This window comes from Phyllopteryx taeniolatus, chromosome 13, assembly GCF_024500385.1.
Source record: "Phyllopteryx taeniolatus isolate TA_2022b chromosome 13, UOR_Ptae_1.2, whole genome shotgun sequence".
Lineage (NCBI taxonomy): Eukaryota > Metazoa > Chordata > Actinopteri > Syngnathiformes > Syngnathidae > Phyllopteryx > Phyllopteryx taeniolatus.
Window position 1 is genome coordinate 21,576,634 of NC_084514.1, and position 288,358 is coordinate 21,864,991.

At 41.8% G+C, this 288,358-nt stretch overlaps 7 protein-coding genes and 2 long non-coding RNA genes across 16 annotated transcripts; 7 read left to right on the forward strand and 2 right to left on the reverse strand.

Annotated features, from left to right (window-relative positions):
* Positions 1-661: 661 nt before the first annotated feature.
* On the reverse strand, positions 662-7,281 carry LOC133487968 (uncharacterized). Its single transcript, XR_009791514.1, has 3 exons — positions 7,151-7,281; positions 3,810-3,926; positions 662-795 (listed from the first exon to the last, which is right to left on the reverse strand). It is a non-coding gene; the product is annotated as an uncharacterized LOC133487968 (long non-coding RNA).
* Positions 6,820-123,993, forward strand: sntg2 (syntrophin, gamma 2). Of its 3 annotated transcripts, XM_061795315.1 has the most exons (17): positions 6,831-7,314; positions 33,359-33,496; positions 33,612-33,668; positions 33,785-33,842; positions 36,746-36,789; positions 42,939-42,980; positions 43,643-43,730; positions 46,504-46,583; positions 59,673-59,794; positions 80,273-80,402; positions 88,259-88,297; positions 96,051-96,167; positions 99,432-99,503; positions 105,419-105,628; positions 121,364-121,456; positions 123,274-123,384; positions 123,535-123,993. In XM_061795315.1, the coding sequence occupies exons 1-17, from the start codon at positions 7,246-7,248 to the stop codon at positions 123,661-123,663; spliced, it is 1,599 nt and encodes a 532-aa protein (XP_061651299.1). In that variant the 5' UTR covers positions 6,831-7,245; the 3' UTR covers positions 123,664-123,993. The 3 variants fall into 3 exon arrangements, with proteins under 3 accessions (XP_061651300.1, XP_061651299.1, XP_061651301.1); XM_061795316.1 differs by lacking the exon at positions 123,535-123,993 and having other exon boundaries at positions 6,820-7,314; positions 121,345-121,456; XM_061795317.1 differs by lacking the exons at positions 33,359-33,496; positions 33,612-33,668; positions 33,785-33,842; positions 36,746-36,789 and having other exon boundaries at positions 6,833-7,314.
* Positions 89,786-92,338, forward strand: LOC133487966 (uncharacterized). Its single transcript, XM_061795318.1, has 5 exons — positions 89,786-89,956; positions 90,057-91,268; positions 91,426-91,617; positions 91,704-91,855; positions 91,947-92,338. The coding sequence occupies exons 3-5, from the start codon at positions 91,455-91,457 to the stop codon at positions 92,292-92,294; spliced, it is 663 nt and encodes a 220-aa protein (XP_061651302.1). The 5' UTR covers positions 89,786-89,956; positions 90,057-91,268; positions 91,426-91,454; the 3' UTR covers positions 92,295-92,338.
* LOC133487967 (uncharacterized) lies at positions 92,342-92,709 on the forward strand. The gene is made up of 2 exons (XR_009791513.1): positions 92,342-92,481; positions 92,561-92,709. It is a non-coding gene; the product is annotated as an uncharacterized LOC133487967 (long non-coding RNA).
* Positions 123,994-158,007: 34,014 nt separating the features above from the next.
* On the forward strand, positions 158,008-194,759 carry tpo (thyroid peroxidase). Of its 3 annotated transcripts, XM_061795105.1 has the most exons (13): positions 158,008-158,160; positions 176,092-176,173; positions 176,302-176,462; positions 176,617-176,746; positions 179,786-179,915; positions 180,915-181,103; positions 185,257-185,742; positions 187,180-187,216; positions 187,307-187,438; positions 188,146-188,316; positions 192,285-192,522; positions 193,057-193,265; positions 194,177-194,759. In XM_061795105.1, exons 1-13 carry the CDS (start codon positions 158,073-158,075, stop codon positions 194,356-194,358), a joined length of 2,235 nt encoding a protein of 744 aa, XP_061651089.1. In that variant the 5' UTR covers positions 158,008-158,072; the 3' UTR covers positions 194,359-194,759. The 3 variants fall into 3 exon arrangements, with proteins under 3 accessions (XP_061651089.1, XP_061651087.1, XP_061651088.1); XM_061795103.1 differs by having other exon boundaries at positions 158,009-158,160; positions 187,180-187,438; XM_061795104.1 differs by lacking the exon at positions 158,008-158,160 and adding an exon at positions 174,381-174,445 and having other exon boundaries at positions 187,180-187,438.
* zgc:136872 (uncharacterized protein LOC678524 homolog) lies at positions 194,738-218,392 on the reverse strand. 4 transcript variants are annotated; one of them, XM_061795106.1, is made up of 22 exons: positions 218,042-218,384; positions 216,815-217,069; positions 216,200-216,269; positions 215,951-216,069; positions 211,417-211,550; positions 211,152-211,326; positions 207,177-207,251; positions 206,908-206,993; positions 206,180-206,254; positions 205,953-206,113; positions 205,624-205,784; positions 204,331-204,342; positions 204,037-204,245; positions 203,909-203,954; positions 203,754-203,807; positions 203,313-203,370; positions 203,171-203,232; positions 199,236-199,304; positions 199,023-199,101; positions 197,603-197,719; positions 196,124-196,176; positions 194,738-196,054 (listed from the first exon to the last, which is right to left on the reverse strand). In XM_061795106.1, exons 2-22 carry the CDS (start codon positions 217,049-217,051, stop codon positions 196,028-196,030), a joined length of 2,079 nt encoding a protein of 692 aa, XP_061651090.1. In that variant the 5' UTR covers positions 217,052-217,069; positions 218,042-218,384; the 3' UTR covers positions 194,738-196,027. The 4 variants fall into 4 exon arrangements, with proteins under 4 accessions (XP_061651090.1, XP_061651091.1, XP_061651093.1 ...); XM_061795107.1 differs by lacking the exon at positions 207,177-207,251 and having other exon boundaries at positions 218,042-218,387; XM_061795109.1 differs by lacking the exons at positions 215,951-216,069; positions 218,042-218,384 and having other exon boundaries at positions 216,815-216,951.
* Positions 218,393-235,944: 17,552 nt separating this feature from the next.
* Positions 235,945-239,621, forward strand: LOC133488154 (complement component C1q receptor). Its single transcript, XM_061795702.1, has 2 exons — positions 235,945-237,741; positions 239,487-239,621. The coding sequence occupies exon 1, from the start codon at positions 236,050-236,052 to the stop codon at positions 237,715-237,717; it is 1,668 nt and encodes a 555-aa protein (XP_061651686.1). The 5' UTR covers positions 235,945-236,049; the 3' UTR covers positions 237,718-237,741; positions 239,487-239,621.
* On the forward strand, positions 239,493-244,116 carry LOC133488155 (thrombomodulin). The gene is made up of 2 exons (XM_061795703.1): positions 239,493-240,420; positions 242,263-244,116. Exons 1-2 carry the CDS (start codon positions 239,554-239,556, stop codon positions 242,284-242,286), a joined length of 891 nt encoding a protein of 296 aa, XP_061651687.1. The 5' UTR covers positions 239,493-239,553; the 3' UTR covers positions 242,287-244,116.
* Positions 244,117-251,943: 7,827 nt separating this feature from the next.
* Positions 251,944-262,005, forward strand: gnmt (glycine N-methyltransferase). The gene is made up of 6 exons (XM_061794928.1): positions 251,944-252,278; positions 255,926-256,053; positions 257,553-257,669; positions 257,858-258,000; positions 259,052-259,170; positions 260,581-262,005. Exons 1-6 carry the CDS (start codon positions 252,046-252,048, stop codon positions 260,750-260,752), a joined length of 912 nt encoding a protein of 303 aa, XP_061650912.1. The 5' UTR covers positions 251,944-252,045; the 3' UTR covers positions 260,753-262,005.
* Positions 262,006-288,358: the final 26,353 nt, after the last annotated feature.

The following is a 288,358-nucleotide window of genomic DNA, read 5'->3' on the forward strand; positions in this document are numbered from 1 at the left end:
AAACGTGCAAAAACATGCAGGAACGTTCAAAAACGTTTTAGCTCTAGAAAGTTCTTTGGAAACACCAATGTCTCTTGTGTGAAGCCACGGATCAATCACAGCCTGCTTGAATGGATGTACGCGTGGTCTCTTGACGCATCATGGGAGCGATGACTCAACGTGATTCGTAACTGCGCTTCCCATGTATTTGAACAGGAAATATGAAAATTCAGCTATTTTAATGATGAAATCATTGAAATTATTGGATTGAAAAAGAAAATCAAATGGAACAATTTAATGTAATTATAAGGTTTTATTTACTATTCACATGCCATGGAAAGGAAAGACCACCTACCCTGACCACATGTCATTGAGCAAGACACTGATACCCTGAACTGCTCCCCGGGCGCTTCAGCTGACCCCTGCTCCAGTTTGTTCCACTAACAAGTGTGTGTTTTCACTGTGATGGGTAAAATGCAGAGAAAAAATTTCATGTGCATGCATGCGTGTTCATGACTATAAAGGTGATTCTTCTCCTAGATGAAACAATATCGTCCTTGAATCGAATTGGCAACTACAAATCGTAATACGAATCGAATCGCTGACAAAATGAGTTGTTAAACCACTAACATATATATGGCGGCACGGTGGACGACTGTTTACCACATCTGCCTCACAGTTCTGTCGACCGGTGTTCAAATCTTGGTCCGGCCTGTGTGGAGCTTGCATGTTCTCCTCATGCCTGCGTGGGTTTGCTACGGGTACTCCGGTTTCCTCCCACATCCCAAAAACATGCGTGGTAGGTTGATTGAAGACCTGTAGGTGTGCATATGAGTACACACACATATATGTTAGGGTTGGTGGGACTTTAACACATTAATAGCCAGTAATTATTCAACAGACCCTTATATAACGGATATCGGATACAACGGACCCCCGGACCCCCGGGACTGATGTATTTCCGGGTCACAGATATACAATATGACTAGATCCAACCATAAGACTTGCCTCCCGTGCCTATGTGGTGGCCATGTTGAATGTGGCACATTTCCAGGCCATGGTGATGATGACTCTGTCTATTGTCTATTATATGTATAGAGTGTTGCACAGAGAGAGTGGAATGGTGATGGTGTTAATACTGAGGAATATGGAAGATGCAATATTTGGTACAGTAACAGTTTTTTTTTTGTCGAGGCTTTCGTATATGTCAACGGATTTGGAACTAGGAAGCACACTAATTCCTCGCGGCTCATGAAAATGACCCGCCTCGACCTGCCTCTTACTACAACAACGTCACCATGACCAAGCACAGCAGCTTGGTAAGTTTGGATCAAATTTAAAACATTTCAAACATTTTCAATCTTTTTTATTTTTATTGACATTAACTTTGTACTGTACTAGGTGTTTTAGGATACAAAAAGGAACAAACAAATAATTTTGTACAGTAAAGTAATATGGGCGCATATGGCCACAAAAAAAGCGCTTCAGTGTAATGGACGACCCCCGGCCCCTATTAGTCCAATTATAGTGAGGTTCTACTGTACAAAAAAATAAATTATTGAATTCATTTTGTGTTCCAAAGAACGCGGAATCTTTATCAGAGCACAATTTCCTGGTACACCAATTACACCGATGCACACTTCAGAGCTTGGCGACCAAAATGGAGGAACTGGATGAAACAGCATTGCTAGGAGTGATCCATCCATCCATCCATTTTCTGAGCCGCTTCTCCTCACTAGGGTCGCGGGGGTGCTGGAGCCTATCCCAGCTGTCATCGGGCAGGAGGCGGGGTACACCCTGAACTGGTTGCCAGCCAATCGCAGGGCACATAGGAACAAACAACCATTCGCACTCACAGTCATGCCTACGGGCAATTTTAGAGTCTCCAATTCATGCATGTTTTTGGGATGTGGGAGGGAACCGGAGTGCCCGGAGAAAACCCACGCAGGCACGGGGAGAACATGCAAACTCCACACAGGCGGGGACGGGGATTGAACCCCGCACCTCAGAACTGTGAGGCTGACGCTCTAACCAGTCGGCCACCGTGCCGCCCGCATTGCTAGGAGTGATGGGAGGCAAATCAATTGCATCCATCCATCCATTTTCTTCCGCTTATCCAAGGCCGGGTTGCAGGGGCAGTCGTTTTAGCAAGAAAGCCCAGATTTCCTTCTCCAGCCACTTCATCCAGCTCTTCCTGGGGGATCCTGAGGCGTTCCCTGCTCAGCCGGGAGACATAGTCTCACCAGCATGTCCTGGGTCGCCCTCGGGGTTTCCTCCCGGTGGGACCCGGAACACCTCAGCAGGGAGGCATCCTAATCAGATGCCTGAGCCACCTCATCTGGCTCCTCTCAATGCAGAGGAGCAGCGGGTCTTCTCTGAGCCCCTCCCGGGTGAGCTTCTCACCCTATCTTTAAGAGGAAGGCCAGACACCCAACGGAGGGAACTAATTTCAGCCACTTCTCCTGTTCCTTTCTTCCCTCACTCGTGAACAACACCCTGACATACTTGAAGTCCTTCAGTTGGGGCAGGATCTCATCCCCGACCTGGAGAGGGCACTCCACACTTTTCCGACTGAGGACCATGGTCTCAGATTTGGAGGTGCTGATTATAATCCCAACCGCTTCACACTAAGATGTGAGCCGCTTTAGTGAGAGTTGGCGATCATGGCTTGATGAACCCAACAGAACCACATCATCCGCAAAAAGCAGAAATGAAATACTGAGGCCAACAAACTAGACCCCCTCTACGCCTTGGCTGCACCTAGAAATTCTATTGATAACAGTTATGAACAAAATCGGTGACAAAGGGCAGCCTTGGCGTAGTTCAACCCTCAGCGGAAACAATTACAACTTACTCCCAGCAATGCGGACCAAACTCTGACACTGGACGTACAGCCCATGTCAGTGGCTTCGGGACCCCATACTCTCGAAGCACCCCTCACAGGACACTCCAAGGGACACAGTCGAACGCGTTCTCCAAGTCCACAAAACACATGTAAACTGGTTGGTGAACTCCTGTGCACCCTCGAGGACCCTGATGAGGGCGTAAAGCTGGTCCACTGTTCCACGGCCAGGATGAAAACCACACTGATTCTCTGGACCGTCCTCTCCAGTACCCCTACCAGGGAGGCTGAGGAGTGTCATCCCCCTGTAGTTGGAACACACCCTCCGGTCCCCCTTCTTAAAAGGGGGGACCACCACCCCAGTCTGCCAACCCAGAGGCACTGTCCCCGATGTCCATGCAATGTCCATATCAACCATGACAGCACCACAACATCCAGAGCCTTTAGAAACTCCGGGCAAATCCCATCCACCCCCGTGGCCTTGCCACTGAGGAGCTTTTTAACCACCTCGGGGATCTCAACCTCAGAGATAGGGGAGCCCAATAACATTATTGCTGGTGTGTGAAGTGGAGAAAAATATTTTTTTTCACCTTTCTTGCCAACAGGTGTTGGAGTGCATCTGCTGCTGGTTGCACCAACTGCTATTTATAGAAATATGTACAATTAACATAAAATATTTATGTTGTTGCTACACGACGATGAGGAAAGGTAAAAAAAAATAAAAATCTATATTACACACATCACATTGTCAGAAAATTATATTTTTGTGCACTACTGTCTATCAATAAAAGAACAATAATAATAATAAAAAATCTATCCAATACATCTAGCTAACGATGATCCATGTTTTTGTTTTTGGATGCATGAAACATATAGAATCGTAGGACAAACTGTTGTGCTTTTTTGTGCACGTTGCATGATGAAGAATGGTAAAAGGCAGTCATCGTTGAGGCCATGGACGTTAGCTTTGAAGTTAACAAGTTCTTACCTCTTCCATGACTTTCTGGGGGCTTCGGGGAAGATGCCCTGCTGCTCTCAGATAAGGATGCATCGCCATCAGGCTCATTGGAATCTGAGTCCGAATGTCCGTTGACAGTCCATGTTTCTGGGGAAGTGTACAGTGATATGGTTGCGATCTCACCACGGTCAATCGAACACTCGACGAGACCAGCGTTAAACGCCGTTATATTGTCGTAGCGTCATCCCTTTCTTTTTTGGAAAAACATTGTCATCCTTTTTGGCGTTAGCAAAATTCTGTTTTAGATTAAGCTGTCTGTATCCATGTTTTTTGCGCTCTAACTTGTCGATCCAGATGGGCTGTCATGGAAAGGTTGCCTGCATGGTATATACCAACGACAAATTTAAGAAGTGGCTGACACTGACAAAACATACCAGTGCTTGGAAAAGGTCACCCTATGTCCCCGCCTCTTCTGGAAAAAAGTATTCACTACAGCCTTTTTGTAAAGTCTACCACCATCTGTCCCTCCATGTTCCTTTCCTGGATGTCGTACTTACCCATTACTTCTTCATCACACCTGTTTCCTTCACCATGTCCATTAAAATCTGCACCAATCACGACTTTTTCTCTGTCTGGGATGCTCAGAACAATTTCGTCCAGCTCCTTTCAGAATTTCTCTTTCACCTCTATGTCACATCCTACCTGTGGGACATTATACATAACAACCTCAATTTCAAGTTTCAGTCTCATCACTCGATCTGATACTCTTTTCACCTCCAAGTCATTCTTAGCTCACTCTTCTTTTAAAATAACCCCTACTCCATTTCTCTTTCTCGGTGCCGGGGCAGACGTTGTTAACCCGGGCCACGACCGATCCGGTATGGAATTTTTTAGATGATCGCTCATATTTGTTTGGCAAAGTTTTAACATTGATACCCTTTTGGACGCAACCCTCTGAATTTTTCCGGGCTTGGGATCGACCTACAGTTTGCATTGGCTTGTGCACCTTTTAGGGCTGCATTTGTTACAGTTATCTCAGCTATAAAATTTGGTATATATATATATATATGTAGCAGACATGCCACGCAAAAGATGGCACCCGGCACCCCAGCCTCGCCGCCGCTCCCCGCCGAGGTAGACGATAGAGGCTGGCGAGATGCAACATCACACGCAGACGCTAAACGAATCAGCCACGATAAAGCATGAAAAACAAGACACAGACATTTGCTTTGGCATGCCGACGCTAAGTGAATCATGGCTGCCTGGCGCCTCAAAGCGGAGACCCAAGGATGGCGAGTTTGTCCCCGGACGCTAAGTTAATTAACTCCAGTCGAAGGATTGCACCAACAAAGGCGCCTCCACCCTGTTGAGTACCGCAACTTGGGAGTTGGAACAGGCAACAGCGACACCCACGGGCGACGGAACGACTCTACACACATGGGTTCATAAGACAGTCTGTGACTCGACTGGGAGTTAATATTTTAAGAAGTTTACATAAACGTCACTAGTGATTGTATTGCTGCAAACTTTAATGTCTAACGTAAAATATGTTGTTAACTGAACCAGATGAACTCTTTCACCCCACACCACAAATGTCACATGGAAAATAGTAATGTTCCCCACACCACACAACATTTGAAACATTCATTGCAGGTATGAAAGAGGGTGAGCATGAAACAATGCAGGGTGAGGAAATGGTCTCATTATCTTAAATCCAATAATTCATATTTTATTCCATTGGTTTTAAACCACAAAATAATCCATCCATCCATTTTCTGAGGCACTTCTCCTCACTAGGGTCGCGGGTGTGCTGGAGGCTATCCCAGCTATCATCGGGGAGGAGCCGGGGTAAACCCTGAACTGGTTGCCAGCCAATCGCAGAGCACATATAAACAAACAACCAAATCGCACTCACATTCACACCTACGGGAAATTTAGATTCTTCAATCAACCTTTTTTGTGATGTGGGAGGAAACTGGAGTGCCTGGAGAAAACCCATGCAGGCACAGTAAAATCCCCCTTTTTGTCGAGCTCCGGCCATAAAAGCGGCCGGAGCAGAGAAGTTTTTGAGTTTTTTGGTGAAGAAGTTTTTCCTTTGGTCTCACCCCTACCAACTCGCCGACGACCGGGCCAGGCAGGACGCCCACCTCACCCGAGGTGGCAAGGACACATCGGATGATCCCCGGCTGCAGAGCCTCCTGCAAGCGCTCCAAGCTACCCTGCTTGGGGGCCCGAACTCAGTCCGAGGGAACGGAGGCGGACGCAATGAACGTCTTGCAAACAGAGACACCCGAGAGACGTCCTGACTGGGAACTCGTTGGCCTTCTGCTTTTCCTCCTTTTTTTCCCTCCTCCCTTCCGTCGATTCCACCTATTCCCGGTGTGGACCGGGCCGACCGAACACTCGGGAGCCTGACTCGCCTGCCTCAAACGTGTTCCAGACATTGGAAATGTCCAAAGTCCAACATTGCGGTATACTAAAAATCCAGATTAGTGCATATTTGGGTTTAAATTAACATTGACGTGGTGCCCCTCATATATTTCAAATATCTTGATTTATAACGCTGTAAATTAAAATTACGATAACCCAGAAGTGACGCAGGCGCCGCTTCCAACTCATCGTTTCCTTCTAAATTAAGCACAATTCTTACTTCATACATAATCGCTACATCAATTATTGGGTAATTCATAATTATAAACAAGTCATTACAATTTCCCCCTTGCATTACCTTTACACTTTAAGTTGTTTTAAAACCATTACTTTTGCACTTTGAGTAAAAAGCTTGAGTTGACACTTCAAGCGCATTCTGCTTAATACCTATGCTTCTACTTGCGTAATGAACGTAAATACTTCTGTCACCTCTGAACACATTTTAATTGAAAAATTATCTTCCTATATTTAAGTGCGGTGTTAATGTTTAAACTACAACCACTTAATATGAAATATGCTTTTTAGGAATGAGAAAACGTCATGTTGGACATGATGTTGGAGAACTACGATTTCTTTTTTTTTTTAAATGGTACAGTCGCCTTCTGGGTGTAAAACGTTTGAGGACACTAGTGGTATTCCTATCGTCTCAAATGTAGGCTACTATAATCGTTGAGCACATTTCTTCCCCTACAAACTTTATGGGCAACAGTTAACCTTTGCTACGGATTAAAAAAAAAAAAAAAAAAGAATAAGGAAACATTTCAATGAGATGACGGTACTTAGTGTGTTTCGAGAGACGTTCTCCGTGTCGTGTCAGCGAAGGGGTTAATGTGACGCAGCGTGCGGAGAATACGGAGAGACATCCGTGCCGCTGTTCGCCACCGGCAGTCGGTCAGCGGCAGCAAGTCGGTGGCGTACTTGAAACCGAGCGAGGGACTCACGGGCGGCTTTGGTGGAGCTCGGATGTGGTTTCCGCTTGGGACTATGTCGCCTTGATCAAGTCCGCTGAAGTGAGCAGAAGAAGCGGCTCTGGGAGATGAATGTGCCCGGGGAGCAGCACCCTCAACGTCTCGAGCAACCCGCCAGCCTTTTGCTGCCCACGGCGGTCAGTAAACCTGTATTTTATTTTATTTTTTATTTTTTTGTCGTTTGTGAACTCCATTTTACCTTCCTCCCGAGACATATTGTCTCAGCGGGAAAAAAAATGAAAAAATAATACTGCCAAAAATACATTTAAAAAAACGCAATTAGTTTACAAAATGTAGAAGCTAAGCTTGGTTCTGCTTTGAATCTTCAGAAAAATGTCAAACTTAAAATAATATCAGCATGTCCGACTTCTGTTTGAAGTGGAAAACCGCGAGCAGATTGACAAGTTGTTTCCCTGTTGTTCATCTTTTATATTTTCCCATTTGTCTCCTTTCTGTTAGAGAACCTTTCTTTGCCTTTTAAAAGCGGAAATATGAGCCACAAGGGAGGAAAGTCTGCGGCTTAATTCTTGCTCTTTAAGCTCACTTGTCATATCTGCGAGCTTTCATGTCCCAGCCAATGATGATTTGATGCATACTATTCTATTAATTCCAGAAGGCATTTGTGGTCATCAAATCCACAGTTTCATAGATAGAACTAGAAACATAGATTTCTATTTATTCCACAGTCAAAGTTCCATCAAATGTAATCACAAATACTGTACAGTTTGTGATAAAAACGAAGACATGCACATAGTGGAACCTTCGAACACCCCAAAGAGCAAACTATTTGGAAACGAACCAAAAGTTCAGGAAAAATAAGGTTTCAGTAAATCCATCTATCCATTTTCTATACAGATTATCCTCCTTAGCATTGCGGGTGTGCTGGAGCCTATATCCAGCTGACTTGGGCCGAGACGCCATGTACACCGTGGATTGGACACCAACAATCGCAGGACACGTATAAACAAACATAGACGAACAGACATTTGCGCTGACATTCACACCCAAAAGACAATTTATTCTTCATTTAACCTAACATGCATGATTTTGGAATGTAAGAGGAAACCACAGTATCCGAAGAAAAAGACAACACAGGGGGAACATGCAAACTCCACACAGGAAGGCTAGAGCTCAGATTCAAACCCATGACCTCTGAACTGTGAAGCTGATGTTCTAACCAGTCGCCCATCGTGCGGATTTTAGTGAATCATGGGACACAAATATTGGTGCTGTACAGTGAACATCTCACATCTCCATTCGCAACAATTTGAAATCGGGTTAAAAAGTTATCAAACATAAAAAAATTAAGAAATCAACGTAAGTGTCGGCATGGTGCGAAAATGTTTAGCACATAGACAGACACCTGTGCCTGTGTGCGATTTCTTTTTTAAAAATGTATTTATTTATTTTTTACTCTGGTTTTGTCCCACATCCAAAAAACATGCATGGTAGGTTAATTGAAGACTCTAAATTACACGTAGGTGTGAATGTGAATGTTTGTTTGTTTGTTTATATGTGCCCTTGATTGGCTGGCGACCAGTTCAGGGTGTACCCCACCTCTCGCCCGAAGATAGCTGGGATAGGCTGTAGCACGCCTGCGACCCTAGTGAAGAGAAGCGGTACGCATAATGGATTGCTAAACATAAAAACACAAGTATTCTCTACCTTTGTCGCTAAGGTAAACATTTGGCTGAGGTGGATCCTATTTACATTGATCATCTTTAAAATGTTTCTCCAGCTTAATTGGGGTCCACCTTTGGTAAATTCAGAGGATTGGACTAACTCTGCAGTAACCTACTCATCAGGCCTGTATGGTAGTGTAGATAAACAGTAGCCACTCCTTAGTAAAAGGCAGATGGCAACCCACCTGTATTTTGCCCAGAGGCACCTCAAGGAGTTTCAGTCCATGAAAGACAAAGTTCTCTGTTTAGATGAGACAAAGATTAAACTTTTTGGCGTGAATGTCAGACGTCAAGTTTGGGGGAAACCAAGCATGGCTCAGCATCTGGCCAATACCATCCTACAATGAATACGTACAATGAAGCATGATGGTGGGAGTATCATGCTGTGGGGATGTTTTTGAGCGACAGGAGCTGGGAGACAAGCCAGGATTGAAAGATGAATGCAGCAATGTACAGAGAATTCCTGGAAGAAAACCTGCTCTAGTGCGCTTTTGACCTCAGATTGGATCGACGGTTTTTCGTTCAGCAGGATAACCCTTGGCACACAACCAAGATATCAATTGAGTCACTTGAGGACAATTCTGTGAATGTCAGATCAAAAAATGGCTGTTTACTGATGCTCCCATCCAACTGGATGGAGCTTGAGAGGTGAAGTTTCATTAAATATGCCACCACTGTTCAAGCCTCACACACACAAAACATAACATAGAATGATGGTTCAAAAGGTTTTTCAAGTCAAGTCTGACTTCTGATAGATGTTGGTCTAGAAAAAAAGTGATTAGAAAATACTTTTCACTGTCAGTTTGCAAAAAGGGGCCAAGACATGAGAAATCCATCAAGAGTGCTGAATGCATATTTCAATGAGGCTTTTGAAAAATAAAATGTTGCTAAAAAAAAAAATGATTTGAAAAAAAAATGCAGGAAATCAATTTTACTGCACTTTTTTGCACCCCAATGTAATGGTTGAGCTGATTAGAAACAAAGTGCTGAAGGCACTTTTTTTTCATCCTAAGTTGCATGATGTAAATTTGTACTTGTCGCCTTCCGTGACCTTAATAAACCAATTCTAAACATGGAGAGAGGCTAAACCACCATGGCACACTACCTTGCTCAGGTGTTACCTCTATACTCTGCAATGCTGTGACTGCCTTGTTAAGTTCACAAAGTGCCTAAGGTTATATGAGATCAATGCCAAGGATGCAGCTGAGAGAGACCCACTCTTAAAACACGTCAGCTAGGAAATTAAATTGGGCCATATTCTCCCATTCGCTTCTCAGACCTTTTTGATGCACTTGGACTTGTGCACATCATTTACGTGTATTCTCCCTTTTCTGACTTCTGACAGGCCAACTGTGTGTAAGCTGTGAATGAATGCCGAAACACCAAAGAAGAATGATGCATTGACAGTGCAGGCTGCCTGCAAGCCTTAGATATTGTTTTCCTCACTTTTTCCTAAGACTTGAGAATGTCATTGAAATTCGTGTAAAAGATAAAGCACACTTTAAATTTGAAAAGGCCTCATGTAGCGGATGAATTGTAGTTGGCCAGTCAGAATGCATACTGTTCCGGCGACACTTACACTTTGAAGGAGAGTGTGCTCAGCGTTAAAACAAATAAAAACAAGTGATTAAATATAAAACTCACCATTATGCCATTATGATGAATGTAGTTGTTGTAATTAGTGGGAGGCTGGATACCTGTGCTTGCACGGTGAGCGACTGGTTAGCACATCTGCTTCACAGTTCTGAGGACCTGGGTTATGTGTGGAGTTTACATGTTCTCCCCGTGCCTGTGTGCAAAAACATGCACGGTAGGTTAATTGAAGACTCTAAATTGTCCGTAGATATGAATGTGAGTGTGCATAGTTGTTTGTTTATATGTGCCCTGCGATTGGCTGGCAACCAGTTCAGGGTGTAACCTGCCTCCTGCCCGGAGTTAGCTGGGATAGGCTCCAGCATACCCGCGACCCTAGTGAGGATAAGCAGTGTAGAAAATGGATGGATGGAAAAAAACTTTGTGGCTGTGGCAATTTAAATAAATTTGATAGCTTTCTGGAAGTCTTTTTTAAACAATATTATTAGTGGGCTATATTGTAACTACATCTAGTCTTCAAGTGCAATATGATGTTTCACTTTCCTGGGGCACTTGACTTACTACAGTGTCTGAAGCACGTACAGTAAGAGGAAATGTGCTTTAATGGCTGGGAGAGTACGCGCAAGGGCAGATCTGCCAGGGAGTGTGCGTATCTTAAATAAAGGTACGTAAATGACAGACTTAAGTCGATGGGAGAATCTGGACAGCCAGAAAAGTGTGCAGTGCTTCTCGCTTATGCACATGAATGCATATAGCTATTAAACATAAGAAGGCTGCATTCCTTATTCACTTCAAAATTAAAAAAGGAAGAGGAGTTTAATACCCTCCAAAAATTTGTATCTAGTCAAGCCTCAAGTTTCTGGCCTCTCTCTGACCTCTCTAAAACATTGCGGGCCAGCTACTGTCCTATCAGTGGACAGAGGTGGGAGTTACAGGTGTGTAATAGTAAAACTGAAAGCTATCAACAATGGTGGTCAGTCTCAAGGCAAATAGAGAGACAAAAAACATTCACTCTTACATTCACGCCATCACTAAGTGGCAACTGAACCCATGCTACCTGCACCAAAGTCAGGCGAATGTATGCGCCAAACATACCTTTTGGAATTATGGCCAAAAAGTCTAACTTTTGTTTCATTAGAGTCCTTGGATCACCAACCTGAGAAACTGAAACTGAGAACTGCTTGTTGGGTGCTGATTATTGCGAAAGGCTACCAGTTTGATACACACTTGCGAAACATTTTTTTCACAAATTGGCTTTAATACATTATTATATATTATTGTTCATAATTAATATTAATTTGTGAAGACATTAATCATGTTAATGATTTCTCACAATAATTTGAAGACAGTTAAAAATCAATATGCAACACTTTTTTTCTATATATCTCTGCCAGTGTTTACATTTTCAAATGATCACTTCTACAACATTCCAATAAAATCACAATGTCCCATTCCTGGTGAGCTATTTGACTCATGGGGTCCTTGGGGGCTACCTTGTGCCCATGGGAATCACGTTGGTGACCCTGGCATTAGACCATAACAAATTTTCCCAAACACGTGGGAAAATGTCGATGCACATTTGTGGAACCACACAATGACACGGGACGAGTGTGACTTAGGACCCAAATACAACACACTGGGAAAGTTCGAAAGGACTTTAATATTCAATTTGAGATCAACTGTGACAGATTAAATACAGGCCAGCATACAGTTCAGTTTAGGGCACTCAACTGCACGGTTCACAGTCGAGAGGTACAGGCTTTGAAGATCGGCCAAAGTGATGCAAGACTTAGTAATCCACAGATAGGCGCTCAGGAAATGCTCATATTTCACTGTTCTCAGAAGCCACGATTCACAGAGAGCAGAATGAGGAACTCACAGTCCTAGCAGAATTCCCAACAGCCACGGGGACAGGAAAAAGCATACATCAAAAGGCAGAAGTTTCATGGGGTCATGTTATAGAATCCTGCTTGTATCTTCGTCAAACATTGTTACCCCGATTGCATCATCAACAAGGCCTTAAACAGGGAGGTGTGACTGACTCTGGTTAGTAACACCTGATTGGATGACAAATTGGCTGACAGACTGACTGTTCCATCACAGTGTGGCGCCCAATCTAATTCACCAATCATACGGCACAAGGCTGCACACAAACCCTTTGTGGGCCAATCAAAGTGACTCATTTTGGGGGAAAAATGATTTTTATTTTTGTATTAAATCAGAAGTGACTCACGAGTTACTCTTGTAGTTTTTTCCACTGAGTACTTTTTTACTCGGAGAGCCCGGACACCCTGCGGAGGAAACGCATTTTGGCCGATTGTATCCGGGATCTTGTTCTTTCGGTGACGACGCACAGCTCGTGACCATAAGTGAGGGTAGGAACGTAGATCCACCAGTAAATTGAGAGCTTCGCTTTTTGGCTTAGCTTCTTCTTTACCACAACGGACCGATACAAAGTCCGCATCACTGCAGAGGCTGCACCGATCCACCTGTCGATTTCCCGTTCCATTCTTCCCTCACTCGTGAACAGGACCCCAAGATAATTGAACTCCTCCACTTGGGGCAGGATCTCATCATCGACCTGGAGAGGGCATGCCACCCTTCTCCGACTGAGGACCATGGTCTCAGATTCGGAGGTGCTGATTCTCATCCCAGCCGCTTCACACTCGGCTTCGAACCGCTCCAGTGAGAGTTGGAGATCACGGCTTGATGAAGCCAACAGAACCACATTGTCTTCAAAAAGCAGAGATGCAATTCTGAGGCTGACAAAAGGGCAGCCTTGGACTCGGACTCGTTTCCGGTGAGTCCAACCCTCACCGGAAACGAGTCCGACGTACTGCCGGCAATGCGGACCAAACTCTGACATGAAAACAGCTCATGTCATTCTCAGTAAAAGTGAACAAATGTTTCATTCCTGGATCACTCACTGCATTATTACGATAAACTGAAAAAAAGCCATCAGTGGCAGGACATTACAGAGTCATGTTTTTTTTGGTCAAAGACATAATGCTAATTCAGACTGTTTAAAAGGATGGCCAACACTCAAAAAGGCTTAATGTCGGACCCTGCTTTGTTATTTGCTAGAAAAAGTCTTGTGCAGAGAGAAAAAAAAGGTTGCCTTTGATGTGGATGGCTGTGTCGAACAATTTTTTTGACCCTCATAAAACTACTCAGGAATCATAAAGAGAACTGATAAGGAATTTGATTGACATTTGGCATTGATCTTGATAAAATCTTATCAATTCTCAATCAATATTTATTAGCCTATTTGTGCTTAGAATATTTACTGATTTATTTTGATGTCTTGTAATTTAATTCTCAAGCGATTAGAATGTCTGCCTGACTGGTTAGAATGTCTGCCTAACAGTTCTGATGACCCGGGTTCCAATCCGGCCTCGCTTGTGTAGAGTTTGCATGTGCTCCCCGTGCCTGCGTGGGCTTTCTCCAGGTACTCCGGTTTCCTCCTACATCCCAAAAACATGCATGGTAGGTTAATAGAAGACTAAAATTGCCAGTAGGTGAGAATCTGAGTACAAATGGTTGTTTGTTTATATGTGCCGTGCGATTGGCTGACAACCAGTTCAGGCTGTACCCTGCCTTTCGCCCAAAGATAGCCGGGATAGGCTCCAGCGCGCCCGCAACCCGAGTGAGGCTAAGCGGTATGGAAGATGAATAAAAATTTTAGTTCATCATCTTTTGTTCTCAATTTTAAGACTTGTTTATATAACATGTTTTTCTTTCGACATCTCTTTGCTATCCCATTAGTCATCCATAGCTTTTTCAAACCTTGATGCTTCCTGATGAATTTTTGATGGGCAATGTATTTTCGTATAGTGAGATTATGGCCTACAGAAATGGTTGGTATGTAAGATTGGAGTCTTCATAGTGTAAATCCATCCATCCATTTTCTGAGCCGCTTATCAGAATCAGAATCAGAATCATCTTTATTTGCCAAGTATGTCCAAAACACACAAGGAATTTGTCTCCGGTAGTTGGAGCCGCTCTCGTACAACAGACAGTCAATTTACAGAACACTTTGGAGACAGAGACATTGACAAAAAACAAAAAAGATGCAGAGTCCTCTAGCACTTAGAGCAGTTCGAATGACTAATATTGCAATAGACCGGTGCAATGACCATTGTGCAAGGGGCGCTGATAATTTGGGACAATGTTGGTTGTGCAAATGTTACAGATACTCCTCAATCAGTGTGCAAATGGAGCAGATGCTACTCTGGCATGAGTGGCCAGTATATGCAAATAGTGCAGCATGGCGAGACAACTACAGTGAGTGCACGAGTAATACATAATTGGCCCCACAGAAATGTGACAACGAACTCAAGTCAAAAAAATTGCCAGCTTGTTGTAATGGAATTATAGGTTAGGTGTTTAAGAAGTTGATCGCAAGAGGGAAGAAGCTGTTGGAATGTCTACTAGTTCTAGTTTGCATTGATCGGTAGCGCCTACCTGAGGGAAGGAGCTGGAAGAGCTGGTGACCGGGGTGCGGAGGGTCCGAGAGGATTTTGCACGCCCTTGTCTTAGTTCTGGCAGCGTGCAAGTCCTCAATGGTGGGACAATCCTTTCAGCAGTTTTGATTGTCCGTTGCAGTCGGAGTTTGTCCTTTTTTGTAGCAGCACCAAACCAGACTGTGATGGAAGAACACAGGACTGATTCGACTACCGCTGTGTAGAACTGTCTCAGCAGCTCCGGTGGCAGGCCGTGCTTTCTCAGAAGCCGCAGGAAGTACATCCTCTGCTGGGCCTTTTTGAGGACGGAGTTGATGTTAGTCGCCCACTTCAGGTCCTGAGAGATTGTAATTCCCAGGAACTCGAAGGTCTCGACGGTTGACACAAGGCGGCTGGACAACGTGAGGGGCAGCTGTGGCGAAGGATGCCTCCTGAAGTCCACGATCATCTCTACAGTCTTGAGCGTGTTCAGCTCCAGGTTGTGTCGGCCGCACCACAGCTCCAGCCGCTCCACTTCCTGTCGATATGCAGACTCGTCACCGTCCTTGATGAGGCCGATGACAGTGGTGTCATCTGCAAACTTCAGGAGTTTGACAGTCGGGTTCGCTGAGGTGCAGTCGTTCGTGTAGAGAGAGAAGAGCATCGGAGAGAGGACACAACCTTGGGGCGCCCCAGTGCTGATGCTGCGTGTGGATGAGGTGGCCTCCCCCAGCCTGACCTGCTGTGTCCTGCCCGTCAGAAAGCTGTAAATCCACTGGCAGATGGCAGGTGAGACGCTGAGCTGGAGAAGCTTGGATGAAAGGAGTTCAGGGATGATGGTGTTGAACGCTGAGCTGAAGTCCACGAACAGGATCCTCGCGTAGGTCCCTGCACTGTCGAGGTGTTCTAGGATGAAGTGCAGTCCCATGTTGACTGCATCATCCGCAGACCTGTTCGCTTGGTAGGCAGGTCCAGCAGGGGACCTGTTACACTCTTGAGGTGGTCCAGCACGAGACGTTCAAAGGTCTTCATGACCACAGATGTCAAAGCGACAGGCCTGTATTCATTCAGACCCGAGATTGCAGGTTTCTTGGGGACTGGAATGATGGTGGAGCGTTTGAAACAGGATGGAACTTCGCACAGTTCCAGAGATCTATTGAAGATCTGAGTGAAGATTGGAGCGAGCTGGTCCGCGCAGACTTTGAGGCAGGATGGGGACACATGGTCTGGGCCTGCCGCTTTGTTAATCTTTTGTTGTTTGAAGATGCGTCTCACATCCTGTTCATGAATGGTTAACACAGAAGTCAGAGGTGTGATTGTGGTCGCGGGTGCGGCCGGGTGGGTGTGTGGTGTGAAAGTGTCCTTTTCAAATCTGCAGTGGAAAGTATTCAAGTCGTTGGCTAGTGTGCTATTGTTCTCAGCTTGGGGGGATCGTCGCTTGTAATTAGTCAGCGATTGGAATGCATGCCAGACTGATTTAGAGTCGTTTGCGCTAAACTGTTTTTCCAACTTTGCTGCATAGTTTCTTTTTGCAATGTTAATTTCTTTAGTCAACTGGTTTCTAGCTCGATTATACAGGGCCCTGTCCCCGCTCTGATATGCGTCCTCCTTAGCTTGGCGAAGCTGCTTAAGTTTAGCAGTGAACCACGGCTTGTTGTTGTTGAATGTGCGAAAAGATTTTGTTGGTACACAAACCTCTTCACAGAAACTGATATAGGATGTGACAGTGTCCGTATATTCATCCAGGCTGCCAGCTGAATTTTCAAAGACACTCCAGTCTGTGCAGTCTAAACAGCTTTGAAGTTCCATCTTGGCTTCATTTGTCCACTTTTTCACTGTTTTCACTGTAGGCTTCGCGCATTTACGTTCTTGCCTGTACGTTGGTATTAAGTGAATTAAGCAGTGATCAGACGAGCCCAGGGCTGCACGAGGAATAGCACAGTATGCGTTTTTTTACCGTAGTGTAGCAGTAGTCTAAAGTATTATTTTCCCTGGTAGGACAGTCGATATGCTGCTTGTATTTAGGGAGTTCGTGGTTGAGTTTAGCTTTGTTAAAGTCCCCGAGAATAATGAGGGGTGAGTCCGGGTGTTTTTTTCGGCGAGCGTTAGCAGTGCGGCGTTCGTGTTAGCTTGAGGCGGGATGTAGGCTGCAGTCAGGATGAATGATGTGAACTCACGTGGCGAGTAGAATGGTTTACAGTATAAAAATAGCGACTCCAAATGCGGGCTGCAGTGTGTGCTGAGCACCGTGACGTCCGTACACCATTTTTCGTTGATATAGAGGCATATCCCGCCGCCCTTTGTTTTCCCCGATGATTCAATGTCGCGGTCCGCTCGATGAATGTGGAAACCGGGAAGCATAATGGCGCCATCGGGTACAGCGTCGCAAAGCCAGGTCTCCGTGAAGCACAAGGCCGCGGAATGTCCGAAGTCTTTACTGGTCTTTAACAGAAGATGAAGCTTGTCCATTTTATTGGGTAGGGAGCGTACATTCGCGAGGTGGATCGACGGGAACGGCAATCTGTGTCCTCTCTTGCGGAGTTTCCCTCTGTGGCGCCGCTTCCGTCTCCATGCGCCGAAAACCGCGGACGCCGCTCCGGTGAGTGACTCGGGGAAAAAACTGAGCGGATTTGCGAAAGTTGGTGACAGAAAGTCCGGAGTAGCCTCCTTGATGGTTAGCAGGTCTCCCCTTGTGTAAGTGAGTCGTGTAAGGTCTCCAAAGACGGACGAAAAACACAAAAACAAAAACAATACTAGAGAGCGCGTTACCGAGGCGACCACACTGGTAGGCCCCATCCTCACAAGGGTCGCAGGAGTGCTGGAGTCTATCCCAGCTATCATCGGGCAGGAGGCGGGGTACACCCTGAACTGGTTGCCAGCCAATCGCAGGGCACATATAAACAAACAACCATTCGCACTCACATTCACACCTACGGGCAATTTAAAGTCTTCAATTAACCTACCATGCATGTTTTTGGGATGTGGGAGGAAACCTGAGTGCCCGGAGAAAACCCACGCAGGCACGGGGAGAACATGTGAACTCCACACAGGCGGGGTCGGGGATTGAACACCGGACCTTTTAGAACTGTGAGGCAGACGCTAACCAGTCGTCCACCGTGCCGCCCATTTGTGTAAATCTCAAACCAATTTTCTTTTTCTCGATCTCTCTTTAAGGCAGCAGTGGAATGTTGTGTTTTAGGTCTTATTTCTGTTAAGTTGGTAATTTGATTTACTTTTTATCAGAATAATTTTGTAAAATTGGAAAAACAGTATTTTATGGTCAATTTTATGTGGAAGTATGTTATCTATATGTGTGGCTGGATCTATAGTTATTTTACTAGGTTTTCATAATTACAGGGAAAAGACACTATCTACTATCCATTGTATTAATAAAGTCTGGTTTTTTTTGGGTCCATGGGTTTAACAAATCAACATTGAAATTCCCATACATTATCCACATTTTTTTATCATTTGAATTTCAAGCATGTCAACTTGTCAAATGTCTTCTGAGACACAGAACATTGGCATCCTAATCAGGGACTCAGTACATCATGACCAATTTTAAACGGCTCGTGGTACAAGACACCAAGGACACCCCAAACTCAGATCATTACAAATGGGATTAACTATGTACCAATGCAATACCTATTATCAGGCGATCACACCCCGGCTTATCCCTTTCAAAATAAATAAGAAGTGACATGCATGTCGTATAGAATTACAAAACTCTGTGGTCACGAGCCTGAGGTTGTCTCTTGGCAGAGACTGCAGAAGGATTATTATATCCCAGTGGTGTGTGAACAGCAATGTTTTTGTAAAATGAACAAAAATAATCTGGTTTATTTTCCTGGACCAAAATGAGTAATTGGGAAGGTTGCGTTCTCACTTAATACTCAAATACTTAATATCCAGCGGAAAATGTAACATTAAGGTTCAGGCTCTCTATGAAAACAGTGTCATTTAATGATCCTGGTCCAGGAATTTAATGTACTCTACATGATGTCTGAATCCTACAAAAATATGTGTCGTATTCATGGGTAAAATATTCTATGTCATTGTATAATATATACTGTAGATTTAATGCCGTTTTAGTTTAATTAAATGAATAGGTATAAGCATGGAAACTATTGGCAGGAACCTTGAGAGATGAGAATTAGACCAAAGTGAATACTCCAGTTTTAATCTTATAATCAATCCCCATAGGAAGTACAAAAATATATTCATACTAACTACAAAACCAGGGACTAATTAAAACCGTATTTAGATGCTGTTTTAATTATTTAAATGCCAAGAGATTGTGGCATAACTCTTGCAATGTCACTGTGTACAGATTTTCTTGAAATGATTGTTTAGCAAATAAAGATAAAATAGCTCCTCTGCATTATTAATACCCATGTTGTTTCATTAGCTTTTTTTTTTTTTTTTTAGACCCTAGGCAGGAATCTTATGAATTTCATTTCCCATTAAGAGAGAAGAAATCCCACCGTGTCCCTTTTGTAGCTGATAAGACATTAGTGCGGACACACAGTTTGTTACCTAAGACAGCAAACATGCACTGAAAGCAGTGGTTTTGCATCTCACTCTGATTATGTGCATACAATAGAATACAATAAAACACAATAGAACAGCCTTTATTGTCATTGCACTGTGTAGAATGATATTGCCTCAGGGGGTTAAAATAATGTTTACAAAAGACAGCTCAAAATTTGCCCTTAAAGTGCCAGCATGTGGATGACCTGCAACCAGACTCTTGCATTGCTCTGAAAGCATTTATTTAGTTTCTGCTGTACCATTGGGCATGACCAAGACACCTCATAAATTTCTTTTTGCTCCAATAACACATGGTTAGTTGTTTCAGACAGCAGTTAGTAGACCTGAAAATATATCACAAATTTGCAATTTATGTGACGATAAAAAATAAAGGACATACGCAATACAAAATAGGCTGCATTTTACACTTGAAAATGTGGAAGTCCACGTACAGTTTCTGTGCCTATACGGCATCTTATTTGACTATACAATAATTGCCTCCCAGAGTTGCTATTTCGATGTATACTCAGAGCAGTAAAATGTTACGGAATGTCCGTATTTTGTAACGGAAATCACTGAACGTTGATGCGTTACGGCCGTAACACTGATTGTTCTGCACATTGGGGGGAACATAAAATATCCAGCATTACCAGCTGGATTGAACCACATTGAACAGCTGCTTGTTGCATGCTATTTTATTACGAATTTTTATACTGTATGTTGGCAGCTCTGTATACTGACATGTACCTTCATAGATCTTCTCTTGTATGCACCATTGGTTCTCACTAGGGTTGAGGTCAGGGAATGATTGTGGCCACACTGACTTTTTCTCCCTTTATATCCATAGCAGCCAAACCTTCAGTTGGATTTCTTTTCAGTCTCCCAGCCTTGCTGGGCTGTGGCCATCCACAAACAAGACCTCCATCCATTTGGACCCTCCAATATAGCACTATATAGTAGCAATACCAGTAGTATAGAGATAATAATAATAATAATAATAAAAAAAATACTCTTCATCAGTCTTCTATCATATGACTCTTGTTCTTAAAAAAAAGAATACTTCAAGGCATGTCCTGTTCTTATTATTTCCGCAGCAAACAATGACTCCTTTTTTTGACTCATCACAAAGATATTTGATACATTTCCACAAGGATGAGTGCTGACGATATGTCATTTCAATATATTTATGTGCATAAAAGTACCATGTCACCCACAAGATCACCATCCACAGTTGCATGTAGATTATACCAACAGAAACGTATCATGGAAGAAAATATGGAGTCGTCTTCATATCCTACAGTATATCTTCCATTTCCATATAGTTTATAAGCATAGAATTGTGCACCCCAAAATTAGTTCGGCCATCCATTTTTGACTGTTTTTGTTCAGTCTAGCCAATCACAGTGCACAAGCTTTCACATTCATTCAGTTAAAGCGCTGTCTGAACGTGGTCTTTGTGAAAGATGTTAATGTTATGTTTTAAAAGGGATATATTGACGCTGACGCAGAGATATCCATTTAGCATTCCGTTCATTATTATTGCTTTAGTTTGCAGTGATGTTAAACTGAAAATCATTCAAAGCATCATACTGCGAAGTGACTGTGTTTTATGTTGGTGATAAGCAAAAATCTTGCCAAAAGCTCTCAGTATGCTGCAGTGCATTTAGTACCTTTATGACAGTGTCACTCAAAACTGACCCATTATTATCTTTTTATAACAATTTTGATACAGCCCCTGTAATGAATCTAATTTTATCAGTCGGATTGTGTTTATTAATCTTGCAGGCAAGTTCATCATGTATTCGGCGTGATGGCGTGAAGAAATTATGATCGATGTGGACATAAGCTCTATGAGCGCGCAAGCTCTCTCTGGAGGCTATGCTTGTATATTTGTGTTTGTTTGACAGTAGTGTAGCTTTTCAAGGTCATCAGGGCCTGGAAAGTATTGTTGCCAGAACCAATGGGAACTCAAGTGGGCAATGATTTGAAGGAAAAGAGAGAGAGATGCTTGGTTTGTTGACATATGCAGAAAAAAGGTACACTGTGTAAATGCATTTTATTAATTTTTTATTTTTTTCTATTCCCTGGATGAGGCGGCACGGTGACCGACTGGTTAGAGCGTCAGCCTCACAGTTCTGAGGACCCGGGTTCAATCACCGGCCCCGCCTGTGTGGAGTTTGCATGTTCTCCCCGTGCCTGCGTGGGTTTTCTCCGGGTACTCCGGTTTCCTCCCACATCCCAAAAACATGCATGAATTGGAGACTCTAAATTGCCCGCAGGCATGACTGTGAGTGCGAATGGTTGTTTGTTCCTATGTGCCCTGCGATTGGCTGGCAACCAGTTCAGGGTGTACCCCGCCTCCTGCCCGATGACAGCTGGGATAGGCTCCAGCACGCCCGCGACCCTAGTGAGGAGAAGCGGCTCAGAAAATGGATGGATGGATATTCCCTGGATGATATTCTTGTCAGTTATAAACCTTATCCGCTGTGTCCACAGATGGGGTTCCTTAACCAATATAAACTGTGAGGCCAATACTAATTGATGTGTCTTCAAAAGAAACACAATTTTGTCCAGTCAGCATGATGTCGACACAGTTGCCACAGTTACCCTGAAAAAGTAATTTAGCGTAATTTCTCGTGTATAATGCGGACCCCCCCCCCACCCACAAAAAATTGTCAAAAGTCAATAGTGCGCATTATACATAGCTATAGGGGCAAATGGAAAAAAACGTTCACATTTTATAAATGTATGCCTCCATCTAGTGGTTATAAAAAAGCTGTACACTTAAATGTGTTTCGCCTGGTCCTTCATGTTTTCTTTAAAGAATTGTACCCATCTTACAAATTCTGCCTGGGTAATCAAATGTATGAGCACAACTGTGTTTTCTAATTTACGAAATAAAAGTAGGGCTAAATCACTTCTTTAAAGACTCTTAACTGATAAACAGACAGACACAGACTGTAACAACCCTGCCGATTGTGTGCGGGTCCATAAACTGAGTGTGTCTGCGCATAGTGTACAACGAACCGTAGTATTGTCCTCCTTAGAGAAACATGAATTAGTGACTGTATTTTCATCTTGAGTATGCCAATCCCTTGTCCCCGTTTGCGCCGCTGGCTTCTTGGGTACACGTGAGTTGACTATGTGCTGAAAATGCGCGATAAGCCACGTGACGTCATTGCCCCAGATGGCTCCGTTGATAAATATGTATGTATTTTTATATATAGTTGCATATATTTACATTGTAGTGAGTCGTGTGCATTTTAGTTCGGGAAAGTGAAGAATATAGTGGATTTCCTTTGTTTTATTAGTCATTATGTTGGAGTCACGTAGATGTTGTCCTATGCATGATCCAAGGCCCCACATTATAAATTAATAAACTCCCACCACACTCACCATTTTTTTCCATGTTCGTTTTTTCTCTCAGGAAAGGAGTTTACTCCAATGACTCACACAGGTTGCAATTTTTATTCGTTTATGTTTCTCAAAAATTCCGCAAATCATGTTGACAGAATTCTGGGCGTTTTCTCTTCTCCCTAGAGCCGAGCCTCGTGTCTGGTTTGCAGGCGGAGAGAAAATGGGGCATCTTTCCCTAGTCACCCCACAATTTGTATATTACAACACAAGTAATGGAAGGGGGCGGTGTTCCTCCTCGCAGCTGGCTTTTCTCATGGTCATCTTGACCTTCTGCCTTCCGGCCTTTCTCTGATGGATGACTTGTTTCCCTGTAGCTGTCTGCTAGAACATTCCGCAACCTTCCTCTTTTGCAAGATCCTGTAAACAAGTTGCCAAGCACACTCCCTGCAAGTATATTGGACGAGCTAAAATATTTTCAAGGTTACTGTGGGGCCACTAGTGTAAACAATCTCATACAGAATACTAAATCTATAAATACAATAAGAATTGATAACATGAGAATTCTATTGTATGGTGTATACGACAATTCATAAGATATGTCTTCTATTCTATGTCTAGTATAACAATTACTACAGGTAATTACGTTTGGTTTATATGATCACTTTCAATTACTTTTGATGTAACAGCAAATGTAGCTTGTAAGCCGGGCTTCCATGCGACGTGCACCCGTGCTAAATTGTCTCATGCTACCGATGCTATTGATCTCCTGCTGGTAACACTGACTCGTGTGCATGGAATGCAACAACTTGCCGGAAGACAGAAAATCATTGGCTGACTGTCAGATTTTTAGGTACTGGCCTTTAGGCAACAAAGCCGCCCCGTGGCTGCAGGGATGTTAGCCAGCAGGAACAGAGCCAAGAAGACAAGAGCCGGGAGTCAAAGGGTTAAATACCCAGGGGGTGTGTCTAAGGGACAGGGGAAGTAGAGAAGACCATGCCCATAAAGGAAATGGTTTTAAAAATCACATATTAATCTAAAATACTCCCAAATTTCTACTCTTACTCATAGAGCAAGCATATAGAATGATTGTCTAAACTTTAGTCTTGGCAAATCAACTAATTGTTAAATACAACATCATTTCGTACTGTTTGGCTTCAAATCAAGACGAACAGTTCTCAAAGTCTCACAGCTGGAGCTGTAAGACGGACACAATAATGATGTAGACATCAAGGCGTAAAAATATTTCTGAAGGTTTGTTTGATCGCTACAAACAAGGCATTTCTTGAATATGCTTTTAATGTCCATGGCCACCATCTCTAACCACCAGTGGGGGGTGGAATGGTGAGGGTGGTGGGTGGTTGGTTGACCATGTTCCATTGTTCAGCAGTCATCAATCACTTCCTTCATATTGGAACATATGTTCAAGTGTGGTTGTCAAGTAAAATGTTCCTGACGTGTTATTAAAGGTACCTAGAAGACGCCGAAATGGGTGTTTGTCTTTTTTGTTTGGCAAGTCATTCGGTGACTGTTAAGGTTTATTTGACGTGATGGGTTTTCGCCGGGCGGCACAGTGGACGACTGGTTTGAGCGTCTGCCTCACAGTTCTGAGGACCGGGGTTCAATCCCGGCCCCGCCTCTGTGGAGTTTGCATGTTCTCCCCGTGCATGCGTGGGTTTTCTCCGGACACTCCGGTTTCCTCCCACATCCCAAAAACATGTGTGGTAGGTTAATTGACAACTCTAAATTGCCCGTAGGTGTGAATGTGAGTGCGAATGCTTGTTTGTTTGTATGTGCCCTGCGATTGGCTGGCAACCAGTTCAGGGTGTACCCCGCCTCCTGCCCGATGATAGCTGGGATGGGCTCCAGCACGCCCTAGTGAGGAGAAGCGGCTCAGAAAATGGATCGATGGATGGATGGGTTTTCGCCGGTGCCATTTGGGTTTGTCGCTCTCGGGTGGACAGGACCTGGCGTCCGTTTTTACCGGCAAACACATGAAGACGTGCTTGTGCCCAACGGCAGCGGCGAACAAAACTGTTAACTATCTTCAAATAAATGACCAGTCACCTCTGTGCAACACTTGGATTAAGATTATATTGTACAAAGGAGGATTTCACGATGTGTAGAAGTCTGACATGCTCCCCCTCCCGGTCCGAGCCTCAGCCTACACCGCGTGGAAGTTCAGTCAAGTCAATTGGGTGAGTGAAACGGTGGGTTGCACACTTGCAGTGATGGTGTTTAGTGTTTATTTTAGTCTTAAAACCACCGTAAGAGCTGATGACAGACATAAAAATAAAATATAAATGACTTTACCATACTGGAAAGAAAGTGGAAACAGTCACATTACAAGCTTAACATTGAGCTAAAATTTCACCAAAGGTCAAACTAGCAACTTTATATCACAATGAATTGGGGTAAAATTCCCTAAAACATTGTCTCATTACATTACAAACACTAACCTTGTGTCTCATCGGTGGGTAGGTAAAGAAATCAACGTTTTACAGAGCATTTGTTTCCATTCATAACTCTTTTTCTTGCATACCGTTTTACTTTCGTTTTTACCGGTGTCGTGTGAAGTTATTTCTCGTGCCAAAATGCTGAGTTCCGGTGTGTACCCTTCAAAATAAAAGGCTATGTGGTTAAAACAGGAAGTCAAGTTAAAACATAAACCATTCGACGTGATAAAACAGTCCCAAATAACTATTTTAACGATGCTATATTTAACTTTCAGCAGCAACAATAATAAATAAATAAGTCAATTGCCTTACTTCCACACACATTACCTTTTCAGTTTATCAGTTTATTTTTGAAAGGGGACAATGCAATTTCATAAAACACATGAAGTACACATGGTTAAAAAAGCCAGAATTAGCCAGAAGGCTAGTTTTCATCTGTAGTCCCCTGGCCATGATGTAAAAAAGCAGTAAAATACATCTACAAGACAATATAATACAGGATACATAATCAAACTATACTATTAAGAGAGAATAAAACCATAATTTTTTTGATCATAACAAAAAGGCAACATAACATACTTGTCTTTTAGTGTTGGCAGCTATAGGTGTTAACTAGCCACATTTTCAGTTTTTTTGTGAAGGCCTTGTATGTTGTAAGCAGTTTAACCTCCTCAGATACTGAGTTCCACTCACCAGCGCTCCTCACTGACCAGGCTGACTTACTGAAAGTGCTCCTGCGCAGAGGAATGAGACAGTCACCTCTGACAGAGCCTCGAGTGACACGCTCAGAGCTGTTTCTTTGGCTGATGAACTCAGCCAGAGGAGCTGGGGCCAAATCATGCAGTACTTTATAAATCAAATTTAAATCTGCAAATATGTGAAGACTGTCCCAGTTTAAAAGACTGTATTTTTTTTAAATTGCACAGTGATGATAGTGCCTTGGTTTTTTATCCATCGCTTTAATTACTTGTTTGTACAAAACTTCCAATGGTTTTTTTGCATTCTGACCAGCCTGGGACCAACTGGTTATGCAATAGTTAAAGTGACTAAGAATCATTGAATGCAGGTAAACTTTGCAGCTTCAGTTGACATTTCATTCCGAATTGCACGAAAATTTGCGAGGTTTAATTTGACATTTTTACACAATTTGTCAATAAATGCAGCCCTATGGGGGGCACAAGTCAGTGCAAACTGTAGGCCGGTCCCAAGCCCGGATAAATGCAGAGGGTTGCGTCAGGAAGGGCATCCGGCTTAAAACCTTGCCAAACAAATATGAGCGTTCATCCAAAGAATTCCATACCGGATCGGTCGTGGCCCGGGTTAACAACGTCCGCCACCGGCGGCGTCAACCTGCAGGGCGCTGTTGGAAATTCAGCTACTGTGGGTCGAAGTCGAAGTCAAAGAAGAAGAAGAAGAAGAGGTGGAAAGCGGGTTCTTCGGCAGAAAGAGAAGAGGAAAACACAGAGCCTAGAACTGAATGTGGGGACTTTGAATGTTGGGACTATGACAGGAAAATCTCGGGAGTTGGTTGACATGATGATTAGGAGAAAGGTTGATATATTGTGTGTCCAGGAGACCAGGTGGAAAGGCAGTAAGGCTAGAAGTTTAGGGGGAGGGTTTAAATTATTTTACCATGGTGTAGATGGGAAGAGAAATGGAGTCGGGGTTATTTTAAAAGAAGAGTTGGCCAAGAATGTCTTGGAGGTGAAAAGAGTATCAGATCGAGTGATGAGGCTGAAATTTGAAATTGAGGGTGTTATGTGTAATGTGATTAGTGGCTATGCCCCACAGGTAGGATGTGACCTAGAGGTGAAAGAGAAATTCTGGAAGGAGCTAGATGATGTAGTTCTGAGCATCCCAGACAGAGAGAGAGTCGTAATTGGTGCAGATTGTAATGGACATGTTGGTGAAGGTAATAAGGGTGATGAAGAAGTGATGGGTAAGTACGGTATCCAGGAAAGGAACTTGGAAGGACAGATGGTGGTAGACTTTGCAACAAGGATGCAAATGGCTGTAGTGAACACTTTTTTCCAGAAGAGGCACGAACATAGGGTGACCTACAAGAGCGGAGGTAGAAGCACACAGGTGGATTACATCTTGTGCAGACGATGTAATCTGAAGGAGGTTACCAACTGTAAGGTAGTGGTAGGGGAGAGTGTGGCTAGACAGCATAGGATGGTGGTGTGTAAGATGACTCTGGTGGTGGGGAGGAAAATTAGGAAGACAAAGGCAGAGAAGAGAACCATGTGGTGGAAGCTGAGACAGGACGAGTGTTGTGCAGCTTTTCGGGAAGAGGTGATACAGGCTCTCGGTGGACGGGAAGAGCTTCCAGAAGACTGGACCACTGCAGCCAAGGTGATCAGAGAAGCAGGCAGGAGAGTACTTGGTGTATCTTCTGGCAGGAAAGGAGAGAAGGAGACTTGGTGGTGGAACCTCACAGTACAGGAAATCATACAAGGAAAGAGGTTAGCTAAGAAGAAGTGGGACAGTGAGAGGACCGAGGAGAGGCGAAAGGAATACATTGAGATGCGACACAGGGCAAAGGTAGAGGTGGCAAAGGCCAAACAAGAGGCATATGATGACATGTATGGCAGGTTTGACACAAAAGAAGGAGAAAAGGATCTATACAGGCTGGCCAGACAGAGGGATAGAGATGGGAAGGATGTGCAGCAGGTTAGGGTGATTAAGGATAGAGATGGAAATATGTTGACTGCTGCCAGCAGTGTGCTATCGAGATGGAAAGAATACTTCGTGGAGTTGATGAATGAGGAAAATGAGAGAGACGGGAGAGTAGAAGAGGCAAGTGTGGTGGACCAGGAAGTGGCAATGATTAGTAAGGGGGAAGTTAGAAAGGCATTAAAAAGGATGAAAAATGGAAAGGCAGTTGGTCCTGATGACATTCCTGTGTAGGTATGGAAGCATCTAGGAGAGGTGGCTGTGGAGTTTTTGACCAGCTTGTTCAATAGAATTCTAGTGCGTGAGAAGATGCCTGAGGAATGGAGGAAAAGTGTACTGGTGCCCATTTTTAAGAACAAAGGTGATGTGCAGAGCTGTGGCAACTATAGAGGAATAAAGTTGATGAGCCACACAATGAAGTTATGGGAAAGAGTAGTGGAGGCTAGACTCAGGACAGAAGTGAGTATTTGCGAGCAACAGTATGGTTTCATGCCTAGAAAGAGTACCACAGATGCATTATTTGCCTTGAGGATGTTGATGGAAAAGTACAGAGAAGGTCAGAAGGAGCTACATTGTGTCTTTGTAGATCTAGAGAAAGCCTATGACAGAGTACCCAGAGAGGAACTGTGGTACTGCATGCGGAAGTCTGGAGTGGCAGAGAAGTATGTTAGAATAATACAGGACATGTACGAGGGCAGCAGAACAGCGGTTAGGTGTGCTGTCGGTGTGACAGAAGAATTTAAGGTGGACGTGGGACTGCATCAGGGATCAGCCCTGAGCCCCTTCCTTTTTGCAGTGGTGATGGATAGGCTGACAGATGAGGTTAGACTGGAATCCCCGTGGACCATGATGTTTGCAGATGACATTGTGATCTGCAGTGAAAGCAGGGAGCAGCTGGAGGAACAGTTAGAAAGATGGAGGCATGCACTGGAAAGAAGAGGAATGAAGATTAGCCGAAGTAAAACAGAATATATGTGCATGAATGAGAGGGGTGGTGGGGGAAGAATGAGGCTACAGGGAGAAGAGATGGCAAGGGTAGAGGACTTTAAATACTTGGGGTCAACCGTCCAGAGCAATGGTGAGTGTGGTCAGGAAGTGAAGAAACGGGTCCAAGCAGGTTGGAACGGGTGGAGGAAGGTGTCAGGTGTGTTATGTGACAGAAGAGTCTCTGCTAGGATGAAGGGCAAAGTTTATAAAACAGTGGTGAGGCCAGCCATGATGTATGGATTAGAGACAGTGGCACTGAAGAGAAAACAGGAAGCAGAGCTGGAGGTGGCGGAAATGAAGATGTTGAGGTTCGCTCTCGGAGTGACCAGGTTGGATAAAATTAGAAATGAGCTCATCAGAGGGACAGCCAAGGTTCGATGTTTTGGAGACAAAGTTAGAGAGAGCAGACTTCAATGGTTTGGACACGTCCAGAGGAGAGAGAGTGAGTATATTGGTAGAAGGATGATGAGGATGGAGCTGCCAGGCAAGAGAGCTAGAGGAAGACCAAAGAGAAGGTTGATGGATGTCGTGAGGGAAGACATGATGGCAGTTGGTGTTCGAGAGGAGGATGCAGGAGATAGGCTCTCATGGAAAAGGATGACGCGCTGTGGCGACCCCTAACGGGACAAGCCGAAAGGAAAAGAAGAAGACACAATTTGTCAATATGGGCTTTAAAGGAAAGCTGTGAATCTATTATTAACCCAAGATATTTGTATTGGCTGACAATTTGCATTTTTTCTCCATTAACAAGTATGTCGGGGTCAGTTGATACTCTATTTGTTTTAGTGAAATACATGCCTACAGTTTTAGAAACGTTTAGCTGTACACAGCACTCCTGCAACCAAGTTGTGACACAGGACATTGTATTAGTGAGTTTAGCAGCAACAGTATCTTTGGAGCGACCATGAACAAAGAAAACTGTGTCGTCTGCATACATTACGCACTCTGCTTCAGAGCAAACAGTGGGCAAATCGTTGATATAAAGACTAAATAAAAGGGGGCCTAATATTGATCCCTGAGGGACTCCAGAGGTTAGCCTAAGAGACTCTGATCTGCAGTTGTTAACTGATACAGATTGTGTTCGGTCATGCAGATATGATTCAATCCAGCTCACAGTTTTGCGAGAGAAGTTAAATTTTGAGAGCTTGGTAAGAAGAACAGTGATTTACTGTATCGAAAGCTTTCCTGAGGTCCAAGAAAGCTTTCGATACAGTAAATCACTCTGTTTAGCTCATAGATTTGATATTGATACTGGTTATAAATAAACCCGAGTTGAATGGTAATTTTTGTTATTCTGCAGGCTGCTAAGAAAATGGATGTTCATAATTTGGACACCCTTTATTTAAACCATGCAAACTTTTTTGACCCAGCCGCCTAAAATAATCGAGAGTCGTTTGGAACCGGAATTGAAATGAGGAACCGGAATCACTCAAATTCAAACCATGCCTAGGTTTCACAATGGTGAAAAATCAAACAATACCTACCATGCACTACCATGCACCGAACTACCATGCACCTTATTCTGGACCACTGCACTGGAATTATCCATCCGTTCTTTGAACCGCTTATCCTCTCTAGGGTCGTGGGTAGGCTGGTGCCTATCCCAGCAGCACCCTGAACTGGTCGTCAGCCAATCACAGGACTCATATAAACAAACAACCATTTACCATTCACACTCACACCCATCACAACTTATTTAAATAAAATACTGTATAGTGTGTGGAAAGGTTTAAAAGGAGCTATAGTGTCCATCATGACAAAATTACAGTATAGACCAAAAGTTGTCGTTTTTTTTCAAACTGTCACAAACACATTGCTCAAACTGGTACACTTTGCCTTGATTAAAACTTTCCAGAAGAGACCTCTGTCTGGGTGCGGCTGTTGCACCTGACGCTGCCTTCTCCATTGCCTGGCTTTTGGCGTCGTGAACCTCTGGATGTGGAGTCTTGAGGTGTTTAAACAAGTTGCTGGTACAGTGTTCCCTCGTTTTTCGCGGTTAATGGGGACCAGAACCCCCCGCGAAAGGTGAAAAACCGCGAAGTAGGATTTGCCCCCATACCCTCCCCCTAGGAATTTTCGTGGATGTGTATGTGGGTACGAGAATGTTTAAAATAGTATTTAACAGTATTTATACTTTACATATTTGAGACAAAAATTACAACAGTCCACGTATTTACTTAAATCTTTAATTATAAAACCTTATACAGTAATTAACATTCATCAACATTGCCTTCTGAGAGAGGCAAAGAGGCTTGCGTTGGTGGCGGAGGAGAGGCTCTCACTTGACTCGTAGAGGCTTTAGGTTCACTCGGATGGTGTAAAACCCCAGGTTTTACATTGGAGAAAAACATGGTGATGGGTAGTTGTTGTCTTTGTTTTTTCTTTTGCTTAAAAATTCGCATGTACAAGGACATAACCCCGTCTCTTATTACGCGGAGTTACCACACGTTTCGATTCCTTATTGAAGCAGTTTTGCGGATGTTTTCTTCCTCTTCCTTGATGTACCGCACTGTAGATTCATTCACGCCATAATGGCGTGCCACAGATGCATAACTTCTGCCCTCTTTGATCAAATCTAAAAGTTTCACTTTTTCGCTGATGGTCATCATCTTCTTCTTCCTCTTGGACGCCCCGGAGGAAGCTTTCGCAGGGGCGGCAGCGGCATTGTAAGGGCTAACGAGCTAGACCGCTACACGCATTGTTACAGTATGTGAACCCACACATGACACAAAACCAAGTGAAGCGGTGACTTATTGGACGACGCAGATGCTGGTTCGTGGGCTAGTGAGCTAGAGGGCTATTGGGCCAAATGTTAGCCTGTGGACTGGCGTTGTCCAATATATCCAAGTACAGTAGCTCGCCCAACACGAGCAGTAGAGTTCTGTTTAAAAATAGCAACAGTCTGCACGTAAATGTGTCACGTAGTATTAGCAAAGAAAATGCTGCATAAACAGTACACCGCTAATATGTCCAATGACAAATAAATACTGACTTTAATGCACGCACAACATTATAGAATAAACTTCATAGCTGCTTGCAGTTTGTCTCACTACAGAAAAAGGAGTGAGGCAGGGGTGCCAAAGAGGTGATCTGACTGGCCTTTGGTTGACAGCAGTGAGCTCCTTGTAGTTAGGGCATTACAGTACGTCAGCAAAACTGATTTTATTTTGTAGTAACCAGTAACGCAGATCGTGTGGTTTTTTTTTAAAGAAGATTTTCTTCTTACGAAGTATTTGTACTCTACCTAATCCATCTGAGGTGAACCTGAACAGGATAAACTGTAAATGTAATTATCGATGGGTAATTTAAAAAAAATCCCCCTTGAATTTTAAGTTTATAAAGAATGTTGTTGGAGGCTGGTCAGACAAGAGAGGTGAGAAATCACAGAGTTACATTGCCTGACTTGTGACTTTAATTTCTGCACAATTTGAACAAAGCCCATTTGCAGTCACTTGAGAGACAAAACATTTTGGAAATTTAATTACCGGTAATTGGAACTGGGGGAGGGGTTCTAGAATTTGAGGTTTAGGGGTGCTGAGCTCGCAGCCAGGCAAGACAAATTTCACTGTTTTGTTCATCTATCCGTTCTGAGGACCAGGGTTCAATCCCCGGCCCCGCCTGTGTGGAGTTTGCATGTTTTCCCCGTGCCTGTGTGGGTTTTCTCCGGGCACTCCGGTTTTCTTCCACATCCCAAAAACATGCATGGTAGGTTAATTGACAACTCTAAATTGCTAAGGTGTGAATGTGAGTGCAAATGGTTGTTTGTTCATATGTGCCCTAATTGGCTGGCAACCAGTTCAGGGTGTACCCCACCTCCTGCCCGATGATAGCTGGGATAGGCTTCAGCACGCCCGCGACCCTAGTGAGGAGAAGCGGCTCAGAAAATGGATGGGTGGATGTTCATGTTTGTGAATACTTTGACTAATAATATGTGAACTCTTGTTTTTGCTCCTCTCTCTCTCTCTGTCCTAAAAGGAGCAACAACGTTAATGGACTTCCAGTCAGCAGGGGGAATTCTAGGATCAGAGGTTCAGGGGTGCTGGGATTCATTTTAGGAGTTTTCAGGACGGGTTGAAAATGGGCTAGAAATTTCTATGATTGGAACATCTCAGTGCTCTAGTTGTGTGGGTTTCAATTCAGTTGTTAGTCAAAGGGAGACTAAACAGTGAAAGATCACAGAGAATAATAATGTGTTTAATTTGGAAATGAGGTGCACTCTTTTATATTCACTGGTATATTCACTTACTATTGTGGTATTATGGTCAAGATGCCAATGACTGCTATCATTTATGCCTTCTATTGTGACTGTCTTGTGCATTTTTCACACTTTCTTCATGTCAAGCAAAGCAACTCACCCAAAGCTGAACATGCTACCATTGAATCATTGAGAGGAGAGGCTCACACGTTCATTGTGCGCTTAATTGCTCTGCAAAATGTCAATGCGCTTCTCATTTCCAACAGTTGAAATCTGGAATCGCTTTGCTATACAATGAGGGGACCAATAATTCCTATGACGTCTGCCTGAAACTAACCAAAGAGGTATTAACCATACAGAAGCTGGACGTGGTTTGCACAAGAGGAAGTGAATCCCAAGTAAATGTAAGTGCCCCTAGGGGCTTCAGACTTGTATTGCGATTCATGCTGCATAACTCCAGACCACTTCTGTCACATTCACAATATCCTTTTGCCAATAAGAAACTCACACTTTCTAAAGTACAGAAATGTAGTACTCCGAAGACAAGAAACTGGCGGTCTGGGCTTGAGCATCAAAGTAAGCAGATCCACTTTTAATTTCAAAAACATTGCAGTAGAAATGAAAAGTGCTTTGTCAAGCAAAGGTGACTGTCAGAGGTCGACGGTTTCATCTGTCTCTCTCTCGCTTTTCAGGGGGGTGCCGAGAATAATGTGCCAGTGGTTATTTCCAAGATTTTTAAAGATCAAGTTGGTAAGAATGTAGTTTATCCCACTCAAAAGTGCACATCTAAAAGTCTTTGATCAAGGTGAATAGAAATGTTCACATATGGAGAAAATATTCCTGCCTTTTGATGATCTTGCAAACAAAATTTATTTTCAAATAATTTGCAAAGATGAGTCTTGGCATAGAGGGTACATGAAATTAAAATAAATGTTTACATTTCTTAATAAACTTGAGAAATATGTTTGTATGTATACATACAACAAAGACATGCTTAGTTCATCTTGTTCAGTGGAATAAAGACAGGAGTAAAGTGATAGCATTTGACCCAAATGAATGTGTAAAACACTACTTACCGTAATTTCTCGTGTATAATGCGCACCCATGTATAATACGCACCCCCAAAGTTGACCTCAAAATTGTGGAAACCCCTTCTACCTATGTATAATGCATTTTTACAATGCATGATTTTGCTTCCACCCTTATGATCAAAACATTAAGCATAATCTGTATTTTGTTAGTTTTTTTCCAAAAATTATTCTGAAGTGAAATACTTTATTTGAACACATAACCCTTTCTTTTTATTTACTTGCTCCTATTTTGAAAGTTCACAGCCCTACTTTTATTGAGTAAATGAGAAAACACACAGTTGTCCTCATGTTTGATTAGCCAGGCAGAATTTGTAAGATGTGTACAGTTCTTTAAAGAAAACATGACGGGCCAGGCGAAACACATTTAATTTCATTTTAATGGGATTCAAATTAAACATTCAAGCATTTCAGAAAAGCATTATTATTAAACAAAACATAACCATAAATAAATGAATGATGGTTGTTGTTCAGTCATCATTCATATTTAAAAAAAAAACTATATTTCACAAATTATTCCAGGGTATTTAATCTTATGAGCACAACTGTACACATGCAATCATACGTATACGTGTCATATTGGAATGAAAGTGTAGGCTACACCTTTTTCATAACCACTAGGTGGCTGTGGCATATTAGAATGAAACTGTACAGCTTTTTCATAACCTCTAGATCAGGGGTGTCAAACTCATTTTTGTCACGGGCCACATTGCAGTTATGACTTCCCTGCGAGGGTCGCTACAACTGTGAACCCATATAAATGAAAGATTACTTCATATACTGTAATTACAGTATACACAACACATTGATGAATAACCAGTTTTGAAATCATCCATCCATCCATTTTCTGAGCCGCTTCTCCTCACTAGGGTCGCGGGCATGCTGGAGCCTATCCCAGCTGTCATCGGGCAGGAGGCGGGGTACACCCTGAACTGGTTGCCAGCCAATCGCAGGGCACATAGAAACAAACAACCATTCGCACTCACAGTCATGCCAACGGGCAATTTAGATTCTCCAATTAATGCATGTTTTTGGGATGTGGGAGGAAACCGGAGTGCCCGGAGAAAACCCACGCAGGCACGGGGAGAACATGCAAACTCCCCACAGGCGGGGACGGGTATTGAACCCCGCACCTCAGAACTGTGAGGCTGACGCTCTAACCGGTCGGCCACCGTGCCGCCGTTTTGAAATCAGAAGCCTATAAATACATATTTTTAAACTATTACATTTCTTTTCAAAGGGGGATTGGTTAAAAAAAATGCTTGCAAATATCTCAATGGTATTACACCAGAACACAATTAGCGATTTTGATTTGCTTTCGCGGGCCACATAAAATGATGTGGCAGGCCGGATCTCGCCCCCGGGCCACCAGTTTGACACCAGCGCTATAAGTGGTGGCATACATTTATAAAATGGGAAAGTTTTTTCCCCCCATTTTCCCCTATACCTATGTATAATGCACACTATTGACTTTTGACCATTTTTTGAGGGGCAAAAAATGCACATTATACACGAGAAATTGCGGTAACTAATTTAACATCACTACCATATAGTGAGCTTTGTATGCCTTCTATTTTCCTCATATTCCCAATATGTCACAGAAAGGCATATATTACTGTATGTCCCAAGGCGTTTGGATTTCATGAGATTGTGCTTTTGGTAAACTGCACCTTAAATGATGACCATTAATAAATCATTTGTGTTACAGAAGATTTACAGCAATGTCTTCTAAATAAATTTTGAATAATTGTCCAAATTAGAATGTTACATTCCTTAATACATTGCCTGTATAGTTAATAAATGTGTATGATGATGACTGTTTGATCCTGTAACGAATTGATTGTTTCTATGCAAATTATTAATTCTATATACCAACAAATCAGAAGTCAACCAATGTGTAATGTGTTTGGAATTGCTTGTGTTTGCAATTGACCTTAGAGGTGCCATTATGCAAACAGGAACCTACACGCCAAATAATACTTTATTTTTTTATTATGTATTTATTTATTTATTTTGCATTTCTTAAAATGTGTAGGTGAGAGAGAATTTAAACTGTGGGTAAATATTCAATCCACCAGTCATATGAGACATACAATGATGCTGATCCAAGGCCATGGTATGTCCACCAGAGTTTTTGCCTGTAAAATAAATATTAATTTCATCAACGTAAGCAGATGCAGAATTTTGGTGCAGTGATGTTTTACTGTGAGCAGCTGAAGGCACATCAATAGTCATGCAATTTATTCAGCATCTTCATATTTCAGCTGTCTTCAGGATGAATAATTTTACCCAGGTTAAAGTGTTCACAAATCTCACTGCATTTTCAGTCTTATAAATCATTGTAAAACAGGAGTTGCATTGTCACCCCACCCCTTTTAAAAAGACTTCCTGATTATTTTCAGATTCCATGCTTGATGTTCTTTGTCTAACCAATTAGATGCTACCCAAGATGAGTCAGACGGAGACAGTGATTGTTATTTCCACCACATTAGGGCGTATGAAATGAACAATTATTTTCAGATTTTTTTTTATTGACCTCTATTGCTTGTCCGTTGATGACCACAGCTGATCAGACAGGGACGCTGTTCGTTGGTGATGCTGTGTTGCAGGTGAGTACTCCACTGCCAAGGATTTCACATACTGTTTGCAATACTCTTCTATTTTGTAATGTGGCATTTAATTTTTGAAATATATGTTCATATTTTTGATGGTTGAAATCACTTGCTTGAATCAACTGAGCCTAAAGGTAGTCTAAAGCAGTGTTCCCGGTTAGGAGTATCGCAGGGCACATACAAACAAACAACCATTCGCACTCACATTCACACCTACAGGCAATTTAGAGTCGTCAATTAACCTACCGTGCATGTTTTTGGGATGTGGGAGGAAACCGAAGTGCCCGGAGAAAACCCACGCAGGCACGGGGAGAACATGCAAACTCCACACAGGCGGGGCCGGGGGATTGATTGATTGATTGAAGTCTTCAGAACTGTGAGGCAGATGCTCTAACCAGTTGGCCACCGTGCCTACATCCATATACACAGACATACATATACATACATACATATATATACACACACACTTTGCTCGCTTCTGCTTCCTCCTCCTGCGTTCGTGGTGCGTCCACTGTGGGTGCGATGCAGGAGTGGGGGTCGGAGTTATTGTAGGCCGCCAGACCAGAATGCAGTTCCGTAGCGCCTCAATGAGAGTTGACTTTTAACTCTGTACGAGTAGTTCTGCCTGTGTCGAGCAGCAACCTATGACTGTATCTGTATCAGAGCGGACTTGGTGCGTGAGAGTTAACTGTTGTGATAAACCCGTATTTTAAGTAGGACTAAGATATAGCGCTGTTTCGTTAGCGAACGAGGGTGGTTGGGGACGACTGCTCTAAAGAATAAAGTCTTAACCAGGTAGTCAATCCAGAAAGGCAAATAAAGCATGCAAGAGGTAGGCAAAAAGCAGAGTAAAAAAAACCAGTTTAACCACGAGAGAACATAAGATCAACAATAACGATCTGGGATGTTGGAGGGGTTTTGGAAGCATGGAAAAATTCACTTTATTAGGCAAGTTTCAGGAGACTGACGTGGAACATGGAAGTTGCGATGACTCATAAATTGATACGAGTTTTATTAGCTAGGAGACAGGGAAAGGGCCCAAAAAACATGGAAAGTCTCTGGTAGACAACCAGACCCAATGTCCCACCTGGTATGACTGAGCTGTACACCACTTGCCTCTTTCACCACTGGTCCATTTGATTTGAGGGTTGTGTTTAACGAGCCAAGGGTGGCTCAGAATAAGGAGATCCGGGGAATTTAACTAAAAAGAAAATAATCTCTCTATGACCCTATGAACCTGAGCGATAAGCTTTACTTACCCTTAAGACCCATTCTCCCCATCGCCTGTCATTTTGCCTGTAGCTCCTTTTCATGGTTACGAACAGCTGTGCTGTTTGCACCAGATTTTCAAATGCACAATTTAAAAGGGCAAAATCAACCATCGCAGTTTGTCTCAGGTTTGATAAATCACATTGCATATGTCAAATTCAACTATTTGCATATACTCCTTCCAGAACATGCATAATAAATTTGCATGGAAATTTTGCACATTTGGTAGACACAATCCTGGATGCGCCTGGTTAGTAGATCAGCTTCCACGTTTGTTTGCGTGCAATTACGTTTGGGCCCATTTTTGCATGTGCAAGCATTTAGTAAATCAGGCCCAAAGTGTGCACAATGAGTGCTTTAAGATGTGCAATGTGTTGAATATCTGGACCACTCTGTAGTTGCCCACGCCTCAGATCTGCCCGGCAGGTGTGAGATTATGTATGCAATCTTACATTGCTCAGTTGGAAAAGTAGCTGCTTGCAGTTCAAAATGAAGGCAGCACGTAACTAAAAAGGAGCAACAGTTTGAGGAATCACCTGAAAAGTTCTGTGGACCATAAAGTTGTAGGACGGAACATGAAGGACGAATCAGCAGAGGCATGAATGACCAGCGAAGTAGAAGCATTTGGAGCAGCTTCTGCAGAAGCATGTGGCTCCAATGGGTTCCACAGTTATTTGCATAGGCTGATCACTGAGAAGATCTATTTGGCAGCTGATGACGACCTGGAATCTATCCTGGCAATTGGTGAGACCAGCATGCCATGACTCATGCTATTAAGCTGCTCATTAAGTTGTGAGAGTCGATAAATGTGAGCGCATTTAGAGAGAAGAGTCTCTGCTAGGATGAAGGGCAAAGTTTATAAAACAGTGGTGAGGCCAGCCATGATGTACGGATTAGAGACAGTGGCACTGAAGAGACAACAGGAAGCAGACCTGGAGGTGGCAGAAATGAAGATGTTGAGGTTCGCTCTCAGAGTGACCAGGTTGGATAAAATTAGAAATGAGCTCATCAGAGGGACAGCCAAGGTTCGATGTTTTGGAGACAAAGTTAGAGAGAGCAGACTTGGATGGTTTGGACACATCCAGAGGAGAAATAGTGAGTATATTGGTAGAAGGATGATGAGGATGGAGCTGCCAGGCAAGAGAGCTAGAGGAAGACCAAAGAGAAGGTTGATGGATGTCGTGAGGGAAAGATGATGGCAGTTGGTGTTCGAGAGGAGGATGCAGGAGATAGACTTACATGGAAAAGGATGACGCGCTGTGGCGACCCCTAACGGGCCAAGCCGAAAGGAAACAAAGAAGAAGAAGAGGGTCAGTGACAGTTCTATTAGTAGTTATTTGATGTCAGATTCAGACTTAAATTATGCTTCCCTTTGTCACCAGGGTATGATATGTTCTGTCCAGTAGTGGAGTGCACTTTAACCTTCCCGTTGTGTCCAACTGTGGTTCATGTGGAATAGATGTTTGTTTTTAAGGACTCTTTATGATGAAGATGCATTTTTCGGTTGTGTTATTGTAATAGCTCCTCTCAGATATCTTTTTGGGCTATTTTGTAAACTCCTTTTTGAAAGGCGAGTTGGGCCATTATTTTAGGATGTTAATATATTGTATGACCGTAATCCTATTATCCACTATGCTTGTTCAATTTAAATATTGTAATTCATTAATAAACACGCCAAATTTAATCTGAAACTACATAGGCTGGCAGCACAGTGAACGACTGGTTAGCACATTGCCTCACAGTTCTGAGGACTGGGGTTCAAATCCTGACCCCTACCTGTGAGGAGTTTGCATGTTCTCCCTGTGCCTGTGTGGGTTTTCATCCCACATCCCAAAAACATGCATGGTAGGTTGATTGAAGTCTCTAAATTGCCTTTAGGTGTGAATGTGTGCACGAATGGTTCTTTGTTACGATGTGCCCTGCAATTGGCTGGCGACCAGTTCATGGTGTACCCCACCTCTCGCCTGAAGATAGCTGGGATTAGGCTCCAGCATGCCTGCGACCCAAGTGAGGATAAAGCGGCATAGCTAATGGATGGAAGGACTACAAAGGCTGTGAGATTGGTTGCTGTTTCCCGTTTTCAAATTTTCCCCATTGATGTACATTTTTATGGATAGAATTATATACATTTATATTACCAGTCAACGGTTCGTTATTGATTCTCATCTTAATTAAAACATAAGCATTCGTATGAAAACTATTTTGTAGAAGAAATCAACAGTGAAGGGCAGCTTTGCCCCAATACATAAAGGATTATGTTCATTTTTTAATTTGGAATCCCATTGGCTCAAACCTTTGTCTTGACAATCCTCCTTGTACTGTAGTCTCGAGGCCACCAAATTTGAAACATAAAACCAAGGCTTTGTTGATGGAATGCTTGGTTAATATACTCTCTACTTGCGCCTAAATTTCATGGGAAGAACTGTGGATTCCCAACATCGTCACAAATCCTTCACCACTTACACAGCCAGCATACAGCAACTCCTGGTCTAGAGGTACATTTTTGAAGAAATGCAACAACAGGGAGCTCTGACAGCTCCTTTGCAGTGGGAATGTGCTGTAGAGAACGACAGTACATTAGATTGAAGGACATGGCTGGTTTTTAAAATCACCACTGTTATCCAGTGAACAATTGAAACAGTTAAATGATGGAGGATATAAAGCACATGGACACTTCAATAAAATTAGAAAATGTACTGTCATTCAGTTGTTGTACACACTGTCATAATATTGCCATTCTGAGAAGAGTTGTGATGAGCTGATGGGCACATCAGTGTTTTTTATTTAAATTTCAGTCAAGTTTAATTTGTAATGCAATATATTCAAGCACATACAGTCTAAAAACAATCAACACACCGAGTTAAAAATAACACAGAATACTGTAGTAACATTTTATATTTAATATGAAAATACAAATGGGCAAAACCAGCCCACCTAGCTTCTGAAGTGCTCATAAGTAAACAAGAGCAAAGTGAATATCTGCAATTGTTGCTGGATAGAAGCTCCAGCACCTACCAACAAATAAAAGGTAGAAGTTCCAGCGACAATAAAATGGTTAGAAACACTAGCCTGACCATGTGGTCACTACTATTAATTTAGTAAAAATATTAAACAAGTTTGTTTTAAGGGACCAACAATATTGACTGTTGACTGGCACATCATACCCAATCAACACGATAACTGATTATTCAAACGAGATTAAAAGCATCGAATTCTTTATCTGAAAATTGAGGTTCATTCAGGTGTTTCTTTGGATCCATTCCAGCAGCAGGCATGCCTGGCACACCTGAGGCAAACATGAAGAGCTCTTCCAAGGATACCCAACTGTCATTTTCTAAAATGAAACTTTATGAAAACAAAAGGTGTAACCATAAACCACAACAGCTGTACTTATCAGAAAGTATGTATATATAGTACCTTCGCAATCAAGTAAGTAGTCTTTCCAGTAGCTCATTCTATGTCGTCCTGGACTAAACTCAGGTTGGAAAATTTCTTCAACCTCCAAAGCAGTTAACCTCTTCTTCATGTGGCAGAGGATGGGTCGACTGTAGGATACTGCTGTGGCGCGGTCAATAACTTCAAACAACTGCCAAGCTCTATTTCCCATTCTCTGAATCTGTGGTGGTTTCCTGAGCTGTGAAATACAAGATCAGACTCCGGGTGAATATTTTAGACCGACATCAGAGCGCTCATATAGATTGGTAATTAATTTCAGGATGATTTACAAAAGGTAATGAACTCTTCAACTGCACAAATGTACAATGATGCGTTGGTACGCTTTCCCCACTGCCTCTTTGTATCTTACAAAGAGAATGTATGTTTGTTCCTGGTACATTTACTATCTTTCGATCATCGGGGTACAACAGAAAGTGGGAACCGGTCGAAAGATTTTTGTTGAAGGCCTGCAATTTTTGCAGTGCAACATTCTGTAATTCTGACTGAAAGAGGGAGTACCATTCCTCTCACTGGTTTCAGGACTCCATCTTTCAGTCGCACAAAGCCTATCGAAATCTACAGAGAAACATAGAAGGCTACTGTTAAGAAGTCAATTGACTACAATTTACATTACATATCACAAAAACCTTGCAAAATGGACTACCTACAAGTTCAATTACATAAATAAGCAAAGAGGTTACCTTTACGTTATTTTATTTCAGCTGTGCCTTTTTTTCACCTCACCTTTTCTGAAATTCCAGAATGAGTGCACTACCTCCTGCATCAAACTGAGCCAAATAAAATCTCAGAGCTAATTAAGAATAATCAAGAATCCACAGATGTCTACATTTGAACAGCTCAATGTGTAGCATTACCCTCACTTGTGCTTTTTTGGTCAACATTGCTAAGGAATTTGATGTTTGCTACAAGAACTGCAGAATTCGGTTTCAGAGTGTAACCCAGAACCACAAAATGGACAATACATCTTAACCTGTAAGGTGGGGAGAGAAATCTTACTGAGTTTCAGTGTACAATTGACTGTTAACTTGGTAACATTAGCTTCAACAGGGCCAGTCAACAGAATAATACAAACAAATACTTTGAAAAGTACAATCTTGAGTCAAACTGTCATTTAATTTTTCCCAATTTCATTCATAAAAGCTTAGTCAACTTCTCTCCTCAGTCACTAGGTGGCTGGCAAAATGTTGCAGTGTTGTGGATGAATGTCGTTATGTTATGGCATTTGCATTTCTGTTCTCTGCTTGTGCCGTTGTGTTTTGGCATTAACGCGTTGTCTTGTGGCGTTTGCAATTATTATGATCTATGAACAAGCCTGGGTCGGATTCTTAAAAAAATCCATGCATTGATTTATATACTATGAAATTGGGAGTTGCGATATCACTTCACTGAAGTATCTTTCTACTCTCTTTTGGTTTCTTTAGGTTAATGGCATAAATGTGGAGCATTGTACTCATGAGCAAGTTGTGAGTATATTTTTTGTAAAATGACAGGTGGACCTGTTGCACTCATGTGTTGTGTTTACCACAATGTTCCAAGGTTCCAAAACCTGAGCCCCACCTCATTAATCCGAGACATTCCTTCGAGGACAACCACGTCTAAATTCTGACAAATCTAAAATTATCATTGTTCCAAAATCCCTCACCTGATCAGCTCAGACTGTCTCTCCCTTGATTGACCACTCCATTGTGACCACTTCCTCACACATATTCAACATTGGTGTCATTGTTTACCAGACACTCACTTTTGACAAACACACTTTACAGACATTTTTATTTTTTTTACCACCTTAAAATTACTGCATTTGTCCGTCCCTTTCCTTTTCCATTGCTGAAACCAAATCTTTCTTCCAAATCATCTTTTAACATGTCTTAACTGTAAATGCATCAATTTTACCATAAGTGAAATTTTTAAAAGCCATAAAAAATTTATTTAAGATTACACATTATAAATCTTGCTCAACCTTTTTTTCGTACGGCTATGTTCTGTACATACATCTGTAAAAAATGTGCATTAAAACTCTACAAGATTAGCTTTTATTGCACCGATTTTAAATTGCTCATTCACTGCTGACCTTTCATTTTGATTATCTTTCTCCATCTTTGTCTTTCTCTAACATTCCTGTCAGGTTCACCTCCTGCGCACCGCCGGAGATGAAGTCATCCTTACTGTGCGATATCTACGAGAAGTTCCATCTTTTCTTAAACTGCCTCTTGGTAAGAGTCCTGAATTTTATATATTTTTAAAGGTTACAATAACAAACATTTTGATTGTGGTTCAACACACTGTATGTGCTATAAGAAAAGCCCAAAGATTGAGGATAAGGGGGAGATGCTATCGTCTGAACCTCCTTAGATTAGCTTAAAGTGACACATTATGGTAAAGGCAGGTAGTACGAAACTTGCAATTATAAAAGTTTGTATAATATGTACAAAACCATATTCCAAGAAAGTTGGGAGGTGTAAAATGTAAATAAAACCAGAATACAATGATTTGCAAATTGTTTTAAACCAATATTCAGTTGAATACACTACTAAGACAAGATTTTTAATGTTCAAACTGATAGACATTATTGGTTTTTTTATTTATTTTTGTTTTTGCAAATATTCTTTCATTTTGAATTTTATGCCTGCAACACATTCCAAAAAAGCGGCACCAAAAGACTGGGGAAGTTGAGGAATGCTAAAAAAACAAACATGTTTGGAACATTCGACAGGTGAACATGTTAATTGGAAATGTGAGTGTCATGAGTGGGTATAAAAGGAGCTTCCCCAAAAAGCCCAGTTGTTCTAAAGGAACGATGGGGCGAGGTTCACCACCTTGTGAACAACTGCTTAAGCAAATAGTCCAACAGTTTATTCTCAATGTAAAATTACAATGAATTCAGGGGTTTCATCATCTACCTACCATTATTTCGTCAGAGAATCTGGAGAAATGTCTGCACGTAAGCGGCAAGACCAAAAATCAACATTGAACACCCGTCAACTTCGATCCCTAAAGCGGCACCCCATCATTGTACAAAGGATATTACCACGTGGGCTCAGGAACACTTCAGAAAATGATTGTCACTTAACACAGTCGCTACATCAACAAATGCAAGTTAAAACTCTACCAAGCAAACCGAAAGTCATATATCAGCAGCACCCAGCAACACCGCCAGATTCGCTGAGCCCGAGCTCATCTGAGATGGGCTGACGCAAAGTGAAAATACGTGCTGTGGTCTGACGAGTCCACATTTTATATTGTTTTTGGAAAACATGGGCATCGTGTGATCCAGGCCAAAGAGGAAAAGGCCCATCCAGATTGTTATCAGTGCAAAGTTCAAAAGCCAGCATCTGTGATACTATGGGGGTGTGTTAGTGCACAAGACATCGGTAACTTGTAGATATGTGAAGGCACCATTAATGCTGAAGGTACATACAGGTTTTGGAGCAACCTACGTTTCCATCCAAGCAACGTCTTTTTCAAGGAGGTCCCTGCTTATTTCAGCAAGACAATGCCTAGCTACAGTCTGCACATGGTACAACAGTGTGGCTTTGTAATAAAAAAGTGCGAGTACTCGACCTTCGTGGCGCATTATGAAGCACAAAATACGACAACGGAGACCCCAGACTGTTGAACAACTGAAGCTGTACATCATGCAAGAATCATCAAACAAAGAATTCCACCTACAAAGTTTTAACAATTAGCGTCCTCAGTTCCCAAATGCTTTTTGAAATTTTTTGGAACGTGTTTCACACATCAAATTCAAAATGAGTAAATACTGACAGCGGCACGGTGATGACTGGTTTGAGTGTCTGCCTCACAGTTCTGAGGACCGGGGTTCAATCCCCAGCCCCGCCTGTGTGGAGTTTGCATGTTCTCCCTGTGGTTGTTTGTTTAAATGTGCCCTGCGATTGGCTGGAAACCAGTTCAGGGTGTCACCCACCTCCTTCCTGAAGATAGCGGGATAGGCTCCAGCGCTCCCGGACCCTTGTGATGATAAGCGGCTCAGGTAATGGATGGATGGATGGATAAATACTGACCAAAACAAAAAAATCTGAAATAGTTTATCAGTTGGAACATTAAATATCTTTGTATTGTATTGAATTGAATATAGCTTGAAAAAGCAAATAATTGTATTCTGTTTTAATTTACGTTTTACATAACATTCCAACTTCATTGGAACTGGGGTTATTAATATTTTTCTGGAGGAAGTTAAGTATTATTTCCAATTCTTACCCACTTATGTATTTAAATATGAGTGGTCATACTACACCCTTCACAATAAAATGCAGAAGAGTTCAAGACCACATCAACCTGAAAACTTCAAGGGGGGAAAAAAAATCAATTGAAATTGGAAGTTGGACTTTTGGGAAATATGAGATAATATCATCTGGCCATAGCCCAGTCCTAATATAAAGAGAGTTTCTATTAACTCTGTGGTTGTTTGTGTTTGTTGGGTTACATTAGATTAAGCATTTTGATGTGTTGAGTGTGTGGATTAAAACTAAAACAATACTAATTGTTTCAAATCGAAGAAAAATATGAATAAATTTTTATGAGACATCGGTGTGTTCCTGAAAATCTCGGCTCTCTAGGCAATTGCCTGTGTTTTCCTAATGGTAAGTCCACCCTTGGTGGTAAGTAGCAGTTGTAAATGCAAAATACATGGCTGTCTGGTCTGCTAACAGTCAATGAGTTATTGGTGCAACATGAAACATTGTCTTTTTAACACTAATTGAAAAATCAACAAAATAATACGGCCTTATACTTCTTCCATGTCTTGTGTGATACTTACCTTCAATAATAAACAAGCCAAACAAAGCCTTCAAAGCCTTCGAAACACTGGGTAAACCTCTGTTTGACTGGTTGACATCAGAATCCATTATGAATGTATAACACTGAATTTGGGGTCACAGTGACTGTTAACTTGGGATAGAATGAAATTATGTTGAACTGAACGTTTCCCTTCAGGAACATTGCGATGAACCTGTCTCCTTTCAACAGGTTTTTCTGGGCCATCTGTTGATCACAGTGGTGAATCCTCCTCCCTCTTCGACTGCGGCTCACATTTAAATGGTGGCACAGTAAGACATATCTCTGACATATTCTATATACAATATATATTATGTTTTATATTTTTAGTATTAAAATGTTTACACGCTTCAAGTACCGTAATTTCTCGTGTATAATGCACATTTCCCCCCTCCAAAAAATGTCAAAAGTCAATGGTGCGGATTATACATAGGTCCCATTTTATAAATGTATGCCGCAATCTAGAGGTTATGAAAAAGCTGTACACTTTAATTCCAATAGGCCACCACCACCTAGAGGTTATGAGAAAGGTATACACTTTCATTCTAATATACCACCGCCACCTAGAGGTTCTTAAAAAGGTGGAGCCTACACTTTTTTTTATGATAATGCTTTTCTGAAATGCTTGATAGTTTAATTTGAATTCCATTAAAATATAATTAAATGTGTTTTGCCTGGCCCTTCATGTTTTCTTTAAAGAACTGTACCCATCTTACAAATTCTGCCTGGGTAATCATACATATGAGCACAACTGTGTGTTTTCTCATTTATTAAATAAAAGTAAGGTTGTGAATTTCAAAATGAGAGGAAGTAAAGAAGAAGAAAGAAAGTATTACGTGATCAAATAAAGTGCTTAACTTCAGAATAATTATTTGAAAAAACTAACAAAATACATAAAATACTGAATGTTTTGATCATATGGGTAGAAGCAAAATCATGCATTGTAAAAAAGCATTATACATAGGTAGAAGGGTTTTCCAGAATTTTGAGGTTAACTTTGGGGGTGGACATTATACATGGGTGCACATTATACACGAGAAATTACGGTAGTTTACAGTACAAGACTTATACTATGTTGTCACACTTGACTACTTTAAAGACCCTTTTAGAAAATTTATTTTGCTTCCTCCTGGGTTCCTCTTCCATCAAAGCTAGTTTGTATTTTAATGGCTTTAAAGAATGTTTTGAAATTGATATTGATCTTTTGTGCAGCAAAACAGAAATAACTGTAATAATAACTAATGTACTTCACACATATGTAAAAACTGATGAATGTTAGCCCCTAAACAAGAGCGAACAATAGAATGATGCAAGATGTTAATGCCCAATGTATGGCAATTGTCAACTGAATCTTTGTAGAAACAGGAACATTTCCTGATCAGTGATTAGGGAAAACAAGTAACAGGTAGTAGTGTTCAGCACATATGCCTCACAGTTCTGAGGTTCGGGGTTAGAATCTCAGGTCTGGCCTTCCTGTGTGGAGTTTTCTCTGTGCTTCTGTGGGTTTTCTCTGGAGTAGTAATCTAGCCTGGGTAACCTCACTCAATTTCAATCACTCTGCAAGACATTGGTGTATCAACAGCATTGCACCCATTAAGGAAGAAGCAGTTCTGCATTCTAACCATTTTGTTTGCATGTATATTTTATTGATATACAAATTAAAGCAATACTGAAAATGCCAGAAAACCATCAGAATCCCCATATCATAAAATGTAGCTCTTGAAAGTGCTTCTTTTTCTATAGTACAGTGCATACTGCATCTGCATCTGAATAAAAAAATCCCAATTTTTTTCACGTGTTTACACATTTATCTTTTTTTATTATGATTTATTAATATTTAATTACCCATGCCATTGGCTCTAACACAGCCCCATACCATCACAGATGCTGGCTTTTGAACTTTGCGTCCATAACAGTCCGGATGGTTCTTTTCCTCTTTGGCCCGGAGGACACGACGTCCACAATTTCCAAAAACAATTTGAAATGTGGACTCGTCGGACCACAGAACACTTTTCCACTTTGCATCAGTCCATCTTAGATGAGTTCGGGCCCAAAGAAGCCGGTGGCGTTTCTGGGTGTTGTTGATAAATGGCTTTTGCTTTGCATAGTAGAGTTCCAAGTTGCACTTACGTATGTCACGCCAAACTGTATTTACTGACATTTCTGAATTGTTCATGAGCCCATGTGGCGATATCCTTTACACATTGATGTCGGTTTTTGATGCAGTGCCACCTGAGGGATCGAAGGTCATGGGCATTCAATGTTGGTGTTAGGCCTTGCCGCTTACATGTAGTGATTTCTCCAGATTCTCTGAACCTTTTGATGATATTATGGACCGTAGATGATAAAATTCCTAAATTCCTTGCAATTGTACATTGAGGAACATTAAAAGGTTCCACTATTTTCTCACGCACTTGTTCACAAAGAAGTGAACCTCGCCCCATATTTGCTTGTGAATGACTGAGCAATTCAGGGAAGCTCCTTTTATAGCCAATCAGGGCACCCACCTGTTCCCAATTAGCCTGTTCACCTGTGGGATGTTCCAAACAGGTGTTTGATGAGCATTCCTTAACTTTCTCATTCTTTTTTGCCACCTGTCCCAGCTATTTTGGAACGTGTTGCAGCCATAAAATTCGAAGTTAATGATTATTTGCTAAAAACAATAAAGTTGATCAGTTTGAACGTTAAATATCTTGTCTTTGTAGTGTATTCAATTAAATATAGGTTGAACATGATTTGCAAATCATTGTATTCTGTTTTTATTTATGTTTAACACAACGTCCCGACTTCATTGGAATTGGGGTTTTATAACATCAGACAATGAAGAATCTCAATCCTAATTCATTATAGACAACTGTTGACACTAAGTAGCACAATAATTGACCCAGAAGTCCGATACATATTTGTTCATTCAACAATATTTAACAAATTATACACATTAGTGAATGTATACGCCTCAAGTATTGATGATCCAACTTTTATTCACACACTTTTTTCATATCTGACCAATTTGTCAACTAATTCAAGAGTTATTATCGGTCGCAACTTTAATATAGTATTTAATCCAACCATAGACCGCTCAAACTCAAAAAATCACTGTCTTCCCAAATATTAGATGAATATATGCATGATTTTGGACTCGCCGATATATGTGGAAAAAAAAATCATACAAAAAGGGAATATACTTTATCTTCTTTAGTTCACCGCTCCTTCTCTAGAATTGACTACTTTCTCACAAATAACTCAATTGTTCAAAACAGCACTTCCAAAATACATCCAATAAAAATTAGCGATCATGCTCCAATTTCTCTCTGCCTCAAACTTGAATCAAACATGATGCCTTCTCCAACCTGCCGCTTTAATACATCCTCTGAAAGATACAGAGTTTGATATATTTGTAACGAAGGAATGGGAAGATTTTCTAGATATGAATGATTCCACAACTATATCCCCATCCTTACACTGGGAAACAGGAAAGCTGTAATCAGAGGCAAAATCGTTTCATACTCTTCCTACAAGAAAAAACAAGAAGAAAAATTAGAAAATGAATTGGAGATGAAAATCAAAGAACTCACAGAGGAATACACAATTAATCCGACAGACCTACTTAGGATCCAACTTGATAATGCTAAACAACAACTTGATTGCATATTGTCAAAAAGAATGGAGTTCCTACAACAATAGCTTAGAAACACTAATTTCGAGCAAAATAATAAATCAGGAAAATTTCATCCATCCATCCATCCATTTTTTGAGCCGCTTCTCCTCACTAGGGTCGCGGGCGTGCTGGAGCCTATCCCAGCTGTCATCGGGCAGGAGGCGGGGTACACCCTGAACTGGTTGCCAGCCAATCGCAAGGCACAGAGAAACAAACAACCATTCACACTCACAGTCATGCCTACGGGCAATTTAGAGTCTCCAATTAATGCATGTTTTTGGGATGTGGGAGGAAACCGGAGTGTCCGGAGAAAACCCACGCAGGCACGGGGAGAACATGCAAACTCCACACAGGCGGGGGCGGGGATTGAACCCGGGTCCTCAGAACTGTGAGGCTGACGCTCTAACCAGTCGGCCACCGTGCCGCAGGAAAATTAAAAAAAAAAAAAAAAAAAAAAAATGTCACAAATAAAAAACACTACATCTGTCCAAGAATCAAATTGGCAAATTTACTCAATCACCACAGGATATTAATATATTTTACAACTACTACAGTAGCTTATATTCATCCCATAATAAGACCAATAAAAACGACATTGAAACTTTTTTCAATAACATAAACTTCCATTAACTTCAAAAAGTAAAAAATTGCCCCATTAACCCTCGCAGAGTTACATAAGGCCTTAAACGATATGCCAACAGGAAGAGTTTCAGGCAATGAAGGCTAATTACCGACCACTGTCACTAATACGGACATCAAAATCATATCTAAGGCTTTAGCCAACAGTCTTGAAAAAAATCTCCTGTCGTTAATACATTCTGACCAAACAGGTTTCATTAAAGAACGGAGCTCCGCCAACGTCAGGCGAGTGATAAACCTAATAAGTATGTCTCAGCATAATAACCTAAAAACTATTGTCTTGTCACTAGATGCAGAAAAAGCTTTTGACAAAGTTAACTGGTCTTTTCTTTTCTATGTACTTTGCAAATTTGGCTTCAGTGACACACATATTCACTGGATTGCAACGTTATACAACTCACCCAAAGCAACCGTCACCACAAATGGGGTCACATCACAAAGTTTCACTTTACAAAGAGGAACGAGAAAAGTATGCCACTGGCATAGCAATATGGCAGAACACTAATATTAAAAGTATCAGTACTCCTATGTCAGAACACAAAATTAATCTTTACACAGATGATATCCTTTATTTACAAGAACCCAAGGCATCACTTCAAACAGTTTGTAACCTCATTCAGACATTTTCACAATTATCAGAATATGCTATTAATTGGTCAAAATCAATAATACTCCCTATAATGACTAACTCATGGAATCCTGTGGACAAAAATCCAAACTTTCCTATTCCGACTGGGAATATCAAATACCAATTCAGGATGTGCCCCGCCTCCTGCCCGATGATAGCTGGGATAGGCTCCAGCACTCCCGCGATCCTTGTGAGGATAAGCGGGAGAAAAATGGATGGGAGATATTGCAAGCATTGTTTGTTTCCAACCCCCCTTTTAAAATAAAATTTAAAATAAACAGTTTTTACTGGCTTCTGATTTCAAAAGTAATTATCCATTAATTTGTGTATATGTAATAATATGAGGCAATCATAGGGGTTTGCAGCCATAACGGCCCTCCGAGTGGAACCGTAACTGCGATGTGGCCCGTGACAAAAATTTGTTTGACACCCCTGATCTAGGCAGTCTCACTATTGTTCTGCTGTTGTTCGCACCCCTATTCCCATTGTCCACTCTGTCCCTGTCTGTCCCCTAAAACCCTTTTCTGTCCGGCTGCATTTTCAATAAACATCAGAATAATTAAAACAATTAAAAATAAGCAGAGGGAGTATTTCAAACTCCACCGTTGCACAGCAAAACTCTACCAGCACAAAGGCATACAGTTCCAGTTCAATCCTCACCAACATATTTTTGATGATTATTTGCTAAAAACAATAAAGTTTATCAGTTTGAACATTAAATATCTTGTCTTTGTAGTGTATTCAATGAAATATAGGTCGAACATGATTTGCAAATCATTGTATTCGGTTTTTATGATTGGCTGGCAACCAGTTCTGGGTGTACCCCGCCTCCTGCCCGATGACAGCTGGGATAGGCTCCAGCACGCCCGCGACCCTAGTGAGGAGAAGCGGCTCAGAAAATGGATGGATGGATGGATGTATTCGGTTTTTATTTTATGTTTAACACAACGTTGTACAACGCAAAGGGGAGCTGTGCCTCAGTTGGTAGAGGGGGTTGTCCAGTGACCATCTCGCTGGCTGCCATTGCTGCTCACAGTGCACCGTCGCCAGCCGCAGGAGTCGCGGGGCAGCTGGGCTGGAAAGGGAGTCAAATTACGAAAAAAAACACTGCACCGATCCGCCTGTCGATCTCCCGTTCCAGTCTTCCCTCACTCGTGAACAAGACCCCAAGATACTTGAACTCCTCCACTCAGGGTAGGATCTCATCCCCGATCTGGAGAGGGCACGCCACCCTTTTCTGACTGAGGACCATGGTCTCAGATTTGGAGGTGCTGATTCTCATCCCTTCACAATCGGCTGCGAACCGCTCCAGTGAGAGTTGGAGATCACGGCTTGATGAAGCCAACAGAATTATTGGATTTCAGATAATGAGACCATTGTTCCCTCTTTGCATTGTCCCACGCACATGCTCTTTAATACCTTTAACAAATGTTTCAAATGTGATGTGATTGTTGAGAACACAAATATTTGCAATGTGGCATTTGTGTGGTGTGGAGTGAAACATTTCACCTGGTTCAGTTGACAACAGATTCGACATCAGACATTCAAGTTTGGAGAAATACAGTCACTAGTGGCGTTCATGTAAAGTTCTTAAAATATTAAATCCCAGTCGAGTCCGGTAAAGACTGTGGTTAATGAACCTGCGTCTGCAGTGAGTGGCGTTCCGTCGCCTGTGGGTGTCGCGATCAACCCGTCCATTGTCCCGGCTAGACTGTATAACTGTCACACCGGCGCAGCAGGGAGGAGACGCCTTTGTTGGTGAGGGTCTGTGGGCTGGCTGGTGGTGGAAGCTAATTAATTTAGCGTTTTTGGTGCAAACTAAGTATCTTTTTTCTCCGCTTTGATGCTCCGGGGGCTGGTAATTCACTTTGCGTCGGCGTGCAAAAGCAAATGTCTGTGTCTTGCTTTTGATGATCCAGACTTGTGATTCACTTCGCATCTATATGCGAAGTTGAATCTTGCCATTTCTTGGTCGTCTATCTCGGCTGGGTGGGGTGCTGGGTGTCATCTTATCATGGCGTGTCCGCGACAGCGGAAAACTAGATTTGACAGGGAATGCCCACATTTTAGGGATGCTCCACTCAGACTTCGTATCTGGCGCAATAAAAAGTCTCTGGCTGAATCACAGACTTAAGTAGATGGGAGAATCTGCGCTGCAGGAGAAATGTGCAGCTGCGCTCGTTTTCTGATTCAAGCACATGGAACCATTTGGCCCATACTGTACATCCAATTGGCATGCACTCGGGACAAGATAAATCAGACAAAACATGGCGTTTATGGGGTTGCTGGCGCGATAGACTAATTTCTGTAACCGCCCCCAGCCTGCACACAGAGCAACAAGTCAGTGCCACATTTCAGAAGCTCACACTGTTATCTAATGCTAATCTGTGAATCGAACATGTAATGCACCCTTTGTTTAGCATGTACGAAACCATCACTGGTTCACCCCAAACACAAAATCCCAAAGCACTGCTCTCCTTACCTTTTGGCAGCGGTGGAACCAAGTCATTGCTTTGCAAGTCACAAATCAGTCTTAAGTCTTTGCCCTCGAGTCCCAAGCCAAGTCCCAAATTGAAACAGGCAAGTCCCAAGTCAAGTCCCAAGTCGCAACAGGCAAGTCCCGAATTTCTTTTCCTCAAAATTCCGGTTTCCACATTCATCGAGCGGACCGAGACATGGAATCATCGGGGAAAACAAAGGGCGGCGGGATATGCCTCTATATCAACGAAAAATGGTGTACGGACGTCACGGTGATCAGCACACACTGCAGCCCGCATTTGGAGTCGCTATTCTTAAATTGTAAACCATTCTACTCGCCACGTGAGTTCGCATCATTCATTCTCGCTGGCGTCTATATTTCGCCTCAAGCTAACACGAACGCCGCATTGCTAACGCTCGCCGATCAAGTCAACGAAATTGAAAAAAAACACCCCGACTCACCCCTCCTTATTCTCGGGGACTTTAACAAAGCTAAACTCAACCACGAACTCCCTAAATACAAGCAGCACATCGACTGTCCTACCAGGGAAAATAATACTTTAGACCACTGCTACACCACGGTAAAAAACGCATACCGTGCTATACCTCGTGCAGCCTTGGGCTCGTCTGATCACTGCTTAATTCACTTAATACCGACGTACAGGCAAGAACTTAAATGTGCGAAGCCTACAGTGAAAACAGTCAAAAAGTGGACAAATGAAGCCACGATGGAACTTCAAAGCTGCTTAGACTGCACAGACTGGAGTGTCTTTGAAAATTCAGCTGGCAGCCTGGATGAATATACGGACACTGTCACATCCTACATCAGTTTCTGTGAAGAGGTCTGTGTACCAACAAAATCATTTCGCACATTCAACAACAATAAGCCGTGGTTCACTGCTAAACTTAAGCAGCTTCGCCAAGCTAAGGAGGACGCATATCAGAGCGGGGACAGGGCCCTGTATAATCGAGCTAGAAACCAGCTGACCAAAGAAATTAACATTGCAAAGAGGATCTATACAGCAAAGTTGGAAAAACAGTTTAGCGCAAACGACTCTAAATCAGTCTGGCATGCATTCCAGTCGCTGACTAATTACAAGCGACGATCCCCCCAAGCTGAGAACAATAGCACACTAGCCAACGACTTGAATACCTTCTACTGCAGATTTGAAAAGGACAGTTTCACACCACACACCAACCCGGCCGCACCCGCGACCACAATCACACCTCTGACCTCTGCGTTAACCATCCATGAACAGGATGTGAGACGCATCTTCAAACAACAAAAGATTAACAAAGCGGCAGGCCCGGACCACGTGTCCCCATCCTGCCTCAAAGTCTGCGCGGACCAGCTCGCGCCAGTCTTCACTCAGATCTTCAACAGATCACTGGAAATGTGCGAAGTTCCATCCTGTTTCAAACGCTCCACCATCATCCCAGTCCCCAAGAAACCTGCAATCTCGGGTCTGAATGACTACAGGCCTGTCGCTTTGACATCTGTGTTCATGAAGTCCTTTGAACGTCTTGTGCTGGACCACCTCAAGAGTGTCACAGGTCCCCTGCTGGACCCCCTGCAGTTTGCCTACCAAGCGAACAGATCTGCGGATGATGCAGTCAACATGGGACTGCACTTCATCCTAGAACACCTCGACAGTGCAGGGACCTACGCGAGGATCCTGTTCGTGGACTTCAGCTCAGCGTTCAACACCATCATCCCTGAACTCCTTTCATCCAAGCTTCTCCAGCTCAGCGTCTCACCTGCCATCTGCCAGTGGATTTAAAGCTTTCTGACGGGCAGGACACAGCAGGTCAGGCTGGGGGAGGCCACCTCATCCACACGCAGCATCAGCACTGGGGCGCCCCAAGGTTGTGTCCGCTGCTCTTCTCTCTCTACACGAACGACTGCACCTCAGCGAACCCGACTGTCAAACTCCTGAAGTTTGCAGATGACACCACTGTCATCGGCCTCATCAAGGACGGTGACGAGTCTGCATATCGACAGGAAGCGGAGCGGCTGGAGCTGTGGTGCGGCCGACACAACCTGGAGCTGAACACGCTCAAGACTGTGGAGATGATCGTGGACTTCAGGAGGCATCCTTCGCCACAGCTGCCCCTCACGTTGTCCAGCTGCCTTGTGTCAACCGTCGAGACCTTCAAGTTCCTGGGAATTACAATCTCCCAGGACCTGAAGTGGGCGACCAACATCAACTCCGTCCTCAAAAAGGCCCAGCAGAGGATGTACTTCCTGCGGCTTCTGAGAAAGCACGGCCTGCCACCGGAGCTGCTGAGACAGTTCTACACAGCGGTCATCGAATCAGTCCTGTGTTCTTCCATCACAGTCTGGTTTGGTGCTGCTACAAAAAAGGACAAACTCCGACTGCAACGGACAATCAAAACTGCTGAAAGGATTGTCGGTACCCCCCTACCCACCCTTGAGGACTTGCACGCTGCCAGAACTAAGACAAGGGCGTGCAAAATCCTCTCGGACCCTCCCCACCCCGGTCACCGGCTCTTCCAGCTCCTTCCCTCAGGTAGGCGCTACCGATCATTGCAAACTAGAACTAGTAGACATTCCAACAGCTTCTTCCCTCTTGCAATCAACTTCTTAAACAGCTAACTTACAATTCCATTACAACAAGCTGGCAATTTTTTTTTGACTTGAGTTCGTTGTCACATTTCTGTGGGGCCAATTATGTATTATGTATTACTCGTGCACTCACTGTAGTTGTCTCGCCGTGCTGCACTATTTGCATATAGTGGCCACTCATGCCAGAGTAGCATCTGCTCCATTTGCACACTGATTGAGGAGTATCTGTAACATTTGCACAACCATTGTCCCAGATTATCGCACTACTCGTCACTTTAAACCGCATACACTCCTTGATGTCTCAGTGCCCTTTGCACAATGGTCATTGCACCGGACTATTGCGATATTAGCCATTCGAACTGCTCTAAGTGCTAGAGGACTCTGCATCTTTTTGCACAATTGTTGTTTGTTGTTGTTTTTTGTCAATGTCTTTATGTCTCCAAAGTGTTCTGTAAATTGACTGTCTGTTGTACTAGAGCGGCTCCAACTACCGGAGACAAATTCCTTGTGTGTTTTGGACATACTTGGCAAATAAAGATGATTCTGATTCTGATTCTGATTCTGATGTGATTTTTTGGGGGAAATTTCTGCAAATTTATTAAATTATTATTCTTAAATTTATAATTTACAAATAAAAAAATCACGTGCATAAGTATTCACAGCCCTTGCCACAAAGCTCAGAATTGAGCTAAGGTGCATCATGTTCCCACTGATCATCCTTGAGAGGTTCCTACAGCTTAATTGGAGTCCACCTGTGGTAAATTCAGTTGATTGGACATTATTTGGAAAGGCACACACTTGTCTATATAAGGTCCCACAGGTGACAGTGCATGTCAGAGCACAAACCAAGCAAAAAGTTCAAGGAATTGTCTGTAGACCTCCGAGACAGGATTGTCTCAAGGCAGAAATCCAGGAAGGGTACAGAAAATTATCTGGTGTTTTGAAGGTTCCAATGAGCAGTGGCCTCCATCATTCGTAAATGGAAGAAAAAACACCAGTAATCTTCCTAGAGCTGGCTGCCCGTCGAAGCTGAGCAATCGGGGGCGAAGATCCTTAATCAGGGAGGTGGCCAAGAACCTGATGGTCACTCTGTCAGAGCTCCAGCGGTCCTCTGTGGAGAGAGGAGAACCTTCCAGAAAGACAACCATTTCTGCAGCACTCCACCAATCAGACCTGTATGGTAGAGTGGCCTGATGGAAGCCAGTCCTAAGTAAAAGGCACATGGCAGCCCGTCTGGAGTTTGCCAAAAGGCACCTGAAGGACTCTCAGACTATGAGAAAGAAAATTATGTGGTCTGATGAGACAAAGATTTAACTCTTTGGCGTGAATGCCAGACAGTATGTTAGGAGGAAACAAGGCACCGCTCATAACCTGACTAATACCATCCCTATAGTGAAGCATGGTGGTTGCAGCATCATGCCGTGGGCATGTTTTTCAGCGGTAGGAACTGGGAGACTAGTCAGGATTAAGTGAAAGATGAATGCAGCAATGTACAGAGACATTCTGGAGGAAAACCTGCTCCGGAGTGCTCAGGACCTCAGACTGGGGGCGAAGGTTCACCTTCCAACAGGACAACAACCCTAAGCATACAGCCAAGACAACGAAGGGGTGGCTTCAGGACAACTCTGTGAACGTTTTTGAGTGGCCCAGCAAAGACTGGTGTGACACTCGTATATTTAACTCGAGTGCTGTCCATTTCTTCTGATCATCCTTGAAATGGTTCTACACCTTCATTGGAGTCAAGCTGTGTTTGATTATACTGATTGGACTTAATTAGGAAAGCCACACACCTGTCTATATAAGACATTACAGCTCACAGTGCATGTCAGGAAAGGAACTGCCTGAAGGGCTCAGAGACAGAATGGTGGCAAGGCACAGATCTGGCCAAGGTTACAAAAAGATTTCTGCTGCACTTAAGGTTCCTAAGAGTACAGTGGCCTCCATAATCCTTAAATGAAAGACGTTTGGGATGACCAGAACCCTTCTTCGAGCTGGCTGTCCGCCCAAACTGAGTTGGTGAGAAATAAGATACTCTGGTCTGATGAGACCAAGAAAAATTTTGCCTTAATTCTAAGCGGTATATGTGGAGAAAACCAGGCACTGCTCATCACCTGTCCAATATAGTCCCAACAGTGAAGCGTGGTGGTGGCAGCATCATGCTGTGGGGGTGTTTTTCAGCTGCAGGGACAAGATGACTGGTTGCAATCGAAGGAAAGATCAATGCGGCCAAGTACAGGGATATCCTGGATGAAAACCTTCTCCAGAGTGCTCAGGAAGGTTCACCTTCCAACAAGACAACGACCCTAAGCACACAGCTAAAATAACGAAGGAATGGCTTCAGAACAACTCTGTGACTGTTCTTGAATGACCCAGCCAGAGCCCTGACTTAAACCCAATTGAGCATCTATGGAGAGACCTGAAAATGGCTGTCCACCAACGTTCACCATCCAACCTGACAGAACTGGAGAGCATCTGCAAGGAGCAATGGCAGAGGATCCTCAAATCCAGGTGTGAAAAGCTTGCATAATTCCCAAAATGACTCATGGCTGTATTAGCTCAAAAGGGTGCTTCTACTAAATATTGAGCAAAGGGTCTGAATACTTATGGCTGTGTGATATTTCAGTTTTTCTTTTTTAATAAATCTGCAAAAATATTCAACAATTTCGTTTTTTTGTGTCAATATGGGGTGCTGTGTGTACATTAAAGAGGGAAAAAAGAACTTTGATGATTTTAGCAAATGGCTGCTATATAACAAAGTGAAAAATTTAAATTTAAAATTTAAAGGGGTCTGAATACTTTCCGTACCCACTATATAATATAATATAATATACACCGATACACAATTATAATATACACATACAACATACTCCCAACCAATATCCAATGTAGATATATATTTATATACTGTTACTTAAGAGTAAGGAACTAAAATGTAAACATAAATGGGGATAAAGTATATGTCATGTCTTTTCTTACATTGCGAAGCATTAAAGCTTACCTTCAACATAGTGTTAAGAACAAAAAAAAAAAAGAGGTATAGACTGGGTATCTTGCCTGTATCCAACATGGCGGCTGCAGGTGTGTTAAGAGGTGCTCACGGTCACTGAAAAAAAGTTTTGTAAAAATGTCACTGTATGTATTGTAGGATCGGGACGAGAAATTTGATGGCATTGCGCTCAAATTACTGGTAAATCATTAACACAAATTCAATATTGCGACTTACTGTGTTTTTTGTACCATTATGTTGTAAAGTCATGGTTTAAAAGTACAAGTTTTATAAAGTGCTGTTGCCATGCCAAATCCTTAACAATTGGGGGTGGGGGGGGGGGCATTAAAGAAGCTCATTGTTCATGTATATCTTGCTTTTGCAGGCTTCATCACCTCCTTCACCCTCAGCTAATGAACCAAAATATGAGAAGCGCTGGCTGGACGCCATCTCCCTGCCCTTGTTGATGGCCAGAGTCTCCAGATACAAATGCACGGATAAAATGAGGTAAGGGTAATCCAGCGTGATATAATTCACCTTTGACGGGCACAGTTCAGCGAGTGCCGCTGTTGGCTTAAGCAAGCACTTTTCTTAATGCCAATATCTATGCAGAGACATAAACGGCTTAAAAAGGTCACCACAGTTGAGGCTCTGACTCAGAAGGTTTGACCGAGAACAGGCATTTGATTTTAGTGCACTCCCATTTATGTACTGCATATTGCTTTAATTTTATTTGTAACTTTATCATGAATCTATCCCAATGTACTGTCGTACAAATGCCGACTCGAAAAGACAGAAATGGTGAGCGATATTTTTCAAATCCCTTTCAACCTACATTAAATAAACGTAACATATTTTATGCCTGTCGTTTTATATTTGTTTTCTTGTTTTGTTTTCTCTAAAATTGCGCCTCTCCATAACAGTGTTATTTTACAATATCAATCAATAGTGGTTGTGATCAGTATTATACCATCCATCCATTTTCTTCCTCTTATCCGGAGTCGGGTCGCAGGGGCAGCAGCTTAATTACCACCCACTTCGTCATGCTCTTCCGGGGGAATCCCAAGGCGCTCCCAGCCGGGAGATAAAGTCTCTCCAGTGTGTCCTGAGTCATCCCCAGGGCCATTTCCTGGTTGGACGTGCCCGGATCCTCACCGTTGAGGCATCCAGGGCATCCATAAGCCCTAACCCTAACCCACATCCTAATCAGATGACCGAGCCACCTCATCTGGCTCCTCTCAATGCGGAGGAGCAGCGGCTCCAGTCTGAGCTCCTTCCGGATGACTGAGCTTCCCACCCTATCTCTAAGGGAGAGCCCGGACACCCTGTGGAGGACGCTCATTTTGGCCGCTTGTATCCGCGATCTTCTTCTTTCGTTCACGACCCACAGCGCGTGACCATAGGTGAGGGGTAGGAGTGTGGATTTACCGGTAAATCGAGAGCTTAGCCTTTCAGTTCAGCTCCTTCTTCACCACGACAGACCGATATAGCGTCCGCATCACTGCAGATGCTGCACCGATCCGCCTGTAAATCTCCTGCTCGCTTCCTCCCTCACTCGTGAAAAAGACCCCAAGACTCCTCTACTTGGAGCAGTAACTTATTCCCGACCCAGAGAGGCCGCTCCACGCTTTTCCGACTGAGGACCATGGTCTCAGATTTAGAGGTGCTGATTCTCATCCCAACTGCTTCACACTTCGCTGCGAATTGTTCCAGTGAAAGTTGAAGATAAACCATCAAAACCACATCATATGCAAAAAGCTGAGATGTAATACTCAGCCTTGGCTGCACCTAGAAATTCTGCTCATAAAAGTTATGAACAGAATCGGTGAAAAAGGACAGCCTTGACAGAGTCCAACCCTAACTGGAAACGAATCCGACTAACTGCCGGCAATGCGGATCAAACTCTGACACTGGTCGTACATGGACCAAACAGCCCATATCAGGATCTCTGGCTCTTTTTCACTCGTGAACAAGACCGAGAGGTACTTGAACTCCTCCACTTGGTGCAGGATCTCCTCCCCAACCCGGAGAGGGCACTCCTCCCTTTTCCCACTGAGGACCATCGTCTGAAATTTCCAAGTGCTGAATTTCCAAGAGCTGATTTTCAAAGACCCCTAATGATGACGACAAACAATGGACTTTGTTTTCCCTTGCCCGGACGCGGGCCACCGGGGCCCCCCACTGGAGCCAGGCCTGGTGGTGGGGCTCGAAGGCGAGCGGCTGGTGGCCGGGCCTGCACCCATGGGGCCCGGCCGGGCACAGCCCGAAAGGGTAACGTGGGTCCCCCTTCCCATGGGCTCACCACCTGTGGGAGGGGCCATAGGGGTCGGGTGCAGTGTGAGCTGGGCGGTGGCCGAAGGCGGGGACCTTGGCGATCCGATCCCCGGCTACAGAAGCTGGCTCTAGGGACGTGGAATGTCACCTCTCTGGCAGGGAAGGAGCCCGAGCTGGTGTGTGAGGTCGAGAAGTTCCGACTCGATATAGTCGGACTCGCCTCCACACACACCTTGGGCTCTGGTACCAGTCCTCTCGAGAGGGGTTGGACTATCTTCCACTCTGGAGTTGCCCATGGTGAGAGGCGCCGAGCAGGTGTGGGTATACTTATTGCCCCCCGGCTCGGCGCCTGTACGTTGGGGTTCACCCCGGTGGACGAGAGGGTAGCCTCCCTCCGCCTTCGGGTTTCAGTTCAGAGTACCCACCCTTTTTGGAGTCCTTGGAGGGGGTGCTGGAGAGCGCTCCCGCTGGGGACTCCATTGTTCTGTTGGGGGACTTCAATGCTCACGTGGGCAATGACAGTGAGACCTGGAAGGGCGCGATTGGGAGGAACGGCCCCCCCGATCAGAACCCGAGCGGTGTTCTGTTATTGGACTTCTGTGCTCGTCACGGATTGTCCATAACGAACACCATGTTCAAGCATAAGGGTGTCCACACGTGCACTTGGCACCAGGACACCCTAGGTCGCAGTTCGATGATCGACTTTGTGGTCGTGTCATCGGACTTGCGGCCGCATGTCTTGGACACTCGGGTGAAGAGAGGGGCGGAGCTGTCAACTGATCACCACCTGGTGGTGAGTTGGCTCCGATGGTGGGGGAAGATGCCGGTCCGACGTGGCAGGCCCAAACGTATTGTGAGGGTCTGCTGGGAACGTCTGGCAGAATCCCCTGTCAGAAGGAGTTTCAACTTCCACCTCCGACAGAACTTTGCTCATGTTCCGGGGGAGGCGGGGGACATCGAGTCCGAGTAGACCATGTTCCGCGCCTCCATTGCTGAGGCGGCCGACCGGAGCTGTGGCCGTAAGGTGGTCGGTGCCTGTCGTGGCGGCAATCCCCGAACCCGTTGGTGGACACCAACGGTGAGGGACGCCGTCAAGCTGAAGAAGGAGTCCTATCGGGCCTTTTTGGCCTGTGGGACTCCTGAGGCAGCTGATGGGTACCGGCTGGCCAAGCGGAATGCAGCTCTGGTGGTCGCTGAAGCAAAAACCCGGGCATGGGAGGAGTTCGGTGAGGCCATGGAGAAAGACTTCCGGACGGCTTCGAGGAAATTCTGGTCCACCATCCGACGTCTCAGGAGAGGAAAGCAGTGCACCATCAACACTGTGTATAGTGGGGATGGGGCGCTGCTGACCTCGACTCGGGACGTTGTGAGTCGGTGGGGAGAATACTTCGAAGACCTCCTCAATTCCACCGACACGCCTTCCCATGGGGAAGCAGAGTGTGGGTTCTCTGAGGCGGGCTCTCCTATCTCTGGGTTTGAGGTCACCGAGGTAGTTCAAAAGTTCCTCGGTGGCAGGGTCCCGGGGGTGGATGAGATTCGCCCGGAGTTCCTAAAGGCTCTGGATGTTGTGGGGCTGTCCTGGTTGACACGCCTCTGCAACATCGCGTGGACATCGGGGACAGTGCCTCTGGATTGGCAGACTGGGGTGGTGGTCCCCCTTTTTAAGAAGTTGGGACCGGAGGATGTGTTCCAACTACAGCGGGATCACACTGCTCAGCCTCCCTGGTAAGGTCTATTCAGGGGTGCTGGAGAGGAGGGTCCGTCGGGAAGTCGAATCTCAGATTCAGGAGGAGCAGTGTGGTTTTCGTCCTGGCCGTGGAACAGTGGACCAGCTCTACACCCTCGGCAGGGTCCTCGAGGGTGCATGGGAGTTCGCCCAACCAGTCTACATGTGTTTTGTGGACTTGGAGAAGGCGTTCGACCGTGTCCCTCGGGGAGTCCTGTGGAGAGTGGTTCGGGAGTATGGGGTACCGAACCCCCTGATACGGGCTGTTCGGTCCCTGTACGACCGGAGTCAGAGTTTGGTCCGCATATCCGGCAGTAAGTCGGACTCGTTCCTGGTGAGGGTTGGACTCCGCCAAGGCTGCCCTTTTTTTCCGATTCTGTTCATAACTTTTATGGACAGAATTTCTAGGCGCAGCCGAGGCGTAGAGGGGGTCCGGTTTGGTGGCCTCAGTATTGCATCTCTGCTTTTTGCAGATGATGTGGTTCTGTTGGCTTCATCAAGCCGTGACCTCCAACTCTCATTGGAGCAGTTCGCAGCCGAGTGTGAAGCGGCTGGGATGAGAATCAGCACCTCCAAATCTGAGACCATGGTCCTCAGTCGGAAAAGGGTGGCATGCCATCTCCAGGTCGGGGATGAGATCCTGCCCCAAGTGGAGGAATTCAAGTATCTTGGGGTCTTGTTCATGAGTGAGGGAAGAATGGAACGGGAGATCGACAGGCGGATCGGTGCAGCGTCTGCAGTGATGCGGACTTTGTATCGGTCCGTTGTAGTAAAGAAAGAGCTGAGCCGAAAGGCGAAGCTCTCAATTTACCGGTCGATCTTCGTTCCTACCCTCACCTATGGTCATGAGCTGTGGGTCGTGACCGAAAGAACAAGATCCCGGATTCAAGCGGCCGAAATGAGTTTCCTCCGCAGGGTGTCTGGGCTCTCCCTTAGAGATAGGGTGAGAAGCTCGGTCATCCGGGAGGATCTCAGAGTAGAGCCGCTGCTCCTCCGCATTGAGAGGAGCCAGATGAGGTGGCTGGGGCATCTGGTTCGGATGCCTCCTGGACGCCTCCCTGGTGAGGTGTTCCGGGCATGTCCCACCGGGAGGAGACCCCGGGGACGACCCAGGACACGCTGGAGAGACTACATCCTTCGGCTGGCCTGGGAACGCCTCGGGATCCCCCCGGAAGAGCTGGATGAAGTGGCTGGGGAGAGGGAAGTCTGGGCGTCCCTGCTGAAGCTACTGCCCCCGCGACCCGACCCGGATAAGCGGTAGAGAATGGATGGATGGATGGATGATTTTCATCCCAGCTGCTCCACTCTCGGCTGTGGACCATTCCGGCGAGAGATTAAGATCACGGTTTGATGAAGCCATCAGAACCACATCATCTGCAAAAGCAGAGGCGCAATGCTGAGGCCATCAAACCAGAGCCCCTCAACACCTTGGCTGCGCCTAGAAATGTTGTCCATAAAGGTAATGAACAGAATCAGTGACAAAGGGCAGCCTTGGCATAGTCTAACCCTCATTGGAAACTACTGAAACTACAAGGACACACACTCGCCTCCAAGTCCACAGTCTGTTGATGACGTCATCCTGTCTGCCTGAATTTGAAAAAGGCAAATTGTCACTCTGCCAGGCACATCTTCAAGGACACACCCTCGCTATACCAGAAAGGCCAGCTTAGCACAGACCAGTCTGCTAAATTGGCAGCCTTGGCGTAGTACAACCGTCACTGGAAACGACTTGCTGCCGCCTATTCGCACCAAACCGGTTGTACAGGGACCGAACAGCCCTTATCAAGGGTTCCGGTACTCCATACTCCCGGAACACTCCCCATAAGAACCCCCGAGGGACAAGGTCCAACACCTTCTCCAAGTCCACAAAGCACATGTACACTGGTTGGGCGAACTCCATTGCACCCTGGAGGATGCTTCTGAGGTTGTAAAAACCACACTGTTCCTCCGCAATCTGAAGTTTGACTTCCCGATGAACCCTCCTCTCCAGAACCCCTGAATAGACCAAAGAAGGGATGCTGAAGATGGGTTAAGGCCCCCTCCTTGAACGCTCACCTTATTGTGGTGGAGGGGTTTGTTTTGTCACCCTGGGTAAACAGGTCCTAGGTGAGGTACAAGACAAAGCACGGCTCAAAGATCCCCTATGATGAGTACAAACAATGGAACATGTTTCCCCTTGCCCGGACATGGGTCACCGGGGCCCGGGCCTGCACCCATGAGGCCCGGCCGGGCACAGCCTGAAGAGGCAACGTGGGTCCCCCTTCCCATGGGCTCACCACCTGTGGAAGGGGCCAAGGGGTTCGGGTGCGTAGAGAGCTGGGTGGCAGCCGAAAGCGGGGACCTTGGTGATCCGATCCCCGGCTACAGAAGCTAGCTCTGGTATTATACCATTTAAAATTAATATTCTTGAGATAAGAAATAGCATTTAACTATAATCACCTGTGAAAGACTTAATAACTATCACTTTTAAATGTATCATATTCTGTAATTTCAGAGTTCTTGATTTACAAGGTACAAGGTACTTTTATTGTCAATTCTACAACATGTGTAGCACATGCAGAGGATTGAAATTATGGTACTCAAGGGCCCATGGTGTTACAAAAGACGGTATAAATAATAAACAGTATCAAGAAGCGAGATCAAACTATGGTATATACAGGATAAAAAGTATAAATTAAATGTGCAAATATCAAAGATTAGGAGACATTTAAAATGTCTACTTGATGCATTTTAAAGATGTATTTGATTTTAAATTGTAAATTAATTTGTATTGAAGTGTTAGATTGAAAACTTAAATGTAAACAATTTCTATGACATTTAAGCAGTAAAACATTTTGAATTTCTGCAATGGTAATTTCTTGTGAAGAACGTCGTTTGGTCTTTGAAGAAGCAAAGCAAATTAAAATAAATAAAACGGAGCACACTAGGCTCATCACTGAGTGATAGTGCTTTGATTCACAGGCAGCAATTTATATAGTAAAAACAAAGTCATATCGTATGTGTGGCATGTCAAAGCTATGTATGGCATCACATATGTTTTTTGCAGTTAAAACTATATGTGGCCTTGAGGTTGAAACCCAAAACAGTTTTAAAAATATTTTTATTCTTGGACAAGGTGGAGATGTGACAGTAGTCATTGTCCGATACGACATAGGCCTACTTACACGAGCAATAATTGACCGGACACTAGGATTGATACAACAAACAAAGAGGGAATGATGACCTACAGTTGAAGGGTGCACGGTATATGTGTTATATGTGGTAGCTGGTATAAATTTGGCCGATGGTATAGATTTGGACTCGACCGACCAATCGTGATGATGTCTGTTGATGACGTCATCGTATCTACCTGAATTTGAAAAAGGCAAATTGTCACACCGGTGGGCATATCTTTTAAGGACACACCCACGCTACACCAGAAAGGCCAGCTTAGTCCGCTAAATTGGCAAACACACGCAGCAAGCCTTATGCTTGCACGAAAATCAAAATCCACCGACATTTGTGCCCCACTGCAGATGCACCGTTTATGAAAATAGAGGCCAATATCTCAACTATTCAGTCTTACATTCTTCTCAGTCTTTGCACATTTTCAGAAATTATCTTCAAACATATATAAATAATTTCTGGACATTCTGTCATAGTTTGACAAGGACCTACCGCAAGTGGTATCCAGCTGTCAGGATGCTAACGACAAAACAGAACTCAAATTTAGAAATATTAAAACCTTGGGACTCATAGCCAGTCAGAGCCTCTTACCACTTAGAGTACGTATAGCATTTAAAGGTGTGTCATTTTGCTGATCAGCTACAGAAGGGTTAACAGAAACATTAAACATGTCAAACACAGTATACTGTATTACTACATCACAGATTTTAAATCCAAACTGACAATCCTCAAATAAACAATTATTTTCTATAAACTCATAAATTTGTTTTGCAACTGCTTTCTTAAAAAGACCTCCGATTGTAAAACCCCAATTCCAATGAAGTTGGGGCGTTGTGTTAAACATAAATAAAAACAGAATACAATGATTTGCAAATCATGTTCGATCTATATTTCATTGAATACACTACAAAGACAAGATACTTAATGTTCAAACTGATAAACATTATTGTTTTCAGCAAATAATCATTAACTTAGAATTTTATGGCTGCAACATGTCCCAAAAAAGCTGGGACAGGGTCATGTTTACCACTGTGTTACATCACCTTTTCATTTAACAACATTCAATAAACGTTTGGGAACTGAGGACACTAATTGTTGAAGCTTTGTAGGTGGAATTCCTTCCCATTCTTGCTTGATGTACAGTTTCAGCTGTTCAACAGTCCAGGGTCTCCGTTGTCTTATTTTAAGCTTCATAATGCGCCACACATTTTCAATTGGAGACAGGTCTGGACTGCAGGCAGGCCAGTCTAGTACCTGCACTCTTTTACTACGAAGCCACGCTGTTGTAACGCATGCAGAATGTGGTTTGGCATTGTCTTGCTGAAATAAGCAGGGGCGTCCATGAAAAAGACATTGCTTGGATGGCAGCATATGTTTCTCCAAAACCTGTATGTACCTATCAGCATTAATGGTGCCTTCACAGATGTGTAAGTTACCCATGCCATTGGCACTAACACAGCCCCATACCATCACAGATGCTGGCTTTTGAACTTTGCATCCATAACAGTCCTGATGGTTCTTTTCGTCTTTGGCCCAGAGGACACGACGTCCACAATTTCCAAAAACAATTTGAAATGTGGAATCGTTGGACAACAGAACACTTTTCCATTTGCATCAGTCCATCTTAGATGAGTTCGGGCCCAAAGAAGCCAGTGGCGTTTCTGGGTGTTGTTGATAAATGGCTTTTGCTTTGCATAGTATAGTTTCAAGTTGCACTTACGTATGTCGCGCCGAACTGTATTTACTGACATTTCTGAATTGTTCCTGAGCCCATGTGGCGATATCCTTTACACATTGATATCGGTTTTTGATGCAGTGCCGCCTGAGGGATCGATGGTCACGGGCAATCAATGTTGGTTTTCGGCTTTGCCGCTTACATTGCTGTGATTTCTCCAGATTCTCTGAACCTTTTGATGATATTACGGACCATAGATGATGAAATCCCTAAATTCCTTGCAATTGTACATTGAGGAACATTGTCCTTAAACTGTTCAACTATTTTCTCACGCACTTGTTCACAAAGAGGTGAACCTCGCCCCATCTTTGCTTGTGAATGACTGAGCAATTCAGGGAAGCTCCTTTTATACCCAATCATGGCACCCACCTGTTCCCAATTAGCCTGTTCACCTATGGGATGTTCCAAACAGTTGTTTGATGAGCATTCCTCAACTTTCTCAGTCTTTTTTGCCACCTGTCCCACCTTTTTTGGAACGTGTTGCAGCCATAAAATTCGAAGTTAATGATTATTTGCTAAAAACAATAAAGTTGATCAGTTTGAACGTTAAATATCTTGTCTTTGTAGTGTATTCAATTAAATATAGGTTGAACATGATTTGCAAATCATTGTATTCTGTTTTTATTTATGTTTAACACAACGTCCCAACTTCATTGGAATTGGGGTTGTAATTAAATTTGGTTTATGTGATCACTTTCAATTACTTTTGATATAACAACAAATGTAGCTTGCCGGGCTTCCGTGCGACGTGCACCCGTGCTAAATTGTCTCATGCTACCGATGGTATCGATCTCCTGCTGGTAACACTAACTCTCGTGTGCATGGAATGCAACAACTTGCCAGAAGACAAAGTCATTGGCTGACTGTCGGATTTTACACTACTTATCTTTATCACATTTATTAAACCATAAAAAGATTAAAGTTAAGGAAGAAGCGGGTTTCTGAAGAGAGGACTTGGTGGAGAATAAAAGCAAGAGTCTTAGTCTCGCTGACACCATTAACTTGAACATGCGCTGGGTACACAAGCTTTGCGTTTTTATCCACAGGCACATAGATTTTGAATATACTACGTATTGATCAAAAACAATATCTGATACTTCATATACTTTTTATATGGCTTTAGTCTAAAATCCAGGAATGTATTTTCAACGTGAGGGAAAGCTTCTGTGCATTTAGCTGAAAGCTGTCACTAGGTGTGTGGCAGCCTTTAGCTCAACAGAGGGCAGCAATTTTTTTTTAACTTTATTGCAATGGATGACAGTTTACAATACAAGTATGCAATACAAGTTTAAACTTTGAACTAATATAAGAGAGAGCACCAATGGACAGTGGCAAACAGCAACCATTATATGTCACCAATCTCAGATTTCTTTGAAGACAAAAACGGCAGCCACAAACAAAATTTTTTTTTATAATTTACGAATAATGTATAAATATGTAACACTTTATTACAAAAGTAGAGGTCAGTGGTTGTATTTTAAGAAGTATTGGTCATTACAATCAGGGTTCACTTTAAGAATCTAGGAGAGGAAATTAAGATTATGTATCAGTCCGTAAAGTACGTTTTTATGAAATGGTTTTTTATGCAGCCACATTAAGTGAGTGTCTTACATACAATCCTGTTCTGTAGAGCAGTGCCTTAAAGACTAAAGTTACCAAAATAATTTCTTGGAAATTTGACACACCACAGACAAGAGTATTGTTAACAAGCCAGACAAATCTGAATAATAATAAAAAAATGAAATTAAATAATAATTCCCTCCTTTTACTTTTTAACTATTTTTGGTAGCTTTTTTTCCTGCAAACTTAGGACAATGCACCTAAAGTACTGCTCTGGGAGAGATCTGTCACAAGAATTATCACATTGAAAATAAACTGCGTGGCAATATTGCGCAGTTGGAAGATGCAATTCTGGGAGTTAATCGAGCAGCTTCCCCATACTGTATGTATACCTGTATATATTCCGCACAGGACACTCGAGGGCCCAAACTGGCCCCTCCTTCTTGGCTTCTCTGCTACCCTCTGGCCTGCCATTTCCCAGTCTCCCTGTTTTTAATGCACTACATACCTACACGTATGGAGGGGTTGGGTGGGTTGGGTGGTTCGGGTTGGGCGGCAGGCTACGGATCAGAAGTGACCCGTCGCGATGCCGTTCTCATCCCCACCAGCCTTTCCAATTTTAATGCAATCCATCACAGTGAGGGCCACACATGGTGCAGGGATAATGTTCACCAGTCGGGGACCTGGGGACCATAGAAATAGAATGGGAAGTGGGTCATCACAAGGCACATGTCTCCTGGGACCTGGCCCCCTCTGATTGGCCGGCTAGGGGAATATGGTGGCTCCCCCAGAGCAAGAGGCCCCTCACCCATCAAGGCACGACACAGGGCCCAGCCACCACACGGATAGCAGCATGCAACTGGCAAACCAGTGACCCATAGCAGCAGGAAAAGAGGGCAGGTGTGGGTTCCCATGAAGACGAAGATGGCAACATTTTTAACATTTTGGTTGTGTTTAGAAGTGGTAAATTACAGTGCAGCTTTCTACCAGTGTTCCAAATGACTAGTTTGTGTGTATATATATATATATATATATATATATATATATATATATATATATATATATATATATATATACACATTTTCTGAACCGCTTATCCTCAATAGAGTCGCGGGCGTGCTGGAGCCTATCCCATCTATCTTCGGGTAAGAGGCGGGGTACACCCTGAACTGGTCGCCAGCCAATCGCAGGGCACATATAAACAAACAACCATTCGCACTCACATTAACACCTACGGGCATTTTAGAGTCTTCAATTAACCACGTAGGCACAGGGAGAGCATGCAAACTCCACACAGGCGAGGCCAGGATTCGAACGCCGGTCCTCAGAACTGTGACGCAGATATGCTAACCTGTCCCCCAACGGCCGGCCCCAGACGGCACCCGGAGCCCCTGGATGCGCAACGTGGAAGTCCCGAATGAACGAGTCATCCACGATAAACGCAGACGGCACCCATGAACGTTCCTCAGGCCCGTAGCCCTCCCAGTCCACCAGATATTGAAACCCCCTCCCCCTCCAACGAGACGACAACAGCCGCCTCACATTGAAGACAGGGCCCCAATCCACGAACCGGGGGGGAGGAGGGTGCAAAGAAGGCGGGACCAGAGGGGACTCCCGGGCGGGCTTGAGCAGGCTGACGTGAAAAGCAGGGTGGACCCGCATCGACCTAGGGAGCCTAAGCTTCACGGTGACAGGGTTGATGATCTTAGTGATGGGGAAGGGCCCAACGAACCTGGGAGCGAGCTTCCTAGACTCCACCCGGAGTGGAATATGTTTGGTAGAGAGCCAAACTCTGTAGTACCCACTTTGTAGTACGGGGCCGGTGTCCTCCGACGGTCAGCAGCGGTTTTGTAGGACCGTCCCTGGCGCAGCAGCATCTGACGGGCTCGCTCCCAGGTCCTCCTGCAGCATCTCACCAAGGTCAATGCCGCTGGAACTGTGGACTCTGGGGCTATGGCAGGAAATAGAGATGGTTGGGAACCATGCACAATGTGAAAAGGCGATAGACCAGTGGATGCAGAGGGGAGAGAATTGTGAGAGAACTCTACCCAAACCAGCTCCTGAGTCCAGGATTGTGGCTCCTGTGAAGCGAGACATCGGAGCCCAGTCTCCAGGTCCTGGTTCAGCCTCTCAGTATGTCTGTTGGTTTCAGGATGAAATCCAGATGACAGACTGACGGTAGCACCTATTAAACTGCAAAACTCCTTCCAAAATCATGAAATGAATTGGGGGCCCCTATCAGATACCACATTCTTGGGAAAACCATGAAACTTGAATACCTGGTGTATCATCAACTCGGCAGTTTCTTTAGCTGAGGGGAGTTTTGGCAATGCAATGAAGTGTGCCATCTTGAACCTGTCAACAACTGTGAGAATGGTGGTATTTCCTTTCGAGGCCGGTAATCCCGTCACAAAGTCTACGGAGATGTCTGACCAAGGACGTTGTGGTATTGCCAGGGGTCGCAACTCCCCAGAAGGACATTTACGAGAGGACTTGTTAGCAACACATACCTGGCAAGCATTGACATAATTGGTAACATCCCTTCTAACATTGGGCCACCAAAAGCGCTGTTCGACCACAGATTGAGTCTTGGCAATGCCTGGGTGACATACAGTCCGGTTAGTGTGAGCCCAGTGGATGACTCTTCCCCTTAAGGTCGGAACCACATAAAGCCGGTTTTCAGGGCAATTTTCAGGGCTAAGAGTGTTCTTCAGAGCCTCCTTTACCGCAGTCTCAATGTCTCAAAACAAAAGCAGAAATGAAACATGACTTGGGCAAAATGGTTTTAGGGTCGGACAAAGAATTCTCTGCGCAGAAAATGCGCGATAAAGCATCTGGCCGGTCGTTAGGATAACGTGAAATTGAATCTAGTGAAAAACAGAGCCCATCGAGCCTGCCTCGAATTTAATCTCTTAGCAGACTTAAGATATTCCAGGTTCTTGTCCATACTAAAAACAGAGTATGTGCCCCCTCTAGCCAGTGCCTCCACTCACCAAAGCCACCTTGACTGCCAGTAGTTCACGGTCACCAATGTCATAATTTCTCTCAGCTGGGGTCAGTTTTTTGGAGAAATAAGCACAAGGATGTAATTTACCATCCTTGAGACATTCCTGGGAAAGCATTGCTCTTATACCGGCATCAGACGCATCAACTTCTACCACAAACTGCTGTTTGAGATCTGGCAAAGTGAGGATGGGAGTGGAGGTAAAGCTCGATTTAAGTTTCTGAAAAGCTGCCTGACTTTCCATACGAAAGGTCTGTGTGACGAGGTAAGATCATGCAAAGGCGAGGCTATAGAACTGAAATTTCTAATGAACTTTCTGTAGAAATTAGGGAACCCTAAGAACCTTTGTATGTCTTTTCGTGACGTGGGAGTGGGCCAATTAGTCACGGCATCAACTTTGCAAGGGTCCATTTTGATTTCACCTGGAGCCAGCACGAACCCCAGAAAAGAAACGGACGCCTTGTGGAACTCACATTTCTCAGCCTTGACATATAGTTCATCCTGCAGTAACTGCTCCAACACAAAGCGGACATGAATGATGTGAGTCTCCTCATCCGGGGAGAATATCAAAATATTGTCCAAATATACAAAAACATACACATTCAACATGTCACGCAGGACATCATTGACAAAGTTCTGGAAGACAGCTGGAGCGTTAGTTAGTACAAAAGGCATCACCAAATACTCGTAATGTCCCGTTGGTGTGTTGTATGGTGTTTTCCATTCATCCCCCTCCCTTATCCTGACTAAATGATATGCATTTCTTAAATCTAGTTTGGTGAAAACTTTGGCTCCCTCCAGGAACTCAAAGGCGGTGGAGGTGAGAGGAAGAGGGTACCTGTTTTTCACAGTTATGTCATTGAGACCCCGGTAATCGATACAGAGTCGCAGAGTCTTGTCCTTCTTGTCCACAAAGAAAAATCCGGCTCCCACAGGGGATGAAGATGCACGAATAATCCCGGCTGCCAGTGATTCATACTCCTTCATAGCCTTGTGTTCCGGCCCTGAAAGAGAGAATAACCTCCCTCGTGGAGGTGTGGTTCCAGGCAGCAAGTCAACTGCACAGTCATAAGGTCTGTGGGGCGGAAGGGATTTGGCCTTGGACTTGGAAAAAACGTCTTTAATGTCCTGGTAACAGATGGGCACTTGAGATAAGTCAAGATCCCCAGATGGGGTCTGTGGATTGTCATTTGAAACATAGCCCTTAACATCACATGGAGGCTTGAAACAGTTCTGGGCGCAATTGCTGCCCCATGACATAACCTGCCCAGAGGACCAGTCAATGTGGGGGGTTCTGTAATTTCAACCATGGGTTCCCTAAAATAAGGTCATGATTCATGGCGTCAAAAACATGAAAACTAATGCGTTCCGAGTGAGAATCAGGAAATGTCAATGTGAGTGTTTGGGTGCGGTGAGTGATCTTGCCCATAAAACTGCCGTCTGCAGCATAAGTGTTGCGGTGGCGTTTTATTTGAAAGGTTCTAAGGTGCATACGTCTAACGAGGAGGGAGTTGAGTAAATTTGGGTTAGAACCAGAGTGAATTAATACAGGTGTATGAATTTCTTGATCAGGAGAGCCTAGGGTCACTTTAATGAAATACAGACTCACCTCTCCCGTGCCCTTGCACCGGCAACCTTGATGTGACAGTTCCTCACGGAATGACCCAACTGCCCGCAGTAGAAGCACCGCCCTTCCCTCAGCCATTGACGTTCCTCAGGGGGGAGACGGAACCTGCCCAGTTGCATGGGTTCATCCGTGGTGACGATCTTTATGGCGAGAGCGATGAGGGTGTGCAAGTTGGTCGGCAGATCAAGTGGGACCAAATAATCCTTGACGGCGGGGGATTGTCCTTGAAAAAAATGCATCAAGCAGTGCCCTATTATTCCACTGACTCTCAGCTGCTAGAATGCGAAACTCAATCGCGTAATCTGACACCCTGCGCTTGCCTTGTTGGAAGGTGACAAGGGAGCGAGCTGCCTCACGATCTGGTGTGGAAAACTGAAAAAATGGCTCCATAGTCTTTACGAAAAAAGCCCACGAATGACGGAATGGCGGAATTGCGCCTCCATTCAGCAGTAGCCCACGCCTCCGCACGACCAGTCAGTTAGGAAATGACGAAAGCGATTTTTGCCCGCTCTGTGGAGAAGGCAGCTGCCTACAGCTCAAAGTGGAGTTCGCACTGAGTGTTGAACGGCTTAATATTCCCAGAATCTCCAGAGAACCTCTCCGGTCGAGACAGCTGTGGGCAGACAGCAGCGGAGGTGGCTGCATGGTGACTGCTTCACCTGGAAACGGTGGTACAGTGGCGACATCGGTTGCTGTGCCAGCTGGTTCCTTCTTCTGAAGCATATTCATTAGCACTTCAAACTGTAAGGCCACCTGTCTCATCATAGTGTCCTGATGCTCCGACAGTCCCTTTAGATGAAGGTGGAGGGCAGCAAGCTGGATAATCAGAACAGGGTCTAGTCTTAATGTGAGTCTGGGACGTGGAAACAAGGAATGCTGGAACGCGACGACAAGGTACAACGAACTGTCAATTAGAAAGAATGAGAAGTTTAAATGCAAGGGGTAATTAGGGTGAACGAGGCGCAGGTGGTGAAGATGCTCTCAGGAGGAGGTGTGTATGAGACAAGGGGAAGACAACAACCGGAACACACACCCATGACACAATGAGGACGACGAGCATGCAGATGAGCTTCCCTGAGATGGTTTCTGACAGTTTGTGCAGAAATTCTTTGGTTATTAAAACCGATTGTTTCAGCAGCTGTCCGTGTGGCTGGTTACAAGTAGTCTGCGGTTGTGAATCCGGTTGGATGTACTGCCATATAGTCTGAAATGCCTTTGGAGACAGCTTAAGTTAGACAAATTAACATTCAATTAATGCGCATCAGCTCTGGTGGAGATACCTGCAGTCAGCATGCCAATTGCACGCTCCCTCAGAACTTGTGACATCTGTGGCATTGTGCTGTGTGTTAAAACTGCACATTTCAGAGTGGCCTTTTATTGTGGCCAGCCTATGGCACACCTGTGCAATAATCATGCTGTCTTAATCAGCATCTTGATATGCCACGCCTGTGAGGTGGGATGGATTATCTTGACAAAGGAGAAATGCTCACTAACACAGATTTAGACAGATTTGTGAACAATATTTGAAGGAAATGCCCTTCTGTGTATACAGAAAAAGGTTTTAGAACTTTGAGTCCAGGGGCCTCATATACAAAGACTTGCGTGGATTTCCTACTGAAACATTCAGTATGCTCAAATCTAGAAAACGTTGTACGCATCAAAATGTCCAGATTTATGAATGTGTGCGTATGCATAAATCCAAGTACATTTCCTTTGTACATCCGAATCAACGTGGAAATGAGCGCACATGTTGGAGTTGCCGACCCTTCCCTGTCCACGCCCACATTTAACTATGGAAATCATATTTAAATGAACCCTGTACCTGAGATCCCAATCTCTGCACGATCAGGAAAAAAAAGAAAATGAGCAAAGCAGTGAAATATTTTTTTTTTCTGAATGTGAAGTTGAGACGCTGCTCAATGAAGTCGGGGTGCGCAAGAAAATCCTCTTTGGCATGCTGTCCACGCGAAAGAGGAGCGAATGGGAAAGCATGTGTGCGACTGTCAATGCTGTAGGGTCACACAGCGCACACATGCTGAACGAAAAAAGAAGTAGTCAGACATTAAGGTGGATGTGAAGTGGAGGACATTTGCCCACCGCCAAAGTGTGGCCAAAACAGGCGGAGGAACCGGCGCGGAGGGCCTCCCCCCGTTTGAGGAGAGAGTCGCTGCAATCATGGGTGACACTGTTCTCTCATGGGTGGTGAGAGCACATGTGGCTGAATCTGATCACCCCACAAGGTAAATACCATGTGTTTTTGTGACTAACTTGGTGACTTAAGGTGAGGCTGGGGGAGGCCAAATCATCCACACGCAGCATCAGGACTGGGGCGCCCCAAGGTTGTGTCCTCTCTCCACTGCTCTTCTCTCTCTACACGAACGACTGCACCTCAACGCACCCGGCTGTCAAACTCCTGAAGTTTGCAGATAACACCACTGTCATCGGCCTCATCAAGGACGGTGACGAGTCTGCATATCGACAGGAAGTGGAGCGGCTGGAGCTGTGGTGCGGCCAACACAACCTGAAGCTGAACACGCTCAAGACTGTAGAGATGATCGTGGACTTCAGGAGGCATCCTTCGCCACAGCTGCTCCTCACGCTGTCCAGCTGCCTTTTGTCAACTGCCGAGACCTTCAAATTCCTGGGAATTACAGTCTCTCAGGACCTGAAGTGGGCGATCAACATCAACTCCGTCCTCAAAAAGGCCCAGCAGAGGATGTACTTCCTGCGGCTTCTGAGAAAGCACGGCCTGCCACGGGAGCTGCTGAGGCAGTTCTACACAGCGGTCATCGAATCAGTCCTGTGTTCTTCCATCACAGTCTGGTTTGGTGCTGCTACAAAAAAGGACAAACTCTGACTGCAACGGACAATCAAAACTGCTGAGAGGATTGTCGGTACCCCCCTACACACCTTTGAGGACTTGCACGCTGCCAGAACTAAGACAAGTGCGTGCAAAATCCTCTCGTAGCCTCCACATCCCGGTCACCAGCTCTTCCAGCTCCTTCCCTTAGGTAGGCGCTACCGATCAATGCAAACTAGAACTAGCAGACATTCCAACAGCTTCTTCCCTCTTGCAATCAACTTCTTAAACACCTAACCTACAATTCCATTGCAACATGCTGGCAATTTTTTATCTTTTTGTCTTGAGTTTGTTGTCACATTCCTGTCAGGCTAATTATATATTACTCGTGCACTCACTGTAGTAGTCTCACCACGCTATTTGCATATCTGTTGTTGACCAATACTGGCCACTCATGCCAGAGTAGCATCTGCTCCATTTGCACACTGACTGAGGAGTATCTGCAACATTTGCACAATCAACATTGTCCCAGACTATCGTACTACTCACTTGAAGTCTCGGCGCCCTTTGCACATTGGTCATTGCACCTGACTATTGCAATATTAGTCATTCGAACTGCTCTAAATGCTAGAGGACTCTGCATCTTTTTGCACAATTGTTCCAAAAAATATAAAATGTACCGGCATTACCAGATAACTAGCAACCCTTTATTGCGCAGTGACTGTTTTTCTCAATGTCTTTATGTCTCAAAAGTGTTCTCTGTCAATTGACTGTCTGTTGTCGTACTAGAGCGGCTCCAATTACCGGAGACAAATTCCTTGTGTGTTTTTTGGACATACTTGGCAAATAAAGATGATTCTGATTCTGATTCTGATTTTCATAACTCACAACAAATGTGTTCATACAGTAATCTACACTCAGCCCGATGAGATAAAGGTTAATATGTACATGTATGTATGGTGTTTGTAATAAATCTTTTGAATAAAAATAGAAGCATGTCAGCACATTAAAGAGGATATCAAAAACTTTGACTCCTGTTTGATTACTCAATTTATTATATGAATACACAGGAGAGGACACACAGTGGCAGCCACGCGCTACATGTTCAGGGGATTAGTCAACAGTCCCCAGTGTCTCTGGTCTCACAGACGCGGAGGATTCCTCCACCTTCCCTGGCATCACTGGTGTCACAGACGGGGAGGATTTGTCCACCATTCCTGGCGTCTCCTCCGGCATCCCCAGCGACGCCGACGCAATTACGCTACAACAACCGGCTGCTGCTGCTCGCCCGACTAGCCGTGTCCTCACCCATGCACACTCATAAAGAGTCCTTTGAATTTAGTTAATTTGAAAATGTGTTAAAATTACATAATTTACCCCTCTTCTCCTAAGAAAATGTCATTTTAAAACATTTTAATCATGTGCAACCGATGTACATGTTCAAATTCAGTAAATTCAAAGGACTCTTTTTTTTCAGTGCATGTGCTGGAGTCACAAGAAGAGATTGTGAGGGCAACAGGCGGCATAAATGATTGCCTTGATCAATTAATAGGTGTCCTCAGAAATAACAGTGATTCATTAAATACACTAGTTAAGTCCTTGCCTCTTTTACATTGTTGAAATCAAATGTTGCCAGGTATTGTTCATCAATGCTAATTGTTCATGTGTCTCTGATGTGCAGATTTATTATAACAGTTTACCAAAATCATCAAGTGTCACCAAAGCACCAACAGCTACAGAAACATGGGTATGTCAGCAATGAAGTTGGTGTGAGGCACCACACATTTCCAATTTATTGAAAACCATTAGGTTTGGGGTGTGGGTTACTGGTACTCTCATGGTTGACGTGGACTTACTGTAATTGCTTGTCAGTTTGCCGTGAAATTGGAAACGTTCTGCCCTTTGTCCTGTCAGTTAGGATAGGCTCTAGCCCAGTGGTGGCCACACTTTTTTGCCTTGTGAGATACCGAACTTTTCAAATGACTAACCCACGCACCTTGCGTGATCTCTTCTTCAGTAGCGCAGCTCCGCCCCATACGTCCAGTTGTGCACACACTCACACAGAAGCCAAACAGAGACATTGAGCTCCCTGTCACATTGATGTCAGACACTACCCGCAACAATGATGTGCCCTGTTTCCTGCTCCGAAATGTATTATTATTATTATTATTATTATTTTAACCAACACGCAATCTACCCACGCTAGATGTATTGGGCACCCCTGCTCTAGCCCGTAAACAAGATGTCCATAAAATTATGACTAAGTTTTATCGAATGTATGGGTGGGCGTATATGCATAAACAAATATAAGGGAACATATCATTATTTTGAGATGCAAGAGAAAGATAGCTACACTGTAAAATTATTTGCTTTAAATTTACAGTAAATTACTGGCTACTAGTTGCATTAGTTTCACAGTAATTTTACTGTAAATATCCATCCATCCATCCATCCATTTTCTACACCGCTTATCCTCACTAGGGTCGCGGGCGGGCTGGAGCCTATCCCAGATAACTGCGAGCAGGAGACAACCTGAACTGGTTGCCAGCCAATCGCAGGGCACATATAAACAAACAACTATTCCACTCACATTCATACTTACGGACAATTTAGAGTCTTCAATTAACCTACCGTGCATGTTTTTGGGAGGTGGGAGGAAACTGGAGTACCTGGAGAAAACGCACACGGGCATGGGGAGAACATGCAAACGTCACACAGGTGAGGCCGGATTTGAACCCGGCGCTCAGAAATGTGAGGCGGATGTGCTAACCAGATCGTCCACTGTTCCAAAATAACTCAGTAAAGTGGTGATTTCACAATAAAATTCTCACTACAGTATTTTACTGTGAAATAATATAAAATATTGTGAAAGCCTGGTAACATTTTTCCAGAATAGCTATTTGGAACTTTTCCAGTGTAGCTATTAAGAACTAAGAGTCAACCAGTATATTCTAATTAGAAATCCATTCTCCACTGATCCTTCAGCTCAGATAACATGACAAAAGTAATCACCTGTCTCTGCGTCACTCTAAGCTATAATGCTTTCAGTCTTCTCCATCGTTCCTCTCTTGTTCTGATCTCTGTGCTTCTTCAGGTCAAGCTGTTTTGAAGTCTTTGCCTTGAATGGAGCCAGCCCCAATATTCTTCAATTTTGCAGTGCAGCAGAAACCACAGACTGGCTCCAAGCAATATCGACAAGCATCAGTGACTTGACCCTGGAGAATGTATGTATTTTTATGCATTAAAGGAACCTTATCTCTTTTTTTCGCGACAGAAAATAAAAGACAACAGACAAACCCAATTTTTAGAATTACTAAAAGAGATGATGATCTTCAGCAATACTTGTAACTTCCTCTGTGCAGATGAAGGCACGGTGGACGACTGGTTAGAGCGTCTGCCTCATAGTTCTGAGGACTGGGGTTCAATCCCCGGCCCCGCCTGTGTGGCGTTTGCATGTTCTCCCTGCACCTGCGTGGGTTTTCTCCGGGCACTCCGGTTTCCTCCCACATCCCAAAAACATGCATGGTAGTTTAATTGAAGTCTCTAAATTGCCCGTAGGTGTGAATGTGAGTGCGAATAGTTGTTTGTTTATGTGTGCCCTGCGATTGCCTGGCAACCAGTTCAGGGTGTACCCCGCTTCCTACCCGAAGATAGCTGGGATAGGCTCCAGCACGCCCGCGACCCTTGTGAGGAGAAGCGGCTTGGAAGATGGATGGATGGATGTCCAAATGAAATTAAAATTTCATCCAAAAATGATTTAAAGTAATAGAGAATCACAAACTTGAAATGGACTCAGAAATGTATTGCACAATCCTAATGTGCGTCTGTATATATTGTATTTTACATTACATTTACTGCACCTCAAATCTATCAAACTGAGTCACCTTACTTACCTTCTGTTAGTCTTTATTTACATATCATACCACTTTTTACTCAAATAGAGGTTGGGGTCGTTTATCTACTTCAGAAGAGGAGCAGGTGTCAATTATGGGAGAGGCCTTTATTTGTTCGATGCATTTTTTTAAAAATACAATATTGTATAAAAATATTATATTGATTTTCTCATTTCCTCCTACAAATAATGATGCTATCTGACAAGTTTCGGGAGAATGGCGTTCAACTGGAGTTTACTCAACGTAAAATCTTATATACTGCACAGGGATCCTGTTTAAAGCATTTGCTAATACGCCACACTTTAATTAATCTGAGAGATTTTTTTTAAAGTGCTTCTGTGCTTATATTTTGGTTAGCAGAGTTCAAATGAGATCAGCCATTAACACTTAAATGTGGATGTGTGAGCGATAGCATCTATGAAAGGTAAGTAAGAAGTAATTATTGTTACACTACTAATGTCTGTTTTTCCTGGGTAGAAAAGATAGGCGTTTGTCATAAGTAGATGTTTAACGGCGACTAATTAGGATTTGGTATCTACGTAATTGTGGGATGGCCACCATTTGACAAAATATGTCAAGTATTCAAAAGATGCTTATTTTTACCTTGTACTGTAGACAGTAGACCACAGACATACTGGAGACTGTACAATAGCAGTGTTGGTTTCCACAAAGGCTCCGATGTTTTAAATGCTCCAAAAACGCTGCTGTTGTGAAAACACCCTTGTCATGCATCTTACATTGTTTTCAGTTTTTTGTCAGTGGGGATAGTTTGACTATGTCATCTGTTAGTCCTTTTTTGTTGTCATATAATAAATGCCAAAATCCTCTTTCGGTCTCAAATAAACAGCCGATCACTTTATATAAAGAGTCCTTTCATAAAAACATGGTTTGCTGTCATTTATTGTGTGGGTATTTTTCACACTACAGGCTGTTGAAACCCAGTTGGAATAGTGCTGTTGAAACCCAGTTGGAATTGATGACACTGACAAACACAAACAATTGATGACACTGACAAACACTCATTGAGATACAATGGCAACACAGCCCATGTGCTGACATAATTGAGACGCTTGTATCTAATTAATGGTTGCTAAGTAGTCATTCAACGTGAACCCCTGATTTCCTCTTTTTGACTTTGATTATCACACAGATTAGATGCATTGATGCAAGAATGCAGACATACGTGCTCACATGCTGATTGTGCAGCTGTCTTTTTATTAAACAGCCAATTAATTTCTGCCTTCATTACCTAATTGTGGTGAGGGAATGGGACTGCTAAACGGCCAATCAAGATGTAATTGTGCTTGTGGAGGCTTTGTTTTAATGACCTTCTATCTTGAAACACCCAGTAGTCTCCCCTCAGTCCCTCATGTGTTACTTCTGTGGATGACATCTGGCATGATGGAGGTGCCTGTTGTTCTCTAATGTTCTTTTAGAAAAGACTCGAGTGACAGCAGTTGTGATGGTTGTGTGCAGAGTATAAAAGTTTGCAGTATAATACAGCTTCAGTTTGAAACTGTACACGCTGGGAGCAACATATCTACACTTTTTGCTTAATATGATTAGGTGTAAGTATTGCAGTATTGTTTGATTAGGAAAATTATTGTTATCCTTACAGAATTTTTTGTGCCTTTTATACACAAAGGAATACATAATGGTTTGAGATTAAACCACAGTGGAACCTCGATTTAACATACTACTAGGGGTTGCAGCCGATTGTCCGTTATCTTGAAGCACTTTTGTGTGGCCATATGCACCCATATTACTGTAGAGTAAAAAAATATTGTTTTATATACTTTTTTGTGGCCAAAGACACCTAGTACAGTACAATGTTATTGTAAAAAAATATAAAAAAGGTTGAAAATGTTTGAAAAGTTTTACATTTTATCCAGACTTACCACGCTAGTGTGCTTTAGACATTGTTGATGGGCAAGTCAAGGCGAGTCGCTTTCATGAGCTGCGAGGCATTAGTGTGCTTCCAATTTCCGAATTCGTTGCCATAGACGAACGGCTTGACAAAAAAAAAATGTTACTGTACCAAAAATAGCATGTTCCAGACTCCAGAGACTTGTGTGTCATATTCCATCCATCCATCCATCCATCCATCCATTTTCTACCGCTTATCCGAGGTCGGGTCGCGGGGGCAGTAGCTTTAGCAGGGACGCCCAGACTTCCCTCTCCCTACCCACTTCATCCATCTCTTCCGGGGGGATCCCGAGGCGTTCCCAGGCAAGCCGAAGGATGTACTCTCTCCAGCGTGTCCTGGGTCGTCCCCAGGATCTCCTCCCGGTGGGACGTGCCCGGAACACCTCGTCCGGGAGGCATCCGAATCAGATGCCCCAGCCACCTCATCTGGCTCCTCTCGATGTGAAGGAGCAGCGGCTCTACTCTGGGATCCTCCCGGATGACCGAGCTTCTCACCCTATCTCTAAGGGAGAGCCCGGACACCCTGCGGAGGAAACTCATTTCGGCCGCTTGTATCCCGGATCTTGTTCTTTCGGTCACGACCCACAGCTCGTGACCATAGGTGAGGGTAGGAACGCAGATCGACCGGTAAATCGAGAGCTTCGCCTTTCGGCTTAGCTCCTTCTTTACCACAACGAATCGATATAAAGTCCGCATCACTGGAGACGCTGCACAGATCCGCCTGTCGATCTCCCGTTCCATTCTTCCGTCACTCGTGAACAAGACCCCAAGATACTTGAACTCCTCCACTTGTGGCAGGATCTCATCCCCGACCTGGAGAGGGCACGCCACCCTTTTCCGACTGAGGACCATGGTCTCAGATTTGGAGGTGCTGATTCTCATCCCAGCCGCTTCACACTCGGCTGCGAACTCCTCCAGTGAGAGTTGGAGGTCACGGCTTGATGAAGCCAACAGAACCACATCATCTGCAAAAAGCAGAGATGCAATACTGAGGCCACCAAACCGGACCCCCTCTACGCCTGAGAGGGTAAAGCTGGTCCACTGTTCCACGGCCAGGACGAAAGCCACACTGCTCCTCCTGACTCTGAGATTCAACTTCCCGACGGACCCACCTCTCCAGCACCCCTGAATAGACCTTACCAGGGAGGCTGAGGAGTGTGATCCCCCTGTAGTTGGAACACATCCTCTTAGAAAAGGGGACCACCACCCCAGTCTTCCAATCCAGAGGCACTGTCCTCGATGTCCAGGCGATGTTGCAGAGACGTGTCAACCAGGACAGCCCTACAACATCCAGAGCCTTGAGGAACTCCGGGCGAATCTCATCCACCCCCGGGGCCTTGCCACCGAGGAGCTTTTTAACCACCTCAGTAACCTCAACCCCAGAGATAGGAGAGCCCGCCTCAGAGAACACAGACTCTGCTCCCTCATGGGAAGGTGTGTCGGTGGAATTGAGGAGGTCTTCGAAGTATTCTCCCTACCGGCTCACAACGTCCCGAGTCGAGGTCAGCAGCGCCCCATCCCCACTATACACAGTGTTGATGGTGCACTGCTTTCCCCTCCTGAGACGCCGGATGGTGGACCAGAATTTCCTCGAAGCCGTACGGAAGTCTTTCTCCATGGCCTCACCAAACTCCTCCCATGCCCGAGTTTTTGCTTCAGCGACCACCAAAGCTGCATTCCGCTTGGCCAGCCGGTACCCATCAGCTGCCTCAGGAGTCCCATGGGTGCAGGCCCGGCCACCAGGCGCTCTCCTTCGAACCCCACCTCCAGGCCTGGCTCCAGAGGGGGGCCCCGGTGACCCGCGTCCGGGCAAGGGAAACCTGAGTCCATAATTTGTCTTCTTCATAAGGGGTCTTTGTCATATTCCTCTTAAAGTTAACACCAAAGCCATGTGCAGCCTCTATACGGAGAGCTCTATGCGACAATAGATAGAAATACTGCCATCAGAGCTGCCACGTTAATGCATGGCCTGGAAATCTAGCCACATTCAACATGGCCACTAAATGTCAATATATTGCCTTTGATGGAATGTTGCCACATTCAACATGACCGTCACATAGGCACAGGATGGACGTCTGTTGGTTGGATCGTGTCATATTGTATATCTGTGACCTGGAAATGTGTCCCAGTTTCTGCCTATATTGCGCCACAGTGCCAGTAAACAACAGCGGCCAATTCTGGAACTAACAGACTGTGTCAACGCCGGTTTAAGTGACAACCGGAAACTATTTTTCGAAACATGTACTGTTCAGACAGTCCGTTACTTCCAATATCAGTTAAATTGGGGTCCGTTAAATCAAGGTTCGACTGTACATTGGTTTCAATTAATACTGCTTTCAAGCATTGAGGTTCTGTGAGAATTCAGCATAAGTCAAAGTAACTATGAAATACTTGGATACTGACAATAAATGATAATAATTGGGGATGCATCGTTGAAATTTTTTTCAGACTGATTATGAATACTGTGACATTTTAGTACACTCTGATACCAAGTGCCGATGCTTGACAATGCCATTACCTCTTGCCATTTTGATACGATCAAATATTGTTAGAAAATACAATATTTAATGAACATGGAGGCGGCACGGTGGACGACTGGTTAGAGCGTCAGCCTCACAGTTCTGAGGACCCGGGTTCAATCCCCGGCCCCGCCTGTGTGGAGTTTGCATGTTCTCCCCGTGCCTGCGTGGGTTTTCTCCCACATCCCAAAAAACATGCATTCATTGGAGACTCTAAATTGCCCGTAGGCGTGACTGTGAGTGCGAATGGTTGTTTGTTTCTATGTGCCCTGCGATTGGCTGGCAACCAGTTCAGGGTGTACCCCGCCTCCTGCCCGATGACAGCTGGGATAGGCTCCAGCACGCCCGCGACCCGAGTGAGGAGAAGCGGCTCAGAAAATGGATGGATGGATGGATGAACATGGAATACATTTTACTCAAATATAACACGTTTATACACAAAAAAATCATCCTATTCTACATGCCCGGGAGTTCTACATAGGTATTGTATATGTGCTGCTTCTGCTGTGCACGCCTTGGCCTCCATGGTACAGCTATGCGGCTGACAAATACGTAGAGCTGATGAAAAGGCACAAAGAAAAATGTTGCAGCAAAGATGCAGTAATTGTAGAAAGAATATATGACAGGGAGTATTCTTATATCATCTTCCTATATGTCTTGTTGCAACTTTTGCTAAAATATTTATTTATTTTTTATACTGCGACATTGATGCTATTCTTTAGCTTGTCTATAACGTTTTGTCTTATGTGTAAGCATTAAGATAGCAGATTAAGATCGCAGACGTTTGCAAGACGAAGCTTCCCAAATCCCATATTGTCGTAAACTGATATGTGTCCCATGTCCAATGTACAAAATGTAACCTGTATAGCAAACTCTCCACCAAGTCTTTTAAACCATAAAGCCCACTGTCCTTTTCTCTTTCCAACAAAAACAAGCCATAGTCTATCTCTCCAAAATCAAGGTTATCCCAGGTACTTTTTCCTCTGTTCAACAAAATATAATCTATAATCCCATCTGTCCCAGTTACTTTTCCTCTGTTTGACAAAATACAGTCCATAATCCACCCACGAGTCCTCTGTTGATTATCTACCACGTTACTGCATAGTTTATAATTTCCACACACAGCCTGTGGTGTCAGTTTCCCCCTCTAAACAAGACAATGTTTGAGCATGTCTTGATTATCGTCATCAAAATTTTTATTTAATCTGTTCATGGTCTTTTTGATCCCTTACCAGTAACAGTTTTACTGGTTCTGGAGAGGATCCGTGAAATTGAACTGTACACCTTACAGTTTCTCGTTCACGTTGCTCTGATCTTGCAGTTTCTTCTCAGGATAAAAGCTTCTCGGGCATTAACATTGTTCACATACACCTTCAGATCCCTTTAATTTTTTCCCTTGTCGCAGAAGATCCGTTTTGTGTTCACGATTTACAAATGGCAAATGATTGCGGGCTTAGTCTTGTTGCTTCATGGCAATGTGTGACATGCTGCAATGTTTCTTTCATCCAGATGTATGTCTTTTTCCTCAAAAAAATGCAGAACTCGTCTTTATAAGGTTTGCAGATCTTTGGTCGCCGCGTCCTCGATAACATTTCTGAAATATGTAATAGCTTTAGCATATGAGTGGGGTTTAATACATAGAGCAGTCATTATGACATCTTCCATTCTGCTGTATTGTTCTAAATGGTCAATCCGCTTCTCCAGTTCCAGGGCGCCGCCATCTTGTTATCGTAATATGAGACGATTTTACATTTATATAGGTTCACCGTCATAACGGGCCTCCGAGGGAAACCATAACTCTGATGTGGCCTGTGACAAAAATTAGTTTGACACCCCTGGATAGTGTAGGACATGCTAGTAAAGTGGTATTGGGTGTTGTAGTGTTGGATAATTTTTACGAGTAAGAGTACGAGTACAGACATACAGTATCTGCACCGTTACTGGTATTGGTATTGGTGCATCCCTTATAAGAATAGGGGAATTTTTAGATATTTATTTATAAACACTCTCCCAGAAAGTACAGGCTTTATTTTTACAGTTATGTTATCATTAAAAACACTCATGAGGTTACTTGAGAGTCAAACTAAATGTTGGCACAGAGTAGAAGTATAAAATCAGTCTCAGCCTAAAAGAAGCTCATGCAAAAAAAGTGAACTAGTATACTTTCTGGTTTTAGTCTAGGTAGGTCATCAGATTCTCCAAATTAAACTATTTGGAAAAAATGTGATAATTTGGCACCATCATCCCATTTATCATGAATAAAATGTATTTGTTACAAAAGGGGCATCTAGCATCTATTTACTTTGGTAATAGCAACACGCAAACTGTCATCTTTCAAAAAGCGCCTTTTTTAGTACTGTATGAAGGAATCTTCTATATTCATGATTGCCGTTTCTTAAAACCTTTAAGAGGCTACACATTGTGAATCAGACATGATGTAAACATAAGCAGAAATACCTGAAGAAGTGCCAGGAGGAGCACATTATATAAAATAACCCTGGGCAGACAGTCTCGATTATTGTTTTTTTTGCATGTTCCCCATCTGTAAATACTGTATGTTTTTGCTGGTTATCTTTAATGAGAGTTCCATGCATTCATTTTAAACAGAATGTTTTGATGTTGAGTATTGAGTATTGAGTTGAGTATTGTTTTTGTAATTCTCATCATACCTTCATATAAGAATGTTTAATGCACATTTCTGAAGTCTGTTTATTACAAATTATCATTCTGTTTTTGTCACAGATTAAGCTGGCTAACAAATACAGCTCTTCAGATGATCAGGTATGCAACATATGCCTACCTCAAATATTTGAAATCACAGGCACAAGCTTGCTCTCTGTTTGAGAATACTAATAATTATGTACTAGTATTACAGCTGTACATTCAGATTATCTCCCTTTTACATTTTTCTTTTGTATGATGCGCTAACTACGACAATGACACTGTAAATCCTCAAATACTGGCCCAATTAGTCGCCTGTGCTTCAATGTCGCCTTTTACACCCCTCCCCCCCCCCAAAATATGATACTTTCAGGTAGCTATAATTATCTTTACTGTTTACACCAAGTGGTACAGTGGAAAGTTTTGTTTGATACATCCGGATTTGGGATGTGTTTCATCAGCAGGTGTGTCGATGGGATGCTCATAGCTCCATGAGCTCTGTAAAAAAAAAGTGCTACATCATAGCAGTAAAACAGCATGTAATAACAAACACAAATATCTTTGAATCCCTAAACAGCCCTTTTGTTTTTCACCCATTCTATTACATACCCAAGAAGAACACAAAGGTGAAATTTGAAAGCACGCTTTATTCTTTAGACAAACCAGTTGTAAACAAACTATTCACTTACAAATCAATAAAACACAACAAAAAAATACTCACAGGGTTCCTTCGCAACTATGGACAAAGGGAAAACTATGGAATTTGATTTCATAAATTTCCAGCTGTGGAAAAGTATGGAAAATGGAAACTATTGTATGGAAAAATTATTATGTTTCCAACACTGTTACAACAGCTCTATTTTGTAAAAGAAAAAAAAATGGAGGTGGATTCTGATTGGCTCAGAAAATTCCATTGGTGTACATTATCAGCTGCTTGAGACGTTCGAAGGGTGGACATTATCAGCTGTCCACCCTTCGAACGTCTCAAGTAGTTCCTGTCAAAAAATCATGACATTGTTCCAAATTAATGTTCAGTATCCTAAGATGTTAGATTACACGGGCAAACAAAGCAACCTGAACAAATAAACTTGAAGTATTCTGTGGACAGAAATGAGTGAATTTAAAACAATAATGAGTGATTGAATCATTTACTTTATTTGGTAATGACAACACCTTTGATGACTGCGATGCTCCTGAGGAATTGAGGGAAAAATGAATAGACAGAAGCGGCACAGATGTCATATACTGCCGTCCAGTTCCATTATTAGAGCCGGGAGGGCGCTGTGTGTCCTCTCTCTCCCCCCTCCCCTCTCTTTTTTTCAGCACCTGTCTTGAATCAGCCTCATCACCACCGGTTTATATAAGCCTGCCTGTTTCTGGAAATCCTCGTCCAAGTATTGCAGCCTCTCCTAGCGATAGCTGTACTTATACTATATATATATATATATATATATATATATGTATATATATATGTATATATATATATATATATATATATATATATATGTATATATGTATATATGTATGACTCTCTGGCTTCTTTTTTGTTGAAAAGAAAGACACCACTCGTCGCCCATGTATCGACAACTGGGGTCTCAATGAGATCACCGTCAAAAATAAATCTCCGCTTCCCCTCATCGACCCCTCGTTTGAACCCCTCTGCGACGCCCGGATATTCACCAAGTTGGATCTACGGAACGCCTACCACCTCATCCGTATCCGAGAGGGGGTGAATGGAAAACCGCTTTTAACACCCCTCTCGGACACTTCGAATGCCAGGTCATGCCGTTTGGATTGACTAATGCCCCCGCTGTCTTCCAGACCTTCATTAATGACGTCCTGCGTGATATGCTGAACCGTTTTGTTTTTGTGTATTTAGATGACATACTCATTTTCTCCTGCTCCCTTGAAGAACATCACCGTCATGTACGCCAAGTCCTCCAACGCCTCCTCGAAAACCGCCTGTATGTTAAATCTGAAAAATGTGAATTCCACCTCTCCTCCGTACACTTCCCTGGCTATGTTATCTCTAAAGGACAACTACAACCCGACCCTACCAACATCCAAGCCGTTGTGAACTGGCCCACTCCCACCACCCGCAAAGTACTGCAACGTTTCCTTGGATTCGCCAATTTCTACCGTCGATTCATCCGTAATTACAGCAAGGTCGCAATTCCCCTCACTAGCCTCACATCCACCAGCTCCCCCTTTCAGTGGACCCCGGCAGTATCCCAAGCATTTAGTCAACTCAAGACCTTGTTCACCAGTGCGCCCATTTTTCGCCACCCTGACCCCTCCCTCCAATTCGTGGTCGAGGTTGACGTCTCAGACACGGGGGCAGGGGCTGCCTCTCGCAGCGGGACCCCACGACCCAGAAACTTCACCCCTGTGCCTTTTTTTCCCGTCGTCTGTCTCCTGCCGAGAGGAACTACGACGTCGGCAACCGAGAGCTACTGGCCATTGTATGGGCCTTGGAAGAGTGGAGGCACTGGCTGAAGGGGACTGAACTACCGTTCATCATTTGGACAGACCACACGAATCTCTCCTCCGCCAAAGGCCTTAACCCTCGACAAGCTTGCTGGGCTCTCTTCTTGAGCAGGTTTAATTTCAGTCTCTCCTCCTGTCCTGGCTCCAAAAACAGCAAACCAGATGCCCTGTCACGACTTTACTCACCCCCCTCCAGGCCTGATGAACCGGAACCCATCCTTCCTTCCTCGTGCTTCGTTGGAGCAGCCACTTGGCAGATCGAACAGGTGGTTCAGGAGGCCCAAATGACTCACCCGGATCCCAAGACCGGGCCTCCAAACCGCCTGTTTGTACCCGATTCCGCACGCTCTGACGTTCTTCAGTGGGCTCACAACTCCAAACTCACCTGTCATCCTGGCATCACCCGCACCATACAGTTCATCCAGCAGCATTTCTGGTGGCCCAGCCTTATTCAAGACACCCGGGAGTTCGTCCAAGCCTGCTCCGTCTGTGCCCAAGGGAAGTCTTCACACCTGCCCCCAGCTGGGCTGCTGTGTCCATTGCCTATCCCTAGCTTGGTCCCAGATCGCTCTGGACTTTGTTACCGGTCTACCTCCTTCTGAAGGTAACTATCATTCTCACTATTGTTGATCGCTTTTCCAAATCCGTCCATTACGTACCCCTACCATCCGCCTTCGATACTGCTAACCTCCTTGTCCAGTATGTCTTTATGTTGGCAACTTATTCCATTTGTGTATTCCCATCGATATTGTCTCTGACAGAGGTCCTCAGTTCTCATCCCTGGTATGGAATGAATTCTGTAAAGCGGTGGGCGCAGCAGCCAGCTTGTCGTCAGGATATCATCCGCAGACCAACGGGCAGACGGACCGGGCAAACCAGTCCCTTGAATCTGCCGTCCGTTGTGTTGCCGCAGGCAACCCCTCCTCCTGGAGCTCATTCCTCCCATGGATTGAGTACGCCCACAACTCACTCACCAGTTCCTCTACCGGTATGTCCCCATTCATGGCTTGCTATGGTTACCAACCCGCATTATTCAAAGAACAGAAGCAGGCAGTGGCAGTCCCCGCCGTCAAGGATCATCTCCGGAGAATCCAGGCAGTGTGGAAAGATGTCAGAGCGGCGTTGACCCGATCCGCCGCACGCAATAAACAGCTCGTGTACCGTCATCGCTCCCCGACGCCCGAATACAAGGTGGGCCAATCTGTCTGGCTTTCTTCTCACGACCTCCCGCTTCAGACAGAGTTCCGGAAACTCACTCCGCGTTTCCTTCCCCATTACCAAGATCATCAATCCCACTTCCGTCCAATTGAAGCTTCCACAGTCTGTGAAAATTAATCCCACATTGCACGTCTCTTTGCTGAAGCCTGTCTCCACCTGCGCCCTAAACCCGCTGGCCAAACCCCCTCCACCCCACAGGGTTATTGATGACCATCCGGCCTTCACGATGTTGCGCATCCTTGACGTGAGGCCTAGGGGGAGGGGGTTCCAGTACCTTGTCGACTGGGAAGGGTACGGGCCGGAGGAGCGTTCTTGGATTTCCCGGAAGCTCATTCTCGATCCTACTATTTTGGACGACTTCTACGCGGCTCACCCGGGAAAGCCTGGCAGGACGCCGGGAGGCGTCCGTTGAAGGGGAGGTACTGTCATATACTGCCCTGCAGTTCCATTATTGGAGCCGGGAGGGCGCTTTATGTCCTCTCTCCCCCAAGCCCTCTCTGTTTTCAGCAACTGTCTTCAATCAGCCTCATCACCACCGGTGTATATAAGCCTGCCTGTTCCCGGAAATCCTCGCCTAAGTATTGCAGCCTCTCCTTGCGGTACCACGGCCCACTTATGTCAAGTAAGCTATACTGTTCCTCGCTTCCCTTGTTAACTCTTGTGTCTCCTCGTTCCCAGTGCTCCCCTGTGTTCCTGACCCACGTCATTCCTGCCACCAAGCCAGCCGCCTGTTGTGTTCACTGCCTGCCACCTGTCCACGCCGCTGCCTGCCAACACATCCAGGACCACCTCCATAACCTTTCCTCAATAAACTGTTCATCATTTTACATCAGCCTCCGCCTGCTCTTGGGTCCAGCTACTCCCCACACGTGACAACACTGAGACATTTCCTGGCACAAAAACTGACAAACACGAACTGAATAGTTCACCACTGTTGTTTTGAATAATTTTTCAGCCGCAGTACAGTCAGCAAAGACGGACCGAGAGTACAGCTTTGCCAACCTGAGAGCTTATGAGTTAATTAAAGAAAAACCTGACAACCTGACTCTGACAACGTAATCGATCCAACCATCCATTTTCTGTACCGCTTATCCTCACTAGGGTCATGGGCATGCTGGAGCCTATCCCAGCTATTTTCGGGCGGGAGGCGGGGTACAACAGTACACCTGTACACATGTACGCCGGTCGAACATGCAAACTCCACACAGGCAATTTGAACCACGCTCCTCAGAACTGTGAGGCAGATGTGCTAACCAGTCATTCACCGTGCCGCCTGACAAAGTAATAATAAATAAAAATGTAATAAAAATTAACCAATGAAAATCTGATTGCTTTTGAATTGTGGTTCAACAGAAATATTGAATAAAACAAACTCATGAAACACGCCTGGACAAAAACGATACCCTTAACTATATATTTTGTTGCACAGGCGTGTGTGGCAATCACTGCAATCAAATGACTTTTGTAACTTTCAAGAAGACCTTTGCACCTCTCAGTAGGTGTTTTGTTCCACTCTTCATGAGCAAATTGTCTCCAGCTGTCTCAGGTTTTAAGGGTGCTTTCTCCAGACATCATGTTTCAGTTCCTTCCACAGAGGTTTAATAGGATTTAAATCAGGGTTCATAGAAGGCCCCTTCAGAATAGTCCAGTGTCTTGTTTGCTCTTAGCCATTCTTTGGCATCCGTAGCTGTGTTTTGGGTCATTATCCTGTTGCGAGACCCATGACCTGCGACTAAGACCAAGCTTTCCGACACTGGACAACACATTTCTCTCTAGAATACCTTGATAGTCCTGAGATTTCATTGTACCCGACATAGTTTCAAGACACACTGTCCCAGAGCCTCCTCCATGTTTCACAGTAAGGACAGTGTTTCTTTTCTTCATTTTTGCTTCTGTGAATATAGAGCACATGTGCCTTGCACAAAGGTTCCAGTTTTGTCTTGTCTGTCCATAGGACATTCTCCCAGAAATTCCAGTCTCAAGTTTCATTTTCAACAGTGGTGCCCTCCTAGGTCATCTTCCATGAAGTCCACTTTGGCTCAAACAACGACGCTGCCATCTGATACCCATGTCCCTTGACCTTGGAGTGCACCTTTGATTTCTTTGGAGGTTGTTCATGGCTCTTTTGTTACCATTTGTATTGTCTGTCTGCAGTTATGTCCTGGGAGTTTGGCCTACTGACTCACAATATCCACGGTTTGGTTCGTATCTCATTTTTGTGGTAACGGTTTTCGGTTCGGTGTACGTTGACTCTTAAGAAAATGTATTATGTCGAGGAACCAGAGATCTTACGTTGGGGAGATAAAGACCTGGAAGTACCACCGTAAGCTTATTGCTTCTCCCGGGTCTGTATTTGTTCTCACCAACTTAAGATCTGTGGTGATGCAATATGATTGTCTGCTACATCGCTGGAGGATATGATACAGATTACGTGTCTGCGCCGCCATCTTGGCTAACATGATACTGTGTAGTGGCATAACACTGTCGCCTCATTGGTAAATGAGAACCGCAAAAAAAAAGTCGCGGCTGTTATGAACGAAGGGAACAAATTCGAACCGAACCGAAACAGTAGAACCAAACTTTGACGGTTTTCAAAAACAGTTCCATCCCTAGTAATAATACAAACTGATTTTAATTGATGGTGGCACGGTGGACTACTGGTTAGCACATCTGCCTCACAGTTCTGAGGACGGGTTCAAATCCCGGCCCTACTTTTGTTCAGTTTGCATGTTCTCCCCGTCCCTGCGTGGGTTTTCTCCTGGCATTCCGGTTTCCTCCCACATCCCAAAAACATGCATGTTAGGTTAATTGAATACTTTAAATTGCCTGTAGGTGTGAATGTGAGTGCGAATGATTGTTTGTATATATGTGCCCTGCGATTGGCTGGCGACCAGTTCAGGGTGTACCCCGGCTCTCGCCCGAAGATAGCTGGGATAGGCTCCAGCACGCCCGTGACCCTAGTGAGGATAAGCGGTACAGAAAATGGATGGATGGATGGATTTTATCGTCATAACTATGGTTGTTATTTAAAATTTTCAAACTATAAAATCTGTTTGCTGGAATACTACATAGCATTTACATTCACTGAGAAAGTTATGGGATTGGAATGACTCTTCATAGTCAAGACCTCAGACGTTACTAGGGAAAAGAAATTGTTTGAGTAAAACTTTCAATTTTGACTACAAAACTTTCAGGACCTAAACTTTCATTAATTATTTTCGTTGGCAAGTGACCCTGGTCTAAGCGGGTTAATGCCCTTCTTTTGTACAATAAGGGATTAACTGAGAAATCTGGAAATTTGGGTCTGGAAAAAGTATGAAATTCTGAAGTCTAAAATGTGTAGTAACCATGTACTCAGGTTGAGCAATTGTAACGTTTATTTGACATACTATAGGATCTGCGTCTCTAACAGTGATGCACTATTGCTAGGAACCAAGATAAATGAACACCCGAATAGAAAATCCTGAGGCACTTACACATTCTATTTCAACCCTAACATAGGCACATGCACAGACATTTTTGGGGGGAGGTACTCAATCCAAAAAAGGCACCCATCGCCAAAATGATTCACACTATCCCCAGTCAACAAAACAGCTATTAACAACAGAGGTGAAGGGAAGGTAGAGTAGATATAAAACATCTATTCATCCCTGGTCAAGTTTTTGTAGTATTAAAAAATGAGACCAAGATAACATTTTAAAACGTTTAAAACGTTTTCCCACTATTGGTTAACCTATAACCTATACAAGACAAAAATAAATAACTGCAATAACATGGTCAAGTTTTTGTAGTATACAAAAATGAGACCAAGATAACATTTTAAAACGTTTAAAACGTTTTTCCACTATTAGTTAACCTATAACCTGTACAAGACAAAAATAAATAACTGCAATAACATGGTTGCACAAGTGCACACACACGCTTGTAAATGGGGATGTGTGTTCAGAATTTATCAGTTATATTCAAATTCATGTTAATGGGGGTCACCACTTGGGGTCTATGTGTGCAGGTGCCTAAACATAGTAGAAGTAACAATTATCCATGAAAAAATCAGTAGCTGTGTGCTTTACAATATCACAATCAATTGTGTAAATGAAGGCCTCTCAATTAAATGTCTTATACTCTGAAGTTGAGTAAACGAGTGGATTGTTATTCTCTTCATTTACAGATTGTTCACATGGGCTGGGCTTGTAAAAGATCAGAAGACGGGGCTGCTTCTCGAAAAACAACTTTCCAGTTCCTGGCCCTGAGAGGACAATATTTTCACATCTTCAGACGTCCACCGGTAATCAATGTTTAATAATGTTACGTTTTGATAAAAACTTAATTATCAGTAAATTCCATTTAGTTGAACTGCATGGTTGTGTGTTCATACTGTACCCAAAGTCCTTCATGAGATCTGAAATGTTTAGCCGCATTTCCAACTAGCAATTCATATTTTGTAAGTTATGCATTTTTTTAATTTTTGGGGGGCATCTTCATTTTCAAAATTTGTAAAGGGTCACAAAAAAATCCAACATGTCCCATCACACTTTTCATCACCCACTCCCTGGGCTAGTAGTTACAATAATATGGTAAAGTAGCTACTTTATTTGTTTGTGTTTGTTGAAGTTTCAAATAGTGGCAGCATCTGTATTACAAGGGAAAACAAAAGTACCCTACATTCAGTATGGCTCAAAAACAAAACAGATTAATGTTAACTGTAGTGAACCAAAGTGCTGTGTATCACTTGGTGGAAATGTGGCTTTTAAAACCAACAAAATGGAAAGAAAGACAAGTGTGATTTTGTACGGCTGCTTAGTGATATGTGATTGGCCCCGCTGTGGTGCTTGACTGGTGGCGTAGCTCCACAGTAAACATGATGACCCACAATGCGTGTATGGCCAGAATAGTTAAATGCTGTCGAAACAGGTTTGATCCATGTACTGTACTGTTACTGTACTGTACTCGACACTCGAGTGCCATAGTAGTATTCTTATTGTTGATTTCTTGTTAAATTTATCATTATTCTCATACCCTGACAGCTCTTCCTCAGTTCTGTCTGCGGTCACATTAGATCTTCAGTTTCTTTAGAGAAATTATTTTGTTGTGTCTTTGTTGTGTGTACCTGTTACTGACTTTTTCACATTTAAGTTCAAGGCAGGAACGTTGGGACACTTTCATGTCTAACTTTGGTTTGTTGGTTTGGAGGAGGTTGGTGATACTTTGTGAGTTGGTGTTTGTTCTGACAATCAGTTCCAACGACCTTTATTTTTCCGTAATTCAAACTTGAACCTAGTCTATAATCTTTGTTGTTCCCGTGTTGTTTTTTGTGCGTAATAACATTCGGACTTGCAGGTCACATTTTGTCAATAAAAGGAACAATGTTTCATCATTACAATTCATCATTATTTATATTTTGCCATAAAAATTCTATCTGTATAATAAAAGGTGAAAAAAAATATTTACTGTTTTATAACACTTTCCATTCCACAGTAAATGTTTGGGATGAGGAAGTATAAAAAAAGATAATAAAAAAAAGAAATAATTGTAAAATAATAATAAAAATGAAATAATGTGACACTGAACAGCGGTAGAGATACTGGATAAAAATAATTCTCAACTGACAGCCAGTAATTGTAAAGATAGAATGGAACCTCTTACTCACTTCAGTATTAATGGTCTGCTCGAAATGTTTCCATTTCCATTACACTACATTTACGTGCAAATGTAAGTGAAAATGTTTCCAATTGAATTCATTAAGTATATCAAACAGCGGCGGCATGGTGGAATACTGGTTAGCACATCTGCCTCACAATTCTGAGGACCCGGGTTCAAATCCGGCCTCGCCTGTGTGGAGTTTGCATGTTCTCTCCCTGCCTGCGTGGGTTTTCTCTGGGTACTCCGGTTTCCTCCCACATCCCAAAATCATGCATGGTAGGTTACTTGCAGACTCTAAGTTGCCCGTAGGTGTGAATGTGAGTGCGAATGATTGTTTGTTAATATGTGGCCTGCGATTGGCTGGCAACCAGTTCAGGGTGTACCGCGCCTCCTGCCCGATGATAGCTGGGATAGGCTCCAGCACGCCCGCGACCCTAGTGAGGAAAAGCGGCTCAGAAAATGGATGGATGGATGGAATATCCTACAGCACTCAATGCAAGGAAGCAAATCAGATCTTGTTTTTGAGAGTATACAGTATTACAATATGACTGTACAGGACTTCTAAATGTTAAGTGTTTTTAAGAGATTGCATTGCATGAAAGAGGTTGACTTTTTTTTTACCTGGAGTAATATCACAGTAGCCAGAGCTAGGTCACTCCAGGTCAATTATTAAAAGAAACACAGTGTTTGAATTATTATATTTTAATGTGATTAATCACTTTAAAGTAAAAATATATTTTACCGTAATTTCTCGTGTATAATGCGCACCCATATATAATGCGGACCCCCGAAGTTGACCTTAAAATTCTGGAAAACCCTTCTACCTATGTATAATGCATTTTTACAATGCATGGTTTTGCTTCTCCCCATATGATCAAAACATGAAGTATTATCTGGATTTTTGTTAGTTTTTTCAAGGAATTATTCTGAAGTTAAACACCTCATTGAACACACAATACTTACTTTTTATTTACTTGCTCTTATTTTGAAATTCACAGCGCTACTTTTATTTCGTAATTGAGAAAACACACAGTTGGGCTCATATGTTTGATTACCCAGGCAGGATTTGTAAGATGTGAATTCTTCTTTTAAGAAAACACGAAGGACCAGGCGAAACACATTTAATTTTATTTTAATGGTATTCAATTTAAACTCTCAAGCATTTCAGAATAGCATTATCATTAAACAAAACATAACCATATAGACATTTATTATGTTTGTTGTTCAGTCATCAGTCTTATTAAAATATATAATAAACAATATTTCACAAATTCTCCCTGGGTATGTAAAATTATGAGTACAATTGTACATATATATGTGTACCCGTCATGTTGGAATGAAAGTGTAGTCTACACTTTTTTCATAACCCCGAGGTGGCATACTAGAATGAAAGTGTCCAACTTTTTCATAACCTCTAGGGGGCGCTGGCATAGTGGAATGAAAGTGTACAGCTTTTTCATAACCTCTAGATGACGGCATACATTGATAAAATCTGAAAGTCTTTTTCATTTGCCCCTATACCTATATATAATGCGCACTTGACACTTGACAATTTTTTGGGGTAAAAAATGGGCACTATACAGGAGAAATTACGGTACTTTATATATAATCTTGTTACAGTATTCACTCTCATATTGTATGTGCTGTTTTTCGTATTGTATACTACATTCAAATACTAGAGTTATGAACAATATTTACAGCAATGGTCTACCTGTACAAACCATATCCAATTTGTTCATGAAGAAGCAAGTTATCAAGCTATTTACTATTCTACCAATTAACAATAATTGAAATTGATTATTATTTTTTTACATTTTTATGTAACATTTATCAACAATTTATGAATAAAAGTTGCTAAAAAATGACAAACGCTTCTGTAACGTCCTAATGTTGCACATTTTTTTCTCAGCTCAGTGCCGCTGAATGGGGTCAAGCAGAAACAACATATAACCTCTATGAGGTGCTTTTCAAGGTTCACAAGGTACGTATGGCATTTTAATAGGTTGTTTTAATATATATATATATCAGGGGTGGGACTCAATTAACAAATAGTCTAATTAATTAGAGGCTTTGTAATTCATCTCGATTAATCGTATGTCAAAATGCTGCTTCTCCTCACTAGGGTCGCGGGCATGCTGGAGCCTATCCCAGCTATCATCGGGCAGGGGCGGGGTACACCCTGAACTGGTTGCCAGCCAATCGTAGGGCACATACGAACAAACGACCATTTGCACTCACATTCACACCAATGGGCAATATAGTGTCGTCAATTAACCTACCGGAGTGCCCGGAGAAAACCCACGCAGGCACGGGGAGAACATGCAAACTCCACACAGGCGGGGCCGGGGATTGAACCCCGGTCCTCAGAACTGTGAGGCAGACGCTCTAACCAGTCGACCACCGTGGCGCCCACTTCAAACATATTACATCTATTTAGAAACAAAACACGACAATGATGTTGGTTGCACTGAATGGTTTCTGCGTGGCAGTTGAAAAGCAAAGCAAATCAAATTTATTCATATACTCCGCTTCATACACAACGTAACTCAATGTGCGTTACATGATTGAAAGCATTTAAAAACAAAGGGGGAAAAAACAGCTCATTACTAACCGCATACAGTGCAAGAAAGATCATTTTAAAGTGGAAATGCTCCAAAAAGCACAAGAAAAAAAGACATTTTAACCTGGACTTAAAAACATTCACACTGGGCTGACGTCACTTATGTTGGCAACTTATTCCATTTGTGTGCAGCATAACAGCTAAATGCTACTTCACCATCTTTGCCTTGGACTCTGGGCTCCACTATTTGATCTGAGTCTGTCGATCTCAGGACCCTACTGGGTTTATATGGCATTAGCATTTCTTTCCTGTATTCAGGACCTAAACCATTTTGTGATTTATAGACCAATTGCAGAACTTTAAAATTTGTTATAAAGCCAGTGTAGAAACTTTAGAGTTGGAATAACATGTTCTGACCTCTTTGTTCTGGTCAGATCCCATGCTGCCGCAATCTGAATTAGCTGCAGCTGTTTAATGCGCTTTTGGGGGAGTCCAGTCAGAAGACCATTACAGTCGTAGGGTTGGGCATTCAGAATCAAGAACCGATTGAAACTGGGACTAACATTCCGGTTCTCCCAGAATCCTTCAAATTTAAACTTTTTTTTTTCCCAGTTCCCACCGGCCCCAAAGAAGAAGTGGCAAAAATCAATAAAGAAGAATGCGCACAGACATGCTTGTGCCTAACGACTGTGGCGGCGAACAAAAGTGTGTCTTAACTTTGTTAAAATTAATGACCAGTCGCCTCAGTGTAACACTTGGAATAAGATAATATCGTGCAAAGGAGTGGCCAGTTCAGCCTATCGCCCAAAGGTAGCTGGGTTAGGTTCCAGCACGCTCGCGACCCTAATGAGGATAAGCGGTACAGAAAATGGATGGACGCGCAAAGGAAGCTTTCACGATGTGTAGAAGTCCGATGTGCTCCCTCCCGCTCCGAGCCTCAGCCTACACTGCGCAGAGCTTCAGTGAAGTAAATTCTCAGTCAATTGGGTGAGTGAAACAATAAAATACATCTCTGCCAACATGGAAACAGCTAACAGGGTAAATGGTTTGTTGCACTTTTGCACCGATGGGTTTTAGGGTTTATCTTAGTCTTCAAACCAATGTAAGAGCAGATGACAGGAAAAAAAAAGCTTAACATTGAGCTAAAACTTCACCGTAACAAGTTTACATCACAATGAATTGGGACAAAATTCACATAAACGTCTCACAGTATCACAAACACTAACCTTGTGCATCATTGGTGGGTAAGGAAAGGAATCAATGTTTTATAGCATTTGGTTTGATCCATTTAAAAAAATTAATTAATTTAAAAAAATCACCAGTGCCATGTGAAGTTACTTTTCCAGCCAAAAGGTTGAGTTGCGGGGCGTATCCTTCAAAATAAAAGGTTAAAACTTGCACATATAAACCATTTGACGTGAAAAAAACAGTCCTAAATAACGATTTTAACAACGCTATATTTAACTTTTAGCTGAAACATTAATTAATAAATATTAAGTCACTGGGGTTATTTCCACACACATAGCCTTTTAGTTCATACGTTTGATATCGATACTGGTGATAAAGAACGCCGAGTCAAATGTTCATTTCAGTCTATGCTGCGGGCTGCTAAGACAATGGATTTTCATAATTTGGACACCCTTTATTTTAAAGATGAAAACTTTTTTGACCCACCCCCCTAAAAGAATCGGAATCGAGAATTGTTTGGAACCGGAATCGAAATAAGGAACCTGAAATGGGACCGGAATCGCTCAAATTCAAACAACACCCAACCCTATACAATAGTCAAGTCTACATGAGAAAAAAAAGCATGCGTAAGCTTCTCCTGGTCTGCTTGGCACATGCAAGCCTTCGCTCTAGATATGTGATGTTCTTCAGCTGGTAGAAGGCTGTTTTATGTTTTATTGATTTGATATGACTGTTGAAAGTCAGTTCAGAATCTATCAGCATACCAAAGAGAGTAACTCCAGGTATTTAGTAGCAGCAATCCTCTTTCCTACCCAAAACAAAGATCTCAGTTTTGTTGTGGTCTAATTAAAGAAAGTTTTGGCTCATCGAGTTATCTGTTTTAGACAGTGACACAACACTTCATTTGAACTGTAGTCATCTGGAGACACTGCTAGATATATTTGTATGTCATCTGCACAGCTATGATAGTCAACATTAAGGTAAGAATTGAAACTGACCTTTGAAGGACCCCATACGTCATTGCCATTCGATGAGTTTGAACACTTCCAGTGGTTACGAAATAGCTCCTTTCCTCCAGGTAGGACCTGAACCATTTAAGGATGGTTCCATTTAGTCCTACCCATGTTTCCAACCTCTTCAGCAGTATGTTATGATCTACCGTATCAAAAACCGCATTGAATTCCAACAAGACCAGAATTGACACCTTTCCCGAGTCAGTATTCAACCTTATCATTTAACATAAGAGCTGATTCAGCACTGTGATGAGTTGGAAACCTGATTGAAAGTTGTCAAAAAGTCCATTTAAGTTCAGGAAATTTCTGAGTTGATTAAAAATAACTTTCTCGAGAATCTTGGCTATGAAGGGGAGATTTGAGATGGGTCTATAGTTTGCTGACATGGAAGCATCCAGCATTCTATTATTTAGAAGAGGCTTAAGAGCTTCTGGATTCTTGCCTGAACTGAAGTAAGCAATTGATTATTTGCTGCAAATCAGCTAGCACAGACAAAACAACAGTTTTAAAAAGTCATATGGTATTGAGTCAAGAAATCTTGTTGATGGTTTCAACTGCTGAACCGTTTTCTCAATTTTTTTGGTCAGCTCTATCATTTTATCATTTTGCTGATTTGTGCTGATCCTACCCTCACCTATGGTCACGAGCTGTGGGTCGTGACCGAAAGAACGAGATCCCAGATACAAGCTGCCGAAATTAGTTTCCTCCGCAGGGTATCCGGGCTCTCCCTTAGAGATAGGGTGAGAAGCTCGGTCATCTGGGAGGGGCTCAGAGTAGAGCCGCTGCTCCTCCACATTGAGAGGAGGAGGTGGCTGGGGCATCTGATTTGGATGCCTCCCGGACGCTTCCCTGGTGATGTGTTCCGGGCACGTCCCACTGGAAGGAGACCCGGGGACGACCCTGGACACGCTGGAGAGACTATGTCTCTCGGCTGACCTTGCTAAAGCTACTGCCCCTGCGACCTGACCACGGATAAGCGGTAGAAAATGGATGGATGGAAGGATGTACTGATTTTTAACCTGATGGATTGTATTTTTTCACTAAAATAACAAGCAAATTCATTGCATTTAACTGCTATGAGGAGTTCTGGAGGGGGGTTTGTGAGCTTGTCAACCACAGCAAACAGAGTGCGTGTATTGTTGAAGTTCTTACTGATGATTTCAGAAAGGTGCTGCTGTCTAGCCCTGACTAACTCTTGGTTAAAATTACAAAGACTTTGTCTGTAGAGGTCATAGTCAATTTGGAGTTTAGTTTTTCTTCACTCACGTCCTGGTTTCCTACAGTTTCATATAGAGGTCTTTACCATCATAGCGCTCCTCCACGGTGTTCTAGGTCACCTCAAAATTGCCTTAGTTTTAATAGGAGTGAAAAGCTGAATCATGTCAGAGGATTGAAGTGCTTGGGTAGTATGAAAACTTGCACAATTTGCACAAAACCATGCTCATCAAGGTTTCCGTCAGGTATTTAAAAAAAAAAACAAATTCATGATATTTTCCTCCCATCAGGCCTAGCAATGCTGTTTCATCCAATTCCTCCAAAAGCATGCGTGGTAGGTTGACTGAAGACTCTAAATTGCCCATAGGTGTGAATGTGAGTGTGAATGGCTGTTTGTTTATATGTGCCCTGTGATTGGCTGGCGACCAGTCCGGGGCGTACACCGCCTCTCGCCCGAAGATAGCTGGGATAGCCTCCAGCACGCCCATGACCCAAGTGAAGATAAACAGAACGGAAGATGAATGAATGAATGAATGTTTGTCGTGAATTAATCGTAATTAATACGTTAAAGTCCCACCCCTGATATATTTAAACTTACTAAAGTCAAACACCACCAGATTAAGTAACACCTTTTTCTTTCATTGTCGTGGAAAGGACTGTACTGTAGGTAGGGGCATTTGACTAAGTTGCTTTGATTGGCTATGTTTTGTTCAATTTCTTTAGGGTGCACTAGTTGCCCAGACTTAAAAATACTATTACAGTGGAACTTCGATATAACAGACCCTAATGTAACGAATATCGGATAAAACGGACCGTTGGGACCGAACAATGTGTCCAAAAATGGTTTGCATTTGTCACTTAATTTGGTGTTGACAAAGTCTGTTAGTTCCAGAATAGGCCACTGTTGTTTATTGGTGCTGTGGCGAAATGGAGGCAGAGAATGGGACTGACGTGTTTCCGGGTCACAGATATACGGTACATATGACTAGATCAAACTCCATAAAACGTGCCTTCCGTGCCTACGTGGCTGCCATGTTGAATGTGGCGTATTGATGTGTCAGCCATGCTGATGATGGTCGTATGTATTGTCTATTGTGCATAGAGCGCTGCGCAGAGAGAGAAAGAGAGAGAGAGACATTGTGCTGGTGTTAATGCTCCGTAATACAAAACACAAGTCTCTGGTTTCTGGAACATGCTATTTTTGGTAGAGTAAATTTTTTTTTGTGAAGCCATTCGTCACGCCTGCTAATTCCTCGCGGCTCATGGAAGATACTTGCCTATGATGAGTATTGTATGTCAACAATGTCACCATGACCAAGCACCGCGGTGTGGTAAGTTTGGATAAAATTAAAAACTTTTCTCACATTTTCAAGCTTTTTTCTTTTTATTTACAATAACATTGTACTGTACTGGGCATTTTAGGCCAAGAAAAAAACCTACAAAACAATAATTTTGTTCTGTACAGTAATATGGGTGTTTATGCAAAAACGAAAACTTCAATGTAACAGACAGTCGGCGAAAACAGATGACCCCCGCCCCTATTAGTCAGTTATATCGATGTTCCACTGTACTACTAAATATTTGTACATTAACCTTAGATGTCATCAAATATGTTTTTATTTTTTTTATTTTCAAAAATACAGCCACATTCCATTTTGCCTCAGTTTCTTTAAGACCAAAATATCAGTTAATCTTTTAGATGCTGACTTAACTAAATTCTCTTAAAATACACAAAGGCTTCTGTTGATCTGGAGTTCTGTATGATGTTAGCTAGTCAGATAGATAGTTTTCTACAAAATCAAATAAAATTTGGTCAACCAGTATACTGTTCAACTGAGAGGCTCCCATTATGTTTTTAGCAGTGTTTAAAATCATACATTTACCCAAAACTGAAAGATTTTATTTTTTTTTTGTTTCCAGCTGTGGGTGACAGAGGACTGCTGGCTTCAGGCAAAGTTCTACTTGGGTCTGGAGCATTCAATTAGGCAGCACGACAATGAGTCTCTGTGCTTCAGCATTCTCATTGGCCATGGACAGAGCCACACCTTCAGAGTAGAACTGGCCTCTGACCTGGCTGTCTGGGAGAAGTCCTTCCAAAGAGCTGTCTTCTTCGAAGTGCAGCGAATACGAGTGAGTATTTTAACTACTTCTTTCAATCAAGGGGGCCCGTGAAGCACACTTTAAATAATGGATTTAAATGTTAAATAACTACCACAATTCCCACTTCACTGTCAACAGCACAGCCTTGCTTTTAGAAGAAGAAGAAGAAGAAGAATCATCTTTTATTGTCATGAACATGCATACATGCATGCACACGAAATTTGTTCTCTGCATTTAACCCATCACAGTGAACACATAGACATTAGTGGAACACACTGGAGCAGGGGGCAGCTGAAGCGCCCGGGGAAACAGACGTTAGATTTAGTGGCATAAACACCCATAGTTTGGCCAATTTGCAACCAAAATGTGTGATAAAAGATTGTTGAAGACTCATGTTATTGTATAGTATAAGTTCCAATATTTCCAATCAAGGTTTATAAGCGACTGGAGAGGGCAGCCATGATCTATGGCAGTGTCCCCCAACTTTTTTGCAGCGCAGACTGGTTTAGTAGTAGAGTAGTAGTAGGTAACGTTTTCTCACGGACCGGCTGTCAAGGTGTGGCACATATATGTGGCATATATACAGTATATATATACATATATACATACAGCAAAAATAAATGAACACAACCGACTTAAAAACGAATGTTAAATACAACAACTCACCATAACACAGAATCAGTGTGAGCCCTGGGCTGCTCCATAATTTTGTCTTCGTTACTGTCACTGTAGAAAAGCTTGCTTCACAAAGATAGGACGTTTGAAATGGTAGCAGGGTATTCAGTTGATCTGTTTTTCTTTCAAAAAAACACCAATGGCTTATCTTTTAGTCCAGGGTGCTTGGTCTCCACGTGCCGTTGGCTAGCTTGTAATGCAGAGCGGACTCGTTGTGTGAGAGTTACCTGAGGCGATAAACCCGTATTTTAAGTAGGACTCCTGATATTTTCTATTTAAATCTTATCTTCTGGCTCCTCAGGTGTCCTTTTTCCTTTCGAAAAGAAACTCTCCCAAGACGTTTGTTTTTTACTAATTTTCGCTAGTTTACGGACTTCTTTTTAGTAACGTGTCACGTGACCGAGATGCAGTCTAGTGCTGTTTTGTTCACGAATGTTTCGAAAGATTTGTTCTTTTGAGTGCACGTAATGATCTGAATCAGTTTATGAAATTATTGTTTTTTTTGAGCCTGCGATTGGTTGGCGACCAGTTCAGGGTGTACTCCGCCTCTCGCCCGAGGATAACTGGGATAGGCTCCAGCACGCCCGCGACCCTAGTAAGGATACGCGGTACAGAAAATGGATGGATGGATGGTTCTTTGAGCTTGGCTGCCGTTAGCGAATTGGCTGGGGGTGGAAACAGAAGCGTTCTGTGCAGTCTTGACGTGTCAATTGAGATGCACAGCTGTTGCGGCGGAGATGATCCGGTCAATTTTCAAATTTGACATGCGAAATGCTATACAGCGGAAATGATATAAATTGGTCATTCTTTCTATGTGGCCCGGTAACAAATGCCTCACGGACTGGGGGTTGGGGACCACAGATCTATGCCATAGAGACAACCGGACGCAGAGGTGGAATTGGCGGAGATGAAGATGTTGAGTTTCTCTTTAGGAGTGACCAGGTTGGATAGGATTAGAGACAAGCTCATCGGAGGGACACACTGAAAAAAATAAACGCTTCATAATTTTAAAAAAAAGTAATCAGTCACATTTTATATTTTAGCAATGATTCAATGTAAATGATTCATGTAGTGTATGCTGAAAGTTTAACCTGAAAGTTTTTAGTTCTTGTAAATGTTGGAAGAAGCATTACCAGTGTTAGCCCAAACATTAGCTCTTGCTAACTTAGCTTGGTTTACTTTTAAAGCACGGCAGCAAGGTTCAGTGCTCATACACATTTATACACTTTTACAAGCTTCACACATGGGACAGGCTTTTACCTTTGTTATTTAGCAACTTTTTTAGGGCGTCTTACTGTTATCTGATAAATACATATATTTAAGCAGCAGCTCCTCCCATACCCAGCAGGCTAGCGCTTACAATGCGACAATAACAACAACAACAATGCGTCGGATTCAAGCGCTGAAAATGACATCCAGTCAAGGACAGATACATGTTTAAAAACATAAATGACTTTACAACTGTAACATACCAAAATGCAAAGTTTATACATTTTTCTGATCAACGTCGCTCCTTCCGTCCAAGTCCGCAATGCATGCGCAAATCCCATTCAATTAAAGAAAATCCTTTGCTCAAAATGAAATATTTCAGTTCGGTGCTAAGGTATAAATTTAAATAAAGTTTTTTTTTTTTTTTTGAAAAAGCACATTTAAATCACAAACATTTTTTTAAACAATTAAAAAAAAAAAAAAAGAATAAACGTGTGATAGTGTTGTTATATTTTTTTTTTTCAGTGCAGCTAAGGTTAGATCTTTTTGAGACAAGGATAGAGAGCGCTAGTCCAGAGGAGAGCGAGTAAGAACAGGGGTGTCTTGAGATACGAGTTTAATCCGTTCCGTGATCATGATGTTATCTCGAAACACTTGTATCTCAAAACATATTTCCCCATTAAAATAAATGGAAATGCAGTTATTCTGTTCCAGTCCCCGCCAAAAATGCATTTTTTTTGTTTTAAAAAAAAAAAAAATTAAGTAGTGGTATACTGTAAAATATAGTCATAAATAATAGATACATAGATACATACATTTATACGTACATACATACAACTGCAATTCCAATGAAATTGGGACGTTGTGTTAAATATAAATAAAAACAGAATACAATGATTTGCAAATCATGTTAAACCTACATATAATTGAATATACTACAAAGACAAGATATTTAATGTTCAAACTGATAAACTTGATTGTTTTTAGCACTAACACAGCCCCATACCATCAGAGATGCTGGCTTTTGAACTTTGCGTCCATAACAGTCCGGATGGTTGAAACGTGGACTCGTCAGACGACAGAACACTTTTCCACTTTGCATCAGTCCATCTTAGATGAGCTCGGGCCCAGAGAAGCCGGCGGCGTTTCTAGGTGTTGTTGATAAATGGCTTTTGCTTTGCAAGTAGAGTTTCAAGTTGCACTTACGGATGTAGCGCCAAACTCTATTTACTGACATTGGTTTTCTGAGGTGTTCCTGAGCCCATGCGGTGATATCCTTTACACATTGATGTCGGTTTTTGACGCAGTGCCGCCTGATGGACCGAAGGTCACGGGCATTCAATGTTGGTTTTCTGCCTTGCTGCTTACATGTAGTGATTTCTCCAGATTCAATAACGTTTATCAGTTTGAACATTAACTATCTTGTCTTTGTAGTGTATTCAATGAAATATAGGTTGAACATGAGTTGCATATCATTGTATTCTGGTTTTATTTATGTTTGACACAATGTCCCAGCTTCATTGGAATTGGGGTTGTACAAAAGAGAAGAGAATGTAAAGATAATAACAGGTTTTATAGAGCGTAATCAAACCAAAAGTCAGACACGCACACACAAGCTGAGAATTCATTTGCTTGCCTGTAACTTTAAATGTGATGTGTGTGTGTGCGTGTGTGTGTGTGTGTGTGTCTCTCGCTCTCTCTCGCTCTCTCTCTCTCTCTCTCTCTCACTCTCTCTCGCACACTACCTCGACCACCGCCAACTCGTAGTGACAGTGCACAGCTTGAAGCCTCTTTTTTGAAGAATATTTACAAATGATATCAGACAAACTGCTGCTTTATCTCAAGTGAGTGGAGCCTTCTGCCGCCATACAGCACTTGTTTTTCAAGTTTGGGCTCGCGAGTCAAAGCAAACACTCGGCCAATCGACAGCTCATATCTCGAAAAACTCATAAAAACTCACTCGTATCTCGAGGCACCATTGTATATTGGTAGAAGGATGGTGTGGATGGAGGTACCAGGAAAAAAAGGTAGAAGACCACCTATGAGCAGGTCGATAGATGGAATGAAGGAATATATGAGGGCAGTTGGTGTTAGAGAGCAAGATGCAGAAGACAGGCTAACATGGAAAAGGATGATGCATTGTGGCAACCCCTAACAGGACAAACTGAAAGGAAAAGATCTACGCTTTCAAAAGAAAATAAAACAACAACGACTCCATACACCTCCCTAGTAGTGGATTCTTTACACAGGACTAAAATAGATGAATGTTAAAATAGCATGCAAAATGTAATAACTAGAAGCCCAAATCCAAGTTTTTACACTCAAATCCAACAGCAATTCACCCGCCTACACTATCATAAATTTTTTGCACATTGTTGGCAAGTTGGTTGTTTAAAGCATGAAGAAGACCTTTCCTCCTCTTAAATAGAACCTTTTTGTCATGAAATTTAACCCGAGTGGAATGATGGACGGATGAGGGTTCAGACCATCTGCTGCAAAACGGCATACTTTCATTGCTGACTAAACAGCATGAAGGCTACAAATTTGTCTTTCCTTTTCAGCACTTAATATGGAATGGTTTTTCAGCCTGAGAATTTTGTGGGAAGAAAAAGCAGTGCCCCAGATTAAATTAATTAAATTTAATTTAATTAAACAATGTTTTTTTTTAATTCATTGGTAGAACCGGTAATTTAAAACAAATGGGTGGTCTGTCTATTAGTTAATTGCATTTAAGTATTTAAGTTTGAAAGTTGGGCATCACTTTGTTTTTATTGTTTTTTATTTAGTTAGACTAAATTGAAGAATGAGTGTTCACTTCATTGAGCCATTAAATTGCCTCTTAAGTACAAAATGATGTTTTAAAGAGTACATTTTCACTTGTAAGCAGTCATCTTTAGCACAAACAGCTTTCATAGAAGCTCCTCATTGTAAAATTGAAGAAATGACTGCACAGTATTTACCATACTGATTTACCAGGATTTTCCATTATACACTTTGCTTCCAAAAGTATTCGCTCACCTGCCGTGACTCACATATGATTTGAAGTGATATCCCATTCTAAATCCATATGGTTTAATATGATGTTGGTCTACACTTTGCAGCTATAACAGCTTCATCTCTTGTGGGAAGGCTTTCAACAAGGTTTTAGGAATGAGTGTATGGGAATTTTTGCCGATTCTTCCAGGAGCATATTTGTGCGCTCAAACACTGATGTTGGATGAAAAGCCTTTTTTAAAACAACTTTATTAAAAACAATTTTTAACAACTTTATTTAAAGTGCAACCAAACAGACCAAAACATGTCTTGCAAATTTGACATGTCATAGAAAAGAGTCTTGTTAAAAGCCGGAAAATAAATGAAAGGATAAAAAATCTCTCGCTCTTAAAATCCCGCCTCCCCGGAACTTTTAGCTGTCAATCAAAGACGTGCCTCCTTTCACTTCTCCAAATTGGGGGTGAAGAATTCGTAGCAATTGCACACGCTCTCATAGGCCCCAGAGGGACATTCCGGGGCAGCCACCTCTTTGTCTCTGTTGAAATTCAGCAGGCTGTTAATCGACAGCATAGTCGTCAGCCGTGACGTGTCGCATGGAGGAGGAGAGGAAAAAAAGTGGGAAAAAAGTCCAGGCAGGGGGACCATGGTGCATGCACTGCTGTGGTCGCCAAGGTTCAGCCTTAGGCGGCCACAGCCCGATATTTATTCCCCCCCTCCTCCTCCTTCTCGCCCCACGAAACGTGTGGCTGACGGCTCCAACGCCGTTGCGTCTGACCTCCAGCGGCTTCTCAAACCACTGGGAAGGGGCGGCAAATTCCATCCGGTTCACTGCTGCTCCGCAACGCAATGCGTGTGGGGCCTGACGGCAGAGACACTATGGCTCAAATAACACAAAACAAATTACACTTCAGAGAAGATGTGTTTTTTCGAGTTGTGGGCATAGTTTTATGGCCAATTGCATGCTGTGTTGGTAGTAATTGGTCGTTGGTAGGTCGAGGTAATGAATGAGGAAGTGACGATTCCGCCGAATGGCCACTGCATAGAATCAAGGTGCTTGGTGTTTATATAGTGGGGGAGGGCCTCATGCTAGAATGTACCAATGGTATGCGCCCCAGCCCGCTGATGTCACGGAGCTTGTTTTTAGCCCTGCCCAAAAAATCTGGCCAAAAGAGATGAAGAAAAAGAGTCAATAAGTCAGTTCTATATTATCCTCAGTCCTTGCACGTTTTCAGCACTTATCTTTAAAAATATTGAATGCACAGTGGAACCTCAATATAACTGACTCATAATAGGGGTGGGGAGACGTGGGTGGAGGGTGGGGGGGCGGTTGTTGTTGGTCGTCGGATATAGCCGATTGTCCATTACATTGAAGGACTTTTTTTGTTTTGAGACTATATGCACCCATATTATTGTACAAGACAAAATTATTGTTTTGTAGATTTTTTCATGGCCTAAAATGCCCAGTACAGTGCAAAGTTATTGTCAATAAATATAGAAAGAGGTTGAAAATGTTTGAAAGTTTCACATTTTATTCAAACTTACCACGCTGGTGTGCTTGGTCATTGTTGACGTACAGTACTCATCATAGGCGAGCCGCTTTTGGAGGAATTTGTGTGCTTCCGAGTTCCAAATCCGTTGCCAAAGGCGAACAGCTTGACAAAAAAGAAAAAGTGTTACTGTTCCAAAAATAGCATGTTCCAGACTTCAGAGACTTGTGTTTGTATTCCTCAGAGTTAACAATGCCGCGTCTTCTCTCTGCACTGCGAGTCTATGTACAATAGGCAATGGACCATCATGACATGACCGCCACTTCAATGCCCCACATTCAACATTGTCGCCACGTAGGCTCCGTAGGCTCTTTGAATTTAATCTATTTTTCTGCATATCTGTGACCCGGAAATACATCAGCCCCATTCTCTGCCTGCATTGCTCCACAGCGCCAGTAAACAACAGCGGCCAATTCTGGAACTAACAGACTTCATCAACGGCAGTTAAAGTGACAAATGGAAAGTATTTTTGGACACATTGTTCAGTCCTGACAGTCTATTTTATCCGATATTCATTATATTGGGGTCCGTTTTATCGAGGTTCCACTCTATTTAGAAGCACAACACGGATATGAGTTTGGTTGCACTTTAACACTTAAAATTTTAAAGAAAAATAATTTACTGTTCTTACAAACATGAAGAATTTATACTAGGGGAATGAAAATAAAAATTATATGCACTCCATGTACATTTAGATATTGTCTTTTGTTTCAAAGAATATCTGATTGAAAAAATTAAATGCTTGAACTCGTCGCTGATGTAATAAAGCATGACTTCCTTCCTACAAACTTACTTTTATGTAAATGACATTTTGCCATTATTATAAGCAGATTACTCACGTACATCGGATTAGACTTTCGCACAGGAAAACCTAAAAAGTACATTCTTGCTTGAAATAATGCTTTCATGAATTTGTCACAAAAACACAAAGGTTGCACCAAAAAGTCTTTACAGAAGGGTAAAAAAAAGAGTGCCAAAAAAGATGAACCACAGTTTCAGGAGATTCAGAACAGATGTCTGAGTCTGTCTATCTCAGAGCCCTACTGGGTTTATATTCCATTAGCATTTCATTCATGTATTCAGGACCTAAACCGTTTAGTGATTTATAGACCAGTAGCAGAAATTCTAAAGCTGACTTGAAGCCAGTGTGAAGACTTTAGAATTGGAGGGTTCAGGGTGTACCCCGTCTCTTGCCCAGAGTCAGCTGGGATAGGCTCAGCACCCCCGCTACCCTAGTGAGGATAAGCGGTACGGAAGATGAATGAATGAATGAATGTTCTAATAGGCTGACATTTATGAAATAATATCTTACAGCATAAGTCATGCTCTGTGGAGAGCTTCTACAGCATCAGAGCGATCTCATTGTTCAAAAGTATCAGTCAGGAGAAGGGGACAAAACAATTTCCAATGCATTAAATATACCATGCAACACTGTGACTAAAGACAGTCATCATCAAGTGTAGAAAATATGACACAACAATGACATTACCAAGAACTGGACGTACCTTAGCCAAGGTGGAGGGAATTATGAACAATTCCAAATACTAGTCAATATTAACACAAAACATTAAGGCATGATAGGAAAGCAAAAAATATATGGAAGAGCCTACTAATGTACAACAGCTGAACTGTATTTAGGGTTAATCAGAGGCACTTAAAAAATGGTGGCAATTTTGCTGACACCCTTTTTTGAAAGTGAATGCGGTCGGTCAATTCTGAAAACAGCCACATCTCCAGTTACAAGAGGGTGTGCACACAGTTGTGCAACCATATTATCTCAGTTTATTTTTTTTTACTTCCCTTCACCAAAAGCTTTAAATTGAGTTGTTCAGGTAATAGGTCACAATAATGGTGGAAAAAGTTTTGAATTGAATAGTTGTGGTCTATTGTTTTTTTATATCATAGAACCTGGCATTTGAACAGGGGTGTGTAGACTTCTTATATCCACTGTATGATACATCTCCGTTCATTCTCTCCTACAGTCGGCTAGCAGTGCCTTTTATAATTGTACCCTTCTTCCACCCATTGGAGGCCAAAGAAATTGAAGCGTGAAAAGGCAGTGCTGTGAGGCACGTCTGTTGAGTGCAACGCAGTGACACATGTCAGAAGATATTTAGTTTGTAACAGAACAGATCTTTCTGAGTCAGCTTGGGGATTAATTAAATTCATTGGCAAGCATTGCATCAGCAAGTATCAATGTTGCACCAATGATTAATCTGAAAATCTTGGGACCTGAAGAATCCCTTTTATACGTGAATTTTTAAGTAAGTAAGCATAAAAACAAGAATACAGTTCATGATTAGTAACTACAGGAGACATTTTCATAACACCATGTACGATTCATCACAATATTTATCTCACTGAAGAAGGGAAAACACTTTTTGCGCATTAAACATACAATAAAAAAAATAAACTATAATTTTAAAATATGTTCCTTGTTTTTGTCATATAGTATCTTACACATGTAATTTGTGTGTCAAATTAATATGATCTTTCAGTTTTTAATTATTAAGGCTTGACTGAAGCTTTCGGTATGAATTTCAGGGGAGTCTCATCAAGTAAAATGTTGAAACTAATGTGAATAGAAAGGTGAATTTAACCTTCTTGATGTAAAATAGTAAAAGAAAGTGTTCCGATTATTATCTCTTAAAGAACAAACAATTATACCTGTATGGTCTTGAATAATGTCCCTATTGTGCTTGGTGTTTTATTCACGGCAGCGTGCTGTGACAAGTAGTTACTGTATCACGTCAATTTACAGCCAACTGGTTGTGGGTTTTAATCTCAGCTCAAACCTTTTTGCGTAGAGTTCAAATCTTCTACCTGCGTTCAGGAATGTTTATTCTGGTTTCCCACAGTCAACAAACATGCATAGTAGGTCAGATGAAGACCGTAGAACAGGGGTGTCAAACTCATTGTAGTTCAGGGGCCACATACAGCCTAACTTAATGTCAAAGTGGGCAAACCACTAAAATCATACCATACATAAAGCGGCACTAAACAGGCCCAAAAAATGGCATGTAAATTTGACACACCACAGAGAAGAGTAATGTTAACAAGTCTGCCAAATGTGAATGAATAAAAAAAAAATGCTCAGTGCAGGATATAAAATCAGGCTTCAAAACTTGAATAATAAGGGCCCCCTCTCAGCTCGCAGATGCTGTGGCCGTGCCAAATAGAGGTGCAAAAAGGAATCAAACATACTGAGGGGGTAATAGCTTATACGGTGTAAAAATCACATTAGGAGGCTCAACTTTAAAATTAAATGCTTATTGTGGACCATAATCATAAATAGCACACAAGTCAGGTTTCCTGCCCTGCGATTGGCTGGCGACTGGTTCAGGGTGTACCCTGCCTCCCGCCCGAAGATAGCTGGGATAGGCTCAAGCAGCCCGCGACCCTAGTGAGGATAAGCGGTAAAGAAAATGGATGGATGGAAGTCAGCTTACCAGCAGGACGGTAGGAGGAAGCCCAGGTAGACAGTCGGCACTGCCCCATTCACTAGTATCATGTTACCCACGAACCCATGTTGTCACTGGTGAAAGTTTACAAAACTATCCGTCGTAAAATGCGCACTACACAGTCGGATGGTGGTGTTGATGTTCAGCTCGCCATCTGCGCCTGTCTTCAAAGAGTCAATGCATCGCGTTTTAATTTACTAGTATCAAGTTACCCACAAATCCATGTTGTCTCTGATGAAAGTTTACAAAAGTATGCGTCGTAAAATCCGCACAGCATAGTCGGGTGGTGGTGTTGATGTTTAACTCACCATTTGCATGTGTCTTCAAAAAGTCAATCCATCGCTTATAATTCACAAAAGTCAGGTGGTGGTGTTGATGTTCTGCTCGCCATCTGCGTGTGTCTTCAAAAAGTCCATCCTTTGCTTTTTTATTTCCTCATTTTTTGGGAGCTTAAAAAACGTCACCGAGCTGTTCTGTAAAATGAGGGATCCAGCAAAAATGAATTTTCCGGGTGTAGCCATCGTTAGCTTGCTAACTGCACGCTGGAGTAGAAAGTGGGCCTTGTTATGGAAGCTAAGCACAGCTAACACAACTGAGCAGCATAGCCAAACGATGTCACTTTGTCCTTATATAGTGGGGGAAGGAACTCGCGGTAGAAAGTAGGCTCCCCAGCCCCATGACATCACGGGACCGTGTTTTAGCCCCGCCCATAAAATCAGGAAAATTCAATCGGTGAAAAAGATGCTTAAGCTATATCTCAACAATTCAGCACTATATTGTTATACGTCTTTGCGTTTGTTTTCAGCACATACCTGTATCTTCAAACATATTTAATGTATTGCGAAACTTTCCTTTCCTTTCGGCTTGTCCCTTTAGGGATCGCCACAGCGCATCATCCTTTTCCATGTAAGCCTATCTCCTGCGTCTTCCTCTCGAACACCAACTGCCGTCATGTCTTCCCTCACGACATCTATCAAACTTCTCTTCGGTCTTCCTCTAGCTCTCTTGCCTGGCAGCTCCATCCTCATCATCCTTCTACCAATATACTTACTATTTCTCCTCTGGACGTGTCCAAACCATTGAAGTCTGCTCTCTCTAACTTTGTCTCCATAACATCGAACCTTGGCTGTCCCTCTGATGAGCTCATTTCTAATTTTATCCAACCTGGTCACTGCGAGAGCGAACCTCAACATCTTCATTTCCGCCACCTCCAGCTCTGCTTCCTGTTGTCTCTTCAGTGCCACTGTCTCTAATCTGTACATCATGGCTGGCCTCACCTCTGTTTTATAGACTTTGCCCAGATGAATGAAGTGTGAGTTACTTTACTGTTGCTGCATTTAATCCAGACACTATGCTGAAGTAGGATATTACATTAATTAAACATTTCCATGTTCATCAACTAGTGTAGCGTATATTGGTTGATATGAAAATGTAATTAATTTGGAAAAAGATACGAAGGAAGGTAAGCGCCTGTTTTCACTTCCGAGTTTACGATTTACGCTTTAATTGTTAAAATCAAACTAATTTGTCTCGTGAAGGGGGACCACATCACTTTTTATATGTATAGACTTTAGGGAATATGCCGAGAAACCTTTTTATCAGTCTCGTAATCTGAAGGTTGCTACATTTTATAAAATACGAGACGACAGAGGCTTACTTAACCTCAGAACATACATAAAACTAAGAGTGGAATTTTGGGTATATTTAATGACATCTACAAGGGATCGAGAGGGAAACACACAAAGGGGTCTAACTAAAGAAAGAAAATAACACTAATAATGGTAAAAATAAGGAAAATAGGCGTACAAAAAGGGAAATAGAACATCGTGTGTTGGACTAAAGTTGAAAACGCAAGCGAGAGAGACAGAGGACAAAGTTCGGATTTTGTGTGAAGCTAGTAATTTCCCCAAAATTATTAGGCACTAATATTGTACAGTCTGGCAAACACTGGTGTGTTACTCACGAACGTAGACCGGTTGGTAAGTCGGGTGGCCTGTCTTAGTTGTCTCAGGAAGCACGGAGGCAGGTTTGAGACGTGGAAGAAGAAAAATTGTTGTTCGTCAAGCCTCGTTGGGAGAATATCACCGTCTCTCTCCCTGCCTGCTTTCCGGGATCAGTTCAGAGAACTGACGTTTGCCTGGGAGCGTATCTGGTTAGCTCAGCAGCAACTGTTGTGGAGGCTTCCCCGGGGGCTAGGGAGCCGGGTCTCCACCCCCAAGGCCCACGGTTACCGAGCCGTGTGCCCAAACAAAGAAAGGGGAGGGGGGAGTGGGGGACAGAGGCTGCTTCGTAGCTGGGGAGCTGATAGCAAGACAAGAGCGAAGAACCAACAAGGAAGGGGCGTGACACCTGTTGTGGCGGGAGCGCGTCCGCTACACTAGTGTTGGTGCTTTTGTTATTTTCAATTATTTTCAACACAGTTTACAGCATATACATTGACGATGGTTGCATTTAAGCCACTTTTTTACAGTAGGATCTTACAACCCCAATTCCAGTGAAGTTAACAGAATACAATGATTTACAAATCATGTTCGACCTATATTTAATTTAATACACAACAAAGACAAGATATTTTATGTTCAAACTGATCAACTTTTATTGTTTTTAGCAAATAATCCTTAACTTTGAATTTTATGGCTGCCACATATTCCAAAAAAGCTGGGACATGGTCATGTTTCCCACTGTGTTACATCACCTTTTCTTTTAACAACACTCAATAAATGTTTGGGAACTGAGGAAACTAATTGTTGAAGCTTTGTAGGTGGAATTCTTTCCCATTCTTGCTTGATGTATAGCTTCACCATATCACTATGATACTGTCTGGTGAAAAAGGAATTCCCACAACCTAATCCTCGCTGCAGGATTTGATAAACAGCATAAGGTCGACTGGCACAAACTCAACCCGTTTTACTGTGAGGCTGATTTCAAGCATCTTAAATTGCTGCTGAGGGGCTCACAATTTTGTCTGACAATCTGTCACGGTCATGGAATGGGAGTTCTCAGCCAGTAGATGTCAGTGCAATGGTTAATTTCAGCCTAATATACTACTCTTGAAAGCCTAGAGCAGGATGTATTCAGCAGTTTATAACCCATCCCAAATTACTTATACACACACACACACACACACAGAGAAATGTGTTAGCATGTCCCTCTCGTGCCGATACTTACGTCAGAATTTGCTCAAGAGATTTTCAATAACAAATATTTTCTGTTGTTAATTCGCACTGAAGAATCCTTTCCAAATAGTGAAGTGATCATGGTCACCGTGAGTCTAACTTGGGGTGACAGCATGAACCTCAAGGCTGCCATGCCTTTCCTATCCCTTTCACAGCTGAAAGCTCCTTTAGAAATGGGACCTGTGACTTGTCCTTTGTCATATTCACTGCACTCTGACGGTGAAGAAATAACTAGGGATATGTGACACGAATGTAAAATCTGTATTTTCTGGCTTTTCCAAATGAGTGCATGAAGAACAGTGCAAGTCTTGTGTCACAATCTTCTGATAACTAAAAATCAAGAAAGATTACACATTAGTACTTTAAAAACGAATGTTTTTGGGGAATGGTTGTATGTGCTACGTCTTTGGCAGAAAAATCAATTAGGACTGTCACGTTAGGTGGGGTGCTCGTTGCGGTGGAGTGCAGGCAAGGAAGGCAGACGTTTAGGGGAATCTCAAATAAGGCAAAAACAAAGGTACGGGGTAGCAGGATCAAAAAAACTATAATAGTTCATAAACAACTGAAACACAAAGTGACAATAGAAGACATGGTGTGACATTGGACATAGTGCACGCTATGTACGACAATGGTCAGAGAACTGAACAACTGAATTAAAAACAGAACTAAATACAAACAGATTGACAAATAAACAGATGGAGAGCTGATCGGCTGATATACAAGAGCAGCAGAGATGGGCAAAATTAAAGCTAAATCAAAACGTGGCAAACTGAAATGATCTGGACTAATGTAATGTCGAAACCAAAAAACAAAAGAGACACTACAGATCATTCCAAGAACTTCCAAATGGCTTTCCTTATAATACAGTAACACAGTATTCTTTTACATATGCATGCCGTTACAGTATCTTAAATCGTGTTCCATCACTGCATTTATTTTCAAGGTCCAGTTTTATTGAGCTTTGGTACTTTTTGTACTGACTCATCCATATGAAAGGAAGTCATTATACTTGCTGGTCAGATCATATCTTTGATGTGTCTAAAAAAGTGACGTTCGTTGATAAAAAAGTGAAGTTCGTTGATAAAGGCATCATGTCAAAGCAATCCTGCCACCACCTTCTGCCTTCACCAGACACTTAAACATTTGTCTTTTACAAAGAGAGCCTGAGTTCTGCTACTTTAATTTTCCTCATTGCTTATCAGTGTGCAACATGTTTCTGGTTTCTCAGTCAATTATTTGAAGTGCTCCAATTTGAAGGAGGCTTTTTTTTTTATTTCACCATGAAAAGAAAACAAACAAACAGTGGTGCATTGACTTACAGACCTTTTTCTGAAGAATTGCTCACTATCTGCAAAACCGGGAGATGTGAAGTTCGCTGCCACCAGCTTACAAGTCAACGCAAAAAAATCGGTGGCACGACAGCGTTTATCATGAAAAACTCATCAAGGTCGGGTCCCTCGTAAGTCGGGAAAATGTTTAAAATGATTCACATTTGTCACCATTGCAGCATAGAGACATATGCAACTCATTTAGTGCATATGTATTGTAGCGGACATGCTCCCCGCAACCTGAGGTGTCACAGTGACTCACCCACAGCTTGATAAACTATTCTTTCCTGCAGCCCTGCTGCTCTAGACAACCACCAGAAGATGCCTACTGGACCCTAAATTAATGAGCAGGTCCCCTCGAAATATTGCTTTACAGTCATTAAAGAGTCCTTTTCTTCGTTTGAACTGAAAGCAGCCAAAAGGTGGGATCCTCTCTTCGGCAAACCAAGCTGGGAGTGGAAGGGTTTTCCAGAATTTTGGAAAACGAGTGAAGAACAACTTCTTTCCCTTTTTCCACCCGTTTTTGTTATATTTTTGTGCATCTTTTTCGTCAACCAAACCTACCTCCTCGCGTCCCGAGACGACTGAGACAGACCAACCCACCGTCCAGCCGATCTACGTTTTTGAGTAGACACTGCAATTGTCGCCATGATGTACAAGATTAGTGCCTATTAATTTGGGGGAAATTCTAAGTTTCACACAAAATCCCAACTTTGCTCTCTCTCGCTCGGACTGAACGTATGAAACACTCACATTCACATTTTTAGCCCAGCAGCACACGATGTCCTATTTCCCTTTTCACACGCCTATTTTCCTCTCCTTTCACCCAGTATTTGTGTTACTTTTCTTCCTGTCGTTAGTCTCTTTTTGTTTCCCTGTAGATCTCTCATAGCTTTAATTAAATATAAATATCTATAAAATTCCACTCTTGGGTGTGCTTTGTGTGTGTTTTGAGTTCTCCCCGTGCTTGGCGAGTTTTCTCCGGGTGCTCTAGTTTGCTCCCACATTCCAAAAACATGAATTTTAGGTTCATTGAAGATTAAATTGTCTTTAAGTGTTAATGTGCGTGTGAATTCTTGTTTGTCTGTGTTTGTCTATATCTGCTCTGTGATTGACGTTGGTGTCCAGTCCAGCGTGTGCTCCGTCTCCCCTGAAGTCAGCTTGGATAGGCTTCAGCACACTTGCAACCCTGATGAGAATATCTGGTCTAGAAAATGGATGGATGGATATTACTAAATGATCAAATCTTGTCTTTTTTTCCAGAGCAACATTATGACCTGCATTGGTAGTGTCGTGCAAAGATTGTCTGGCCTCGATTCATGATCTCTGTTCTTTCTGTATGATTTCTAAATACAGATGTATTCTTTCCCGTCAGACAAAAAGCTACATGTGCAGCAACCATGGGAATACACTGTGCTTCACCATAGATTTTGATTCAGGCTTTACATGTTTGGATGGATCCTCCAATGTAAGTCATGACTGATTTGATGATATGCTGGTCCTGTAGTTCCTCATCACGTGTGGTATTTACAGTGGAACCTTGTCCGTTCTGGGACATGATATATTCAGATTTCAAAACAAATATTCCTACAGGAAATAATAGACCTTGATTTAATGGTATTTAGTTTAAGTTAATTTATGTGGCAAACTGCTTTAATTAAACATTTATTAACTGTACAGGAAATGTTGTAAGGAACATTTTAACATCCTCAACAGCAATACAAGTGCCAAAATAAATAAATAAATGAAAAGGGCACACTTAGGCCTGCCACACACTGCGCAGTGCAGTCGAACACATGCATTATATTGTACTTTATCACTTTTATTAAACCATAAAAATATGGATTAATAGTTAAGGAAGAAGCGGGTTGCTAAAGAGAGGGGACGTGGGTGAGAATAAAAGCAAGAGTGTGGAACAGGTATGTTGGTAATCCGGCTTGGGTGTGGTCAGTGAAATGAATGCAGCTTTATAAAAAAATGTGATTAGCCACAGTTGATCCATGATTTAACAAGGGAGGCAATTTCCTTTTTCACCCAGGGCTAGGTAGCTTTGAGCAGTTTGAATAGTGGGGTAAATGCAAAACAATAAGAATTTGAGAAGGGGGCATACTTTTTCACGACACTGGAGATGCACCTCACTTATCTCATTATTAAACTAGTCTAGTACCTATTGTTAGTAGTTTCCCTCTCTTCAGCCTCCACATCTTCACTCGCTGCTCCTTTTGCTCATTCATCCTCATAACTATTGGCGCTCAACTCCTGGCCCAATGGTCATATTTTTTCTGATTGGCATGGCAATGTGAGTCTTCTGGCTTCAGAACTTCAGGACTTTAGTACATTCGTATTAGCACCTGTCGTTGAAGCTGGTCCTCCTTTGGAATAGTGTATGTGCCGCAAAAAAGAAAAAAGAAAACACATGCTATCGGGAGTTTATCCGTTATGCTAGCTGAACTAGGCCCGAGTGAGGTACGCAAGATTTGCTGACATCTCGCATGCGGTCACATATGATGATGATGCGCCAACCTCATAGAGGTTTTGTGAGATTTTTTTTGTTTTTAGATGTAACGATGGCGATCCTATTTTCTATCCACACCTGAGCTCAACTACAGTAAAAGATGGGGCTGAAAATCCAGCGGCCAGTTATCTCTTTTGAAGTCTCAGAGGAATGAGGTTTTACCAATGTACATTCGCACAGAGCAATCTGTCATCCGTTACACATATTTCCCATGACTATTGGTCGGTTTCCAATATCTATAAAGTGAAGTGTTCAGATTTTGAGGTTCCACTGTATGCCCTGTGTTGTCACATTTGGATTCATTCTCATTTACTAAATCCTCTTTGCCAGCAATATGAGATGTCAAATATATTTTTTTGTGATTAGCAATGTTAGATTTCATTTTAATCAGGATCATATGTCAAATAACTGTTGCATTTTCATGTGAAAAATCCTGAAAAGTTTGCGAAACACTATTCCAACATAATTAAATGAAATAACACCCCAAGAGTAACAGTACTGTAGTTATCACCGTTAATTGACGATAGTTTTGAATGTCAAGTCTATGGTTTCTCTCTTGTGTGTGAGCCTGGAAATTTGTGTTCAGTTTGCCATTTTCAGAATATTGATTCATTTACAGCGTTCACTTCCAAAGTGGCAATGCTCCATCTGTTTACAGTTGCACACACAATTGTTAGTCCTTGAACACACAATTCTCTCCAGAGTATTTCAGAGTGGTTCTCATTGCAATCCATGCGCTGGGTTTTGTTAATCCTGCTGTTCTCTTGTAGATGCTACTATGGCGATATAAATTCTCTCAACTTAAAGGCTCTTCTGATGATGGAAAAACCAGGGTAAAACTTCTTTTCAAGAATGCTGAAAGCAAGCAAATAGACATGAAGGTATTAACATGATTTCCATGCAGAAAGGTGCATGGAATTCTTTTTGCAACTTGGAATCTGTAAAAAAAGTGTTGGTATACTGCAGCTCAACATTGGATGTTTTTTTTATTTATGAACTGTTATGTGTCTCTCTCCTTGACCTTTTTCCAGGAACTAGAGTTCGCTAATCTAACTGCGGTCCTGCACTGTATACACTCTTTTATTGCTGCCAAAGTGGCCTCCGTGGACCCTCTCTTTACATCCAATCAATGCATGGGTGGAAATTACATGAACATATAAAAGGACATGGCTGAATCATGGTACTTTGTAGACAATGTCAGTGCATATACTGTAAGTACATCATTCCTAATTGCTATTTTATTTCTATACACTGGGAAAAGAAGATGCAGGTTTCAAAACATTTTATTTTGTTCACAATTGTGTGTGTCTGTTCCTTTATTTATTTGTGCATGTTATGGACACAAATCTGACTGGAGCCACAACCATAATGCCATATAATGTGTAATTGAAAAAAAAAGAAAACTCGCCGATGAGAAAATTTTCTTTATTGGCTGTGTTTAAGTTTGGATGTTGCTTTGTTTTTGTATCAAATAAAGCCATTGGATTTGACTATGTTCACACTTACTGGAATGTGAAATTTCACATGCAACCTGATCTAATGACCCACTTCTGACAATCGTATTCCAACCCAATGAAAACAAATCTTATTTGTGTTATGATTTTATGGTTGAAAACATGTCTCCCTTCTATTTTCAATCATGTATTTATTACAAAATATATATATTGTTATTATTATTAATAATTTAGTTCTGTTAAATAATCTTTCAGCATTCACATGCAATTAAGAGGGAACTATATAACGTACTTTGCCGTGCAGTCGACGGCATTGCCACTCGTTTGCAGTCATGTTAACTTGTGGCATTTCTACCAAATTTGATTGGTTGAAATTTAAGAGGACTTCAACTGACATTTTAAAAAAGGCATTATCATTGTCATAATTGTTCCCTTGAATCATGTAAAATGAAATGTATTGGTAAAAACACCTTAAATATTGGCATTGCTATTAAAATAAATATTCAAATTGAAGCGGCGACCACTCTATGAAGTGTGAGAGCCGTCCACACAGGCCAGTCTGAGCGCGTGCGGGCAGGGCTGCGTGCTGTCAAACATAATATATTGCAATTATCTAACTTCTATCTTACTTTTTTCGCTCATTTTGAAATTGTTTGAGCAATTTGACCCATGATTGTTTTTAAATATCCGAAACAGTCAGTTTTACGGGCATAACGAGTTAGCATTCAGTGTTGACTGTAACAAAATATGGATGATCCGTAACATTTGACAGCTCTGCTCACCTCAGAAGTTGCCGATGGTAGTCTTTACTTTTATCCCTACTCTGGCTCCATGACAAATCTGATCTTCATTTTCAAGCTCAGTTTGTGAAAAATATTTAGGGTTGTTCTCTGTCACGGTGCGAAGTCGGATGTGAGTTGAATTGGACCCAAGAGCAGACTGAGGCGGAAGGAGTAGATTTAAAATAAAGTAAAGTAGCAGTCAAGCCAGCCGCCCCTAATTTTGTTCATACTAAGCATTACGGTAATAGGCGAACTCCCGGCGAAAAGCCAGCTTCAAAATAAAAGCCTCCCAATAATGCGGACGTCAATGCTCTTCGGTTACGGAATGCAAGCAGCAAAGTTAATTTGGATCTTGAGATGCATTAAAAAATTTACTTTATTTAATATCTTATGAAAAATAAATGGTAAATGGACTGCGCTTTACTACACCATCACAGTGCCCAAAGCGCTTTACAAAGTCACACATTCACACACACATTCATGAACCAATCGGCGACTGCTGCCATGCAAGGCGCTGTCAGGCCCACTGGGAGCAAATTGCGTGTGTCTTTCCCAAGGACACTTCGACATGCGGACAGTCGTAGCAGGGATTCAAACCTGTTCTACTTACTGAGCCAAAGCCACCCTAACATAACCCCATTGGTATTGCAAGACAAGTCCAGATCTGTGTGACAGACCACCAAGGACTCCACTAAAAGAGGTTTGATAAAGATCTGCTACTGTATTTCAAAATAAAAATCTCTGAAAACTGCATATTTTGCTTTCATTACCCCTGACTGAAAAAATCTGTTAAATCTTTTTAATGAGATATCGCAACACCGGTCCAGTTCTGGGGGACACTACACCACCCCAGGTCTCTAAACAAAAGAGGTCCCATCCAAATCTGAAGCATTTCAAAATAAAAGTCCCCTGAAATTGGTATATTTCACTGTCATTACCACGGATTTCAAAAATTCATTAAAAAAAAAATCTATGAGTTATTGCAACACCAGTCCAGTTCTAGGGGACACTACACCTCCCCAGGTCTCCAATAAAAGAGGTTTGATCAACATTTAACAAAAAATAAAAAAGCGTATTTCTTATAACTATTTAAAATATACGGTTTTCCTTACAGTTACTTCAATGCAGCCAGCGTGGGTTTGGTTCCCACTCAGTGATGGTCTCTACAGCATATGTGCCGTGTGACTGACTGCCGACCAGCTCAGGGTTTTTTCTCTCTTTTGCCCGAACTCTGGGGGTAGGCTCCAACACCCCGCGACTCAACAGGAGAAGTGCTGTTGAAATGGATGGATCCATGCATGTCGCCACAGCTGCCCCTGACGCTGTCCAGTTGCCTTGCGTCAACCGTCGAGACCTTCAAGTTCCTGGGCATTACAGCCTCTCAGGACCTGAAATGGGCGATCAACATCAACTCCGTCCTCAAAAAGGCCCAGCAGAGGATGTACTTCCTGCGGCTTCTGAGAAAGCACGGCCTGCCACAGGAGCTGCTGAGGCAGTTCTGCACAGTGGTCATCGCATCATACCATCGCAACACCCAACTAGTCATCAATCATCATGATACAGCAAGTTGCACACCTAATTTGTTTGCTTAAACTGTACCAAATTATGTAATTTAAACATTTAATTAGTTTACTTGAAAAATTAAAAAAAAACTATGTTGCTTGAGGTTATGATAATGTTTTGAAATTCAATAAAATGACAATTGACTGATTTAGAGTTATATATATATATATATCTGCTGTATCAAATTTGATGTCATTTTCAACACGGTTTTACTAAAACATATATGAAATATTAAGTGATTTCACATTGCATCAACCCATACATGTGAATGTTTTTCTTACTTTAATGTTTTCAGAATTGACAAAGTTCTTCAAAAACCACCTGTGTCTCATTCCTTGGTTGTGGTGATCTCGAAAATTGTCACACTGCTCATGTGAGGGGCTCAAAAACTTGTGTATCACATATGTTAGGTTTGGTATTATAAAGTAATTAAATATAGAAAAACCCTTCCAGCATTTCGTTGCAAAGATGAGTGTTGGATTCATCTTACCCAACATTATAAAAAATAGACACAAAAGGAATGAAGACGCTGGTTTCTTTTTCTCATGAGGAGGGCGTATGGGAGATTGTTCAGATCACAGCCTCTCAACACGCTCTAAACAATCCCCCCCCTCGCTCCTGCATTTATTTGAAATAGGAGGGATTTACAAATCATAATGTTCTAAGCAATAAGACACAACACAAAATATTTGATAATAAGAGGGTTTTTCCCACACATAGTATTCTAAGCAATAAGACACAACACAAAATATTGGACCAACACTTGTCCCGACCCGACCACATCCGATCACGTCCTTGGTCCAGGCGCCCTTCCATCGGATGATGCTGAGTCATCTTTTCGAAGGCGAGACATCTAAAATCGTCCATAATACTAATGCAAGCTAAGCAAATAAATGATAACTTCTAGAATATATTTAACATTTCCCTCCTGTTTATCATGTATTTGCACAAATTCTCATATCATCTTACAGTCACTTCATTTCGATTTTTAATTGTAGAATCATTTTTATGAAACAAATACATTTACATTCAGAGTAAACTTGTCATACATGAATGTTGTAGTTTAAACATCGTAATCACCTGGATCAGGAAACAAATCAGGTAAAACAACATCATCATCATCATCGTCATTATTATCAACCTCCAATAAAGGATAAATCTGCTCCATACGGCTGTTATGGCTGTGGTGATTAATTTACTGATTAATGCCCGAATGCATGGGATACAACAACATCCACACAATGTCAGAATGGCTGCAAAAACAGCAATTGATATCAATATTGGTGAAATTAGGGTTTTATATTTACCAAAAACGTCCATTCAGCTGTTTCACAAGGAGTGTTGATTGAGGGTCCGTAGACCATCGATGGCTCTGGTCAAGCTGCCATCTGAAGCAGTATTGTTTGTTCTCCAAACATACCGCAAACACCTCCCTCTCTTGCGAGGAGCATGTCGACAGCTATGCGGTCTTTGGAACGTCCTTGAGCTGCTCGTGCACAGCTTCCAACCCACTCTGAGTCCAATTTCCTAATCTCTGTACATTGAAGTGGATATAGTTTATCCCATCAACATTTTTATTAATCGTACACCAACAGCATATGAAGTATTCAAATCCTCCTGCAACTTGGTCAGCTAATTTGTATTGATTAGGAACCCCACGAGGAACACCATGTATGTTTTATGTTGGATAATTTTGCCTCTGCCAGGATAAATCTCTTTTTTGTCAAGTATGTCCAAAACACACAAGGAATTTGTCTCCGGTAGTTGGAGCCGCTCTAGTACAACAGACAGTCAATTTACAGAACACTTTGGAGACATAAAGACATTGACAAAAAATTATTGTGCAAAAAGATGCAGTCCTCTAGCAGCAGTTTGAATGACTAATATCGCAATAGTCCGGTGCAAAGATCATTGTGCAAAGGGCGCTGAGACTTCAAGGAGTGTATGCGGTTTAAAGTGACGAGTAGTGCGATAATCTGGGACAATGGTTGTGCAAATGTTGCAGATGCTCCTCAATCAGTGTGCAAATGGAATAATACAATCTTGTGATAATTATGCCGGAACTATGCGCAACAAAGGCCTGGGACCCATGCAAACAACACAATCTTTTCTCGCTACATTTGCTGCTTGTTCCATCAATAGTAACCAATTGTTATTTTGTCCTGAAACTCCTGTGACAACAAGGAACCAATCATCAGTAGTTATGTTGTTAACCATTAAAATTTGTCTACCTTTCTTTGAAGTTTTCAATGGCATTTTTGGTTTAACACGGTTCCTATAACACAATACTACTTGGAAGTGGGGATCTTTTCCACCAGAATAGGCCCACAAGCTCACTATCAAACACAGTGGGTGACTTGTATTTCAATATTAATCTATGGGCCGTTTTGCTTATGTTAAACTTCTTTCTTTGTTCTTTTGCTGTTCTTTTTGACCAACTGGACCAATCATAACCTGTTTCACCAATAAGGTGTTTCCATTCAAAACCTATAGTTGCATACCAGTCATATCTATATCCCCAATTTTGCCCATTCTCTTGAGCGTCATTTGTGAGAGCCGCATATGGAATTATGATTAAAGCAGCTTGATTTTGGGGGGCACAAAATATTAAACCCTTTTGCCGTGTTTGGAGGCCATGCCCACAATCTTGATCATCAGTTGTACCCCTTTTGACACGAGTTAATGATTCAAATTTTTTTATTATTGGGTTTGTCATATTGGTCCAGTTGGTAGGTGATTTTCCATCAAAAAAATGGGTTTTATCATTGAGGGTGGGACGTCCCATGTACCACAAAAACAAAACCAACATCATAGTAGCCAAAGTTGCTACGTAACAACTTAGCGAATCTCATAACCAACGTGGGTGTGCCTTTCTGCTGAGTTCTCACTAAAAGGGTTGGTGTCTTTTTTCTTCACTGACCAGCAAGCGTTTTCAGAATCTACACATCTGCTCCCGCTCCGTTATCAGACTTTTGCTCACCTTCCCTGTTTGAGTACTCAGCTGAAATGACTCTTTTACAGTGTGTTAAATGAACCCACGTGTTTCTTTCTGCTATTTTTTAGGGCTGTAAAGTGTCAATCTATCTGTGCCACCATCCCTCCGGTTGAGACGTGACACAGCATGTCTCAATATAGCAGCCCATTTGAATAGGTTTTTTTTTTTTTTTTTTTCCTGTGCTAATGTAAATTTCATTTTGTAGTTTTGCACTTTGTTTTTCCCAATAATTGCGTTCTTGTTGTGGAATACTCATATTGGCTATCAGTATAGATTGTACCATCTTTATTTTTCATTAGTTTGCATGCCTCGATTAATGCTACTAATTCAGCAGCTTGTTCAGCCAATTCCTGTCAATCATGCTGCGTGCCTTCATCAAGTAAGGGTATTAGTGTGGCTGGATTTAAGGTTGTGCATCGCTCAACAGTCAAATGTGGTTGTGATAGCAAGATGGCAATGCAAGATAAATGTCTTGCAGGTGATTTGCAATAGGAGAGCAGACACTGTATGTGGGACCTTTAGGGTGAACTGCTCTCTAGTTGAAAAATAAGCTATTGGTCTTAGCTTATCACCGTATTGTTGTGTAAGTACGGAGGTCATGCAATAGCTTTTACAATCTACCATTTGAATGAATGTTTTATCATTAAATTTGGAAGGCCTAGCGCAGCACTGGACACCAAATGTTGTTTAATGTCACAGAAGGCCTTTTCTGCCTCTGTACTCCATTAAACAGGTGATGTAATTTTAAGGTTGTTTTCATATATTAATTTTGACAATGGTGCAACAATTTCTGCATAGTTTGGAATCCATGCTCTACAATAATTTGTCAGACCTAAAAATGATTATTATATGTTTCTTCGTCTGTGGTTTAGGATTTTTTAAGACTATAGCTCTCCTGTCTTCTAATATAGTCTTTCCTCCTATACTTAAATTATGGCCTAGATATTTAACTTGTCTTTTACATCATTGCAATTTATTTTTGTTAACTTTATGTCCCTCTTCTGTTAGATGATGCAGTAAGGTCAATGAATCTTTGCATGTGTCTTCATCTGTAGATGCCAGAAGACATGCGTGTTGTGAATTAACTTGTGAATAAATAGTTGGACTTTCACAGTAACCTTGCGGTAATCTAGTAAATGTATATATATATATTTTTTTTTTCTCAAATGTGAATGCAAACCAAAATTGACTGTTATTTTCTATTGGTACTGAAAAAGCATAATGCATTAATGCATTAATGTCCACTACTGTAAACACAGTAGCGTCTGGTCTTAATGAATTTAACAATGTGCGTGGGTTTGGTACGCAGGCTGCTCTCTGTATTACTGCAGCTCATCACATTCTTTTTTATCTTCTATTTTTGTGATAAGCTCCAAGGCTGCAGACAACAGGGCCTTTCCCACGTTTAACGGTGGCTTGTCTTTTATTTTTTATATAATTTGATTCCTGCAACGCGGCTATTTTTTGTGTATTTAACCAACCATTAAAGCCGTGTTCGGTTATCCCTGTCTCTAAATATAAAATTTTATCAGGATCCTGTTTCTTTTTTTCTTTTAAATTTAATTTAATGAACCTCCAACCTTTACACTGCAGTGTATTCCTGTTTTTTATTTTACTACTTCCTTTCCCCATTTGAAAGAATTTGGTTCAGTGTAATACTACCTAGGGTAGTCTAGAACACTGTTTCTTTTCAGTAGGACGGTGATTCAAATTTACTTTCTGTGGTAATTCTCACTTCAACTCTTTCGAGTGGAGAATTCTTGCCTTTGCATCCACAAAAGTCCACCGTTTACTTTCCCACTGTTTTGGTATGGAATGAAAAACCTAGTGGTTTCCCATTTCCCATTTACACTCTCATTCAAACAGTTTTCATTCACACTGGCTCGTCAGAGGACTCCGCCGTCCCATACGGAATTTAACTACGTCTGTCAACAGCTCATTAGAGGACTCCGCCATCCTATACGGAATTTAACTACGACGCCACGAAACTTTCCTAGTTTCTTTATTCATTAAACACGGAATTTAAGTACGTACAGGACTCCGGCATCCTCGCGGAATATGTCGGACTCCGCCGTCCATTACTTGCCAGTGACTAGTATTACACAAGGTTTATTAAACACGGAATTTAAGTACGTACAGGACTCCGCCGTCCTCACGGAATTTCTGGACTCCGGCGTCCTTTTTCCTAAAAAAAAATTTTAAATTTAACTCACCAGTCGTCTTCAATCCTGTGGATTGTCGTCAACCTTCAGATCCCAGTTGAGGAGAACGAAGACCAGTCCCGTAAAGGGTCTTACTTGCCGTGGCCACGGTCTCTTAACTGGAAGTCGGCTCCACAACTGGAATCCTCGGGTGTGTTGACATCCGGCTCGAAGGACCAATTTAATGTTGGATTTATCTTACCCAACATTATAAAAAATAGACACAAAAGGAATGAAGACGCTGGTTTCTTTTTCTCATGAGGAGGGCGTATGGGAGATTGTTCAGATCACAGCCTCTCAACATGCTCTAAACAATCCCCCCCTCGCTCCTGCATTTATTTGAAATAGGAGGGATTTACAAATCATAATGTTCTAAGCAATAAGACACAACACAAAATATTTGATAATAAGAGGGTTTTTCCCAGACATAGTATTCTAAGCAATAAGACACAACACAAAATATTGGACCAACACTTGTCCCGACCCGACCACATCCGATCACGTCCTTGGTCCAGGCGCCCTTCCATCGGATGATGCTGAGTCATCTTTTCGAAGGCGAGACATCTAAAATCGTCCATAATACTAATGCAAGCTAAGCAAATAAATGATAACTTCTCGAATATATTTAACAATGAGTAAGCGTCAGCAAGGGTCAGTACATTGTTCACAGTTACAGTACTATGGAAAACAAATGTTTCCCTGACGTCACTGTAACATGCGCCGCCATTAGATGGATTTCGGCGATGATGACGGGTGTTCCTAAAGTATTTATTTCAATTTGCATTCGACCATGGTCGTGGAGGACTTTATCTTTTTTTGCATTGTTCTTCTGTTAACCATGCTAAGTAGCAGGCCATATATAAACTCAGGTCGAACATAACTCTGAGTCTGACTATAACATTGTTATCACAATGCCACATGTCCATTCTTAAAATTGCTGACAATCAAAGTAAGACGGTGCACATAACGGTTGGGGGCTGTACTGTAAACAGACATTCATTCACACTTATATCTCGGAAAAGCTTTTATTTATAATGTGATTTTATTCAGCGTATTTAATAAAGTACAGAACATATGTTTTATAAACAATGACTAGTTATAAAATATTTTTTTTAATTTCCAGTGGCAATTTCTCCGGGGCTATAAATACAAAAATCAATATATATATTGATCCATCAATCCATTACCAGTGACCTGAAAAGGGTTAGCTGGCTGGATGGATGTATGAGAAGTTTGATATGTATTTTTTATTATTTAGTCCAAACCCACGTGTGGAAGTATAGGTACTAAATATTACAAAACCATGAATATATTTTTGCTTTCCTATTCATTCTATAGGGAACCAGTATCAATGACAGTGATCCTGACTTGTCGACAGAAGACGATGCATTCATAAGGATAAAAGTGCCTTCCGGTCCAACATATTTTTTAGTTGACCTCGTTACAGAAATTGAGAAAAGCCAGAGGATTCAAGGGCCTTGACTGGACTGGCATTATTTCCAAAGGAATTAGATCCATCCATCCATACTGTTCAATTGCTTTCAAAAGACAGAACTAAGACACGTGGCTCAATAAGACAAGGCCCGGAATTTTGGTGTCTGGGTTACTGTCGATTTGAGAACTGTCCTGTTGAAGTCACCGTCACAATAGATAACGCAAAGGATTTGAAAGCCACTGTACATTTCAAGGGTGGTATGAGCATCCGCAATCGCATTGAACTAAAAGCAAGAAAGGGATTCACTGGGGCAAAAATTACAAAAAGAATTGCCCAGATCTCTCTACGCAAGAAACCTTCTGAAATTGGACGACGCAGTCATGGAATCAGGCTGCAGAGATGAGGTACTCATACCTCCTGTATTGAAAACCATTTCATGGGAAAAGAGGCAAAAAAGTCATCTGCACAACAAGGAGCTCTGAAGTTCGCATTTCATGGTGGAAAGAAAGACTTATTAGCCAGATGATGTGCTCCGAAAAGTATTTTTATTCCCCAAAGGTGTACTTTTGTGGTCACAGAGGAGTATTGACTTTATCGTGAGAGGACCAGAGAAGAGATCCTCTATTTGGACGCCACTGGCAGCATCATAAAGAAGGAAAAAGGCTCACCACCATTCAATGTCTATGAGCTTGTTGTGAGGAATTCATTGAAAAACTCCTCCCCCTTCCCTGTTGCCACCGACTTGACTTGTGACCACACCACTGCCTCTGTCAAGTATTTTCTTGACGCATTTGTGACAAACGTTGCAAGAATGTATGGGCAGAGAGGGATGCGGCCACCAGTAATGCTTCTTTGTGATGCTTCTATTGTGCTAATGCAAGCACTGTGTCTGTGACATGGTTTTAAGCGCTGCAGTTGTTTTCTCCACTCCATGCAGTGGAGAAAATGTTGAAAAGCACTTTAAAAATCTTCAACTACTGATGCAAGACAAAAAGCTTTTGGAGAAAAATCTCAGCTTGGAAAGCAAAACACCTGTTGAAGAGGTAACCGTTTCTTAAGATTACCATTGACACACTTTCATTGAATTTTCAAATTCACATGCACCACTAACAAACAAATTGTAGCGATTGTACGGAGCCCCTAAGGTGACATGGAAGAAAATAAAAAATATGCGTTCCCTCGCAAACATTTACCATTCAGTATACCAATATTTTCAAGGGAACGCAAAGTTGTTGGAAGGGAAAATTAAGACTTTTTTTTTTCCTTCCATGTCACTTTAGGGGCTCTGTAAGATTGTGACCTTATTCAGCATCTTGGATATATTTAGTAATCTGATGTCCTTTGTTTAGATGAAGAAGTTGTTATTTATCTACATTTGAATGTAGATGATATGCACACCAATATTTTATCATATCTATATTTAGGAAGTCCAAGGAAACAACACTTTTGCAAAGCATTACTGGGTAATGACTGCAAAAGCGCTTCTGGATGAAGATGGGCAGATGAACATTTACTATTGTAAAGGATTTATACCTCACCTGTCGTTACATCCTCCCTTATGATGCACTGTGGTCTGCTATGATGCTTGGTACGTGAACACACATATTTGCATATACATGCGTGTACACGCACACAAATAGGAAAATGGAAGTGAAGGTAGAATTTATTTTATTTTATTGCTCAGGTGACCTTGGACGTCATGGGACTGGCCCAGCATATGTGAACGCTTCACAACGATTTCATTACCTAAAATACCTGAATAGATAGGTAGCTTATTCACATTTATCAACCAACATTTATCAATTCATTCATACATCTTCCGTTGCGCTTATCGTCACTAGGGTCGCGGGAGTGCAGGAGCCTATCCCGGCTGTCTTCGGGCGAGAGGCGGGGTACACCCTGAACCGATTGCCAGCCAATCGCAGGGCACATAGAAACAAAAAACAATTTGCACGCACATTCACACTTACGGGCAATTTAGAGTCTTCCATCAACCTACCACACATGTTTTTGGGATGTGGAAGGAAACCGGAGTTTAATAGTGGAGTACAATGGATTCTTCATATTATCATCTCGATCAACCACATCAATATTAAAGGTATTTGCATGCATGATTCTAAACAGTACTTGTACCAATAAAAAGCAACAGATTTATGTCTGTCAATGTTAATGACATTTTCAGAATCAGAATCATCTTTATTTGCCAAGTATGTCTAAAACACACAAGGAATTTGTCTCCGGTAGTTGGAGCCGCTCTAGTACAACAGACAGTCAATTTACAGAACACTTTGGAGACATAAAGACATTGACAAAAAACAATTGTGCAAAAAGATGCAGAGTCCTCTAGCACTTAGACCAGTTCGAATGACTAATATTGCAATAGACCGGTGCAATGACCATTGTGAAAGGGGCGCTGAGACTTCAAGGAGCGTATGCGGTTTAAAGTGACGAGTAGTGTCATAATCTGGGACAATCTTGGTTGTGCAAATGTTACAGATACTCCTCAAACAGTGTGCAATGGAGCAGATGCTACTCTGGCATGAGTGGCCAGTATATGCAAATAGTGCAGCATGGCGAGACAACTACAGCGAGTGCACGAGTAATACATAATTGGCCCCACAGAAATGTGACAACGAACTCAAGTCAAAAAATTGCCAGCTTGTTGTAATGGAATTGTAGGTCAGGTGTTTAAGAAGTTGATCGCAAGAGGGAAGAAGCTGTTGGAATGTCTACTAGTTCTAGTTTGCATTGATCGGTAGCGCCTACCTGAGGGAAGGAGCTGGAAGAGCTGGTGACCTGGGTGCGGAGGGTCCGAGAGGATTTTGCACGCCCTTGTCTTAGTTCTGGCAGCGTGCAAGTCCTCAATGGTGGGTAGGGGGGTACCGACAATCCTTTCAGCAGTTTTGATTGTCCGTTGCAGTCGGAGTTTGTCCTTTTTTGTACAGCACCGAACCAGACTGTGATGGAAGAACACAGGACTGATTCGATGACCGCTGTCTCAGCAGCTCCGGTGGCAGGCCGTGCTTTCTCAGAAGCCGCAGGAAGTACATCCTCTGCTGGGCCTTTTTGAGGACGGAGTTGATGTTAGTCGCCCACTTCAGGTCCTGAGAGATTGTAATTCCCAGGAACTTGAAGGTCTCGACGGTTGACACAAGGCGGCTGGACAACATGAGGGGCAGCTGTGGCGAAGGATGCCTCCTGAAGTCCACGATCATCTCTACAGTCTTGAGCGTGTTCAGCTCCAGGTTGTGTCGGCCGCACCACAGCTCCAGCCGCTCCGCTTCCTGTCGATATGCAGACTCGTCACCGTCCTTGATGAGGCCGATGACAGTGGTGTCATCTGCAAACTTCAGGAGTTTGACAGTCGGGTTCGCTGAGGTGCAGTCGTTCGTGTAGAGAGAGAAGAGCAGCGGAGAGAGGACACAACCTTGGGGCGCCCCAGTGCTGATGCTGCGTGTGGATGAGGTGGCCTCCCCCAGCCTGACCTGCTGTGTCCTGCCCGTCAGAAAGCTGTAAATCCACTGGCAGATGGCAGGTGAGACGCTGAGCTGGAGAAGCTTGGATGAAAGGAGTTCAGGGATGATAGTGTTGAACGCTGAGCTGAAGTCCTTTTGTTTTGTGTAACATTAAAGGTTAACTATTTTCCTGTTTTTGATTTACTTACGTATAAGAATGTCTCCATCACTGAAAAATCTGATCCATATGAAATTGTTTTCTTAGGTCTTAATAAACATCTATCTATACTTGATGAAATATGATGAAAATATACATGATGAAACCAGTTTAAATCCATTAGACTGTGTTCATAATACATGCAAAGTAATATTTCAATATATATATTCAATATTGGGGGTTTTGTTGCGGGGGGTTGGGGGGAACCTACGTTTTTCAAGGAAAACACATTTTGTATGTTTAGCAGCTTAATTTGAAGATTATTAGGGCTTTAAAAAAAGAAATTGTATTATTATATTCACAACTCCTCAACCAGGCAACGGTCATGAGCTGCGTATCCACCCATATTCACCAACTCCAGATGAACAGGTATAATTATCACGATTAAAAATTGGTTATCAATGTTTCCTTCTTGTGGGAAAAAAAAAAAGGGTTCCTATGCACCTACAATTGTGTTGTTCACCTTCGACAGTCCAAAATGTTTTAAATGAAAGAAATTTGTAAACGATAGGGTGAACCTGCTGATCTTTGTATATTTGTTCAATAGGTGTACATTCATATACCAATTAAAACTGGTTTAGGATAGTTATGTCGCTTTTTTTGTACCTGTGTTTACAGATACACGACTTGTGGAGAAAGAATGACACAGAAGTTGTGGTGGCAATGCTCCTATCGCAAATAAAAGGCCACAACATTGTCATCAGGCACAGCGATTTGTGCCCACTACGGCCTCACCAATGGCTAACTGGCGAGGTATATTTATCATTTTATGTTTACACTGACACAAGAAGTCATGAAAATTCATTTAAAAAGAACTTCACAAATCATTTTTTTCAAAAAAAGGATCGTTTCATCTTTCTGCAATCAAACTTAAGGTAAAGGACAGCCTGTACATTATGAACCACTACACAGCTGGCATCATTTTGTTTGGTGACAGGCAAAGTCTGAATTCAACGACACTGTTTGCCAAAGGTATTGGTATCACTGGGTGCAGGACGCCATGTCATTGACAGGCTCCAACTCACCCTATACCCATATGTGTTCATAAACTGGATGGATGTCAGTTATAACACTTAGTCTTTATTTCCATTGACAGGTGAACTTTCACAATTACAAAGGCGTGATCACATTTGTCAACAATAATCACTGGAAGCTTCTGGTAAGTGCAGTACACATTACAAATACATACCCCCCACAATAAGTGAAAATCATCGAAATAGAGATACCCTACATAAAAACACTGTAAGCTTGCTTTTATAACATTTACAGTCCTTGAAAAAAAATTCTTTAAATACAACTTTAAAACAACAAACAAATGTAACAACATATTGAGAGAGTGCAAGAGCAATTGATAACACAAAACTATTTACAGTCTAAAATAAATTAACTGTAACAGCACTTGGGAAGAAAACGCAATGTACAGGTGCCAAGAAAACTGAACAGCCATACAATGTGGCTTTACTGCAGGGGTGTCCAAACTTTTTCCTCTGAGTGCCACATGCAGAAAAATCCAAGGATGCAAGGGCCATTTTGATTTGTTTTTCAACTTTAATTTATTAAGCACGCTAACATCATGAAATCAAGCAATTGTCTATTGTTTATATATTCAAATTATTTTGAACTGCTACCTGAACAGCTTTCTATAAAAAGGTGAAAAGGCAAACATTTTAGGGTTCAAGATATTGAGGTGGTAGGTGGCCCTGTATCCCACTAGAATATTTCAGCCCCTGCAATGAACAGCAGCCAAATCCCATCTCTACATTCAGAACCAAAAAAAAAGCATTTTTGAAGCCATCAATCCATTACCAGTGACGTGAAAAGGGTTAGCTGGCTGGATGAATGCATGAGAAGTTTGATATGTATTTTTTATTATTTAGTCCAAACCCATGTGTGGAAGTATAGGTACTAAATACTACAAAACCATGAATATATTTTTGCTTTCCTATTTATTCTACAGGGAACCAGTATCAATGACAGTGATCCTGACTTGTCGACAGAAGACGATGCATTCATAAGGATAAAAGTGCCTTCCGGTCCAACATATTTTTTAGTTGACCTCGTTACAGAAATTGAGAAAAGCCAGAGGATTCAAGGGCCTTGACTGGACTGGCATTATTTCCAAAGGAATTAGATCCATCCATCCATCCATACTGTTCAATTGCTTTCAAAAGACAGAACTAAGACACTTGGCTCAATAAGACAAGGCCCGGAATTTTGGTGTCTGGGTTACTGTCGATTTGAGAACTGTCCTATTGAAGTCACCGTCACAATAGATAACGCAAAGGATTTGAAAGCCACTGTACATTTCAAGGGTGGTATGAGCATCCACAATCGCATTGAACTAAAAGCAAGAAAGGGATTCACTGGGGCAAAAATTACAAAAAGAATTGCCCAGATCTCTCTACGCAAGAAACCTTCTGAAATTGGACGACGCAGTCATGGAATCAGGCTGCAGAGATGAGGTACTCACACCTCCTGTATTGAAAACCATTTCATGGGAAAAGAGGCAAAAAAAGTCATCTGCACAACAAGGAGCTCTGAAGTTCGCATTTCATGGTGGAAAGAAAGACTTATAAGCCAGATGTGCTCTGAAAAGTATTTTTATTCCCCAAAGGTGTACTGTTGTGGTCACAGAGGAGTATTGACATTTATCGTGAGAGGATGTTAAATATATTCTAGAAGTTATCATTTATTTGCTTAGCTTGCATTAGTATTATGGACGATTTTAGATGTCTCGCCTTCGAAAAGATGACTCAGCATCATCCGATGGAAGGGTGCCTGGACCAAGGACGTGATCGGATGTGGTCGGGTCGGGACAAGTGTTGGTCCAATATTTTGTGTTGTGTCTTATTGCTTAGAATACTATGTCTGGGAAAAACCCTCTTATTATCAAATATTATGTGTCGTGTCTTATTGTTTAGAATACTATGTCTGGGAAAAACCCTCTTATTATCAAATATTTTGTGTTGTGTCTTATTGCTTAGAACATTATGATTTGTAAATCCCTCCTATTTCAAATAAATGCAGGAGCGAGGGGGGGGATTGTTTAGAGCGTGTTGAGAGGCTGTGATCTGAACAATCTCCCATACGCCCTCCTCATGAGAAAAAGAAACCAGCGTCTTCATTCCTTTTGTGTCTATTTTTTATAATGTTGGGTAAGATAAATCCAACATTAAATTGGTCCTTCGAGCCGGATGTCAACACACCCGAGGATTCCAGTTGTGGAGCCGACTTCCAGTTAAGAGACCGTGGCCACGGCAAGTAAGACCCTTTACGGGACTGGTCTTCGTTCTCCTCAACTGGGATCTGAAGGTTGACGACAATCCACAGGATTGAAGACGACTGGTGAGTTAAATTTAAATTCTTTTTAGGAAAAAGGACGCCGGAGTCCAGAAATTCCGCGAGGACGGCGGAGTCCTGTACGTACTTAAATTCCGTGTTTAATAAACCCTGTGGATACTAGTCAATGGCGGGTAGAATAAAGAAACTAGGAAAGTTTCGTGGCGTCGTAGTTAAATTCCGTATAGGATGGCGGAGTCCTCTAATGAGCTGTTGACAGACGTAGTTAAATTCCGTATGGGACGGCGGAGTCCTCTGACGAGCCAGTGTGAATGAAAACTGTTTGAATGAGAGTGTAAATGGGAAATGGGAAACCACTAGGTTTTTCATTCCATACCAAAACAGTGGGAAAGTAAACGGTGGACTTTTGTGGATGCAAAGGCAAGAATTCTCCACTCGAAAGAGTTGAAGTGAGAATTACCACAGAAAGTAAATTTGAATCACCGTCCTACTGAAAAGAAACAGTGTTCTAGACTACCCTAGGTAGTATTACACTGAACCAAATTCTTTCAAATGGGGAAAGGAAGTAGTAAAATAAAAAACAGGAATACACTGCAGTGTAAAGGTTGGAGGTTCATTAAATTAAATTTAAAAGAAAAAAAGAAACAGGATCCTGATAAAATTTTATATTTAGAGACAGGGATAACCGAACACGGCTTTAATGGTTGGTTAAATACACAAAAAATAGCCGCGTTGCAGGAATCAAATTATATAAAAAATAAAAGACAAGCCACCGTTAAACGTGGGAAAGGCTGTTGTCTGCAGCCTTGGAGCTTATCACAAAAATAGAAGATAAAAAAGAATGATGAGCTGCAGTAATACAGAGCATGCGTACCAAACCCACGCACATTGTTAAATTCATTAAGACCAGACGCTACTGTGTTTACAGTAGTGGACATTAATGCATTAATGCATTCTTTTCAGGACCAATAGAAAATAACAGTCAATTTTGGTTTGCATTCACATTTGAGAAAAAAAAATATATATATATACATTTACTAGATTACCGCAAGGTTACTGTGAAAGTCTAATTATTCACAAGTTATGACAACACGCATGTCTTCTGGCATTTACAGATGAAGACACATGCAAAGATTCATTGACCTTACTGCATCATCTAACAGAAGAGGGACATAAAGTTAACAAAAATAAATTGCAATGATGTAAAAGACAAGTTAAATATCTAGGCCATAATTTAAGTATAGGAGGAAAGACTATATTAGAAGACAGGAGAGCTATAGTCTTAAAAAATCCTAAACCACAGACGAAGAAACAATCATTTTTAGGTCTGACAAATTATTGTACAGCATGGATTCCAAACTATGCAGAAATTGTTGCACCATTGTCAAAATTAATATATGAAAACAACCTTAAAATGACATCACCTGTTTAATGGAATACAGAGGCAGAAAAGGCCTTCTGTGACATTAAACAACATTTGGTCTCCAGTGCTGCGCTAGGCCTTCCAAATTTAATGATAAAACATTCATTCAAATGGTAGATTGTAAAAGCTATTGCATGACCTCCGTACTTACACAACAATACGGTGATAAGCTAAGACCAATAGCTTATTTTTCAACTAGAGAGCAGTTCACCCTAAAGGTCCCACATACAGTGTCTGCTCTCCTATTGCAAATCACCTGCAAGACATTTATCTTGCATTGCCATCTTGCTATCAGAACCACATTTGACTGTTGAGCGATGCACAACCTTAAATCCAGCCACACTAATACCCTTATTTGATGAAGGCACGCAGCATGATTGACAGGAATTGGCTGAACAAGCTGCTGAATTAGTAGCATTAATCGAGGCATGCAAACTAATGATAAATAAAGATGGTACAATCTATACTGATAGCCAATATGAGTATTCCACAACAAGAACGCAATTATTGGGAAAAACAAAGTGCAAAACTACAAAATGAAATTTACATTAGCACAGGAAAAAAAAAACACAAAAAAAAAACTATTCAAATGGGCTGCTATATTGAGACATGCTGTGTCACGTCTCAACCGGAGGGATGGTGGCACAGATAGATTGACACTTTACAGCCCTAAAAAATAGCAGAAAGAAACACGTGGGTTCATTTAACACACTGTAAGAGTCATTTCAGCTGAGTACTCAAACAGGGAAGGTGAGCAAAAGTCTGATAACGAAGCGGGAGCAGATGTGTAGATTCTGAAAACGCTTGCTGGTCAGTGAAGAAAAAAGACACCAACCCTTTTAGTGAGAACTCAGCAGAAAGGCACACCCACGTTGGTTATGAGATTCGATAAGTTGTTACGTAGCAACTTTGGCTACTATGATGTTGGTTTTGTTTTTGTGGTACATGGGACGTCCCACCCTCAATGATAAAACCCATTTTTTAGATAGAAAATCACCTACCAACTGGACCAATATGACAAACCCAATAATAATAATAAAAAAAATTTTTTTTGAATCATTAACTCGTATCAAAAGGAGTACAGCTGATGATCAAAATTGTGGGCATGGCCTCCAAATGCGGCAAAACGGTTTAATATTTTGTGCCCCCAAAATCAAGCTGCTTTAATCATAATTCCATATGCGGCTCCCACCAATGATGCTCAAGAGAATGGGCAGAATTGGGGATTTAGATATGACTGGTATGCAACTATAGGTTTTGAATGGAAACACCTTATTGGTGAAACAGGTTATGATTGGTCCAGTTGGTCAAAAAGAACAGCAAAAGAACAAAGAAAGAAGTTTAACATAAGCAAAACGGCCCATAGTTTAATATTGAAATACAAGTCACCCAATGTGATTGATAGTGAGCTTGTGGGCCTATTCTGGTGGAAAAGATCCCCACTTCCAAGTAGTATTGTGTTATAGGAACCGTGTTAAACCAAAAATGCCATTGAAAACTTCAAAGAAAGGTAGACAAATTTTAATGGTTAACAACATAACTACTGATGATTGGTTCCTAGTTGTCACAGGAGTTTCAGGACAAAATAACAATTGGTTACTATTGATGGAACAAGCAGCAAATGTAGCGAGAAAAGATTGTGTTGTTTGCATGGGTCCCAGGCCTTTGTTGCGCATAGTTCCGACATAATTATCACAAGATTGTATTATTCCATTTGCACACTGATTGAGGAGCATCTGCAACATTTGCACAACCATTGTCCCAGATTATCGCACTACTCGTCACTTTAAACCGCATACACTCCTTGAAGTCTCAGCGCCCTTTGCACAATGATCTTTGCACCGGACTATTGGGATATTAGTCATTCAAACTGCTGCTAGAGGACTGCATCTTTTTGCACAATTATTTTTTGTCAATGTCTTTATGTCTCCAAAGTGTTCTGTAAATTGACTGTCTGTTGTACTAGAGCGGCTCCAACTACCGGAGACAAATTCCTTGTGTGTTTTGGACATACTTGACAAAAAAGAGATTTATCCTGGCAGAGGCAAAATTATCCAACATAAAACATACATGGTGTTCCTTGTGGGGTTCCTAATCAATACAAATTAGCTGACCAAGTTGCAGGAGGATTTGAATACTTCATATGCTGTTGGTGTACGATGAATAAAAATGTTGATGGGATAAACTATATCCACTTCAATGTACAGAGATTAGGAAATTGGACACAGAGTGGGTTGGAAGCTGTGCACGAGCAGCTCAAGGACGTTCCAAAGACCGCATAGCTGTCGACATGCTCCTCGCAAGAGAGGGAGGTGTTTGCGGTATGTTTGGAGAACAAACAATACTGCTTCAGATGGCAGCTTGACCAGAGCCATCGATGGTCTTACGGACCCTCAATCAACACTCCTTGTGGGACAGCTCGAATGGACGTTTTTGGTAAATATAAAACCCTAATTACACCAATATTGATATCAATTGCTGTTTTTGCAGCCATTCTGACATTATGTGGATGTTGTTGTATCCCATGCATTCGGGCATTAATCAGTAAATTAATCACCACAGCCATAACCCACATGGAACCGTATGGAGCAGATTTATCCTTTATTGGAGGTTGATAATAATGACGATGATGATGATGATGTTGTTTTACCTGATTTGTTTCCTGATCCAGGTGATTACGATGTTTAAACTACAACATTCATGTATGACAAGTTTACTCTGAGTGTAAATGTATTTGTTTCATAAAAATGATTCTACAATTAAAAATCGAAATGAAGTGACTGTAAGATGATATGAGAATTTGTGCAAATACATGATAAACAGGAGGGAAATGTTAAATATATTCTAGAAGTTATCATTTATTTGCTTAGCTTGCATTAGTATTATGGACGATTTTAGATGTCTCGCCTTCGAAAAGATGACTCAGCATCATCCGATGGAAGGGTGCCTGGACCAAGGACGTGATCGGATGTGGTCGGGTCGGGACAAGTGTTGGTCCAATATTTTGTGTTGTGTCTTATTGCTTAGAATACTATGTCTGGGAAAAACCCTCTTATTATCAAATATTATGTGTCGTGTCTTATTGTTTAGAATACTATGTCTGGGAAAAACCCTCTTATTATCAAATATTTTGTGTTGTGTCTTATTGCTTAGAACATTATGATTTGTAAATCCCTCCTATTTCAAATAAATGCAGGAGCGAGGGGGGGGATTGTTTAGAGCGTGTTGAGAGGCTGTGATCTGAACAATCTCCCATACGCCCTCCTCATGAGAAAAAGAAACCAGCGTCTTCATTCCTTTTGTGTCTATTTTTTATAATGTTGGGTAAGATAAATCCAGAGGACCAGAGAAGAGATCCTCTAGTTGGACGCCACTGGCAGCATCATAAAGGAAAAAGGCTCACCACCATTCTATGTGTATGAGCTTGTTGTGAGGAATTCATTGAAAAACTCCTCACCCTTCCCTGTTGCCACCTACTTGACTTGTGACCACCCCACTGCCTCTGTCAAGTATTTTATTGACGCGTTTGTGACAAACGTTGCAAGAATGTATGGGCAGAGAGGGATGCGGCCACCAGTAATGCTTCTATTGTGCTAATGCAAGCACTGTGTCTGTGACATGGCTTTAAACACTGCAGTTGTTTTCTCCACTCCATGCAGTGGAGAAAATGTTGAAAAGCACTTTAAAAACCTTCAACTCCTGATGCAAGACAAAAAGCTTTTGGAGAAAAATCTCAGCTTGGAAAGCAAAACACCTGTTGAAGAGGTAACCGTTTCTTAAGATTACCATTGACACACTTTCATTGAATTTTCAAATTCACATGCACCACTAACAAACAAATTGTAGCGATTGTACGGAGCCCCTAAGGTGACATGGAAGAAAATAAAAACTTTGCCTTCCCTCGCAAAAACTTGGCATTCAGAATGCAAATATTTTCCAGGGAACGCAAAGTTGTTGGAAGGGAAAATTAAGACTTTTTTTTCCCTTCCATGTCACTTTAGGGGCTCTGTAAGATTGTGACCTTATCCAGCATCTTGGATATATTTAGTAATTTGATGTCCTTTTAGATTAAGTTGTTATTTATCTACATTTGAATGTAGATATGCACCAATATTTTATCATATCTCTATTTAGGAAGTCCAAGGAAAACACTTTTGCAAAGCATTACTGCTTTAGCCTATAGCCTCCCAATAGTACAGACGTCAATGCTTTTCGGTTACGGAATGCAACCAGCAAAGTTAACTTGAATCTTGAGATGCATTAAAAAATTTACTTTATTTCATATCTTATGAAAAATAAATGGTAAATGGACTGCACTTATATAGCGCTTTATCTACACCATCACAGTGCCCAAAGCGCTTTACAAAGTCACATTCACACACACATTCATGAACCAATGGGCGACTGCTGCCATGCCCACTGGGAGCAAATTGCGTGTGTCTTGCCCAAGGACACTTCGACATGCGGACAGTCGTAGTAGGGACTCAAACCTGTTCTACCTACTGAGCCAAAGCCACCCTAACTGCTGCTATGGCTTTATTGCTATTTAGATAAGGAGCACCATTGTCACGTACGTGGTTAGGGAGGAGCCGGAACGGGAGCCTGGCGCAGCTGCCGAGGAGCCGGAACGGGAGCCTGCCGCAGCTGCCGAGGAGCCGGAACGGGAGCCTGCCGCAGCTGCCGAGGAGCCGGAACGGGAGCCTGCCGCAGCTGCCGAGGAGCCGGAACGGGAGCCTGCCGCAGCTGCCGAGGAGCCGGAACGGGAGCCTGCCGCAGCTGCCGAGGAGCCGGAACGGGAGCCTGCCGCAGCTGCCGAGGAGCAGGAACGGGAGCCTGCCGCAGCTGCCGAGGAGCAGGAACGGGAGCCTGCCGCAGCTGCCGAGGAGCAGGAACGGGAGCCTGCCGCAGCTGCCGAGGAGCAGGAACGGGAGCCTGCCGCAGCTGCCGAGGAGCAGGAACGGGAGCCTGCCGCAGCTGCCGAGGAGCAGGAACGGGAGCCTGCCGCAGCTGCCGAGGAGCAGGAACGGGAGCCTGCCGCAGCTGCCGAGGAGCAGGAACGGGAGCCTGCCGCAGCTGCCTAGGAGCAGGAACGGGAGCCTGCCGCAGCTGCCGAGGAGCAGGAACGGGAGCCTGCCGCAGCTGCCGAGGAGCAGGAACGGGAGCCTGCCGCAGCTGCCGAGGAGCAGGAACGGGAGCCTGCCGCAGCTGCCGAGGAGCAGGAACGGGAGCCTGCCGCAGCTGCCGAGGAGCAGGAACGGGAGCCTGCCGCAGCTGCCGAGGAGCAGGAACGGGAGCCTGCCGCAGCTGCCGAGGAGCAGGAACGGGAGCCTGCCGCAGCTGCCTAGGAGCAGGAACGGGAGCCTGCCGCAGCTGCCTAGGAGCAGGAACGGGAGCCTGCCGCAGCTGCCTAGGAGCAGGAACGGGAGCCTGCCGCAGCTGCCTAGGAGCAGGAACGAGGGCCTGCAGTCGCTTCCTCAGCCTGCCGCCATTGAGGTTTGGGAGTAGAGGGTACGGGAGTGGCAGAGTGCACAAGGTCTTGGGAAGGTGAACTCGGAAAAATGGCTGGTACAGAACATGGTGGCAAGTTTGACTTGATGTGACTTAATTGGAGCCGTGGAACAATGTGTGGGAACAGGTGAAAAATTAAGTGACTTGTGAACAGGGGGAAAAAAAAACGAGGGGGCAAAATATGACCTTTACTTAGGCTAAAGCAGTAATGCTTTGCAAAAGTGTTTTCCTTGGACTTCCTAAATATAGATATGATAAAATATTGGTGTGCATATCTACATTACCATGCGGCGGTCCCGGGTAGATGGCCAAACGGGTGCCCAAGAAAAGGTCAGAGAAAGGATTTGGACTCACTGGGGTTGGAAACGGGGAGCCATCACAAAAACTGACGAGGACGGGATAAACTAGGGTAGGAACCAGAAAAGTCTGTGTCAGAGTCAGAATCAGACAGGAGGTTAACTAAATCGGGGGCATCTTCACACTCAGAAAAATCTGAATCTAAAGAAACATGTGGATGTAAAATAGTAGGGCATGGTGAATAACTAGGACAAGTGGGGGGGACCCGATGAAAAGGACAGAAAAGACTAAACGATAGGGCTTACTGGAGGAGGGTAGGTATGGATGGCAGGCTGAGGACGGTGGGAGGCAGTTTGGTGGTGTCCAGGGTGACGCCATGTTCTTCCCGCTGGGTCCTGTTCTGGTCGGTTCATTCTTCTGTCACGTACGTGGTTAGGGCGAAGGCGAGGAACGCAAGGCAAAAACATGGTGGACCCGAATTGCAGGGAAGCAGGGAGGCAAGGCAGGAGTGCGGGAGTCTCAAAATAATATTTAATCTTCAAAAAAGGAAAACAAGGATATTGGATAAAGCAAAACTGAACGAAGTCCCACAACAGATAACCCAACCAAAGTAACAAAGAAACTCTTGAATATCTAAAACTGGAAACAAACTATGACGTGTGAGTAAGACGTGGAATAGATGGGGGAAATGACACCGGACAATTAGATACCACAGTGATAAAGACAACTGGCGACTATGACATGGCAAAGACATGTGACAACGACAATGAACCGACAAGAACTGAAAGAAACCAGGCAACTAAATACAAACAAATTGACGCGACAACGAGGAACACCAGGACAAGACACGAGTGGCTGGAGAGAGCTGATTGGTCGACACAAAGTAGACGAGAACAGGTGGACACAACAACCTAATGAGCACACGACAAACATGTAAAACAGGAAAACATGGAACAAAACTAAACACAACCCAAACCAAAACACAGACCATGACAACCATGATAACTAGAAAAACAAAAAGATTAAAGAAATCTCCTTAATCAATTTGTAACTCATGTGTTTTACACAAAGCTCAATAAAATAAGGAAATGATTAATCTAACGTGCACTTTAAAAAGCGGCAGTAGATAATGCAAGTAATTCACACTCTCTCAACTATCTCCAGGTCTCGCAGACCGTCTCGCGGCATCAGGCAAATTTTACCCATACAGAACAGTCTTCTGTTGTCATGGAAACCCACAGACTCCCAACCTCAAATAATGTTCAGTCCAATCTTCTTTCTGTGTTGCAGAAACAGAAACCAATTTTATAATTGACTGTTTTTTTAATTTGTTTAAATATATATGAATAAGAACTGTGTAGTATGGATGAGTGGTTAAAGTGTTAATCTTGATATCCCCAAAAAAAATCATATTTAATGGTAAAACAATCTGGGTTTTTTAAAGACTGCAGATATACTACATCAAACAGCGATGGCATTAATGTAGTAGCATCCTGTGATTGTCTCCTTCATGTAAACATTCCCTTAAGTTTCTGAAAGTCATTACATTCACTAGATCAGCGGTTCTCAAATTATGATACAGGTACAATTTATTGAGGTACAAGTTGAATTTAACTTGTGTGCAATACATATTTCATAAAATCAATTAAGTACAGTTTATTTTTCCATCTTCAAATACAGTGGTAATGTTCGCACCATGCATGCATGTTACAGTGGTTTACAATATTAAGTACAGCTTTTTTAATGGGTGGTACTTGGTATAAAATGTTTGGAACCACTGACCAAGATGAAATGAAAACCATATGAATGTGTTAAGGAACGGTAAGGTATGCACTTCACACAAAGACATGGATCCAACTTATTTGGACCAAATTTATTTAACCGTAAAATTGTAAAATAAATCAGGCATTGCCATTAGTGCAAAAATAAATACATTTGAGTGCATTTGCTGTAATTCCATCAGGCCTGCGCTAAATGAAGTACGTCGGTTGTGTGTAGTTGTTTTTTTTCTCTCTCTCAATATGTTGCTAACGGGCTATTACTCTCAAAATACTGGCATTTCATTTCCCCCATGTTTCCACCCATTTAGTTACACTAGTAGCCCGCTGCAGCTTTCATACTACAATGTCAAAAACACTGCGATTGGCTGTCGACCAGTACAGGGTGTACCCTGCCTCTCGCCCGTAGATAGCTGGGATAGGCTACACCACGCCCGCAGCGCTTGTGAGGATAAGCAGTACGGATAATGGATGGATGGATGTCAAAAACATGAGGTAAAACCTGTTGCTTGAAGGATCTTTTTTTAAAGTGAAGCATTAAAACAAAAACAGGACTTTTGTCCTTAATGTGCAAATGAACATGCAACATAGTCTGGCTGACTATCTTAACAAAATATATTATTTTATGTATTCTTATATTACAAAACAAAATAAAAATTCCATGTTATGAGAGTGTGATTATATAGAATTTTAACTAAAGCATTCTGATGCAAATACATTTCCTTGTAATACATTTTTTATATGTATGTATGTATAATGCTAGTTTTATATGTATCTATGTATAATGTATCTATGTTTTATATGTATCTATGTATAATGCTTTTTTACAATGCATGATTTTGCTTCTACCTATATGATCAAAACATGAAATATCTGTATTTTGTTAGTTTTTTAAAGAATAATTCTGAAGTTTTTCATTTACTTGCTCTTATTTTGTAATTCCCAACCCTACTTTTATTTAGTAAATTAGAAAATACGATGTTGTGCTCATATGTTTGATTACCCAGGCAGAATTTGTAAGATGGGTACAATTCGTTAAAGAAAACATGAAGGACCAGGCGAACCACATTTATTTTAATTTAGTGGGATTCAAATTAAATGGTCAAGCATTTCAGAAAAGCATTATCATTAAACAAAACATAACCATAAAGAAATTAATGATGGTTGTTGTTCAGTCATCAGTCATATTTAAAAAACAACAACAATATTTCACAAATTCTGCCAGGGTATGTAAACTTATGAGCACAACTGTACATATATGCAGTCATATGTACCCCTGTAATACTGGAATGAAAGTGTAGGCTACACCTTTTTTCTAACCACTAGGTGACGGTAGCATTTTGGAATGAAAGTGTACAGCTTTTTCATAACCACTAGATGGCGGCATACATTTATAAAATGTGAACGTTTTTTCCATTTGCCCCTATACCCTATGTATAATGCGCGCTATTGACTTTTGACAATTTTTTGGAAGATAATTTAATTTCAAATTGCGCATTATACACGAGAAATTACGGTATGTACTTATTACAAAAGAACCATCAAAGAACACATTCACTCCCATTTACGCAGTGTCACTGAACGCACCTCACATTCTTACGGAGCTGCGGGATGCCTGCCATGAATGGCGGCTGTGGCCACACTGAATTGGTTGCCAAATCCAGCGTATATTCCCTGACATATGAAGGCTCGTATATAGTGTGTTCAGCTCGGTGTGTCCTGGAATTGCCTAACAAAACCTGACACTCTTGAATGAAAATGGACTGATCACTGTTCACAGGCGCCCGAATGATTGCGTTCTCAGTAAATTCATCAGGCAGAAATGAACTAAGTTCAGTTCATATTCACCAAAAATATGAAGTAGTTCATGAACTTTCGTTTATTGAACTAGTTAGGTACAACAGTGAATGTCAATACACTTCGTCATCATATTAGATCCTTGAAATACATTATGTAGTCATCGACTAATGTTTGTCAGAAAAAAAAAAGGTTGTAGACTATAACGGATTTTTTTTGTCAACAAAATTAATACTGCGATGAACACGTTTCATTACTGTCGGTTGGAAGGGCTGCAACTGCATTGAAATAACTACAGCTATGAACGAGTGTTCAAAAAAAAAAAGCTAACACAGAATCTGATTTTTCGCATTAAAATGAACACAAGTCAGTGTACCTTTTTTATTGTGACAAGGCCTGCGGTGCTTATGTTTACTTCCACGGCCATTTTGACTTACTGCGCATTACTTCTGCGCATGTACGCATTGCGTGGCTAGGCCCGTCAGCAACTTCGTACACCAGTTGACTAACATGCATGTGATACGGTGTTCATTCCCTAATAGGTTTGATAGAAACACTATAGACTAATTGTTTGTGCTGGAATCACTTATAACAACACAGGTTATACTAACATATCAACTCACAGGTTCTTACAGGTCTTTAGACACAAAAAAATAATAATTCAATGTTTTTAAATTAAGCAGAGGGAGTATTTCAAACTCCCGTTGCACAGAAAAACTGTCCCAGCACAAAGGCATACAGATCCACCATTCTGCAAGGCCATGCAGCTCATGTTGAAATCACTGTACAGTATTCTGTTTTTATTTCCGTTTTACACAATGTCCCAACTTCATTGCAAATGGGGTTTGTACGAACTGTGTTGTCTGACGATGGTTTTCCGAAGTGTTCCTTATCCCACATGACAATATCCTTTACACAATGGTGCCGGTTTTTAATGCAGTGCTGCCTGAGGGATGGACGGTCACGGGCATTCAATGTTGCTTTGCAGCCTTGCCGCTTACGTGCAGATTTCTCCAGATTCTCTGAATCTTTTGACGATATTATGGACTATGGACCTTGCAATTGTATTTTGAAAAATGTGTTTTTTAAGGTGTCGGACTATTTGCTTACGTAGTTGTTACAAAGTGATGAACCTCCCACATCCTTGCTTGTGAACAACTGACCCTTTTGTGGATGCTCCACCTGTTTGCAATTAATGGAATGTTCCAAATATGTGTTTAAATGTAAATGAATAAATGAGAGAACATTACATTACATTTGCTCAAAAGTTTGATTACCCTGGCAAAATTTTTTAAGATGTCTACCATTCTTTAAAGAAAACACAACCATTCAAAAAACCTTTTGTTTTTTTTATGGTACTCAAACTATAAGGTATTTCAGAAAAGCACAAGTGTTAAACAAAACATAGCAAAAAAAAAAACAACCAACCGATTAACTTTTTAGCTGCCTCGGTGTTGGCATAGATGTATTTTATTGTTTCACTTTCCCAATTTGACTTGATTGAAGTTCCGCGCGGTGTAGGCTGAGGCTCGTAACGTGAGGGAGGGCATCAGACTTCTTCATATCGTGAAAGCCTCCTTTGGACAATATAATCGTATTCCAAGTGTTGCACCGAGCTAACTGGTCATTCATTTGAACAAAGTTAAGACACTTTTGTTCGGTGCAGCTGTTGGGCACAAGCACGTCTTTGTGCGCATTCCTCTTCATTGGTTTTTGCCACTTCTTCTTTGGGGTTGGCGGACTGTAGGCATCGCAACTGGGAACCGAAACTTTTAAATTGGAACGATTCCGGGAGAAGCGGAACTTTGGTCCCAGTTCCAATCGGTTCTCGATTCTCTATGCCCAACCCTAGTGGTAATGTTATGGGTTGGACTTGCATGGCTTCCTCTTCTGGAGTGCGCTCATAAATCGTCACAGATGATTTCACACATGAGGGATGGCAGCCACAAAATTAACTTGGAACACAAAAGAAGAATGCAAAGGTTGATGATGTCAATTGGTCACAGGCTTGATTCAGGTACTGCACGCAAAGCATACTAAATGTTAGGCCTTATTCACTTTAAATCTGATCCAATGTAATATAAGATCTGATATAATAATTTGGTGTCCACGACAAATAATGTAATCCAAGTTGTGTATCATTTAATGTTAATCTCTTGTCCCATATTTATCTTTTGATGTCAAACCTTAATGTTTTAGTCTGGAGCAAACAAAAGGAATTGGCCTCGCTGTTCCAATTATTATAAAGGGGAGTAACTTTACAAATATGGTTTTGGCCTACATAAGTCTCTGGTTGGCGATTACTTAAGGAAGAAAAGTTAGATGTGATTTTTAACCAACCCACTGAATAAACAGCTTTGCTGCACAGCTTCCTGAAGTTGCATCAGCTGCAGAGTCAAGGGTGGATTTCAAGTACAATGCTCAACTGTCAGCAGGCCATGACGCTCACGGTTCACTTCATTGGAGCCGAATGCTAACGTCAGTATTTGTGAGAAGATATATCCAGGGCCACTTCAAGGGCTTGTGTTGCGCACGTAGAAAGCAGTGTATTTGTCTCACTGCTTGTCTTAAACCACCACAACATCACTTTTTATACCGTAAATGTGCTCATGTCGGTGCATAGATGTCTGCAACTTTACTTTAAAAAGCCTATAATATTCTGATCATTTACATACCACGTGACTGCTTTGGGAAGAGTTTCAACTTTTGGTGCGAGGGTTGACAGAAATATAAACCCCTCAGGCTCCAAAGAAAATGTTTTATTTCTTTAATAAAGACCATATGAAAGGGTGTGGGCGGCACGGTGGACGACTGGTTAGAGCGTCAGCCTCACAGTTCTGAGGACCCGGGTTCAATCCCCGGTCCCGCCTGTGTGGAGTTTGCATGTTCTCCCCGTGCCTGCGTGGGTTTTCTCCGGGCACTCCGGTTTCCTCCCACATCCCAAAAACATGCATTAATTGGAGACTCTTAATTGCCCGTAGGTGTGAATGTGAGTGCGAATGTTGTTTGTTTGTATGTGCCCTGCGATTGGCTGGCAACCAGTTCAGGGTGTACTCCGCCTCCTGCCCGATGACAGCTGGGATAGGCTCCAGCACGCCCGCGACCCTAGTGAGGAGAAGCGGCTCAGAAAATGGATGGATGGATGGATGAAAGGGTGTTTTTTTCTTTTTTTTTCCAAGGCTGGAGATGTGTCAAAAGAAAGGAATCACTTAAAAACAAAAACTGTTGAGAAATTATTTCTGAATGAAAAAAATGAATATTTTTCCTGTTCTGTACATCGCTGTCGAAGTTACACAAGCCCATTAATTTTCTTCTTCCTAGTTTTCCAAGTACTTTCTTTGTCCTCTGCCTGTTTAAGCCCATGCCATTATCAATAAAGTGACAGAAAATCATTATTACACAACCGGCCATATTATATGATTTTCGGAAAATGTATACATGCAGAATGCATTAAAAATATTCCATGATACACTTTTGTTACTCATAATCATTCCCAGGAGCAATAACAAACACAAAAATTAAATGCATCACAAATGATGTGGTTACAATTCACACTGAAAAATAAAAAGTACTGGTACTTAATTTTCCGTTGCACATGATAAAAATGTGGTAAACTGACATTTTTTTTTCCAAGTGTTGTTTTTCCCCAAGTGGTTAAGTCACTGGCGCATCTTGATTTTCGTGCAATCGCAAGACTCACTATGTGTGTTTGGGGTGTGCCCTTGTAGATGCGCTTGGAGATGCGCTTGGCGGAGTGAGATTTTGGTGTCAGAAAGTGTGGAATTTTCAAAATCATCACGTGTACTGGCCGGCACAACAATTATTGGAGCAGTTACTTCGTCGTACAGTATTTAAGTTGCAGGTTTTGGCTTTGCTGAACTCAAACACAATACGTTCAATACCTCATTATATACAGGCTGATTGAAAAGTAACTCCTTATTTTAAAAACCAAACCAACGACTTTGGAAGAACTTGAAGGGCGAATACGGGAAGTTATGTCTTCCATCCCGCAAGAGTTCCTTGTGAAATCAGTTAATGCGGCTTGAGAAACTGGTGGCTAATGCTAGCGCCCATATCGGATTTGAAATAATACTCCATGCAATACACTTTCTTCTCATGTTCATTTCTTGTAAGAATTAGAGTTCAGAAATAAATTACAAGTACTTAAAAATAGGGAGTTACTTTTCAATCACCCGGTAATACCTCTAAACACAACTTCATATGACTAGCTACACAGTAAGAAAGTTCCCATTAGATATATATTTCTCAGAGTGATCTATCTTTCCCACACATGTACAGTGCTGTGAAAAAGTATTGACCCCCTTCTCAAATTATTATATTTTTGCATAGTTTCCCCTCTTTAATTTTTAAGATCATCAAACAAATGTAATTATCAGACAAATAACTCTTTTGACTTGAGTTTGTTGTCACATTTCTGTGGGGCCCATTATACATTACTCGTGCACTCACTGTATTAGTCTCGCCACGCTGCACTATTTGAATATCTGTTGTTGACCAATACTGGCCACTCATGCCAGAGTAGCATCTGTCCCATTTGCACACTGATTGAGGAGTATCTGCAATATTTGCACAATCAACATTGTCCCAGATTATCGCACTACTCGCTCGAAGTCTCAGGCGCCCTTTGCACAATGGTCATTGCACCGGACTATTGCAATATTAGTCTTTCGAACTGCTCTAAGTGCTAGAGGACTCTGCATCTTTCTGCACAATTGTCAAAAAAATAAAAAAATTTTAAAAAGTACCGGCATTACCAGATAACTAACAACTCTTTATTGCTCAATGACTGTTTTTTGTCAATGTCTTTATGTCTCAAAGTGTTCTCTGTCAATGGACTGTCGGTTGTCGTACTAGAGCGGCTCCAACTACCGGAGACAAATTCCTTGTGTGTTTTTTGGACATACTTGGCAAATAAAGATGATTCTGATTCTGATTGTGAATATAACCCAAGTGAACTTCAAATGGTGATTTTATTTATTAAAGAAAAAATATATATTCAATGCTACTTGGCCGTGTGTGAAAAAGTAATTACCCATCATGAATTAATTGTGGCTAATTGCATCCATCCATCCATTTTCTGAGCCGCTTATCCTCACTAGGGTCGCGGGCGTGCTGGAGCCTATCCCAGCTGTCATCGGGCAGGAGGCGGGGTACACCCTGAACTGGTTGCCAGCCAATCGCAGGGCACATACAAACAGACAACCATTCGCACTCACAGTCACACCTACGGGCAATTTAGAGTCTCCAATTTATGCATGTTTTTGGGATGTGGGAGGAAACCGGAGTGCCCGGAGAAAACCCACGCAGGCACGGGGAGAACATGCAAACTCCACACAGTCGGGGCCGGGGATTGAACCCGGGTCCTCAGAACTGTGAGGCTGACGCTCTAACCAGTCGTCCACCGTGCCGCTGGCTAATTGCAATGTTTGGTTAATTTTCACTGGTCACACTTAAGCCTGATTACCTCCAGACCTGTTAAATCAACTTAAACGTACTTAAACAGTAACTGTCCCGACAAAATCAAGTAAGACAACATATCTAAAAAAGCTGACAAAATGACACGATCCAAAGAAATTCCAGAACAGTCGGGAAATCTATCAGTCTGGAAAGGGTTAAAAAGCAATTTTTTTAAGTTTAAGGGAATACACTTTCTTTTCTTTCTTTCCGCTCATTCTCTAGCATTGACTACTTTCTAACAAATAACTCAACTGCTCAAAACATGACTTCCAAAATGCATGAATGATTGATGAATGAATGTTTCCACAACTATATCTCCATCCTTACCCTGGGAAACAAGGAAAGCTGTAATCAGAGGCAAAATCATTTCATACTCTTCCTACAAGAAAAAACTGTAGATGAAAATCAAACAACTGCCAGAGGAATACGCAATTACTCCGACAGACCTACTTAGGAACCAACTTTATAATGCTGAACAACAAGTTGCTTGCATATTATCAAAAAGAATGGAGTTCCTACTACAACAGCTTAAATACACTAATATCGAGCCCAACAATAAATCAGGAAAAATTATCGCAAACCAACTTAAAGGTAACAAAGAAAAACACTAATTACAACCATACAAGATTCAAAGGGCAAACTTACTCAATCACCACAGGATATTAACATGATATATTCTACAACTACTACAGTAGCTTATATTCATCGCACAATAAGCCGAATAAAAATGATATTGAAACTTTTATCAATAATCTAAACATCCCTCAATTAACTTCAGAGAGTAGAGTCTTTAGATGCCCCACTAACCCGCGCAGAATTGCATAAGGCCTTAAAATGTCAAACAGGTAGAGCGTCAGGCAATGATGGAATTTCCACAGAGTTTTATAAACATTTCTGGCCTATTCTAGAACCACTACTTTTCAGAACGGTGACAGAGATAAAACATAAAGGCCTAATTAGAAGCCATATGAGCACAGCCGCAATAAAACTACTACTGAAACCAGGGAAAGACCCCACTCATCCAACTAATTACAAACTGCTGTCACTAATTAATACAGACATCAAGATCATTTCGAATGCTTCAGCCAACAGACTAGAAAAAATTCTCCTGTCGATAATGCATTGTCAACCAAACAGGTTGGATCTCCACCAACGTCAGGCGACTGATAAACCGACTCAGTATGTCTCAGTGTAATAATCTAAAACCAATTGTCCTGTCACTAGACCCAGAAAAAGCTTTGACAAAGTTAACTGGCCTTTTCTTTTTGCAGTACTTCACAAATTTGGTTTCTGTGATTATGGTCACTGGATTGCAACGTTATACAACTCAACCAAAGCAACTGTCACCACAAATGGGGTCACATCACAAAGTTTCACTTTACAAAGAGGAACTAGATAATGATGCCCACTCTCACTCCTGCTATTCGCACTGTTCATCGATATTGAAATAATAAATAATAATTAGTTATTGTACAATTTGACAATGTCAAAAGTCTTATCAGTATAGTTGCTGCCACATCTCTGTCCAATTCTTGTCAGATTAAAGAGAAAACATAACCTACATACCAATTCTTGTTTTTATCTGTTCAAAATGTAACTATCACGGTTCATTAGTGAAATTAATGTTTTGTCTCTGTGGTTGTTCCAGACTTCCAGCAACTGACAAAGCTGAAATGATAGGGCAAAAAAATAGTCCCCTCCATCCCCCCCTATCTGCAGACAAGATTGCATCTCTGAGTCACTCTGGTGTAGTATGGTTTTCTTAAGCGTTGGCTACTGATTCAGCCACATGTATTGGGATGGCATTAGGAATACACACCAAAATTAAGTTAAAGCGTAATAGTACAAAGGCAAAAGGTTTTACTTTTAACTTCAGCCCAAACAGAATGACTTGCAATGCAATGCTACATTTTGGCATGGTCTTCTGCATTATTTTGATAACTATGTCAACTGATGAAGTCAACTCCCTCAACAGTAAGTCTTTATTTCATATTAATATACTGTACTAATATTTATTCTTTTGAATAAAGTTATTTGGGAAATGCAGCTTGCGCTCAGATATGGTAAATAATCACTGGGTGCAAATTTTTTTAATGCCACATTTTCAGGTTTATTTCTTGTATCTATCTTTCAGCAACACCAACTTTAACATGGCAATAATATATTTTTATTTATTATCATATAATATAAATAAGTATTCACTCAGCTGTTTGCTGCTTTTAAATGTTATTCTACTGTGGTTAAGAAATATGACACAAGTTGATTATAAAATGTACGCACCCCTGATAAATGCTCTGTTTCTGACGTTAAGAGGTTCCTGGAGGCTTTGCTTTGTATAAATATGAATTTTTGATTTTTTTGGGTTAAACATATTTTTTAATTATGTTTTACCACTCCTGACTGATAACTTTTAATTAAATGGTTTTCATTCCATTATCTATTTTGCTGTATGATGAAATGTATACTACTAATTGGCATGTGTCCAAATGTAATTGGTTAGTAAAGAACAGTTACATCCCCAAATATAAGAAAAGTATGCCTGCAGTTGGTTTTTCAAATAAATTCTACTTTTGATAAGCACTTTTACACATGTGTAGCTGTACATTGCGTTTATATAAATTTCAGCTGTCAGAAGCTTTTCTCAAATGTTAGTAATTGGAGTTGAGTAAGGTTCAGACGTATTTGGTCACTATCAAGAAAACAAATTGTGTTCTCTGTAATTTGCTACATCCTCATACACCCTTATTAAAACGTTTTAATGAATTTGGGAATGTTATACACAAGAGTGCACCGTAATCCCCTTAAGAGATTATAATGAGTATAAGAAATACAAGTAAAAAAAAAAAAAAGAAAAAAGCACAACACATGACACTAACACACATGGCCCCTCTTCCTTCAATGCACCTATTTAACAAACAATAACCAACAAACAAAAAAAAGTGTGAAGTTATTTTATTTCTGTATTGTTAATCATGTGCTCGCTCTGTAACTGACTGCTTATCCTAAACAAGCAGGGTGCAACGGGATAGGCTCAAAATTAAACTCGCACAATTAATTCCCATCTACAGAACTGACAACTCACAGCTGTGGCACTTGCAAACCTCAGTGAACATTCCTACTTCCCTTACATGATTTCTCTTGAACAGTGATGCTGGTAACACGTTACTTTGTAACCAAAAATCCGCCATTTTGAGTAACAAGCTAAGTAACGCTTTACTTTCCCTGGGAAAGTAGTCAGACTACAGTTACTTCTTCAAACCATCAGTAGTTACTTTTGCATCATCAATGTCTCTCACTAAATACTCATTTGTAGTTAGTGATTCAAAAAAAGAGCAGTCTGCCTTCTCTCTGCTTTTTCTACAAATAGAAGAAAACGATTGGGAAGTGATTGTTTATTACACAATGCACAGTGACATGTAGTACCATAAAAATGCAAAGAAATGCATGATTTCACTGTCGCCACACTATTCTTATTTCCCCCAGTAAAAAGGTGTATTTGATTGTTGTTACTTTTTTATTTACACATAAGGAATACAGTTTAACTGGCGTGTTAAACGCGCAATGCATTGTGGGTTAATTATTCATACCGAGTGCACGTTCATGAATCGGTCATGGAGGTTAAGGACTGACTCACTGAAGGACTCACAATACCTAGCTTGAATAATATTTACAATGAAAAGTGAGAACTCTCAACTTCGTCTGTGAGCTGGTTGAATGTGTTACACGGCTGACGTCACGTAGTAAGAAAAGATTTTCTTGCTCTTCGCATCAAAATTACCGTGGTGGGAGCAATGGTGTCTGTGTGTGTGTGTGTGTGTGTGTGTCACTCACGTTCACATTTACGTCCACATGCACACACATACACGTAGTTGCTTTCATAGACCACAATCGGCAGTGTACTGAAAATGGTGTTCTAGGTTTTACGTTTTGGTACTTACTGTATTGTGTTGTCATGTCAAGTCTGCACTAAGTTGCTAATTTAATGTGGGTTAAACTACACTAATATTTAAGTTATTGATTCATGTTGACGACATCATTCTGTAACTTGTGTGACGTCCAAGTAATGGTGCACGGTTAACCTAAGGCTTTTTTTGTTCTGTGGATAAGGGATATTCCTGCCACTTGACAGCTGCTGAAAGTAACTAAAAAGTAACTTTTTTTCTAACTTAGTTACTTTCAAAATCATGTAATCAGTGAAGTAACTACCGTAATTTCTCGTGTATAATGCGCACCCATGTATAATACGCACCCCCAAAGTTGACTTCAAAATTCTGGAAAACCCTTCTACCTATGTATAATACATTTTCACAATGCATGATTTTGCTTCAGGCAGCACGGTTAGAGCGTCTGCCTCACAGTTCTGAGGTCTGGGGTTCAATCCCCGGCCCGCCTGTGTGGAGTTTGCCTGTTCTCCCCGTGCCTGCGTGGGTTTTCTCCGGGCACTCCGGTTTCCTCCCACATTCCAAAAACATGCCTTAATTGAAGACTCTAAATTGCCCGTAGGTGTGAATGTGAGTGCGAATGGTTGTTTGTTTATATGTGCCCTGCGATTGGCTGGCAACCGGTTCAGGGTGTACCCCGCCCCCTGCCCGATGATAGCTGGGATTGGCTCCAGCACTCCCGCGACCCTTGTGAGGAGAAGCGGCTCAGAAAATGGATGGATGGATGGATGGATTTTGCTTCTACCCATATGAGTAAAACATGAAGTATTATCTGTATTTTGTTAGTTTTTTTCAAAGAATTATTCTGTAGTTAAGCACTTTATTTGAACACGTAATCCTTTTTTTTTTAATTTATTTGCTCTTATTTTAAAATTCACAGCCCTACTTTTATTTAGTAAAGTAGAAAACACAGTTGTGCTCATATGTTTGATTACCCCGGCACAATTTGTAAGATGGGTACAATTCTTGAATGAAAACACGAAGGACCAGGCGAAACACATTTAGTTTTATTTTAATGGGATTCTAATTCAACAGTAAAGCATTTCAGAAAAGCATTATCAGTCAACAAAACATAACCATAAAGAAATTAATGATGGTTGTTGTTCAGTCATCAGTCATATTTAAAAAAACGTTTCACAAATTCTGCCAAGGTATGTAAATTTATGAGCACAACTGTACATATATGCAGTCATACGTACCCCTGTCATATTGGAATCAAAATGTAGGCTACACCTTTTTTATAACCATTAGATGGAGGTGGGCGGCACGGTGGCCGACTGGTTAGAGCGTCAGCCTCACAGTTCTGAGGACCCGGGTTCAATCCCCGGCCCCGCCTGTGTGGAGTTTCCATGTTCTCCCCGTGCCTGCGTGGGTTTTCTCCGGGTACTCCGGTTTCCTCCCACATCCCAAAAACATGCATGAATTGGAGACTCTAAATTGCCCGTAGGCATGACTGTGAGTGCGAATGGTTGTTTGTTCCTATGTGCCCTGCGATTGGCTGGCAACCAGTTCAGGGTGTACCCAGTCTCCTGCCCGATGACAGCTGGGATAGGCTCCAGCACGCCCGCGACCCTAGTGAGGAGAAGCGGCTCAGAAAATGGATGGATGGATGGATAGATGGAGGTGGCATTTTGGAATTAAAGTATACAGCTTTTTCATAACCACTAGATGGCGGCATACATTTATAAAATGTGAATTTTTTTTCCATTTGCCCCTATACCCATGTAGAATGCGCACTATTGACTTTTGACAATTTTTGGGGGGGAAAAATGAGCATTATACATGGGAAATTACAGTAAGTTACTTTTTCAAGGTAACTGTGCCAACACTGCTCTTGAAAAAGGTATAAATCTGTTTTTTACTGTTCAACATCTTAATGATACCACATGAGAAAACATTCTGACAAGGTTGGTAACGACATGGGTCTGAAAGGATGGTTAGACTGCTAATTTTGCTAACTTGCATTATTAGCACATCCACAAAATCAATATTTATTGGGTGTGTAGTACAGTGGGGGCTTTGGACCACTGCGAATAGCAAAAATTGGTTAATAATTGGATGCCCATTTTAAACCCACAGAATTCTTGACGAAGTGGCGATATAACGCCAATAAGTGTTTTCCATGAAAAACAGGGCTTGCACCCCCATAAAAATATATATAATTTCACTTCCTCAGCAAGAGCTCAACAATTACCAATAAGCAACAATAACCAATGGCAACAAGAGAGGCGATTAAAGCAGAAAATCCAATCCAACAGCATTTGATCTGTCATGTTTCAAGGAACAGAGAGAGGAAGGGGTAGAGAAGTTTGTCTTGGCACACAGAGAGGGGTGGGGTGTCCAACTGTACTAAGTCGTTTGTGCGAAAAGTTTGGGTGTCGATTGATCAGAATCAGAATCAGAATCATCTTTATTTGCCAAGTATGTCCAAAACACACAAGGAATTTGTCTCCGGTAGTTGGAGCCGCTCCAATACAACAGAGAGTCAATTTACAGAACACTTTGGAGACAGAGACTCCAAAACATCGAACCTTGGCTGTCCCTCTGATGAGCTCATTTCTAAATTTTATCCAACCTGGTCACTCCGAGAGCGAACCTCAACATCTTCATTTCCGCCACCTCCAGCTCTGCTTCCTGTTTTCTCTTCAGTGCCACTGTCTCTAATCCGTACATCATGGCTGGCCTCACCACTGTTTTATAAACTTTGCCCTTCATCCTAGCAGAGACTCTTCTGTCACATAACACACCTGACACCTTCCTCCACCCGTTCCAACCTGCTTGGACCCGTTTCTTCACTTCCTGACCACACTCACCATTGCTCTGGACGGTTGACCCCAAGTATTTAAAGTCCTCTACCCTTGCCATCTCTTCTCCCTGTAGCCTCATTCTTCCCCCACCACCCCTCTCATTCATGCACATATATTCTGTTTTACTTCGGCTAATCTTCATTCCTCTTCTTTCCAGTGCATGCCTCCATCTTTCTAACTGTTCCTCCAGCTGCTCCCTGCTTTCACTGCAGATCACAATGTCATCTGCAAACATCATGGTCCACGGGGATTCCAGTCTAACCTCATCTGTCAGCCTATCCATCACCACTGCAAAAAGGAAGGGGCTCAGGGCTGATCCCTGCTGCAGTCCCACGTCCACCTTAAATTCTTCTGTCACACCGACAGCACACCTCACCGCTGTTCTGCTGCCCTCGTACATGTCCTGTATTATTCTAACATACTTCTCTGCCACTCCAGACTTCCGCATGCAGTACCACAGTTCCTCTCTGGGTACTCTGTCATAGGCTTTCTCTAGATCTACAAAGACACAATGTAGCTCCTTCTGACCTTCTCTGTACTTTTCCATCAACATCCTCAAGGCAAATAATGCATCTGTGGTACTCTTTCTAGGCATGAAACCATACTGTTGCTCGCAAATACTCACTTCTGTCCTGAGTCTAGCCTCCACTACTCTTTCCCATAACTTCATTGTGTGGCTCATCAACTTTATTCCTCTATAGTTGCCACAGCTCTGCACATCACCTTTGTTCTTAAAAATGGGCACCAGTACACTTTTCCTCCATTCCTCAGGCATCTTCTCACGCACTAGAATTCTATTGAACAAGCTGGTCAAAAACTCCACAGCCACCTCTCCTAGATGCTTCCATACCTCCACAGGAATGTCATCAGGACCAACTGCCTTTCCATTTTTCATTCTCTTTAATGCCTTTCTAACTTCCCCCTTACTAATCATTGCCACTTCCTGGTCCACCACACTTGCCTCTTCTACTCTCCCTTCTCTATCATTTTCCTCATTCATCAACTCCTCGAAGTATTCTTTCCATCTACCTAGCACACTGCTGGCACCAGTCAACATATTTCCATCTCTATCCTTAATCACCCTAACCTGCTGCACATCCTTCCCATCTCTATCCCTCTGTCTGGCCAGCCTGTATAGATCCTTTTCTCCTTCTTTAGTGTCCAACCTGCCATACATGTCATCATATGCCTCTTGTTTTGCCTTTGCCACCTCTACCTTTGCCCTGTGTCGCATCTCAATGTATTCCTTTCGCCTCTCCTCGGTCCTCTCAGTGTCCCACTTCTTCTTAGCTAACCGTTTTCCTTGTATGATTTCCTGTACTGTGAGGTTCCACCACCAAGTCTCCTTCTCTCCTTTCCTGCCAGAAGATACACCAAGTACTCTCCTGCCTGCTTCTCTGATCACCTTGGCTGCAGTGGTCCAGTCTTCTGGAAGCTCTTCCCGTCCACCGAGAGCCTGTATCACCTCTTCCCGAAAAGCTGCACAACACTCGTCCTGTCTCAGCTTCCACCACATGGTTCTCTTCTCTGCCTTTGTCTTCCTAATTTTCCTCCCCACCACCAGAGTCATCTTACACACCACCATCCTATGCTGTCTAGCCACACTCTCCCCTACCACTACCTTACAGTTGGTAACCTCCTTCAGATTACATCGTCTGCACAAGATGTAATCCACCTGTGTGCTTCTACCTCCGCTCTTGTAGGTCACCCTATGTTCGTGCCTCTTCTGGAAAAAAGTGTTCACTACAGCCATTTGCATCCTTGTTGCAAAGTCTACCACCATCTGTCCCTCCAAGTTCCTTTCCTGGATACCGTACTTACCCATCACTTCTTCATCACCCTTATTACCTTCACCAACATGTCCATTACAATCTGCACCAATTACGACTCTCTCTCTGTCTGGGATGCTCAGAACTACATCATCTAGCTCCTTCCAGAATTTCTCTTTCACCTCTAGGTCACATCCTACCTGTGGGGCATAGCCACTAATCACATTACACATAACACCCTCAATTTCAAATTTCAGCCTCATCACTCGATCTGATAGTCTTTTCACCTCCAAGACATTCTTAGCCAACTCTTCTTTTAAAATAACCCCGACTCCATTTCTCTTCCCATCTACACCATGGTAAAATAATTTAAACCCTCCCCCTAAACTTCTAGCCTTACTGCCTTTCCACCTGGTCTCCTGGACACACAATATATCAACTTGACAAAAAACAATTGTGCAAAAAGATGCAGAGTCCTCTAGCACTTAGAGCAGTTCGAATGACTAATATTGCAATAGACCGGTGCAATGACCATTGTGCAAGGGGCGCTGAGACTTCAAGGAGTGTATGCGGTTTAAAGTGACGAGTAGTGTGATAATCTGGGACAATGTTGGCTGTGCAAATGTTACAGATACTCTTCAATCAGTGTGCAAATGGAGCAGATGCTACTCTGGCATGAGTGGCCAGTATATGCAAATAGTGCAGCATGGCGAGACAACTACAGCTAGTGCACGAGTAATACATAATTGGCCCCACAGAAATGTGACAACGAACTCAAGTCAAAAAAATTGCCAGCTCGTTGTAATGGAATTATAGGTTAGGTGTTTAAGAAGTTGATCGCAAGAGGGAAGAAGCTGTTGGAATGTCTACTAGTTCTAGTTTGCATTGATCGGTAGCGCCTACCTGAGGGAAGGAGCTGGAAGAGCTGGTGACCGGGGTGCGGAGGGTCCGAGAGGATTTTGCACGCCCTTGTCTTAGTTCTGGCAGCGTGCAAGTCCTCAATGGTGGGTAGGGGGGTACCGACAATCCTTTCAGCAGTTTTGATTGTCCGTTGCAGTCGGAGTTTGTCCTTTTTTGTAGCAGCACCAAACTAGACTGTGATGGAAGAACACAGGACTGATTCGATGACCGCTGTGTAGAACTGTCTCAGCAGCTCCGGTGGCAGGCCGTGCTTTCTCAGAAGCCGCAGGAAGTACATCCTCTGCTGGGCCTTTTTGAGGACGGAGTTGATGTTAGTCGCCCACTTCAGGTCCTGAGAGATTGTAATTCCCAGGAACTTGAAGGTCTCGACGGTTGACACAAGGCGGCTGGAGAACGTGAGGGGCAGCTGTGGCGAAGGATGCCTCCTGAAGTCCACGATCATCTCTCAGTCTTGAGCGTGTTCAGCTCCAGGTTGTGTCGGCCGCACCACAGATCCAGCCGCTCCACTTCCTGTCGATATGCAGACTCGTCACCGTCCTTGATGAGGCCGATGACAGTGGTGTCATCTGCAAACTTCAGGAGTTTGACAGTCGGGTTTGCTGAGGTGCAGTCGTTCGTGTAGAGAGAGAAGAGCAGCGGAGATGACACAACCTTGGGGCGCCCCAGTGCTGATCGAACCCTTTCACCACGAAAAGAGTAGGTGTTAAATGAAACACATCACCTCTTTAATTTAACTTTTTGAATAATATTCCATCTCCACTGGGATGTGTGTGTATATATATATATATATATACACACACATATATATATATACAGTCCCCTCCAAAGGTATTGGAACGGCAAGGTCAATTTTTTGTTTTTTTGTTGTTCACATCAAAAGATGAATATGAGACAAAAATTCCAAATTACAGCTTTCATTTCATGGTACTTAAATCTAGATGTGTGAAACAACTCAGTACAGAGCACCTTTTGCTTGAAGCCACCCACTTTTCAAGTTTGCAAAAGTACTGGAACAGACATGATTAAATTAACTTAAAGTGAATAAGATTTAATATTTGGTGGCATAACCCTTACTTACAATAACAGCATCAAGCCTGCGACCCATTGACTTCACCGGACTGTTGCATTCTTCAATTGAAATGCTTTTCCAGGCCTTTACTGCAGCCTCTTTCAGTTCTTGTTTGTTGTGTGGGGGTTTCTCCCTTCAGTCTCCTCTTCAGGAGGTAAAATGGATTGGGTTAAGGTCCGGTGAGTGACTTAGCCAGTCTAAGACCTTCTACTTCCTGTTCGGCTTTTAGGTCAAGCAGAATGGAAGATCTGTATCCCTTTTATGCCGGAACAGTTTTACTGTGTCACAGTGGAGTTTTTAAGCTTCCGCTGTGGTATTATAATTGAGGTTTATTGAGAATCAGACTTGATCACTCGAACAGAACAATGTTTCTAGAAGGGAGAGAGAAACAAACACAAAAGATAAAGCACTAATTGTAAACAGGATGTGAGAAGTAAGTCATTACATTATATACAACTATAAAACATTAGATATGAGTGTTCCATGGGGCTGTAGTGCTACACGCTGTGAGGGCAGGACAGGACAAGGACAGGAGAAGAAGCATGCAGGACAAGGTTCGTGGAGCTGGCTGTACAACTGTGGTGGCATTAATTATGTAAATTCTAAAAGTTATTGTTGTTATTGTCAAATGGCAAACCAGGCAAAGGAATCAAGAGTCTAGATTTAGCATGAGTAAAGGTGGCCAGCTATCTATGTATAGATGGAATTGATTTTTTTGTCCTGCAGATACGCAATATATTCTATGATGTCATTTAGCCACTGATTGGTGTTAATAGCTTGTTTGTTTCTCCAGTTTAATAGAATTGTTTTCTTAGCGGTAGCTAACGCGACAAGTAATGATTGTGAATATTTATTAGGCAGGTCAATTATGCTTGAGTCGCCAAGTATGCACAATCTTGGGCAAAGTGGGATCCTGCAGTTTGAAATATACAAGAGTTTTTGTATAACCGAAGACCAAAAGCATTGAATTGGTGTACATTCCCATATAGCATGAAAATAGGTGTCTGAGGTATTTTTGGTGCATTGTACACATATATGAGATGAAGAGAAGCCCATTTTATGCATAGTGTACTGAGTAAAGTGTGTTCTATGGAGCACTTTATATTGTATAAACTGTAGATTTGTGTTTTTCGTCATTCTAAATGTATTGTTACAAATCTGTACCCAGTAGCTACGGTCAGCAGACATGGAGAGTTCTTCTTCCCATTTGGTGATTGGTAAGTGCATTGATTTAGTACAGGAAATTAATTTATAAACTTTTGAGAGATTTCTTTTACTTTGCGGGAGAAGCTTCACTATTTGCTAGACAAACTCCAGCAGTTCGAGGGTGCTCTGGAGTGTTGGTATTCTTTTTTTTATTGCTGCTTTTAATTTATTGTATTGAAGAAAGTTTCCGGCTGTTATTTGGAATTCTTGGAACAGTTCATCATGTGTCCTAAAAACATTATTGTTAAATAGTTGTTGTAGGTGGTTAATTCCATGTTGCTCCCATGTACTAAAACGAAGGGGTATATTATTAATTTCAAAATCTGGATTATGCCAGATTGGGGAGAGCATACTGGGAGCTAATTGAGATCCTGTCGATTCTAAAATTTGCCACCAAGCCATTGAGGTGGCAAAATATTGGATTCTTGAAACATTTATGACGTTTAAGACTTGTGCAAATAAAGGGGAATTTTTGGAGTTTGATGTTGTTGCAGTCTGTTTGTTCCAATTCTAGCCAAGAATCACACTCCTTATTGTGGTGCAACCATTTGATGTGGTATTGTAATTGGTTAGCTAAATAATAGTGTTTAAAGTTGGGAGCATTTAGGCCTCCCTCCTGTTTACTTTTCTGAAGAGTGGATAGACTAATTCTATTTTCTTATTTTTTTAATAAATATTTATTACAGCAGAATCTAAGGTTTTAAACCATTTTAATGTGGGTTTAAATGGAATCATTGAAAATAAATTTAATTGAGGTCAGGTTTTCATTTTTATTGTAGCTATTGTTCCCAGTAATGATATGGGCAAGTTATTCCAGCGTCTTAAATCAGATGAGATTGTTTCCAGAAGTGGTGTGTAATTTAGATTAGTTAGCTCTGTGAGTTTTGGCAAAATATTTATTCCGAAATACTTGATGTTTCCTATAGGAATAGGGTAATCTGGGATTTGATCTGCACGGGTCCATGAGTTTGCTGTTATTGGGAGTATTGTTGATTTTGTCCAGTTAATAGAGTAGCCTGATATTTGTGAAAATGTTTTAATGAGATTGAAGACTGCCTGAAGAGAATATTGGGTTCCTGTAAATAAAGAAGAATATCATCAGCATATAGATTGATTTTGTGTTTTGTCACTAGTGAACAGATGCCTTTAATATTAGCATTCTGACATATAGCGGCAGCAAGAGGTTCGATGAATATTGCAAATAGCATTGGTGAGAGTGGACGTCCTTGTCTGGTTCCTTTTTGTAATGTAAAACTCTGTGATAATCCTATTTGTGGTGACTCTTGCTTTTGGCGAATTGTATAATGTTGCTATTCAATGCATAAATGAATCTCCAAAGCCAAATTTGCGACGTACTGCAAACAAGAAAGCCCAGTTAACTTTATCGAAAGCTTTTTCGGCATCAAGTGACATGATGATTGCGTTTATTTTTTTTACGCTGTGACATGCTTATTAAATTTAACAGACGTCTGACATTATTTGTGGAACTTCTACCTTTAATGAAGCCTGTCTGGTCATAGTGGATTATAGATGGAAGTACCTTTTCAAGTCTCGCTGCGAGGCCTTTCGAGATAATTTTGATATCTACATTAATCAGTGATAAGGGCCGATAGTTTGGCGGGAGAATGGGGTCTTTACCTGGCTTTAGTAATAACTTAATTGATGCTGTGTTCATATGGCTTCTAATTCTACCTTTATCGTTTATCTCATTGACTGTTCTGAAAAATAGAGGCGCTAGTATTGGTCAGAAATGTTTAATGAAGTCAAAAGGGATTCCAGGCGCTCGTCCCAATTGCATATTTTTTAATGCGTTATGTAATTCTGTGATGGTTAAAGGAACATCAAGGCTGTTGTTAATTTGTGTATTTAATTTAGGAATGTTTAGGTCCTTAATAAAAGTTTCAGTTTCTTTTTGGTCTGGGTTGTTCGAAGATGTATATAAACTGCTATAATAATTCTAACAAAAATCTAACCGTAACTCTATTAGGGGATTTATCGTGAGGTTAAAATCACCTCCCATGATAATTGTAGAATAGACTGACAAGTTTAACAAGTGTGAAAAGAGCATCTGAAAAAAGGCTGTCTCGTCTTTATTTGGAGCGTATACATTGACGATTGTGTAAAGCTTGTTGAATATGGTAGCCTGTATAATTATATATCGATCTTCTAGGTCTGCTACTGTACTATTTATTGTAAAAAGTAGTCTTTTATGGACTAGTATTGAAACTCCTCTTTGTCTACAGTTATAGTTATAAAAGGCCGAGATAACCTGAGTGAAATTAGAGTCAATGACAACTTTTCCCCCCTTATGAAGTCCTTTGTTGTGTTGGCAGTGTGTTTTGGGTCATTGTCTTGTTGCATGAGGGATCTCATGTGATGTGCGTCCCGCATCTAGACGCATGTGTTGATGAAGAGCTTCCACACAGCGAATCAAAAGTGAAATACACTAAAAGTACGTGTCCTGTGACTGTTGGTGCTAACCAATCGGAGGCAGAGTATGACGAGTTATCGTTCCATAAATACAATAGACGTGAGTTTTTTCTGAACTCGATACATTTCCATTGTTGTGGTAATTAGTGATGTGCGATACTGCATAGTTTGGTATCAATTCGATAACAAATACAAAGCCAGTATCGGCGATACCGCTACTTTTCAAAAACTAAAATAGATGCATCATCATATTGCTAAATATCAATTGTTCATGACCTTTTAGTATTTTTGGAATGTTTCATTTTTTATTATTAAATATTTAAAACCCAGAAAAGAATTCTGACAAAATTTATGGGTCAATAGAACATACTTTATTATCATAATAACGTTTTTCCAGAAGCAATTGAACAGTAACATACGAAACAAATGTTTCCCATCTTAAATAAACCAAGTGCACAAAGTGATCACTGAAAATACTGTTCAAATACTCCTATACAAAAATAATAATAATTTAAAAAAACATATCCGTTCTGTGCACTCCTTTTATTAAAAAAACAACAACAACAACAACAACAGGTGGCTTTTTGTAGAAAAATAAGCAACCCTGTGCAGAACAAATGTTTTGTTTACAGGTTTTTAAGAACAGAATTGTGTTTATATTTTTTGCTTTCATTGCACTTCTGTGACTTATTAACTGCTTTTGAAAACATCTTCTTGGCTGGCCCTGATGGTGCAACCGCTGTCAGGTATTTTTTGGGCACATTTGCTCAGAGAGGGAATGTTGATTGGTTGTTTTTCCAGCAAAGTAGTGGATCCTGATCCCGAAAAATTGGCCTTGCTTCTGAGTACCTGCACATTTCAATTAGGGTATCAGTGCAAGTTGTTCTATGCTTGTGAGATGCAAGGACTTGAGAGTCAAATTCTTCCCATAACCCACGTTTTGTTGCAGATGGGGAAGCAGCAGCCTCTGCTGACAAGCTTGTATCAGGAGCTGGGGCAGAGCTGGATGTAGATAATGAAGGTGAAGAGGATGAGATCTGACTCAGTAACTGCATTTCAGTGAGAAGTCGAGCTTTGACAGGCTCCAGGTTTGCAGAATCACGGAATTCTAGGTTTTGAAATCTGTTGTCCAAGTAGGTCCTGAGAGCAAGACCACGAAATATTTCAGTAGACCTCAACTGACGCTGACATTGTGCTGACAGCTCAGCAGCTAGCTTGTTTCCTTGATGCTCGGAAGCTCTAGTGGTTTTGAGAGCAGTGACACCAGGAGAATCACCTTGGACACAGAAACATGTTTTCCAGATGATATAGCTCTGGTGTCTTCCTCAAATGGTCTCAGTGCATTGGAGAGACTAAGATCAGAACATTCTTCCTCATTTAAGCAAAGCGAGTTCTTTCCAAGGAGACAGAGGACTGTGGTAACTGCCTCCTTTTGCTCGAGCAATCTGTCCCACTCTGTATAATACAGAGTTCCACCTGGTCTCAACTCCTTGGATTAATTTTTGTTCTGGGAACTTCTGCTGCTTCTGGATCTCTTTGAGCTTGTCTGTAGCTTTGGTGCTTGGATGAAAGAAAGCAACAAGAGCACTGCTTTTCTGCTGAAGCGCAAGCAACTCAGGGTGAGCTTTAAAAGAGTCTTTCACCACCAAATTCAGTGTAGGTGCAAAACATGGGTAGTATGCCCAACATGCTTTACACACTGCAGCAACTATGTTGGTGCCATTAACTGTTACTACAGCCAGAATCTTGTCCGTTATACCCCATTCTTCTGTGATTTTGGTTAATTGTGCACAAATATTGTCTGCAGTGTGTTGTCCAGGAGGAGAGCACGTTTCTAGCACGTATGCCAGCATTTACCACTTTTCATTGATGATGTGCCATGTGACAGTTCAATATGCCTCTGTGGCTATGTGGCTCCGAGCTGAGACAGAAACGACGAGTCTGGCATCGCCTATTTGATGAAACCAAAGAGTGGATACAAGGGTGAAACAGAAACTAAAGTATCAATATTTTCACGGTAGTATCGATGCTATTCAATACTGACTTGGTATCGATACTATCAATATTTTGGATCGATCAGCCCACCACTAGTGGTAATACCCGCCACGCCACTGACAACACAGCAAGTCGCTGGCAGCATGGCATTTGCTACGTAGATAAACACAACTGGGACACTAAAGGAAAAGTTAACTATTTATTACATTCGCTAGCCTGCGAGCTAATGAGCTACCAAGCTAAAGAGCTAAACAGCTCACTTGACTGCGGCGAAATCTTTAAAAACATCAGTGCTTGGAATTGTGTGTGTTCCCCACATCGCACACACACATGCACTCCCCCCCCCCCCCCCCCCACACACACACACACGCTCACCACACAAACACACACACACATAGACACACATGGGAAAGTAAACTGCTTACAAACCATAAGCAGAGCGGCACACGTTATCAATATTCAGGTAGTAGTTGACTTCAGCAAACTCTTTTTCAGCGTCATTTGATTGACAGGTAATGGTCTCACATCACAGTCCAGCAGCTCGAGGGGGGCCTTATTTTACATGTTATTTATCATTCATTTAACCACGTAAAAGCTGATTGAGATATAAAATCTCTTCTTCAAAACCCTGGTCCCCAGAACTGTGAGGCAGATGCGCTAACTAGTCACCCACCGTGCCAGTGATACAGTGATATTAAAATATATGACATCGAATTTAAAAACAGTGACAAAGCCCAAATTCTTTCAAGTACATATATTGTTTTTTTTTTGTGTGTTTTTTTTATTTATTCAAATTTGGCATGCTTTAAGACATTTTTGGGGTTAATGACTCTATACCTTTGTGCCAAATGTTTAATATTTGTTTAAGTGCAGTTTTTGTGAACAGAGCCTTATTTTGATTTATTTATATTTTTTATTTAAGATATTTTATTTATTGTGCGGCACGTTGGAAAAACTGGTTAGCACATCTGTCTCACAGTTCTGAGGACGCGGGTTGAAATCCTGGCCCCGCCTCTGTGGTGTTTGCATGTTCTCCCCGTGCGGCGACCAAAACCCCACCTCTCGCCCAAAGATAGCTGGGATAGGCTCCAGCACACCCGCGACCCTAGTGAGGATAAGCGGGATGGAAAATGGATGTATGGATGGATTTTAATTATTTTTCTACATTATGATTCCAATGTTCAATATGCTTCAGAATTAAAAGTGAATTGTTCTTTAAAAGGATGTACTTCAATTATTATGCGCTATCAGTGACATAAAAAAAAAACATCGTGGATCGTGAGTTTTGGGAAAAATATGTTGTCCTAAAATGTGCTATATGGCAGGCCGAAACGGCGGCACGGTGACGACTGGTTAGAGCGTCAGCCTCACAGTTCTGAGGACCCGGGTTCAATCCCCGGCCCCGCCTGTGTGGAGTTTGCATGTTCTCCCCGTGCCTGCGTGGGTTTTCTCCGGGTACTCCGGTTTCCTCCCACATCCCAAAAACATGCATGAATTGGAGACTCTAAATTGCCCGTAGGCATGACTGTGAGTGTGAATGGTTGTTTGTTCCTATGTGCCCTGCGATTGGCTGGCAACCAGTTCAGGGTGTACCCCGCCTCCTGCCCGATGACAGCTGGGATAGGCTCCAGCACGCCCGCGACCCTAGTGAGGAGAAGCGGCTCAGAAAATGGATGGATGGATGGCAGGCCGAAACACATATACAGACCATTTCCAAAAAAAATTAATTTCATGGAAAAGTTTAGTTAGTTCCATAATTACATTCAAAAAGTTAAACTTTCATAGGTTATAGATTCAGGGCCTGCAATTTAAACAATTTCAATTATTTATTTGTTTATTTTTACATAATTTGGGCTTCCAGCTCATAAAACCCACAAAATCAGGAATTCCAAAAATTAGAATAATGTGAAGAAATCAGCCTAAATTTTGCAGGCCATAAATGTTTTAAATGGAGTGTCACACACTAATCATCTACTAAACTCAAAGCACCTGCAACGGTTTCCCCAGGTGTCATTAAATTGCTTCTGTTTGGTTCAGTTGTCTCAGTTGGGTTCAATATGGGGAAGACTGCAGACTTGACAACTGCCCAGAAGACCATCATTGATACTCTTCATAGGATGGGTAAGCCGCAAAGGTTTATAGCTAAGGAGGCTGGCTGTTCACAGTGTTGTGTCCAAGCATGCCAATGGAAAGTCGAGTGGAAGGACAAAATGTGACAGGAGAAGATGCACCAGCAAAGGAAATGACGGCGGGCTTCATCAGATAATCAAACAGAGAAGATTCAAGAATCTTGCAGAGATCCAGAAAGAGTGGAATGAGGCGGGAGTCACAGCTTCAAAAACCACCACATTCAGAGCTGGGCTACAACTGACGGGCTCCTCGGGTCAAGCCACTTCTGACAACGTAAGAAGCGTCTCAACTGGGCCAAGGAGAAGAAGGACTGGACTGTTGGCCAGTGGTCCGAGGTCCTCTTTTCCGATGAAAGTAAATTGTGCCTTTCATTCGAGAATCAAGGTCCAAAGGTTTCGAGGAAGACTGGTGAAGAATAGAACACACGCTGCTTGAGGTCCAGTGGGAAATATCCACAGTCAGCAATGTCCAGTGCAGGTCTTGCTAAACTCTGCTTTCTTGAATCCAATGTCACCGCAACAGTGTACTAGAATGTTTTAGACGACCTCCTGATTCCTTCTGCTGAGGATCTGGATGGAGGTGCAGATTTCATTTTCCAGCAGGACCTGGCCCATGCCTATACCACCAGAAGCACCAAAACCTGGTTTGATGCCCATGCCATCACAGTGCTTGACTGGCCAGCCAACTTGTCGGATGTAAACCCCATTGAGAATCTATGGTGTGTTATCAAGAGGAAAATGAGGGGGACCAGACCCAAAAACAAAACAAAACAAAAACAAAAACAAAAACAAAGAAGAACTGACAGCAAGCATCAAGGAAATCTGGGCTTCCATAACTCCCAGGCAATGCCACAGGCTGATTGCCTCAATGCCACAATGCATCGAGGCAGTGATTAAAGCAAAGGGATTCCCAACTAAGTATTGAAGATTAACAATATCGTTTTGAAAGGACCATATGTGACCCTAATTTCTTTCTTTTTTTTCTACAAAAACTGTGAAGTAAATGGTGATTTCTTCAATGTTTTATTTTTTTTGAATTCCCGATGTTGTGGGTTTTATGAGCTGGAAGCCCAAATTATGAAAAAATAAACAAATAAATACTTGAAATTGTTTAAATTGTGGGCCCTGAATCTATAACCTATGAAAGTTTAACTTTTTGAATGTAATTATGGAACTAAATAAACTTTTCCATGAAATTACATTTCTTTGGAAATGGTCTGTATATGTGTTTCGGCCTGCCATATAGCACAATCTATCATCTATGAAAGTTTAACTTTTTGGATGGAATTATGGAAATAAACTTTTCCATGAAATTAAAATTGTTTTGGAAAGGGTCTATGCGCAATACATTGACAGAGCAAGAAATATGGATAACAATATTATTGTCAAAGAATGGTTTCTGTTATAAGCCACTTCAGTTATCTTCCATCATCTTCCAAATATTTTGGTGTTATTAATCTTACAAAAATAATTATATGCCAAATAGGGATTGGTTAGAAAGCTAAAATCGTACAATGTGTTTTAACAAAATAAAGTACAACTTTTGTGTTTGTATTTACCCTACATTTGCATGCAATTCATGTGAACTGATTTACAATATGCACTCTTTCAAACTGTGTTTTGTAATATACCCAACAGCAACATCCATTAAAAAACTGATAATCTCATCATTTCAAGAAAGTCGTCTTCTTGATGAAAAAGCCTTTCAAACCAGACAAAGGTAATCAACAAGCAAAATGAATCGCTATCTTATTGTAAGTTACTGTTTCTATAGTAAAATACCTGCCCAAAGGGACCCACATAAAACTGCTGTACATATTTTCTTTCTCGTTTACTTTGTTTGCATAGGCGAAGTTCACCCGTGACCTCCATCCGTGGCTTTACGTTCCATCGACAAACTGAGACAGAGACCCAAGAGATAGGACATGCTGCTGAGGTTTTCCAATCAACTCTGCAAGAGCTTCACAAAAAATTGAAGCAGAGGTATAAAAGGGATATCACAGAAACAGGTAGGCTCACTTTTAATAGTAAGAAAATATAATAATAATAATAATAAAACACTTGAGGCAAGACAATGTTTAGTCATTTCACTTCTTGTGAGACAGGCTGCTGTTTTTCCCTCTGATGCTCTAATAAATCTATGAAATGTCTCTTTTGACAAAGGTTTACTTTCCTGGGAGCATGTGGAGCTGATCGCAGAGCTGTCAGGATGTCCACCTCCAGTGCATCCAGCCATCTGCCAGTATAGTCACCTCAGCAAGTATCGTTCCATCAGTGGCATGTGCAACAACAGGTAGTTAACGGATCTCATTGCTTTGATCCACAGAAATATCCAAAAGTTTTATCATGAAGCAACTGCACTTACTTCACATCTACAAGGAATCTACAAGGGAAACAATGCAGGAAAACAAAACAAAACAAAGGACAGACGAACATTTGCAAAAGAGACTGACTTGTGATGTGAGCGTGGAATGAACGTGTAGTGACAATGCATATAGTTGGGGGTTCCTGATCTCGATAATTTAAACCCAAATATTCACTAATCTGTACTTTTAGTAGACCGCAAGTCGGATTTACATGTGTTGAACACGATTGAGGCAGGCTGGTTGAGCTTCCGAATGTTCTGCCGGTCCGGTCCGCACTGGTCGAACGAGAGCCCGCCAACAAAGGGGGCTCCAGCCTTTATGGCCAGCCGCCAAGGGGAACAAAAGGGAAGATGGACTGCCTCTGAATGTCACTTTTCCATTTTAGGATTATTTTGTGGTTTAAACAAAGTGGAATAAAATATTCATTATTGGATTTAAGATAAGGAGACCATTTTCCAGCCTTGCATTGTCACACGCACATCCTCTTCAATCCTTATAACGAATGTTTCAACTGTATGTGGTTGTTGAGAACACTGTATTATTTGCAATGTGGTATTTGTGTTGTGTGGGGTAAAACATTTCATTCGGCTCAGTTGACAAACAGATTTGACATCAGACATTCAAATTAGCAGAAATACAATCACTAGTGGCGATATTCCAATGGTAACCCTGGTCGCGTTCATCTAAAGTTCTTACAATATTAAATAACATTCAAGTACAGTGAAGATTGTGATTAGTTAATCCGGGGTTGCAGTGGATTTCCACGACCTGTGGGTGTCGCTAGTCTCCATCCATTGCCTCAGCCCGGAGGAGCAAGTCACTGAGCACAGCACGAAAGAGAAGTCTTTGTTGGGGGAGCCTCTTCAGGCTAGCTGGGAGTGGAAGTTAATAATTTAGCATCCGGGTGAGAAACCAGTGCCTGTGTATCAGCTTTGATGCTACTTAAGACTTGTAATTCATTTAGCGTCCGTGTGTGAAGTTAAAGCTGGCATCCCTGTGGTCGTCTGCCACGGCGGGGGAGCGGGGACAGCGATGCAGCTCGGTCTGGAGTTTAGGGGTCATCGGGCAAGAGTATGTCCGTTACACTGAAGAAGAGGCAAAATACACCCAGAGTTAATCCTTGGCCAGGGACGTGCACAAACATTTTGGGGGCGGAGGCTCAAGTGAGAAAAAGGGCACCTCTTGTAATTTCATTCATTCATTCACATTTTTAAATGTGAGAAGTGGCCAAACGCTCTGGGACAATTGATGGAACACAGGCGACACCGGCTGGCATTTGAGAGTTACTGCAAACTGGTGTCTGGCCGGAGACACTGGTGCTCAGCCAGGGAGCCCCGCCTCTCACCACGAGGTGGCGGAGACGCACTGAACCTTCCTCGCCGCGCCAACAAGCGCAGACCGGAGAAGCACTCTGCCTGCGCCTGAAACTACACTTTTGTGTGTGTGGGGCATCTTACGGATAAAGAGCCGTTAGGAAGGAATTGCGGCGCAAGTCTTCCCTGAGCACATGGCGGACCAATGCCACCCCAAGCACTCCGGCCACCCTGCACTTAAACACCTTTTTGTTGTCCTTTTCCTTCAAATCCACCTGTTCGGCGCCCCGGCCCATCCACTGGGAAGACTGCCCAGCCTGCCTAAATTCTGTTCTACGCCACGTGAGTACAGCGTGCTGTTTCCTAAATACAAATTGGTGCAGATTTGGATTACAATAACAGTCACAGAAATTCCCAGCCCTTGCATTGGTCAACGCACATTCTCACTTGCATCACAAGTTTGGCCTGCTTTATGAATGTTTATCTGCACCCTTTGTAATCAAGCCCCTCTGCATTGTTTCCCTGTAGTTTTCCCTTTTAGATTTAATTACATTTTCTATAAAATTCCACTTCCTGTGTTATTTTTGTGTGTTTGAGGGAAACAGTGAAACCGCTGTAATCGAGAACTCGTATTTCATTCATGTAGCAGCCTTCATGTAGCACTGAGATTGATCGAGGTTTTTTTCGTCACTTTTCCTAAATTTTACACATATAAAAAGAGACGTGGTGCTCCTTTTTGAGACAAAGATAGGTCGATTGTAAAGTTTGACTTACGTCTAACGAAACCGGAAGTAAACGCAGGCGTTACCTTCCGACGTATTTCTTTTCCAAACGAATTACGTTTTTATCCAAAACCAATGTACGCTGCAAAACCCTATGGATTAAGAATGGGATGTGACTTAAATTCATATTTGAGTCAAAGGCAGGAGAGCGAATACATTTGCCTATATACTTTACATATTTAGAAGGAATTTGTTTAACTTACCTCTGTCTCTGTGTATGTGCAGACTTCTCCTTAAATCACGAAACAAACTTCAAGATATTCTCTCTGATAACTGAAGAAGTTCTTTGGTGATTTGTTTTCCCTGATTCTTTTTCCCTGAAATGCATTGGCAATTGCAAATATATGCAAATTAGCACATTTTCATTATCTAGGACACAATTCACATTTCAATGTGGTGTTTTAGACATGACATAATGAGATACACCTAACTGTATTTACCTGTAGGATTTTACAGATTATAGATACACATTGAGTGTCATTTCCGACCAGCTATTTGGTTTTCTTTTTTTTTTTATTTAGATTTTTTTTGGAGAGTGGAGTTGTGTCAAAGCAGCGAGGTATATGTAAGAGAGAGAACCTCATTTATAAAAAAAAAAAAAAAAAAAAAACGGAATAAAAAGGGCAGAGGCTCAAGCCCACTTTAATGTCCATGTGTGCACGTGCCTGTCCTTGGCTCAACCAAAATCTTGTATGATTTGCCATTGTCTGATATAATAAGTGCCATGATGGAGGTGTCCAATCACTGATGGTGTAGTGGTACATTCGCCTGACTTGTGCGGGCAGTGTGGCTTCAGTTCTCACTCAGTGATGGTGTGAATGTCAGTGTGAGTGGTTGTCCGTGCCTATCTTGATGTTTGTTATTTTGCCAGGTACAATCATCTGTGGGGAGCAGCCAACATCCCTTTGGTAAGGTGGCTTCCACCTCACTATGAAGATGGAGTGCGACAACCCAAAGGTTGGAACAGAGGAAGGCTCTATAATGGGTTCCAGCTCCCCATGGTAATCTGCACAATTATTTTCAAAATTGTCTCCGTGATCAAATAAAAAAATAAATGCAGCATGCTTAACCTGCATGTTTCAGTTAATGTAGCAGTCAATGAATTTCCGAGACCAGTTTTACAGCAGTAATTTAAAAGCAGAGGTCACATGATTGTTTTAATACAGTAGGTTTATGCATTAAAAGACATTGCTTTATATAATATTAATTATCTTTATTATTATGTATATTATAAGACATATAGCTTGAAATGATTTTTGTCCCACTAGTCAAAAGTTATTTCTTTTGCATTGAATGTCAGTTTTAATATGCACTCATCACACAGTCAAACTGAGGGTCTTGTCCTATTATGTCCAGTATTTGTTTTTACTATGTTTAAGTCACACAAGGTGTAGGAGATAATTCATAAAAAATGTTTCCATGTTACTTATGGTTCAAGATTTTGTATTTTATTTTAGTTGTTTTAGTTTTTTTATTACATGACAGTTTTCGAACTAGTTGCTCTCCACTCGGTGAAATCTGACATTTGAGACAAGGCGCTTGCTGAAACTTACAGTTCAGAGCCCCTAACTTATTTGTTATTGCCTATAATTTAACCTAGTTATTGAATTTGCAATCATTTGCACCAACAATTTATACACTCCCCTCCAAAACTATTGGAACAGTGAGGCCAGTTCCTAGTCGTATTCACTTCAGTCTCGTACAAGTCTATCTGTATCATTACCTTTGCTGAGCTAAAAAAGGGATTTTCCATTTCAAATAATGTTGCAGTCCAATCTAAGATGAACTTTTGATCTGTTTTATATACATGATTTGATGTCAAAAGATTTTTTTGTAAAAGTAAAGGGAATGGCCTCACTGTTCCAATTTTTTTGGAGGGGAGTATAAAGGTATATTGTGCCTTTTAACTCCTGGCATATTTTTACCCCAGGAAAAAAAAAAATAATTCAGGTCTGTTGTAAATGAAAGTACTCACTATATTTAATGTTAAATGTCAACAGCCAAAGGAAGTCAGCAGAAACATCATGGAGAGCGCTATCAAATGTAAAGATGATACCTACTCTCATATGCTTGTGGAGTGGGGCCAGTACATTGACCATGACATAACGCTGACTCCTCAAAGCCCTGGGAAACCTGGAGATGACTGCCTGAACACTTGTAAAAATATGTATCCCTGCTTTCCAATCCAGGTAAACTCCAACTCCAACAAACATTGCGCAGCACCTTTTCCAATCCATTGTGGTGCTGGGCTCCAAATGAGTTTTTGCTTTTCTGTGGATTATTTTGCATATTTTGTTTGTTCTGGGCATTTAGAACTGTAATCTCAACATGTTTGATAGTTAGTCCCACAGATGAGACTAATTGAAGTCTTCAATTAGAAGGGGAATTAAATTACTTAGAAGCTAGTCTCATTTTTAATACATAATGGGAGAAAAGAAGTATCTTTCTGCTGATGAAAGGCATGGAAATCGCAAAAGGAACAGAAACACAAAATATGAGAAATTTGCCATTTGAAATGCAGTAATTGTCATACAAGTCATGAGACAGCAACTCTCGGAGGAAATTCTTAAATTTTTAAATCAGATACAGACAGAAACTATGCATGGACTTACAATTTCAATGAATGAGAGAGTTATTAAATTTACATCAAAGAGGGGCTCCTAAGTTATCGAGTAACTTGATCAACAAAGGTGTTTTTAGTTTGAAACAGCATTTTGATGAAAAGAAAGATAACAGATTTAGTTCAGGGTTGTTTACAACCTAAAATATATTTAGCTTAATAATTCAGAACACTGTATTTGTAAATATTTTTTGAAAAGAAAACAGTGTAGTCATCCTTGATAATATTTATTTAAAAAAAAAACTCCACGTTTTTATATTAGAACCTGATGTAAATGTTGAGTCAAAATTGGATTCACTGTAAATCACATAGACCGGTGATTCTCTAAGTGTGGTACAAGTACAACTAGTGGTACATGGTCTCCCTCTAGTGGTAGGCGAAAGAATCACTGGATAAACTAATTAAAATTTACACTGAGCCGCTTATCCTCACTAGGGTCGCGGGAGTGACCTGGACTTAAAATATGAAATATAACAAAATATGTTAGAATGAAGCGTTTAGCTATGCATATAAGATGTACAATTTTTTACTTTTCAAATACAGTACACCTTTAAAGTACAGTTCAGTTGTATTAAACTTTTAAGTACAAACATTTGCATGTAATCTTCCAATGCATTTTTTATTATTATTTAAGTACAATTTCTAACTTTATGGTGTTAATATTCAATTTGTGCATCATGTTACAGTGGATTATGATAAAATTGAACAAAAACATCACATGCCTAATAATTTGGAACACGGGTTATTGTATATCATGATTGTTTATCAGATACTTTACTGCCTTTCTTGTTTAACATTAAATTACGCTCCTGATATCACTCAATGTGCATTCGATGAGACGTAATAAGTTAGTTCATTTTATCGACTGTAGGCATCTGAGTGACTGAATGCTGCTGTGTTTTAATCTCAGATCAGACCTTTCTGTGTACATTTACCTGTTTACAAAATGTAGCCCGCCGAGTTCATTATTAGGCTCCAAGGTAACTGATGGTACCCTCAAAAGTGTAAATAATTCACACTGTTCAAACTATTACTGTTGTACTGTTGTCTGCATCATTTATTTCCAAAAATTCTGAAAAACTAAGCATGTTGCACTTTCCTAAAATGAAAAGAAATACAATTACGGCGGCTGAAGTAAGTATTTAACACGTCACTATTTTTCTCACGAAATATATTTCCAAAGGTGCTTTTGACATGAAAATTTCATCAGATGTTGGGAAAAACCCAAGTAATCCATACATGCAAAGAAAGTAGAAAAAATAAGCTTAGAAATTAGGTTATGTGGCGGCACGGTGGCCAACTGGTTAGAGCGTCAGCCTCACAGTTCTGAGGTGCGGGGTTCAATCCCCGTCCCCGCCTGTGTGGAGTTTGCATGTTCTCCCCGTGCCTGCGTGGGTTTTCTCCGGGCACTCCGGTTTCCTCCCACATCCCAAAAACATGCATTAATTGGAGACTCTAAATTGCCCGTAGGCATGACTGTGAGTGCGAATGGTTGTTAGTTTCTATGTGCCCTGCGATTGGCTGGCAACCAGTTCAGGGTGTACCCCGCCTCCTGCCCGATGACAGCTGGGATAGGCTCCAGCACGCCCGCGACCCTAGTGAGGAGAAGCGGCTCAGAAAATGGATGGATGGATTAGGTTATGTGTAATAATGTGAAATGACAGAGGGGAAAAAAAAAGTTTTGAACATGCCAACTGGTGTTTTTTAATACTCTGTACAAAAGCTTTTGGCGACACAGTGGACGACTGGTTAGAGCGTCTACCTAACAGTTCTGAGGTCCGGGCTTCAATCCCCGGCCCCGCCTGTGTGGAGTTTCCATGTTCTCCCCGTGCCTGCGTGGGTTTTCTCCGGGCACTCAGGTTTCCTCCCACATCCCAAAAACATGCCTGGTAGCTCTATTGAAGACTCTAAATTACCCGTAGGTGTGAATGCAGTTGCAAATGGTTGTTTGTTTATATGTGCCCTGCGATTGGCTGGCAACCAGTTCAGGGTGTACCCCGCCTCCTCCCCGATGATAGCTGGGATAGGCTCCAGCACTCCCCCGACCCTTGTGAGGATAAGCGGCTCAGAAAATGGATAGATGGATGGATGGATGGACAAAAGCTGTTGTTTGCAATGACAGCTTCAAGACGCCTCCTGTATGGAGAAACTAGTCGCATGCATTGGTCTTCTGTGATTTTGGCCCATTACTCCACATAAGCAGTCTTCAAATGTTGAAGGTTCCGTGGGCTTCTTTTATGGACCTTGAGTTTCAGTTCTTTCCATAGATTTCCGATTGGATTCAAGTCAGGTGAGTATTGGCTGGGCCATTCTAGCAGCTTTATTTTTTTTCCATTGAAACCAATTGAGAGTTTCCTTGGCAGTATGTTTTGGATCATTATCCTGCTGAAATGTCCACTCTCGTTTCATTTTCATCATCCTCGTAGATATTTTTGTCAGGAATGGCTCGGTACATAGGCTCATTCATCCTTCCTTTAATAATGTGCACTTTATCAGTAGCATTTGCTTTGTCCCACACCATCATGACATGCAGTGCCATTTCTCTTCCAAACGTGGTGTGCATTATGGCATCCAAACAGTTCAATTTTGCTCCCATCCGACCAGACTATATTCTCCCAGTATTTAACTGTTGTTTAGCAAACTTTAAACGAGCTTCGACATGCTTTTTTTTCAGCAATGGTGTCTTGGTGAGCGTGCATACAGGCCATGACAGCAGAGTACATTACTCACTGTTTTCCCTGTACAACAGTACCTGCTAATTCCAGGTCTTTTTGAAGCTCTCCACAGGTGGTCCTTGGCTCTTGGACAACTCTTCTGATTTTTCTTTGCACTCCTCTGTCAGAAATCTTGCAAGGAGCACCTGATCGAGGCAAATTTATGGTGGTATGATTGGCTTCCCATGTACGTATTATGGCCCCAACCGTGCTCACTGGAAGATTCCGAAGCTTAGATATGCGCCTGTAACCAATGCCATCGTTATGTTTTGCAACAATTACTTTGCAATGATCTTGAGAAAGCTCTTTCCTCTTCCCCATCATGAGATGTGTCTTGACTCACACCTTGGCAATGAAAGCTTTTTGTAGGCCATCAATTAGGACTGAAACAGCTGATATTCATTTGCACTGACAAGGGGCTGGATTGCTGTTTGTTCAGTGATAGATTGTAGGTGTTGTCTTGGCTTTCCATGCATTTTTGCATCTCCCTTTCTTCTTGTGTTCTATACTTTTTCTCTGTGTCATTTCACAGTATTACACACAGCTTAATTTCTGATCTTATTTGTTCTACTTTCTTTGTATGAATGGATTACCTGGGTTGTTCCCACCATCTGGTCAAAATTTCATATCAATAGCACCTTTGGAAATATATTTAGTGAGAAACATGGTGACGTGTTAAATACTTAATTCATCCGCTGTATATCCCGTTATTGTTTCACAAAAGATTACTCGATTTTTTTTGCATTTTTCTGCCTTTACTATACCCAATGTAAACCAAATCATGACCTGAAAACCAAAATACAGATTGAAAGGTGCTTTTCTGCATACTGGTCCGCTACACCCCTTGTGATTATACATTTAATTGGTTTCACTGTTCAAACCAGTCCCCTGAGGGCAAATACAACTCACTATAAAACAACGTTACGTTGTCAATAATAAAATGTATTCACAATAAATTGCATTCTTACTCTAAGCAATAATGTATTATAATTTCCTTTTTTTCTGCAGGAGCATGATATCCTCTCAAGTACACAAACCTGCATGCCTTTCAATCGCTCTTTGCCAGCTTGCTTCAACAGCTTTGGGCCTGACATCTCCCAAGCCTTGCAGCAACAACAGATGAATGCCATCTCATCCTTCATTGATGGTTCTGTTGTGTATGGCTCTTGTCCAAAAGTGAATCACTTTCTTCGAGATCTCTGCGGGCTTAATGGGAAACTAACTGTTAATGATCACTTTAAGGACAGCAAAGGAAGACCATACCTACCTTTCAAAGAATCTCTGCAATCAGCCTGTCTTCATAGTGAGGAAAATTTGGCATGTTTCTGCGCTGGTGACAGCCGGGTCAACGAGGGCCTGCCTCTGGCCAGTTTGCATATGCTGTGGCTGAGGCAACACAATCAAATAGCAGAGACACTTAAACACGTCAACGGTCACTGGAATGCGGAGACCATATACGAAGAAACACGCAAGATTATTGGGGCTCTGCACCAGGTAAAGTACATTTCTGCACAGAAATAAAATGTTGTTGATAAATTAACTGTCCTGACAGATTATGATGTTATCACTGATTTCGTTCCATTTACTGTAGGACTTCAATGACATACAGTAGCGAAGATGCACAGATGCACCTCATCGATCACATTTCTTACACAAGTTTAGGAAAAGTTAACCACTGTTTAAAGTAAAACAAACAAGACGGTTTTCCGTTTTTTCTTAATATGAAGTGAATACAGTGGAACAATGGGTTATGAATTTAATTTGTTGCGTTTCCCATTGAAATGAATGGAAATGTCATGAATCCGTTCCAGCCTCAGCACGACTTTATATTTACCTCATTTTGAGGTTAAAAATAAATACTGTGCAATGTAGAAATAAGTGAAAATGCAATTTATGATGATGAAATAACAGTGGGTTCGCAAGCAAATCACTGTGCAGTGACTGAGCCTTTTCAGGTACAACATTGTTTACATTCACTGTGGATACTGCTCGCCCTAAATGGCCACCGCCAGCTTTAGCATTGCATTGTGAGCTGTGTTGACTGTTTCAAGCAAAAAAACAAAGATACCTGAAACAGAGAACCAATGATGTTTAAAACACAAAGTTCTGAGCCTTGTGTGGCCATTGCCAATGTAGAAGCCCATTATGAATTGTTTTTATTTATTTATTTATTTTTTAAATGTAATAGGCCCATAACATAATAACTGGTCAATAACGTAATAAAAGTGCTGAACCTGTCACAACCACTGCATTTGGAGATAGCTTGAAAGGCTAAGGAGCAGCAGACAGGACTAGAGATCATGCTAATCATCAGGTGAAATAAACAAATACATGGAGAGAGGGTGGGCGAGAGAAAGAGAGACATAAATGGAGACGTATGGATTTTCACAGTTACATCCGAAAATAAAAAGTTAAATAATGTGGTATTATGATATTATTATGTTATAGGCTCAGTTATTATATTTGCAAATACACAGTGGAACATATCTCTCTTCCTTTCCTCTCTGTCTCTCTCTTTTTGTGTGTGTGTGTGTATGTGTGTGTGTATTAATAGGGCGGGGGGGTGTCTGATATACTTGTTTGCTTGTTTGAAGTTTGTCAGAAACAGTAAAAGAGTTGCTGAACATGATTTTCTTTCAAGATAGGAACAGAAATGTGAAGGTATCTACTGTATTGCTGTACTGTATGTGATTTCACTACTAAACAGAGGACATTTAATCCTCTGTTAAACAAATATGCACATACAGTACCTCTACTCTATGTCTAAATTGAGGGTGTAAATTGCATAAAATAATTTAATCCTACTGTATTTCCATGCATATCACACAATATTTATAATGATTTCAGAGCAAGATGCCAATTGTATGCTCTCATTGGGCTTTAGTTTGGCTTTTCAAAACTAAATTTGTTTGTTTTCTGTTTTTTTCTTAGATTATAACGATGAGAGATTATGTTCCAAAAGTAATTGGTAAAGAATGTTTTGACAATTATATTGGACCCTATGGAGGATATGACCCAACTGTGGACCCATCTGCCTCGAATGTTTTTGCCACAGCAGCATTCCGGTTTGGTCATGCAACTATCTCCGCAATCGTCAGGAGACTCAATGAGAGCTACCAGGAACATGAATGTTTCCCCAGCCTGTTGCTGCATGATACCTTCTTTAGTCCATGGAGAATAATCAAAGAAGGTAAGAGTTATTTTATGAAACTGGTCACAGTTACCTTGCTTTTCATTTCTGTACTTTGCTGAATCTACTGTATGCATACATTCAACAAAAATGCAGATCACAACAATTAAAATATTTGACCTTTTTTTTTTAACTTGGTGTGTTTTTTGGTATTTTTTTCCCTGGTATTACAATATTTAGTTGCAAATCCATCTGAAGATTGACTCGACCAGTCTAAAACCTTCCCCTTCAGGCAAAATGTTTCAATAACGTCTGTGTTTTCTGGCTGCCATCATATGTTACATCACTGATGGAGATATGACAGCCTATCCCAGAAGAACGCATGGAAGCCCAAGCCATGACATTAGCTCCACTCTGTTTCAGAGATTAGATTGTATGTTTGGGATCATGAACAGTACTTTCTCCAAGCTTTAGCCTTCTCATCAGTCCACTAAACGTCGTCCCAGATTTCTTTAGGCTTATCGCTGTACTTTTCTTCAAAATTCAGCCTGCCCTTCGTATTTCTCTTACTAATGAGCGGTTTGTATCTTGCGGTGTTGCTTCTGTACTTTTGTTAACGAACCCTTCTTCGAACAATAGCTTGTGATACCTTCACTCCTGCCCTCTTGAGTTTGTTGCCGATGTAACTAACAGTTGTTTTTGGTCCTTCCAGACAGTTGTATGTAGCTTGAAGCAACAAACTGAAACAAAAGTCGTTGCTTTTTTAGGGGGGATTGACCCAATCCTGAGAGGTGCAATTGGAACGGAAGCAGCAGCCATTCGTTCAAACAAATTGTTGGCGAACGAGTTGACACAGAGGCTGGTTGTTTTAGCTATTCCACAACAAATGGACCTGGCTTCACTGAACCTTCAGAGAGGACGAGATCATGGTCTCCCAGGTTTGTCTCGAACCTTAAAAAAGTATGTTTTTGTTACTGTAAATCAATGCATTTCTCCATACACAGCGTATATGGGGGTTAAATAAAAATGTAATTAATTTGGAAAAAGATATGAAGGAAGGCAAACGCCTGCGTTCACTTCCAGGTTAGTCTGATTTACGCTTTAACGTAAAAATCAAACTCTCGTAAAGAGGCACCACGTCACCTTTTAGATGTATAATACTTGACGACAACCCTTTTTTTCAGTCTCGTAATTTGAAGGTTGCTACATGAATTAGATTAGACCAGAGGTCTTTTGTCGCACCCATACACACACAAATGATACAGGTAGTGAATTCTTACAGAAAATTTTACGAGATCTAACATGGGAATCTACAAGGAAACAATGCAGGAAAGAAAACACAAAGGACAGACAAACATTGGCAAAGGAGACTAACTTGTGATATGAGGGTGGAAGTAGCGTGTATTGACAAAGCAGAGAGCTGGGGTTCCTGTTCTTGTTAATTAAACTCAAATATGCACTAATCTGTACTTTTAGTAGACCGCAAGTTGGACCTAAGTGCATGGACCACAATTTAGGCAGGCGGGTTGATCTCCCGAATTTTTGGCCGGTCCGGTCCGCACGGGGAACAGGTGGATTTGGCGGGAAAGGAGTAAAGGAAAAACAAGAGAACAGGAAAACAAAAGTTTCCCAGGCAGGACGGCCAGAGCCTGTATGTTGCTGTTCGCTGGACGTTCGCAGCAAACTGGTGCTGCCTGCTTCCTTCCCCACTGAGTTTGCCCAGGCACCCAAAAGGGTAGCTCGGAGCGCTGGCAGGATGCCCTGTGGCGGGAAAGGGTCCGATGTCACCTCGTGGTGCGAGGTGGGGCGTCCTGGCTGAGCCAGTCTTCGGCAAGAACGAACGAGATCCCGCCAACAAAGGGTACTCCGGCCTTTAAGCCGGCCAAAAGGGGTTGGATGTTTTGGTCAAATTAGAATTTTCATGGACATTGTATGGACAAAGGTCGAGCGAGACCATAACTTATTCAGTCATGCGTTAGGTTGCAACTCACATGATAGTTCCCCTTCATTCATTCTGCGTCTTACCATGGCATATTGAATAATACTAATAACTTCAAAATTTGTGAGAAGAGCCTGAAGAAGACCCTTCGCTGTCACAGCATGCCCTTGTGCACTAAGCAAACTCCATAAAGGTGTTGTTTTTCTCGCCAATTCAACTTTATTTATAGAGTATGCTGCAGCCGAAACAAAGTACTGTACATAAGTGAAAATATAATATGAAACATCCATCCATCTATCCATTTTCTGTACCACTTAGCCTTTATTTTACACTCCTCTCCATGGTGTGTGAAGTTTTTTTTCTGTTTACTTCACATATGTATACAGAGATTGTTACTCAGAAAACTGTATTAAATTAAATTATAAGAATAAAGACACACATGAAAACAGCAAATAAAAAAACAGCAACAACAAAAAGAAACTGTAGTGTTGTGCTCAAGACCACACTAACAAAGACCAAGACTTGCCCAAGACCATAACACATCGAGACCAAGACAAGCCCAAAACCTTTAGGAGTCAAAACTGAGGGCAAGACAAGCCAAGACCATAACATTCTATTTTAAAAACCATAACAAGTTTGAACAGTTAAAGAGCATTTTCGCTGTAATTTGAATTTTAATTTTTTTAATACAGTACATTTGACAACCAAAAACACATTTGCAACTCTTTCAAAGCACAACATGCAAAAATCTAAACTCTTACAATTTTTTTATATTCTTGCAAAAAATAAATCCTTATATATATTTGAAAATGAAGGTTTAAAGTAGAGCTTGGTTTAAGAAACATAAGAGACTGCAGGGGCGGCACGGTGGCCGACTGGTTAGAGCGTCAGCCTCACAGTTCTGAGGACCCGGATTCAATCCCCGGCCCCGCCTGTGTGGAGTTTGCATGTTCTCCCCGTGCCTGCGTGGGTTTCCTCCCACATCCCAAAAACATGCATTAATTGGAGACTCTAAATTGCCCGTAGGCATGACTGTGAGTGCGAATGTTTGTTGGTTTCTATGTGCCCTGCGATTGGAACACAACAAGGTGAGTACAGTTGCGGGTCGTCAGATAGGAACTTGCTTGCAAGGATGCGCAAGTCGGCCTGTGTACCACAATTGAGTGTTAATACTCTGGCGATTAATTCCTGGATCTGGCAGGCTTATATGCAGGCAGTGATGAGTGCTGATTGAAGACAGGTGCGTGGCCAAAGTGGTGCTGATTGCCGGGGAGAGAGAGTGGGAGAGGGAGAGAGGCAGGCACAAAGCGCCCACCAAGCTCCAAAAAGGGGACTGCAGGACATACACCGGAGAAGAGTACAGAATGTGAAGGCCTTTTTTGAGAAAATGGTTTGCTTTTGCCAGGACAGAAACACTCCATTAAAGTTTGGATTGGATATGTTCGATGTCAGATTTCCAGCAGGTTTTTTGTTACTATTACACTCAGGAATTTGATTTAATATACTTTTTCTATAGTTACATCATTTATTTGTACCTTTACTTACCTGACCATGTAGGGAATAAGCATGTATGGTCCGTATAAGTCCTTCAATGAGTTAGTTGATGTGAAATATGAAATAAATGTGTTGTTTTTAAGTGTGTGGATGGTGGCTTGTCTCATCTCCCAAGCCGAACATTAAAGGTTTTGATTCTCAGTCCCTCTGACACACATATCAACCCCCATGATCAAGTTAAAGTATCCTCGGGCTAGATATTGAACTGCCAGTTGCATCTGGTGCTGTTTCATGAGTAGGTGAAAGAGGAGACTATTAGCACCTTGAAGGTAGAAAATGTCAGAAAACACGGAAGTCAACCAGAAGTTAGGCACGCCAAAAACTAATATGGAACACATTAATCGACCCTTAATTACGTCAACCCACCACCACAGTAGTTTTATTCTAAGATGATATGTCTAATGTTGCTAATCTATATATAATACGGTAAATTTTCGTTGCTCGCCCAAGAATCCCGATGTCCACGCGGGCGGCTCTGTATCACATCATATCTGGCTGGATGGACTTCTGAATAACGCACCCGTGTGTGTTACGAAGGTGCAATGCCACTCGCTATCGACTTTTTTTTACTATATATCCGGTAAATAACCACTTTTGACCGCAACGCCGTCTCTAGTTGGCTACCTGTAAGATGCTTCACATGGAACTCACTACTTCTTGGATCCCTATTCCACGTTGCAACGGAAGCTAGCTAGCTTCCGCCACTAGCTTCCGCAGCTAGGTCCTGCAGCTAGCTCCTGCTGTTCGTATCTCCAGACTTGTAGCACAACAACAGCCAGCAAAAAAAACATAAATGTATAAATGGTGAGGAGGTGACACTAATGTTCGATTAAAAAAATCTGAATTACCTGAGCGCATGCATACAGAGTAACATATTTATTTGACATACCTAATAAAATACGGATAATATGTCATGTTTTGAGCACGGAAAGCAGAAAATCAATGGTGCGTATTATACATAGGTAGAATGGTTTTCCTGTGTTTTTGGGTGGGGGTCAATTTTGGGGGTGCGTATTATACTCGAGAGATCATATTATACACGAGAAGTTTTCATACTCAGGTTGTTAGTTTGTTATTTCTGAACAGATCAACCGTTTGCATGTTATTATTTAGGAATTACTGTTTTAAGTAGTAACTGACTGCAGGGCAAAATTATTGATCTGCAAGTGCTTTTACTATTTATGTTGCTCTCGTTCTAAATTTTAGCACACCAACTGTTGGCATGTTAGCATTTTAGCCCCCCTCGTCCAAAATCGTACCTGCAACTGTTAGCATATCAGCTTTTTAGAAACAAAGCGTCAGCCTCGCTCAACAATACATCTTTCACAAATACTGGATTACATGTGAGCAACAGGCCAAATCGAGAATGGTGATTATGTCCTGTTAAAAGGTTATTTACCATTTACTTTACAGGATACAACGATTGGAGGGATTTTTGTGGAATGGAGCGCATCGGGACACTCGAAGACTTTAAACAGGTTGTAAGTGATGCCAGTGTTGCTGAGAAGATACTTCAACTGTATAAACATCCTGACAACATTGACGTATGGCTAGGAGGACTTGTTGAGACATTTTTGACAGGCTCAAGAACTGGCCCTGTGTTTGCATGCCTGATTGCTAAACAGATGAAAGCACTTCGTGACGGTGACAGGTGAGATGTACTATATACTGGAAATTTATTAGAAGATTGGCTCCTTCAGATATAAGAGAGAAATAATTCCGTATTTCTGAAAAAAAAATAAAAATAATAATAATTATTATATATATATATATATATATATATATATATATATATATATATATATATAAACACTAGAATATTAGTACATTTTATAATATTGATTTTTGAGCTTGTGTTTAAATTTCTTGGTGATTTGTTATTTCTTTATGATTGGATTTTTATGCTATGCATATTTGCTATTGAAATTTAGATCAACATCAATTTTCAACAACAGTTAACAAGTTTTATATGGTCACGGTGTTGTTCATACTTTGAATGTAATCTAATTTTTGTTCCAAGTCAATCAAATCATTAACTCAATCAATCTGGCCCAAAATGCTTTAAGCAACGCGTGACTGACTTCAAAGGTCATATTATTCTCCACTTTCAACCATTTTAAGACTTCAAAGGGAAGGTTTTACTTTAAAATTGAGTTTTAAATACAACCATTCCGTTTGCTTAAAGGTTTTGGTGGGAAGCAGATGGTGTGTTCAGCCAACCGCAGAAGGATGAACTTAGAAAAGTTTCACTGTCTAAGATCATCTGTGACAATACAGACATCACAGAGGTCCCACCAGATGCCTTCATATTTGGGAAGTACCCATCGGGTTACATCTCATGTGACAATTTACCAGCAATGAATTTGGAGGCATGGAGAGAGGAAAAAAGTGAAGGTATGCTGAGCAATCCCTTACATCTGACTGCTGCTAAGCGTTAAGCAGCTAGAATACCAACTGTAATAATATTAGCCTTTTATTATTGTATTATTGAGTAATAGTACCCAACTGCAGTGCAATATGTTTCATCCTTAGGGATCGTTTTATATTTAGGTTGCAACCTCGCTGTATGTTAGCATACCAATGTTAGTATTTTGGCATTTCTCATTAAAATTGAGTAAAAAAATAAAATTCAAAAATCCATATACCTTAATTTCTTGTGTAGAATACGTATACCATCCCCCTCCAGTCCCGCAAAAAAGAAAAAAAAATCAAGTCAATAGAGTGTATTATACATAGGTGTAAGGAAAATGGAAATAAAAACACATTGTATAAACGCTTACCGATACCAAGGGGTTGTGAAAAAGGTTGACTTTCATTTCAATAAGATATGTAATTTCAAATATTATGATTGATATATAAATATACACGAGAAGTTTTCATACTGAGGTTGTTAGTTTGTTATTTCTGAACAGATCAACAGTTTGCATGTTAGTATTTAGGAATTACGATTTGAAGCAGTAACTGACTGCAAGGTAAAATAGTTTTTCATCTGCCCAAGTGCTTTTTCTATTCACATTCCTCTCTTTCTAAGTTTTAGCACACCAACTGCTAGCGTATTTGTATTTTAGCCCCTCTCATCCCAAATCATAGCTTAAATCATTAATTAACACGTCAGTTTTTTAGAAACAAAGCATCCACCACACTTAACACTGCATCTTTCCTTAAATACTGGATTACAGGTGAGCAACAGGCCAATTTAAAATCTCTGGAGAAAATGTTTAGTTAAAATTGTGATAACATCAACCATGCCATTTAAATTGGAAAGTCTTGTGTATTAACATGAGAACTCCACCATCCACTTCCAGATTTAAGGCGTTGTGGCTCTCCAGGACAGATCAAGAATGGTGATTACGAACTGTTGTCTACATCTGGCAAACTGGTGGCCCTGTACTCTTGTTACCATGGCTTTAAATTAACGGGTGATGCATTAATTGCTTGTGAAGGAAATCAGTGGAGTAACAAACTTCCGGATTGTGAAGATGTGTGACATTTAGCATAAGTACTGAATATCAAATAGTACTCTTTACAGTTGTTTTCTTGCAACACAGACATGAGCAAAGCACATCTCTGTACTTGGAAACCGTTTTATTCTCCACTCTGACTGGAACGTTATAGCCATCTACTGGTACAAATAAAGAACTGAAAAGTGCTCCCTGAATTTGATAGCCATGCATGCAATAAACTACTTGGCCTGGCTAGCAATAGCCACCTCATTTAATCTTCTCAGGAAATCTTTTGAAAGATTGCGACAATGGAGCACACCTCCCCACCACATGGAATGCTGCAAATCTCCGTTGGTTCCAAGAAGACAATGTACTTTAAATCATGTACTAAATTACTTTTTAAATATACATTTGATGTGAAGTCTTTATATATTCCGGTGACTCATTCACAGATTAAATAGCCAGCAAGAAAGTTAGGCGAAGAGATCAAAATCTTATTTGTCAAAAAGTGCCACTGTTATCTACAGTTTCTGTTACATTCCATTTTTATCTGTATTTATCCACTGCATTTGGTGTGATGTTGTTTTTATCAGTTTTGTAAGCCGACCTTGAGTGCTCAGAAAAATGGTTGCCAGCCAATCGCAGGGCACATATAAACAAACAAACTTTTGCACTCACATTCACACCAACAGAGAGTCTTGAATTAACCTAGCATGCATGTTTTGGGGATGGAAACCGGAGTTCCCGGAGAAAACCCACGCAGGCACGGGGAGAACATGCAAACTCCACACTGGCGGGGCCGGGGATTGAAACCCAGTCCTCAGAACTGTGAGGCAGACGCTCTAACCAGTCGTCCACCGTGCCACACTATTATCCATCCATCCATCCATTTTCTGAGCCGCTTCTCCTCACTAGGGTCGCGGGCGTGCTGGAGCCTATCCCAGCTGTCATCGGGCAGGAGGTGGGGTACACCCTGAACTGGTTGCCAGCCAATCGCAGGGCACATAGGAACAAACAACCATTCGCACTCACAGTCATGCCTACGGGCAATTTAGAGTCTCAAATTCATGCATGTTTTTGGGATGTGGGAGGAAACCGGCGTGCCCGGAGAAAACCCACGCAGGCACGGGGAGAACATGCAAACTCCACACAGGCGGGGCCGGGGATTGAACCCGGGTCCTCAGAACTGTGAGGCTGACGCTCTTACCAGTCCTCCACCGTGCCGCCACATTATTATTATTATTATTATTATTATTGCGGAACGGTGGTCGAACATGTTTTTTATTTAATTGTGTTATAATTCTGCAGACCTTGCCTAATAAAAAGCCTAAACCTTACTTTTACTTTCTTAAATATTGTTTGAGGTTTATTAACAATTTTGATTAACCTAAAGCACTGTGGTTGGAGATTAATAAAAATAATACTCAAAAATGAGAGAAGAGAGACCCCGTACTTGCCTAATAATTCTGCACATGTATTTTTCTATAATCCAAATAATCTACCAGTTTGTCAAGAAAATAGCTACACTTATTTGTTAAGGCATGTTTATTCACGATTGAGGACAATTTTGCATTTAACAAGTAGTTAATTTAGTAATATATATCGTAGTTATGGCACCATGGTGAATGACTGGTTAGAGCAAATACTTCCACTGTTCTTTGTTTGATAACAATCACAATATGCCTTGGTTTTCTTCTCACATCATCTTCCTCTTCAGGTACACATCGAAATTTGCATCCACTGAAAAATAGAAATATATTATTAAACTGTGTCAAGACATCCCCCGGCATGGCACATGATGTTTTATACCTCAGATTCAGGAAGCGTCAGTGTCATTCCATCAGAAAAACGTTTGAAGATTTCTAATGGGGGGTGGGGGAGCAACAATTATTAAAGCTGAATACCGGTACATGGTGTAAGAGTCTGATACACAATATATCACATGTGTTCACAGGAATCCAAATTCCCTATTACCAGCATGATCACTTTCTGGCCCTAAAAGCTACAATACTGCCCTTTCACATATAATAATGCTGAGTTAGAGAGCAACAGTAGTGCCAGTAAATTTCTGTAAACTTGAATGATACAAACCTACTGGACGACAGTGTTGTTTGTCTTGTTTTAGTAAAACAATTTCAAAAGCGGGAGGTGAGTAGTCTGAATTGGATTCTGGAGTCGTGCACCACTTGCTACGTCATACTCATTCATCATATTTTTGAGCAGTATTTGCTGTTTGAGTATCTTACCTGAATCGGGTGACACTCTGCGAAAACAGCAAATGGCTCCCGTCTCTCGACCTCTATAATAAGCTTCCTCCAATGGAAACATACTGTGACTACTACATCACGTGTACTGTATATAATTGAAGCATATACAGTACAACAATGCTTTTCTGCAATGGTACCGCATTCTTAGTGTGCTCAGTATTTCTGCACTGTACATTTTTCTTGTATAATCATGTTTTCTTGCACGTGTCTCTTGTTATATACACGTTTCGTGTTATTTAAACTGAAATGCTTATACACCGTGGAGCCATGAATATTACAATGCATGCTGGCAACTTTGAGCATATATTACAGTACATGTATATATAGCTGTAGATTATACAGTTACGTATTCATCACAGACCATACAGTAAAACACTGTAAAGTGATTATACTTTAATTAAATACAGTTTCCACTGCATCATGGGATTTTGGTTGACATCACACACTATAAAGAGAGAGCTATTATAATTTCTTTAAATCAGTGTTTTTATTCATTGTTGCGCTGATGAGTCACACAAGGAAAGCGGGAGATCTTTAGGCTTGCAGAAAAGGAGACCAAATTGAAACAGGATAAGGAAGTACACACTTGTAGCTATATCGCAGACAACCCACAGTCAGGGTTTCATGAAAAAAAAAAAGTGCAACATAAATGCAACGCAAGAGTTAAATAAGACACACATTCAAGGAACTTCAGGTAACAAAAACACACATAATTCATGTTACGTGAATTCTTATCGTCCATGAACATTAAGGATTAACGACTTTATTATGGCAACGGTTCAGCATTTCATGTATGCAATGCATGCTGGGAGCCACGCAGCATCACAGTTCTGCTGCAAAATACAGTAACTCTCAGTGTGATGTCAACCAAAATCCCCTGGTGCAGTGGAAACTGAAGTTAATTACTGTATAATCACTTCAAAGTATTTCACTGTATGGTATAACGCTGCATGTCTAATAATGTGGAACACAGTGTAGTGAATTGTATTGCATGATGAGATTAATATCAGAATCTACCCACTTTTCATACACACAAGGCGCAGAGCTAGACTGATGAAGTTCTCCAGTGTTACATGTTCAGAGGAATTCCCATAGCGCACAGCCAACATATTTAACATGTTGTCACTGACCCTTACTCCTGAAAACACACGAGAAAAAAAAAAATATACAAAATGTCCAGACTCGTGACAGAAACTAAGGAAATTAGGAGAATAACAGACAGGTTATCAATAAACAAATGTCAACCAAATTTTACTCTCACGAGGGTCGTGCAGAGACCTTTGGAGGGGCAGGTGCTCAAAGTTATAAAGGGTTACATGGAATAAGCGTTTGAAACGCCTTAGCATAGCATTGCAGGCTATTCATGAAAACAGAATAAGAAAAGACACTTGCTTTAAGTACACCTGGAATTGCAGTTTCTAGCAAAGGTGCGCACCATTTTCTTAGTTGTTATTCAGAATGATAACACACCCAACAATTAGTATTTGTGCGCAAATTACACCTATTTTGTGGTCATATATGAGCATTTTGTGTGCATGTCACAACTATATTGTGGCCAAAATGAAATTCCCTTGTCATGCCTGGAGCTCTGTAGATGTTAGTGGATTTATTCTCTAGAACGGTATTTGTTTTCAATTAAACACAATTGAGGAATTGATTTTAGAAGGTGCTCCACCTCACATTCTCCAGAAAAGTTAGACATTAATTTAGCACTTTCGGCAGGAGAGCAAATAAAATATTGCAACAATACATTCATAACACTGATGTGGACGGAATTTACCAAACAGTTATCATGAAAGGAAAATGCATGAATGAAAATTACACAACATCTATTGAGTTAAAATACAATGAAGCTAAATCACAACTGGCCAGATAATTAACTGTCCAATGATGACACATGATGGAAAGTAAAAGGAATTGAACCATTTTTTTAAATATAAATTAAGATTTCAAATCCTCAGATTTTTTTCGTCAAATTGGACTACTTTCTGATTTCCTTATCGTCCTCTGTCAAAGCAAACAAGTTTCCATTATTGCCTATTTTCTGACATGTTTGGAATCAAAACACTAACCCAGTCATTCCCAACAAGTGCCCGGTCTGCCCAATTTGAAATCCTAAAGCCCACCAAAACCTTAAATCAAAACTCTGCTCAAAACATGAGGCTAAGAGCCCAAAGCAGCCCTCTCACAAGCACTCTCTCACTAGTCAAATGCGTATGACGTTATAAATTTTCATAAATTATATTAGGTTTTTTTTTTTTAATACACAGTTACATTAGATTTTATTGCTAAAAGGCCCCAGACAGGCTTACACATACTCGAGCACACGTTAAAATAGAATTAAAAAAAGAAAATGACAAAGCAGCACCTTCAGGGACAAAAGGACAGATGCCCGGGCAGCAAAAGCCCCGCACTCTGCACGCCACTGATTCTCACTGTACCTAAAGCAAAGGCAGCATTCCTCAGCTCATTGTGTGAAAGTGTTCCATTTGCTGAGACATCAGTACGTAAGAAAATATCCTGGAGAAAGATATATGTAGAGTAGGTAGAGACAGTAACACAACAACGTTTGGACAGTAGAGAGAAACAAATAGTTTGATTGATTCCGAGGCTATTAATCATTTGTCTGTTTACTTAAATATGGACGCATTTACCTTGTATGTGACAGCCTTCTTCCACAAATTATATAGTTCCCCAGCATTCAGTTTGCCGTTGACAGTTGTCTTTTCAAATTAACATCAAGGTGAAAGACCGGAACAACATGTTTCACTGCCATGTTTAAAATTAAAACTTCTTTTTTAAGTGTAGATTGTATTTTGTTTCATTACTGCATTTCCTGAAAACACCCAAGAGTGGAACTAGAATGGTAATCTGTCACGGCGTCCGTCTGACTAATTTCCTTGAAAATAATCACATGCTTGGTAAAACTGGCCCACTCCACTCCTTGTTTTTCAGGAATGCACATAACAATTACATAGAAGCCTTTCTTCACCACTGTTCCATCTGCTCTACCAGGTGGGTTATTAACAGTGTTGCGCAAGGTACTTTCAAACATTAGTTATTACTAATTGAAATCATCCCTCCATCCATTCCATCGATCATTTGGATGAAGCCTATCCCAGCTGACTTTGGGCAAGCGGCTGGGTACAACCTGGAACAGTCCCCAGTCAATCACGTAGCGCAAATAGACAAACCTTCACACTGCCATTTGCATCTATGGGCAATTTAGTCTTGAGTTAGCCGAAAAAAAGCATCATTTTGGATTGTTTGGGGAGAACATGCAAACTACACAGAAAGACCTCAGCTGAGATTCGAATGCTGATCCTTTTGACTGTAAGACAGACACGGTAACCAAATGCGCAACGTGTCGCCCAGTTACTATCATTTGAATCTAATAATATATTATTATGCAGTGGAAACGCAGGTTACGAACCACCTGGTTCACAAACAATTTGGGCTATGCACAAAATTTCCATGGGAAAGGTACCTCTATTTACGTTTGTACGATTTGCGAACAGTCTTGGCATGTACGAGCAGAAGGATCTGTTTTCTGCTTCTTTTCGCGCCATATAGCCAAAGTCAAAGTTGAAGAAGAGGAAGAGGTGGAAAGCGGGTTCTTCGGCAGAATGAGAAGAGGAAAGCACAGAGCCTAGAACTGAATGTTGGGACTATGACAGGAAAATCTGGGGAGTTGGTTTGACATGATGATTAGGAGAAAGGTTGATATATTGTGTGTCCAGGAGACCAGGTGGGAAGGCAGTGAGGCTAGAAGTTTAGGGGCAGGGTTTAAATTATTTTACCATGGTGTAGATGGGAAGAGAAATGTAGTCGGCGTTATTTTAAAAGAAGAGTTGGTTAAGAATGTCTTGGAGGTGAAAAGAGTATCAGATTGAATGATGATGCTGAAACTTGAAATTGAGGGTGTTATGTATCATGTGATTAGTGGCTATGCCCCACAGGTAGGATGTGACCTAGAGGTGAAAGAGAAATTCTGGAAGGAGCTAGACAAAGTAGTTCTGAGCATCCTAGACAGAGAGAGAGTCGTGATTGGTGCAGATTGTAATGGACATGTTGGTGAAGGAAATAGGGGTGATGAAGAAGTGATGGGTAAGTACGGCATCCAGGAAAGGAACTTGGAGGGACAGATGGTGGTAGACTTTGCAAAAAGAATGCAAATGGCTGTAGTGAACACTTTTTTCCAGAAGAGCCAGGAACATAGGGTGACCTACAAGAGCGGAGGTAGAAGCACGCAGGTGGATTACATCTTGTGCAGGCGATGTAATCTGAAGGAGGTTACCGACTGTAAGGTAGTGGTAGGGGAGAGTGTGGCTAGACAGCATAGGATGGTGGTGTGTAAGATGACTCTGGTGGTGGGGAGGAAGATGACAAAGGCAGAGCAGAGAACCATGTGGTGGAAGCTAAGACAGGACGAGTGTTGTGCAGCTTTTCGGGAAGAGGTGAGAGAGGCTCTCGGTGGACAGGAGGAGCTTCCAGAAGACTGGACCACTGCAGCCAAGGTGATCAGAGAGGCAGGCAGGAGAGTACTTGGTGTATCTTATGGAAGGAAATGAAAGAAGGAGACTTGGTGGTGGAACCTCACAGTACAAGGAAAAAGGATAGCTCAGAAGAAGTGGGACACCGAGAGGACCGAGGAGTGGCGAAAGGAATACATTGAGATGTGACATAGGGCAAAGGTAGAGGTGGCAAAGGCCAAACAAGAGGCATATGATGACATGTATGCTAGGTTGGACACTAAAGAAGGAGAAAATTATCTATACAGGTTGGCCAGACAGAGAGATAGAGATGGGAAGGATGTGCAGCAGGTTAGGGTGATTAAGGATAGAGATGGAAATATGTTGACTGGTGCCAGAAGTGTGCTAGATAGATGGAAAGAATACATCGAGAAGAGAAGAGAAGAGATAGCAAGGGTGGAGGACTTTAAATACTTGGGGTCAACCGTCCAGAGCAATGGTGAGTGTGGTCAGGAAGTGAAGAAACGGGTTCAAGCAGGTTGGAACGGGTGGGGGAAGGTGTCAGGTGTGTTATGTGACAGAAGAGTCTCTGCTAGGATGAAGGGCAAAGTTTATAAAACAGTGGTGAGGCCAGCCATGATGTACGGATTAGAGACAGTGGCACTGAAGAGACAACAGGAAGCGGAGTTGGAGGTGGTGGAAAAGAAGATGTTGAGGTTCGCTCTCGGAGTGACTAGGTTGGATAAAATTAGAAATGAGCTCATCAGAGGGACAGCCAAGGTTCGATGTTTGGGAGACAAAGTCAGAGAGAGCAGACTTCGATGGTTTGGGCACATCCAGAGGAGAAATAGTGACTATATTGGTAGAAGGGTGATGAGGATGGAGCTGCCAGGCAAGAGAGCTAGAGGAAGACCAAAGAGAAGGTTGATGGATGTCGTGAGGGAAGACATGAGGACAGTTGGTGTTCGAGAGGAGGATGCAGGAGATAGGCTTACATGGAAAAGGATGACCAGCCGAAAGGAAAAGAAGAAGAATATCACCCTAATAAAACTATAGCCAACAGAGCAATTAATCTTTTAAATGACAACATAATGTCCTATTTTCAGAAAATTTATGTGAAAAGAAAAAGATAGTTTCTTCTGGATCGGTTTGTTGTCCCAAAATAAACCAGTGAATTAGGGAAAGAGACAAACCAAAGAAAAAAACAAAACAAAACAAAAACCTCAGAATCAGAATTTCCCCATGTTATTATGGAAGAACTATTCTTCAATGAAGGAGCTGTCGCCTCCTGCCCTTTCCCCTTCTTAGATGAAGCCAGAGTAATAAACCGTTATCAAGTTTATTTAGTGTGTTATTTCTTCATAATAGTGTGTTTGCACGCATTTCTATCTTGCACTATATTTATTTTTAACCACAAACTAATAAAAAGGGTAATTATAACTTAGTTTGTGGGCTGGAACGGATTAATTGCATTTCCATTTATTTCAATGGGAAACATTACCTTAGTTTCCGAATGTTTCGGGTTACAAATGGGCTCACGGAACATATTCAATTCGTAACCCCAGGATCCACTGTATTGCATCATTATGGGTACTGATCATGTAACTCCTGATCTGTACTGCATCATGCCTGACTTTTGTTTAAGCAGTGTGGGTTCAATTCTACTGGATGACCTTTGATTGACTGGTGACCAGTCCTGGGTGTAGTCTTCTTTGCACGCAAGGTCAGTTGGGATTGGTGTCAGCTCACCCGTGACCCTGTACAGGGTAAGCCGTAAATAAAATGGATGGATGGACATTACTAATGTGAATTGGAATGCATTAGATACTTTTGAGTTACAACTGTGGAATCCTAAACAACAGATTACCAATGACAATAGTTTAGATTTCAATTCCCTTGAATATAATTACTGTAACTGTGATACTTTTGGAGCATGTTACTCCAAAACTGGTCAATGCCCTCATTTAACAAGTCAAGCAATGGCCACATGTACATTCCTCTCACCTACAGTATATCAGGTTCTGAACCAAAATGTAATAATGATTGTGTGGGCGTACCACATGATGTTTTTTCGTCTTGTTCTGCCTGACTTCAAAAAACAAACAAAAAAAGGATACACTCATCATAACAATCATGCTGCGGCATGCATCAATACTGAAGCCCCCAGTTTTCAAGTCTCCTACAAAAAAAAAACAGCACATCAGAATCATACAAGGTCTGTCCTTTGATAACATTTGTGGAAAAATGTTCAGCCCTTACCTTTCAAGATTTGGTCATTAAGCAGCTTTTGAAGCAGCTCGGCATCCACTTCATCATACTGAAATGAAATATATAAAGATTAGATGACCAACTTTCTGGGATTACATATGTCAGAAGCATGCTAACAGAACAAATACAGTTCAAAGAGATTATTTCACAGTTGAAATATTGATGAGATGAAAAACAACGGTGTAAGTAACAGCTTAAGTCTTGATGCCAACAAGTAACTCATTCAGCAGAGGAATACCAACACTCATACTCTTGCAGAGAAATGTGAGCTTTTAATTCCTCGTGACTGGCAAAAACAGGCACACTCAAAAGAGTCGGTGGAGTTTTTCTGCGTAAATATATTGCAATGACAATAATGTGTCATCAACATTTCCAGTACTTCACACTTGTCAGTTAAAAATGTATGTCGCTACTGTAGAATATATGAATTACCTTGTCAAATAATTGCCGGAACAATATTCTCTTATCATCGTCAGCTGCTCTGGACTATAAGACAACTCGTGTTAAATTCACATAACAAAAACAAACAAACATAAAAACTGGCTTGCTTTTGGCTCAAATTCAAACAAATAAGCTTGTAACACAACCTCTTCAATTTCTTTATGTCCATAGTTTTGCCCACCAGAAGTCTCACTGTGGAGATATATTTTGGAAAGGTAAACATCTCCATTAGAATGTAAATTCATATTTTAGGGGGAACTAGCAAGACACTTACTGGATGTGGGCCTTTGCCTTGGAGAGGATGGTCAGGATGAAGGAGGCAGTCTCGTTGGGCTTGAAAGTTGATGGTACAATCAGGTATTCCCCGGGCTCTAACATAACGAGCTCCATTACCTCACGAGCGTTTAAGTAGTTTTTAGTCTGTACAACAGGTATGTTTCTGCTGAAGAAAGATGCTGGAAACTTCCCTCTATGTGCCTTCAACTGTAATTCAATTTAATACACATGACATTTACAGTAGGTTCACGTAGCAACATGAGATAGGTGGTACTGATAGAAATATACTCACTTCTTCAGGCACCTGGGATTAAATAAAAAATGTTTCATGTTAGGGACAAAATAAAAAGACAGTTATTCATCTGAATCATGTAAAATGGTGGTAAAATAAAATACAAATATTGACAAATAAAAAATACACACTGGAAAATTTAAAGTCAACTAAATAAAAATATGTTCTCTGATAGAGTTGATTATCAATTTGTTGTAATTTATAAATACCATAATTTCTCGTGTATAATGCGCATTTCCTTCCCCCAAAAATGTCTAAAATCACTGGTGCGCATTATACATGAGTATAGGGGAAAGTAAAAAAAACTTTCCCATTTTATAAATGTATGCCGCCATCTAGAGGTTATGAAAAAATGGTACACCTTCATATCAATATTCCACCGCCACCGAGAGGTTATGAGAATGGTGTACACTTTCATTTTAATATGCCAGCACCACGTAGAGGTTATGAAAAAGGTGTAGCCTACACTTTCATTCCAACATGACAGGGTAATGTATGACTGCATAATATGTACAGTTGTGCTCATAAATTTACATACCCTGGCAGAATTTGTGAAATATATATTTATTTATTTTTATGACGGATGACTAAACAACAACCATCATTAATTTCTTCATAATTATGTTTTGTTTGATTATAATGCTTTTCTGAAATATTTGACAGTTTAATTTGAATCCCATTACAATAAAACTAAATGTGTTTCGCCTGGTCGTTCATGTTTTCTTTGAAGAATTGTACCCATCTTTCAAAGTCTCCCCGGGTAATCAAACATATGAGCACAACTGTGTTTTTTCATTTACTAATAAAAGTAGGGCTGTGAATTTCAAAAGAAAAGCAAGTAAATAAAAAGCATTACGTGTTCAAATGAAGTGGTTAACTTCAGAATAATTATTTAAAAAAAAAAAAACTACAGAGAATACTTAATGTTTTGATCATATGCGTAGAAGCAAAATCATGCATTGTAAAAATGCATTATACATAGGTAGAAGGGTTTTTCAGAATTTTGAGGTCCACTTTGGGGGTGCGTATTATACATGAGAAATTACGTTAATCTGTCACTGTCTTTGTTATATTTTCATAAACTGAACTAATTTTACTGTGTACCTTCCATTATTATTATTTTCATTACTATTCTTTTTTTTTATTTTATTTTTTTTATTTATTATTATTATTTTTTTAATTGTATATGAGGATCTCTTTTGTTCATTTGACCTTTTGTCACAGCAGCACTATTTTAGTATATTTAACTATTTGAAAAATGAGAGTAGTAGCGCTGAACATGCTAAAGTTGACCTTGAATACTGAGAATCCAATGTGGAGATTCTTGACCAGGGCTCTGTTTCTTTTGTCTGGCTTTTGCATGAGAGACACCAGCATGTTTTTTCCCCCTTGTTTGGAAGCACATTCACAGTCAATCTTGGCTCGATACTGTGGATTAGTCCAGAAGCGCTGCTCTGTAATGCAAACAATTTAGCCTGCTGATTATTATTTTTTTATAACCATACAAATACCACACGTTATTCTTAAACAGTTCTACAACAAAAAAATTTGACAAAAACAGATAGGTAGGTATAGATATAGGTAGCTAGGTAGTGGATTGAATCCGGATATTTGAAAAGTACCAATGTTATTCATGCATCCTCCAGCTGTTTTCCCAGCAAGCCATCTGCCTTCAAAGAAACACGTCTTCCAATGGCAGGACGGGTTTTCATCAAGGAAGTCGGGACATATACAGCAGATGTCAAGATCACTATAAAATCCACAAAATTCTTCCAGGCTCATCCTGTTGGAATCATTGTATGGTTAGAATTTCTGATGACCATTATCACTTTGATTTTAATGTGCTTACCAAAACTCCCCATTGTCAACCACAGAAAGGCACAGAGCTCGATCTTGTGGGCTCACAGTTTCCCACAAAGGTGACCTGGTAATTTGGAGGTAAAGGATCATTTTCAAATGCTCAGTCTTCAACAGATAAACTGCAGCACGCATTTATGAAATACCAGAGCCTTAATCATGGGACTGGTACAACCAATACAGATCTGCTCGCAATGTTTTATATAAGGAAGAATCTTTTGTTGTTTATTATAAACCATCAAATACACCAAAATTCCTAATCCCTACACTTTTGGCATCCTTTGTTGTGTTATTGCAGTGGTATAGTATCTTAAAGGGGGAAGCTAAGCACACTGCAGTCCGTTGATTAGTTGATTCAATTGTGAAATATGATCTGAAACGAGGACACAAAACACCTTTTCTCATTCACACTTTACTTCCTTTAATAATTAATATATATATAAATTAATAGTGTATTAACATTTTGGATGCCCTGCAATACTTTATGTTCCAATTCTGATAGTCTACAATTTACTGTACATTACAACATCATCATCATCATCGTTTGCCACTTTCTTCTGCAAGTTTAAAAACATACCATTCACAAAATAAAACTATATACTGTACACGACTCTAAATTTGGTTGAAACAAATAATTTTGCTCTTTGCTTTATGTGGTATATGATAATTATGACAGGAACTGAAAGTGTCTCTGACGGCACATTTCCTGATGGGACCTACCGATCACTCCAGTTTCCATTCCACTCTCCCCTGCCCCAAGGGTTTAACAAACGCACCAGGTTTACTGCTTGCCCGCGACTCATCATCTGTTTCGTAAACCCAAAGAACACCAAATGTTAGTTGTCAACCTCATAAATCTACTCTTTGAAACGTCTAATCCTAAATAAAACACTTATGAACCAAACTTAACCCAAAACGATTAGTTGCACTACTGTGTCAATTTTGTGTTCAAACTTTCATGTTCACGAAAAGAGGTCAAAATAGTTCACCTGTTTGACCCCTGTGATGGTGTAGGCATGGCCTTGGACCAATCCATTTGGCAAAACAGTGTTGGCCGATGTTGCCTACAAGTCACAGCCAGCATGTTTTAGGTAACCACATAATACACAGTGATAGAACAGAAAAACAGCATATTATTTGCCTCTTCACTTCCTCATTGCTGACAAGATGTGGAATGACAGACTTGTCCTTTGGTGGGCCCTTACAGCAGCTGAAATATGTATTCACCATTATAGTCATTTTTTTCATTAAATATACTTCCAAAGGTGCAACTGACCTGAAAATTTCACCATATTTTGGGAACAACCAAAGTAATCTATACATTCAAAGAAAGTGGAACAAATAAGCTCAGAAATTAAGTTGTGTAAAAAATTGTGCCATGACACAGGGGAAAAGTATTGATCACATGAAGAAAGGGAGGTGCAAAAAGGCATGGAAAGCCAAGACAACACCTAAAATCTATTAATAGTCAAACAGCAATCCAACCCCTTGTCAGTGCAAATGAATATCAGTTGGTTCAGTCCTAATTGATGGCCTACAAAAAGGTCTCATTGCCAAGGTGTGAGTCAAGACACATCTCATGATGGGTAAGAGCAGAGAGATGTCTCAAGACCATCGCAAACTAATTGTTGCAAAACCTAACAACGGCATTGATTACAGGCGCATATCGAAGCTTCTGAACGTTCCAGTGAGCACGGTTGGGGGTCATAATACGTAAGTGGGAAGCCAATCATACTGTCACGATAGAGGTTTTCGAAGGCGAGGAAGGCAAAGCAAAAACGTGGAGGACCCAAGTGCAGGGAAGCAGGGAGGCAAGGCAGGAGAGGATTTAATCTCCAAAAAAGGGCAAACAAGGAACATGGATAAAGCAAACTAAACAAGGTCCCACAACAGATAACCAAAGTAAAGAAACACTTGAATAAACCAAGAATGGCAACAAAACATGACTGGTAACTAAGACGTGGCCCAGACAGAAACAATGACACCTGACAATGAACTGACAAGAACTGTAAGAAACCAGGGAACTAAATACAAACAGATTGACGAGACAACGAGGAACACCTGGACAAGACAAGAGCGGCTGGAGGGAGCTGATTGGTCGACACCAGGTAGAAGGTTGACGAGAACAGGTGGACACAATAACGAAATGAGCACACAACATGAACAATATGGAACACAGGAAAACATGGAACACAACTCAACACAGCCCAAACCAAAACACAGACCATGACACATACTACCATAAATTTGCCTCGATCAGGTGCTCCGTGCAAGATTTGTGTCAGAGTTGTGCAAAGAATAATGAGAAGAGTTGTCCAAGAGCCAAAGACCACCTGTGGAGAGCTTAAAAAAGACCTGGAATTAGCAGGTACTGTTGTCACAGGTAAAACAGTGAGTAATGTACTCTGCCGTCATGGCCTGTATGCACGCTCACCAAGACCCCATTGCTAAACAACATTGGGACAAGCCAGTTAAATACTGGGAGAATTTAGTCTGGTCGTATGAGAGCAAAATCGAACTGTTTGGATGCCACAATGCACACCACGTTTGGAGGAGAAATAGCAATGCACATCACCCTAAAAACACCATACCAACAATAAAGTTCGGAGGTGGGAACATGATGGTGTGGGACAAAGCAAATGCTACTGGTAAAGTGCACATTATTGAAGGAATGATGAATGAGCCAATGTGCCAAGACATTCTTGACAAAAATATCTAGAGGATGATGAAAATGAAACGAGGGTGGACATTTCAGCAGGACAATGAACCAAAGCATACTGCCAAGGAAACTCTCAATTGGTTTCAAAGAACAAAATTAAAGCAGCGAGAATGGCCCAGGCAATCACCTGACTTTAATCCAATCAAAAATCTATGGGAAGAACTGAAACTCACGGTCCATAAAAGAAGCCCACGGAACTTTCAAGTTTTGAAGATTGCTTGTGTGGAGGAATGGGCCAAAATCACACCAGAGCAATGCATGCGGCTAGTTTCTCCATACAGGAGGCATTTTGAAGCTGTCATTGCAAACAAAAGCTTTTGTACAAAGTATTAAATAAATACCGATTGGTGTGTTCAATACTTTACCTTATTGCACATTATTACACACAACTTAATTTCTGAGTTTATTTGTTCTACTTTTTTTCTTCTTTTTTTTGTACATATGGATTACTTGCGTTGTTCCCAACATCTGGTGAAACTTTGTCAATAGCAGCTTGGGAAATATATTTAATGAGAAAAGTGGCGACGTGTTAAATACTTATTTCAGCTGCTGTGTTACAATAAGTTAATCATACCCTAAGCTTTTCTTTTATGTGCAAGCTTGTTCTCACAGTGTGAAAGAAACTGACATGTATGAGCTTTGCTTGATATGCAGTAAAACATACAGTAAATGAGTAAACCTCAAGTTTACTTTGAGATTATATATTTTCAAAGGCATACTTGTCTACAAATATTATTCCCACGGATATGGGCCATTGATTGCAAATGACATTTGTGAATGTGAACCAGGACCGGCTGGTGGAGTTGTCTCTAGGATGAATGGATATGTGCGTGTACAGTGGAGGGAAAAAGTAAGCAAACCCTTTGGAATTTCTTACATTTCTGCATAAATTGGTCATAAAACGTGGCCTGATCGTCATCTAAATCATACTAATAAATCTAAAAACGACTTTAACTAATGACACAAATAATTATGTTTTCATATTTTAATTGAAAACAATGTAAACATTTCAAGGACAGGAAGGAAAAAGGAAGTGAACCTCCAGGCTTCGGATTCTCCAAGAGTTAATCAGTTAGGTGTCAGCCAACCTGGAGTCTAATCAATTAAACAAGATTGGAGGTGTGGCTTAAAGCTGAGAGATAATAAGAATTGTTGACTTCTATAAAGCTGAGAAAAGGTGACAAAGAACATCTAAAAAAAAAGTCTTGATGTTCATCAATCCACAGTGCGACAAATTGTCTATAAATGGAGAAAGTAGAGCACTATTGCTTCTCTTCCAAGGAGTGGCCGTACTGTAACGATGACAGAGCACAGAATGCTCAATGGGGGAAAAAAGAACCCTAGAGTGTCAGCTGAAGACTTACACAAATCATTGCCACATGCCCACGTCTCCGTTGAGAAATCTACCATACGTAAAGAGACCTCAGGAGAGCTTTTCACACCAGACATCCCCATTGTGCTGCTATCTTGGTATGCAAGACGACCTACTATGCATGTCAAACTTTTAACGAGTCAATGCATTGCGCCACAAACCAGAAGTTGTCGTCATATGCGACAACAGAGATAAACAAAACAATTTGACTCATCATTAACTTTATACTATTTATCCTTCTCATCTACAAAAAGATATGCCGGTACATATATTTTGAAATATTTTTATAATTTTAGTTTTTTAATTTTATCATTTAATGTTAATCTTTTTCAAGGTGAGTTAGCTGCGCGGTAGGGCTGCACCCTAGCGCCCTCTATTGGTAAACCGCCACTGATGTGCACACAAAACCAAATTCATTTAATGTTTAAATGTGAGACAGCAAGATGTAGTAATGTTTAGCACGTGTACCTCACAGTCAACCAAGGAGACCTGGGTTTGAATCTCTGTTGGATCATCTCTGTGTGGAGTTGTGTATGTTCTCCCCGTAGTTAAGTGGGTTCTCCCTTTTGGGAGGTGGGAGACCACCTCCCAAAATGATGCATTTTAGGAAGTCTCTACCCGTAGGTGTGAATGTGGGTGTTAATGGGTGTTTTTTTCCCATATGTGACTTGCAATTGACTGGTTCCCAACTCCAGTTACTTGCAACCCTAATGATGAAAATCAGTATAAAATATGAATGGATAGATGTTTAAAAAATGAATACACGCAAATAAATGTTCGCAAAGCAAAATTTTAGATTCCAGAAAAATTCTACTCAAAATAGTTCACACACAGACAATTCTAATCTGTCTTGTATGGTAGATTTTTGCTTACCCCTTGAGGAGTGCCACATCCCATCAGTGACTTGAATTGTCTGGCTCTGCACATAAGCTCCCAAAGGTCCGGGGGAGGCTCTGACAGCGTGATAGAAATGTGAACACCACCTGTGAAGTCCACCAACGCCTCATTGGGTGTTCCAGAACTCATGTCTGAATAGGAACCACATACTCTGACAGAGGTTTATTAGAATTATTTGCGAAGGCTACAAAAAAATAAGCATACATTTTTTTTAAATCAGTTTACATAGACATGGACATACTTAGCATAAGCTTTCTCCAACAAGGCGGGCCAAAACTCTGTTGGGTCTCTGGAGTTCACAAAAACGAGTCTGCCATTGATTGTTGGGAGCTTGTCATCAATGACAACGTCTACCCATCTGCCAAATCTCCAGAACTGAAATGTTGTGAGAGATTAAGTCAAAAATACAGTTCTTCTGCTATTTAGTTTGCAGTAATCAAAAGTTGAAAATTTCAGCAAATTTTATTTTCCATCATAGGGGTCTTTTTTACAATGGACATACAATGTTTCAAGGTTATAAATGGCACACAATGAGCTCGTTTGCGCAGCGGAGTAAGGATTCGTCATCATGCGGCACAAGAAGTCATTGTTAAAATTGTGTTTCATTTGATTGGTTTATATTAATGTTGAATGCAGTAGTAAAGTCATTTATTGTTAATTAGGCATAATTACAGTAAATAGTTTTATATAATAGTTCAGCACATAGTTTAGGGAGAGTTAGTAAAAAGAAATGTGTCACGTCGGTGCCATAGGAAGGCAACTACTGTACTTTGTAAATCGAGGGGTTTCTGTATTCTGGTTATGTATATTTTTTGAATAAAAACATGAATTCAAATGCCTTCATGAGTCATGTTGATAAAACACAGACACGCTATGACAGCATGTTACGAAATCACAAGACAAGCAAAGCAAATACAACCCCAATTCCAATGCAGTTGAGACGTGTTAAAAATAAATAAAATCAGAATACAATGATTTGAAAATCATGTTCAACCTATATTTAATTGAATGCACTACAAACACAAGATATTTTATGTTCAAACTGATAAACCTTAATGTGTTTAGCAAATAATTATTAACTTAGAATTTTATGGCTGCAACACGTTCAAAAAAAGCTAGGACAGGTGGCAAAAAAGACTGAGAAAGTTGTGGAATGCTCATCAAACATCTGTTTGGAACATCCCACAGGTGAATAGGCTAATTGGGAACAGGTGGGTGCCACGATTGGGTATAAAAGGAGCGTCCCTGAATTGCTCAGTCATTCACAAGCAAAGATGGGGCGAGGTTCACCTCTTTGTGAACAAGTGCGTGAGAAAATAGTTGAACAGTTTAAGGACAATGTTCCTCAATGTACAATTGCAAGGAATTTAGGGATTTCATCATCTGTGGTCCATAATATCATGAAAAGATTCAGAGAATCTGGAAAAATCACTGGATGTAAGCGGCAAGGCCGAAAACCAACATTGAATGCCCGATCCCTCAGGCGGCACTGCATCAAAAACTGACATTAATGTGGGTTCAGGAACACTTCAGAAAACCACTGTCAGTAAATACAGTTCGGCGCTACATCCATAAGCGCAACTTAAAACTGTACTTGCAAAGCAAAAGCCATTTATCAACAACACCCAGAAACGCCGCCGGCAAAGAGGAAAAGAACCATCCGGACTGTTATGGATGCAAAGTTCAAAAGCCAGCATCTGTGATGGTATGGGGTTGTGTTAGTGCCAATGGCGTGGGTAACTTACACATCTGTGAAGGCACCATTAATGCTGAAAGGTACATACAGGTTTTGGAGAAACATATGCTGCCATCCAAGCAACGTCTTTTTCATGGACGCCCCTGCTTATTTCAGCAAGACAATACCAAACCACATTCTGCACGTGTTACAACAGTGCAGTAAAAGAGTACGGGTACTCGACTGGCCTGCCTGCAGTGCAGTCCTGTCTCCCATTGAAAATGTATGGCGCATTATGAAGCGTAAAATACGACAACGGAGACCCCGGACTGTTGAACAGCTGAAGCTGTACATCAAGCAAGAATGGGAAAGAATTCCACCAACAAAGCTTCAACAATTAGTGTCCTCAGTTCCCATACGTTTATTGAATATTGTTTAAAAAAAAGGTTATGTAACACAGTGGTAAACATGACCTTGTCCCAGCTTTTTGGGAACGTGATGCAGCCATAAAATTCTAAGTTAATGATTATTTGCTAAAAACAATAAAGTTGTTCAGTTTGAACATTAAATATCTTATCTTTGAAGTGTATTCAATTAAATATAGGTCGAACATGATTTGCAAATCATTGTATTCTGTTTTTATTTGTTTAACACAACGTCCCAACTTCATTGGAATTGGGGTTGTATATTCATATAGCGCATTTCATACACAAGGTAACTCAATGTGCTTTACATGATTAAAAGCATTTAAAAACAAAGAAACAAAACAGCTTATACAAATTTAAAACATAGAGAAAAAAATAAAAATAAAATTAAAACAGCGTACAGTGCAAGAAATATCATTGAGAAGTGGAAATGCTCTAAAAAGCATTTAAAAGCTTTAAAAGGTTATAAGCAAACATTTTAAACCTGGATTTAAAAACATTCACACTTTGGGCTGATGTCACTTCTGTTGGCAACTTATTCCATTTGCGTGCAGCATAATAGCCAAATGCTGCTTCACCATGTTTGCTTTGGACTCTGTGCTCCACTATTTGACCTGAGTCTGTCGATCTCAGAGCCCTACTTGGTTTATATTCCATTAGCATTTCTTTCATGTATTCAGGAACTAAACCATTTAGTGTTTTATCGACCAGTAGCAGAATCTATTCTAAAGCTGACTGGAAGCCAGTGTAAAGACTTTGGAATTGGACTAATATGCCCTGACCTCTTTGTTCTGGTCAGAAACCAAGCTGCAGCATTCTGAATGCGCTGCAGCTGTTTAATGCTCTTTTTGGGGAGTCCAGTCAGAAGACCACTACAATAGTCAATTCTACTTGAGATAAAAGCATGGATGAGCTTCTCCTGGTCTGCTTGACACATGCAAACCTTCACTCTGGATATGTTCTTCAGATGGTAGAAAGCAGTTTTAGTAATTGATTTGATATGACTGTTGAAAGTCAGGTCGGAGTCTATCAGAACACCAAGGTTTCGGACTTGGTCTTCGATTTCTAAAGAGCGTGACGCCAGGTATTTACTAACAGCAATCCTCTTTTCTTTATTGCCAAAAACAATTATCTGTTTTTTTGTGGTTTAATTGAAGAAAAATTTGGCTCATCCAGTTATTTATCTGTTTTAGACAGTGACACAACATCTCAATTGAACTACAGTCATCTGGAGACACTGCTAGATATAACTGTGTGTCATCTGCATAGCTATGATTGTCAAAATTAAAGTTTTGAAGAATTTTACCCAAGGGTAGCACATACAGGCTGAACAGGAGGGGTCCAAGAGGTGATCCTTGAGGGACCTCCTAGGTCATTTCCATTCCATGAGATGGGAGAGGTCCACTTATGAAAAACTCAGCATCCAAACATTGCACTTTTGTTCGGAGATCAATGAAATATCGCTTCAGTACCTCTGATTGCTGCTTGACAGCATCTAGGGCCCCTGTGTGAAAAATGACTGATTTCACAGTTGGGTGCTGATTTGTGATCTCCAAGATTTTTTTTTTTTTAGATATCAGACACCATGTCATTGGTCAAACATAGTACTTTGGTGTTCTTCTCACTGCAAAAACGTTTCACATCCTTGATAGCTCCATCACTAACTATTAACATTTATGGGTGCCCTTTTTTTCTTGTATGATTTAGTTTCATACATTTCAGTGGTGGTGGGGGATTAGCATTCTTGTCCAGGGTCTTGTAAAAGTGGCTCAAATTAATTTGTAAGTCTGATGTCAATGTTTTGCATTGACTTGCGTCCTCTTTTCTTGCCCTTCGCTGTAGCGACCGTCCACGGCCGCTCTCTCGGGGTTGAAGATGCACGCAACACAGGCCAGCTGGATTCCTCGGTAATCTGCTGCTATTCTGTCCTCCCTTTTAAATGTTGTTCCAAAGATTTAGGCTTTGCTCGCGTCCTTTTTTCATGCCCTTCGCTGCAGCGACCGTCCACGGCCGCTCACTCGGGGTAGACGCAGCATGCAACGCAGGCCAGCCGGATTCTTTGGTAATCTGCTGGGGTTATGTCCTCCCTTTAAGATGTTGTCCCATATCTTTGGCCTTTGCGCCCAATAAAATTCCAGAGAGAACTGCTGGATGATCCATGACCATTTCCACAGTCCACATCTGTCCTCTTTGTTGAACTAAGTGGCTGTCTGTTAGCACTCTTCTGTTCACTATTTTGAGACATCGGTAGAGTGGTTTCACTGCCCATTTAAATCCACATACACTTCAAGACGGTGGATTTTCGTTTCCAGGATTGACATCCTCTGCAGCAGTCCATGATAGTCCTCAGTGGAAATGGGAGGCATCTTGATTGCTTGTCTTGTTTCTATTAGCAGGCTGGTGCTAATTCGCAGGCCACACTCACGTAATTGTGAGAGGGAATCAAATAATATTGGAATATGTCAACAACTGACTGTATCTACAAAGAAAGTACAGTCCCAAAGGTTTAAAAATATCCAGGAGTCACTGCTTCAAATTTTCTTTTGAAGAAAAAAAAGCTTAATAGAAAAAAAAAAACAGGGGCTCAAGTAGAGCGAGCAAAACAGCGTCTGCACTGTACAAGAGCGAGAGAGAAGCAACAAGCAACATATAAATTTTAATCTGAATGTGTTTACCCGAAAGTGAAACAGTCCACAGTAGTCCTTAACAAAGTTTTGCTCAAGAGGAACAACATACTCAAAGATAACTCTCTGGAATGTCAGTGCACCCAGAGATGCAAGAAACCAGCAGTTACCTGAGAGAACACATATTTAGTGAGTGGTTAGAACAGTGTACCCAGTTCCTGAGGAATAACACAATCAAAAGTACAGGCTAGGTGGGAAGCTATTTATAAACAGCAATTAATTCAAAAGTCATTTTCTTACCAACAGCGCCTTGACCGAAGTCAAACCTCGAGATGCCATCAACAACAAAACATGGATTGGGAACCAATTTCTGAAACAGACATGGTGGACAAATTGGGTTAACAGCACAGTGTTGGGAAATTAATAAATGTAATTAATCGTTGAGAATATGCATTTAAACAATGTCCAACTTACTCTGTGATTTTGGTGATTTAATGCTTCAAGTCAAGAACAACAAAACAGTCGAGCCAAAAGTTAAAGACATTCAAAGACATTCAAACAGTTAAAAACATGAAGTTTCTTCAAGTGTAACCATATGAATATAGAGGGCTCCTCTCAACTTCAACAGTTTTGGTGTTAAGAAACTCCCAATTTGACCTGAAAGTGTTACTCAAATCTATGGTTTACTGCACCCTTTTTTATTTGTTTTACTGATGACAGCAATTCATGTTATAACTCCTTTATTTACTTACATGGTAAGAGTGGTAAAATGTTACTTTAAACATTACCTGTAAACCTGTAATGAATTGTGTTCAAATTGTGAGGATCCACTTTATTTTGACTACAATAACAGTAGGGTCCCCTGTTTGGGGATGGGTATGATGACCACAGGTTTGTTATTCAATAAAAGCTTACCCCTGGTCTGTGCCATTCCACTTTTTGCAGGTCAGAGGGGTTTAGTACATCGTTGCCAATGGATCTTCTGTCGGGGGGGAACATTTCATCGATGTAGCGTAGTTGCCGATTGACACAATACTCTTTCAAACTTCGGTAGTCTTGTTTGAAAAATGCTTCGGGGTTGTTGACGGTCCCGTAACCATCTCCGTGGTGACGTGCATTCATGATGGTCATGCACACGCCTGGCGAATGCATTTCTGTAGTGATTGAGCTCTGTTAAAGAATAGGGGTTTTAAATGATTAGGCCAAACTGTCCTCCTTTACTGATATTACTATTTGATCGATTGATTTGAGGTGGCATTTTAAATCAGAGTTACAGTTTGTTGATTATTGTTTAAGAGTATATCTTGCAGTGACCCAATCAGTCTCTGTTCAGTTTTTTTTTGGTTTTTTTTGGTTTTGTTTTTAACTTAATGATATCTTGAACATAACAAGATAGCTTATGTTGGAAAACATATGACGACACCCCCAACATATACCATATAATAATAATCTTAGATGGTCTTCTAATGTAAGCGTCAAACATGGTGCAACACAAACAACATTTTAAGCAGCAAAAGTTGGTAAAACCTGAATTTTGAGTCACTGACAAAACTTTTGGACATAAATGTACATGCCATTTGAAAAACACGCATTACCTTGTCACATTAAAATGAACCATTTAAACAAACTGCTTGAGCCGGTTTTACAGCTGCAAGATTAGTATGTGAACTGGTTTTCGGGTTATGTAAGGTTAATAACCAATGGTTTCTCTCTGGTATGAGTAAAAAGTGTGCATATTCTAATGATATTGATTGAAAGCTCTGTACTGTGAAATTTGACATTCGGATGTTTTTTCTGTCACTAATGTCAACACATCTTGCTAATTTTTTATAGTTATGGAAAAACGAACATATATAGTCGTTTCAGTTGCAAAGCTCACTTCGTCTGTTTGCCTCTTTGCACTTTTAAGCAACTAACATTCATCGCATGCCTATATTTGCTTGCAATTGTAACTTTATATATACATGCATTTGTGTGACATGCAATATCAACGATAACATGGTGGAAGTCAACGTCACAACGAAGCACAGACTGAAAGCACACTTTGAAGGCATGTTGTGCATTTATTTAGATAACTTTTTTTTTAATTCAAGTTCAAACGTAAATGAAATATCATATTAAAATCCCAGAATATTCACTCACCAGGGCAGGCAAGGTGTGTGCGTTGTGTTGCGTCCAGGTGGATCAGCTTGTGTGGGAAGGTTAGGTTTGTTCTCTTACATAATACCAGCGCATCCTTGAGGCTACAGCAGTGCAAATAATCTCAGAAACGCCACCAATGTAGCCATATGGGAGAACAAAACAAAAAAGCCACTTGAATCTGCATTTATTTGGATGACATGTTGTTGCATGATCAGATATTTCAACTGCTCTGGCTTGTTCAAGGTTTCGCAATAACTTATTCTTAACACACAAAACAAATTAGCTACTGCAGATTACTTGAATGACACACAACTAACAACATGTCTCAACGTAATTTTTCAGTCAACATTAGTTCTCACATTCATTATGCAATCAAGTTCACCTATTCTTTTTATGGTTATATTTGCTGGTATGTAACTGGTCAAATTGTGCATTGGATGTTGATTCCTGCCCAGCCCCCAATACCCAGCCACGGTCTGTTCCAAACACATATTTAAAAAAAAAAAATACAATTAAAAAATGGGTGCACTTCATCAAGGACAGTCATCTGGTGGAAATGTGATGATAAAAACGTCACAAAAATATAAAATCTACTTTATGACATTAGAAATTGTAAACGGCAACAACCAAAGTGAATGTTCATGCGGTGAAGACCCCTCAAAATTTAAAATAAATATATGACAGTGAAATATTTAATCTATTAATTATCTATTATTATTACTCTCAATTTAATCAACTAAAAATATTTGGCGCTACAGACAATGTTTTTAAGTTCGATATGGTAGAAAAATACTGCAGACGCATACGAACATGAACAACAACATTCAAACTTAGATTTTCCATCAGGCTAATAAATACACAAACAGAGCAGGACCATTCTTAAAGCACAGTTACACTGAACTCCTGCATTTTTGCAGTTCGGTATTTGCAAATTTACAAATTTCTGGATTTTCTTTTTGAACTCTGTCCTTTGGTATTTGCTGAAAATTTTGTATATTTGTGTGTTACGCTGAATGAATATTTTGGTCCTGCATGGGTTTATTGACGCATATGACTCTCATGCTGCTTGCCAAACTTACTGCAGATGCTTGTGAGAAAAATATTTTGGTGGACTACCTGAAGCCTTGATTGCATTCCTCAGCTCACCCAGTGACAGTTTTCCAGTTTGTGAAACATCAGTATGGTAGAAAATGTCCTGGGAAAAACGTAAAAAAATCAAGAAAAATCATCCAACTATGTACAAGGTGGGTCAGAAAAGTTCCAGGACTGGTGTCACAAAAGAAAGATGTATTTGAAATTCAACTATAAAGTTTTCCCCTTCAAAGTAATCCCCCTTGGAGTCTAACATACCTTCCCAGCCTTCTCTGCTGTGCCTCCATGCACTCCTGGGAGTATTATTCCAGGATACTCCACAGCTCCGTCATCCCCGTCTTCAAAACGGGTCCTCTTGAAGACCCCTTTGAGCTTTGGAAAGAGAAAAAAAATCAGGTTGGGTGAGCAGGGAGTTTACTCCAGCACAGAAACGTTCTTCTAGGCCAGGAATGATCGGATGCTCCGGGCATTGTGAGCAGCCACTCTGGTCTACCAGCCATGAGTTGTCCTGCCGCAAACCTTGTGTCTTTTCGCGAACTGAAAGAAGCAAGCGCTGTAGGATGTCTTTGTAGACGTGCTGTTTGATTATCTGGCCCACATTGAAGAGGCAAAGTCATAGCTTGGGTTTGAAATTATATGTTTTGTGACACAAGTCCTGGAGCTTTTCTGACATACCTTGGAGAGTATGTTTCAAAGTAGCTGCATGACAGCGGGTAACGGTCTGGAATCAGTTCTGTTTACCTTGTATATGCTTGCTATAAAATTATTCAAACAATTTCAGAAATTTGTCAAAACCTAGTTTTATTTATACCAAAGGTTATGTTAGCTTGCATATGTCGGCTTTTATTAATATAATTTCATATTAGTAATTATCAGTCATTATCATTACTACCACATTTAGATTGACTGAGAATAGTGGTTGCTAAGCCAACTAAGGCCTGGTGCACACATCAAGATTCTTCAAATCTTAAAAGATTATTTATCTGTGACAGACCCCACACATGAAGATAAAAAAATCTGGCAATGAACATTTTTGGTTGTATTGTGTGCGGTGTGCTCTGATACTCTCAACACACAACACCACACGCACACAAAGATTCTGTTACACCGTTCACATGTGGTTTCACAAACCCGAAGAAGGAACACTTTCGGATATGAGTCGATTTTTCCCGAATATTCCGGAAGATTACTGGAGCTGGGGAGCCTTGTAAAATGGCGATGTCCTCCAAAAAATACTTGCTTTGGAAAATACCTCTTGCCGTCTGGGAACCCGCTTTCATACAAAACAACAACATCGGGTAAGATGTTTGTTTTTACTTACGGACTTTTCTTTTTGCTGAGTTAGGGCGTGTCTTGATTGGCTAGATTCCGTTCCGCGTCACAATTCACGGTGCCATTACTCGAGAAGATGTCGACTTTCCCCCACACACGAAGACTTCGGGTTGTAAATATTGAACACATTTATTATTTAAGATTGTCAAGCCCGACCTGTTTCAGACTCTAAAATTGGGATAAATCCACTCTTAACACACATTAGACTTAAGTATAATCCTGTAGAATCATTTTATAAGACTTAAGATTGTCTGGTGTTTGACATGCTAGGTCGGGAAGGGGAAAAATTGGCACAAAAATAGCCCTATTGTTTTTGTGTGTTTACCGGGCCTAAAGTGTATGTAACTTTTAGGGCTCTATTTTGGTGACTGCACAGACTTCAACCCTGTCAAATCAAAGCGGCTCTTCTCATTTCCTTTAGATGTGAAGCTCTAGAAGTGCGCTGACAGTTTTTGTCAAGGTGGAAGAAGAAACTTCGAATCGTGAGGTCGTGAGTGCACGAAGTACATATACAGAACTGCATGCAGACCTCCACGAATGGAAGATGTAAAGTTCTGGGGACCGGGGTTCAAATCCCGGCCCCGCCTGTGTGGAGTTTGCATGTTCTCCCCCGTGCCTGGGTGGGTTTTCTCCAGAGACTCCGGTTTCCTCCCACATCCCAAAAACATGCATGGTAGGTTGAGTGAAGACTCCGTTTGTTTCTATGTGCCCTGCAATTGGCTGGCGACAAGTTTAGGGTGTAGTAGGCTCCAGCACCCCGCGACCCGAGTGACGATAAGTGGTAAACAAAATGGATGGCTGGATGGATAAATTCAATGACTCGTTTTCTGCAATGATTCAGAGGGTTTGATGCCTGCTGTTCTTATATTTCTGAATGGATTACGCCTGACATCCATGTACGGGGAGCTCACAATCTGACTGCCTGTCAAATTCACCAAACTCGCTCTCGACCAGTGACGTGCGCTCAGGCAGGCAAGTGAGGCAGAGCCGCACTGCCCCCTGGTGGTCTTTCCTTTCCACTGCATTTGAATAGTAAAAAAAAACCTTATGATTATGTTAAATTGTTCCATTTTAGTTCTATGGTCCATGCTTTACATTGATTTTCTTTTTCAACCCAATAATTTCAATGATTTGATCATTAAAATAGCAGAATTTTCATATTTCCTGTTCAAATGCATAGGAAGCGCAGTTACGAGTCACGTTGAGTCATCGCTCCCATGATGCGTCAAGAGACCACGCACACATCCATTCAGGCAGGCTGTGATTGGTCCGTGGCTTCACACAAGAGACATTGGTGTTTCCTCATTACACCGCCAATAATATATGTTTTATCACACATGTACTGCACTTACTGATGTTTCAAAGACTGTCTAATATATTTAATGAAAGTGTGTGACATTTAGTCTTTCTTATCGACCAGAAAAGCCACTAAAAGTGCACAGTTGAGTCTGGTATGTACGGTGCCACAACCAGCATGTGCCAGTGTTGAGTTGAGCTTCACAGAGCTCCAGGCGTCACATGACTGACGTCAGTGCCTCACCAATCATGAACCTCACCGCACGTCACTGCTCTAGACCGGTAGTCCACCTACTGCGCCGGACTTAGACCTGGTCCTAACAGGCGGCAGTTTGGACCGACTTTCAGCCACCAAATTGTCACTTCGCGTCGGGCGCATGTCTAAGGACACACCCACGCTGCGGCAGTACACCCAGCTTGGCACAGACCGATCTGCCAAACTGGCAAACACCCGCAGCGAGCCTTGCGCTTGCACAAAAATCAAGATACGCTAGTTGTTGTGCTCTGCCGCAGATTTGGCAACTACAACTTTTGTCGCTTGAGTAATTTGGGCGTCTGCCACAGCTGGTTGTTTTGTTACGTGAATGTTAACAGAGACAGTGACTACATGTGACACTTTGGGTGACTTCGCGTCAATGCTGTAAATCTTAATTATTATTTTCTAGGTCCCCTCTCAGTCATGTCACTCGCCCCACACTTAAACACAGGATGAGAGACTAACTACACACCAAGATGCCCACGGTTCATACATAGCCTGGGTTGGGGCAGTAATTACTCTCATTTTTAATGTTTCACAGAATACACGAAATACACTATGATGACATGGACTTAAAAGCCGGAATTATTGTTTTTGTGAGACAATGTTTTGCATACCTTGTCATACCTTGGGACCTTTTTGTCATACCTTGTCATACCTTGGGACCTTTTTGAGATCTGTAGCCTGACTTTGGGCGAGAGGTAGGGTACACCCTGGACTGGTCACCAAACAATCGCAGGACACATACAGTATAGACAAACAACCATATACACTCACATTCACACCTAAGGACAATTTAGAGTCTTCGAGTCCTCGAGCAGTGTGCAACTGTTTTCATGAGGAGCAGAACAGTCGGTCACTGGTTTTGTGGTGATTCAAAATTTTAATCACAGTTCCACGATGTAGCAACTAGCCAATAAGTATGAACTTAAGCTTTCACTCACACTAAAACTACCTTACTACGTTTTAAGTGAGTGAGACACAGAATGGCCACTTGGCCGCCCCCAAGCCAGACAAATACAGTATATAAATGTACATACATTGTGTTTTACAAAAGTACTTAACTATATTTGCACTTTATAATGTACCTGTTGATGAAAAACTGAACTTGTGGACAAAATGTACGCGACCGGAAAATAACGTGTTGGGTATATTGAAATGAATGGTAGCGAGCAAGCCTCTTTTAAAATATCCACACTCTCACTTTTATTCTCACCCACATACTCTTGCTGTGGCAACCTGCTTATTCCTTAAGTGTTACTCTAACTTTTTATAGTTTAATAAATGATAAAGTATCATAAAGTCTACTATACTGTACTATATGTGCAGCATCAAACACCTACACAGGCTCGCTGTTCAGGGCGTTCATATAGCCAATACCTCAATGTGCAGGTGTGAGTCACCAAATGTCTTTTTTTTTTTTAAGATGGTACAGTCTAATCGGGGTTGACTGCATCACACAGTATGTGGTGTGCCGTGCATGTTTGTGACATATGGAAGGAAACCGGAGTACATGGAGAAAACTGATGTAAGCAAAGCGACTGTTTCTTTTGTCAGCCTTTTGTATAAGGTATACCACTGTATTATTTTCTCCAGTTTTTGTAGAATCCTCCTTGTTAATCTTGATCCGGTATTGTGGATTAGTCAAGTACAAGTGTACACAAACTATCCACCGTCACGTGCTGAAAGGGTCATTTCACGATCGGTATCACTCACTGTCTGCCACAAAGAAGATCTGGGGACTCAATGGTCAATTTTGAGACTCTAGATAATAGACGCCTCGAACCTTCATACATGACTCAAAGTCAGAAGTCAGGCGAGTGAATATGGTATAAGGGGTCCTTACGACTCTCCCAGCATATAATGTTTCGAGTTTACGAACGGCACGCAATAAATTAGTTTGCACAGCGGTGTGAGAATACGTTGTCATGCGTAACTTGTTCTCGAGCAAGAGGCTGAAGGGCCAAATTCACAACAGGTGTTTGTTTTTGTTTTTTGTTTTTTTTACATCCACTTCTATGCCTTCTGTGACTCTTCCAGTCTCTCTGGATCTCTGTTGAAGCCTGCTGATGACAATCTGTGACACTCTAAGACAGGGGTGTCCAAACTACTGCATGGGTCCTGTTTTCAGCCCGCCGTCAATTATTCATTTATAAGAAATCTCATTTTACACGGGCAGCAACGCTATTGGGTATGGTTGTTAAAAATGTGTGTGTGTGTGTCTGTGTGTGCGTGTGTGTGTGCATGTGTGTGCGTGTGTGTGAGGGAGGGAGGGAGGGGATCGCCACACCCACATTCTGTCATGGTCTGTGTTTTGGTTTGGGTTGTGTTTAGTTTTGTTCCATGTTTGTCGTGTGCTCATTAGGTTGTTGTGTCCACCTGTTCTCGTCTACTTTGTGTCGACCAATCAGCTCTCTCCAGCCACTCGTGTCTTGTCCCGGTGTTCCTCGTTGTCTCGTCAATTTGTTTGTATTTAGTTCCCTGGTTTCTTTCAGTTCTTGTCGGTTCATTGTCGTTGTCACATGTCTTGCCATGTCATTGTCGCTCAGGTATTTCACCAGTCATGTCTTGTTTCTTGTTTTGGGTTCACTCAAGTGTTTCTTTGTTACTTTGTGTTTAGATTTTGGACTTTGTTAATTTAGCATTTATACTTTTTCATGATCTTTGTTTTCCTTTGTTTTGATCATTGTGATTAAATATTATTATTTTGAGATTCCCGCACTCCTGCCTTGCCTCCCTGCTTCCCTGCAATTGGGTCCACCATGTTCTTGCCTTGCGTTCCTCGCCTTCGCCCTAACCATGTACGTGACACATTCTCCATGGGCGGAATGGACTTGACAACTACTATGACTACTACTAATACTATTACTACTACAAATAAAAAAACTAATTAAATGGTTTTATATAGAGCTTTACTAGACATTCAAAGAAACTATTTAGAAACTAAAATAGTAAAAACAAAAATAATAATAATCTCTTTATAATGCCTCCTTTTTAAGAAACAAAATTTTTTTCCTCCACTTTATGCTGTGTCAAAATCTGATTTGTGAACATATCACATGAATGATCAATTGTGATCCTCAAGTAAAGAGCTGCGGGCCACCCCAAATAGATGAAAAATCCCAAACTATTTACCTCATCTATAACAGAAAGCTGTGATGTATCAGTTTCTCAAAAAATATATAATAGATGATTGATGGATTGGTGTTAGTATGTTTAATAAAGTCGAAGAATGACATATAGTGGTCCTTGCCTTCTTCAGTTTGTCATGAACGGAACAGAGGATAGGACCCAAAAATGCACGACTCCAAAACAAATTGACAGTTTCCAAAAAGAGAGGTTTAATAGACGGGCATAGGTCGGTACACAGGCAGGCAATCAGTATCCAAAAACATGAGGCAAAGAGACAAGGTCGATAATCGGAACAGGGTCAGGTCTTACTGTGAATCTATGACGTGGAAACAAGGAATGCTGGAACGCGACGACAAGGTACAAACAACTGGCAACGAGAGGAAATGAGACACGAGGTTATATACAAGGGGTAATTAGGGTGAATGAGGCACAGGTGATGAAGATGCTCACATGAGCAGGTGTGTGTGAAACAGGGGGGGAAGACAAAACCCGGAACACACACACATATGACAGTACCCCCCCCCTTAACGGCCGGCCCCAGACGGCCCTGGGGCCCCTGGATGCGCAACGTGGAAGTCCCGAGTGAGCGAATCATCCACGATAAACGCAGACGGTACCCAGGAACGCTCCTCAGGCCCATAGCCCTCCCAGTCCACCAGATATTGAAACCCCCTGCCCCTCCGACGAGATGACAACAGCCGCTTCACAGAGAAGACAGGGCCCCCATCCACAAACCGGGGGGGAGGAGGGGGCCTGGAAGGCGGGACCAGAGGGGACTCCCGGGCTGGCTTGAGTAGGCTGACGTGAAAAGTAGGGTGGACCCGCATAGACCTTGGGAGCCTCAGCTTCACGGTGACAGGGTTGATTATTTTTGTGATGGGGAAGGGCCCAACGAACCTGGGAGCGAGCTTCTTGGACTCCACCCGGAGTGGAATATGTTTGGTCGAAAGCCAAACTCGCTGACCCACTTTGTAGTTCGGGGCCGGTGTCCTCCGACGGTCAGCAGCGGCTTTGTAGGACCGTCCCTGGCGCAGCAGCATCTGGCGGGCTCGCTCCCAGGTCCTCCTACGGCGTCTCACCAAGGTTAATGCCGCTGGAACTGTGGATTCTGGGGCTATGGCAGGAAACAGAGATGGTTGGTAACCATGCACAACGTGAAAAGGCGATAGACCAGTGGATGCAGAGGGGAGGGAATTGTGGGAGAATTCGACCCAAACCAGTTTCTGAGACCAGGATCGCGGCTCCTGTGAAGCGAGACATCGAAGCCCCGTCTCCAGGTCCTGGTTCAGCCTCTCGGTTTGGCCGTTGGTTTCAGGATGAAACCCGGATGACAGACTGACGGTAGCACCTATGAGTTTACAAAACTCCTTCCAAAATTGCGAAATGAATTGGGGACCCCTATCAGACACCACATTCTTGGGGAAACCATGGAACTTAAAAACCTGATTAATCATTAGCTCGGCAGTGTCTTTAGCTGAGGGGAGTTTTGGAAGTGCAATGAAGTGCGCCATCTTAGAGAACCTGTCAACAACTGTAAGAATGGTGGTATTGCCTTTAGAGGCCCGTAATCCTGTAACAAAGTCTACGGAAATGTCTGACCAAGGACGTTGTGGTATTGGCAGGGGTCGCAACTCCCCAGAAGGACGTTGATGAGAGGCCTTGTTAGCAGCACATACCTGGCAAGCATTGACGTAATCGCTAACATCCCTCCTAACATTAGGCCACCAAAAGCGCTGTTCGACCACTGATAGCGTCTTGGAAATGCCTGGGTGACATACCGTTCGGTTCGTGTGAGCCCAGTGGATGACTTTTCCCCTTAAGGTCGGAACCACATAAAGCCTGTTCTCGGGGCAATCTTCAGGGCTAGGAGTGTCTTTCAGAGCCCCTTCAACCGCAGTCTCAATGTCCCAAATAAAAGCGGAAATGAAGCATGACTTAGGCAAAATAGTCTTAGGGTCGGACAAAGAGCTCTCCTCGGAGAAAATGCGTGACAAAGCATCTGGCTTACCATTTTTAGAACCCGGTCGGTATGATAACGTAAAATTAAATCTAGAGAAGAAAAGAGCCCATCTAGCCTGCCTCGCATTTAATCTTTTGGCAGTTTTAATATATTCAAGGTTCTTGTGATCTGTCCATACTAAAAACGGAGTATGTGCCCCCTCTAGCCAGTGCCTCCACTCCATCAAAGCCACCTTGACTGCCAACAGTTCACGGTCGCCAATGTCATAATTTTTTTCAGCTGGGGTCAATTTTTTGGAGAGAAACGCACAAGGATGTAACTTCTCATCCTTGAGAGACTTCTGGGAGAGCACTGCTCCTATTCCGGCATCAGACGCATCGACTTCTACCACAAACTGCTGTTTGAGATCTGGCAAAGTAAGGATGGGAGCGGAGGTAAAGCTCGACTTAAGTTTTTGAAAAGCTGCATGACAAAGCGGGTTCCATACAAAAGGTTTGTGTGGCGAGGTAAGATCATGCAAAGGAGAGGCTATAGAACTGAAATTCCTGATGAATTTCCTGTAGAGGTTTGCAAACCCTAAGAACCTTTGTACATCTTTGCGTGACGTGGGAGTAGGCCAATTAATAACGGCATCGACTTTGCAAGGGTCCATCTTGACTTCACCTTGAGCCAGGACGAAACCCAGAAAAGAAACGGACGCCTGGTGGAACTCACATTTCTCAGCCTTGACATAGAGTTGATTCTGCAGTAACTGCTGCAAAACAGAGCGGACATGAAAAATGTGAGTCTCCTCATCCGGGGAGAATATCAGAATATCATCTAAATAAACAAAAACATAAACATTCAACATGTCGCGCAGGACATCGTTGACAAGGTTCTGGGAAACAGCTGGAGCGTTAGTAAGCCCAAAAGGCATTACCAAATATTCATAATGTCCCGTTGGTGTGTTAAATGCTGTTTTCCATTCATCCCCCTCCCTTATCCTGACTAGATGATATGCATTTCTTAAGTCCAGTTTTGTGAAAATCTTGGCTCCCTCCAGGAACTCAAAGGCGGTGGAGATGAGAGGAAGAGGGTACCTGTTTTTTACCGTGATCTCATTGAGACCCCGGTAATCGATACAGGGTCGCAGGGTCTTGTCTTTCTTGTCCACGAAGAAAAATCCTGCTCCCGCAGGGGATGAAGATGGGCGAATGATCCCGGCTGCCAGTGATTCTTCTACGTATTCCTTCATGGCCTTGTGTTCCGGCCCTGAAAGAGAGAACAATCTCCCTCGTGGGGGTGTGGTTCCAGGCAGCAAGTCAATAGCACAGTCATAAGGTCTGTGGGGTGGAAGGGATTTGGCCTTGGACTTGGAAAAAACATCTTTAATATCCTGATAACAGGTGGGCACTTGAGATAAATCAGGAGAGCATAGTGTCACTTTAGGAAGAACCCGTGTAGGGTCTTCCTTAATGAAATTCAGACTCACCTCTCCCGTGCCCTGGCTACCGGCACCGGCAACTTTGACGTGACAGTTGCTCACGGAATGACCCAACTGACCGCAGTAGAAGCACCGCCCTTCCCTCAGCCGGCGTTGACGTTCCTCAGAGGAGAGACGGAACCTGCCCCGTTGCATGGGCTCATCCGTGGTGACGCTAGCCAGTGGATTGAGACTGGCAGCAGGGAATCTGCCTTGGTTTGGCTTGTCACCGAGGCTCGTCCTCCAAGTGCGCGGTGAAGCATCCCTCCGCCGATCTCCATCCAGCTCGCGATCCAAAAGCCTTCTGTCGATCTTGAGGGCGAGAGCGATGAGAGTGTCCAAGTCGGGTGGCAGGTCTAGCGGGACTAAATGATCCTTGACGGCGGGGGATAGTCCTTGAAAAAAGGCATCGAGTAGCGCCCGATTATTCCAATGAGTCTCAGCTGCTAGAATGCGAAACTCAATCGCGTAATCTGACACCCTGCGCTTGCCTTGTTGTAAGGTGACAAGGGAGCGAGCTGCCTCACGATCAGGAGTGGAAAATTGAAAAATTTGCTCCATAGTCTTGACAAAAAAAGCCCATGAATGACACGCGGCGGAATTGCGGCTCCATTCAGCAGTAGCCCACGCCTCCACACGACCAGTCAGGTGGGAAATGACGAATGCGATCTTTGCCCGCTCGGTGGGGAAGGCGGCTGCCTGCAGTTCAAAGTGGAGTTCGCACTGCGTGATGAACGGCTTAATGTTCCCAGATTCTCCAGAGAACCTCTCCGGTCGAGAGAGCTGTGGGCAGACAGCAGCGGAGGTGGCAGGTGGCTGCATGGTGACTACTTCACCCGGAAATACCGTGGCAGTACTGGGTGTGGTGCCCACTGGTTCCTTCTCTTGAAAAAATTTCAAAAGAAGTTCAAACTGCGAGGCCACCTGTCTCATCATATTGTCCTGATTCCTTGACAGTCCCTCTAGATGAAGGTGGAGGGCGGCAATCTGCTCATCCTGCTTCGCGAGGCGTTGACCCTGCGCTTGAAGGGCTTTGCGCACCGGGTCTGAGTCTGCTGGGTCCATGTTCTGGCCAGTTCGTTCTGTCATGAACAGAACAGAGGATAGGACCCAAAAATGCACGACTCCAAAACAAATTGACAGTTTCCAAAAAGAGAGGTTTAATAGACGGGCATAGGTCGGTACACAGGCAGGCAATCCAAGAGAGGCAACAGTATCCAAAAACATGAGGCAAAGAGACAAGGTCGATAATCGGAACAGGGTCAGGTCTTACTGTGAATCTATGACGTGGAAACAAGGAATGCTGGAACGCGACGACAAGGTACAACGAACTGGCAACGAGAGGAAATGAGACACGAGGTTATATACAAGGGGTAATTAGGGTGAATGAGGCACAGGTGATGAAGATGCTCACATGAGCAGGTGTGTGTGAAACAGGGGGGGAAGACAAAACCCGGAACACACACACATATGACACAGTTTTGCTGCACGGCCCTCGGAGGAAATAGTGGACTCCCCTGCTGTAAGCTTCGTAGTCACTTCCCTCTCGAGACACATCCCATTTGAAGCGTTGCAATGATTCAAGATTCAAATGTTACATTTACTCAATCGCCACAGGATATTAATGATGAATTCTACAACTACTAGAGTAGCTTGTATTCATCTCACAATAAGATGAATAAAAACGACATTGAAACTTTTATCAATAACGTAAACCCCTAAATTTAATTTCAGAAAATAAAGAGTCTTTAGACACCCCATTAACAAATTGTGTCGACTTAAAACTTTGGAACAGCCTTCCTATCTCATTTCTAGGGCGTAAAAATGAAAACATTACCTCAAATTAACTATTTATCTTCAATAATCCCATTCAAACCCACGATGAAGTGGTTCCAAATGCTAGACTCTCCCATTTAAAAAAAAATCTGTAAAAATAAGAAAAATAGAATTAGCCTATCTACCTTTCAGAAAAGTAAAACAGAAGAGGGACTTGACTCACCGGAGTTCAAACACTGTTACTTAGCTAGCCAAGTACAGTACCTCATTAAATGGTTAGATCCCAATGTTGAACAACAATCGTGGCTGGAACAAGAACCTATAGACTGCAAGAGCACCAAACTTTCAGACCTCCCATTTATCAGCACACGTCTCCAACGCCACAATTGTTTGAAGAATCCGATTATTGCAGCCACTTTATCAGCTTGGTGTAAAAGTCTAGAAACCACACAATCTGAGTCAGCACCATATCATTCCTAACCCATCCATCCATCCATTTTCTGAGCTGCTTCTCCTCACTCGGGTCGCGGGCATGCTGGAGCCTATCCCAGCTATCATCGGGCAGGAGGCGGGCTACACCCTGAACTGGTTGCCAGCCAATCGCAGGGCACATACAAACAAACAACCATTCGCACTCACATTCACACCTACGGGGAATTTAGAGCTGTCAATTAACCTACCATGCATGTTTTTGGGCTGTGGGAAGAAACCGGAGTACCCGGAGAAAACTAACGCAGGCACGGGGAGAACATGCAAACTCCACACAGGCGGGGCCGGGGATTGAACCCCGGACCTCATAACTCTGAGGCAGACGCCAATCCCGATTTTGAGATGACTAAAATACCCCTTTACTGCACCACATGGGAACAAAGTGGACTTGACCGCCTACATCCCTTATTAAAAAAATAATTCAATTCATTCATGTCATGTGATTAATTGTTAGGTATCACGGTCACATGATCTCGCAATGTGAACAACAACTGTTAAAATACCCATTCTAATTGAACCATGAAATTTATTGGCCAATTCATGGGTCAAATACCCGTTCAGCTGCATGTAAGAGCACAGCAAGTTGTGCAAAATGAACTGAAACATTGAATAGTTGGACATGTGCATTCAAAAGTTGAGAAAAGTTGGAAATAAGTTCACCTGTAAAGGTTATCGTACATTTTAGGTTCATCCTAAAAATTTGTAGTGTATGTGACACCCATTGTTGGTATTTGGTATGTGTGAATCTTCCAATTGCACATGGCTGCAGTTCCACCGATCCCTCTTTGCTCCTGCCACCAAAAAAGCTATGTTTTTTTGGGGGGGGGGGGAAATGTGCAATTAAATGGGGCCTCTGTTTGAATGTTTTTGATACTATTTATGTAAATGTAATGTAAATAATAACATGTAATACCATGTTAATTTGCATGCTCAATCTAGGAGCATGGGCTCTGGCCTCTCAGCCCTCTACCATCTACGGTGCTTCAGAAAATGTGGCATCGTACGCACACAATGGCGTTTGCATATACAGTAGTGCGCCGCTGAACTCGCTTTTGATCGAAACACAACAAGTTTAAAATACCATCTCGAAGCAAAATGTCGTATTATGTGTGGTATATTTGGCACCCGTTATCAGTCGCAATTAATCAATATTCCAAAGTGTGATAATATTATAATCACTACCAAAAATATAGTCAATCCAACAACAGAGTGCGGGTGAATCAGCAGTTATGAGCAGAGAGGTTCAGACAATTACAGGATAAGGCTCTTTGTATCTTCCTGGAGTGGCCAACTGACTGGCAAGGTGGACTGGTGTTGTGCTGTATATGCAAGTGACAGTTCAGTTCAGTATGAGGTCAACCATCATAAACCCAAGAAACCAAGCTGCAAGCAAGATTTATGGCAGCATAATCAAAAACTGGAAATTAAACTTGATATGCAGCCGCACCAGATATCATTTACAACGTTTGAATGAACGCTCAACTCAGAGTAAAGAACAGCAAACACAATTCATGTACAGTCATTTTCATGCCTGTTATGTTTGAATTAAGATTAATTCATCCATCCATCCATCCATTGTCTGTACCGCTTTATCATCACAAGGGTCACGGGCGAGCTGGAGCCCATCCCAGCTATCTTCGGGCGAGAGGCAGGGTACACCCCGAACTGGTCGCCAGCACATTCAAACAAACAAACATTCGCACACACATTCACACTTACAGAGAGTCTTCAATTAACCTACCACGCATGTTTTTGGGATGTGGGAGCAAACCGGAGTGCCCGGAGAAAACCCACGCAGGCACGCGCAACCAGTCGCTCACCGTGCCGCCAAGATTTATTCAAAAATTCCTTCAATGTTCCGTTTTTAATATAACAGTACATTATTGCACATCCCAGTTCCCATATTTATATATGAAATCAATCATAGAATTTTATTCATCTCCATGATTCATGTTTTAGCCTTCTTTCCACGATTGCCAGAATTTGAAAGCCATAATGTCAGTGGTTACACAATGAAAAAGTGGCAACAAAGTGAGTCCAAAGCCCACACTCATGAAAATGCAAACCAGGTTTATGTAATTTAGAACACCTGATAAGGGATAACATGATTGTAAGTAGAGTACCCCCAATAGAGCATACTGTGCATCTGCAATTGAGATGTTTTTTGTTTGTTTTTTTGCTGGAAAACATACACATTCTGGTAGGATGACAAAAGAAACATCCGAATGTCATAACATTTCATCGAATGATACTAACATCACGTTTCTGGTTATGCCAAGGAGAGGCAACACAATATACTTTTTGAAGGTTAATACTGCAGACTGTACCAGGATACTGGCAATTCTTTTCAAGTTTCATTTCTTCATTTCATGTAGCTAGGAATGTGTGCTACGAGAGGCCCAGAACACCTCACAATGGAGGCATCCAGGAGGCATCCAACCAGATGCCAGAGCCACCTCATCTGGCTACCACATCAAATGCTCATGTAGCGTGCCACATTGACTTACTTAGGGTCGCGGGCGTGCTGGAGCCCGCCCATCCCAGCTATCATATCAACTTTAGAATTATTTTATTTTACTGACAATATTTTACTTACAATATTTGACTTGTATTACAGCTACTAATGTTACCTTGTTCATGTAAACAAGCACGAGCCTAATTATTCAATTTATTCCGAATACAGTTAAATTCACAGGTGTTTTTTTAAAAAACATTATTTCCTCCATCCTGTGGAAACACATCTTTACACAACATACTGTTTCTACAGAATTAACTCATATTCATATTATGTCCCTATAACAACCTCTGAATGAGGAATACTGTTACAAATCTAATGCGACAGTAGTGGTGGTGAACTCGGCTCATGCTTATGGACTCTGATCACTCACAAAAGTGATCTCGTTCACTTGAGTTATTGTTGTTGCACTAACCCACACCCATCACTTATCGTACATGAATTTCATTCATCATCATGTCACAGTCTAAAACAGATTTTCATATACTGTGCGTACCGCATGGCGGCACGGTGGATGACTGCTTAGCACGTCTGATTTTCTCTAGGTACTCCGGTTTCCTCCCACATCCCCCCCAAACATGCATGGTAAGTTAATTGAAGACTTTAAATTGCCCATAGGTGTGAATTTGTGTGTGAATAGTTGTTTGTTTATATGTGCCTTGCCATTGGCTGGCGACCAGTTCAGGGTGTACCCGAAGTCAGCCGGGATAGGCTCCAGCACACTTCTGACCCTACAAAGGATAAGCGGTGTGGAAAATGGATGGATGGATGAATCTACCGCTACATTTTCAAACACATACTGCATATTTTCTTTCCATATGTACTGTATGTTTTAACATTTTTACACGCATACGTATGTTGTTTTAACATGTTTTATTTTTGATGTAGCTTATACATTGCTTTCTTTTCCTTTTCCATCCAAACTGAAACTTCCATTCCAGAGGTCTCTGATCAATAAAACGGGGCACTTTTTTATTTATTTATTTATTTATTTTTACACAAGCTGTGAAAATTGTTGCAAAGACACAAATCATTTCATTAATGAATCAAATCATACACATCAGCATGGTCTTACAGCTGTTTTTGCTTGTCTACGTCGGCATTTCAAACAGGTGCTTCCTTTTGTGGAAACATACGCAGTGAACAATTATTTCTTCTCTGAATTATTTAGAGCCAAAATTAAAAGGACACACTGAGGGAGACTGCCAATGTGAAGCAGTTGCACATTCGATTCCCTATATTACATGGAAGTCGCAAATCTCTTAGACCATTCAATGGACATCAGCAAATCTAGCTCGCCCCATGCCAAAGTATTCTGTAAAAATTAAGTATAGAACACTGCGATCTGGATATGCGATCAAGCGCTTTGAGTACTTTGAGGGAGAAAAGCAGTGTACAAGCGAATGCCCATTTACAGAAACATAGCAAAGCAAAGCAAATATATTTATAGAGCGCATTTCATACACAAGGTAACTCAATGTGCTTTACGTGATTTAAAGCATTTAAAAACAAAGAAAAAAAAACAGCTGATAAACATTTGAGGGAAACAAATAAAAATACAATTAAAAGAAACATAGGATAAAAAGCATGAAGAATGTTTCTCTCTTTTCACTGACCTGGCTTTGGTGGTAGGCGTGTCTCTCACTGGAATTCCTGCCATTGTTGTTGGCAAACCGCTGAGTTTGAAAAAAAAAACCACAGGAACAGTTCTGATTCAGAGCGTTCAGACCACCCAGTGTTAACAATACACTCAGTGAAGAGAATATGTTGTTAACTTGTTACAATTCTACTCTCCTTGTACCTTTATAAATATATATATATATATATATATATATATATAGACCAATGGTGCCGTAAAGGGGAGAAAGTTGATGACAATTCTAAGGACTCATGACCGATATTGAAGTGGTGGTCCCAAAGTAAGATTTTTTTTCCCACAGGAACACCACATCCCTGGCGGTGTCCCTTATGTGGGCTGCAACAGTGCAAAGCAGTACAAATATGTTCTGGCTACTTGTTTGGCAATCTACATTACTAAAAGTTTTGAAAGTGGGAAGAAAGCAATGATTGACTAATTCACCAATTTATAATCCCTCCAAACAGGTACGCTTGTTGTTAAGTGGTACCTCCATGTTTCTTTCCTTTGGCATTTAAACAAAAAAAATAAAAGATTAAAATGTGTTTTTTAGTTGTCATGTTATTTGAACAAAAAAAGTGAGGTAGCTATGAAGATAACATGAGACCATAATTCCTGTGGACTGGCAGAAGAATTTCAAAGGTCACGTTTTTTTTCCCCTCTCCTTGCACTCATCCCCGCTTTCCAATTGTCATGTCAGAGCACCTACGGGGTCAAGTGACCCCTGCGTGTTCATGTATTGTAGCGCAGTACAATTAAGGGAGTCAGCTTAAAAACTTCAAGTCTACAGGGGCCGGAGACATCTGGAGAACCAGTCAAAACACAACAGAGTCCACCATTGTTTTCCAGCTCAGAACGGAACTGCTCAGCAGAGGAGAAAGAAAGAGCCCTTAACTGCTCCTAAACATTGTTTCCGCCTTTAGTTGTCCCAAACAGGATACAGCGGCATAATCATTACTTTCAGAGCCACACCGCTTTGCTACAAACCGGCAACCACATGTTGCTCACATTTCATGAGAAAACTCTCAAGCGGTATCAGTGAAATTGTTGTTAAGCGCAACTATGCCACGGATCTTTCTAATACTGCTTCTCATCACCGGTTTTGGAGGATTTAATGGCGTTCAACATGAAACAATGTGCACCTTGAATGCCTGCTTCACTGTCTATATGGAGAAGGTGACCTTTGACAAGGCCAATCAGAGCTGCTTCCACAATGGAGGTTACCTGATGACAGTAAGAGATAAAGAAGAAGAAGATATACTGCACTCTCTCCTCTTGCCGATCCAGAAGGACAAGAGCCAAAAATTTTGGATTGGATTAAAGCTCCACAGAGGGGACTGTGTGTTGGCTGACAAGCCCTTAAGAGGCTTCAAGTGGGTGTCTGGGGAGGCAGATTCCCCCTACTCCAACTGGAATAAAGAGCCCGTGGACACATGCACAGAGCGATGCGTATGGGTTGGTTACAATTCCCCCGTAGAGGATCAGCTGAAATGGACGTCCGGAGCTTGCAAAGGTCCGTCGTTTTCTGTGTGTAAGTTTTACTTTAAAGGAATGTGCAATGCTCTGCATCTGTTGGGCTCTGGATACATTTTGTACACTCCTCCTTTCTCTGAGTCGCCACTAGAAAGTGAGATGAAATCCTTGCCACTTGGAACATATGCTGAAGTCACATGCACCGATCAGCAGTCACACCTTTCTGTGTGCATCCAGAGGGAGGACAAATATCAGTGGACTGTACCTGGTCCATTTTGCCAAACAGAAAATGGAAAATGCGCTCACAACAATGGTGGATGCGAACATATCTGCCAGCAGGACTCAGATCAGGTAAAATGCATCTGTAACCAAGGTTATGCTCTTGAGGACAACGGACTCTCTTGTAAGATACAAGACGTGTGCAGCGTGGACGCCTGTGAGTATGAGTGCGTCGTGGGAGAGTCGGGACATATCTGCATGTGTCCCAGTGGGTTTGAATTGGAAGCAAACCAGCACAACTGTTCTGACATTGATGAGTGCCAAAGGTCACACGCATGCAGCGCCCACGTGTGTATTAACACACCAGGCAGTTACACGTGTGCATGCCGGGACGGCTTCAGAATGAGCCGCGGTGACTGTCATGATCTGGACGAGTGTGTGCATTCCAAATGTACACAAGGCTGTTTCAACACCGTCGGCTCGTTCACTTGCTACTGTAAAAAAGGCTTTACTTTATCAGAGGACGGTTATTCGTGCGTGGATGTCAATGAATGTGCTACTGTGCGTTGTCCCTTCAAATGTGTCAATACTGAAGGAAGCTTCAACTGTGTATGCCCAGGGGACTTTCATGTACATGGCACTGGAACAAATTGCACTTCAGATGTGACGGATGCAACAGTAAATGAGTCAGTGGGCCAGGAAACACCAGGAAACGTCATTGAGATTGTATCCATGGCAACAGCGGAGGCCGAGACAACATCCACACCCGCGGATATGCCCATCCCGCTCACTCCAAGCAATGCGTCCTTGTTTACAAGTGCCAAGGTGGCAAACTCCAGGGTGCTGATCTGTGTACTCGGCTCAGTGATTCCTTTGCTGCTTTTAGTCACTGTGACATTAACGATCGCCATTGTGCGATGTCGCCGATTGAGAAAGGAAGCAAAGAAAAGTGCAACGGACAGTTATTGTTGGGTTTCCTCTGGTTTCGATCCACGCTTAGAAAAACTCTACGAATCCATCTTGACTGACGACCTATGACTTGATAAAGAGGATTGCCTCACCGTGTGTATAATTTATATTAAAGCATATTTATATAACTTTCTTCTCTTTCATCTGTAAACACAAAAATCTATGCCCCCTTATCGCTCTTACTTTCTTGTCCCGTTGTGCTCGAACTGAACACTCACACACACCCACAAACACACACACGCACAATGTAATATAATATTCTCATTTATTGAGATTTATTGATGAATTGTGCAACAGATGCCTGCAGATGACTATACATATGATTTATTAGCAAGAAAATGTGACAGGGACATAGCCTGAAGCCTCACACAGTTCCACTACAAATTTGAGAACGATAAATCACATCTAGAGTTTCGCGAAAATACATTTTCCCTTCAAGAAATGCGTGCGTCCACAGCCATACAAAGGCTGAAACTTACCGAACACTTGGTATTATTGTTTGTTTGAATCATAATGGGCCCAAAATTCAGCCTGGGAATTTCAATGCAGAGGCCCCCGGTGCGCACAACCAAAGACCAATTGTTTTTTGTTCATCCTGCCTTGCAACAAAGCCCCGAATACTAACCAATGAGGATTGTTGCAGGGTTTATGCTTTCTTATATCAGAGTAATACCGCTCATTTGTTTATGTAAGCATCATTATTAAGTATTAATTCATAGGTGTCAAACTCAAGACCCGGGGGCCAGATGCGGCCCACCACATCATTTTAAGTGGCCCGCGAAAGCAAATCATGCTCGTCAACTTCTGTGATTTTTGCTAAAATCTGTACGCAAATTCCAAATTGTCATAATAATAAACAATAATGTTGAGATATTGCATTTTTATGTTACCAAACCCTTCAGTAACTTAAACAATACTTGAACAAACTATTGTCCTTGTCTTCTGATTTCAAAACTATTTATCCCTCAATTTGTTGTGTAATGGTAATAACATGATTTGGTGATTAAACATTTCACTGTTCTAACGGCCCTCTGAGGGAAATCATAACTACAATGCGGCCCGAGACAAAAATGAGTTTGACACCCCTGCCTTGATTGCTTAAAGTGTAAATCACAAAGTCAGGTCACAGTGACTTGATCATTTTCTGATGGTGAACAATAACAAGAATCAATGATGCTTGCTCGGTTTGGCGTGCACGGCGCCCGCGACCGATTAGCTTGTGGACGGCTTTGTTGACATGAGGCTACCCTATAAGTCGTAAATTGTCTTGTATGTGTTGAATAATAGCCTTTAATGATGTTCTGTTAAAAGATGGCTGTGTGTATTGGAAAATGTTATATATATATATATATATATATATATATATATGACCATGTCCTCAAATTAATCAGCTCCACTATGATAATGATAATAACAATATATCCAACCATCCATTTTCTATGAACAAAATTCTACGGATGTGCCAGAGTCAGTCACATGGCACATACTGTATAAACAAACAACATACTCACATTAACACCTATGGTCAATTTAGCGTATTCAACCTACCAAGCATGTTTTTGGAATGTGGGAGGAAGACAAAGAAGGCCACTCAAAGAAAACCCCAAGCAAACACAGGGAGAACTGGCAAACACCACACATTATTAATGCATTATACTGTATGTTAGTAGTATTAGTAGTAGTATATCTGATTTGGCTTGACATTTTGAGTAAAATAACTCAAGGACAACCTTTTTTTCTGAACATATATGTGTCATGGCCCCTGTGCTTCACATTGGAAAAACACAGTTGTTAAGTCTTTATCTCATTTCCTTCCTGCCTTAACTTTCCTTCCGCAGTAGCCTGCAGAGCTCCGAGTTTGCCGTGAGCCAGCCGACATTTGAAGATGAACTACAGCACAGCAACATGGCCTGCTTGAATCTTCAGGTGCTGATGACATTGTCTCTACTTTCTATGTCCTCTATCAACACATGCTTTAGTATGGGGCATGCTGGCACCTGTCGGCCTTTCTGCATTGGGAGCGACTGCTTGGTTATCAGCCAAGACAAACTGGATTTTACAACAGCTGAAGAAAGATGTCAAGCCAGGAGAGGAGAGCTGATGACACTTCAGTCAGCAGAAGATAAGAGATTGCTTGATATCGTGAAACAAGAACTAGATGGAAACTTCTGGCTTGGACTCTATTTACCAACTCATGCCTGCAGCAACCTCTCAGTTCATATGAGAGGCTATGAGTGGACCTCCGGCAAAGGGCACAGAGACTTTGTTCCCTCTTACATCGCCTGGAAAGATGACATTAGAGTCTGTTCTCCTAGCTGTGTCTCACTTTCAAATGAGCAAAAGCTCAGAGAGTGGTCATGCTCAGATAAAATTGACGGATTCCTGTGCAGAACCTTCCACAAAGATGCATGCCGGGCACAAGAATTATCGGATGTAACATTTTTTCGGAGTTTGAAGGGATGCTCAGATAGTCCATGTGAGCAAAAGTGCACTCCCGTAAAAGACGGCTTCAAATGCTCTTGTTTCACAGGATATGCACCGGACAGCAAGGATCCTAGGAGGTGCAAACTCCACTGTGCAAAGGAGAGATGCCCCGCCAACTGTGAGAGAAACACAAACAGTGCTTGCTTCTGTCCTGAAGGCTTCATCATAAATGACAAATTCTGCGACGACATAAATGAGTGCTTGATGGGCGAATGTGATCAAGAGTGTAAAAACACATTTGGAAGTTTTGTCTGCGCCTGTCAAGAAGGTTATGTACTAAGACATGAGGTGAAATGTGTAAAAGCGGTCAATGAACATTTTGTCATAACCACTCCCTCTGTCAGAGGTTATGCCAAGCCTGACAATGACACTATGAAAGGTTCCTCTCTTTCCGCAGGCACATTTATTTGGCTGTGGATTTTATCTGCTTTGGCTGTGGTTGTGATTATTTGTGTTGGAAGATTTTATGTGATCAGGCGCCAGAAGCACAGAGAGCAAAATGCCAACCAAAGGTCGAGTGCCCCAGTGGAAAATACTTAGGGCCTTATTTTCGTGGATGGCGTAAATCTGGCGCACAGTTGCGCTGCGCCTGATTTACGCCATTGGTGGGTTAGACCGGTGTTGGTAATTTTGTAGGCCAATGCAGGCCGGCGAATCTGATACTGGGGGGGGGGCTGCGCCACTGTGGGTGTGGTTACACCCAACTTCATTTGCCTCCAATCAAAGTGGCTGATTTCATTCCCTTTAAATGTGCTGCAATTAACTGACAGTCTCAACTGAGACATCTGTGTGTGGAAGAGGGTGATGTGTAATCGCAGCTCTCCGTGCGTGAGTCGAACATTGTCACCTCTGGCCTGTGTGGCAACAGACAGTGTGAGCGAGTATATGAAACGAGCTGGTGATAACAGCTAGTGAGTTAAATATGTCTATGGAGCTCAGGATCTGTCTGCCTGCGCCCCGATCAAATTCACAAAAATTGCCTTTTGCCAGAACTTAGACATGGTCTGAGCAGGCTTAAACTTGGATCCACTTTCTGCCACCAAATTGTCACTCCACCAGGCACAATTCCAAGGACACTCCCTCTCCTGCACCGGAACGCTCAGCTTGGCATTGACTTGTTTGCCAAATTTGCCAAAAAGCCTTGCGCCTGCACGAAAATCAGGAAACGGCGACATTTGTGCCCCACCGCAGATGCGCTGTCTGTACGAAAATAAAGCCCTTAGTGTTGAATACATATATCATCAAATATATATATATATATATATATATATATATATATATATATATATATATATATATATATATAACTTGTTTGTTTTTATTCACTTAGTGACTGGAGTATCATTATTTAGCAAACCAAACTATATGCTTCAAATATTTGGTTTTCCAGTGCATACTGTAACATGCACACATTTTAATTGTATTACATTTTTACAATATTAAACATTTCAGTACTTTTTTTAACTCCAGTAACATTTTCAAAATGTTTTACACCATGATACCATACCATACTATACCATTATAGTTACATTACTACTACTACTATTATTAGTACTTGTACTACTACTACTACTAACAACAACAATAATAATAATTATTATTATTATTATTATTCATCCATTTTCTATACTGCTTATCCTCATTAGAGTCATGGGTGAGCTGGAAACTATCCCAACACCCTGGACTGATCGTCAACCAATTGCAGGGCACATAAAGACAAACAAACACTCACACTCACATTCGCACATTCATTCATTGAACTTACAGGAACATGCATGTTTTTGGAATGTGGGAGGAAGCCGGAGTCCCAGGGAAAACTCACGCAACCACGGATAGAACATGCAAACTCCACACAGAAAGGCTGGCGCCCAGATTTAAAACTGTGAGACACTCATTCGTCCACTGTGCTGCCTTGATAATAATCATGACAATACTGTATAAGCGCATTGAAATAGTGGTTAGCACGTTAGCCTCATAGTCAGGAAATTCGGGTTTGACTCTCCATCGGAACGTCTGTATGTGGAGTTTGCATGTTGCTGCTCTCTCTTTTCTCATGCAAATGAGCTGATGTTGGGCCGAGTACTAACAGTTATCCAACAATCCATTTTCAATACTTTTTGTCCTCCGCAGGTAACTGCAGCCTATCCCAGCTGACTTTAGGCGAGAACTTGGGTAAACCCTGGACTGGTCGACAGCAGGTCAAACATATCGACAATAGAACATTCACACTACATTTACACCTTCAATTAAATTAAAAGCATGTTTTTGGAATATGGAAGGAAACCAGTAAGCTCCACAAAAAGATGTTTCAAACACAGAACTCTTAAATTTGAAGCACACATGTAACCACAATTTCACCATGCTACCACATTGACAGATGTAATCAGTACAGTATTTGTGTTGTATGTTTAGTGGTAAAAATATTTCATTTGAGGAGATTTTGAAAGTAAATTGTCATTTTATTAATTTACTATGATTGGGAATGTATGCATTATACACTCTTGTAGTAGGTCTGTGGGAACACTGCTTCTGCTCCAAAGTATTAAAGCTGCTACATTTCTGTTAAATCAATTTGAAATGTCACTATTGTCTTCAGAGTGGGAGACACATTGTTATTACAGACTAGTGAGTGATGTAAGACTGTCATTACTTAAGATGGGAACCATTGGGCCTCATTCACTAATAAATGCATCCAAATCTTCTTACACTGTACACAATTTGAGTGTATACGAAAGATAATACGCAATCTGCATAACCGCGCCCCTCTTTTTCTGTAAAAGGTGAGCCAATGCACACACGAGATTAAAAAAAAGAGAGAGAGATGTCTCCAAAACATAGATTAATTTCTTCATCTTTATCCCATTTTCAAAAAGTTGGTATCATTGGAAATCTTGCGAAACACGCAGAAACCGAAGACATATCATAATCATGTTAATCATTTTTAATTAATTGTGAATTTAAATTAGAGAATGTGGCACAAAATATGATAAAAATAACTATTAAGAGCTGAGAATGAACAAAAACACAGCATACATTGTACAAATACATAGTAGTCAGGAATAAATATAGCACAGCAAAGAGGCATTTGCAGTTCATAAAATTCAAAACCAAAAATATGAGCCATATTCCGCATGCAGTACGCCACAATTCAACCACGCCAACGGTGATGTTTGTGCAAATCACGGAAAAATATATCAAGCAGATTATCGTAGAGATGAGAAAGAATACTGAATCCTTATCCAAATTAGCTGTATGCTAGCATTTACTGCTCGTTGAGTGACAACGCCGTAGCTGCAGCGGGCACTTGAACAGAATGAGGGGAAAAGTCAAAAAACAAGGTTCAAAGTACAGAAAGCCGGGGAAAAGAAAACATTCACCACTATAAACTACTGGGAAACATGATGTGACGTAAGATGACAGCAACAACAATAAACCGACTCAGACTCTAAGAAAGCAGATAACTAAATGAGAACACATTGACAAGACAATGAGACACACCTAGACAGGACACGCGTGGCTGGTGGGAGCTGATTGGTTGACACAAGGAAGAGGGCTGACAACAACAGGTGGTGAGACAACCAAACGAGGGAACATGGGACACAAGAAAACAAGATGTACGTAACGTGAAACAAAACTAACGCAAAGTCCACACAAACAATGATCGTGACAGTATGACACCACACAAATGTTTACCGAGTGGAACTAATTGATTCTCCTTTTTGCTTGGGATGTTTCATTTCCTTTCCTTTCCTATCCGAGCGAGATTACTGGGAAGTGCTTGGAGGAAATGTTCCAATTCTAAAATTGTTTTGGAAATTCACTTTGGTGTCAAATTACATACTATCGTACTGTCAAATTAAATTTTTTGTCATGTTAAAGAGCATTGACTGTTAATTTGCCTGCGAGGTATGACAATTATTAAAAAGGTGCTGTTAGATACTGTTGTAATTTATAGCTAGTCATTAAAAATGTTGTTTCATTTAATCAGAATCAGAATCATCTTTATTTGCCAAGTATGTCCAAAAAACACACAAGGCATTTGTCTCCGGTAGTTGGAGCCGCTCTAGTACGACAACAGACAGTCAATTGACAGAGAATACTTTTGAGACATAAAGACATTGAGAAAAACAGTCACTGAGCAATAAAGGCTTGGTAGTTTTCTGGTAATGGCGGTACAAATTTGAATTATTTTTTATTTTTATTTTTTTTACAATTGTGCAAAAAGAGGTGGCACGGTGGACGACTGGTTAGAGCGTCAGCCTCAGAGTTCTGAGGACCCGGGTTCAATCCCCGGCCCCGCCTGTGTGGGGTTTGCATGTTCTCCCCGTGCCTGTGTGGGTTTTCTTCGGGCACTCCGGTTTCCTCCCACATCCCAAAAACATGCATGAATTGGAGACTCTAAATTGCCCGTAGGTGTGAATGTGAGTGCGAATGGTTGTTTGTTTCTATGTCCCCTGCGATTGGCTGGCCACCCGATCAGGGTGTACCCCGCCTCTCGCCCGAAGACAGCTGGGATAGGCTTCAGCACCCCGCGACCCTAGTGAAAATAAGCGGTATAGAAAATGGGTGGATGGATGGAAAATAGAGTAACTGTTCTATTCCACAATTTATATATATTTTTTTACAACTATTCAAATAAAAATTTTGTTCATGCTGTTTAATTACAGTAAAAAGCCACGGTAGAGTGGAAGAGAATAGAGAGAACTGTTCGGGCTAAGAATGAAATGCCTCGTTGATGATGTTGACAACCTATTTTCCCATTTTCTGCCATATATGGAGTTTTAACTGTTGATTATGTCTAAGAACATGTTGGTACTGGTGGGAGTCAGACAAAATAATGCACAGAATGCGTGTGAATGGTTGTTTGTCTATATGTTCCCTATGATTGGCTGGCGACCAGTCTGGGGTGTGTACCATGCCATTCAGCTGGTATAGGCTCCAGCAGACCAGTGACCCTGATGAGGATAAGTGTGTAGAATGGATGGATGGATGGATGGATGGGTGGGATGGATGGATGGAGAAAAGTTCACCAGCCGCCACTGGACTCGTCACTGTTCTCTGTCATAGAGCACCACCTACTGTTGTTTTGATCCAAGCAACGTCTTTTTCATGGATGCCCCTGCTTATTTCAGCAAGACAATGCCAAACCACATTCTGCACGTGTTACAACAGCGAAGTAAAAGAATACGGGTACTAGACTGGCCTGCCTGCAGTCCAGTCCTGTCTCCCATTGAAAATGTGTGGCGCATTATGAAGCGTAAAAGAAAGAATTCCACCTACAAAGCTTCAACAATTAGTGTCCTCAGTTCCCAAACGTTTATTGAATGTTGTTAAAAGAAAAGGTGATGTAACACAGTGGTAAACATGACCCTGTCCCAGCTTTTTTGGAACGTGTTGCAGCCATAAGATTCTTAGTCAATGATTATTTGCTAAAAAACATTTGAACATGAAATACCTTGTCTTTGTAGTGTATTCAATTAAATATAGGTCGAACGTGATTTGCAAATCATTGTATTCTGTTTTTATTTATGTTTAAGAATAAGACTAAGAATCAAACACTCTGCATCTCTCTATATATCTGTATTTGTCACTTACCATTGGTCTAGAACCATAAAGTTGCTTTTCTTAATGAATATCATTCAGGTGAAAATGTCCAACAATGTTAACATTAAAGCTTTCCTCAGGCTTATTTTCTTTTAACAGTTAACAACCTAATGGGCACGTTCATGGAAGGAATTGACCAGGTCACACCACACTTCCTAAGGCAGGGGTGTCAAACACATTTTTGTCACAGGCCACGTCGTAGTTATGACTTCCCTCAGAGGGCCGTTATGACTGTGAACCAATAAAATCAGAAGCCTATAAAAACATGTTTTTAACAACATTTCACATTTCTTTTCAAAGCGGGATTGGTAACAATTGGTAACAATTGCAATATCTCAACATGATTACACTGGAACACGATTAGCAATTTTGATTTGCTTTCGCGTATCATATAAAATGGCAGGCCGGGTCTGGCCTCTGGGCCACCAGTTTGACACGTGACCTAAGTTTTCATCAACAACACACACAAAGACACGCACACACAGACGTATTCACTTTATTTACCGATCAGCACACAACTATCATCTATTTGACACAAAGCTACATTCTTCTTCGTGTCCTTTTCTTCTTCGTCTCTTTTTGACGTAATACAGTATTTTCACCTAGTGCCCCCTTGTGTTCCCACTGAGATACCACAGTTGGGGGAAAAAAATATGCCTTTATAAAAAGATAACAAAGTTCTTTTCAATCCATCCATTTTCCGTATCGCTTATCCTCACTAGGGTCACGGTCGTGCTGGAGCCTATCCCATTTGACTCTGGGCGAGAGGCAGGGTACACCCTGAACTGGTCGCCAGCCAATCACAGGGCACATATAAACAAACAGCCATTCGCACTTACATGCACACCTCTGGGCAATTTAGAGTCTTTAATTAACGTACCATCCATGTTTTTGGGATGTGGGAGGAAACCGGAGTACCCGGAGAAAACCTACGCAGGCACGGGGAGAACGTGGGTCCTCAGAGCCAACCGGTGAGTCACCGTGCCGCTACTGTTCCTATTTTTTGAATTAGTGCCTTTTGTGTGTTTTCGACACTCATAAAAAATGCCAAGTTTAAACTGAAATCAATTTAAATTTGTGTTAATTTATTTTATTTGTGTTTGAAATTGCCTCACTAGAAATGTGTGTAGACAAGAAAATGCTCTTTCCTGCTAGATGCACAATTAAGAAGAAATATTATTAATTATATTAAAGACAAAACCAATTGTCGTTCATTACGTCAAATGGCTCATTTTCACTTGTGTATGCATAATTGCTCTTTAGCCACGCAAAAATATATTTTATCCAAACACAGTTTATTTGATTATTTGATAGAAAGGTCAGTAGGATACTCAATTACTAATTGCAGCACAACTAAATGGTCTGTTTAATCTCACTTAACTTTGATCAGCCCTCTGGTTTTCTTATAACAGTTCAAAGAACTTGTTTATCAAATTTGTTTTGATGAATATATATATGAATTTAAAAATATATTATATATATTAAATATAAATGTGTAATATATAAATATCAATTGAATTTATGAATATAAATAATATATATATTAAAATAGATTATTACTTGTTTGTTGTTAAAATGACTCGAAAGGACTGGAAAACTCAAAGTGCAGGACGTGACTCTGGACTTGCCTGTGTTGACTCGGCACTTGTGGACAAAGACTTGAGACCTACTTGTGACTTGCAAAGCAATGACTTGCTCCTACCTAGCAATAGCATAGCAATTAAGAATAAAGAGCAAACTGTGGTCAATGTATCTCATGCAGATGACCCAGAGAGTGGGTTGGTGTGTACTCCATAATGTAGAGGAAACTGAACAGCACACAGAACTGCCTTTATCCAGTTACCTAAACGAGATAAGAGGATATCTAAACACTAGCCCCAGCTTGTAATCAATGAACAACTTCTCTACCAGCAAACGTGACAACTCAAGGCCATAGATTGGTTGAGAGAATTCAGAGAAAGGAAGAGAAATCCTGACCCAGGGAAACTTGAACTCAGTGACTACATTTATAGTAGGTAATGCAATTAATTGAACTGGATGTGGGTGAATTAATTTCTTGTATCAGCATTAGTTAATGTTTCATGTTCAACATTCAATGCCTTCTTTTGTGGTGAGTTTATCAAATATTGTATTTGGTATGCACAATAATATTCACTCATTCATTTTCCGTACTGTTTATCCTCATTGTGGTCGCGGGCCTGCTGGAGGCTATCCCATCTGACTCCGGGCGAGAGATGGGGTACCCTGAACTGGTCGCCAGCCAATCGCAGGACACATATAAACAAAAAAACATTTGAGCTCACATTCACACCTATGGACAAGTTAGAGCATAGGTAGAAAACTCAAGGCCCGGGGGCCAGATGCGGCCCGCGAAAGCAAATCATGCTCGTCAAACGATTTTGCTAAAATCTGTACCCAAATTCCAAATTGTCATACTAATAAACAATAATGTTGAGATATTGCATTTTTCTTCTACAGTAACTTAAACAATACTTGAACAAACTATTATCCGTGTCTTCTGATTTCAAAACTAGTTATCCCTCCATTTGTTGTGTAATGGTAATAATATGACTTGGTGATTAAACATTCCACTGTTATAGTTATAACGGCCCTTTGAGGGAAATCATAACTACAATGCGGCCTGAGAAAAAAATGTGTTTGACACCCGTGATTTAGAGTCTTCAATTAACCTACCATGCATGTTTTTGGGATGTGGGAGGAAACTGGAGTACCCGGAGAAAACCAACGCAGGCACGGGGAGAATATGATGCGGACTTTGTATCGGTCCGTTGTGGTAAAGAAGGAGCTAGGCCGAAAGGCGAAGCTCTCAATTTACCGGTTGATCTACGTTCCTACCCTCACCTGTGGTCACGAGCTGTGGGTCATGACCGAAAGAACAAGATCTCGGATACAACCGGCCGAAATGAGTTTATAGTTAAGCTAAGCTCTCCCTTAGCGATAGGATGAGAAGCTCGGTCATCAAGGAGGAGCTCAGAATAGAGCCGCTGCGCCTCCACATCGAGAGGAGCCAGATGAGGTGGCTGGGGCATCTGATTCGGATGCCTCCCGGACGCCTCCCTGTTGAGGTGTTCCGTGCACGTCCCACCGGGAGGAGACCCTGGGGACGACCAAGGACACGCTGGAGAGACTATGTCTCTCGGCTGGCCTGGAAATGCCTCGGGATCCCCTCGGAAGAGGTGGAGGAAGTGGCTGGGGAGAGGGAAGTCTGGGCGTCCCTGCTAAAGCTACTGCCCCCTCGACCCGACCTCGGATAAGCGGTAGAAAATGGATGGATGGATGGATGGATGGATGGATGGATGGATGGATGGATGGATGGTTGGATGGATGAATGGATGGATGGATGGATGGTCGTCGTTGAGTCCCTGGGCCAGACACTTAACCCCCATTGCCTGGTTTGTTGTTGGTGGTCGGAGGGTCCGTAGGCGAAGAATGGCAGCCAAGCTTCAGTCACACATCAAGAAAACCAAATGTTTAGTGGTCTGTGCTACATGAACTAGAAACTCCAACTCCAGTGAAGTTGTGACTTTGTGTGAACTGAAAATAAAAGAAGAATACAATGATATTTAATGCTCAAACTGATAAACTTTATTGTTGTTTTTTGCAAATATGTCATTTTGAATTTGATGCCTGCAACACCATCCCCAAAAAGCTGGGACTGGGGCAATTTACCAGTGTGCTACATCACCTTTCCTTTTAACAACACTCAGTAAGCTTTGAGAAACTGAGGACAGTAATTGTTGAATCATGGGTGGCATTCTTTCCCATTCTTGCTTGATGTACAACTTCATTTGCTCAACAATCTGGGGTCTCTGTTGATGTGTTTTGCGTCTCACTTTGTTCACACATTCCCTTATTCACACATCTTCAAAGAGAGACAGGTCTGGACTTCTGACAGGCCAGTGTAGTACTCACACACCTTTACTACAAAGCCACACTGTTGTAACGTGCAGAATGTGGCTTGGTATTTGTCTTACTGAAATAAGCAGGCATGTCCCTGAAAAAGATGTTGCTTGGATGGCAGCATGTTTCTCCAAAACCTGTATGTACCTTTCAGTATTCATGGTGTTTTCAAAAATGTATAAGTTCCCCATGCAATGGGAACTCACGCACCCCCATACCATCATAGATGCTGGCTTTTGAACTTTTCCCTGATAAAATCCGGATGGTCCGTTTCCTCTTTGGAGTACACAACGTCCATGATTTACCCCAAAATTTGGAAATGTGGACTCATCAGGCCACAGCACACTTTTGCACTTCGTGTCAGTCTGTCTCACATGAGCCCATGTCGCAATATCCTTTACACATTGATGCCGGTTTTTAATGCAGTGTCGCCTGATGGATTGAAGGTGTGCAGAGATTTCTCCAGATTCTCTGAATCTTTTGACGCTGTTATGGACCGAAGATGATAAAATCCCTAAATTCATTGTAAATGTACATTGAGAAACATTGGTCTTCAACTGCTGGACGATTTGCTCACACAGTTGTTTACAAAGTGGTGAACATTGCCCCATCCCTGTTTGTGAAACACTGATCCTTTCTGGGATGCTTCTTTTATACCCAATCATGGCACTCACCTGTTTCCAATTAACCAGTTCACCTGTGGAATGTTCCAAACAGGTGTTTTTTTGTTTTTTTTTAGCATTTCTCAACTTTCTTTTATTGCCCCTGTCGCAGCTTTTTGGGAATTGTTGCAGGCATCAAATTCAAATTGAGAAAATATTTGTGAATCAAACAATAATGTTCATCAGTTTCAACATTAATTATCTTGTCTTTGTAGTGCATTCAGTTGAATATAGGTTGAAAAGGATTTATAAATCATTGTATTCTCTTTTTAGTTCAGTTTTGCACAATGTGCCAACTTCATTGGAATTGGGGTTGGTATATTTAAAAACAAACATTGCTCACACCTCACAGATGACAGCTTACAAATGTAAGTGAAAATGAACATGACGTCTGCAGTCCTGATGTCCCAATGCTGTACGCTGAGGTTCAGGAGCAAAAATTAACCAGTTAAAATAAATATTTTAATTGGGTATTATTCTGCAAATATACATTTTACATTGTTAAGAGAAACAGTCCTTTTTAATTCAAGTTGACAGCTGATTGGACACGCCACATGCAATAACATGATGACAAAACACAGAAGCAGACGCCATTTTTGGTTGGCATTTGTGGGTCGCTGCAGTTGGATAATTTAAGTTTGGCTTTAATTGCATGAATACAAGGAGGTCTCAAATAGACCGTGAGTTTAAAATGTTTTTGTTACATGCAGAAATAAAATGTTGTCTTCTCTGTAGCTGTTCATAGATTTCAAAAATGCAGTACACTATAGTTTTTTTTTTTAAATAAAGGTAAATATATATATTTTTTAAATAATATATGCAGTGTTGTCCTGACTTTTGATGTCAAAAGGGTTTTGTGGTTACCGTTTTTTTGTTGTTGTTTGTTTTCCTGTGGGACAAATGGCTCTTTGAGTATTTAAGGTTGCCCACCCTACTTGAGAAAGTGATATGGAGCAAAAAAAAAAATACAAATCTAAATCAGAGCTTTTGTGGCTAATTTTCAAATGTAACTAAAATTGTAATCATGGAAATTTCCAAAAGCAACTGTAATTTAATTCCACAGTGTCGCAGTAATGTAATGGATTGCAATTACATAGTTTGTAATGAAATTACATAATTTCGTTACATGTCCTTAGTTACTCCCAACACTGTATGTACTGTGGGTGTGAGCTCATTATCATAGAAGTGCACTGTTAGACGGTAGGTGGTACGGTTATTTGAACTGACATCTAACAGCAAACGTTCATGTTGAAGAATTTACAGCAATAAAAATAAATAACAACACACCAATGGATCATCTTTTAGTAGTAGTACTTGATTTAGTGGCATGATGAAATCGATTTATTGTTGGTGTTATGCCCTAATTTATGTTTGACAGGCAAAGTATTTCCCCTGTAATGTGGCAAAACTTTGCGTCCAAACACAAAATGATTTTAGATATGGCTCATATTAAAAAAATTAAATAAAAAGTAAAATATGAATAATACTAATCGCGCGGAGCTTCACAATGTTCCTGCACGATCAGAATATGGGAAAATTATTTTCAAATCTCCGGAAGTAAATACGGACGTGATGCAAATATCTTTGGCCAATCACGAAGTAGGCGTCTGCTGACAGGAGAGTACCATTGGGTTGAAGTTTTGTTCGCCCCCGCGTTCCTCGTATAAATAATAACAAGCGCAAAAAGAGGCTAGCATGTGTCGAGAATCCACTCGCTGAGAAAAGAATGGCCGAAAACAACAGCGGCAACATGTCGGTCGACAGTGTGTTCAGGACCCGCTCGCTCGGCGTGGCCGCAGAAGGTCTCCCTGATCAGTATGCCGACGGGAAAGCAGCCAAAGTCTGGCAACTGTACATCGGGAACACGCAGAGTAGGACGCAGGAGTACAGAAGCTGGGTGGTGTCACTGCTCAGAAAACAAGGCGTCCGGAGGGTGCTGGATGTCGCCTGCGGAACAGGGTAAAGTCAGACCGACGAGGCCCGAATGGCTGATCACACTCTGCCTCCGATCACTTCAATCCTTCCCTTTGTTTATCAACCACACAAACATAACTCTGCAGCGCAGTTAAGATCACATTGTATGGCTGCAGTTCAATTGCTTCATCGGCTATTGGACGTGTTTTAGAAGAAGTGGAAACTCTTAAAAATGCCAAAAGTGTACTGGCACAATAGGTTATGTGTGCTGTAGAAGTATCTTTAAACGAGTGCGCTTAATGATGCAATGTGCGTGCATTCGCCCTGGGGAATCACTTCAAATACGATTATTCAAAACATCATCAGTGCTTCCATAGTAGTATGTTAATGATCACGCTTATGATTACCATACTGTTCGTTGCATTTCTGTGGCATGGATGAGGCATGTGCGGGTGGTGATCAAATCAACATTTTCTCGAAATCATTTGGTTGGCATTTCAACCCATTGCAAAAAAAAACCCCCAAAAAATCTGGCTGAGGATGGAGAATAATGAAAGTGCAGAGTTGCATCACCCATTTGTTCAGTTCCTGTCCCCTTGTGGCAGTGTGAGGTTTCAGCAACGTGGCATGTCATCACTTTTATGTGACAAACACTTCATTGGGGGAGGAACTGGCCTGTGACAGCTGCAGGTAGTTTTGACTCGGTCACAGTTGTGCGTTTACCTCTTGTGATAGCGTATCGGCTTTGAGACAAGGCCACAGCGTGAGCCGTACAAGTTCACGCAAACTCCTCCGCATAAGGCGATGTTGTAGAAATGTCACAAGTCACTGATTAATCAACAACGAACCGAGCATTCCAAAAAAATCAACTCTTTGGATAATTGAGAGCTATTGTTTCAGTTCAAATTGACCAAATCCTCTGGTTTCAACCGCTCAACCGTAAATATTGTCTGATTTCTCGAGTCCTGAAAACAGGCTGACTATCTTTTGTGCTTAATCAAAACATGCAGTGATGCACCGAGATGAAAATTCTTGGCTGAATCTGAAAACTGAAACTGAAGCTGAAAACCGAAACACAGAAACAAATTATTATGACGACTCTTAGTAAAAATTGCATTTATGGCTATGACTGTGTGCTCACCTCACTAAAACCAAGGCATTGCAATTGCATACATTTAATATCAAGGCTTCAAAGAATAAATCAATTAAAAAATGAGAATATTTATTTAGCACAGACATTGCAACAATGCACAGATAGGGCAGGGCAATATAGTGCAAAAAAAAAAAAAAAATAGTTTATCCAATATTTGCATTGAACTCAGCATGACATTGATCCCATGCAACAGACATGATGTGTGTGTAGCGTAGCCATGTGGGCCGATGTAAACAAGACCAGAGTGGAATAGTGTTACGACTGAACTCACTATTTTTAGCCCCCTGAAGGAGCCCATTTTGTCACATAACTCAAAAACACATCTACAGACAAAGTTTATTAATAACAAAAGAAAGATGGAAAGATGGTGGACAACTGTGCCTCAGTTCTGAGGTTCGGGGTTCGAATCACCTTCCTATGTGGAGTTTGTATGTTCTCTCCGTGCTTTCGTGGGTGTTCTCCAAGTAGTCTGGCTTCCTCGCACATTGTTAGGTTCTTTAACGACTCGGGGTGTACTCCGCTTCTTGCCCAAAAGTCAGCTGAGATAGGCTGCGGCTCAGCATCATGAGGACACGCGCTATCCTGTAGAAAGTGGACTCCGCCCCCAGATCAATATTCATTCCAATGAACCTGTGTTAATGTGAATTCAATTATATAATTTGTTTGTCTGCTGGAATGATTTACACAGTACATTCCCCTTGTCAAACTAGGTTGCCGTTAATCATTGCAGTGCAGCGCACTACTTTTCCAGGTCGTTGTCCGCTGCATATTACCTAATCTGGCTTGTTTTGTTCATTGACCAGCAAAAGGGAGTCTTTGATGTCATGTGAATGCTGTATCAAGATAGTCCAGATTAAAATGAACAACCTCAAACCGCAATTGGAAAACCAACTACAAAATAGAATTCATTCATTCATTCATCTTCCGTTCCGCTTATCCTCACTAGGGTGGCGGGCGTGCTGGAGCCTACCCCAACTATATTGTTAAATTAATCTCTCTGACGGTATCAATCAAAACTAAGAATTATTTTCTTTATAAAGACAGAATCTTTTGATACATCTCGAGTCTCAACTTTGATTAGATAGAATAGAAAGCCTTTATCACTATTGTGTGAGCAGATACAACGAAATCGGGGTGCAACTCCAACTTTGTGTTTCAGGAATGACAAATAAAAATAGAATAGAAAAATAAATACATTCATTCATTCATTCATTCATTTTCCTCCGCTTATCCGGTCGGGTCGCGGGGGCAGCAGCCTCAGCAGGGAAGCCCAGACTTCCCTCTCCCCAGCCACTTCATCCAGCTCTTCCGAGGGGATCCCGAGGCGTTCCCAAGCCAGCCGAGAGATGTAGTCTCTCCAGCGTGTACTGGGTCGTCCCCTGGGTCTCCTCCCGGTGCGACGTGCCCGGAACACCACACCAGGGAGGCATCCTAATCAGATGCCCGAGCCACCTCATCTGGCTCCTCTCAATGCGGAGGAGCAGCGGCTCTACTCTGAGCCCCTCCCAGATGACCAAGCTTCTCACCCTCTCTCTAAGGGAGAGCCCGGATACCCTGCGGAGGAAGCTCATTTCGGCCGCTTGTATCCGGGATCTTGTTCTTTCGGTCACGACCCACAGCTCGTGACCATAGGTGAGGGTAGGAACGTAGATCGACTGGTAAATAGAGAGCTTCACCTTTTGGCTTAGCCCCTTCTTCACCACAACGGACCGATACTAAGTCCGCATCACCAATATATTTGAACTCCTCCACTTGGGGCAGGATCTCATCCCTGACACGGTCGAACGCCTTCTCCAAGTCCACAAAACACACGTAGACAGGTTGGGCAAACTCCCATGCACCCTCGAGGACCCTGCCGAGGGTGAAGAGCTGGTCCACTGTTCCACGGCCAGGGCGAAAACCACACTGCTCTCCTGAATCTGAGTTTCGACTTACCGACACAATACTGAATTATACAGTGCAAATGACAGTAAAGCACATGCGTTAGAAGTACAGCGTCAGCAAAGTCATGAAAGCTGAATGTCAAAAAATAAACGACTAAATTTGCAGTGCAAATGGCAGTAAGGCAAACTAGTGAACTATTCATGCATTGCATTGTTCCTGCTAAACCTGTTTTTTGTGAAACTTTGTGCAGAGGTTGTTCATGGATCAAGTTCAGCAGCTGCGAACAAACGAAAACAGACTCATTCACTTTGTTTACCATTTCCCAGGCTCTCTCATTGAATAATCTGGTTTTGTTCTCAACCACAAAACAAAGTCATGACTTCAGCCTTGCAATTAAATCTCTTCGTAATACCGGTACCTGTACAGGTAGGCAGACGGGTATAAACCTGTCAAAGCAGTTAAAAACGCTTTTAACATTGCTGCCATTCCTATCCACCCACACAGAGCGTAAAGAACCAAACTTTTCAGTTGACTAAACTGCATCACAATATTCACATATTAATCAACACATACAGTAAAACACACTTGATCACTGGATTCATCATTGTAGAGGTTGTTTACATTGCGTGTTTTTTTTTAAATTTTTATTTTGCAGGGTTGACTCCATTATGTTGGTGGAGGAGGGCTTCAATGTGGTGAGTGTCGATGCCAGCGACAAAATGCTCAAGTATGCACTGAAGTCGAGATGGGAGAGAAGAAAAGAAGCAGCGTTTGACAAATGGGGTGCGATATTTTTGCTCTCACCGAACTTTCATGTTTGATGTTTGCCAACACCCAAAAGTTCAACACAGTCTAGTGGAATTTCATGTCTGGTTCCCACAATTTTGCACATTTCAATCTATATATTTTGTGCAAATGTCATCTGCCCTCATATACTGTACTTCAATGTACGTGTATTTACGTGTATTTCGTACGGGCTACGAGCACGTGTCAGGGTGTACGTGGAAAACAGGCTTGGACAGGTGTTACTGAGTACACCGGCATTACGTATTCAGGTTTAAAAAAAATAAATAAATAAATAAATGCAATTGCAATACATTTGGATTATTTCACAGGATTACATTTTGAATGCGGGAGGAAAGTGGCCAGTTGTTGATTTGCCCACTCACCCACTTTCCCAGTAGCGGGCCGAGCAACTTTGTGAGGAGTTTTGCAGAGCAACAAGTGGCTAAATGATCACAACATAGGTAAATGGACCGCAGCCACCATTGTTTAAAAGCAAACGCTTAGACGGTGACAGTGGATTGCATTCACTGGAGGATTTATTCATTTTGGATAACATTTACAAAGAAAACTGAGCTGTCAGTCATTCGGACTGCTGCTGACTTTGGCCCAAAGGAAGCCTACTGGAATCCTAAAGCTTCAGAAATTGCTTTTGTAACCCTTTGGAGACTGATAGATGTCAATTACTCGACTGCTCTGGATTTTCTTTGCGTCGTGTCATTTTGTTGCGACAATTGACTCATGATTTAACGGGTGGTGGGGGGGGAGGGTTAATTACTTTTTCACACGGGGCCAGGTAACTGAATATTTTTTTTTCCTTAATAGATAAAATCGCTATTTAAAGACAGCATTTTAAGTTCACTTGGGTTATATTTTTCTGAGATGTACATTTGATGATCTTAAACATTAAAGTGGGGACACTATGCAAAAACATAAGAATTTGTGTGTGTGCATCAATGTTACGTTAGTAAAGTAGACTCACGTTAAAGCTCACCGATTTGCACCATTTGTTAACTTCACCATCGTCTCTCGGGTCCCGCGACGCTGCGTTATACTCGACGGGGAGTGTTACAACAATTGGGTGCTCGCTTTGCCACACTTTCGCCATTTGTCTTTTTTCTCTCTCTCTCGCTCCTCAATTAGTCGTCGCATTTTGGAACCGCTGTCTAATCAATCGAACGCTTCACTTCCACGCCCGAGAATATGCACCAGCAAAAAAAATGACCGTGGGCTTCGTGTGTGTGTGTGTGTGTGTGTGTGTGTGTGTGTGTGTGGGGATGGTGATCTTAAGCGGACAAATAAAATACCTACACCTCACTCCAAAGTGCAGTTTCACAAATTGGCATTGGAATGCTTATATGAAACTTACATATTTATGTAGTGGTTGGTTGCTACTTCGTGAATCATGTATATTTGAATATATTCTGGTGTACTATTGTTTGTTTATTATTGATTTTCTATAATATGTGTGTCTTTGGGTTGGGGGTTGGGGTTGGCAGTGATCGAAGAAGCCAACTGGCTGACTCTCCCAGAAGACATCCAGAAACAAGGAGGAGATGGCTTTGATGCGGTTATTTGCCTTGGCAACTCTTTTGCTCACTTACCAGATTTTAAAGGTGCAGTATGTAGTCTCTTTGGTGGTGGCCATTGTTTTAGTTACACTTTTTCTAAAACTTCTAATCTTCTTGATTTGTCCGGTCTTGTGGGCTTTTGTAATTTAATGTTTGTTTTTTTTCAATTTTTTTCAACACGACTTTCATTGTTCCAATCATTACAAAAATGATTGTATTTTATCTGCTCTAAGGGGACCAGAGTGACCAAAAGTTAGCTCTTCAAAACATCGCGAGCATGGTCAAGCCAGGTGGGATCCTCATCATCGACCACCGCAACTATGACTACATCCTGGAGACTGGGCGGGCACCACAAGGCAAAAATGTTTACTACAAGGTATGAAGGTGATTGGAATTGGGTATATTTGCTCCAGAATAAAATGGAACCTCCAAGGCACACCAAGCGACACGCGGCCAAACACGACTCAAGTGGACTGTGGCGAAAAAAGTTACAGTTGGCAACTCACACCTACTCACCAAGCGATTGAGTGTCTATTGACGCACTGCCATGAGAAAAACCATGAGAAAACTGCAACCCTGAACCCTGTGTCAGGTTTGGAGGCTTCACATACAATACACTCTAGTGAATTATTTTTTATTGAACCACAAAAACATGGCACAGTTGTCAAGGAAGAATCAGATTGCCACAAAGACAGCAAACAGATGAAAATAAAGGAGTATTTTCAGAGGATGTTGGCAATGATTGATAGCTTCATTCACTGGCTGAACTTCTGTGCATATTTTGCCGATATAGACTCCCCCGCTTTGTTTTCTACCCACAGGTAAAGTACCTATGAAATTATTAGTAGTATCGTGGTATTATTGTATAACAATATTTACACATGCACACACACAAATACATGTCTGTACACAATCTGGATGGTCCTTTTCCTCTTCGGCCCTGAGGACACGACGTCCAAGATTTCGGAAAACGATTTGAAATTGGCTCCAGCTCACTACCTCTGTTGCAGAGCAGCGGTTAGAGATTGTAGGTTCAGAAGAATGGAATGTCAAAAGTTCCTGGGTTTGTGTCTGTTTAGGCAAACCATACTATAAAAAGAGGAGAGCAGGAAGAAAATAGTCATGCATTTGTTTTTTAATGTTATTTTACTCATCCATATTTGATTCTTCCTTTTCATCACACCAACTTTCCTATTCTTTAATCCAGACAACCTAGAGCCAATACAGATGGAAGGTTTACCTATAAATGCAAAATCAACAGTTGTATGCTAAACCCAAATCCACTTCATACAGCTCCATAATCTCAGAGTCTGCTCTAATACACCAACCACATGGCCATCCTGAAAAGACAATGATTGATGGAAGAAGTCTTTGTATTCAGTACTAAATTAAGTTGCACTTTATGCATCGTTTGTTTTGTGTTGCAGAGCGATCTAACTCAGGACATTTCCACTTCTGTACTGTGGGTGAACAATAAACCCCAAATGATTACTCTGGACTACACTATCCAAATTCCTCAAAGCCCTCAGAACCTCCCTGAGGTCAGGTAGGTGTCGTGGGTTTGAAAGCACCGACCGCCACATGTTAATGCACTCACTGGTCACAACATAAGGTACACCTGCAAAATAGAATGAGCTCTCATGACACATAATGATATGAGCAGTAAAATGTTGTTTTGCCTTTTCTAAGTAAGCACCAGGGGGTCCTGAGTTTACAATAGTACCCAATATGACATTTCGAGGCTATGAAGTGCACGCAATGAACTTTGTGCAGCAGCATAAGAATCTGTCACCAAACGGAGGCACAAGAAGGCACGCTCAGTTAGCGAACGCCATACTTACTGTTTTTCATTTGATTGTTTTGTATGAAAATGTTTTTCATTTAAATGTTTACTTTATGACACTACTACGTTTGCATAGGTTAGTGATAGACTAAGGCACGGTACACACATAAGGACAACTGGGCTGTTTTTGTCCTGATTTTGCCCCTTACTGACCAAGGACATCCAATGCCAGACTATCTTATGTATTGTAAGATTATTATATAAAATTATCCTCCAGTTTGATGTGTGTTAAGAGTGAATTTGTCACGCTTTTCGGGTCCGAAACAGGTGGGGCGAGACAATCTTAAATATTGAACAATGTTTACGACCAATAATCTTTGTTTGTAGGGATAGCTAAGTCATGACGGCATGAATTGTCATCTCGGGGACAAGTTAACAACCGTAAATAAAAACAAATATTTCTTCACAATGTAGTTTTTTTGTTTGGCTTTTTTTTTTTTTTTTTTTTTTTTTTTTGCTTTGTTTTAATAAAAGTGGGTTCCCCACACTGGAAGAACTTATTTCAAGATTTTTTGAGACATCATTGCCATTTAACAACGGTCCTGTTTCCGGCCACCTTCGGAAAAACTCTTGATTTGAAAAATCCTTGTGTGGACCAGGCCTAAGGCTCGTTCTGACTTGCATACACATTCGGGTTAAAATGCCACCACAGGAACGGAACTTCGTCGTAAACTGAGGACCTCCTGTACAGCGTATTTGCTGCCCCATATTGCGGCAGAGGTTGTACCACTTGCTCAAACAATAGCTTGGTCTGTGATTCATTAAAATTATTATATTGTTCAATATTATGACTGAAAGACTTTAACACAAACACACGCACAAGAAAAGAAAACAAGAAAAAAAAAACGTGTAAGAATGATTACGTGAAGGAGAAAAAGATGTTAATAAATGTTAAACAAATTAATGTAGTGTACTATTTAATCATAAGCACTCTTGTGAGGACACCTTATGTCCTTTTAGACATATTTGACTGATGCCTAATTTGAAATGTTGTTATTATGACTAATTGTCTTCCAACTTGTGTGAAGTCGTAAATTCCTCCCGGTCAAGGTTAGTCGTCCCCTTGGTTGGATGCGAGACATCTTTACGTGTGTGCTCAATGTGTGTTCCCAGTAAATTCCGACTCTCTTACTACCCTCACCGCCTGGAGAGCTTTAAAGCGCTGCTGCAAGACGCCTTCTACGGCAAAGTGGAGCACGTCGTCTATGGAGATTTCATGGCATACGTCCCTGGTCAAAGTCAAGATCCGTGCTACTTCATCCACGTTTGCAAGAAGACTGCATAGGTGCACGTACACTGCAAGAAATGTTATAGTTTTCAGTTCAACCATATTCATCCTCCCAAATTCTTGTACATTTAATCTAAATTTTAAATATCACAAATTACAGCTTTTTTTTTTTTTAATAATAATTAACAAGGTTCCTATGTGGCCCACAGTGTAATACATTAACATACATAAAGATGATGGCTTTAACTAAGTGGCTCATGTCAATCTGGTAATGTTTGAGGGTTGATTTTTATCGGTAATTCTTTTGTGTTTACCACCTGGGTCTTAAAAAGCAAGTTCATATAATGGTTGTTTTTGTCAGGGAGAAAAAGCTCAAGAAAAATATCTCATTTATAGTTTTTCAGTCTTTTTGGTAATCAGTGTAATCGCCGTTTACCTTGGTGGAAGACCATCTTGTGTATTCTGCTCTTCTGATTTGATTTGCATTTCTCGCTGTAATCTTGCACGGTTGTTGTCGTCAGACCATCAAAAAGCCGCTCGTGATTTTGTGAAGCGATCTGACGTCTTATCAATCTAACCTACTTGCAGTGTTACACAGGGTATAACTCTCATTCTAGAAAGTCCTCACACAGTTTCCAATTGTAGAGGTGGTTAGAGTTTCAAGCTACTTGAAGGCCAAATGATCAAATCGAGTGATTGTATAACAGCGCCAACTCTGACGAGTAAGGTGAAGATTTTACCATCATTTTATAGATCTTGGTTCATGTGTCCATGGACTCTTTCTTTGTGACTTTATTTGATGCTAACCCAGAAAATAGTTCCACTTGTTTGTGATGGATGAGAATCAGAGAATGCCCTCCATAATTCCATATTACTTGCAGGAATGTGAGCCGAAGCTTGAACACCCAATCATCTTAAGACGTGCTGTCAACCAAAGATTTTACATATTGTTATTTGCTTTCCTCAGTCTTTGATTTACACTTTGCACAGTGATCGAAATGTGTTGAAAATGACATATTTTGCTTATGTTGGCCCTAAACATGCAAAATAAATTGCATGGAGGGAGAGAGAGAGAGAGTACAGCAGCAAATTTAAATGTCATCCAGGCTACTGCTGTTTGTCTAACGACGGCATGGTAAATCAGTGCCTCATGTTAAAATATATATGGTACAATACAGTGATTCATTTTGAAATGCAGTGGGTTAAGACATTTCTAGAGAACATCTCACAACGGTCTTATGTTGCTGGGTCTTAAAGATGATCAGTTGTAATATTTTGCTTGAAAATACATTAAATAACATTTCATGTTGTGCGGGTGTGTTCTTTTTTTTTTTTTCTTTTTTTTTTTTTTTTGCCTTGGAAGTTGTGGAAGATGGCAAACAGCTGTTTCATATTTGTTTTCTGCTTCACTATACCTACCTGTTATGTTTGTAGAGGTTAAGATGTTTGGAGCTTTTCCTCAGCTTTTAATATTTTATGTTGTTGTTATATAGGAGCATAGGAATTATTGAAATATTACACAAAGTTAGCTACTTTCTATTAGGGTGTAAATGGACGATGATGTGACATCTAAGTGATGGCAAGTGAAAGAACCATGATAGAAATCAAAACAAAGCCTAAAAATAATGACTTAATTGTATTATTATTTTCTTAAATGTATTATAATTATTATATTCCCTCAAGGGGGGATTCAACTGACACTGCTGTATATTTTCTTTGTTGCACACCACACAGAGAACCAGATGATCACACATAAGTCATGCAAGGACGGATGTCAAAGTGAAATGGCGTGTAAACAGTGCTACCCAAGTCCTTATAGATGTTCCACTACAATATTTCCTATTTACAAATGTCTTTGTCGCTGTCAAATGTCTATTATATATATGGCAATACTACTACTAGTTATGTAACGTCCTATATCCATTGGAGGAGAAAAACAATACAAAATGCGGATGGGACACAAGAGGGCAGTATAGCATAACAACATACTCTACAGCTGAAATGGAAGCAAATCTCTTCAACCCAACAACTGAAAGGAAATCAGAGCATGTTATGAGATTTGTATATACAGTGGTGTGGAAAAAAGGGTTTGCTCCCGACCTGATTTCTTTTTTTTTGTCACACTTAAATTTTTCCCACCATCAAACACATTGAAATATTAGTCAAAGACAACCCAAGTAAAGTTAAGGTTTTTTTTTATTAAGGGAGAAAATAATCCCAACCAACATGGCCCTGTGTGAAAACCACACTGTTCCTCCTGAATATGAGATTTGAATCCCCGACGGACCCTCCTCTCCAACACCCCTGAATAGACCGTACCAGGGAGGCTGAGGAGTGTGATCCCCCTGTAGTTGGAACACACCCTCCAGGAGGGGGACCACCATCCCAGTCTGCCAATCCAGAGGCACTGTCCCCGATGTCCACGCGATGTTGCAGAGGCGTGTCAACGAGGACAGCCCCACAACATGCAGAGCCTTGAGGAACTCCGGGCGAATCTCATCCACCCCCGGGGCCTTGCCACCTAGGAGCTATTTAACCACCTCGGTGATCTCAAGCCCAGAGATAGGAAAGTCCGCCTCAGAGACGACAGACTCAGCTTCCTCATGGGAAGGCGTGTCGGTGGAATTGAGGAGAACTTCAAAGTATTCTCCCCACTGAATCACAGCGTCCCGACTCGAGTTCAGCAGCGCACCATCCCTACTATACACAGTATTGATGGTGCACTGCTTCCCCCTCCGGAGACGGCGGATGGTGGACCAGAATGTCCTCGAAGCTGCCCAGAAGTTGTTCTTCATGGCCTCATCTAACTCCTCCCAGGCCTGGGATTTTGCCTCAGCAACCACCTAAGCTCCATTCCACTTGACCCATCACTTGCCTCAGGAGTCCCACAGGCGAAAAAAGGTCCTATAGGACTTCTTCAGCTTGACGGCATCCCTTCACGCTGGTGTCCACAGCTCCGGTCAGCCGTCTCAGCCCGTGCGGAACATGGTCCACTCAGACTCAATGTCCCCCGCAACTCCCAGGGCGTGGGTGAAGCTCTGCCGGAGGTGGGAGTTGAAACTCCTTATGACAGGGGATTCTGCCAGACAGTCCCAGTCATTTGGACCTGCCAGGTCAGACCCGCATCTTCCCCCACCATCCGAGCCAGCATCATCGAACCTAGGGTGTCGTGGTGCCAAGTGCACGTATGGACACCCTTATACTTGAACATGGTGTTCGGTATGGACAATCCGTGATGAGCACAAAAGGCCAATAACAGAACACCGATCGGGTTCTGATCGGGGGTTGGAGGGCCGTTCTGCCCCTCCATCACGCCCCTCCAGGTCTCACTGTCATTGCCCACGTGAGTCCCCCAGCAGAATGCTCTCCAGCACCCCCACTAAGGACTCCAAAAAGGATGGGTAATCTGGACTGCTGTTTGGTGCATAGGCACAAAGAACAGTCAGAACCCGTCCTCCTACCCGAAGGCGGAGGGAAGCTACCATCTTGTCCACCAGCATAAACCCCAATGTACAGGCGCCGAGCCGGGGGGCAATAAGTATACCCACACCGCTTCGGCACCTCTCACCATGGGAAAGTCCAGAGTGGAAGAGAGTCCAACCCCTCTCAAGAGGACTGGTACCAGAGCCCAAGCTATGTGTGGAGGCGAGCCCGACTATTTCTTGTCGGAACATCTCGACATCACACACCAGCTCGGACTTCTTCCCTGCCAGAGAGGTAATGTTCCACGTCCCTAGAGCTAGGCTCTCCAGCCGAGGATCGGCTCGCCAAGGTCCCTGCCTTCGGCCACTGCCCAGCTCACACTGTAACCAACCCCTTCCCACAGGTGGTGAGCCCATGAGAAGGGTTACCCACGTCACCCTTTCGGGCTGTGCCCAGCTGGGCCCCATGGGTGCAAGCCCGGCCACCAGGCCCTCACCTTCGAGCCCCACCTCAAGGTCTGGCTCCAGAGGGGAGCCCCTGTGACCTGCGTCCGGCCAAGGGAAAACATCTTCCAGTATTTTTTTAAATCATAGGGTCATTCGAGCTGTGCTTTTTCTGGACCATCACCGAGGACCTGTTTGCCATGGGTGACCTTAGCTACTAGGATCATTGGGACACAAAAAAACCCTCCACCACGATCAGGTGACGGCTGAAGGGGGGGGACAGTGTGAGTCATTATCCACAAATGGCAAAAACATAGAACAGTGGTGAACAATCCCAGGAGTGGCCGGCCGACCAAAATTACCCCAAGAGCACAGCATATACTCATCCAAGAAGTCACCAAATAAAAAAACACAACATTCAAAGAACTGCAGGCCTCACTTGCCTCAGTTAAAGTCAGTGTTCGTGACTCCACCATAAGAAAGAAACTGGGCAAAAATGGCCTGCATGGCAGACTTCCAAGACAAAAACCACTGCTGAGCAAAAAGAACATTAGGGCTTGTCTCAATTTTGACAGAAGACATCTTGATGATCCCCAAGACGTTTGGGAAAATACTCTGTGGTCTGACGAGAAAAGAATTGAAGGCGTGTGTCCCATTACATCTGGCCTAAAAGTTACACCGCATTTAGGAAAACAACATCATACCAACAGTAAAATATGGCGGTGGTTGTGTGACGTTCTGGGGCTGTTTTTCTACTTAAGGACCTGGAATATTTCCTATGATAAATGGAACCATGAATTCTGTTGTCTACCAAAAAAATCCTGAAGGAGAATGTCCGGCCATCTGTTCATGACCTCAAGCTGAAGTGAACTTGGGTTCTGCAGCAGGACAATGATCCAAAACACATCAGCAAGTCCACCTCTGAATGGCTGAAGAAAAACAAAATGAAGACTTTGGACTGGCCTAGTCAAAGTCCTGACCTGAATCCTATTGAGATATGCTGTGTCATGACATTAAGCAGTTCATGCTCGATAGCCCTCCATTGTACCTGAATTACAACAATTCTGAAATGATGAGTGGGCCAAAATACCTCCACAGCACTGTAAGAGATTCATTGCAAGTTATTGCAAACGCTTAATTGCAGTTGTTGCTGTTAAGGGTGGCCCAAGTAGTTAGGTTTAGGGGGCAAGCACTTTTTCACACAGTGGCATGTACAGTCAGTTTGTATATATTTTTTTCTCCCTTAATTTAAAACTGCAGTTTGTGATTACTTGTGCTGTCTTTGACTAATATTTGAATTTATTTGATGACGGAAAACATTTAAGTGTGACAAACATGCAAAAAAAGAAATCGGGAAGGGGGCAAACACTTTTTCACACCACTGTAACTGAGCTTTACTTTTTTTTTATAAATCCACACTTTTGATAATGCTCTTGTAATGGATCTTATTAGATGACAATGTTATGGCTGGTTAGCTTATTGGTGTATTTTATGTATGTCCAACACCCCAGGTCCAGGGTATTTGAATCTAGTATAGTCTGCACCTACTATAACAATTACACTTTGTAGACTGTGCAGCAAATAATTCCCAGATCATGTGAGAGTTGTCAACCCCAATAAATCAAACAACTCCTTTACACATTCCCAGCTCTGCGTATCTGGCCACTGAACACACCATCTTCCCGCATTTCTTCCCTGAAGTGTCTTGCTCATCTCATTTTGCTTGCTCCTCTGAGGTATCCTGTTAGACTTTAGTAGTAGACAGCCACGCAAGGAGCTAATACACAAAACAGATGTGACGAATGTTTGCCAGATGTGGCTGCTTTGCTTTGCTTGAGAGTCAAAGTGGTAAACCGTGGTTTTACCGGCCAGGGTCGCTTTCACAGCATATCACTGGCCAAATCAAACAAAAACAGAGTGAGCTGAATTGAAAGAGATTGGTTAATACAGTGGAGGTTTATTTTGAAGTGCTTTTAAAGGATAGTAAGAATGGAAAATGTTTTCAGCATTCTCCTATCATGTCCAAAAAATATTATTGCCTTGAAGTTGAGGTTATCTTGGAACTTCAGACAATAATTGGAAAGTACATATTGAGTAAATTTAACACACTGGTGTCAAACTCAAGGCCTAGGGGCCAGAAACGGCCTGCCACATCATTTCATGTGGCCCGCAAAAGCAAATCAAGTGCATCGACTTCAGTTTTCTTGCTACAATACCAAAATTGCAAATTATCTTCACTTTTAAAAACATTGAGATATAGCAATCCTTTTTTGTTACCAATGCCCCGTTCCTGATTCTGGTTCCTCATTTCGATTCCGGTTCCAAACGATTCTCGATTCTTTTAGGGGTTGGGTCAAAAAAGGTTTGCATGGTTTAAATAAAGGGTGTCCAAATTATGAACATCCATTTTCTTAGCAGCCCGCAGCATAGAATAAAATTAGCATTTGACTCGGGGTTCTTTATAACCAGTATCAATATCAAACCTGTGAACTAAAAGGCAATGTGTGTGGAACTAATCCAATTGACTACACGCAACAAAAATACGTTTGACATCCCTGCTTTGACATAGTCACTTATTAGTTGATGTTTTTTTAAGGAATCATGCAGCCAAAAACCTTATCTGACTCTTGTCAGTTGATATTCACAGCACAGAATGTTCAACCTTCTGTTTAAAATGAATCATCTATAGCTGGACTCGCAACATACTAAGTTTGATGCGTGTTTGATTGAAGCGTTTTTATAATGACCCATAAAAGCACATGAAAGTCCACAATTGTGTGTTAAAGTGTTAATTCTCATCACTTGTGCTGAAAAAGGAGAACGTTGGATGGATTTTCTGGTTTTATGGCCCTATAACAACTTTTACTCTCACTGCTGCCATCAAGCAAACGTTTAGTAAGTGTAACATTATCTACAAGAGTGATTCTCAACCAGTGTCCTGGGGCACATTAGTGTGCCGTGACCGCTCTTCAGGTGTGCCGTGGGAAATTATCAAATTCTATTTAATTGCTCAAAAAATTATTATATTTCCAAGAAACAATGTATCTTTATTTATGTATTTATGCCAGTGAGGCATAGTGACAGACAGAACAAATAAATGCTCTTCTATTAGATGGAAGTACATACAGTAATTCATGTATCCACTTTTTGCGACATTTTTGTTTGTTGGTGTGCTGTGAGATTTTTCAATTGTAAAATATGTAAAATACAATAATGGGCTCTTAATGAGAAAAAGCAAAGGCCTACCTTACGATGAACCAGGAAAGACTTTTAGTTAGCATTTGGTTTGGTTGTTTACTGTATTTGCTATAATAGTGGAATCTGTACTAATTAATGCCTGTGTTGTCCACTCGAACAAATAAGTACCTCACCTCAAATAAACATCTTTTTTTCCAGCTCAGGAAATTATACTATGACATCTGACGCAAGCAGGTGTCACACGGTAGACATAATTGCTGGATTAACAAGATGGTTTTAAAATCTATATTATTTTTGCAATATATATGATCTTAATTATCATTGTTTATTTGAGGGAAACATTTTTTTTTCATATTTTGAAATATGATTGTAGAAATGCCGTGGCAACCTTGGCTTTCTTTATTTGCTGTCAGTGCCATGTCTCCACTTCATCTCACCACACTGGCCTACAGTCATCAACCTGCAGTCGAAGAAGCCTGCCTCTCCTTCCATACATCGACAGATTGCCAGTTCCAAATATGCCAGTTTTCCTTGCCTCCTTTTCTGTGTGTTGGAAAGCTTCCCTCTAGGTACCCCTTTTCTCAGCCAGCATCCCGCTTCAATTCATTAAACACCTTTGTTATCCATATCTTGCCTGTCTAACATAAAAGGGTAATTCAGAAAGCTTGTAAGACTTTTCAGACATTAACCTCAAGTCAAATGGCCCAGGTGAGTCCTTTTTTTCTACTTCTCCTGCCATTTCCTTTGCTGATGTACCAACCCAACTGTGAGTACCCCCAGTCAAACATCATTTCACCACCCCGTCTTAAGGGAACCATTCATCCCCGCACCACAACAAGACTTGGGAGATTTGAGGCTGTGTGGGCGGTTTCCTCTTCAGTGAAATGTGAGATGTTTTGACCATCCAATGAGTGTTCAAGAATCAGATAACAAGCTTCTCTCCATCAGGGCATTAAATGCATTTCAATGTTTGCCATTAAGGTTAGGATTCTTGCGATCGAGAGTGGGTGGAATTAGATCTTGCTGCAAGGAAATCTTGGGCATGGTTTTATCAAAACACACAATTTTCAATACCCCTGCGTGCGTGCGTACGTGCGTGTGTGTGTGTGTGTGTGTGTGTGTACACTATGTTTGTAAATGGGTGAGGTGGCATAAGAGCTAAGAGCGGTTTCTTTTATAGCTGCCACTGCTGCCAAAATGTGTTTATTTTCATTTCTTTAAGAGGTTCCTAAACCCTGCAGTGTGTATGTACATATGTATACTTTCTATATATTTGGAGACTTTTATAAATCTCTCCCTAGGCCAGGTTTAGGGTCTGTTACCATTTACCATCATTATCATAAAACATTTGGTCACACCAAACTCAACAGCAGCTATGGGATTTTCCAGTCCACAACACAGCCTGTGCCAAGTCACTATTTGGACAGAGAGCATGTCAGATTTTAAATGCTTGTTCTAGTGTTACTTTGAGGTACATAGTGTAATTCAGACTGCACTCATTTCTTCCTACATGAATGGTTTGTAAGCATTCACAAGATCCAGTAAGACAACAAAGATTCAGACAACATCCCTTGCTGAGGGGAGAGAAAGTGAACAACACAAAAGCATGTGAAAAACAACATTTGGGGATTTTTTGGGGTCACAACTCAGCCAAGAAGACAGAAAGTCACATTGTGTAGAATTGTATGAAACAAATCCTCCCTGCAAGAGCTTGAAGAATAACATATATTGCACGAGGTCTTGTGTAAACTTGGTCACATAACTGTAAAAGGCCATTCCTAATTTGGTAATGAAAGGAGAACAAAAAAAGTATGACCTTTTTGCCCTTTATCAACTTGCTCTGTGTACACTTGTAATGATAATTAGACCTACGCTTTAACACACACTCGCATACCAATCAGCAGTGTAAATTGCTTGAGGCTACATTTGACGCACTGATATTGTGTCAAATATTTGAGAAACAACAGTATTCTGTTAACATCAAACATGTCAATCACATAAATTAAATTTGATTGATTAAACAAACAACATATTTCAAACAAGCACTGTCAAAAAAGAAATAAACAAATCAACAACTAAAACAATGTGGTTGCACAAGTGTGCACACCCTCTTATAACTGAAATATGGCTGTGTTCAGAATTAACAGAGCTGCCAACCTATAGAAATTCACTTCCAGAACAATTGGTCCCAATTTGTCTGAATTTCCCTATTTTAAAAAATGTTGTCAAGAACATTACGCGAAACAGTTATTGCAGTTTATTATGTTATGGGATAACAATAATTCTGCATGCTGTTCAATAGCACAAAATAATCATTACTCTGTCATCGTAATCGTTAATGAATTATGGCTTCAATATTTGTTATTTTAATGTTATTATTGCATCTACCTTGTAAGGGTGGACGCCATTGCAGCCTGAATCAAAGTATGTGAAATTCCGATGTGCCATTGTCAAAAATATGTCAATGGATTAATTCGCCTTTACCAAATTCTGTTTTCAACCTTTCAACAAAAAAAGTCTAGTAAATCAGATGAATAGATGTCAAAAGTCATTTAAAAGTCATCCATCTATTTTGCAAAAAAACAAATAACATTGTTGATGGATTGAATTGGATAGTTTATGGAAGGACAATAGTTTAGATTTCTATTTGAAATCAGTCTGGCATGCATTCCAATTGCTGACCAATTACAAGTGACGATCCCCCCAAGCTGAGAACAATAGCACACTAGCCAATGACTTGAATACCTTCTACTGCAGATTTGAAAAGGACACTTTCACACCCCACACCCCACACCCACCCGGCCGCACCCCCGACCACAATCACACCTCTGACTTCTGCGTTAACCATTCATGAACAACAAAAGATTAACAAAGCGGCAGGCCCGGACCATGTGTCCCCATCCTGCCTCAAAGTCTGCGCGGACCAGCTCGCTCCAGTCTTCACACAGATCTTCAATAGATCTCTGGAACTGTGCGAAGTACCATCCTGTTTCAAACGCCCCACCATCATTCCAGTCCCCAAGAATCCTACAATCTCAGTTCTAAAGGACTACAGGCCTGTCGCCTTGACATCTGTGGTCATGAAGTCCAATGAACGTCTCATGCTGGACTACCTCAAGAGCGTCACAGGTCCACCTGTGACGCTCTTGAGACCACCTGCAGTTTACCTATTGAGCAAACATGTCTGCGGATGATGCACTCAACATGGGACTGCACTTCATCCTAGAACACCTCGACAGTGCAGGGACCTACGCAAGGATCCTGTTCGTGGACTTCAGCGGAGTCTTCAACACCATCATCCCTGAACTCCTTTCCTCCAAGCTTCTACAGCTCAGCGTCTCACCTGCCATCTGCCAGTGGATTTACAGCTTCCTGATGGGCAGGACACAGCAGGTGAGGCTGGGGGAGACCACCTCATCCAAATGCAGCATCAGCACTGGGGCGCCCCGAGGTTGTGTCCTCTCTCCGCTGCTCTTCTCTCTCTACACGAACGACTGCACCTCAACACACCCGGCTGTCAAATTCCTGAAGTTTGCAGATGACACCACTGTCATCGGACTCATCAAGGATGGTGACGAGTCTGCATATCGACAAGAAGTGGAGCGGCTGGAGCTGAACACGCTCAAGACTGTAGATATGATCGTGGACTTCAGGAGGCATCCTTCGCCCCTCACGCTCTCCAGCTGCCTTGTGTCAACCGTCAAGACCTACAAGTTCCTGGGAATTACAGTCTCTCAGGACCTGAAGTGGGCGATCAACATCAACTCCGTCCTCAAAAAGGCCCAGCAGAGGATATACTTACTGCGGCTTCTGAGAAAGCACGGCCTGCCACAGGAGCTGCTGAGGCAGTTCTACACAGCGGTCATCGAGTCAGTCCTGTGTTCTTCCATCACAGTATGGTTTGGTGCTGCTACAAAAAAAGACAAACTCCGACTGCAACGGACAATCAAAACTGCTGAAAAGATTGTCGGGACCCCCCTACCCGCCCTTGAGGACTTGCACGCTACCAGGACTAAGACAAGAGCATGCAAAATCCTCTCGAACACTCCACATCCCGGTCACCGGCTCTTCCCGCTCCTTCCCTCAGGTAGGCGCTACCGATCAATGCAAACTAGAACTAGCAGACATTCCAACAGCTTCTTCCCTCTTGCAATCAACTTCTTAAACAGCTAACCGACAATTCCATTGCAACATGCTGCCAATTTTTTTTTTTGTCTTGAGTTTGTTGTCACATTTCTGTCGGGCCAATTATATATTACTCGTGCACTCACTGTAGTGGTCTCGCCACGCTGCACTATTTCCATATCCGTTGTTGACCAATCCTGGCCACTCATGCCAGAGTAGCATCTGCACCACTTGCACTCTGACTGAGGAGTATCTGCAACATTTGCACAATCAACATCGTCCCAAATTATTGCACTACTACTTCACTTAAACTGCATGCACTCCTTGAAGTCTCGGCGCGCTTTGCACAATGGTCATTGCACCGGACTATTGCTATATTAGTCATTAAAACTGCTATAAGTGCTAGAGGACTCCATCTTTTTGTACAATTGTAAAAAAAAATAATAATAATAATAATTTGTGGCGGCACGGTGGACAAGCGTTAGAGCGTCAGCCTCACAGTTCTGAGGACCCAGGTTCAATCCCTGGCCCCGCCTGTGTGGAGTTTGCATGTTCTCCCCGTGCCTGCGTGGGTTTTCTCCGGGCACTCCAGTTTCCTCCCACATCCCAAAAACATGCATTAATTGGAGACTCTAAATTGCCCGTAGGCATGACTGTGAGTGCGAATGGTTGTTTGTTTCTATGTGCCCTGCGATTGGCTGGCAACCAGTTCAGGGTGTACCCCGCCTCCTGCCCGATGACAGCTGGGATAGGCTCCAGCACGCCCGCGACCCTAGTGAGGAGAAGCGGCTCAGAAAATGGATGGATGGATGGATGGATAATAATTTGTAACGGCATTACCAGATAACTACCAACCCTTTATTGCTCAGTGACTGTTTTTGTCAATGTCTTTATGTCTCAAACGTGTTCTCTGTCAATTGACTGTCTGTTGTCATACTAGAGCGACTCCAACAACCGGAGACAAATTTCTTGTGTGATTTTTGGACATACTTGGCAAATAAAGATGATTCTGATTCTGAAATGTTCATTATTCCCAGTCAGCCAGGTACTGGAACCCCCTCCCCCTGGGCCTCACGTCGAGGATGCACGACACCATGAAGGCCGGATGGTCGTCGATTATTCGGGGGGGCGGAAGGGGTTCGGCCGGAGGGCTCAAGTGCGCAAGTGGAGACAGGCTTAAGCAATGATACGTGGAATGTGGGGTGAATTTTTAAGGACTGCAGTAATGAAGTCCACGTCGATGTGAGACCAAGGGGGGCTTGGAATCGGCAAGGGGTGCAGCAGACAACCTGGGGGCAGGTGCGACGACTTCCGTCGGGCGCAGACGGCGCAGGCTTGGACGAATTCTCGGGTGTCTTTGATGAGGCTGGGCCATCAGAAGTGATGGTGGATGAACTGGGTAGTACGGGTGATGGCAGGGTGACAAGTGAGTTTTGAGTTGTGGGCCCACTGTAGGATATCAGAACGTGCAGAATCCGGTACAAATAGGTGGTTTGGAGGCCCGGTATTGGGATCAGGTTGGTCTTTCTGAGCCTCCTTGACCACCTGCTCGATCTTCCACATGGCTGCTCCAATGAAACAGGAGGAAGGGAGAATGGGTTCGGGTTCTGCCGAGCTGGAGGGTGGTGAGTAAATACGGAACAGGGCATCTGGCTTGGTGTTACGCGAACCGGGATGGCGAGAGGGCGCAAAGCGCCATCAAGGCTCCAACAACGGTACTGCAGGGCAGTTCATGACAAAAACATCCCCAAAGCATGAAATATAACCTTGGAGAAAGCCTTCCCAGAATTGTTGAGGCTTTTCCAGCTGCAAATTGTGGACCAACATCATATTAAAGCCTATGCATTAAGAATGGGATGTCACTTAAATTCATATGGAAGTCAAGGCAGATAAGCGAATACCTTTGGGTTTACGGTGTATTTTTACATAATTTATACAGTACACAGTATGTGAATGGACAAACAGATGTTCACATTATATGCAAAGTATATGTGAAAGGACAACAGATGTTACATCATGTGTATGTGAATGGATAGGCACGCTCACATTATGCAAAAGTGTAAATGGACAGAGATGTTAACTGTGTATTGAATTGACAGAAAGATGAAGTATATTTAGATCATTTGTATAGCGAAATGAAATGATGTTCACATTATGTTTATATGCCAACTTCTTTTAATATTTCATTTCCACTGACTTCAGTAAATCTCCATTGTAAGGTTATTTCTGATTTGCTTAGCTATGTAAATCCAGGTTGATACGTTATTTTGGACCAGGGTATACAAACGATAATTCAAAGTGACCACTAATCCTTAGAAGATGATTTTCCTCAAGTGTGTAGTTCGGTGAGAAATAATTTGTGACCACACCTTCCTTTTGACACACACACACCCTTGGAAACACACACTAATGGAAGCCCAGTATACAGAGGGTATGTGTGTAACCCAGAAACCTGTGACTGGTTGGCACATTCATGACAGTCGAAACTCCTTGGCCTTTTTACAACACCCTGCTTTCGTTTGAATTTTTCTGTAGTTAGTCTCGAAAAGTATTTGGTGAGTGTGGTCTCCCTCGTCCTTGAGTGGTCCTCTAACATCATTTCAGAGGGGGCTGCGAGCAGCATACAGGTTCGGCAGAAATAACAGTTGGACCTTCCAAGTTAAACAGCTACCTGGTCATAACGTATGAAAGCCCCTCTGCTTCTTCAGGGCGCGTCGACCTCACAAAAAAAATTGTCTTTAGTTTGCTGGAAAAACGACACACAAAAAACAGTCCTTGGACATGTACACCACTGAAAAAAAATTTTTTGTTTTTCAAACAATTTCACATTGGTCATTTCAGTGATAGTCCCAAGACACTGAGTCTGTCTGGAAGCTGTGATTTCTAAAGAGAGGTAAGTCATGGGGAGGGCGTAAGATTTCTAACCAGCAGTGATACACTGATTCTTCCTAGCTGCAGCCACATGGGTAGCCTGCCCTGTCACACAAACCCAAATCAAACCCTATAGAGGCCCAGGTTTTCACCTTTGTTAAAATGGCAAGGGAATATATTGCAATTCCACAGTCTAAGCCAAACATCACAAGGCAAGTCTGCCAATGTCAGTGTTAAACTCATCATTTAGTTGAGTGTTTCTAAAACATTTGTACAATAGGCGCTAGGAAGCTAACAGGTGACAACATTTGCATTCTAAGTACACAGACAGGAAATGTGGTATTCTTGATCTATTTTGACAGGTGGCAAGAGTTTGAAACACAGGCTACCGACATCTACAGGACTTAGGTGGAACAGCAACAACCCAAAAAATGTAACGTGAGCAGTCAAGTCATGGCTAACTGCAGGTCCCTTTTGTTTCAGCACTTCATTTGTTGGCTTTTACATAGTGTTTGGAAAGTAAGACTAACGCTGTTGAAATTGTACAGTAGGCCTGTACAATACTGCAAGATTTGGTTTTGATCTGATGCCAAGTAAACACCGTGCCAGTTCCAGTAATACTGTTAATTAAGGTTGCATCATGAAATTGCTAAATCTGAATGAATTTTTGTGACATGTTTTTGTGCTTTATTTCCTTTGAATTATTGATTAGTTACAAGGCAGGAAAGTGTTTAGGCAGTCTTTTTAAGTGAATAGGAAACACTTTCTTACCATAATCAGAGGTTTACATAATAATTTTGGTTTGGTTCGCTATGAATCACCAGAGGTTGTTGCTTGGTGCTAATTTTTTTCTGGACCCACCAACCTCACTGGATGAACTTAAAGACTTACAGTATGGGATTGTGGGATCAGCTGTTTTGGAGCAGCTCTCTAGGGCAGGGGTCCCCCATCTTTTTGCCCCATGGACCGGTTTCACATGAACACAATGGGCTCATAGACGGTGCAGCTGTGCTTCAGCGTGGGAACTGACGCAGCTGGATTTTTCGTGCAAGAGCAAGACTTGCTGTGCATCTTTGCCAATTTGGCAGACCCATCTGTGCTCAGCTGCACATGTCGGTGCAGCGAGGGTGAGCCCTTGGAGATCCGCTTGGTGAAGTGAGATTTCGGTGACAGAAAGTCTGTCTAAACATACGCCTACTCAGACCACGTTTAACTATTGGCGCAGGTGATCTAATGTGATTTTGGTGAAGTTGATCAGCGCACATGCAGGCAGGTAGACATGCAAGCCCCTCGGCCGTGTGGTGGATGACAGACTTATTTCAACAGTGGGCATCCAACACTCTCAATCTTTGTAGAAATCAATTAATCGAATGCCTTATTATTATCATCATTGATATTATATATATATTTTAAACCATCCCACATACTGTCTGGCACACAGTTATTGAGTCGGCAGGTGGAAACGAACGATCGTTGTAGGGGATAGATACATGAGGTCCGCGGACATATTTCAGTTGTCAGCAGTTTTCACCAACTCATTCTGTATTTAATAAGGGTACCCGCTAACGTTCAATGCCCCAGTCACACACAGATTTCTGTGTCCTCTTCCACATATAGAGACGTCACTGTGCGAGACTATTACGCCGCTTTTAAAGGGAATGAGAGAAGCCGCTTCCAGTGGACAGCATTGACCAGCACAGACTTCCCATTTTAAATGCGGTGGTACAGCGGTCCACCAAAACTGGGTCTAGCCCGCCTCCTCGCAGTTACACCAAGTTTGGGATTAGCGCTAGTCACGGAAATAGAGCCCTCAAACTTTGTGGAGGGATTGGCCAAGGAATAATCAATTTAATTTGAGAGGATCAGGATACACGCGTGCAGATAACTTCTTTCCCACTTTTTTTCAATGGCACTGATGATGGTATGAGCCTGTACAGTGACATTCTGGTTACATACTGTATGGCTGCTGTCTGATGACAACCGCTTACAATGTTTTAGTTTTTTTAAGATCACTTTCACATTTTCAATCACGTGTTTCATAAAAGTCATAAAAATATATGCAGCCAAGAGATTTATGTTATTCATTTACGTTCAGTGTTTTAATTGGAATGAGGACACATGGAAATGTGCCAGCTTGTGTCGGCTGTCTCAGCTTTGTCTCTGCTTGTAACAATGCGTAATAAGGTAAAATGACAAACATTTCATTTACACTTTGACAATGAATTCAGTCAATCATTTTCTCAATGTTTATTAATAAAGTAACCCTTATCAACGGTTGTCGGCACTTGGTTTGTTAAACTACAGTAATGGCAATTGTCTCGTCTTCACCATTTTGAGAGTCCTCGTTCATCTTCAAACAAAGTTAATAGGGTAAATGGATATTTGTAGAGATAAAAGGTGTTATCCAACATGTTTTCATTATTGGGTTAGCTATACTGTACAGTTTTAACAATAAATGTAGGAAGAACAAAATATATCTCATGTTAAAAAGTCAATATTTTTTCATTAGACAATGACAATTCCATTACAGAATTGCTAAAACAACAAATCTAATGGTGGTTTAAGATTTGTACGCTGAACTATTTAACTGAAATCCATCAAAACATTTCTACAGCAGGGTTCTTTGTCAGACAGGAAAAAATGTTGAAAGCTGACTTGTCTCAGCCACCTCTGCTATCTTTTGTTGGATATCATTAAAAAAAGAACAGGCTCCTGAGTGTTCAAATATAGTCCATCATCAGTTTTGCTGTGTGTCCCTAAGATTTTCTAACGCGTTTGAGAGAATCGCATTGGAAAGGAGTGCTTTCTTGAAGATGAGCAGCCTCTGACTGCTTCGAAAGTACATGAGCATTCTGGTGGCGAGAGAGACCCAGAAACATCAGAAACAGCATCTAACTTTGCCTTGTTATGTAAGCCGAATTCAACTGATCCTGTTAGGATCAACCTGTTGTTTTTGACTTGCAGTCAAAAAAAAAATTTTTTGTATTTCAACTCCAACATATCATTAGCATCACAATTTGTCTACAATCAGATTGCTTATTAAAAGTAAAAAGACAATGTGTGAGTTATCTTTGGCAGCTGAAGAGGGAAGAAAAGAGCTGAAAAGAAAGGAGTCCTGACAATACTGTATGTTAAAACATGTAGGAGCCAGAGGTGAGAGAGAGGAGGGGGCTCTCTGAGCCTTTAGAGCCCATTTGAGGACCTTGTGATGCAAAACCAGTCCTCGGCAACAGACAGTTCCCATGGCAACAGCGATCTGCCAAAGTTCTTTGTTGACAAATGACAGCTCTGCTTTCCTTAGCACTTACTCGGCGATGTGTGTTTGTGTGTACGGGTGTTTTATTCGGCAAGACCCCATATGGTATTCACGTGCTTTTCTCATGTTCACACACATGCTGTCACACACACAGGAGTGGTTTGTCCTACTTCTCCCTAATGGCCTCAGTACAATTTGTCCATGCATCGTTGTGATCTTAACATCTCATGCCACATGTTACTATATTGACTGTTGAAAAAATATATTGTATTAACTACTAATTAACTAGGGCTCAGACTCGTGTTGACAATAAATACTGACTTCCGACTCAGAATCAAATCGTTACCCCTGGTACTATTCCGAAATAAAAACATCATAGGCCAACAAAGGAAAAAATTCCAATTTTATTATTTAAAAATCTATTGAACCAGAAAGAGAGTACACTTATGCATTTTGGCTGTTGTTTCTCGCTCAGGAAACGTTTCTTTGTATTTTAAAATTGCTTACTTTCACCATCGCCATACCGTGGCCAAAGGTAGAACCCGGGTTGGCAGCTGGCTCCTTTCTAGCTATCTAGCTAATTAGCGAGCCAGCTAGCTCTCATCATCTGCCAGACTGTTTTGGATCAACTTTCTCCCATTAATTCTGCCACGGTCGCCCCCTCCAGCGATGGCATAGGTTGTGGCACTGCCATGAATATCCATCCAGCTCCTTGGGCTCGGCTATTGGATGCCTCCTTCCACAGAGATCTGGTGGAGGACTATAGCTATTTGCATCCGTGATCCGTGACTGCAACAACGAGCAACAACTGTGCACATGTGCAGAAACAATGCACAGAAAGTAAAACAGGCGTCGGCGATAAACACATGAAATATTTTGCTTCTTTTTTTTTTATAGCAAATGCTGTGTGGCAGCGTTGCAGCTTTTGTCAGAATAAAGTAATATGATATTCTAAGATTTGTTCTGATTCAAGTCTGAAAATTCTGATTCGAAGATTGAATTGACCAATCAATTCATATCAAAGGGACTGTAAAGTAAATTTGTACAAGGAACAGAGAAGATTGTTGTTAATAAACCTGCAAAAACTGAATGAATAAAAACAAAAAACACTTCATTCCAGGTCTTGGATGCTGTGGGTGTCTCCGGCTGCTCGATCCTCACCTGTCAATCAAATTAAAAAAAATAAATAAAAGAATTCCAATTAAGTTTGGAAATACTATGATTAACAAATACTATTCAACCTACATTCAATTGAAAACAATACAAAGACAAGATTGAACTGATAAACTTGCAAATAGTCACTCATTTTGTATTTGATGCCTGCAACACGTTCCAAAAAAAATACAAGCAGGGACAGTGGCATGTTTACCACTGTGTAACATCACCTGTCCTTTTAATGACACTCAATTAACATTTGGGAATTGAGGACACTAATTGTTGAAGCTTTGTAGGTGGATATTTTTCCCATTCTTGCTTGATGTAGAACTTAAATTGCTCAACAGTCTGGGATCTCCATTGTCATATTTTGCGCTTCATATTGCGACAGACATTTGTAATGGGAGACAGGTCTGGACTGTTGTTAGGGCAGTCTCTTACTCACACTCTTTATTACAAAGCCACGCTGTTGTAACAAATGCAGAATGTGGCTTGGCATTGTCTTGCTGAAATATGCAGGGACGTCTCTGAAAAAGATGCTGCTTGGATGGCACTATGCTGCTCCAAAACCTGTATGGACCTTTCAGCATTAATGGTGGCTTCACAGATATGCAAGTTACCCATGCCACGAGCACTAACACCCCCATATTATCACAGTCTGTCTCAGATGAGCTCGGGCCCAGAGAAGTCAGGGGCATTTCTGGCTGTTGTTGCTATATAGCTTCCCTTTGCATGGTAGAGTTTTAACTTCCATTTGTAGATGGAGAGACAAACTGTGTTAACCGACAATGGTTTTCTGAAGTGTTCCTGAGCCCATGTGGCAATATTCTTTACACGATGATGCCATTTTTTAATGCAGTGCTACCTGAGACATCAAAGGTCACAGGTATTCAATGTTGGTTTTCGGCTTTGCTTCCCAAGTGCAGAAATTTCTCCAGGTTTTCTGAATCTTTTGATGATATGATGGACCGTAGATGATGAAAGCCCTAAATTCCTTGCAATTGTTGAGCTACATTGTTTTTAAACCTTTGGACTATTTGCTTGTGCAATTCTTCACAAAGTGGTGAACCTCACTCATCCTTGCTTGTGAACAACTGAGCCTTTCGGGGATGCTTCTTTTATACGCAATCATGACACTCCCTTGTTTCTAAGTCACCTTTTCACCTGTGGAATATTCCAAATGGGTCTTTTTTTGTCCCTGTCCCAGCTTTTTTGGACCATGTTGCAGGCATCAAATTCAAAAAGAGAGAATATTTACAACACACAAAAAAATATATAACGTTCATCATATTGAACATTAAAAATCTTGTTGTTGTATTGCATTCAATTGCTATAGGTTTAAAATTATATCCTAATCATTGTATTCTGTTTCTATTTACGTTTTACACAATGGCCCAACTTCACTGGAATGGGGGTTTGTACATTCGTTCGTACAGTATGTACTCAAATGTGTTCAGTCGAGCTACAGGCTAAAAAAACATGTCCCACAGAGTTTAATAAACAATACATTTTCCCTTGTGTCTCTGTTAAATAGTTCAAAGTTCAGTTCATCGTTCCAAAAATGAGGTATAGTTCAGTCCATAGTTAATAATTCAAAATTTTGAACTCAATTCACCGTTCCAAGAATGAACTTGTGCATGGTAGGTTAACTGAAAACTCTAAATTGTCCATAGGTGTGAATGTGAGTGTGGATGTTTGTTTGTTTATATGTGCCCTGCAATTGGCTGACAACCGGTTCAGGCACGCAGTTAGCTGGGATAGCCTCCAGCATTCCCGCGCCCCTCGTGAGGATAAGCGGTACGGAAAAATGGATGGATGGATCGATGAACATCCGTACTTTTTTTCACTTAATATATTGCTGAGTAGTTATTACCCTCAAAACACTGGCATTTAATTTCTTCATTGTTGTCAACCATTTCGTCCACACTGCAGCTTTCACCCTACAATCTCAAAATCATCAGGAAAAACTTGTTGATTGAATAGACATTTTTTTAAATCAGGAATTAAAACAAAATGGTGAAAGGACAATAATAACTTTGCATTCCAGTTCTGATAAAACTGATATATTTAAAAAGAACAAATGGACTGTAAAGTAATTTCCATTCATCCATCCATTTCCCATACAGCTTTATCCTCACTAGGGTCGCGGGCATGCTGGAGCCTATCCCAGCTGTCATCGGGCAGGAGGCGGGGTACACCCTGAACTGGTTGCCAGCCAATCGCAGGGCACATAGAAACTAACACCCATTCGCACTCACAGTCATGCCTACGGGCAATTTAGAGTCTCCAATTAATGCATGATTTTTTGGGATGTGGGAGGAAACCGGAGTGCCCGGAGAAAACCCACGCAGGCACGGGGAGAACATGCAAACTCCACACAGGCGGGGACGGGGATTGAACCCCGCACCTCAGAACTGTGAGGCTGACGCTCTAACCAGTCGGCCACCGTGCCGCCTTCTTTTTAATCATATCTACAAAATACATATTATGGCAGTGTGATGGTACAGTTTTTTTTTTTTTTTTTTTTTTTTTTTTTTTTTTTTAACTAAAGCATTCTGATACAAATAATTTTCCAAGTGATCCATTTTCACAATGACGTACTATATTACCAAACTACCAAACACCAGAACACATTCGGTCCTCTTTACGCAGTGTCCCTGAATGCACCTCGCACACACATGCTGCATGTCTTTACACGTTTTCAGCACTTATCGTCCAACGTATTTAGGAAAAAAAAACAAAAAAAAACAACTGAAATTACTTTATTGCGGCACGGTGCACGACTGGTTAGCACATCTGCCTCACAGTTCTGTGGACCGGTGTTCAAATCCCAGCCTCGCCTGTGTGGAGTTTGCATGTTCTCCCCGTGCCTGCGTGGGTTTTCTCCAGGCACTCCGGTTTCCTCCCACATCCAAAACATGCATGGTAGGTTAATTGACAACTCTAAATTGCCCTTTGGTGTGAATGTGAGTGCAAATGGTTGTTTGTTTCTATGTGCCCTGCGATTGGCTGGCGACCGGTTCAGGGTGTACCCCGCCTCTCGCCCGAAGATAGCTGGGATATGCTCCAGCACGCCCGCGACCCTTGTGAGGATAAAGCTGTATGGGAAATGGATGGATGAATGGAAATTACTTTACAGTCCATTTGTTCTTTTTAAATATATCAGTTTTACAATAAAATACAGATGGCCTTTTCCCAAATTTGGACAGATTCCTGTAGCTAAATGAGGCTACCAAAATCCACACAACTGCAACTACCACCACAATAATGAACACTGTTAAATTAATATCTAAGTGTCAATCAAGACTGAAGGCTCCATTTTTGAAATACAAACTCTTGCACTGGATCACTTTAGATTGCGTAGGTGGTCATAAGGTTGTTGCAGGTTGGTGTACTGTATTTTTACAAATCTAATAAGAGTTTAACGGTGCAGTAACATGGGAGACAAAGAGTTGCGGATCTAAGGTTGTAGCAGAAAAAGATGGAGTGAAGCTGAGAGGCAGGATACAAACACCTCTGCGGCACAAGTGTCATGAATACATGATCTACCATCCTCACCTTACATCACAGCTGTCAACATGTTCACACCAGGGCTGTGACTTTTCCCTCTACACACACACACACACGCACACACACACTCAGTGTAAAATATGTTTCACAATGGCTTAGCGGCTTTCAAGCAATCTGCATTAATGTCATCCACGACCTGCACAGTTTCAGCAATAATCCAGTAATTAGGGCACACATGCCGAGCACTATTACTGGATCAAAGGAACATTTCGCTGTCCAATGTCAGTGAGCCCTCGTTGCACCAATAGATAAGAGTATTTTTAACAGTCACAATAACAAGTGAGAGAAGCTTTCAGAATTGCACCCTTCTTGGACTCTAATTTGCATGACACGTAGGAATATATGCCTCATGCTTATATGAATATTGCAGAGAAATGAGATGACTGTGTCAGCACTCATTGTGCTGTATCTGAAAGCTTCCGAAGGATTAACAAGCTATGACAGGGAATAGAAAAAAGGCGATTTTGTTTTTCTAAAGTTTTTACTGATTTTTACACATATCACAGATCATCACCTAAAGATATGTGCACTGTCGAGTCCTAGCACCTGTGAATGGCTTCACCGGTGAGCTATTAGTTTGAAATGACAGGAAGTGGATCACATAGGAGGAGATAAAAGGAAGAGGCAGTGGCAAACCAAGAAAAGACAAGATTCTGTGAGATTTCCTGGTTCAAGAAAACCCAAAGAACTAACCTGTTACCCAAGTGGGGAAAGGCAAGCCTCATCTGACAAACTGCAGGGATAACACTGTTGGGATTCAGTTTGACTCATTAATACATGCTAACATGTGCAATGCTTAATTTTCAAATGTTAGTTGCATGTTACACTAGGTATTACCATAGCCACTATTTTAAAATGCTTATAGTAACAGACTGATAAGTGCAGTGTTTAATATTTTTTGGTGTTAGTTGCATAGTATCCTAGCTATTGGCTTAGCTATTAGCTTAACATTAGTGATGGCGAGATGAAGCTTCATGAAGCATCGTAACACTTCAGCCATTGGTTCGAGTAAAGGCTTCTTTATACTCGCGTGGACGGCGACCGCGCTGACGTCACCGCGGCTGTCCCGCACATAGTTTGCCTCTATACTTGAGCGCAATCCACGCACACAGTTTTGAAAACTTACTGCAGTTCACCTCCAAGTCTGGGGTGTCGCTACGGCTGGTATTGGCTAGGACACCACAGGGTGGAGTTTTCTCTGCATTTTTTGGGCCATTTCCGGTAGCCGTTTTTACTTTGCTTTCCATAACAAGGAACGAAGCAACAACAATGGCGACCATTGAACAGTGTCTGCTAGAACAAATAGACCTAGATGACCAGATGATACGTTCAATTATGCTGCAAAATTGATCAAGAAGGCGGTATGTAGAACCAAGGGGCACGCTGAGTACGTCATCACAGCATGTGACTAAAATGGACCAATCACGAGAGATGATCTCCGCGGCTTTCGGCGCGCAGCAACAATTTTTGCCGTGTGCGCGTCACGCTACGCAGAGGGGCCGCACGGGCAGATTCGTCAGTCACGTGATGCAATGCAGGCATTGTCGGCCGCGCGACCGCGGGAGTATAAAGAGGCCTTTATGGTTCATTTCTTGATGCTTCATTGCACACAAAACCACCTGCTGGCCATGTGCATAATCACAGGGAGCTGTATCTTTACCATGTACAGTATGTGCTGCGTTGCATTTTCGCATCTTTTTGGCTCTTGTGAATGACTATGTATTCCAAAACAATGTTTGACCAAGTAATTGTCCACCATAAAGTGTAAAATATATTATTTTTGAACGTATTCTGTGTGCTTAATATGTTCCTCATCACTGGTATGGTAGGTTGTATAATGTTTTTGTCACTTTGGGAAAATGGCATGGGCTTAAGAGGGCAGAGGATTTTGAAAGTGCTTATTTAGAAATAACAGTTTATCATCATTTTTGTGTTAAGTGATACATTAAAGAGCAAGGTTTTTAAATTGGGGTACAGTAATTTCTCCTCTCCCAGTGAGGTTTTATTTTACGTTATGACAAGAGAAATCTTTAATAAACAGCAACACCAACTGGACAAGAAGATTAAAGGCTTCAAAATGACCAAGACTCCAAGTTAACAAAAGATGACTGAAGATATGGTTAACAAATCTGTCAAACAAATAAAAAGACAATGAAAAGCTGCTAAGAGCTGTTCCACGAAACAAATATCTCATCAGAAAAGCAGAGACTTTAACCGAGTCAGAGCTCAGACAAGAATTCGCATTGCTGTCTGCTGATGCATGAAAAGTAGTTAAAGCAAATGAAGATTTTAGAACTGGGGTACTGTAAGACGTCGATAAAAAGACTGTAGATGGAAAAGAAGCAAGTCTTGATCAAGAACTACAGGCTACAGAATGTTGTAACTGACTGTGACCAAAGGCTTGCGGAAGTAAGGAAGATTGTTCAAAGCCAGCTTGGACCAGGTATGGGCTAGATGAAAGCCATGGAAGCCATATTTGCACAAGCAGAAAGTGTCAGATTACGCATTCAAAATCCCCATTGAGAGTGTGAATTGTGAAGGTTATGAAATACTGTACATCTAACTATAGTGGAAAGGCGGATCAAGGAAGCAATTTAAGCTATGTCCATCTGAGAGCAATGGATCCCTTTGGAATACAAAAGTGACTTTCAAAGAAGAATTAAGAACCGGAAAGCAGGCTATAATGTCCTGGACACGAAGAGAGCGGAATTTGCCAGAGCATGAAGAACTACCCTGGAGAAGCAGCACTGAGCAGCCATGGGTTGAAGAGCAGAACTTGCAGGACAATGGAAGTGCCAATAGTAAAAATGAAGCCAACCAAACTACCTGTATTTAATGGCTGCAAAAGGGAATATTATCGCTGGATGAAGGATTGGGAAAGTCTCACAAAACAGGGTGAGCCAACTGGTTCAATGGAGGTGAAAAAGGCCAGCTTTTTGACAGTATTGATGAGATTACAAAATAACTATGACTGTCTTCTTTTCCTTTCGGCTTGTCCCGTTAGGGGTCGCCACAGCGCGTCATCCTTTTCCATGAGAGCCTTTTCCTATCTCCTGCATCCTCCTCTCGAACACCAATTGCCATCATGTCTTCCCTCACGACATCCATCAACCTTCTCTTTGGTCTTCCTCTAGCTCTCTTGCCTGGCAGCTCCATCCTCATCATTCTTCTACCAATATACTCACTCTCTCTCCTCTGGACGTGTCCAAACCATTGAAGTCTGCTCTCTCTAACTTTGTCTCCAAAATATCGAACCTTGGCTGTCCCTCTGATGAGCTCATTTCTAATTTTATCCAACCTGGTCACTCCGAGAGCGAACCTCAACATCTTCATTTCCGCCACCTCCAGCTCTGCTTCCTGTTTTCTCTTCAGTGCCACTGTCTCTAATCCATACATCATGGCTGGCCTCACCACTGTTTTATAAACTTTGCCCTTCATCCTAGCAGAGACTCTTCTGTCACATAACACACCTGACACCTTCCTCCACCCGTTCCAACCTGCTTGGACCCGTTTCTTCACTTCCTGACCACACTCACCATTGCTCTGGACGGTTGACCCCAAGTATTTAAAGTCCTCTACCCTTGCCATCTCTTCTCCCTGTAGCCTCATTCTTCCCCCACCACCCCTCTCATTCATGCACATATATTCTGTTTTACTTCGGCTAATCTTCATTCCTCTTCTTTCCAGTGCATGCCTCCATCTTTCTAACTGTTCCTCCAGCTGCTCCCTGCTTTCACTGCAGATCACAATGTCATCTGCAAACATCATGGTCCACGGGGATTCCAGTCTAACCTCATCTGTCAGCCTATCCATCACCACTGCAAAAAGGAAGGGGCTCATGGCTGATCCCTGATGCAGTCCCACGTCCACCTTAAATTCTTCTGTCACACCGACAGCACACCTCACCGCTGTTCTGCTGCCCTTGTACATGTCCTGTATTATTCTAACATACTTCTCTGCCACTCCAGACTTCCGCATGCAGTACCACAGTTCCTCTCTGGGTACTCTGTCATAGGCTTTCTCTAGATCTACAAAGACACAATGTAGCTCCTTCTGACCTTCTCTGTACTTTTCCATCAACATCCTCAAGGCAAATAATGCATCTGTGGTACTCTTTCTAGGCATGAAACCATACTGTTGCTCGCAAATACTCACTTCTGTCCTGAGTCTAGCCTCCACTACTCTTTCCCATAACTTCATTGTGTGGCTCATCAACTTTATTCCTCTATAGTTGCCACAGCTCTGCACATCACCTTTGTTCTTAAAAATGGGCACCAGTACACTTTTCCTCCATTCCTCAGGCATCTTCTCACGCACTAGAATTCTATTGAACAAGCTGGTCAAAAACTCCACAGCCACATCTCCTAGATGCTTCCATACCTCCACAGGAATGTCATCAGGACCAACTGCCTTTCCATTTTTTCATTCTCTTTAATGCCTTTCTAACTTCCCCCTTACTAATCATTGCCACTTCCTGGTCCACCACACTTGCCTCTTCTACTCTCCCTTCTCTATCATTTTCCTCATTCATCAACTCCTCAAAGTATTCTTTCCATCTACCTAGCACACTGCTGGTACCAGTCAACATATTTCCATCTCTATCCTTAATCACCCTAACCTGCTGCACATCCTTCCCATCTCTATCCCTCTGTCTGGCCAGCCTGTATAGATCCTTTTCTCCTTCTTTAGTGTCCAACCTGCCATACATGTCATCATATGCCTCTTGTTTTGCCTTTGCCACCTCTACCTTTGCCCTGTGTCGCATCTCAATGTATTCCTTTCGCCTCTCCTCGGTCCTCTCAGTGTCCCACTTCTTCTTAGCTAACCGTTTTCCTTGTACGATTTCCTGTACTGTGAGGTTCCACCACCAAGTCTCCTTCTCTCCTTTCCTGCCAGAAGATACACCAAGTACTCTCCTGCCTGCTTTTCTGATCACCTTGGCTGCAGTGGTCCAGTCTTCTGGAAGCTCTTCCCGTCCACCGAGAGCCTGTATCACCTCTTCCCGAAAAGCTGCACAACACTCGTCCTGTCTCAGCTTCCACCACATGGTTCTCTTCTCTGCCTTTGTCTTCCTAATTTTCCTCCCCACCACCAGAGTCATCTTACACACCACCATCCTATGCTGTCTAGCCACACTCTCCCCTACCACTACCTTACAGTTGGTAACCTCCTTCAGATTACATCGTCTGCACAAGATGTAATCCACCTGTGTGCTTCTACCTCCGCTCTTGTAGGTCACCCTATGTTCGTGCCTCTTCTGGAATAAAGTGTTCACTACAGCCATTTGCATCCTTGTTGCAAAGTCTACCACCATCTGTCCCTCCAAGTTCCTTTCCTGGATGCCGTACTTACCCATCACTTCTTCATCACCCCTATTACCTTCACCAACATGCCCATTACAATCTGCACCAATTACGACTCTCTCTCTCTGTCTGGGATGCTCAGAACTACATCATCTAGCTCCTTCCAGAATTTCTCTTTCACCTCTAGGTCACATCCTACCTGTGGGGCATAGCCACTAATCACATTACACATAACACCCTCAATTTCAAATTTCAGCCTCATCACTCGATCTGATACTCTTTTCACCTCAAAGACATTCTTAGCCAACTCTTCTTTTAA

What these genes read in the sequence shown, in the direction of transcription:
- tpo (XM_061795103.1), top strand. Translation starts at nt 158,073, where the DNA reads ATGACTTGCAATGCAATGCTACATTTTGGCATGGTCTTCTGCATTATT. An exon ending in TGAAGTCAACTCCCTCAACA is followed by an intron (nt 158,161 to 176,091) that starts GTAAGTCTTTAT and finishes TATACCCAACAG; the next exon opens with CAACATCCATTAAAAAACTG. An exon ending in ACGAGATCATGGTCTCCCAG is followed by an intron (nt 188,317 to 192,284) that starts GTTTGTCTCGAA and finishes TTTACTTTACAG; the next exon opens with GATACAACGATTGGAGGGAT.
- zgc:136872 (XM_061795106.1), bottom strand. Translation starts at nt 217,051, where the DNA reads ATGCATTCGCCAGGCGTGTGCATGACCATCATGAATGCACGTCACCAC. An exon ending in GTGGACTGTTTCACTTTCGG is followed by an intron (nt 211,551 to 215,950) that starts GTAAACACATTC and finishes ACAACATTTCAG; the next exon opens with TTCTGGAGATTTGGCAGATG. An exon ending in GTTGACAATGGGGAGTTTTG is followed by an intron (nt 206,114 to 206,179) that starts GTAAGCACATTA and finishes TGATTCCAACAG; the next exon opens with GATGAGCCTGGAAGAATTTT.
- sntg2 (XM_061795315.1), top strand. Translation starts at nt 7,246, where the DNA reads ATGAATGTGCCCGGGGAGCAGCACCCTCAACGTCTCGAGCAACCCGCC. An exon ending in AAATGCACGGATAAAATGAG is followed by an intron (nt 59,795 to 80,272) that starts GTAAGGGTAATC and finishes GTGCTTCTTCAG; the next exon opens with GTCAAGCTGTTTTGAAGTCT. An exon ending in TCGAAGTGCAGCGAATACGA is followed by an intron (nt 105,629 to 121,363) that starts GTGAGTATTTTA and finishes CTTTCCCGTCAG; the next exon opens with ACAAAAAGCTACATGTGCAG.
- LOC133488154 (XM_061795702.1), top strand. Translation starts at nt 236,050, where the DNA reads ATGCCACGGATCTTTCTAATACTGCTTCTCATCACCGGTTTTGGAGGA.
- gnmt (XM_061794928.1), top strand. Translation starts at nt 252,046, where the DNA reads ATGGCCGAAAACAACAGCGGCAACATGTCGGTCGACAGTGTGTTCAGG. An exon ending in AGCAGCGTTTGACAAATGGG is followed by an intron (nt 256,054 to 257,552) that starts GTGCGATATTTT and finishes TGGGGTTGGCAG; the next exon opens with TGATCGAAGAAGCCAACTGG. An exon ending in TCACTTACCAGATTTTAAAG is followed by an intron (nt 257,670 to 257,857) that starts GTGCAGTATGTA and finishes ATCTGCTCTAAG; the next exon opens with GGGACCAGAGTGACCAAAAG.
- LOC133487966 (XM_061795318.1), top strand. Translation starts at nt 91,455, where the DNA reads ATGAATTCTGTAAAGCGGTGGGCGCAGCAGCCAGCTTGTCGTCAGGAT. An exon ending in TCATTCCTCCCATGGATTGA is followed by an intron (nt 91,618 to 91,703) that starts GTACGCCCACAA and finishes CATTATTCAAAG; the next exon opens with AACAGAAGCAGGCAGTGGCA. An exon ending in CCCCGACGCCCGAATACAAG is followed by an intron (nt 91,856 to 91,946) that starts GTGGGCCAATCT and finishes CCCATTACCAAG; the next exon opens with ATCATCAATCCCACTTCCGT.
- LOC133488155 (XM_061795703.1), top strand. Translation starts at nt 239,554, where the DNA reads ATGGCCTGCTTGAATCTTCAGGTGCTGATGACATTGTCTCTACTTTCT. An exon ending in GTTATGTACTAAGACATGAG is followed by an intron (nt 240,421 to 242,262) that starts GTGAAATGTGTA and finishes TGTCCTCCGCAG; the next exon opens with GTAACTGCAGCCTATCCCAG.